The sequence below is a fragment of the Macrotis lagotis genome, chromosome 1 (genome assembly GCF_037893015.1).
Source record: "Macrotis lagotis isolate mMagLag1 chromosome 1, bilby.v1.9.chrom.fasta, whole genome shotgun sequence".
In the NCBI taxonomy this organism is placed as follows: domain Eukaryota; kingdom Metazoa; phylum Chordata; class Mammalia; order Peramelemorphia; family Peramelidae; genus Macrotis; species Macrotis lagotis.
Genome location: NC_133658.1, coordinates 606,602,714 through 606,891,071, shown reverse-complemented (window position 1 = coordinate 606,891,071; position 288,358 = coordinate 606,602,714). Strand labels below are relative to the sequence as shown.

Genomic DNA, 288,358 nt, shown 5'->3' with positions numbered 1-288,358 from the left:
CCTACATGTACTACATTTTCATGAAAATTTATTGAATGATTGGTTTAGGTACTGATGAAAAGTGAAAAAAGTTCTAGTTGAACCTACCAACAATAATGCCTAAATATTTATGTAACATTCAGAAAGATGTTAGAAGAATGTCCATGCTTGGAATCCTATTGTATTGGTCATTGGAAGACAAATAACATATCTTCTGATAAAGTAGTACCTAAACAATAGCAACAACAATACTTTTTACATATAGATTCATGGTATTGATATTATATAACAGTTCTTATTATATAACAGTTGTTATTATATAAGACAGTTCTGAAGGGTCAAGAGACTGAAAAGAGTCTGAGGCAGTATCCCCAGAGAAGAAACATTTAAGTGATCTATGAATCCATTAAAAAATTCATTGTTTACTCTCTGATTTTTTTTTGTTTGTCTCAAGTGGTTCAAGGACAGAGTATAAAAGACCACTCTGCATTTCTTACATATATTCTTGAATATTATCTCATAAAGAAATTAAGAAAATTGTAAAATTCCTTTGGCTCTGATCAAATCTTGCTTCCTAAATCTTTCTTCTGCCTATCATACTTGTTTCCATATATGAAACATTTTCAAAATATTACATCTTCTTTCATTGTCCCCTCTGACTATCTAAATCCTACCTTCAAACCCAGATCAAACTCAATGGCATCTATGACATTTTCTCTAAATATTCCTTACTAATCTCACTCATTTCTATTTTTTACACTACTCTCCATATCATTAATAGATTAGAGCTTTACATTACTGTGCATTGTTAATGGATTAGATATATATGTATACATATATACATGTATATATGTATATGAATATCTGAATATATATATATATATATATATATAATGTGTATTTATAAAATGTCTTTTTCTCTCCTCCTCTCTCTCTCCAAGTCCTCTCTCCAAACACACATGACACCCCCACACACACCCACATATATACACACACAGATATATACACGGGGAGAGGGAAGAAAGGAGGGGGAGAGGAAATAAAGAGGAAGGAATGGGGGGCAGAGGGAAGGAGAGAAAGACATTTTACACACACACACATATTTTTATGTACATGTATATTTTATCTGTGTCTATATATATATATGTGTGTGTGTGTTTGTGTGTGTGTATGAGAGAGAGAGAGAGAGAGAGAGAGAGAGAGAGAGAGAGAGAGAGAGAGATTGAAGAAGACAGGAAAGGAGAGAAAGGTGGGAGAGAAGAGAAGAGAAAAAGACAGATATATATATATATCTATATATATATCTATATCTCTCTCTATATATATATATAGTCACACATATATGTGTGTGTGAAAGAGAGAGGGAGAGAAAGAGACTGAGAATGAGAGAGAGGAAAGGAGAGAAAAGGAGGGGGTGGGAGAGAAGAGAGAGAAAAACATTATATAAATATATATATATATATATATATATATATATATATAATTATACTAATTCTAATATAAATTAGAAAGAGGGAGTCATGTAATTTTGTCCCTTCACTCCATGTCTCTATAAATATATATATATATATATAATTTATATAGACACAGATATACATATATACATACACAAACATATGTGTGTGTGTATGTGTGAGAGAGAGAGAGGAGATACATTTGTTAAGTACTTCTAATTGTATGACAGTTACTTGGGGCTTAATAAATGCTTATTATGCACATTGCATACTTCATTTTTGTGTGAATATTTGTATCTTCCACCCCTTTGTTTTGCTCACAGTACCTTGCACATAGTCGCCACTCAATAAATATTTGTTGATTGTTTTTAAAATCCTAGAATATTAGAGCCAGAAGGCCACTTAGAGACTACCATCCATTTTCTCACAGGAGCATTAGTCAAAGAATCATGGCTTTAGAACTAGAAGGAACCTTGGAGTCCCTTGAGTCCAAACCCCTCATTTTGCAACTAGTAACTGTCAGTGGCAGGACTCACATCTAATTCTTTCTTATTCCAAGTCTAATACTCTATCCCCTCCCCCATAGTACATTGCATTTAATGTTGGTAGATTTATTGATCATAGAATGAGTCTTTAATCATCAGTTAAAGCTGGAAGGAGTCTTACAGGATCATCTCTATAGGGGCAGCTAGGTGGCACAGAAGACAGAGCACTGGCCCTGAAGTCAGGAGTACCTGAGTTCAAATCCAGCCTCAGACACTTAATAATTACCTAGCTGTGTGGTCTTGGGCAAGCCACTTAACCCCACTGCCTTGCAAAAACATTAAAAAAAAGATCACCTCTATAGTTAGATCACAGGATCCTAGATTTAGAGCCTGTCTGGGACATAGGAGATTGACTTGTATGTCCCCCTTATTTTATTGATGAAGAGAGTTTCATTGAGGTGAAGAAAGACTAACTTTCTTATAGTCAGTGACAAAATTCTGGCTAGAACCCATTTTGCTATGCTGAATATAGTGTCCATTCTTCAACTTCCATGACTCCTTTAGCATGCCATGATTAAGAGCACAGGGCCTGATACATAGAAGGTACTTTATAAATGTTCATTGATCGATTGTTTCTCTCTTTCACTTTTATCTTAGTTTCAGGATAAAGATGAACAATAGACTTTTATAAACAATTCATTATTAAATTATTCTTAGACCTCTTACCTCCTGGCTAAACATTTTCACTTGTTTTAATTCTTTTCATATGTGATTTTTGCCTGAGAATAACTTTGGCTTTCTTGAGCATTTGTCAGTATTAAATGAAACATTATAAGTCTCCATAATATGACTTGAGTTGTTTGAACAACTGAATGCTTACAAATTGATTTAACGTAATTTTTATGAATTGTTATTGATTAGTCAACATACCTAGTACCTACCTGGTCCATGGTATAATTAGGTTATATAAGATAATGTCATAATAAATTATAAAGAGGGAGTCACTTAATTTTCTGCCTTCACCCCCATGTCTCTATAAAGTTATATCCATTCAAGATTATACTTGAAATGCTATGAATCAATAAGCATTGGATGTTTTCTCTTGTGCATTGCACATGTATAGGGTTTCATGAATTATGAAGTATTATCACACACTATTACATATGATATGCCTACCAATTGTTATAAGCTAGTATGTTATAGATTTTATAAAAAAAAATAAGTACTTAGGTATCATGAGGTTAAACATTCTATCCAGGTTCACACAAAGATGGATAAGCAGAAAAAAAGTTGAGGTGTTCCAATCTTTGGTTCAGTGCTCCTTCTACCTCTTTTTTCTCCTCCAGACTTGCAATTTTGTCTGTATAGGAGACTCCCAGTATGAAAACCCCCTCTGCATAAATAGACAGTGCTCCTCTATTTTACTTAGTCTTCTAAAAATCTCATCCTATTGAAAGACCAAGACTGCTATCACTACCTCATTGACCAGAACTGAACTCAAGTTTTCTTTTTTTTTCTTTTTTTGCAAGGCAATGGGGTTAAGTGAGTTGCCCAAGGCCACACAGCTAGGTAATTATTAAGTGTCTGAGACCAGATTTGAACTCAGGTACTCCTGATTCTAGGGCCAATGCTCTATCGCACTGTCCCACCTAGCCACCCCTCAAGTTTTCTTGATTACAAGATTGGCTCTCTACTCACTGTGACACTTCAAACCATTAATTTTTAATTTGGTCAAATGATGCCCACATCATATTATCTCCAAAGGTTCCTCGCTATCATTTATACTAAATCTCCTTAAAATTGTCTATCTCAGATAAAACAAAGAAACAAGCAACATATTTCATTAGTCTTCATGGGTTTTTTAATTTGACCTTAAAGGCTCAGGGGCAAGAGTATTAGGGTCAAAGTAAGGTTTGAAAGCAACAAAATCTATTTGTAGTCCCAAAGGGTTCTGCTCTTCATTCAGTTAAACTGTTGTGTCCCATGTGATATCACCAGTGAGGCTCTAGTTCTCATGGACTTTTAGTCATCTTCAAATTCTATCTTTTTTTAGGTCAAACTTATGAAGAAGACATGAGGAAAGAGCAGTAAATTTAGGGACTTAATAATAAATAGTGAATACTTCAATTAGGAAAAAAAAGGATGAGAAAAAAATTGTGGCAGAGAACCTACAAGGCAAAAAAAAATATGAATTATACTCTTGGTTAGCAGAGAAGAAATCTTTGAGGTGTTTGAGATTAACCTTAAGAAAGCAAGGATGAGGATAAGAAAGGGATTTAAAAGTTTTCCTATTTGCTAGCTCTTTAGCACTCTCCACTCTTTGGCTATCAGCTTTTTCTCCCCATGAAATAAGGGGTTTATGTCAAATTTCTATGTCATATACAGCTTGGAAATTCTAAAATTCCTCTCATATCACATTTTTGTTAGGCAGATATATGCACTGCTATGTAACTAGAAAAATCTCCTTCATACTGCTCTATCTATTTATACTTTTAATAGTTCTTTTTTTATGCTTGGAATAGTGGTATATTCCATATCCTCTTTCTTGCTTTCTCAAGGTTAATCTCAAGCACCTCAAGGATATCTTCTCTGCTAACAGTGAATATCAATAATATTATTTTTTTGCCTTGTAAGTTCTCTGCCACTATTCTGTTCTCATCCTTTTGTTCTAATTGAAGTCTTTGTTATGAATTTAATAGTTTTAAATTATAAATAGGAATACACATACTTTCTGTCATTTTAAAGAGAAAAATAATACCTTTTTCATTCAATAATGGGCCATATACCCCTCCAGAGTATACATGGTTGTATGCCACTAAGCTATAAAACAAAGCTAAAACAAAATTCCCCATCTCCTCCTCTCTGTAGAACTATATGCTTGTCAAAATTAGGAAACTTAAGAAGAAAGGGATTTTAAATGAGCAGAGAGAATAAACTCTAACTCTCATAGGTTAGAGGTGAGGTACAATTGAAATGATGGGGGAGCTTGCTTTCCTAATGTACCTGTTCCATAAATTACTCTTGGGGGAAGCCACTTCATTATTCATGACTTAAATGTTCCTGTTGCAAAATGGTGATCTATGTCATGTACACTTGCATTACCAATTCAATTATTCTTTTGTCATGCAAAGTTTGTGAGCCATGACTCAGGGAATGGGTGGACCCATCTTTGCCAGGTGATCTGTAATTCTGTCCAGGAAAAGATATTCTTCAAGTTGCAATGCTCAAGAGAATTTATGAAATGGCTTACAGAGAAAATGTCTGCCAATGATGTTAAATTGATGATTGCTATCTAAACATTGAGCAGCACTTCATCAGTTATAATATGGCCATCTTTTAACTTTCCTTTTCACACCTGATCACATTTCCTTCTTTTTAAAATGAAATTGGAGGTAGGAAAGAGAACAAAGTCTATTCGAGCTCTGTATACCATAATTAAATTCTCTCTCCTGTCTTTTTCTCTTTCCTTGCTGCTATGAAACCAATTTAGGCAGTAGATTCTATCATTCTAGGAGTTTTGTGATTGCTTATGTGCCAACATCAATTGCAGAGTACAAAAGATTCCTAAAAAGTATAACTCAACAAGACTTCCTAAATTAAATCAAAATGTACATTGACACTCAGTGACTTCAATGTGAAAATGTACAAAGGGAAGAACAGTGAATTCTAGAAGTTGGAAAACATGTTTCAGGAGAAAGAAAATAGAGAGACCAAAGGATCATGGCCTTTAGTAAAGTCTCATATCTATATTTCATGAATATTTTCTTTGAGAAAGAGATGGAGAGGTATTGGATATGTAGGAAACCAAATAACAGAAAATAAAATCAATTGTATTTTCACAGAAAGGTAATTCCTAGATATGAGTCAGGAATCATTTCATAATAAGTTTTATGTATAGCCTAACCTCTTCTTCCTGATGGTTCAAAGTCATTATTGAACTAGAAAAAAGTTTGAAAAAGAAAAAAATATATAGTACACAATTGAAACAACTTTAAATTAACCCATATAAATTAACTATTGATGCCAAAAAAAGAATGAAAGAGCAGATGTTGGCATTGATGACAATCATTTCCTATCTAATTTAATTAATGTATATAAATCAAAACAATGAGAAAACAAAAAAGCCTATGTATTCTCTCAGTAGAACACATTTGAATTCTTATGAAGAAGAGAGAGTCAATGGTCAAATGCAACAGATTTACATCTAGAGGTGTCAAACTTTTGGCTAATGGTAGCAAATCCCACATAATTCACAGTAGAATTAGATGTAGTCACAGTAAAACCAGAAGACATGTAATTGGGAAAGTGTAATAAAATAAATAAAAATAACATAGATAATGCTAATTAGTAGTTTTCCAAAGGCAACATGGGATCCCAAGTATTTATTTCTGTTTAATACCACTAATTTAGACAATACTCATAAAATCTTTGTAGGAAGATGAGAGAAAATTAAAATCATGATTACTTCATAAAACAGCTCAAAGTAGTGAATGGAAAAGCATTTTTTTGTTTTTTTGCAAGACAATGGGGTTAAGTGACTTGCCCAAGGTCACACAGCTAGGTAATTGTCTGAGGTTGGATTTGAACTCAGGTTCTCCTGACTCTAGGTCCAGTGCTCTATTCACTACACCCTCTAGCTGCCCCTGGAAAAATAAATTTAAAGAAAACTTAGGGAGTTGCCAGACTAAGCCAGATTATCCTGAGACCATGTGAAGCTTAAATTGAAAGGGAGAAAATGGACAGATGAATGATGAAATACTTGCAAAAATCACAATTTTCCTTAAAGCAAATATGACTCTTTCCCTATAATAACAATAGAATCAGCATATTTATAATCTAACAACATAGTCTCTGATCTGGTACATGTGGGGAAAAAGTGTTGAAATATCTATATCTATATATATTATATCTATATATAACATAAATATATAAAAGATCATAATTTGTGTAAATTTTGATGCACTGAAGGAAAAATTCTCAAAATGTTTTAAAGGAGAGATATAACAAATCCTTAATAAAGCATGTTAAGTTTACCAACAAAATGGTATAGCAAATTCCATTAAGTACTTATCTATATTCTTTCTTATCCTTATATAACAATTATGAGAATTCAGACATATCTTGAAAATTGCAAATGTACATATGACATAGAAAGAAAGATTTTACAAAAATAGTATTCTATGATAGATAATATTACATTTCCAGAACTATAATATAATTTAGCATGACTTTGAGCTAATTATTTTTAGACTATAAAAGGCATTGGATTTAGTAGAGTAAAATGATGACTAAAAAGTATATCTAAAAGATGTGCTCATACTTAATTCAAAATTATACAGTATTCCTTGAAAGTTATAATAATTATATCATATCTGAATATATTTACCCAGTCTATGATTATTAATAACAAATAGGACAATGAACTGTGAGACATGTGTTGCCAAAAGTATTTGCTACCTTTATGGAGGATGACCATAGATAGCATTGGAAGTTCAATGGGAGGCAGAATTCCTTTTCTATAATGTCGAACTCATATGCTCCTGAGAATAGATAATACTGTACTGACGGTATCAAATCTAGAAGAGACCTTGATTTCAAAGTATCTTAAAAGGAAGCCATAGTAACCAAGAGAATTTGGTTTAATTTTCTACAAAGGAAAAAAAATGTGGATTGTGATTCCTTATTGTCTAGATAGTGATATACATTTGGAGGGACAATATAAGGAGTTTCCTAGTTAGTATATGTATTTTGTACAGACATTAAGGATAGGTGTTGAGGTGTCCTGAGAGTGGTATAGGAGGAAGAAAGTTTGCTGAATTGTTTTTGTGAAATTACATAGTGTTTTTTTAAATGACCCTAAGCTTCCTCCTGAATCCATCTTGTTAATATCAATATTCTTTGGGTGATACTGTATGATTTTGAGTTATGTATAGTTTTCCAAGAATTAAAGTTGAAATCTGAGAAATGGAGAAATGCAAGGTCACAGAAGTATGCTACAATATATTGCTAATGAAAATATGCTTAGGAGAAGCAGCATCAGAGCATTGGTGTTATATGTCTGGAAACAGACATGCCATACCAGTTATGTAAAAATAGTAAAAAATAATAAATTGACAGTCTGCTTGCAATTCACATGTCAAAAACATAGATAATGATAATAATAATAATAACTAGCATATATATAGAATGCTTTGTGACTTGAAGTGATTTGCATTTATTTTCTCATTTAATCACCCACAACATTCTTGTCCTTTAAGTCTATTATTATCTCTATGTTAAAGATGAGGAAACTGAGGCCAAGAGTTCAATGAATTTTCAAGGATCATACATCTAGTAAGAATTTTTGTCAGGATTTGAATCTAAGTCTTCCTAAATCCATGTCCAGCATTCTATAAACTGAAACACTTAGGAGTCAGCACATTGGAAAGTCCCTGGACACATTATGAAGGTTTATGGAAAGAAACATATCACAGAAGTAAATGGCTTACAACCTGTAGCATTTTAGCAGTATTTATACTGATGAGTTCATAGATTAATCAGAGTACCTATTGAAGAGATAGAACTGTTAAATAAAAGTCTGTATAGACTAGGGTTTTTTTTTTAGGTTTTTGCAAGGCAAACAGGGTTAAGTGGCTTGCCCAAGGCCACACAGCTAGGTAATTATTAAGTGTCTGAGACTGGATTTGAACCCAGGTACTCCTGACTCCAGGGCCAGTGCTTTATTCACTGCACCACCTAGCCACCCCTGTATAGAATAGTTTTACATACATATACAGATACATACATATTTGTGGCTAATGATAGTCATTTCTAGAGTAGGGGGAAGGAAGAAAAAAGAAAAAAAAAGAAATCTAGATGAAAATTTTATTATACATTTAAAAGAAATATTAAGTTGTATATAATAGATTTGCAGTTTTATGTGCAATCATCTTTTTTAAATTTAGCCATGTTATAGAAATGCATATTTTATTTCATAAATTAAAAAATTAAAAAAATTAAAAACATCTATCAAATTATCTAAATTAATATTGTATTGAATGACTTCAATATTTTAACCTATATATTAAACTATATTCTACCAACCCAGAGTCCTATAATGTACAGGGCCCTAATGACTTTCTGACTTTGCTCCATGGAAAGTTGGGTTCTCAGTGAACCCTATAGGTTTTACTGTTAGATGATCTTGAAGAGTTATTGTGGTCAATAATTTACCATTCTGAAGTAACCTGTGGTGACTTTCTCTGAATTTAACTAGACTAGTCCTCAGATACCAGATAGTATCCACATTTGATATAGTAAGAGCTTTCAGAACATGTGTTGTTTTAACATAGACTTTGAGGTAATTACACCATACCATAAGGGGGCATGTACAGAGAACAGTCATAATATTATTCTGATGCTAGCAGAGTTTAAAATAAAAAACTGTGCATGCCAACCAGTATTTTTGTTCCCTGTGGTGTTTTTTGATGAATATTTCCAATGAAATGACTGAGATTTTCATAGTAGGTCAATCTAAATGTTTAGATATTTTGATTTATTTTAATATAATCTTCAGATTGCAGTCAATAAGAGTACTGTTTTTGGCATTCTGGAATTCCAGTAATTTTAAAGATATCAATACATTTCTTTCATGCAAAAATCCTTTAGATGGCACAGTAGATAGAACATTGAACATGGAATAAAAAAGTCTTGAATTCTAATCTTCCCTCAGAAATCTATCTGTCTAATCCTATTTTTTCATCTGTAAAATGGAGATAATAATAGCATCTACTTTCACAGTTGCAATGAGGATCAAATGAAATAATAAATGTAAATTTTAATATGGAAGATATTTTCAGATCTTAACATAATATAGTAATAAACAGGAAAGAGAAAAAATTAAGTCACACACAGGGTTATCTGGTGACTAGTGAAAGAAATTGCCCTCTGGCTATAATTCCATAATTACTCTATGTAGTTGTTTTTTGAACTTGATTTTTGTCATACTATGACTAGACAGACAGCCAAGAAATAGATATAAAATTTGATTCAACTATTTTTATGAAATTTGTTTTTATTAAAAGCATTTATTATATGTGTGACATTGAGGTATACATCACAAAGATTATAAAGAATGGTAATAATAATAATGAAAGGCAGCATATGGTTAAATGCTGTTCTTGGGAAATATTCCATGAATGAAATAAATGTAATTGGTTGAAATTCCAAAATATGAGGCAACATATGCTATGGGAGTCCTATAATGTACAGGGCTCTAGTGATTTTCTGACCATGCTCCACTGAAATTTGGGTTCTTAGTGAACCCTATAGGTTTTATTGGATCTATTTCTTTTGTACTTCATCTATCATCCTATCAGTACTTATTTTGTGAATGCTGTGCTCCTAGCCCTATCCTAGGTGTTGTATAGGCACATAAAAAAGTAGAAAACACGTCCCCTTTCCTTCTGAAGCATACAATCTTTCTCCAAGAGTTTACAATTTAAGGAATAAAGTCTCATCCATCATTTTTAAACTATGCCCTACTGCTGCCCCAGAACTTGGGGTCCCAGCTGATGGAAACAAGCTTCAACAAGTTTTAAAACTACTGCTCTGGGCCAAGTAAGCACTTTAGAGTTCACTAATTTTCAAATCCATTTTTATTAGCTTTAGTTAGGTACTTTCAAATTTATTGGTCTGTGGACTGGTTACTCCAAAAATATTTTGGAGTTTTCTTTTCTCTCTGCCTTCTCTACCACCAGCCCCAACCTAGCTTACAGCACTGCATCCACTCATCATTTGCAACTAGCTATAAGGTCAACTTGCAAAATAGAACATATTAATCTTTTTTTCATAACCTATTTGTTCCTTCAATTGAGGTCTTTTATAACTTCAGTAGTTCTGTAGATTCTTTCCCATCTCTCATCAAAGCTCATATTCAGGAATTGTTCTGCTATTCATAACTCAATCATCAAACATCTATTATATGTTTAGCATTAGAAATAAAAATATTGAGACAATTTCTACTCACAATGAGCTTACATTCTAAAGGAGAAACCTACAAAATACAAACAAGAATAAACTTAAAGAATAGATGCAAACATGTACAAAGTAATTGAACAGAAAGTATTTAGGGAGGATGGACACTAGTCCCATCTGGGACAGGGAATAAGGATTATACCTTAATGTAAGTCATTGTGGTTGTTTACTCAGGGAAATATTTATTCAATATATTATTTAAATGTGGGGAGCCAGGCTTTGTCTCCTAATAGAGCTGGTTAAGGAGCAACCAGATGAGAAAAATCCCTCAACAAATACAGAACCTATACTTTCTTTGCAACTTATTGTTCTATGGAGTCACATAATATTCTTAGGGTTAAAAATTCTTGACAAGCATTTCACAGCATTTATGTGTCAAAGGTGGAACTTAAACCCAAGCTTTCCTGGTTCTTCTATCCACTACACTTAACTGGCTCATTAATAATCATAAAAATGACTTTTATTTTGGAACAAATGAGGAAATATATTTAGCAAACTTGACTAACTTCTTGAGTTTAGGGAACTTCGAGTAAGGACATTTCCTCTATCAACGAAAATCTCTACATGTTCTGCAGTTTAGCGAGTTGTCTGGGGACCCTGAGAGACCAATGACATGCCTACGATCCTATAGTCAATATGTGGACAAAATAGTACTTGATATAAGGTCCTATTGGTCTCAAGGTTTGTTCTTTATTCACCATCATGCTAAAAAATAATCTTTGAAAACTCAGTAACTTTCATTGCTTTTGTTATTATTATTATTATTATTATTATTATTATTATTATTATTACTTACAACACTTTACAATTCACAAAAGATGTTCTTTATAACAACCCCTATTGGGTATTGAGAATATTTAGTACAATTCTCATTTTACAGAAGTGAAAAATAAAACTAAGACGGTAAGCTGATAGCTAAGAAGTAGTAAACTTGAGTGTCAAATACAGGTCTACTGATTCAAAGTGTATTGTTCCTTTCAGGATGCTTCCACATGCCAACCAATACTCCAATTCACAAGGACATCTCTGCAAATTAGGTTCCCTTAAAGGAATGATGGGGCATCCAGATGGTTAGAGTTCTGGGTCTGGATTCAGGAAGACAATTATTCTTGAGTTTAAATCTGGTTTTATACATTACTAAGTTGCATGACTCTGGTCAAATCACTTACCTATGTTTGCCTTGGTTTTCTCATCTGTAAAATGAGTTGGAGAAAGAAATGGCAAGCCACTCGTATCTCAGACAGGAAAACCCCACATGGGGTCACAAAGGTCAGAAGACTGAAAAAATAGCTGCACAGCAAAATAAAAAGGAGCAATAGAGAAGAGGTTATTAAAGAAATAGTATACTATGGAAAGAATTGCCACCCACATATCTCTTCTCACCCTCTGGATTAGATTCAATACCTATAATACTGCCCTGAAATGTTTTCCAGTACCCTTCAATAGATCTTGGTTGGCACTGAATGAAAAGTGAATATATCAAGAATTCCCCAAAAATGGAATAAGCGCTCCTAATCTGATCTTAATGACAACTTATCAAAGATCCCTAACAAAGGAAGAGAAGCATTTATGAGGGAAAAACAAAACCAATATCAAAAAATCATTTGACATCTCAGGATTTTTCTTCCATATGCAAAAAGTTACTTCTATGCAGGATATGAAACTGCTTAATTTTATGATGGAGGTTAGCATCACTATTATGAGTGAAAAAATGCTTGTTAAATACTTTTAAAGTATCAGACACAGTGCAAATGCTAGAAATGCATTTGCAAAAATAGAGACAGTGCATATGTTAAAGGAACATGTCCTAATATGGGAAGATAACATATGGGAAGATAACATTCAAGAGAATGGCAGTCTAGAAAATCATAGGAATAGGTAGGTGATATGTTAAAGAGAAAATTGACAAGTCCTTTTCAGAATAAATTGTCATATTGCTTTGATTACAGTGCTCATAAAAGACGGGAAGCAGAGGAAAAATGAAAGGTCATTTGCTAAGGATAAGCAAAATGACAGCTATCTTATGTAGACAATAGAATAGAATATGAAGATAAAGCTCTCTATAAGCCACTATATATATATATATATATATATATATATATGTATACATAATATATATGCATACATATTATATATATATATATATATGCATACAAGTATATATCAGAGAATATAGAAGCAGATGTCAGAATTGGAAATTGAGAAGCTGCCCATCAATTGGGGAATGGCTAAATGGCTAAACAAGTTATGATACATGAATACTATGGATTACTATTGTTCTATAAGAAATCATAAAGGGTGGACTCTAGAGAAGAATCTAATGACTTACAGGATCTGATGCTAGATAAAGGGAGTAGAACTAAGAGAACAATGTACACATCAACAACAACCTTATGATATGAACAACCTTGATGGAAGCAGCTTCGCTTGGAGTCCAGATAGTGAGGACAACTATATTTGACTTGTTATGGATTATATTATCCCCATCCAGAGGAAGAAAAACAAAACACAACATGGGAAAAAACCAACCCTTCTCAAACTGATGAACACTATAAGCATCTCTTTCCTTTAATCCTGTTTCCTCATGCCAAAAATTACTAATTTGTAAATATGTTTTACAAAATATATATGTAAAATGCAAAAAAAAAGAGAAACAAATGTCTTGGTTTTGTAAGCTTTGAACTTGTAAGGGCCTGTCTTGGGACCAGCTGCTCCCTCATAGTTTCCCAAAAAGCAATATCTGTAGCTGAAATTTGAAGGCCACTTACCAAACATTTGAATTGTATAGAAATCATCAGAATGTGATTAAAAGTGAAATATACTGGGCCTCATCTTTGCTTTTCATTTATTACTTGAAGAAGAGGAAAAGGGAAATTTTATTCTTCATTTGAAAAAGGAAACCTATCTCTCTACTTACAGGAGTCATTTAAATGAACAGGTTAATTAGATTTTAGAAAATACTTTCTTCCATTCAAAAATAATTCATTCAACTTTTCAGTTTAAGCACCTGGAACATTTATGATAACAGGAATGTTTGACCTGAATGATTAAAATGAGTTAAAATATATAAAAAGACAGAGAACATATAAGAAAAAAATTAATGATGAAAGAGAATGGTGGAAGATAAAGTCTTGGGATGTTTGAAATTTAACAAATAATAAAGAAAGTTGAAGGAAGATAATTTATGTAAATGTATGCTTTTGAGGGATCAAAGGTTAAAAGAGATGTTTATCAACAAAATACACTCAAACATAGAATGCAGTAATTTAGTTAAATTTATATATGTCTATATAGATATAGATGCATATGTGTATGTGTTACCTGGGCATGCCCAGTTCATCTAACCTGGAGGTTCCCTTGAGGGCCTTTTGGAGCTATATTATTAGTCCTCTTCAGTTTCAGGCATCATGGGGATCATTTTTGGCACCTGAAACTGAAGAAGGCAAACATCACAAAAATAGAAGCAAAGAATCTATTTTTCAGAATTAAGAAAAGAAGAAGAGTAAAGGGAGGAAGTTCTTGCACTCTCATCTTCACATTTCAAGCAATCTTCATTGGAGGCAAATTATGATCTTCATACATCTAAGCATCAGATAACAGTGGTTGAAGACAACTGAATCTCATCAGTTTTCAGTAAGACTACTCATTTAAAGGACTACATGTGTGATAGTCAACGCAGAAGTCTTTATGTTAGACAATATGAATATGCATGCATTAACATATATACACATTTGCATGCATATATATACACACCCATAAAGATGAATTATTTTACTCCTTTGTTATATTTTCTAATCTTTTGCACTGAATTGTCAAAGAAGTAAAAAAGATTAAATGTCATAGTTTCCTTATTACTTTGTTTTCCACCTGTTTTTTTTCCCAACAAAATGCAAACAAGTAATTCACTAAATTTTATCTGAAATTTGGTACTGTGACAATATCTTGGACTAATAATTTCTTTATAGTTAAATAAAAGTCAACTTTTCTTCTCATGGTATCTCATCCCAAACAGTACCATTCTTCCTAATTCTTTTGATAATATTTCTTGCCTCACTTAGGGGTAGTAGTGAAGAAAGGGTAAACAAGTTGAAGTGAGGTAGGCAGTCTGTGATATTAGCTTTCCCATTTGTGTGAACAATAGATTTGAAATTTTGGGAAGCAAGGACATGATCCATGGGATCTATTCAAACTTTCATTAACTGTTTTTTAAATTCTTGCAACTTATGTTTTGGCTGCTAAGTTTTGAACTTTGTGTGATATTGGGCAAGCATTTTAATGGCTTAAGTCCTCCATATATTTCCTCATCTATAAAATAATGAATTTAGACTAGATGGCCGCCAAATTTTCTTGCAGCTCTGAATCTAAGGTCCTTTCAATGTATTGCTAATGAAGATTAGCTAAGTCATTTTTCCTGGACTCTCCTTCATCAGTGTCTAATAAAACTTTTTGTTTTGGAGTATTTCAAAAATAGATGTTAAATTTGAGGTCCATTTTGGTTTCCCCATTTTCCTTCAATAATTCAAACTAGCCTATAATTTTAGTTGCTAGAAAAACACTTGGTTGTTTGGCATTGCTAAATAGCTGGTATTATATCCTCGAAAAAGTAAAAAAAAAAAAAGTTCAGCACAAGATATTTAATTTATCCTTAACAGAGGCTTGTAATTATCTTTTTGTTGTTGTTGTTGATTTGAAAGGCATGAACCTGTCTCACTATTTGAGTCCCTGAATCTGTTTTTGGACCAGAAGAGGCAAAATGGAACATTTGACTTAAATAATGAACTGGAATTATTAACTCAATTATTTTTGTAGCAAGTGATGGAAAAAATATTTCATTCTTTATTCTGGAAAAAAAAATTGTTCTTTAATTTGTTACACTTGAGATAAAATATATAGTAGCTCCAGGCTGGTAGACTCATTAATTACCATTAAAGAAACTAGAAGGCAATGGATGGTTATGTATAGACATATCATATGTATTTTACCAATTAATGATTGCACTGAGAAGAAGCTTCAATCTTCTTCTTTAACAGAAAGAAGTTTTTATAGTTTTATGACACTTTTAACATTCCAATAATGCAGTCATGAATATTGATTCTTCTAACAGTATTAGGCAAGTATAATTTATTTGGAATGTATCAATATTAGTACTGATGATAGTGAGGTTTTGTGACTTGAAATGTGAATTAGCTGTTGTATCAGGCTAGGACCTCCAGATCTCCTCGGCTTGAATTTCTCATACCATATTGTAGCACTACTTGGAAATATCACTGAGTAAAGTACATCGACAACTATTTGCATAGAAATTTTATCACTCCTATTAGAGTGTAGAAAACAGGAAAGGCAATATATAGTAAAGCAGAAAGAAGAATAACCTTGGGGTCAGGCAGATCTGGGCTTAAATTCTTCTATATGGTCTGTTTTATATTGATCTAGTTGTTTAATCAGTCAGTGTGCTCTAGATACAAAATCATTGTTGATCTGTATTGTTAGAGGAATGTTCCTCAATAGAAACTTAAATGGAATGCATATATACATAATGTGTACATACATATAGCATGTGCATATATGGCAAATATTTGTCCATATACATATATTAGTTTGTGAGTTTCATGAATGCAGGTATTGTGGCTATTCATTATTATACCCTCCTTCCAAGCATCTATCACAGTTTATTTCACATGTTAAATATATAATAAATGTTTATAGAGTTATTGAAAAACTTGCTTTCTCCTATTGCGTGAGAAAATGAATAGGAGCTAGAGGTGTACAGGGAACAAATTCCTAGGACTATTGCTACATGGGGAGAGTAGATGGCATGTCAAGCTGTAGAACCATTGAAAAGATTTGGAGAGGCTTTCCTTTTGTGCCTGTCTTCAGGCTTATACTATGGAAAGATGTATTTCTCCTGTTTGTTTAACCATTTTTGTTTTATAAGCCACTCATTTCTAACCAAACAACTCTATCCTCTTGTATGGTCTCAACAGAGTTGCAAGTGTGCTTGCTACTTGATAGACAGTTGAATGCTTCCAAGTGGCATTTATACACACACACACACACACACACACACACACACACACACACACACACACATATATAAATGCACACATATATATATATATATATATTAATATTACAGTGAATGCTGTTTCTAGCATTCTAATAATGTTTTGCATTTTCATAATATCCCTTTCCTTCTCTCTAAAGATCTTAAGACTCTCTGGAAATATTTTTATGTGAACTGAGGTGATATGACAGTTTCCTCTTTACATAAGTGAGACATTCCACAGACCTCTATATAAAGGGATTTTTTTGCATAATATGAATTTGCTTCTATCTACCCACTTCACTTAGCCTTTTTAGCAAAGGCATAGACAAAATAATATCTTTATAGAAGAAATAAAATGTATGAAAGTGTAAACATACTAAATATCATACCATAATAATAAAAACAGAAATATGGAATGAAAGGTAAAATTAATGATAAAGTCTACACAGTATTTTATGGTAAACATAACATAGGTGTGTGGATTTTCTCCAGAATTCTTTGAGTAAAGACAAATTTTCATGATGCACATTTGTTAAAAACAAGTTTCTGGTAATATTGGCTAACATTAGGATGGCAGTAGTCTATAGTCGAAAGTTTAAACCAGAAAATCAAAGGAAGAAAGTTGATATAAGGAGGAATCAGCCATCAGAAGGTGTCAAGTAGAAGGCAGCATATACACATGGATGGTTGAAAGAGAACATTGGATTCTAGAGAGAAAATAAGAAGAGACCTTAGAAATCATTAGTTCAACCCCTCATTTTCCAGATCAATTATTATAGCTCCTTATTTTACAGATCACCTAATCCAACCCCCTCATTTTACTGAAATGTTAAGTGGGTGGGGGATGTAGCAAATTGTTAAAGTATTGAAATAAGGAAAGAGGTTTGAACTCATGTAATAAGAATGTATCTACAGCAGATACCATTGTTGTATTAACTGAATTTTTATTTTCTCCAGGCTTATACAATGGACTGATGGACAATTCTTTTATTAATAGGCCATCTATCTATTAGCCATACTCTCTTAAAGGATTAATATCCTAACTCAAATTCGATACAACATTTATGAGCCATGCTCATTATTCATCCTGGGTCACTCAAATACTTCCCAAGAGAGTGGAATGAAATCTTAAATCACTTTCACAAACACACACTCACACACACACACAAACATGCACACAAACATACACACACATAAATATATGTTTTCATTCAAATTTCTGTGTCATCCCATGCTTGCCTAAAAAGTGAAGAGATCTCCTGCTCCAAGATGGGCACCAAATACAACCCTACTTTACATGACATATTGGAGTAACACACAGCTATATAATACTTGGCCAATATCTGCTAGCCCACTTCCTAGTGAATTAGTATTTGATGAAGTATACAAAATATTCACATTTATCCCCTGGGGGAGTTCTTGGATGTAGCTGAGGTTCTATTTTAATTCCAACATAGTTATGGTACATGTATAGTTAAAGCCCTTCACCCAACTAATAGTTCTTGAAAAGAAGTTCTTATTCCACTCTCACTCCTGGTGGCTAGTCATTTTGAAGTACATGGAGTACCCACCTTATTTTCTCATTGAGCAGTAGTAGCTCTTTCCTTTCTCTCTTGCTTAATGAATGCTGGTATATATTTATAGAGAGAGGAATAAAAACCACCCCCCCCCACATTGTGGAAAGGATAAAAGACAACTTTAAGGAATTCTTCATTTACATCAGTAGAATCTGCATCTCATTGGGTGAACAGAAGGAATTGTTTTTTGCTCTGTGTTCCCTCCTCAGTTCTGGATACCAGTCACTGTCTTCTGGTTCATACTTGATCATCAGTGCAGATAGTGTATGGACATATATTGCTCAATCATACTTTGCTCTTCTATGTGACTACCACTTCACATTAAAACAATATTTTAATACAGTTGTCAAGAAAATTTCTAGCCCTGGCTCGTTGCTATTGGTTTCCAGGGGTCATCTCCTCAGAAGTCTGTCAGAAAACTTCAAGGTCAAGGTCTTAAGACTTTCAGGAATACTGAGTAAACACCCTGAGAGTACCTTTACTCACCAGAATTCTCAGTGCAATGCTGACAAGGACCCAAATCTCAATATACATTCAGAAAGACTCCTTGGATTGCACAATAAGAGCTATATCCTTATTCACATACTAAATAATAAATTGAGTGGGTTTCTTTTTCTATTGCTAAGCTAATTCTGTCCAAAAAATGTTTTTGATTGGTCTTGATCCCTCCTGCTCTGTCCAATACTCCCTTTATTAGTTATTTTTTTCTTTTCCTGAACTCTGTAAGTAAATATAACCTCTTATTACCAGGCTTTTGATCAAATTACTAATGTTGGATTGTTTGTTTCCCTAGTTTTTGTTCTAACGGTCATAATTATAATCTAACTTGAATTATCTTGGAAATCATTCAGGGGAATAAATAAAGTAATATGACTAGCTGAAAGAATATTTTAATAATTTTGCTCTGCTTCAGAGGGAAGATTTTTAGAATTAAAGCTAAAAAGATCTGAGTTTGAATTCTAACTTTGCCTCTGGGTGATCTTGAGAAAGGTGTGTTACTTATCTGGTCCTCAGTTTCCTCATATATAAAATGATGAAGATGAAATAGATGGATTTTCAGATCTTTTTCAATTTCAGATCATTAACATTCTATAGAATAAATTAAGAAATAAGACTATATAATTTTGACTCCAGATTCACTATAATAACATAAAAGCATTTTTCTTTGTCTTATATTTCCAAAGAGATGTGTCAATTCATGTGTGTATATATGTGTTTATGTTTGGTTAAAATGTGTGTGTACATATATGTATAGAGTCTTTTTAGAAATACATTTAGCTCATGTTCAGTTAGGGTGGTTTATTTGAATTCTTAGGTTCAAAGTCCCACAATAAACTCAGGGTTCTGTTAGTTTCTTTCCTTATTTTAATTTTTCAAAATTGCCAAGAATAGGACTGAAGGATAAAGGGCATAAAAGGGTATGGGTGTATATCTTGATACATGAATTAGAAAATCTGGCAATGTGAAGGGGCTACAGAAACCAATGTTCTTGAAAGCTAGATCTTAATCTGCATTTTTATTGTAAAGAAGAGTGGATATTATGGTTATCTCTCTTGGTCCAAGATACTTGCTGCTGTAAGATACTGTCTCTTTATCCTATATACCAGATTTGAAGGAATAACACTGATAATATAGTTTAATTAAAAATATTTGTAACATTTTTTACTAATTTCGTGTAAAAACAACTTTAGCATTTTGTTTAACATTCTGAGTTGAGTTCCAAATTTTCTCCTTCCCTCCTCCTCCCCTTCACTGAGAAGGTAATCAATTTTGATACAGGTTATGCATGTGCTGTCATTCAAAACATTTCCATATTTTCCATGTTGTAGAAAAAAAACATAAATCAATCCCCCCCACACACAAACAATGTAAAAAATGATATGCTTCGATTTGAATTCAAATTCCACAGTTCTTTCCCTGGAAGTGAATAGCAATTTTCTTCATAAGTACTTTGGAATTGTCTTGGATCTTTGTATTGCTGAGAATAACTAAGTCTGTAATGATTGATCATCATTCAAGATTACTATTACTCTGTACTGTGTTCTTCTGCTTTTGCTTCACTTTGCTTAAGCTTATGTGTTTCCAGATTTTTCTGAAATCATCCTGCTTGTTATTTCTTACAGTATTTCATGGCAATAATATACCACAACTTGTTCAGAAATCTCTTAATTGATGAACATCACTTCAATTTCCAATTCTTTTTCATTATGTAAACAACTCCTTTAAAGATTTTTGTACAAATAGGTCCTTTCCCAGTTTTCAAAAAAAATCTCTTTGTGAAAAAGACCTAGTAGTGTTATAACTTTATCCAAAGATATAGAAGATTTAATAGCCGTTTGAGTATAGTTTCAAATTGCTTTCCAGAATGAGTGGATCAGTTCACAACTTTACCAACAGTACATTATTACCATTACTGTCTCAATTTTCCCAAACCGCCTTCAACATTTGTAATTTTCCTTTTCTGTCATATTAGTCAATCTTATATGTGTTCAATGGTACCTCAGATTTGCTTTAGCATGCATTTCTCTAAACAATGCTAAACCATTTTATATTACTATAGATAACTTATTTTTTCACCTGAAACTGACTTTTCATAACCTTTGACCATGTCAATAGGGAAATTTTGAATTTTTCAAAATTTTACTCAGTTCTCTATATATCTGAGAAATTTATCAGAGAATGTAAACTATAAACTCTGTTCATAAATTTTTCCTTTATTCCTGAATCTGATAGATAAATTATCCCATGCTCCTCTAAATTACTTATTATATTAGTATATATGTCTAAATCATGTACCAATTCTAACCTTATTTGATGTGAGATGTTAGTTTCCGCCAAACTATTTTCCAACTTTCTCAGCAGATTTTGTCAAATAGTGACTTCTTTTCAACAAAGCTAGGATTTTTATGATGATCAACTATGGTCATTATCTTCTGTTTATTGTGTACCTAATCTATTCCACTGATCCACCATTTTATCCCTTAGTCAGTACTGGATTATTTTGACTATAAATGCTTTATATTATAGGTTGTACTTAGTTAGTGCTATGCTATTTTTTCACAGTTTTTCCCATAAAATCCCTTGACCTTTTGATCTTCCAGATGAATTTTATTATTTTTCAAGCTCTATGATAATTTTTGCTAGTGTAGTATGGCACTAAATAAACAAATAGATTTATATAGAAATATTATTTTTGCTATATTGGTTTGGTCTATCAATGAAGAATTAATAATTTTTTTTTCCATTTGTTGAGATCTGACTTTGTGTGAAAAATGTTTTGTAATTGTGTCCATATAGTTCCTGGGTTTGTGTTTATAGGTAGAACCCCAAGTGTTTATATATGTCTACAGTTATTTGTATTAGAATTTGTCTTTCTATCTCTTGCTGTTGGACTTTATTGGTACTAAATAGAATTGTTAATTATTTCTATAGTTCAATTTTATATTCTATGACTTTGCTGAAGTTCAACTTCAACTAATTTTTGATTGATTATAAAGGAGTACCCAAGTATACCACCATATCATCTACAAAGAGTGATCATTTTTTATTTCCCCATTGCTTATTCTAATTCCTTCAATTTCTTCTTTTTTCTTATTGATGTAAGCAGCATTTTTGTAGTGATAATGGGCATTCTTGCTTTGATTCTGATCTTATTGGAAAAGTTTCTTCTTTTTTTTAGGTTTTTTTTTTAAAGACAATGGGGTTAAGTGACTTGCCCAAGGCCACACAGCTGGGCAATTATTGAGTGTCTGAGGTCAGATTTGAACTCAGGTACTCCTGATTCCAGGGCCAGTGCTCTATCCACTGCACCACCTAGCCTCCACAGAAAAGTTTCTAACAACTCCATTATAGATAGTTCTTATTAAGCGTTTTAGATAAGTGCTACTTATGTTAAGGAAGGCTCCATTCATTCCTATGCTCTACTGTTCTTAAAAGTAATGCATATTGTATTGTCATAAGCTTATACTGAATCTCCTGAGATGATCATATTATTTTTGTTGGTTTTGTTTTTGATACAACTAATTATTCAACTTTCCTTAATATTGAGCCTTCCTTGTATTTACAGTAAAAATTCCACCTAGTCATAACGTATGACACTTTGTCATATATTGCTATAATCTCTTTGCTAGTATTTTATTTAAAATTTTTCATCAATATTCTTTTCGGAAATTGATCTATATTTTTCCATATCTATTTGGGCTCTTCCTAGTTTCAGTATTAGCACCATATTTGTGCTGTTTGAGGAACTGCCTTCATTGTTTATTTTTCCCAATTGAGCATATAGTATTAGACTGAATTGTTTTTTTTTTTAATGTTTAGTAGAGTTCAATTGTGAATCCATCAAATAATGGGTATGCTTTTCTTAAGGAGTTCATTGATGGTTTATTCACTTTATTTTTGTAAGATGAGGGTATTTAAGCATTCCATTTTCTCTTCTGATAGTTGGTAATTTACATAATTTTTTAAATGTTAATTCCTTTGACTTAGATGATGATCAGTTTTACTGGTATATAATTGGGCAAAACATCTCCTAATACTAGCTTTATTTTTCTTCTTTTGTGGTGAATTAACCCTTTTCATTTTTATATTGGCAATTTTCTTAAACTTTTTTCCTTTTTTAATGAGTTTAAAACTCATTAAAACTGTTTTGCTGTTTTTTTCCCTGAAAATCAGTTGCTGGTTTTACTTATTAATTAAATTTTCATACTCAATGTTATTAATCACTTCTTTAATTTTGAGTTTTCAATTTATTGTATTTTAATTCTTTAAAATTTTTAGGTTGTTTTTAGCTGCATGCCATATTCATTGATCAGTACATTTTCATTTATATAACTGAGATTTACAATTTCCTTTAAGTACTACTTTCACTGTACCCTCCAAATTTTGGTATATTGTCTCTTCATTGTTGTTTTCTTTAATGAAATTTTTGTTTCTGTGATTTGTTCTTTGATCCACTCATTCTTTAGGATTAGATTATCTAGTTTTCAATTGATTTTTAATCTATATTTCCACAGACCTTTATTGAATAGAATTTTTATTGCATCCCCTTAAGATTTGTTTTTCTAAATTTTGTTGTGGGGTTTTATGTCCAAATATATGGTAAATTTTTGTGTAGGTATAATAAGCCACTGAGAGAAATCTATCTATCTATCTATCTATCTACCTAAACATATCTATCTATACAAACATGTATACATGCATATTACTTTTTACTCCGATTTATTTTTTACTGAAGTCATATATATATGTGTGTGTGTGTGTGTGTGTGTGTGCATGTGTATAAAATTTTTCTAAAATTCTACTCATCTCCTTAACTACTTTCTTGTTTACTTGGCCAGTTCTGAAAAAGGAAAGTTGAAGCCCCCACTGGTATAATTTCACTGTTCATTTCTTCTAACTCATTGAAATTTTCCTTTAAGAATATGTATGTTATATCATTTGATGATATAGGTTTAAGGAAAACATTAATCATTGCCTAATAATATCTTTTGGCAAGATTAAGTTTCTTTGCTTATCTTTTTAAAATTAGTTCTGTTTTTACTTTTCCTTTGCCAGAGATAATGAGTGCTACCTTGTTTTTTTTTCTTTTTACTTCAGCTGATGCATAAAAGATTGTACTCTGGGTTTTGTGATTCACTCTTCTTTACACTTCTGTTGTATAGGTTGAGTTCATTCCATTCACATTCACAGTTAGCATTATAATTTATTCCATTCTATGCTTTCCTGTTTCTTTTTTTTCTTTAATTTTTCCACCTTCTTCCTCCTCAAAAAATTTGTTTCTGTTTTCCCCTTCCCCCCTTCCCCTCTCTCCCCTCTCCTCTCTCCCCTCTCCCCTCTCCCCTCTCCCCTCTCCCCTCTCTCAAACCACTTCTCTTATCCTCTTCCCTTACTATTTCTCTGCTAGGTGAGATAGATTTCTATACCCAATTGAATGTGTATATATTCTATCTTTGAATCGATTATGCTGGAATTAAGAATTGCCTTTGTCCTTATATACATCTCTGAACTATATGTAATATAACCTCACAAAGACTCAAGGAGAAATACACCTTTTTCTCTCTCATTGGCTAATTCTTTCTAAAATTATTTTAGATTTTTGGGTTTCTTCTAAGCTAATAGACAAATTGACAATAATATGTTTTATAGTTCTCATATCCCTCCTTTTATTCATTAAGAAGAAAGAAACTCAGATGGATTGTTGTGGATGAACATAGTTTAAAAATTTATTTATTATGTTATTTTTCCTCCAGTTACTTGTAAAAATTAGTTTTAACATTTGATTTTAAAACTTTCTCTTCTTCCCATTGACCCATTGAGAAAGCAAGCAATTTGGTATAGTTTAAAAGTGTCATAATAGTCATGCTATGTAAGTAAATATAGCCCCTCTTTCCAAAAAAGACCTCAAGAAAAATGAAGTTAAAAATAAAGTATGCTTCAATTTGTATTCAGACACTTTCAATTCTTTCTTTGGGAATGGATCTTATTCTTTATAATAAATCATTCAGAGTTGTCTTGGGTCACAGAGAAAATCTAAATTATTCACAGCTGATCATCCTACAATATTGTTGTTTATTTGTATTTGGTACATTATACATTGCATCTGCTAATTTAAGTCTTGGGTTTATTGAGAACAACCTGCTCATCATTTCTTATAGCAGAAATGCATTCCATTATAATCACACATCACAATGTGTTCAACTTATGGACATCCTCTCAATTTCCAATTCCTTGCCACCAAAAAACCGCTTCTAAAATATTCTTGTATATATATAAAATCTCTTTTCCCTTTTTGTTCATTTCTTTTGAAATACATGCCTAAAAGTAGCATTGCTAGGTCAAAGGGTTTGCATAGTTTTATAGCTATTTGGACATTGGTCCGAATTGCTCTACAGAATGGTCAAATCATTTCACAATTTTTCCAACAATGTTTTAAAGTCTCATTTTCCATATATCCACTTTAACATTTGTCATTTTTCTTTTCTTTACTATTAACCAATTCCATAGATTTAAGGTAGTACTACCTCAGAATAGTTTTAATTTGCATTTCTCCAACCAATAGTTAGAACATTTTAAAAATATGTGACTATAGATAGCAGTGAAAACTGCTAATATCTTTTGATTATTTATCAATTGGGGAATGGCTATTATTCTTTTAAAATCTGACTCAGTTCCTCTATGTGAAAAATGAGCCATTTTGGGGGATAACTTGTTTCAATATTTTTCTCACAGTTACCATTGCTAACTGTATTTTCCTTGATTCTATTCCCTGCCTCCATTTATTCTATTCTCTATTTTCACCCTGTCCCTCCTCAAAAATGTTTTGTATTCTGACTAGTCACTCCCCCCAATCTGCCCTCCCTTATAACCACAGCTTCTCTTCTCTTATTCTTTCCCCCTCCTACAGATTTCTATACTCAAATAAGCATATATGTTATTTCTTCTTTTATCCAATTCTGATGAAATTAATGTTCACTCACTCATGGATATCCCTTCTTCCACTCCACTGTAAAAACTTTGTCTTGTCTCTTTTATGTGAAATGATTTACTTCATTCTACCACTCCCTTTTCCTTTTTTCCTAGTAGCTCACTCCTCTTTTCCTCCTTAATTTTATTTTTAAAAGAAATTAGTCTTTCATATTCATCCTCACCTGTGCCCTGTCTCTACATATTCCTTCTAACTTCCCTGTTAAATGATAAAGTTTGTATGAGTTATCTGTAGTATTTTCCCATGCAGGAAGAAAAAATTTCAACATCATTAAGTCTCTATGATTTCCTTTTCTTGGTTAACTTTTTACTCTTTACTCGAGTTTTGTATTTGAACAAAGTATTTTGTTCATTTCTTATCTTTTTATCAGGAAAGTTTGAATTGAATGTCAACCTTTTCCCTTGAAACAGGATGATCAGTTTTCCTGGGTAGTTGATTCATAGTTCTAATCCAAGCTCTTTTGCCCTCTAGAATATCATATTTCAAGTCCTAGGATACTTTAATGTAAAAACTGTTAAATCTGGTGTTATCCTATCTATGATTCCAAGATAATCGAATTCTCTCTTTCTAATGACTTTCGATATTTTTCCTTGACTTGGGAGCTCTGGAATTTGGCCATAATGATCCTGGCATTTTGGGGATCTCATTCAGGAAGTTTTTAATGAATTCTTTCAATTTCTATTTTACCCTCTGTAAATATACCAGGGTATTTTTTTATAATTTCTTGAAAGATTTTGTCTAGGCTCTTTTTTTAACTATGCCTTTCAGGTTCTCTAATAATTTTTGAATTATCTCACATGGATCTAGTTTCCAGATCAATTATTTTTCAAATGAGACTTTTCACACTGCCTTCTACCTTTTTCATTCTTTAGATTTTGTTTTATTGTTTCTTGATTTCTCACTAACTCATTAATTTTCCTTTGTCCAATTTTAAGGCCTCTACTGAAGCCTGAGCTAGACTGGGCCCTCCTCTCACCTGGTGAAACAAACTTTTTCTGCTCATTTTCCAAGTTGTCTTTGGTGTCTCTGAGTCCCTGCTGCTATTGATTCAGTTGTCCCTGCCTGTTCTTGGATTCCTGGGGCTTATCATCTAATGTATCTTGGGTTGGAAAATTGTTTTACTCCATCTTTCTGTAGGTTCTGCCACTCTAGAATTTATTGAGTCTTTATTTAAAGGTATTTGGAGTGTTTGGGGGAGAACTTTGACTAGTCCTTGCCTTTATTCTGTCATATTAGTCCTGCCCCCATGGATAAACATTTACAAAATTTATAATAGCATATAATTTATGAATTTCTTTTCCTTTTATCCTTCCTTTTTCATGAAGTCAATATGAAATTCACTGCATTTTCTACCTCAATTATCTTTTGATAAAACAATATATGCTTCATTCTCTCAACCTTTCTAAAGTCTAAATTCCTTCATTTATTTATTATATGGGATATTCTTTGAATGTTTGTATCATATCTTTTAATTTCTTCCCAGATTCCAAGGTGTTATTCATTGTCAATAGGGTCTTCAACTTATATTTCCAACAATACACTCAAATAAGTAAATGGTTAAGGTGAGGTTGAATGTTTTTGAGGGGGAGAGAAGGAGGTTAATCATAAATCACTGACTTTCTTACCACAACAGTTCCTGTGGTACAATATCTGTATCATGAGAGCCTGAAAAATCAGTCTGTACCCATAAAAGGTCAACCATCCAAACCTTTTCTTGAAATTGATCCCGGGAGAAATTCTCTCCAATACAACAAGAATTAGAAACTCAAACTGAGAAACCTAGAGAAGGCGGCAGTAATTCTCTGAGGGGAAGCCAGAAGCCAATGCAACAAATCAAACAGCAATATTAGAAAATGCTACAAATAATGAGAAAGGAACATGGTGAGGAATCATAAAGGAGTCAGGGGACTGTATGTTTTCCTCTTTGTTGGACACACAAGCCTGGGGTGTGCTTTGGAAATCTCTCAAGAGGACTTGCAAGAGAATTCTGTGAGCAAGAACTAGAATTGTGAAGGAAGCAGGATCACGGGACAGACAAGGAATAGAATAGCTTTGAAATGGGGCCCACTTTGGATCTTGGTTTAAAAATGAATGTCACTGTGTTGTTTAGGGGGAGAATGGTTTAACACAATAAACTGTGAAATTAGGTTGCTGCTTCCCTGAATTTTTCAGACAGTTTTTCCCAGTATAGTGGTGATCAGAATGTTGTCAATAGCACAGGACAGAGTTTAGAACTGTAAGACCTTAACAAATAATTATTGATTGATAGCTTGACTGATGGAGTGCTATGGGTTTCCATGAGAAAATTCCAGTCTTAATAATATTATTTTTTATAATAAAAGATTGACTTTGACAAATGATAAGGAGATCTCATGGCAGAATATTTAACAACTGAATTTGAAGTCAAGAAGATCTTGGGTTCATATTGTTGTCTTTTATTTTCAACTCTAGCTTGAAAAGGGAAAAAAATTATAAGAGTTTGTTTCCTTGGGTGAGCACAAATGTTGATGTTATCTTGGTCAGGTTTTTTAACTTCACAATTCTTCTAATAAGTATCTAGGACTATAAATTTTAGAACTTGTACCAACCTACAATGATAGAAAGAATTTTTTATCAGAAGTTCTATATACAAATTCAATCCTAAGAAGTTAAAAAAAAAACACATGACCCCAAAGCATATCTATAGAGGATATAAATACACAAGCACATTTCTACACATACTTACAATGCATATACAATACTTTCAACCATGTAGTAATACACAGATGTATATAGTTATGTATGTTCATTTGCATGTGGATATGTATTTGTTTGTACATACACACACATTTAAAATAATCCTTTCAGTTATGGATAATTGTATTTTTGGAGGGCGGGGAGAAACTTGGACTATTATGGGAGAATCACTGAGAAAAATATCCCTTCAGATAAAATGACATGGGATAAAGCAAAGGAATTTCTGAGAAAATGAGAAAAGTAAAACGTTCTGTATCTCCACTTGGTTTGCACTCCATGGAACATGATGTCCCATTAAGATAACCTGAAATCTCATAATTATACTGTTACTCAACTTTGGATACTCAATACCTTCTCAGATTCCTTAGTTTACTCTCCTTTATGATTGGAAGAGTAGAGCATTAAAATCCTCTTAAAATTTTCCTTTATAGAGGACTGGAATGTGAACTTGAGAAATCATTCTCCACTTGCAATCTAGAGCTATGCTTGGGTTGAACTTCATAGATTATATTTCCATCTCCACACATCATATTTTCAACTCCATTTTTGTATTTTTGTTTAACTGCTGTTCAGTCAGTTTTCAGTTATGTGAAACTTTTTGTGAGCTCATTTGAGATTTTCTTGGAAAAGTTACTGCCTTGAACTTTATTCTGAACTTAAAAATTAAAATAAGTAATTCTATAGCATTGTAGAATAGAGAAAATTGCACATGAAACTTCCAATCTATTATATATAACTTGATATTCTTTTGAACTATGCAATAATGTTGTCTTTTTTTCCCCATTTCCTTCTCCAACTCATTTTAGAGATGATGAAACTGAGGTAAACAGGGTTAAGATATTTGACCATAGCTAATAAGTCCATGAAGTCAGATTTGAACTCAGGAATAAGAACCTCCTGACTCCAGACCCTGCCTTCTAACCACCAAATCACTTAGAAGTACCTTTTTGTACTATTTTTTTCCTATTTTATAAGGACAGGGACTATCGTTTTTCTTATTTGTACCTCTAATACTTAGTACAGCCCCTAGTGCCATATTAGGTGCTTAATAAATACTGAATTGAATAGACTTTCTATAGGAAAGATAAAATTCTTGTTACTCAACAGTTCATATATGTATGAATGCTATGAATATTTTGAAGTCAATTGCTGGGAAACCCTAATAACTAAAAGATTTTTGTTACTGAAGTACTGTTGTGCATTCAATATCTGCAGTGATTCTGACAAAAAATGAATTTTTGTTTCTCACTTTATGGTACAAGTGAGTCTCTGTGCACAAGGATACTCTGCTTTGAGGCAACTGTCTCATCCAGTAGAGTTAACAACTAGAGACAGAAGTTGAGTGCAGTAGGTAAATAAAAGAATAGTGGAAAGGGGAACTGAGTGATATAGAATAGAGTGTAGAAAGAAAAAAATATATAGCATAAAAGAATAGAAGAGCTTATTAGATTTGAGTCTCAGTGAAAACAGCTAACATGGAAATGACAGTTTTTGTAGCTATTGTTGGTTACTGATAAAATTGAAGAGAAGTTCTGTTCAAAAGTGATTAGAGAAATGAAGAATTCTAAGTGGTTTGAAGAGTCAATGGGGGTAAGGCTAAGATGCTTTGCAGTTTTTTATAACTGCTGAACTGAAATATGGAAAGCCTTCAAAGATTTATTTTCATTACTTTCCTTTTAATCTGAGATTTGTTAGGTGCTGCAGTGGATAGTGTGTGAATTCTGACCTCAGACACATTAGTTTCGTGACCCTGGTCAAGTCACTTAACTCTGCTTCCTTCAGTTTCTTCATGTGCAAAATGAGCTGAAAAAAATGACAAACCACTCTAGTATCTTTGTCAAGCCAAATGTGGTCATGAAGAGTTAGACATGACTGAAATGATTTACAAACAGCAACAACAACAACAACATAATAACTGCAACACTAGAACGAGATCCAAGAGGGGGCTATCCCTTAGCAGACCTGAGTATCTACTGAACCTCAGCTTAGAAGAACAGTTCTATTGAGAAAGTTGAGCCTGGATAACTTAGTATGCTTAATTTGATTTATTTATCCAAGACTTAACAGTAGCCAATAATGAACTGTGATCTTTGATGGGTAGTAGAGAGGCCCCATCCTAGTAGGTGGAGCATAGTATATACTGTTCCTTGAAGAAATAAAAGATTTCAAAGACAAGAGTTGTGAGGTATACCAGGGCAATAGATTTCCCTTTTATGCTACCCTATCCAAGTTTTCTGTAAGTTTTATGCCCACATTTCTCATCTATACTTTGTACATTCCTGGAAGAGTATGACCTAGATTTTTAGTAGACTTTCATTAGATTTATTCTTGTTTTTGCCTTCTTGATCAGAAAATATTTTATAATTGAGTTAAAGGTCTCATATCTCAAATATATTAAAGAACTTTATCAAAGATATAAAAATAGGAATCGTTCGCCAATTGTTAAATGATCAAAGTATAGGTAGTTTTAATGAAGAAATCAAAGCAATTTATAATCACATGAAAAAATTCTCTAAATCATTTTTGATCATACAAAACCAAATTGAGATGCTATTTTATATCTATCTGATTGGTAAAAATAGTAGAAGGGGAAAATAACAAATGTTGGAGGGGATGTGGAAAAATTGGTACATTAATTCATTGCTGGTAGAATTATAAAATTATGCAACCATTTTGGAAATCAATCTAGAGTTATGTCCAGAGAGTTATTATAGTGCTATCCCCTTCCACTCAGTAATACCAAAACTAGGTCTGTTCCTAAAGATGACTATAGGAAAGGGAAAGGAAAAAACCTTTATGTTTTAAAATATTTGTAGCAGTTCTCTTTGTGTTGGCAAAGAACTGGAAATTGCAGGGACATTCATCAGTTGAAGAATGACTGAAAAAGTTGTTCTTTATCATCATGTTGGAATATTACTATGCTAAAAGAAATGATGAACTCTATTATTTTAGAAAAATGGTTAAATGCATAAAATAATGGAGAGTGAAAGGAGCAGAAGCAAGAGAACATTGTATACAGTAACAGGAATACTGTTCTAAGAACAACTTTGAATAAGCAAGTCATTTTGTTTATTATAAATACCCAAACCACAAAGGATCTATTGAAGGAAGATGCTATATAGAGCCAGAGAAAGGACTGATAATTAGCAATATGTAAAGAATGATTTTTTTCTAATCAATATACATGATAATATTACTGTATATTTCAAAGGAATATCAAGTCATATCATAGATTGGAAGCTTAATGTGCAATTTTTTTCTATTCTACTATATTATGGAATTAATTATTTTAATTTATATGTTCAGAATAAAATAAAATTTTAAAAAAGAAAAAAGTTAATGGTATTATCTTATCCTCTTTTTTAAATGGAAAGCATTCTGGTTGGGGTTTTGGAGATTTGGTATTTTCTTGTACCATAATTGCTATTAGGACCCTGAGAATGAATGGTATAGTAGTGGTGACCACCCTATATGGGAACTACCTAATTTTTCAATATAGGTGCATGTGAGATCAGTTAACCAAATTCAATTCAGATATAGGAAAAAGGGGCAGAATTAAATATGAAGAGCATTTCATATATGTAATGATGGAAAGCACAAAGGCAAAGAAATGGAAAAATGAAGTAAACTGTGTAGGCATAGACATAGATAAGGCTAGTGTACCTGGGTGGTAGAGTCATAAATATAAGTTGGATGAAATTGTAAAGGGTTTTAAAAGTCAAAGAGAGAATTTTTAAAATTTAATACTATAAGTAACAGTAAACCACTTGAGTTTAATGAGTTTATTGGGGAGGTGACATCATGATAACTATATTATAATTGAGAATGATCAGTTTGACAGTTATTGAAGAATGAACTGCAATGGAGGGATACTTGAGACAGGGAGGTTCTCCAAGTTTGATTTGATGAGTGGAAAATTCACTAAAGGGAGAATGGGACTGGAGAGGCAGGTGAGACATGGTGGTAAAATCCAGACAATGAAGACTGACAGATAAAAGCATTTCCTTACAACAAAGATTCTAGGAAGAGCTCACCAATAAGAGAAGGGGGTCAGGATGCCATTGTAATAATCTATGTGAGAGGTGATGATGAGGTGAACTAAGGTAGTGGTAAATGCAGGAAATGTTAAGAAGACAGAAATAAAATAAAAGTTGACAACTGTAACATGTCTTCAAGAAAAGTTTCTGTGATTTGTCCTCCAAAGGAAGAGTACTCTGAAATTCATATAATTTCTAGGTATTGTTCTAGAGTCTATCTCTTCTCACTCCTCCCCTTTCCTACTTGAAAGGGGCACAAACACATTCAGAATAAACCATTTCCATCTTCTGACCTATTTGTGGTAGAATTCTCCAATTTCCCAATCTTGCCCCCTCTCCCTTAATTTTTTCTAGAAACTGAGAAAATAAATTCTTAACTTTAGGGACCCATCAAGCTTTCCTGGTGTTGAATGATGAATGCAATTGTTGGAAATGAAAGACAGGTTTAATCACGTTATTCTCCCTTTTCAATAAACTCCAATGACTCCCTATTATTTACAGGATCAAACAGAAAATTCTTATATAATCTTGCCCCTTCCTAGCTTTCCATTCCTTTTATACAACTCCACTTAATATGCTCAGTAATTTAGACACTGATTCTTCATTTCTCAACTTCAGGCATTTTTAATGGTTGTCCCTCAAACTTACTCACCCTGCTTATATCCTCTTAGTCTTCCTAGATCCTTCAAATTTTAGCTTAAATTTCAATTGTGTAAGAAATCTTACCCAGTGTCCTTTAAAGTCAATGTTTTTCTTCTTTTTGTGTGTATCTCGTTATAGGTATTGTTGTATACATTTCTTGTGTGCAAATTGTTTTCCCTTTCACATTATGAGGTCCATGACAGCAGGGTCTATCCTGCTTTCTTTTTTGTATCCCTAATGTTTGTTTTTATTGTCATAGGGAAAGACAGTTTCATTTGATTCTGCTTGGGGAAGGAATTCCTGGATGGAATCAAGATGGTGGCATGAAACTAGGAAGCACCAATTCTGTTTGGGGGAGTTATAACTATGAAATATATAAAATAAATGATTCCTAAAATATGCTCCCAATTGGTCCCCTTAATCATCAAGCTAGAACTTGAAGCGTTGCCTTTTAACATCTTCAAGCCTGTCCCACTTTAGCAAATCACAGCAATATTTTACAACAATAACTAAAAAAACGAAGAACACATCACCTAAATAAATCAAGTGTAATAAAACAATGACAACACATTGCCCAGTGAATGAAAGATATGTGTAAAGGGGAAAATAAGCAAACAATCTATACAAATGGAGGGGAGGAAAGAGGGAAAGAAAGAAGATGCCTTTAACTTCTTCTCATAGATAGGGAGGGGGTAATGTAGGGGAGGGGGAGAGGAAGGGGTGGAGTAGGGAGGGAAGGTCATAGATGCTTCTCTGTTGTGTCTGCAGGCTTCCCATCTGGTGGGATGGTTATCTCATTTCCTAAAATAAATTCTGCTACTCTTATTCTCACATCTTTTAGTGTCCCCAAACTTTATTCTATAGTAAGATCTTATACTCTTTTTCCAAACCACAAGTCTCTCTCTTCTTGGAACTTTCTCATTAGTCTCTAGAAGCTTAACTTATGGTAGGGGTTACATGCAGTATATCTAGGGCATTTTAAGTCTAGGTAGCTCTATTGAGACATTTTGGGACAATGATGTGCATTATCTTTCCTGTACCAAGATGTACTGATATTAGGAATGAACATATTATTCACTACACGATGAATTATGTCTAAGAGGAAGCATTACTTGTGACAAAAAGAAGTGAATCCTATATTGAATAAAATAGTACATTAAGACAAAACAAACAAAACACAACCAAGAAGGGCAAGCAAGTATAAGAAAGAGATGGATACCCTAGTTCAGAATACCATAGTTTGGGTGTAAGGCTGTATTAAAGATAATAAAGAGAAAATATATAATGCAATAAAAATTGCCAAAAGTATACTACCAATACTCATAAATTCAAAAGCATCAGAAAAATGTTTCAACCAAAAGTATACAACAGTATATACTTAGACGGAAAATGTGAAACCTTTCACTTCTTAAGGAGTCAAACATCAAATAATGTCTAAAGCAGGTGTGTCCAACCTGTGACCTACAGGAACATGCAGCATGCAGCCCTCAAAGTCCATTCATTTGACCTGCAACATGACCAGAAATGAAGGAATGGGTAAGTACTTGTACAACTCCTGCTACATCACATACCAGTTTAACCCTTAACTAATTCTGTCCCACCTTTTTCACATAACCAACATTTCATGGTCTCATAGATTGCTGGAACTTTTTTTTTTCTTTATAAAAGATATACATATAGGAATTAGGATATTTTTAAAAACATTATATAACATTGAAATAGTAATAGACAATTTTATTGTCTAACATTAGTTGCTATTTTGTCATAGGACTTTGAGAAAGATTTCAAGATTTTAGAACACATCAAGTACATATCAGTATATTTCTCAGTTGACATCAATACATTGCCTCAAAACTTAAAAATCAAATGTATAGTTTTAATCAGATATGCAACTTAAAGAAAAATTTATTCAAGTATCTTTGTTGAACTTTTCTAATTTGTACCTTCCTTCAAAAAAGAATATCTGGTATTTCACTAGTATATTGTGTTCATTGACATCTCTTTTGGGTAATATATACATTTGCGAGTAAAATTTTTCCCATATGAAGAATACAAAAAAGTAAAAATATAGCAAAAATTTCAGATAAGCATCTTGAAAATATCTTTGCCATGCTATAACCTCCATGAAACTAAAAATAGATGCACTGGTTTTAAAAAAGCAGATTCAATGTTCATATTTTTTGTTTAAACTATAAATGTTTTATTACTATATTCATTATTTTTATTATTATATGCTATCACATTTTATTATACTTTATTGCATCATTTCATTTTATTGTTATACTCATTGGTAATATTGGTTACATTGGAGGCATAAATAAATATTAAATTCTATATGCAACCCTTAACACGTTTTTGTTGAATAATGTGACCCAGAAGAACTAAAAGATTGAACATCCATAATATAAAGGTTCCAGGTTCAACATGGGACTGGAGTTTATAAAGAGAATAAGGTAATGTAGTACAATGTAATATGGAGATTACTGTTTTTTAGATCAAAAGATATGGTTCAAATCTCCAAATCTGTCACTTAAGAATTATGTGTTTTCAGGATAGCAGGTGGTACAGTGGATATTGTACCAGCCCTGGAGTCAGGAGTACCTGAGTTCAAATCTGGCCTCAGACACTTAGTAATTACCAAGTTGTGTGGCCTTGGGCAAGCCTAACTGGCTAACTTGCCCCATTACCGTTCAAAAACTAAGAAAAAAAATTATGTCATTTGGACCTGTGTTCTTTTGAAATAGAAATCATATAGTGCAACATACTCATTTTATTGATGAAGATACTGAAGTCCAGAGAAACTAAGTGATTTGCTTAACCATTTTGAGACTTATTTAATGAATAGTTTTGATGTGCAAGTCTTTATGATATGAGGTGTGAGATACACAAAGAGGTATAAGATTAAGTGCTAATTTTCAAAGTAATTATCATTGTATAAAAGAGTTAGCTGCAGAACTATAACCCAAGGTAACTGAAATGAAAATAGCTCTTACAATTTATATGAACAATCTTATTAGAGTGGAGAGGTTAGAAAGACTATCTAGCTGATCAGAAAAAAATACACGCAAAAGTTGTCCAGAATTGAGGAGGTATGGCGTATCTAAGAACTACTGATGGGATCCATGGACCACCTAAGAGTTTCAGAGGAGAAGAGTTTACTGGAGCAGAAAATATTTAAATCAAGCTTTAGCAAAGATGAATGGGATAGGAGATGAAAAGGATGGGAATCCAGAAAGAATATTTTGAGAAAATATATAGAGTAGGAAAGCATATAAGGCATGTTCAGGAAAGGACAAACACTCCAGTGCCATTAGGTAATATTTTGGTTAAAGCTAATTTTCCTTGTGCTTCTTGTCTTTCCTTACAATTCATAACTAGGTTATAGGGATTCTTAACTTGAGATCTACAGATGAATAGATTTTAGGGTTTGTGAACTTGGAAGAAAAGTGAAATATTGTCTTTGTTTTCCTTTGCAATTCTATATGCTTTGCATTTTATACTTAAAAACAATATACTAAGAAGGGATCAATAGACTTTATCAGATTGCTAAAGGAGTATAGGATTAAAAAAACATTTAGCATCCTTAAATTGGAATCAGAATTTAAAGCCAGGATATCTGTCCCTAAAAGTCACTTTTCTTTTCATCACCGCATTTTACTTCTCTACAGCTTTCTGGAAAGAGGAATTTAGGACTTTTTTGTGATTATTCATCTGCCCAAGTTTTATATTTCTGAGTTTCTTCAGGCTATAGTTAAATGATCACATACTTGTCTATATTGGAAGGGGAGAGACAAAGAGTCGATTGAAGAAAGGATAAATCTTAAGACAATGGTCTTGCATACAAAAGAAAACTCAGTCATTCAGGTAGTCCAAAAAACCAAATAATTACAAATATTAAATTATGTCATAGTTAAACAAAAAAGATAGACTAAATGGAAAATAGTCTCAGAGGTAGTATGGGACCAGGAAGACCTTTTAGACAACACTGATTTTTAATGTTGTTTTAACCAATTGGTGGTAGCATCAAAGAAAGAGGCCTACATCTCTCTAGGGGCCCAGACTGTATACCATATTCCATTTCATTCCACATTCATTTCAAAAGAAGCCACTTTAAGGAATAAGGCTTAATTCCAACATGTCTGTCAGAATTTCACATCTATTCAGGTATATCCTATCACCCTTAATTTCCTCCCTTGACTGTGGCAGCTCACACACTTACCAACATTGCAGCAATTTTCCTTTCACTAAAAATCTCCCTTAAGTGTCTACTTAGGAAGCTCTTTGTTTGATGTGGTTGACATGTTAATAGGGGTAGCACTGGGCTCTCTGCAGCAGTGAATATAGAAAGCTTCAGAAATCTTGAGATAAGCAGGTCAGGAGCATTCCATATTCTTAATCCCATTGTTGATTCTTAAATTGCAAACAAAAGAATTCAAAGGAATAATTTAAAAGTTTTGAACAGTAGAGACTAATTCAAGTTAGTATTGAAAAGAACAAATGAACCAGCTATTCTAAATTCATGGTAAACTTCAGAAACTGCTGGAGGCTCTAGCTGACTGAACCACAGTCCTGTTCTAATATCATACACAATGAGTTTTTTTAATTTTTTTGGGGGGGAAATTCATTCATCTGTTCATATAATAAATTTCTCCTGAGAACCTCTATCTTCATATTTCTCTGTATTAGTGTTGAGAGATATACAACTAGGTGTAAGCCTTTATATTTTCTCTCAGAGTGCTGACCATCTGATCTAGGAGATGAAGTACATAACTATGATATAAGGTAATAGCAATAATGTGAATTTGTACCACCGATTCCTTAATGGTACAAATAGTGCTCCTGGGTGGAGATGATCAAGAAAAAAAAACCCTCAAGAAAGAGTTGCATAAAATAAGAAGGTTTGGGGGCAGCTAGGTGATGCAATGGACAGAGCACTTACCCTGGAGTCAAGAGTACCTGAGTTCAAATCCAGTCTCAGACACTTAATAATTATTTAGCTGGGTGACCTTGGGCAAGTCATTTAACTGCATTTCCATAAATATTTGTTTTTAAATGAGAAGGTTTGCAGGAGCTGTAAGCTGAGCTATTGTTCAAATTGATATGATCACAATTCTATCCAAGTATCTAAAAAAGATTAAGGATATTACCAAAAATGACAAAGAAGAAAATATATAGCCCAGCTAAATTCCACATGCATTACAACAAAGATCGAGAGAAAAGCAGTAAATTGAGTAATGATCAAGAAATCCAAAGGGAAAGAATAATTTGCCATTTTTAGTCCACATTGGCAATGTAGTTATTTGTACGTCTTTTGCACTGAGGAAGGAGTACAACTAGAAAGACATTTGGCACTTGGACTGGCATGCAGTAGATCTGAGTTTATTTACTTTGAAGAGCTAAGGAACAGGAATTAACCAGAAGCTGGATCTCTTTGATGATGGAGTCAAGTCATTGAAGAAGGAAGGCTGTTTTCCAGGGGAGAAGCAGGGTCTGGATTCAATCTAGACAGGACCTGATGCAGCATATTATGTTAAAAGAGAGTAAAACTGAAGAAGAACAGATTAGTCCTACATTTACAGAAACAAATCTGGCAGCCCATGCCATAACACCAAAGACTTTAGTTATTTAGTAGTAAGGACTCACCATTAAAAAAAGAACAGAAGTCTGAAAGAAATTAGGAATAGATCAATATCTCATGCCATGAACAAGATAATCCCCAAATGAATATCTGATTTAGATAGAAAAAGTTAACCTAAATGTTTTATAATGAGGTAAGGAAAAAAAGTTACCTTTCATAATTAGGATAAAGGAAGAGTTCATGACCAAATATAGGACAAAAGCTAAAATGGACAATTTTGTTTACATAAAATTGCAAAATTGTATGCAAATAAAACTAATATAGTTAAAATTAGAAGAGAAATAGTTAACTGATTGGGAGGAGTTTTGCAGCAAATTTTTCTTATAGTTTTAATTTCCAAGTTATAGGAAGAAGACATTCACACTTATAACAATAAAATCATTTTTTAAAATTTATTTTTTATTCTCATTTTGTACAGATTTTTTTACATCAATAAAATGTTCTTGTTTACAAGTAAACAAAATACTCCTCCCCCCCATGAATATAGATAAACTTGCTTGGGAGAAAAAAGTAAAGGGGAGAGAAAAAAATTAAAATTAAAAAAAATAATAGTAATAATTATAGGTATGGCCAAGTGGCGCAATGGACGAAGCACCAGCCCTGGAGCCACAAGCACCTGAGTCCATATCCAGCCTCCTAAACCCAACAATCACCCAGCCATGTGACATGCAAGCCACCCGATCCCCACTGCCCTGCAAAAACAAAAAAGAAGGAAAAAAAAGACCCCAAATAAAATAAAATAGTAATAATAGTAGGGCTGGCTGGGTAGGAGACAGAACATTGGCCCTTGAGCCAGGAGCAGCTGGGTCCAAATCCAGCCCCAGACACCCAAAGATCACCCTGCTATGTGGCCTCAGGCAGGCCACCCAGCCCCACTTGCCCTGCACCCTCCCCCAAATAATAATAACAAAAAATGTGCTTCAGTCTTTGTTCCAACACCAACAACTCTGTCACGGGTGAATCACATTCTTTATGATAAGTCCATCACAAAAGTTACTTCCATATTTTGCCAACATTGTCATTGCTAATCACAACTCCCTCCTTTCTTATTTCTCCACTACCATGTACTATATTTTCTCTCTCCTTTCACTCTGCCTCTGCTGTAGGTTTGCTGAGTGGCGCAGCAGACTGATCCCTGGTCCTGGGGCCAAGAAGCCCTGAGGCCCCATACCACCCCTTAGGCCCAGAATCCACCTGGCCCCATGGTCCTGGGCAGGCCTTCCAATCGCAGCCCCTTGCAAGAAGTAAAAAAGAAAATGTGTTATATCTGACCACTCTCCTGCCATGGTCCATCCTCTCCTCCTTTATTCATATCCCCACACCTTCCCCCCTGCTCCCCCCTCCTTCTTACTCCATATGTCTATACCCCATTGAGTATATTTGCTGTTTCCTCTCCTAGCCCTCTCTGATGAGAGCAAAGATTCCCTCATTCCCCCTTGCCTCCCCCCTTCCATATCATTGCAATAGCTCATTGTAATAAAAACAGTCTTATTATGTGAAATATCTTGGACTATTCCCCCTCTCCTTTTTCTTTCTCCCATTCTATTTCCCTTTTTGTCTATTGACTCCTTTTTACACCAAATTTTATCTTTGAATTCAGCTTTCTCCTGTGCTTGAACTATAAAAGCTCCCTCTACCTGCTCTATTAAATGAGAAAGTTCATATGAATATTATCAGTATCATTTTTCTATACATGTAGTTCATCCTCATTAAGTCCCTCATATTTCCCCCCTCTCCTCAAATCTCCATGCTTCACCTGAGTCCTGTATCTGAAGATCAAACCTTCTGTTCACCTCTGGCGATTCCAAAAGGAACCTTTGAAATTCCCTTGGTTCATTGAAAGTCCATCTTTTTCCCTGGAATAGGACATTCAGCCTTGCTGGGTCATTCATTCTTGGCTGCATTCTAAGCTCTTTTGCCTTCCAGTATATTGTATTCCAAGCCCTACAAGCTTCCCATGTAGTTGCTGCTAAGTCCTGTTTGATCCTGACTGCATCTCCACGATATCTGAACTGTGTCCTTCTGGCTGCTTGTAATATTTTCTCTTTGACTTGGGAGTTCTGGAACTTGGCTATAGTATTCCTAGGGGGTTGGTTTTTGGGGATCTCTTTCTCTGGGGGCGGGGATCGGTGGATTCTCTCCATTTCTATTTTGCCCTCTGCTTCTAGATTATCAGGGCAATTTCCCTGTAGTAATTCTTTGAAAATGATGTCAAGGCTCTTTTCCTGATCATGACTTTCAGGTGTTCCAATAATTTTTAAATTATCTTTTCTAAGTCTGTTTTCCATATGAATTGTTTTTTCAATGAGATAGTTCACATTTTCTTCTAATTTTTCACTTTTTTGGTTTTGAAGTATAGATTCCTGATTTCTGGTAAATTCATCAATCTCCCTGAATTCTATTCTTTGTCTGAAGGATTTGTTCTCCTCAGAGAGTTTTCTTATCTCTTTTTCCATCTGGCCAATTTTGCTTTTTAAAGCACTCTTCTCCTCAATAACTTTTTGAGCTGTTTTATCCATTTGACCTAAGCTGGTTTTTAGCATGCTATTTTCTTCAGCATTTTTTTGGATTTCCTTGACTAAGCTGCTGACTTCATTTTCATGTTTTTCCTGCATCTCTCTCCTTTCTTTTCCCAGTTTTTCTTCCAACTCTCTCATTTTATTTTCAAAGTCTTTTTTCAGCTCTGTCATAGCCTGAACCCAATTTCTGTTTTTCTTGGAGTCTTTAGATGCAGGAGCTTGTGTTTCCTCATCTTCAGACTAAGTATTTTGATCCTTCTTGGGCTCATTTGCAAAATATTTCTCAATAGTCTTCATCTTATTTCTCTGCTTGCTCATTTTCCCATCCTGGGCCTGGTTTTGGGGTGCTTCCTGAGCTTTTGGGACACTCCTACAAGGGTCTCAGTGTGTGAGGCTCTGTCCTCCCTCCTGGTCTGTGAATGACCATAAGCGCCCCCCCCCCTACCACGAGGCTGAGGTGGGGGGCCCTGTTGTTCTATGGGTGGGGGCTTAGCCTGGGATCAGGATCTGAATGTGGTCAGAGCCCCAGAGTCCTGTTCCAGGGGCAGAGGACAGATCTCGCCAGTCTCTCTCTCTTCACTCCCCTCCCTCAGCTCAATGGGCTCAAGCCCTGGGGGCTCCTGCTTATGGGCTCTGCCTGCTTCTATTTCCCGGTCTGGGCTGCTGAAAGACCAAGTTGCTGGCTGTGTGCCCTGAGGGCTGGGCTCCATGTGCTGGTTCTGGCAGAGGTCCCCAGCTATTCCCCCACTTTGTGCCCGGTGCTCCCCAGGGTGCAACTCAGGAGACTCCCCCTCTGCTGTGAGCCGTGGCTCCCAGCGCCCTGGGGCTGCCTCTGGGAGGTTGAAGTTCCTTCGCTCTGGCGGGCCACCCCTCCAACCCCGGGGAGCAGAGCCTTTCTGCTCTTTTCCAGGTTACCTTGAGTAGGAGAACTGCCTCACTGGGTCCCTTTGTGGGTTCTGTCTCTCGAAAATTTAGTTAGAGTCCTTAGCTTATCAATTTTATCAGAGAGCTCCTAAGACTTGATCCTTTCTTGTTGCCATCTTGGCTCCACCCCACCAGGTTCAAAATCATTTCTTAATTGATAAATGATCAAAGAATATGATGTTAGTTTTCTAAAGAAAAAATTTATATTATTATATGGAAAAGAATGTTCAAAATTACTATTAAGTAAAGTCATGAAAATTAAAATTAATCTAAATTTCTATCATCCCTCATCAAATTGAAAAATAAACTGAAAAATGATAGAGGGACAGCAGGAAATTAGGTGTATGTTTGTACTATTGATGCAGTTGTGTTTTGATCCAGCCTTTTTTCATTTAGTTCTATTTTTTCATTTTTAAAATTTTCTTATAAGCTTCTTTGTTTCTCATGAAATCATTAACTTCCATTAATCCAATATTGTATTATTTCTCAAGGAGGTATTCCCTTCATTAGTTTTTGCCTTTCGTTTTTTATTTGGTCTATTTTATTTTTAAAAGAAGTGTTACTTTTTTCCAATTGTCCAATTGTATTTTTAAAGAATTTGTGTCCTTCTGTCACTTTTTGTTGCAAGATGTTAATTTTCTCTTGTATTTCTTTTCCCAATTTATACATTTGATTTTTAAAATTCTTTCTGAGCTCTTTTAAGAAGTCTTTCTGATCTCAAGACCACTTCATATTCTCCTCCATAGCTTTACATGCAGCACCCCTTCTATACTCCTTTTCTGAACTTGTGCTTTGCCCATTATTATTTCCAAAGTAACTTTCAATGGATCCTGTTTTTTTCTGACCTTTCTTCATTTTGAGTTTTATTACAGATCCCAAGGTTCTTGTGTTGGGGGAAGGGGCTTGCTTGTAGTCCTTCTGTGTTCTGAGTCCTTGAGGCTTGCTCACTGCCCTGGATTTCATAAATTAAGGAACTCCTCAGGTAGCTAAGTGGACTGTCTGGTAAGGGAAGCCTGAAGCTTTCTCTGGGCTATCTGTGCTGAGGATATCAACTGGCTATACCCTATAGTGGAAATACTTGGGGCTAACTCCAGGTTATCATAGCAGCCCAGTGATTGAACTAGTCCAGTCAGGTTGGAAATGCTAGAGACTCTCTCAGGTGCAATTGGCTAGGTGACTATGTCTAAGCTGTTTGAGCAGAAACACCAGGGGCACTTTCTCTCTCTCTCTCTGAATTAGCTATAACTGCTTGGGAAGTCAGTTGCTCTGAGCTATTGAGAAAAGTAGGAATTCCTGGGGAGGTCTCCAGGCTGTTTACACCTGGTCACCAGACCCTCCTCCAGCTAGGAAAGTTGGAGGCTTGCCATCAGGTTTCACTGTCCAGACCAACCACACAAACTGAATATGGGACCTGAACACTGGCTGGAGTTTTCCCAGTGTGCACCCACTTCACAGTCAAGTCCTAACTCCAAAACCTCCACTTTCAACTGAGGATTTTTCAGGTTGGTTCCTGTGCCTCACACCAATGCCAGTTCACTCTCTGCCCTGGGCACACCCAAGCTTCCCTCATGGCAGACCTTCTGGAAGATGTTTCACTTTGACCTTTGGTGTACTCTGTCACTCCAAAATCTGTTAAGAAGCTTGATTGATGCCAGTTCTGAGGGAAACACAGGATTGCTTAACAGAAATCTGGTTTCTCTCCCCCATTTTGACTGGAATGATCCAGCCCTTTTGAAAAGCAATTGAAAAGTTCTGAAAAAGAGCCTTCACAAGTTACTACCAATCTGTTTTCAGTTGCTCCATATCCCCAAAATGAAAAAGAAAGAGGGAAAAAGAAGCATGTATACAAAAATATTCACAGTAATTCTTTTTGTAGTGCAGCTAAATTATAAATTAAGGGGTTGTCTATCAAGTAGAGAATGAAGGAATAAATTATGGTACAAGAATATTATGAAATCATCTTGTGCCATAAGAAATTATGAAAGGTTTGGTTTCACAAAAAACATGGGAAGATTTATATCATATGAAATGATCCAAAATGAAGTGAGCAGAACCAGGAGAACAATTTTTACAATAATGTAATTGTAAAGATAAACTACATTGAAAGTCTTTAGAATTTTGATTAAGGTTTGAAAAAAACTATAATTCCAGAGTACTGATGATGATGAAGCATACTTTCCACTTTCTGATAGAGAGGTGACAGATTCAAGAAAAGGAATGACATATATATGACATATATGACCAATGTTAGAATTTATTTTTATTGATTATACATATTTTTTAAGGTTTTTGCAAGGCAAATGGGGTTAAGTGGCTTGCCCAAGGCCACACAGCTAGGTAATTATTAAGTGTCTGAGGCCGGATTTGAACCCAGGTACTCCTGACTCCAAGGCCAGTGCTTTATCCACTATGCCACCTAGCCGCCTGTGATTATACATATTTGTTATAAAGATTTTTTCCAGAGAAGTAAAATGGGAAGAGAAGAAATTTGTTTATTTAAAAGGTGGAAAGATTTTTAAAGAAAAAATAGGATCATGAAACAAAACTATTTCAGTTAGACCCTGGCAAAGAAAGAATAGGATAGGGGATGGAGTCAAGATGACTGAGTGGAGGCAGGAATTCTAAGAAACTCTCCCCTAGCTCTCCATATGCCTTAAAATTATAACTCTAACCAAATTCTAGAGTGGTAGAAGGCAAAGAAAGACTGAGTGAAACAATTTTCTGGCCCAAGACAGTTTGGAAAGGTCTGTTACACTGGGGTTAGAAAGGGCCACAGAACAGCCTGCACTGTGCAGACCACCAGAGAAAACCAACTCCAGTCATCCATGAATAGTCTGTGAGGTGCCTGGGTCCCTGGAGGTGCCTGGGTCCCTGGAAGGGGGGCAATTTCCAGACCTCTCTGGCCCAGAATTGCTAAAGATTACTTGGAAGGTTGGCGCAAAAATTCTGCCACAACAGAGTAAGCATGGAACTGAAGCTAGCATAGGGCTCAGTGTAGCCCTGTCCTGTATCCCAAAAACATATTTGAGGGAACTACCCAGGAGGGAATCACTCTACAACTGCTTCTACAGTGCTTAATTCGTAGATGGGAAGGGGGATCAGGGAAGATTGTAAAGGTCTCTCCACTATCCCTGGGGTAGGATTCTGTTGCTTTTCCATATTCAGATCCATGTCAGAGTTTGGGGCCCCATAATACCATATCAAAGTAGAGACCCTCTTCCCAGCTTCAGGGCAGCAGGAATTGCTTGTGGTCATGCACAGACAAGAGCACAGGCCAGGAGAGCAGGAAGAAATTGAGTTCCTTGGGGAAGTTATAGCCAAATCCTTAAAAGCTTGAAAAGCTGGAAGCAGAGCCCCACCTTAACAAAGAGTTAAAATAATTCATAAGCTGGGGAAATGAACAAATAACAGAAGAAAAAGAACATGAATATTACTTTTTCCCATGGAACATCAAAATATACATTCAGAAGATGACAAAGTCAAAACTTCCATATCTAAAGCCGCCAAGAAAAAATGTTTCATGCTATGGAAGAGCTCAAAAGAAATTTTGAAAATCAAATAAAGTAAGTAGAGGAAAATTTGGGAAGAGAAATGAGACCAATGCAGGAAAATCATGAAAACCAAGTCAGCAGCTTAGTGAAGGAGATCCAAAAAAATAACAAAGAAAATAATATCTTAAAAACTAGTTTAGGTCAAATGGAAAAAACAGTCCAAAAAGTCAATGAAGAGAAGGAATACCTTAAAAAGTAGAATTAGAATCAGTCCAATTGAAAAGCAGATAAAAAAGTTCTCTGAAGAAAATAATTCCTTCCAATTTAGAATGGAGCTAAAGGAAGCTGATGACTGTGAGAAATCAAGAAACAATAAAACAAAACAAAAATTAATGAAAAATTAGAAGAAAATGTGAAATATATCATTGGGAATAAACAACTGACCTGGAAAACAGATCCAGGAGAGATAATTTAAAAATTATTGTCTTGGGGGAGGCTAGGTGGTTCAGTGAATAGAGCATGGCCCTGGAGTCAGGAGGACTTGAGTTAAAATCCAGCCTCAAACACTTAATAATTACCTAGCTGTGTGGCCTTGGGAAAGCCACTTAACCCCATTGCCTTGCCAAACAAAACAAAACAAAACAAAACAAAAAAAACCTTAAAAAATCATTGGGTTGCCTGAAAGTAATGATCAGGAAAAGAGCCTAGGCTTTAATTTAAAAGAAATTTTCTAGGAAAAGAGGCAGATAATAAAATAGAAATTGAGGGAATCCACCAATCACCTCCTGAAAAAGAGCACAATATAAAAACTTTCAGGAATATTATAGCCACATTTGAGAATTCCCAGTCAAGGAGAAAATATTCCAAGCAGCCAAAAAGAAATGATTCAAATATTGTGGAGCCACAGTCAGGATCACACAGGATTTAGCAGCATCTACATTAAGGACTCAGAACTTAGAATATGATATTCTGGAAGGCAAAAGAATTTAGATTACAAGGGAGAATCAGCAACCCAGTAAAACTGGGATGGGAAAGGAAAATTATGAGAGATTTAATGATGCTGAACTGTTTGTATTCCTGCAATGGAAGATGTTACTGATAACTCATATGAAACTTCTCACTTACTAGAGCAGTTGAATATGAAAGTATAATAAATTTTAAAGATAAAGTCAGGCAAGAAAGGAATGTACTGGAAAAAAGGGAAAAGGAGAGATAAGAAAAAACTTTTACAATGGAATGGAAAGGGGTAAGGTTAGGGGGAAAGAGTGAATCTTCATTCTTATTAGAAGTGGCTCAGAGAGGAAATAATATAAACACTCAATAGGGTATAGAAATCTATCTTACTGGGGCAGCTAAGTGGTGCAGTGAATAGAGCAAGAACCCTGGAGTCAGGATCTGGACTTAGACACTTGATAATTACCTAGCTTTGTGACCTTGGGCAAGTCACTTAACCCTACTGCTTTGCAAAAAGCAAAAAAAAAAAAAAACAAACAAAAAATGAATCTAGCTTACTCTAAAGGAAAAAAAGGAGAAAAAAGTGATGGGAGAGAGGGGATGAGGAAGGGGAATGGGAGTGTTAGTGATAGAAGAAAGGGAAGATCATGGGAGAGGACAGTCAGATACAACAGACTTTTGAGGAGGGGCAAGGTGAAAGGAGAGAAAGAATATAATAAATGGGGTGGGGAGGTATAGGATAAAAGAAATACAATTAGCAATAGCAAGTGAGGTAAAAATATTGAAGCAACTTCTCTGAAAAAATATTTAAGCAATTTCTCACTCTCTTACATACACACACATACACACACACACACACACACACACACACACACACACACACAAATACTCTCAGACTTAAGATAAAGAATTGGATCCATCCCAGTGACAGCCAGTGGTATTTGAACACAGACTGTAGTGCACTTATTTTTGTTTTCACTTTATTTTTCATTAGGTATTTCCTATCTTTGTGGGGAGAGAGAATTATGTATTACAAGACTTTTGCAGTAATGCAAAAATAAATAAATTTTAAAAAAAACAAAGGACTAATAACATAAGAAAAAAAGAAAGAATAGAATAGGAGATATCAAGCAATGGAAATCCAGGTGAAAGGAATAGTATAATTACAACACAGCTCTTCCTGAGTCCAAGTTTGGTGCCATACTTATGACACGATGCTGCTTGTAGAGAATTATTATGGAAGTTAGCTCATGTGCATATCAATTCTGTTATGTAGAAATTTTACTATTTTAAAAATTATTGGAATCTAATACCCTTGTTTTAAATATTAGATTAATTTTTTGAAAAGTCTGGGTTTAAGAGATTGAATTTTATCCTCTACTGTTGACCAGTAAGGAAGTTATTGAAGAGTTTCAAACAGGAGAGACATAAGATCAAAGAAGTATGATGAGAAAATTAATCTAGAATAGTACATAATGAATAAGGAAATTATGGCCAAAACAAGTTGGATAGTAGCTTTAGATTTGGAAGGGACAATGCAAATCATTGAATGTAATTTTCTCATTTTATTTAAGAGAAAAACTTAGGTCATAAGACTTGCTCACATTATATTCATATTAAGTGGCAGAGTTGGAATTTGCTCTTAACTTATTTAAAGATGACATCTGACTTCACATCTACCTCTTTTTCCCAAAATACCATAGTTTTCCTCTTTGTTGCATGGTTTTTATTTATTTGTTTATTTATTTATTTATTTATTTATTTATTTATGACTAGAGCAATGCACAAAAAATTGAAAACCAAAAAACTCTTTAACTGTGAAATCTAATCTTCCTCAAGTATATTCTCTCTCTCTCTCTCTCTCTCTCTCTCTCTCTCTCTCTCTCTCTCTCTCACACACACACACACACACACACACACACAAACACACACACACACATGCACTCTGGGTCCAGTACCAGTGTCATAAATAACCAGGGTGGAGAGGGGAACACTCATAAAAGAGGATTAATAAGAAAGGGGACTTTCAGTCGCTTAGACCAAAAAGTCACCATTCTTTTTGATAAATACATAACACTTGCTCTCAAACTCATTTCTCTTGCATACCAATAGAATTAGGATTTTTCAGAACTTATCAGGTGATTACTAGTACAGGTTTCATTTTATATGAGGTTTTATATACTGGCTGATACTTGGGACTTAATGATATAGGTGCAGTGATTATAGCAATTGTGCTGCTATGGAAAAACCCTGTGTCAACAGCACAGTTTCTAGATCATTTTCCTGACCATAATAACATAATGGATGTGGTTTTATAAGGCTATATTTATTTTTATCCTTTTTCAATAACTATTCCATCAGTGTGTTAATTTTGTTGTTCTCCAAAGGGGAGAATGAAAACTAAAAATTTCATAAGACTTAGAAAAATGTTTGTCCCTCTTCTAGTCCACTAAATATCCTCTTATGTTTGATAGAAGTGGTCATTATCCATATCAGTTTAGGAGACAGAGGACATACAAAAGGGAAAAGGAGAGTATAAGAAAAAAAATGTGTATTAGGAAGAGGAAACTCATGCACACAAATTCTATATATGTATATATATATATATATATATATATATATACATACATTGTATATGTGTATATAATTATGTTGCATGTATGACACATAAATGCATATTGCATACAGATATGTGTATTTATGTGTGTGTTTATATATCCTTCAGAAATAGAAAAATAAATTGGCATAATAGATATACAATCAATTAGTGAACTCAAATTAATAATATCCTTTTTACTTGGCAGAAACTATTGAGCCATGCTTCATTTAGTACAGTCTTTAAGAGCTAAGGGACATGACCTTTTTTTAAAAAACTAAGGTCTTTAGAGGAATTCCTGAAGTGGTAAAATGAAAAAAGTCAATATTTATATGACATATACATCCATATATATATATATATATATATATAATTCATTTGCATAAGCACATATATATGCATAAGAACATAATATGAAAATCCATCCATGTGTATATAGATAGATAACATATATACAATGTATATTCATTAACACACACACACATATATATGTATATATGTATATATATATATATCATACAGACACTTATATACAATCTATATACATATACTGAATTCTTTCATTTTGGCACTTGAAAAATTCCTCTAAGGAGGTTGGTCTTAAAAAAGAGGTGCAAGATACATCAATACAAGTACTACTCAGATGCTTCACTGTGACCTGGAAATGTCTCTTAGTTCTTCAAGATTATGTTAATGAAGCAAGTCTGAGAAGTTTATACCAAGTGAAAAGGATTTCATAAATATGGTGCCACCAATTGATTCTATACCTGTCATGACAATATCAGTCTTTCCATGTCTGGAGAGGATTTTCATAAGATATGTTGTATGCTTTTTATTTTTTTATGGCTACAGCAATGCACAAAAAAATCATCTAGTAGGTTAGGTTGAATGTTGATCTTCATAGGATGAATTATGATCTTCACCCTATTGATGAAGTTATAGATAGTTGAAAAGTGAGATACATATCAATATTCATGATCCTCATTCATTGGAATGAAAAGTGAAAATTGAGTCAAATTGATGTTTAATATACATGGTGCCAAACATCTGACTAATGTTAATCCCAGTATATGGGAGTATTATATTATACAATGAGATTCTATTCTTTTTATTCTCTTCATATTCTTACAATTCCAGGGAATTTTAGTATTCTGGTCTCAAAATCAGTACAATAAAAATTATCAAGTCAAAATTATTCAAAATAGTACTCTTAGAGATAGTACTTATTCTAGTACTAGAGATAGTAATTATTCAAAATAGTGCTCTTAGAGACATCTACCATCTCCACTCACTCTACCCTTTAATATATCATTTCCAAATCCTAGATTCTAAAAGGGAAAGCCTCTAAGAACAAAAGACGCAGTTAAATGGAATAGAAAGAATACATGAGAGAAGAAAGATAATCTAGAAAGAAATCTTGTAATTTTAGATGACCCTTCATTTAGTAACCATCATGAATCAATCTGGCAGCAAATGTGAAATTGAGAAAGATGGAATTTGACTAACTGATGGTACTAGCTTTCTTAATAGATAAAAGTCATTAGAGTTAGATAAAAAATAACTTGATTTATCATCAACTAGAAAAGAGTCTTGAATCACCCAGTTGATTTGGTGTGATATTTAAAATGCTGTTATGCTTTTCCAGTCAGGATTTCAAATAATAGAAGTTGAATTATACATTCAGTTTATCTTTCTACAATTTTTATTGGAAAAATTCCCAGGCTCCCCTTTGACTCTAGGACTCCCACTTCTACCCCAGTAAGTCCCAGGTTGAAGATTCTTCATCAAGAGAATTTCAACATTTGAATTGTTCCTGCAATCATTGGATTCTTATTTTGACCAAAGCAGTTTGATACTTGAAATCATTTGTAAATAAAATGAAGTAGTAGCTCAGATTAAGCACATTAAATTAAATAGCTACAAAATCCCTCCTTCTCATGTGTCTACTAAGGTAGTGTTGTTCTTAGTTCTCTTAGCCACCCTGGTCCCACCACACAGAAGCAGCAGTCTATATTGAGTCACCCACAGAAAAATGACAGAATGGAAACCAGATCATTGTAGAAAGTGAGTTATCCCTTAGTACCATTTTCAAGACTTTCTCCTTTTTTTGTGCAAGGCAATGGGGTTAAGTGACTTACCCAAGGTCACACAGTTAAGGAAGTATTAAGTGCTGAGGTTGTATTTGTACTTAGGTCCTCCTGACTCCAGGGCCAGTTCTCTTACCATTGTGCCACCTATTATTCCTACCCTCACTTTCTCAAATAATTCTCAAAATTCATTGCTTTCTCAGGAAAATATTTCCCAATGACAGTATGAGATCTAGATCTTCTTTCAAACATGTACCCTTATAAAGCAATTGGGTAGATGAAGGATACTGAGGATAAAGACAGTCTATCTCCCGTCACTCTGGGGACAAAGTATTTCTTTTGGTTCTTAGAAAGGATGATGGCACTTTCTAGCAGAGACTTATCCCCCTGAAAGTACTAATAGCATCCAAATGAACTGGGATAATCAGTAACAACTCTGTTTTACACTCAAATTAGAGGGTTTTTTTTTACAATGTATCAGATTCAGGCTTTTTTGGAAAGAGCCAATACCAAGTAATCAGGAAAAGGATGAACAAAAGGGTTGGCAATATTCCTTTGGTGTTCAGAGACTTCATTTAATGGATTCATCAGTCATTTTAGCTGTTTCTGTCTCCATGTTCCTCCTCCTCCTCCCTCTGAGTGAAGGGACCTGATATAACCAGATTGCATCAAGCACTCATCCAAATAAAATGAGTTTATTGGGTTTCATCCAGATGTTTTGGCATTATATAAACACAATCAAACTGTATTAAATGCCTCCAAGTCTCATGATAGCTCAAAACTAGAACTTGGTTGAGAGTGAGAAATCCATCATACATCATTCTACACTATTGGAATGGGTACAGAATGGCAGATCTTCAGTAGTTGTGTTTTTTTTTAAGGTAGCCACTGTTCTTTATGGAAGATGACTCAGATGCAATAATTACAATATATAACCCAAATAACTCTTGCTTCTCAGTTATTTTTCCATATAGAAAAGTCACACCATAAAGTTTTGTCTGATTACATGTGATTTCAGAAATCTGTCAAACATGGCAAAGACACAAATGATTAATATGATATTTAATGTATGTGCCAAATATGAGTCAGCTAATTACAACAAGAAAAGAACTTCTATTTATAATTTAGGCATGGGTGGTAGCATGAACTTGGAGTTACAGAGCCTGAATTTGTGTCCTGGTTCTAAATGTTTATTGAGGAACTGTCCAAATCATTTACTGTGTTCATTTGAAAAGTGAAAATATTGGAATATACAAGTTATAAAGTGCCTTCTAGGTCTGAAACAGTGAATTTGAGTCCATGGGCTTCCAGTAGTGTAGAGAACTAGATTTTAATCAAAATTTAATCAAACTGAATTTGAATCCCATCATATACCCTTATTACCTGGGTGGCCAAGTCATATAACCTCTTTCAGATTCAACTTTTTCATCTGTAAATAGGAATATTAATTTTCAACTTCATATTGTTGGAAAGGATTGAATTGTAAAAGGATCAAATTATAGTTCAAATATACAAATATACAGATAGATAGATAGATAGATAGATAGATATAACTCACTTTGGAAATCTTAAAATCTTTATAAATGTTACCTTTTATTATAATTCAGTAAATTCTGATATCCCCCCATCTGAACATGAATTTCTTCACCCTCTACCCCAGTTCTCCTAAACAGTCTTCATTTGCACTGTGATATCAATCTGTCTGTGCCTTCTTTCTATTCCTTAGTACTTTTCCCAGGTTATCACTGTTGTTCACCTCCATTTTTTCTTTCTAGTATTAGCTCTATAGTTAGTCCATTCAATTTAAAAATATTTAATAGTCTTTAGCATTGCAAAAATCACACAATTTATTTCATTTTTTATGAATTATGCTAGAGGAAGTCAGACAATCAACTATCCAATTTCACAGAAAAAATATTCTCCCTAAGACCTTTTTCAGACTTTCTCAAAAATTTCTGTTAACTTATATCATCCTAATCTATCATAAGATAACAGATCTCTGTCATTCTTCAAGATTTGAGTCCCTCCATCAAAAAGGCAGAGTACAATAAGCAGTTTCAGGAAAACAGAATACAAGGAGTAAAATGGCATAAATGGAAAATGAAAAGAACAACAAAAAATTGAAACTAAATGTAAGATTGAATTGATTAGCCCCAAAGAAGGGACATGACATATTAATTTCCCATGCTCTTTTGAAAATTGTTGTTTATGCAGAGAGCTCAGAAACTAGATAACTATGCAGCAGGGAGGATCCCAACTCCAATGTCTAAACCCTGGGAACACCAGGGCAAAAAACAGGACTGGGTCAGGAATAAACCACTGCTAAGTCAGAACCTGGACATAAAGAAAAAAAAAAAACTCTGCAAAGGCAATGTCTGAACTACATAGGCAATATCTTGGCCAAAGACAAGCCAGGGATCAGACCCCAGCCCTGGAAAAAAAAATGAAGCTTGGATATACACACCCTATATCCCAGGAGCAGAGCTAAAACAAGAAAGATGTGCAAAAAAAGCTGAGTGCTCACTATAGAAAACTACTTTACAGACAAAGATGAAAACAATACTATGTCTGAAGAAGAAACTAGTGGAAAATAACTCATGGGGGATGCATTAAAACATTCTATAAATTGGACTTATATGTAAAAACTCATCAAAGATTTTAAAAAAGAATTTAAAAACCAAACAGAAGGAAAAAATGGAAAAAAGAATGAGAGTCATGCAGGAAAACTATAAAAAATTGGTCAGAGAATACTAACACCTTTCAAAGGAAACATGAAAGGTAACTCAAGAAATTAAAACCCTAAAAGTTTGAACTGAACAAACAGAATCCAATGAGTCCATGAGACTACAAGATTCCATCAACAAAAAAAAGACAGAAAAAAGTGAAGAAAATGTATAATACCTTTTAGGGAAAACAAATGAAGTAGTTAATAGAATGGATTTAAAAACAGAATCCTACAATATGTTGTTTACAAGAAACACATTTGAAAATATACACAAGGTAAAGGTAAAAGGCTGGAGCAAAATATTAAGCCTCACATGAAGTAGAAAAATAATTAGGGGTAGTGATCCTGATTTCAGATTAAGTAAAAGCAAAATTTGATTTCATTAAAAGGATAATTAAGGAAACTACATCATCTTAAAAGTCAACATTGGTAATGAAACTATATCATAACTAAATATGTATGCACCTAGTGGTATAGTATTCAAATTGCTGGAGGAATAGCTGAATGAATTACAAGGAGACATGGACAGCAAAACTTTAATAATGAGAGACCTCAATTTCCCTCTCTCAGAACTAGATACATTTAAACATAAAATAAATAAGAAGGAAGTTAAGAAGGTGAATGAAATCTTAGTAAACTTAGATATGATAGACCTCAAGAGAAAACTTAATGTGGATAGAAAAGAATCAAACTTTTTAATGGTGGTATGTGACACCTATATCAAAATTGACCATCTACTGGGGCACAAAAACCTTATATTAAAATGCAGAAAGGAAGAAATAATAAATATACACTTCTCAGACCATGATGAAATAAAAATTACATGTAATAAAGAGTCATAGAAAAATTAAGCAAAAACTAATTGGAAATTAATTAACTTTATCTTAAGTAATGGGTGGATCAAATAGCAAATAAGAGAAATAATAATTATATATGAAGGACAGCTAGGTAGCACAGTGGATAGAGCACTGGTCCTGGAGTCAGGAGTACCTGAGTTCAACTCCAGCCTCAGACACTTAATAATTACCTAGCTGTGAGGCCTTAGGCAAGCTACTAAACCATATTGCTTTGCAAAAAACCTAAAAAAAAATTATATACAAGAAAATGATACTAATGAGACGTCATGCCAAAATTTATGGGATACAGTCAAGACAGTTTTAAGGGGAAACTTTATATCTCTAAATGCTTATATGAATAAAATAGAGAAAGAAAGGTTCAACAAATTGGGAATGCAACTAAAAAAGCTAAAAAAATAATAAATTTAAAAATCCCCAGTTAAATACCAAATTAGAAATTCTGAAAATTGAGGGAGAAATTAGCAAAATTGAAAGCAAGAAAACCACTGGTCTCATAAAAAAAAAGCCTAAGAGGTGATTATATGAGAAAGCCAATAAAGTAGACAAAAATTTGGTTACTCTGATTAAAAAAAAAAGAAAGAAGATAACCAAATTGCCAGTATCAAAAATGAAAAGGGTGAAATAACCATCAATGAGGAGGAAATTAAGACTATAATTCAGAGCTATTTTGCCAAATTCTATGACAATAAATTGTATAACTTGAGTGAAATGAATGAATATTTACAAAAAAAAAAAACAAACTGCTCAGATTAACAGAAGAGGAAATAAGTTACTTAAATAACTCCATTTCAGAAAAAGAAATTGAAGAAATCAACAATAAATTCCCTAATAAAAAGTCTTCAGGTCCAGATGGATTTACAAGTGAATGCTTTTTTAAAAATTTATTTTTATTAAAGATAACATTTGTGTTTTACAATCCCCCCCCAATATTACTTCCCTACCTTCCCATGGAAAGCAATCTGTCAGTCTTTACATTGTTTCCATATTGTATATTGATCCAAATTGAGTGTGATGAGAGAGAAATCATATCCTTAAGGAAAAGACAAAAAGTTTAAGAGATAACAAGATCAGACAATAAGATATCTGTTTTTTTTCCTAAATTAAAGGGAATAGTGCTTGAACTTTGTTCAAACTCCACAGCTCTTTATTTGGATACAGATGGCACTCTCCTTTGCAGACAGCCCAAAATTGTTCAAGATTGTTGCACTGATGGAATGAGAGAGTCCTTCAAGGTTGAACATCATTGCCATGTTGCTATTAGGGTATACAGTGTTTTTCTGGTTCTGCTCATCTCACTCAGCATCAGTTCATGCAAATCCCTCCAGGCTTCCCTGAAATCCCATCCCTCCTGGTTTCTAATAGAACAATAGTGTTCCATGACATAACATATACCACAGTTTGCTAAGCCATTCCCCCAACTGAAGGGCATTTACTTGATTTCCAATTCTATGCCACCACAAACAGGGCTGCTATATTTTTGTACAAGTGATGTTTTTATACTTTTTCATCATCTCTTCAGGGTATAGGCCCAGTAGTGGTATTGCTTGGTCAAAGGGTATACTTATTTTTGTTGCCCTTTGGGCGTAGTTCCAAATTTCTCTCCAGAAAGGTTGGATGAGTTCACAGCTCCACCAACAGTGTAATAGTGTCCCAGATTTCCCACAACCCTTCCAACAAAGATCATTATCCTTTCTGGTCATATTGGCCAGTCTGAGAGGTGTGAGGTGGTACCTCAGAGAAGCTTTAATTTGCATTTCTCTAATAATTAATGATTTAGAGCAATTTTTCATATGGCTATGAATTGCTTTGATATCCTCACCTGTAAATTGCCTTTGCGTGTCCTTTGACAATTTGTCAATTGGGGAATGGCTTTTTTTTTTTAAAAAAATGTCATTCAGTTCTCTGTATATTTTAGAAATGTGTCCTTCATCAGAATCACTAGTTTACAAGTGAATTCTATCAAACATTTAAGGAACAATTAATTCCTTTTCTACATAAACTACATAGGAGAAGAAGCAGTTCTGCCAAATTCCTTTTATGACATCAACATGGTGCTGCTACTTAAGCCAGATGGAACCAACACAGTCAAAGAAAATTATAGACTAATCTCTCTAATGAATATTAAAGCAAAAATCTTAAATAAAATTTTAGCAATAAAATAAAGCAAGTTCTTACTAGGTTTATAAACCATGATCAGGTAGGGTTTAATCCAGGGAGGCAAAGATGGTTCAATATTAGGAAAAAACTCAAAATAATTTAAGATAACAATAACAAAACCGACTGAAATCATATGATTATCTCAATAGATGCTGAAAAGGCCTTTGATAAAATAAACATCCATTCCTATTAAAAACACTAGAAAGTTTAAGAGTAAATGGAGATTTCCTTAAAACAATAATTAGTATCTATCTAAAACCATCAACATATATTATATGTAAGGGGAATATACTTGGAACATTTCCAATAAAATCGGGGGTGAAATAAGGATGCTCATTATCACCATTACCATTCAATATAGTATTAGAAATGCTAAATGTAGCAATAAGAGAAGAAAAAGAAATTGAAGGAATCAGAACTGGCAATGAGGTAGCAAAGCTTTCATTCTTTAGAGATGATATGGCCTTATAATTAGAGAACCCAAGAAGATCATCTAAAAAACTTGAAATAATTAACAAATTCAGCAAAGTAGCAGGTTATAAAATAAACCAACATAAATCATCAACATTTCTATATATGAACAACAAAGCCCAAGAGCAAGAGACAGAAAAAGAAATTCCATTTAAAGTAACTGTAGACAACATTAAATACTTGGAAATCTACTTCCCAAGACAAATACAGAAATTGTATGAACACAATTATAAAGCTCTTCTCAACAAAATAGAGTCAGATCTAAATAATGGGGAAAATGTCAATTGCTTATGGTTAGGTCAAGTTAATATAATAAAGATGATAATTCTACCCAAATTAAATTACTTACTCCATGTCATACTTATAAAACTACCCAATAACTATTTTGCTGACCTAGAAAAACAAAATTCTAGTAACAAAATTCATCTGGAGCAACAAAAGGTTAAGAAAGCAAGGGAACTGATGAAAAAAAGTAAAGGAAGGTGGCTTAGCTCTTCCATATTTAAAACTATACTATAAAGCAACAGTCATCAAAACTGCCTGGTATTGGTCAAGAAATATAATAATGGATTAATAAATTGGAACACGTTCAAAAGAAACCACAGTAAATGACTATAATAATCTGTATTTGACAAACCCAAAGACATCAGCTTCTGGGATAAGAACTCACTATTTGACAGAAATAGTTGGGAAAGCTGCAAAAACTAGGCATTGACCCACATCTCATACCTTATACCAAAATAAAGTCAAAGTGGTTACAGGATTTAGACATAAAGGATGATGTCATAGATAAATTAATAGACCAAGAAATATTCTATTTATCAAATCCATGGAAAGGGGATAAATTTATGACCACACAAGAATTAGAGTACATCATAAACTGCAAAATGAATGATTTTGACTATATCAAATTGAAAAGTTTCTGAACTAATAATCAGGGACAATTTAAGGTATCTGCAATGGAGAATGTCACCTGTATCCAAAGAAAGAACTGTGGAGTTTAAGGAAAGACCAAAGACTATTAACTTCAATTTAAAAAAAAAGCTATCTTATGTACTACATAATTTTGCTAACTCTAATATTTTAATTTTTCTTCAAGGATATGATTTTTCTCTCAACATTCAATTTTGATCAGTGTATAGCATGAAAACAATGTAAATATTGTTAGACTGCCTTCTGTGAGGGGAGGGAGGGAAGGGCTTGTGGGGGGAAAATGTAAAATTCAAAACCTTACAAAAATGATAGGTATAACTACTATTGTATATAATTGGAAAACAAATTAAAAATATCAGAGAAAAAACTTTTTGCACTAATAAAATTAATGCTGTCAAAATTAGAAGGGGAAAAAACTGGGAAACAATCTTCACAACTAAGAATTCTAATAAAAGTTTCATTTATAAAATATAAAGAGAATTGCATCCAATTTATAGGGTTACCAGTCGTTTTCTTTTTTTAAATTTTTATTTATTTAAGGCAATGGGGTCTAAGTGACTTGCCCAAGGTTACACAGGCAATTATCAAATGTCTGAGGAATTTGTAAAAATGCTCCAAATCATTATTGATTAGAGAAATGCAAATAAAATAAGAATGCAGTATCATCTCACACCTATTAGATTAACCAAAATGAGAAAAAGAGAAAATGATCAATGTTGAAGAGGTTGTCAGAGGATTGAGACATTGATGCATTGTGGGAGAGTTGCGAATGGATCCAACTATTCTGAAGAGCAATATGGAACTATGCCGAAAGAGTAATAAAACTGTTCATACTCTTTGACCTAGCAATTCTTATTCTAAGTCTATATCCAGAAGACATTATAAAAAATGGGAAAAGTTCTGCATTTTCCAAAAATATTCATAGGAGCTTTTTTTTATAGTGGCAAAGAATTGGAAATTGGAAATTGGAAATATCTCCAACAATTGGGGAATAGCCAAACAAATTATGACACATGGAGACTATGGAATATTATTGTCCCATAAGAAACTATAAATGGATGGACTCTAGAGAAGCATGGAATGACATACAGGATCTGAGGCTGAGTGAAAGGAGCAAAACCAAGAGAACAATACATTAACAATGACATTGTGAGATGATCACCCTTGATGGAAGCAGCTCCTCTCAGCAGTTCAGAGAGCTAGGACAATTGTAATAGACTGGTTATGGACAATGTTATCCTTATCCAGAGAAACAACAAAACAAAACAAAAACCCAATCCTTCTGAATCTGATGAACTTTATAAAAATTATATCTAATCTATCTCTATCCTTTAATCCTAAATCCTCATACCAAGAGTTACTAATCTGTAAACATGTTTATCAAAATTTATGTGTACAATGCTAATCTGACTGAAGCTGAGGGGAAGGGAGTGGAAAGGAAGGGTGGAAAGAAATTTTGCAACTTAAAAATATACTTGTACATATGGATGAAAAAAATAAAGAGAGAAATTAAATAAGAAAGGGAATACACAGTTTCATATCCTTTTGGGCACAGTTCCATTATCAAGAATTGTTCACCACTTATGGGGGTGGGAAGGGAGAGTGGAAGGAAATTTTGTATCTTAAAAATATACATGTGCATATGGATGAAAATAAATAAATAAATTGTAAAAAAAAAGAAAAAAGAAAACCCCAAAGGGGGTCATCTTCAGTCAGAAATGACTTAACAACAATTCTTGAGGGGATTCATTCTAGATTCATGCTCATTGATAGTTGTTGATATTCAAACTCCCTACAAGTAGGGATGGGATTTTGAGCCTTTACTGTTGATCTTACTCTGGCATGGTGATCCAAATGTTCTGACCTTTTCTTGTTTCTTCATTTAACAGGGTGCAGAAGGTTCAGAAATCTTTAAAGTATTATGACTGCCCATCCAGAGACCTTTTTCTACCCTCTTTAGAGAGTAAAGTTTCCCTTTAGCTTTTTCCCCATTAATGTGCATTTATACTTTGTTTTCTTTTAACTTAATTCATAATTCACTGAACAAATATTGATTAAGCAGCTAATGTGTGAGAAACTACTGTTGAGAGTTAGGAGTGGGGTGGGATGCAATGGAAAATTAGAAATGACTTTTAGCCTTGAGTTTACAATACCAAAACACATTGGCACTATCAACTGATACTCACTGATAAATAAGCAGATCTCAAGGAGATCACTTCTCAAAATATTTTGTGACAAATCAGTATCTCCTAGGTATTCAATCGTCTGGACTTCAGTTTCTTACCATTAAATACATTTCTGAACTAAGGTCCACATAGTTCTACACCCATATCTTGTATTTTTGGTTTTTGAACCTTCATTTGTATATTTCTTTTAAAATCCTATCTTCCAACAGACAAATTTACTTCAGAACCCTGTTCTGAAACTGGGAAACAATTCTGTCTTCTGTCTTTCCAAAATATGATCTCACAGCTTTTTTTTAGACTGATTTTTTTTTGTTAAAGACTGGGATCAAGGGATAGTTAGGAGGCACAGTGAATAGTGGAGTCAGGAAGGCCTGAGTTCAAATCCAGTCAAAGACACTTAATAATTACTTAACTGTGTGACCTTGGGCAAGTCACTTAACTCTATTGTCTTCCAAAAAAACAAAACAAAAAAAAAAGAAAACAAAGACCAGGGATTCGAATCTCAACACTAGCCCATTCTATCTTCCAGTAACAGCAGTGGATAAGAACAATGTTCCCATGATACATGTGTTCCAGATAATGGAGAAGCAAGTTTATCTTTGTATATGAAAGACAGCACAATGTTAGTAATTTTCTTAAATTTACTTATTAGAATCTGACAGTATAAATATGGATATTCAATAAAGTGAGATTTACTTCTCCTGCCACCAAAAGATGTTTTTTCCCTTCCCAATATTTAAAAGAATAAAAAATAAAAGTAAATCATAAATGTTAATCTCTTATTGGCAAAAAAAAGTCACTTCACACATTTACTGATGCTTTATTTAAGGGAAAAGGAAAAGAAGTGACATTAAGAAAACACTGGAAAATACTTTTCTCCCAAGATTCCTTTTTTACCCTCAACTCCTGATTACTAAACCTCTGCTACATAATTTGTTCCAGTGGGACAAGTTTTTGAGATGTCAAAGAGTGTTATCACATTGATAATGAGCTGATGATGCCAGATTTAGCAATGGTAATATATTACTACTGTACCTGTCATCTTTGATAAGCATAAGAATAGAGCTGAGTAATTGTAGTTATTGAATTTCTCAAGAGACCTTGGTGATATCTGTTTTTATTATATGTATGTATATATGTATATAGCTATCATCTCTTTATATATCTAAGTATTTTGTTTCTCTAAATTCTTCTTACAGCATTCATCTCTAATCTCATAAAATAAATTTATCTATTTACCTCTATTTGTTAGTGAGGGATTTACTTATGTTTCACAGCCATTTTCCTCATCTTATAGGTTCAGCTATGTCAATTTGCAGAATTGCCAATCAGCATATGGTAGCATAGACAAAAAAATAATGTAATCTATGGCTTGACTTGTTAACATAAATGACCATGTAAGCCTGATACCCTGTGCTATTTTACATAATGTTCTTTGGGAAGAAGTAGCCTGTATTTCTTTGCAAACATGCAGTGACCTTTATCTGTGTTGGGATAATAGTATTAACTGTCCCCAGTGTGTTGAAAATACACAAGCCAACACATTTCTTAGTTCTATATAGTTTGTGGTTTATAAGTTCCCTCAGCAAATAAAATCACTGATTTTTCAAAGTTGTGAGGACCCAGAATGCACACCTGGTTTTTTTTGTTAATTTTATAGGCTCAGAGACTGAGTCACAGAAAATTGATATGACTTGCTCATGCTCACATAGATTTTAATGGCAGATGGAGAATAAGAAGTCAGATCTTTGGTATCCTCATTTAGCACGCTATTCTACCTTTTGCATTATTTTTAATGAATCTTTTTATAAGCCCTTATAGAAAATAAATGCATAAAAATTGGGATCTGTCTTGCTAATCTTTAATGCTGGTATTTATTCTCAATTCTTGACTTTACATTTATCTTTATTAGAATGTTAAATATAACATTCTTTTCTTATATTGGCTATTGAACATAAATCAGTTGACAAAACATTAGAGGAAATAACTTTAAAAAAGCCAAAAATCATCATCTTCTAAATGAAATATGTATAGAAATGGCAAATTTGCTGTTTTTATTGATCTGTATTCCTCCTTGTACATTTGAGGATGATGACTTAAATTTTTCACCTTTTTCTCTATCCTTACCCACCTATAAAATAAGAAGGAAGTCCAAACCAGAGTGCAGAAAAATAGAAAACTGTCTTTATATCATCATATTTCCTAGGGGACAAGAACTCCTAGCATGTTAGCTTCCAATTAGAGTTCCAGAGAATATGTTCTGTTAAATGGAGAAAATCAAATGAATACATTTTTTAAAAAAACTGTTATTTATTTATATTTAAAATTCATTAAAGAATTTTTGAGTTCTGTATTTTCTGCCTCTCTTCAGTTCCTCCTCTATCCTTTGAGAAGGCAAGCAATGTGATATCAACTATATATTTGAAATCATGTAGAACATAATTTTTTTATTAGCCATGTTGTGAAAAAGCAAAAAAAGTGAAAAATTATACTTCAATTTGCATTCGAGTTCATCAGTTCTTTCACTTCATTTGGATATCATTTTTCATTGTGAATTCTTCAGAATTTAATAAGATAAATTTTGTATTTGACTTGCCTTGACACACTGAAGGAAGCAAATTTGCTTTTGGACATAATTCTGATCAACAAGGAAAAAATTGTTGGTTTTGAGGAAGGGATAGGAACCTTGGAGTAAAATATTATATTGATGAAATAGACAAGGAAGGGAGTGTTATACATAAATAATTTTTTGAATTACTTTGTTTAAACAACTAAAGGAACATTTCTTTATAACCAACAAAACACAAAAAAGTAGATTCATTAGAAAATAATCAAGTTCTATTTCATACAATTTGGTTTTTTAAATATATTAATAATTTTTACAAATTATTTTCAATGTTCTCCTGGTTGATTATACTTCCAAACCCATCCTAGTTAATCACCATAAGGGGAGAATAACTTCATTACAAATAACAGGAGGAAATTGAGCATGAAATATAGCTTACTCATTTGAATAGATAAGATTTGAATATACAGAAATGCAAATGATATACAGGCTTGTTTCCTTTAGAACCTGATTACTTTTACCCAAATTGTGTATATGTCTCTCTGTGAGCTAAATCTTTCCTTTTCTAATAAGGATTAAAAAAACAAGCAAAAAAATTGATGCACACTGTTCCCACCACTTTCACTGTGTTTGCATATTTCTTTTCAACTCTTTTTCTTTCTCCTTTTACATATCCTTTAGTGTATTTCTCCTTTTACATATCCTTATTTTTCCTTTCCTTAAACCCTCAAAAAAGATTCAATTCACCCACAGAACATCTCTTTTCTTATTTAATTCCTTTAGTATATTTTGAAGATATTTAAATTCTGAAGACATTCTTGTTTCTCCTTCTCTTACTGGAATCTTAACACTAAAATTTAAGGTAACTCCCTACAAATATGCAAATAAATTTGACTTTCTAGATTCCTCTGTACTTTTTTGTTTGTATTTTAAAGTTCCTACCCAACCACAGTTTGCATTATTGGTCATTATTGGTCATTATAAGTTATTATTGGTTCTAAGTCTATCACCTTTTGCCTTTTTGAATACTATATTACAAAATCTATGATTGGTTCAAGATTGAAAGCTTATGTGATCTCAACCTACAACTCCTTGGAACACTTTTTTTTTGAATGCTTGCAATACTATTTTTTCTTTGATGTGGAAGCTCTAGATTTGCCTTTGACATTGCCAGGATATTGCCTTTTGAAGATTCTTTTAGAATTTTTATGTAGATTTCTTTGTTCTTCAATTTGCCCTCCAGTTCTAATAAATCTACACAGTTTTCATTTTGATTTTTCAAAACACAATGTACAATTGTTGTTTTTTTAAACATATTTTTCATGATCTCTCCTTGACATATTTTCCAGGTCATTTGCTTTTTATAGTATTTATCTTATATTTCCTTCTTTTTTTCATTCTTTAAATTTTTTCTCATATTTTTTAATATGTCATGGAGCTGTTGTTGATATGTTCTATTTTTCAAGCACTTCATTTCTTGGGTAACACCACTCTTTCTTTTAGGTTACTTATTTTCCTTCCAATTATTTCCTCAAAATTTTATATGTGTACTTAATTTTTTCCTAGGTATTCATGTATCCATTTCTCCTTGACTTCTCTCTTTCCTATTGGTGTTTGGTTAATATTTAGGAATCTCTGAAAATTGTGGCTGTTTGTTTATTCATCTCTCTACCTCTTTCTTATATTAGGATTTTGTGCTGCAGTTTTTGGTGGAATGGTCAGTCATTATCATCTTACTTTGGAAGCCTTGGGGTCTCAAACTGACTACCACCTCTAGGGTTATTTTCACATTGATTTTTGAATCATTTTGTGAATTATGAGATTTCATTATGAGGTTTCAAGACAATATTCAAGTGCTTAGAACCAGGCCTGACTTTCGTGTTTTAGCTCTGGTTAGAACAATGTGGTTGCTTCCAAGGGGTGATTGGTATCTGGAGAGGAGAGTTTCAAAGGTCCTCTATCTGGTTCTTTCTGAGTATCCTGTGGCTCACTCAGGACAGCCCTCTGCTTAAGTTGACTCTCTACACAGAGGGCACAAGACTATATATGCCTCATCTATGCTCCTGTTCTATCTCTATTTTTATTGACATTTGTCTTTGGAGAGGCCATTTTTCCAATTGCCCCTTCTGACCTGCTTTTGTAGCCTCTGATTTCTTTCTTGGGTTTGGTTCTGCCCTGCTTTGCATCTCAGACTTAGGAATGCAGGTTTTGGAAAGAAAATAGAGATTTGTTAAAGGAAGTTACAGCATATTAAGAAAGGGATAGAAAAGTTGGAAACTTAGATAGAAAAGATAGAAAAAGAAAAGTTAGGAGGGGCACTTGCCCTGGAGTCAGGAGTACCTGGGTTCAAATCCAGTCTCAAACACTTAATAATTACCTAGCTGTGTGGCCTTAGGCAAGCCACTTAACTCCGTTTGCCTTGCAAAAACCTAAAAAAAATTGACTTCAACTATTTGCTCCTTGGGTGACCTTGACCAAATTGCTTAACCTATTTCCACATTTCTTCATTGGGTAGGCACAACAGATAATCTTTGCAGTTCTTTTGGTTTCTAAACCTATGAAACAATGTTATACTGCAGACAATGAACTGGAACTCTCCCAGCTCCTGAATATGCTCACAATTAAACCAATAAGTAGCAGTCTCAGTTTTTTTAAAATCTGAAATAGTTGGTTCTCTAAAATTCTGTCAGAGTGTGGAGCCAAGATATAACAGGAGATAGGCCAGAGTCCAGCTAAATTCTACAACATTCTCCTTCAAAGAACTTTAAAATAACATCTCAACTAAATTTTAGAGCAGCAGAGATAACAAAAAGTCAGAGGAGGTCGTTTTTCCTGCTTAAGACAACATAGAAAGCCTGCAGAATAAGTCTGTAACATAAGAGGGAATGCAGGTCATAAGCACGGTGGTGACCTTGACAGCAGTAGGAGTCACTTTGGGAGTTCTCATGCAAGAGAGAGTGAAGAAATAGAGAAGTGGTAATGCTTGCAACTAATAGGAAGCAGGGGGTCTTTCCTTTAGTAAAGACTAGAGCACAGGGGGTCTTTCCTTTAGTAAAGACTAGAGCACAGGGAGAACAGTGATCATATATGACCTTTGAAGCACTAAAAGCTTGCAGAATCTAGAACTAATTCTGAAAACAATGGCATGGAAAAACATGAAACTTGGCTCAGATCTTCCCTATCGCCATGTGAGAAGAACCTGGCTTTCACATAAATTTCAAAGTGGAAAAAAAATAAGTTGCAAAAATAGACAAAACAGATTGTTACCATAAAAAGTACTGCAGTGGCAGGAAGACCAAATCATAAATTTAGAAGAAAATAACAATGTGAAAATGCCTATAAGCAAATCCTTAAAGAAAAATGCCAATTGGACTGAAAGTCTATAGGAATTACTAGAAGAGTTAAAGAAAAAAGATGAGTAGCAGAGGGAAAATTAGGGGAAAAAATGAGACCAATGCAAGAAAATTAATAAAAGAATTAACAGTTTGACAAAAGAGGCACAAAAAATACTGAAGAAAAAATCACCTTAAAAACATAATTTCCCTAATGGTAAAAGAAGCATAAAAAATTAGTAAGGAAAGGAACTTTTTTTTTTAGGTTTTTGCAATGCAAATGGGGTTAAGTGGCTTGCCCAAGGCCACACAGCTAGGTAATTATTAAGTGTCTCAGACCGGATTTGAACCCAGGTACTCCTGACTCCAAGACCATTGCTTTATCTACTACGCCACCTAGCAGTCCCAAGGAACTTCTTTAAAAGCAAGATTGGTCAAATGATAATTACAATTGGGGAAATAGAATTCCACAAGACTTCAAGAACAACTAAACAAAGTCAAAAGTGTGAAAAAAAGAAGAAAATATAAAATATCTTACTGTCAAAACAACTTACCTGTTAAATAGATGATTGATCTCCCTAATAGACTGCCATTTTTTGATGGAAAAAGTCTAGTCTTGTAGTCCTTGCTGTAACAGAAGCCCTTTTTAGAAAGGTCAAAATGAATTATCCCTCAGAAACCATTTAGTCTAACTCCTCATTTAAAATATGAATAAATTTAAGTATAGAAACTCATAATCTGCCCAAGGTTATATACCTAAAAGAAATTTCAGAACAAAGGCTCAAACCTGGGACATTCAATTCCTTAATCTAGTCTTATTTATAACATTTATTCTTATTTGACTCAATTCTCCAGCCATAAGGGAAAATCAATTTGTCCTTCCTAAATTAGTCTTGAATGATTTGCAATGATATGGTGCAATAGTCTGAATTTTCAAAAATCCTAAAAGGCGTGGCCTGAGAGAACACCTAATCTGACATTCTTATTTTAAAAGGAAGAAACGGGAGTACAAAATGGGTTTTATTTATTTGTTGTTATTTTTCATTAGACCATTAAAGATAATTGATCAGCAGTAAACTTTTAGAACCAACTATAGAGAGGACAGCTAGTTGACACAGTGAATAAAGAACTGAGCCCAGAGTCAAGAGGACCTAATTTCAAATCTGGTTTGTGTCACTTACTAGCTGTGTGACTTTGGGCAAATCACTTAATCTTGTTCCCCACTTCTTCCTGCAAAAAAAAAAGAAAAAGAAAAAGAAAAGAAAGAATCTTGGATTTATGGTCAATTTCCTACTTTGCTTTTCACTTTATAAAATCTATGTTCTCTTGATGGAAGTCTATCACTACCAGTGAAAATGAGTAACTTCTCTAAATTTTAAAGTCTTAAAGATTTGTGTGATTGATTCTGAGATACTAAATGACTTGCCCAGGGTCATGTACAGTTTTGTGTAAAAAGGACTTGTAATGAAATCTTCTTGACTCCTATTCAAATACATAATCCATTGTATCAAATTCCTTCTCAGTCATCCATAATGATTTAAGAAATTGTCTAGATTGATTCACACTTCTGATATTTGAATTTTAATGCTACAAAATACACCCTCCCCTTTTAAAAATGTTCTTGAAGGGTTTTTTAGACTTCTCAGTTTCTTCCCGTTCTTTTCAAATTTCTTGGTGATATTAGAAAAACTCTAACCTTTTCTTCTGAAACTGCTTAAAACAAGGAGCAAAAAGAGTTAAGTAAGAGTTGTTTAATAACTGGATAAATACTGGTTTTGTTTGACTTTTAAATTAGGAAGCATTGTCAACCTTAAAAACAAGAACTGTTTGGTAAAATGGTTGTGTGTTACTTATTATTTTAATTCAAAGGGGAGCCACATCCTATAATTAAATGCTCTTAGCAAAACATATTCTCCCTTCAGTGTGTTCCTTTTTATTTCTTTAATAAAGAAACATGTGCTGGAATTTGATATTATTTCTGATTAAACAAGAAAGAATGATCTAATAACCTGAGAGTTAAGGGAGAAGCAAAAGTTTAGAACCAGGACTCTAAGCCCCATTGCCAATGTGCCCCTACAACTTTGTATAGTCATGAAATTTGTGTGAGTTTTCCATTTACAACCTGTACTACTGTAGAGATACAGGTATTCTTTTCCCTAAAGTATCAAGAGATGTAATCTATATTTGTACTTTGCCATGTTTCAAACTAAATAGCAATACCATTTTGAAAATAAAATGCAGTAGTGATTATGTGATGTATTTTTTTTAATTAAAAATAAAGCATCAAAGATATATAATAATGATATGTAGCAATCTCTTCCTTCTAAACATTTCTCTTAACTTTTGATGCTTTCATTGAAGGATGAAAGACAGAGTGTTCTAGATAAGAATATGGATTTAACATTGAAAATCTATAAAAATGGAATGTATTGTTTATTTTACAGTTTTGTGTCTCAATTTCCTTATTTGTAATTGGGGAAGAATTCCAGGCTTGGATTCTTTATATAATAGATATATAAATGATATGTCTGGCAGAAGGAAGATAGAGGAGTAAAGGCAGACTCTCATTTTCCTCCAAACCACTCCAAATACCTATACATAATGACTAATCAAATTATAGAGTGATATTATCCACTAAAAGATTGAATAAAAAAACCCAACAATTTTCCAGCTAAAGAAAACTTGTAAGGGTCTACTATTCCAGTATGAAAGAGGAGCGGAGAACAGCATGGGCCACACCAGAATGAACCAACCCAAGTCATTCAGGAACAGGTAACTGAGTGACTGGGTCAGTGGCAGTACTCATGGTTTCCAGACCTATCAGCCCAGGGATTGCCAAGGACAACTTGGAAGGTCAGCAGGAAAAGTCCCCTGCACATGGGTGAGAGGAGCACTGTGCAGCAGAGGCTTTAGCAGAACAGCTCAGACCCCAGTAGACCGGAGCAGGCCTTGGAAGCAATGAATCAGAAGTAGCAGTTGCTTCCAGAGTTCTCAGTCCATGATAGTAAGGGGGTCCAGAAGGGGATTACGGAGATCTCTTTGCTGAAATTGAGGCAGGACTCTATTTCTTTGCCCATATTCAGATTTGGCTTGCACTCCTGGGTTCCAGTCCTAAGGATTTTCCTCTTGCTTCCAGGACAAGGAATGCTTGTGGTCACCCACAGACCAGAGCACAGGCCAGGAGAATAATCATAACCTCTCAAAAGACCTTGGCAGAATTAAAAAATTGAAGCTCCATAGAAGTAGCTCTGAAAATAGCTACAAAAATCCTCAAAAGCTTGGTATCTTGCCTCCTCCACCCTGGAAGCAGAGTCACACTTTAACAAAGAGTTAAAATCAAGTCTAACATTGGGGAAATGAGTAACAGAAGAAGAAAAAAATCCAACTATAGACAGTTACTATGGTCATATTAAAGCTCAAAATACAAGCTCAGAAGAAGATAACCAAGTCAAAGTTTCTTTATACAAAGCCTCTAACAAAAATTATGAATTGGTCTCAGGGCATGGAAGAGTTCAAAAAGGATTTTGAAAATCAAGTAGGGGAGGTAGAGGAAAAATTGGGGAGAGAAATGGATTGGGGGAAAACATGAAGACCAAGTCAGTAGCTTGGTGAAAGAGATACAAAAAATACTAAAGAAGATATCATCTTTATAAAAATATTTAATTTGTTCTTTCAACTCCATGCAATCAATGGTAGTTTTTAACCAATCATTTTTTGGTAAAGTTTTGAAGTTTGTATTTTCCTCCCTCCCTCCCTTGCTTCCTCTCCCTCTGCCAGAAAACAATCTGAAATAGACTCTACATTGAAAGTCATGCTAGATATAGATCCATATTGATCATGTTGTGAGAAAAGAATCAGATCTAAATGGAAATAAAAAACATTAGAGAGAAAAAATTGACATAATATATAACCTTAAAAAATTGAAGATTATAAGCTTTGGTTTTTCATTTAAGCTCCACAATTCCTTTCTGGATGGGAATGGTATTAACCATCACAAATGTTTTAAAATTATCTTTGATTATTGTAATGTAATAAAAATTATCCAATTTGTTTTTTAAAATGTTCTCTATCTCTTTCCATAGATCTGACATGGAAATTATTCCTTGTTCTCCTAATTGGCTTATACTATTATCTTTTATGTCTAAATCCTGTACCCATTTGACCTTATCTTGGTGTAAGTTATGAGATGGTGTTCTATGCCTGAATTCTGCCATACTATCTTTCAGCTTTCTCAGCAGTTTTGATTGAAGAGTGAGTTATTACTATAGTCATTTACTGCTCACTTTTTTGCATCTAATCTATTCCACTGATCCACTATTCTACCAAACAGTTTTGGAGACAATTTATAATATAATTTTAGATCTAGTATGGATAGATTAATTTCTTTTCTATTTTTATTACTTCCCTTGATATTCTTGATCTTTTGCTCCTCCATATAAATTTAGTTGCAAAAGAGCTTGATTGCAAATAGGAATCAATTATCCAGCAAAATTGAACACATTCTTTTAGAGGAAAAGATCAACAGTCAAGGAAATAGGAGATATTCAAACTTTCATGATGAAATGATCAGAGCAGAACAGAAAATATGACCTTCAAATATGAGACTCAAGCATAAAAATTAAATAGAAAATACAAATAATAAGGGACTTAATGATGTTGAGCTTCTTATATTCCTGCATGGGAAGATGATACTGATAATTCATATGATTTTTTTTTCATTTATTAGGGTAGTTTAGAAGGAGTATATATATATATATATATATATATATATATATATATATATATGTCATAAGTAGGAGTTGAATTTGAAGAGATAATCTAATAAAATACTGGAGTTAATGGGTGAGAAAGGAATGTACTGGGAAAAGGGAACAATGATGATAGAATGAATTTTTTTTCATATCAAAGAGGCAAGAAAAAGCTTTTACATTGGAGTGGAGGGGGTGGGGGATTAGGGAGAGTAGTTGAGCCTTAATCTCAACAGAATTAGCTCAGAGAGGGAATAACATATATACTCAATTAGGTATAGAAATGTATCTTACCCAAGAGAAAAGTAGGAAAGGAAACCAACAGGAGAGAGTAGGGGGTGGTGGAGACTGGGGAGGTATGGTTACGGGATAGAAGGGGAGATTGTGGGAGGGGGTAATCAGATGCAAAACACTCTTGAGGCTGAAATGGGTGAAAGGAGAAAGAGAATAAAATAAATGGGGATGGGGGAATAGGATGAAGGAAAAACCATTAGCAATATCAACTGTGGGAAAAAATTAATGATACACGTTTCTCTGATAAAGACTTTATTTTTCAAACAAATAGAACTGAGTCAAATTTATAAAAAATAAGAACCATTATCTAATTGACAAATGATCAAAAGATATGAACAGTTTTCAGATGAAGATATCAATGCTATTTAAATCATTTTTTAAAAAATGTCCTAATTCACTATTGACAGGAGAAATAGGGCAGCTAGGTGGCATAGTGGATAGAGCACCGGCCCTGGAGTCAGGAGTTCCTGAGTTCAAATCAGGCCTCAGACACTTAATAATTACCTAGCTGTGTGGCCTTGGGCAAGCCACTTAACCCCCATTGCCTGGCCAAAAAAAAACCTAAAACAAACAAACAAAAACAAAAAAGACAAGAGAAATGTGAGTTGGAAGAATTCTGAGGTACTTCCTTATATCTATTGGACTGACTAATAGGAAAGAGAAAATGATGAAAGTTGAAGGGAATGTAGGAAAAATGTGATATTAATGCCCTGTGGGGGACATGATAAGATTCAACAATTCTGTAGAGCAATTTGGAACTATGCTCAAAGCATTAAGGCACTAAAGAGTCATGATTACCATTTGACCAAGCAATGCCACCACCTCGTCTACATTACAGAAGAGATGAAAAACAGGAAGGAAAAGGACCTATATGAATAAGGATATTTATAGCTACACTTTTCTGGTGGCAAGGAACTAGATGGCTGGACAAATAGTGGTATATAATTGTGATTAAGATGAAATGCTATATAAGGCAGGTAGGTGGCACAGTGGATAGAGAGAGCTGGCCCTGGAGTCAGGGGGATCTAAGTTCAAATCCATCCTCAGACAATTAATAATTACTTAGCTGTGTGACCTTGGGCAAGTCACTTAAAACCCCATTGCCTTGCAAAAAATGAAAAAAACCAAAAAAGGATGAAATGTTATACCATTATGAGCAATGATGGACAGAATGCTCTCAGTAAAAAACTTACATGAGCAGATGCAATGGGAAATGTATTATATACAACGCAACAGCAATGTAATAAGATGATCACCTGTGAATGACTTAACCTTTTCTCAGCAATATTGTGACCTGCTTTGAAAGACTTATGATGAAGAATCCCTCTCAAAGGGAGCTGATGGTGTCTGAATACAGACTGAAACATACTTTTTGGTTTTTACTTTATTTTTCTTGAGGTTTCTTTTTCTTGGAGGGGAGGAGGCTTATGTTTACTTTGACATTATGACTACTATGGTAATGTTTTACATGGCTACACATTTTTAGCTTATATCAAATAACTTCCTTTCTCAGTGAGGAGGAGTGGGGTAGGAGAAAAGGAGAGAATTCAGAATTCAAGGTTTTAAACGTGAATATTAAAACTTGTTTGTTGTGCATGTATCAAGGAAAAAATAAAATACAAAAAAAAAAGAAAGAAATGACATCAAATTGATTATTGCTATTTTATGTTGTAGGTTGAGATCAGATTTGTTAGGATCCCTTTCTTTCAACTTTTTGAATTATTTCCTTTGAAATTCCTGACATTTTTATTCCCATATGAATTTATTAATTTTTATAACTCAATAATGTAATCCTTTGTTAGTTTAATTGTGATAGTCCTGAATAAATTATTTTGAAAATGTTGATAATTTAATTATATTAATTTAGTCTACCTTTGAACAATTAAGATTTTTCCAAATTTTCTGAATTTATCCCCCATAAAGAGTGTTTTGTGGTGGTATTCATATAATGCCTATGTATGTCATGGAATATATACAAATATTTTATTCCACAATTATTGCTGAAGTTGTTACTTCAAATAAGTTTTTAATTTAATTGTAATATCGGCAAAAAATATTGTTTTTAAAAAATGATATATCATGGATGACTTTGGAAAAAAAAAACAAGAAAGAGGAAAAGATGGACTTCCTGGTCTCAAAGAGTCTGCAATATATTAGGGAGTGGGAGAAAACTTGTAGCTAAATATATTGAAATGTAAATGCCATATAGGACAAATAGGAATTAATTAACATAAGGAAGGCATTAGAACTAAGGGACCTTGGGGGTAGGTTTACAAAAGAACATGGGATTTTAGTTCAAATTTAAAGGAATCCATGGAGATGAATAGTAGAGCAGAGAAGAAAGTGTTCCAGGCCAGAGAAACAACCAAAGAAAATTCCCAAAGTAGAGAAATGTAGTGTCTTATTTATGGAACAGCTTACAAGCTAGTGCCACTAGGTTAAAGATAATGAGTTCTACTTTAAAGATATTCAGATCCAGAAAAAAATGATAGAGAAGTAGTCAACAGATGGGTAGAAGAAGAATCAAGAAAGAGTGGTGTTCCCAAAATCTAGAGAGAAGAGAATACTGAGAAGAGAATGATCAACGGAATTAAAGTTACAGAGATGCAAAGGAGAATGAAAACTAAGAAAAGACAATGAAGATGGCACTTTAATGAACATTTCCTCTTCCACAATACACCAATCAGATTAATGATCTAGAAATCCATTGAGAAACTACTATTGTTGGCTTCTTCCTCCCCATAACTGTGCAAAAAGTGATGCAGAGAAAACTGGTCATGGGAGTTATGGGATCAGTTGGGGACAAACTTTGTAAATCTCTTGTTTGCATTGTAAAGGGAATCTTCCTGTCCTTCCCTATCTGAAGGCCTGACCTTCAACCATATTTGGATTGCCTTTTTTTTTTTTTGATGGGCAGCAAGGGAGCGCAGGTCTTGAAAGACCTAGGAGACAACCCAAAAGGGACCCTTCCCGAAGAGGAATATTCTCCAATGAGGGACTTGGGTAATTCCCAGGTCACCACCCCCTCCTATGAACTCTGGGAGAGAATTTAAGGAGATCTGAAGGGGAGGCTACTCCCTTTTACCTTCTAGTCTCCTTCTGAACCCAGGCCACTGACCTGGCCAATTCAATCAGCAATCCATGTGATCGTCTCCTAAACTCTTTTTTTTCCAGGGTTTTTTTTTTTTTTTTTTTTTTTTTTTTTTTGCGAGGCAATGGGGTTAAGTGGCTTGCCCAAGGCCACAGAGCTAGGTAATTATTAAGTGTTTGAGACTGGATTTGAACCCAGGTACTCCTGACTCCAGGGCAAGTGCTTTATCCAATATGCCACCTAGCTGCCCCTGAAGTCAAATTTTAATTTGGATTTTGCCAGCTTGTTTCCACTGTACTTTTCTATTGTTCTTTATAAAACTTTCCTCATACTTCTGGGATATGTTGTCTTTGAGAATAATTCTAAAGGATACACAAAAGTACTCCATGAAAAAAGAAAACAGCTATCTACCCATGCAAATAACTGACTTGTATAGGAAGAATGTTATAATGGAATATTCATGATAATTGTCTCCCAGGTTCTAGACACAACCTTCTTAAGTCCATTCTCCATATAGCACTCAATGTGATATTCTTAGAGGGCAGGTCTCACCATTTTAATTACCTCTAATAGCAAACTGAAGTCCTCTGTTTGGTATTTAAAGTCTTTTACAACCTAGCTTACCCAACCTTTCCAGTCTTGAAATAATACCTTTTATATATTCTATATTGTAGTCAAATTGACTTACTTGCCACACAATTTTATTTCCACCCCTTTGAAAAGGTGGTACCTCATGTTTAGGATATTTTCCCCTCTTGTGTTTTTTTGGGGGGATTGCTAATTCTTGTTGAGGTTCATCTCATTTGCTACCTCCTACACAAGGAGATAACCAAACTTCTTGGATTCTCTGTCCACCAAAATGTGTATTAAATATTGTATTCTGTAATCAATTATCTGTATTCATGTATGTATTTATTTAACTATTTATATATCTACATATATATTCTGTTTTTATTTATATTTTACATTTAACTATGCATCCATTCGTCCATATATTCATCCATCAGATATCTATCTATCCATCAATCTATATTTTATCCTTCAAGAATTATAAATTTCATGATTTCAGGAACTGCTAAGTTTTCATCTTTGTATGATGACCTGTAACCTTTCTGATCCTAAATGTCCTCATGTGTAAACTAGTAATGATAATACCTATCTTGCTTATCTCACAGAGCTATTATGAGTCAAAATAAATAAGGCATATGAAACTGCTTTCAAACCAAAAAAGGGTTTTATATTGTAAGAAATCTAAAACTCACTGCTATATTCTGGTAAAACTTGATGCTTTATTTCAGTGGTTACACTTAAGTGAAAATGTTAAACAATTTAGACAATTCGTGAGAAATATTTTACCCAGGCAAACTATAGGGCAACATTCATATTTGGGTCATTCAGGATTTCTGGAATGTTACCAAGCCTTTAGACTTCTAACAATTTAACAAAATCATAAACAAGAATGCAAAGCAATCAAGTATGGCTTGCACATTAATCAAGTCCTTCCATTCAACAATTATCAATCTCATCATCATCATCAAATATTGAGTGCCAGGACACTTGGCAGAAAATCTAGGTGCAACATATAATTAGATCCCATAGTCATAGCTCCTGCCTTTGAAGAAAGGTTGCCAAAGCAAACCAAGATATGTGTAGCATTTGACGTTCATAACAATTGTATTAATCTTTAGTTCTTTAGGGCAACTATGTCTTGGCAAAATTGAGAAGTAGAAAAATGGAAGTTCACATGTTTTTAACTATTCAATTTTTAGTTTTCCATTTTTTTTCATTTGTGCAATCCCTCTCTGCTACAAATCTTCAGTGATACCATCCTGTGCAATAAATACTCATAGTCTTCTACTGTGGGACCTCCACTCTGTTCCTACTTCCCATCCTATTAGTCACATTGATAGTAGCAGCAATAATACTAACAAAAACAATGACAAAAGCAATAATAAAAACAGTGCTAATAGTAATAAAATGGTAACAATAGCAACTCCATTAATAGCAACAGTAATAGTATTATTAACAAAGGCAACATTTTAGCAACAGAAATAACAAACATTGACTTAAGAGGTCAAGATGGAAGATTAAAGAAAGAGCCCAAGCACTCCAATTACCTTTAAATAAGAACTCTATCAAATTCTACAATGGCAGAACCAACAAAAAGACTAAGACAATTTTCTAGCCCAATACAACTTGGAAAATCAGTGGGAAGTATCTCCTACCCAGGAGTGAGAGAAGAGCACAGAGCAACCTGTGCTACAGTACAGCGAACCAGCCACAGCCATTCAGGAATAGAAAACTGGGTGACTGGGTCAGTGGTAGCAATAATGGTTTCCAGAACTCTCAAAGTCTGCCAAGGAAAACTTGAATCACAGATCTCAGAAGTGTAGCCCAGATCACAGATCTCAGCAGTGTAGCCAAGACCCCAGCAGATCAGGAGTAGGGCCTTGGGTGCCGCTGAATCAGCAGCAACACCTGCTTCCATAGCTCTCCACTCATGGACAATGAGAGTTTTGGAATGAAATCAAAGGGATCCTTTTGCTATCATTATAGTCACAGTCTGGGTCCCAATCCCATGGAAAAGGAGCAAAAGACAACAGAGCTTATTGGTGCAGCATAGTAGAAACCCTCACATTTCCAGGGCAGAAAGGAGTGTTTGTGGTCACCTGTAGACCAGTACACAATCCAAGAAAGTAGTCATAATCTCTCCTTAGATCATAAGATCTTGGAAGAATTGAAACCATTCTAATCGCCAGAAGTATCTCAGAAAACAACCTCCAAATTTCCCAACCTGGAAGCAGAATTTCACTGTAATAAAGAGTAAAAATCTAGTTATAGGCTGGGGAAATGAGTAAACAGAAAGGAAAAGATCTAATCATAGACAATTACTATGATCATCAGGAAGATCTAAATACACTGGAGAAGAAAACAAAGTCAAATCTCCTATATTCAAAGTCTTTAACAAAATTACAAATTGTTCTAAAACCATGGAAGAACTAAAAAGGACTTAGACAATCAAGTAAGGGAGGTGGAGGAAAATCTGGGAAGAGAAATGAGTGGGATGGAGGAAAATCATGGAAATCAAGTCAGCAACTTAGTGAAGAACATACACAAAAATGCTGAAGAAAATAATATCTTAAAAACCAGACTGGGTCAAATGGAAATAGAGGTCCAAAAAAGCCATTGAGGAGAATACTTGAAAAGGCAGAATTGGCCAAATGGAAAAGGAGATAGATACAAAAATCTCACTGAAGAAAATAATTCCTTAAAATATTGAATGAAAGGGCAACTAGGTGGTGCAGTGGATAGAGCACTGGCCCTGGAGTCAGGAGGACCTGAGTTCAAATCTGGCATCAGAAACAATAATTACCTAGCTGTGTGACACTGGGCAAATCACTTAACCCCATTGCCTTGTAAAAAAAAACTGAAAAAATATTAAACGGAGAAAGGGAAAGCAGATGACAGTATGAGAAATCAAGAAACAATAAAACACAATAATCAAAAGAATGGAAAACTACAAGAAAACATTAAATATCTCATTGACAAAAAAAATTTACCTGGAAAATATATCCTGGAGAGATAAAAACTATTGGATTACCTGAAATTCATGAGCAAAAAAAGAGGCTTGACAGAATCTTTCAAGAAATTTCCAAGGAAAACTCTTCTGATTGTCTAGAAACAGAAGGTAAAACAGAAATTGAAAGAATCTACCAACTACTTCCTGATAGAAATTCCTAAATGAGAACTGCCACGAATATTACAGCAAAATTTCAGAGCTCCCTGGTCAAAGGGAAAATATGGCAAGCAGTCAGAAAGAAACAACTGAAATACTGTGGAATCACAGTCAGGATTACACAAGATTTAGCAGCTTCTGCATTAAGGAATCATAGAGCTTAGAATAGGATATTCTTGAAGGCAAAAGAGCTTGGATTATAACCAAGAAACAGCAACCCCACAAAATTGAACAGACTCTTTCAGGAGAAAGGATGGATATTCGATGTAATAGGAGATTTTCAAATTTTACTGATAAAAGGATTAGAAGCTGAATATAAAATTTAATCTTCAAATATGAAATCAGAAGCATAAATAGGTAAACAGGAAAGGCAAATCATAAGGGATTTTAACTGCTTATATTCTAGTTTAGGAAGATGATACTGATAACTAATATGAACTTTCTAATTTATTGAGTAGTAAGTAGTAATCTATATAGACAAGGCAAAGGAAGGGAATAAGAAGGGATAATTTATTAAAAGAATGTAGTTAATGGGTGAGAGAAGAATGTACTGGGAGAGGAACTGGGTAAGTTATTTCATGCAAAAGAGATAAGAGGTAAGACAAGTTGAGTGAACCATACTCTCATCAAAAGTGGCTCAAAGAGGGAATAACATCCACAGTCAACTGGGTATAGAAATCTGTCTTGTCCTAGAGGAAAGTGGAGGGGAAGGGTATGAGAGAAAGTGCAGGAGAATTGATACGAGGGATGGAAGATTTTGAGAGGGGTTAGCCAGATGCAAAACACTTTTGAGGAGGGACAAGATAAAGAGAGAGAGAGAGAATTGCTGGTTGGTTGGTTGCTTCTTGTACTTTTTATCAAAGAAGACTAAAAAGGACATCACTATGTTTGTGCTCAGACCAATATGAGCTTGGAATGTGCTACCAGAAGTTGGGCACAAATAGTCCATGTGAACACCTGGGGTAGGTACTCTAAACTTTCCTTTGAGTTGTTTCAATTATGCCTTCCTCATAGAGTGCAGCACCCTCACTGATGAGGGCTCACCATGTTGTGCAGTCCTGTGTCAGTGGCTCCCAAGTTATACAATCAATTCTAAAGTTCTTCAATGATACCATCAGAGTGTCTCAGTATCACTTCTTCTGGCCCCATTTTGAATGTTTGCCCTGTGTGATTTCTCCATAGAATAGATTTTTTTTTAAAGCGAGCATACAGTGACATTCTAACAATGTGTGCAGTCTGTCATAGTTGCACTCTCTGTAGTAAAGCTGGAATGCTAGGCAGTTTAGTTTGAGAAAGGACCTCAGTGTCTAGTATCTTCTCCTGCAAGGTGATCAGAATCTTCCTCAGACAATTTAACTGGGAGCAATTCATTTTCTTGATGTGGTGCTGGTAGATTATCTAGGTTTCACAAGCATATGTTAATGGGGTCAATACAACAGCTCTGTAGACCTTTTGTTTGATAATCAGCCAAATACCTCTTCTCTCCCATACTTTCTTTCAGAGATTCCCAAATATTGAACTAGCTCTGGCAATGTGAGTGTCAACTTCATTGTCAGTGTGTACTTCCTTGGAAAAGACATTGCCAAGACAAATGAACTTGTCCACAGTACTCAAAATTTCTCATTTATTATAATTGATGGCTCCACATATGGATAGTGTGGTGCTGGCTGATGGAGTACCTGTATTTTTTTGATGTTAAATGCTAAACCAAAATTAGTACAAGATTAGAGAATTGAGGGGTGGCTAGGTGGAACAGTGAATAGAGCACCAGCCCTGGAGTCAGGAGGACCTGATTTCAAATCCAGCCTCAGACACTTAATAATTACCTAGCTGTGTTGCCATGGGCAAGCCAATTAACCCCATTGCCTTGCAAAAACTAAAAAAGAAGATTAGACAATTGATCTATACTTTGTTGCATCTCAGCTTCAGAGGCTACGTTGAGTTTACAATCATCTGCAAACAGAAGATCATGCACCAATGCACGCTCTATTTTGGTCTTGGCTTGTAGTATTTTCAAGAAAAAGAATTTTTCATTAGTGTGCTAGCTGACCTTGAGGTCATGTTCATCCTCAATGAAGGCATTTGATAACATGGTTGAAAACATTAAGTTAAAAGGTATGGACTTCCGGCTAAGATGGTGGAGAGAAGACAGGCACAGTTCTGAAGTCTCCTGATCTCTTCTCCATCTACCACATGAAATAAACCTCTTAAAAGAAATTCAACTCAAAAAAACCCAGAAAGAAAAGCCAGAAGAATGAACATCTACCTCGAGATTTGTCTCCAGCAGGAGCTGTGGCTGAATTCAGGCTGGTGAGTCTGGGCCCAGAGGGAAGATCAGCCCCGATCAAACAGACTAGCAGCTGAATTGGAACCAAGAGTCTGAGGGCCTGAGAGCCTGACCTGCTGGATCAGAGGTGGGGCTGGACCATGGGGGTGCTGTCCCCCTGGAGATCCAAGACAGGGCTGGGGGGAGAATTCTGGAGCAGGGGAGCAGTGGACACCATCTCTGAGCTCCTCTAGTCTGAGTCCCATTACAACTCAGACTTCTCCCCTAACAAACAAATGCAAACTACTTCTGCCTCAGGCCCAGGTGTGTGAGCAGAAGATCCAGCCCAGCTGAGGAATGACCTCAGGCCAGGGTAAAGGCCATCATTGATTGAAGGCAAAAGAATTCAATACCTCCAACTCCTCCCTTCAAGGAAAAGGAGAGGGCCTCAACCAAGGTCACAGACACGCCAGAGAAAGCAACCAGCACCTCCTACTGGCCAGCCAGAGAAACCACACTCAGTGAGTAAAGCCTTTAGCGATCCCAAGCCCCTGTGAACCAGCCCCTCCAAAACTCAGGTCTCAGCAAAATGAAGAAGGGTCAGCGGAAAGGTGGATCCATAGAAAAATTCTTGGAAGGGAAAGACACTAACCTAGAGAGACCTGGAACCTCTGAAGAGAATACAATCTGGTTTTCCGCACAGAAAGACTTCCTTGAAGAAATAAGGTAGGAGTTTAAAAATCAACTAGAAAATTTGGGGAAGACAATTAATACCTTGCAACAAGAAAACAAATCTCTCAGATCTTCAAATGGGCAAATGCAAAAAGAAATTAATTCTCTTAAAACCTCAATTGGTCAAATGGAAAGCTCTTTCAAAAGTAGAATTGAACAATTAGAAAAAGGAGTTGCAAAAAGTTAATGAAGAAAACTCCTCCCCCCAAAAAAGAATGGAGTCTACAGAAACTAATGACTCCATGAGACAGCAAGAGTCATTTAAACAAAATCAAAAAATAGAAAAAATAGAAGCAAATGTAAAATACCTCATCAACAAAACCACTGACCTCGAGAATAGATTGAGGAGGGGCAACCTGAAAATTATAGGACTTCCTGAAAACATTGAAGAGAAAAAAAGCCTGGACTTAATATTACAGGATCTAGTGATCGAAAACTGTCCTGATATCATGGAATCGGAGGGCAAAGTAGTTATTGAAAGAGTACATCGATCCCCACCAGAAAAAGATCCTAAAATGAAAACAAAAATGAATTTTGTGGACAAACTGCAGAACTATCAGATAAAAGAGAAAATCCTGCAAGCAGCCAGAAAAAAACAATTTAAATATCAAGGAGCCACAGTAAGGATCACGCAGGACCTGGCTGAATCAACTTTAAGGGATTGAAGGGCCTGGAATGAGATATTTTGAAGAGCACAGGAGCTTGAAATGCAGGCAAGTATCTACTTTCCTGCAAAGCTGAGCCTTCTCTTCCAGGGAAAAAGATGGACATTTAACAAAATGGAAGAATTCCAAGAATTTCTGATGAAAAGACCAGAGCTAAACAGAAAATTTGGGAATCAAACAGGAGGTTCAAGAGACACATTAAAAGGTAAAAAAAAGGGGTGAGCGGTAAAAGAAAAAAAATTGCAATCCAGTAAGTTGAAACTGGCTATATCCCAGCATAGGGGTAAAAAAAAAAAGATTCTCATAAACCTTGAGAAATGTAACTCTAACAGAGAGAATACACCTAGCCAGAAATGATGGACATTCATGACCTATCCATGAGACTACTATCTAATGGGAGGTAACTGGATTTAACCCCACTTGGGAGAAAGACTCTAATAAGTCTCAGGAATTTTGACTCTACTTGATAGAATATACAGAACTAAAATGGACAGACACTTAGAATTTTCTATGACTTAGATAGAATGATCTAAAACAAACACTACTTCCCTAAAAAGGGGGACAGGCAAGAGATGGGAGGAGGGAGGGGATTGAATGGGGTAAATCTCATTACACTAAAAGGTACAAAAAACCTATGGTAATAGTGGGGAAGAAGGGAGCAGAGGAAAAACACCTGAATCTTCTTCTACTCAGACTTGGCTTAAAGTCAACCTACACATACTCAGTTAATTTATAAAACACCAAACCTTTCAAGTATTAAAAGGGGAAAAGGGGAGGGGGGACAGAGAAAGGGAAGCGGGGTGGGGGAAAGAAGGAGTAATAACAAAAGGAAGGGAAGGGAAAAGGGAAAAAGGGAAAGGGCAAAGAAAGGGGAGGGCATGATATAGGAGGGCAAACACACTGAAGGGGGTGGTTTTCAGAAACAAAAGACTGGGGAATATGGATAATAGTGGGGAAAGGGGTAAAAATAAAAGCAGAGGGAAGATAGCATGAAGGGCAATAAAAATTAGTAATCATAACCTTGAATGTGAATGGGATGAACTCTCCCTTAAAACATAAGCAAATAGCAGAGTGGATTAAAAACCAGAATCCTACAATATGATGCTTACAAGAAACTCATTTGAAGCAGAGAGATGCATATAGAGTAAAGGTAAAAGGCTGGAGCTGAAGTAAAAAAAGCAGGGGTAGCAATCCTTATCTCAGACAAAGCAGCAGCAAAAATAGATAGCGTTAAAAGACATAAGGAAGGGAACTTTATCCTCCTAAAAGGTACCATAGACAATAAACTCATCTCAATATTGAATATATATGCACCCAGTGGGACAGCACCCAAGTTCTTAGAGGAGAAGCTGAAGGAATTACAGGAAGACATAGAAAGCAAAACTCTACTAGTGGGAGACCTCAACCTCCCGCTATCAGATCTAGATAAATTGAATCATAAAACAAACAAGAAAGAAATTAGGCAGGTAAATAGATTGTTAGAGAAATTAGATATGGTAGACTTATGGAGGAAACTGAATGGGGATACAAAGGAATATACCTTTTTCTCTGCAGTACATGTAACTTATACAAAAATTGACCATGTACTAGGACATAAAATCCTAATGATCAACTGCAGAAAGGCAGAAATAGTGAATACATCTTTCTCAGATCACAATGCAATAAAAGTCATATGCAATACTGGGCCAAGGAGATATAGACCCAGAACAAATTGGAAAGTGAATAACCTCATTTTAAAAAATGAGTGGACCAAAAAACAAATTATAGAATTAACTATTTTATCCTAGATAATGATAATAATGAAACAACATACCAAAACCTATGGGATTCATTCAAAGCAACTCTCAGGGGATATATTATAGCTCTAAATGCTTACATGAATAAATTGGAGAAAGAGGAAATCAATAAACTAAACATGCAACTAAAAAAATTAGAGAAAGAACAAATCAAAAATCCCCAATTAAGTACCAAATTGGAAATTCTAAAAATTAAAGGAGAAATTAATAAAATTGAAAGCAAAAAACTATTGAATTAATAAATAAAACCAAAAGTTGGTATTATGAAAAAACCAATAAAATTGATAAATTTGATTAAGAAAAGAAAGAAGAAAACCAAATTGCTAGTATCATGAATGAAAAAGGTGAACTCACCACCAATGAGGAGGAAATTAAAGTAATAATTCAAAATTATTTTGCCCAACTCTATGCCAATAAATTTGATAATCTAAGTGAAATGGATTAATATTTACAAAAATATAAGTTGCCCAGGTTAAATGAAGCAGAGATTAAATACCTAAACAACCCTATCTCTGAAAAAGAAATTCAACAAGCCATTACTGAACTCCCTAAAAAAAAACTCCAGGGCCTAATGGATTCACAAGTGAATTCTACCAAACATTTCAGGAACAATTGGTTCCAATCCTATATAAACTCTTTGGAAAAATAGGGAAAGATGGATCTCTGCCTAACTCTTTCTATGCAACCAATATGGTACTGTTACCTAAACCAGGAAGAGTTAAAATGGAGAAAGAAAATTATAGACCTATCTCCCTGATGAATATAGATGCAAAAATCCTAAATAAAATCTTAGCAAAACGATTACAAGTCATCACTAGGATAATACATTATGATCACGTAGGATTTATTCCAGGAATGCAGGGTTAGTTCAATATTAGGAAAACGGTTAGTATACTCAATTAGATCAACAACAAACCTATCAGAAAACATATGATCATATCAATAGATGCTGAAAAAGCTTTTGACAAAATACAGCATCCATTCCTATTAAAAACACTAGAAAGTGTAGGAATAAATAGACGTTCCTTAAAATAATTAGCAGTATCTATCTGAAACCATCAACAAGCATTATATTCAATGGGGAGAGGCTAGAGGCATTGCCAATAAGATCAGGGGTGAAACAAGGGTGCCCATTATCACCACTACTGTTCAATATTGTATTAGAAATGTTAGCATCAGCAATTAGAGAAAAAGAAATTAAAGGAATTATAATTGAGAAGGAAGAGACAAAACTCTCACTATTCACAGATGACATGATGGTGTACCTAGAGAATCCCAAGAAATCATCTAAAAAACTACTGGAAACAATTAGCAATTTTAACAAAGTTGCAGGTTATAAAATAAACCCTCATAAATCCTCAAATTTTCTATATATGTCTAGCAAGAAACAGCAGGAAGAGCTAGAAAGAGAAATCCCATTCAAAGTAACCTCAGACAATATAAAATATTTGGGAGTCTATTTGCCAAGACAGACTCAGAATCTTTTTGAAAACAATTATAAAACACTTCTCACACAAATTAAATCAGATTTAAATAACTGGGCAAATATCAACTGCTCATGGATAGGTAGAGATAATATAATAAAAATGACAACTCTACCAAAACTAAACTATCTGTTTAGTTCCCTACCAATCAAAATTCCAAAAAATTACTTTAACGAGTTAGAAAAAATTGTAAGTAAATTCATATGGAGAAATAAAAAGTCAAGAATTGCCAGGAGCTTAAAGAAAAAAAAGTGCAAAAGAAGGTGGCTTAGCCCTACCAGATCTAAAATTATATTATAAAGCATCACTCATCAAAACTGGTATTGGCTAAGAAATAGAGTGGTGGACCAGTGGAATAGACTAGGTGTAAAAGCAGGAGATGATTATAGTAAGCTGCTTTTTGATAAACCCAAAGTCTGGCCATTGGGATAAATACTCCCTCTTTGATAAAAATTGCTGGGAAAATTGGAAGTTAGTGTGGAAGAAACTTAGATTAGACCAACACCTCACACCCTTTACCAAGATAAGATCCAAATGGTTACAGGACATAGACATAAAAAACAATACTATAAGCAAATTAGAAGATCAAGGACTAGTCTACCTGTCAGATCTATGGAAAGGGCAACAGTTTATGACTAAGGAAGAATTGGAGAACATCACCAAAAAACAATTAGATGATTTTGATTACATTAAACTAAAAAACTTTTGCACAGATAAAACCAATGTAACCAAGATCAAAAGAAATGTGGTAAATTGGGAAAAGATCTTTACAACTAATGATTCTGACAAAGGACTCATTTCTAAAATATACAGAGAACTGAGTCATATTTTTAAAACAAAAAGCCATTACCCAATTGACAAATGGTCAAAGGATATGCAAAGGCAATTTACAGATGAGGAGATCAAAGTAATCCATAGCCATATGAAAAAATGCTCTAAATCATTAATTATTAGAGAAATGCAAATTAAAGATTCCCTGAGGTACCACCTCACACCTCTCAGATTGGCCAGTATGACCAGGAAGGATAATGATCATTGTTGGATGGGATGTGGGAAATCTGGGACACTATTACACTGTTGGTGGAGCTGTGAACTCACCCAACCCTTCTGGAGAGCTATTTGGAACTATTCTCAAAGAGCAACAAAAATGTACATAGCCTCTGACCCAGCAATACCACTACTGGTTCTATACCCTGAAGAGATGAGGAAAAAGTGTAAAAACATTACTTGTACAAAAATATTTATAGCAGCCCTGTTTGTGGTAGCAAAGAATTGCAAATCCAGTAAATGTCCTTCAATTGGGGAGTGGCTTAGCAAACTGTGGTATATGTATGTCATGGAACACTATTGTTCTATTAGAAACCAGGACGGATGGGATTTCAGGGAAACCTGGAGGGATTTGCATGAACTGATGCTGAGTGAAATGAGCAGAACCAGAAAAACACTGTACACCCTAACAGCAACATGGGAGTGATGTTCAAGCTTGAAGGACCTGCTCATTCCATCAGTGCAACAATCAGGAACAATTTTGGGCTGTCTGCAAAGGAGAGTACCATCTGTATCCAGATAAGGAGCTGTGGAGTTTGAACAAAGTACAAAGACTATTCCCTTTAATTTAGAAAAAAAACAGATAGCTTATTGTCTGATCTTGTTACCTCTTAGACTTCTCTTTAAGGATATGATTTCTCTTTCATCACACCCAATTTGGATCAAGGTACAACATGGAAACAAAGTAAAGACTGACAGAGTGCATTCTGTGGGGGGGAGGGGGGAGGGAAGCAAGATTGGGGGAAAAATGTAAAACTCAAATAATATCTTTAATAAAAATAAATTTAAATTAAAAATAGGTATGGGATCAAGGACACATCCTTGTTTTACTCCATTGGTGACTGAGAAATCTCAAGAGCATCATTCACTATCCAGAACCCAGGCATGCATACCATCATGAAATTTATGTACAACACTGATGAATTTTTCCACAAACTCTCATGACTGTTGGTATCAAAGGTCTTGGTCGGATCTACAAATGTTGTAAACAGACCTCTGTTCTGTACCTGGCATTTTCCTGGAGTTGTCAGGCAGTAAACACTGTATCAACTGCAACTCTACCTTTTCTGAACCCACACTGGCTCTTGGGAAGGTAACTAACTTCCAGGTGAAGGATCAGCCTATTGAGAAGGATTCTGGCAAGAATATTACCAGCAATGACTAAAGGAAAAATGCCCTTGTGATTTTCACAAGTCAGTCTATTCCCTTTACCTTTATGAAAATGGACAATGGAGGCATCCTTGAATATTTCAGTCAGATTTTGGATGAACAATGGACCCTCACATTGTAGATCTCAGCTGGAATAGAATCAGCACCAGGTGCTTTGCCATTTGAAAGGAGCTTAATGGAACTCAAAACCTCTTCTTCAGTTCACACTTCCACTAGGAACTGATTAACTTCAACTTGAGGTAAATGGTCAATGACTTCTGCATTGATTGATGATGGTCTGTTAAGAACCCATCTCTTTAGGAACAAGTCCCAGTCATTAATCAATGTAGATCTATTATCGCTAAGTAGTTGAGAAGCACCATATGTCTTTGGCCCCTAAATAGATTTCAGGGCATCATAACAGCATTTTGGTTTCTTACTGACTGCATAAAATTGAAATTCATCTGCCTTCTTATTGAGCCAAGAATCCTGCATTTCTCTAAGCTTCAACTAGACTTTTCTTTTAATGGAATCAAATGCTGCATTCTTAGAAATGGATGAACTATCCTGCTGACAAACCCTGTGGAGTTCTTGTTTTCCATGTAGTAGCTTCTTTACTTCCCCATCATTTTTATCAAAACAGTCTTGTTATTTGCAAGTGTTCTGGCCCAGATGAGCAAATGCAGTGCTGTATAGCAGATCTCTGAAAGCTGCCCACTCCTTTTATGCCCCAGTGTTGCCAACAGTGGGTTGGTTCAATTTTCCCTTCAAGATAATAACAATCTGTTCCCTCTCAGAGAGACATCATATCTCTTGGTATTAATTCTTCTAGCAGTCATTTTGCCTTGGGCTCACTGCTTTGGTTGAATATGAATATTTAGCTTAGAAAGGATGAGTCTATGATCAGTCCAGCATTCTGCACCACACATTGCCTTTGTCACTCTCACATCTTGTCTGTCTCTTCTTTTTAGAGTCATATAGGCTAATAGATGTCAATGTTTGCTAGGAGGGTGCACAGTATTTGTGATGAGAAGGTCCCGAGATTCATAAATATTCAGTAAAAGGTAACCATTGCTGTTGCTGTTTTCAACTCCCCAGAACTCCCTGACATGTCTGGTAATCTGAGCCTACTCCATCATAAAAGTCATCCAGAATTATAAGTATCTCTCTTGGTACATTGATGATAAGCGTCTCCAGGTCTTCAAAATGTTTTCTTTAACTTCATCTGTGTTTGTCATAGTGGGATCATGGGCACTGATGATTATGGCATGGCATTTTCCTGGAAGTTGTAATCTCATTGTCAGGACACTGTAATTCATTCCTTTTGGTAGGCATTCAAGAATTTTTACTAGTGTAGTTTTGATTACAAAATCTACCCCAGCTTCATGGCATTCCTTTTCATTCTGACCACTCCAGAAAAAAAAAAAAAACATGTAACCAGCTCTGAATTCAGTAAGCTGACCTTCATTTGCCAGCCTTGTTTGACTCAGGGCTCCTATTTGGATACCATACCTGCTGAGTTCTCTCACAACAAAACTGTCCTTTTTTCAGTTCTATTGGATCTTGTGTTGTCCATGAGTGTGCACTCATTCCATGCACCAATGGTGAATGGAATCTTCTTTGAAGTTTTTTGTAAAATTTTGTATCTCAACCACACTGTGGGATTCCCTGGCATGCTAATCATACCAGGCTTGGGTAAGAAAGCAATTTTTAGGGTACCTTTTCTTACCCTTTTCTCACATAAGGAGGTGAGCAGGTCAGTCCTTAAAAGGACTGCTCAGCCACCAGGGAGCTCCTGAATCCCACTGCTGCTTTCAGTTGAGAAACAACCCTATGACCCTGGGCTGTCTAAGTGCAGGCTTGTTACTGTAGCTCCCTATGGCTGCTTCCTCACTTGCTTGTTACTTCAGGGCTTTGAGGAATGGTTATGAATGATGATTTTTGTTCCATGTGTAAATTGGGTTTAAGTAAAGTAGAACAGCATGAAATCAATGTCCTCATTCTCTCTTCCAAAGTCATCATGATCCAGCATAGAAACAACTCATGATGGCTTTAGATGTAGTGCATGACACTGGCATCTACAAAGTCTAATTAGGTTTTAAGCTTTCCACAACACCTGCTTCACCTGGCTTCATGATCATTGGAATATAATGTTCTCCTCCGCCCACTCTATCAGTGAAAGATTTCATATGCTTAGGGTAGACACCCCCCCCCACGCCACTAATCACCAATGAGTTTGAGACTCCTTTGGTTACCATCAACCTGGTTGAGCATACATACCTAAACAGTTTACTGGGGTCTGGTTGCTATTAATGCTACAGCTTCTTGGTGCACAGGTGAGAGTTAGGTGGCTCAAGAGGACATCAGAGGTGGAAAGTAGCCCTGAAGAGGGTTCAAAAGGCTTCATATCAAGATGTTAGTCTTCCTTGAGCACACTCTACACCCTGAGAGAGAGAACGGAATAAATGCAGATGGTGGGAATAGGATGCAATGAAATACAGTAAGCAATAGTAACTGTGGGGGGAAAACTGAAACAAAGTTTTTTTTCTAATTAAGATCTCAAATTTGGCCTCAGGCACTTAATAATTGTCTAACTGTGTGACCTTGACAAGTCACCTAATCCTGTTGACTTAGAGACAACTAGATGACACAGTGTATTGATCACAGGCCCTGGAGTCAGAAGTTCCTGATTTCCTTTCTCAAACATAGAGAAATTAATCAAATTTAAAAAAAATAAGAACCATTTCCCAATTGATAATGATCAAAAGATATGAACAATTATCAGATGAGATTATCAATATTTCCTCTAGTCATATTAAAATAAAATGTCCTAACACTATCGATTGCATAAACAATTGGAGAACAATGAACTGTGAAAAACTAGCTTACTGGATTGGCTAATAGGACAGAAAGAGTAAATAACAAAATTGAGAGGGATGTGAGGAAAAAAATGAGACATTAATGCACTATTAGAGGGGTAATAAAATGATTCCAGAGAGCAATTTGGAATCATGTCAAAAGGACTAGAAAACCATGTTTATCCTTTACTTCAGCAATGCCACTGCCAGAAGAGATAAAAAGTTGATGGAAAAAGAACTATATGTCTAAGAATACTTATAGCAGCTCTTTCTGGTGGCAAGGACTGAAAATTGAGGGGATTCCCATTATTTGGAGAATAGTGAAAGAGAAAAAAAAATGTACTTCAGTTTGTGTTCAGATTCCAATGCTCTGTCTCTGGGATGAGTTGCCATTTTCATCATAAGTCCACTAAAGAAGTTGCTTCATTATTTTTTCCACAGTTGCTATTACTAGCTATATTTCCCTCTACATTATTCCTACCCACTCTCATTTAATCCATTCTCTCTCTCCTTTTATCCTGTCCCTGTTCAGTAGTGTGTTGCATCTGAGTGCCCCCTCCCATGATCATTCCTCACTTCTATCACCTATTCTCCCCTTCCCCCCATTTCAACTTATCCCATCCCTTTCCTCTCATTTTTCTTTAAAGTAAGATAGATTTATATACCCTATTAAGTGTGTATGTTATTTCCTCTGTAAGCCATTTCTGATGAGAATAAAGGTTCACTCATTCCCCCTTGCCTTGCTCCATTTCACTCCATTGAAAAATCTTTTTGTTGACTCCTATGTGAAATATCTTAGCCCCTTCTTCCTATCCTTTTTCTTCTTCTCTGTACTTTCCATAATCATCCATTGACTCCATCTTTTTACAATATTATCACCATTATATTCAGCTCCTTTCTGTGCCTTGTCTATATATGCTGCTTCTAACTGCTCTTATAAATGAGAAAGTTTATATGAATTATCTGTATCTTCTTTCCATGCAGAAATACAAGCAGTTTAACATTAAGCTCCTCCTAATTAGTCTTTCTCATTCACTCCCTCTATGGTTCACCTGAGTCCTTTACTTGAAGATCAAACTTTCTATTCAACTCTGCTTGTTTCAATAGGAAAGTTTGAAAGTCCTCTGTTTCATTGAAAGTCTGTCTTTTCTCCTGAAAGAGGATGCTGTTTTTCAGGGTAGTTGATTCTCGGTGATAAGCAAAGATTTTTGCCTTCCGCAATATCATATTCCAAGTCCTACAGGCCCTTAATGTAGGTACTGCCAGATCCTGTGTAATCCTGACTATAGAACCACAGTAGTTGAATTGTTTGCTTTTGGCAGCTTTTAGTATTTTTTCTTTGACTTTGGAGTTTTGCAATTTGGCTATGATATCCCTGGAAATTTTTCTTTTGAGATCTCTTTCAGGAGGTAACTGGTAAATTCCCTCAATTTCCATTTTACCCTCTGCTCCTTACCTTCTGCTGTGTTATTTCTTGAAAAATAAAGTATAGGTTCTTTTTCTGGTCATGAATATCAGGCAGCACAATAATTTTTAAATTATCTCTTCTGGATCTGTTTTCAAGGTCAGTTGTTTTTCCCAATGAGATTTCACATTTTCTTCTAATTTTTGACTTTTTTTGGAATAGTTTTGTTTCTTCCTGATTTCTTGAAAAATCATCAGCTTTCTTTAGTTCTATTCTGCTTTTGAAGGAGTTATTTTTTTCAGAGATCTTTTTTTTAATCTCCTTTTCCAGATGGCCAATTTGGCTTTTTAAGACATTCTTCTCCTGATTTGCCTTTTGTATTGCTTTTTCCATTTGGCCTAAACTGATTTTTAACATATTATTTTCTTTAGTATTTTTTGTATGTCTTTCACCAAGCTGCTGATTTGGTTTTCATGATTTATCTGCATCACTCTTATTTCTCCTCCCAATTTTTCCTCTACCTCCCTTAATTGCTTTTCAAAGTCTTTTTTGTATTTCATTCATAGCCTGAGTCCATTTTCTCTTTCTTTTGTAGGCTTTGGATACAGAAGCCTCGTTTTTAATCTTCGAAACTTCCATGGGACCAAAGTAATTTTCTATGGTCATGTTCCTTTTCTTTTATTTGCTGATTTCCTCAGCCTATTACTGATTTTCCTCGCTTCCAAGGCTTTGGGGAATTTTAGGACACCTCATTGGGACCTTAATACCTCCAAGGTCTTATGAGAAGTTCTTAACTGTTTAGTTGCCTGTGCTTTGATATGTGGATGATCACAGGCTCTTCCCTCTACCCTGGAGCTGTGAGGAGAGTCTGTTCTTGGTTAGGGTGGTATGGGAGCCCAGACTGTGACCTGGATCTGAGTGTGGGCAAATAGCACAAACCTGCCTCAGGGAGAACAGAGAGATAACTTCAGTCTCCCCCAACCCTGTTACCATCTGTGGGATGCACTCTTGTAGTATGAGCTGGCTTCCTGGATTCCTGCTGCAGGTTCTCACCACAGGGCTGCTCTGAAGTCAGACTTTGTTCTTCACTCACTGTGGTGGGGCAGAGTTTTCTCACTATCCCTTCAAGCTGTTCTAGGTGATCCCTGGCCTGTGCTACATTGCACTGTAGCTACAGCTTTTATCCAACCACTGTCCCAGTGAAACAAACCTTTCTCACAAAATTTCTAAGTTGTCTTGGACTGGGAAATCATATCACTCAGTATTTCTGTGGGTTCTGCCCCTCTAAATTTTGGCAAGAGTCATAATTTGACAGCTTCTGGAGTTTTTTGAGAAACAAGTTACTGGGAATTCCTGCTTTCACACTGCCAACTTGGCTCCACCCCCACATGACTACACATTTTTAACTTTTATCAAATAACTTGCTCTCTCAATTAAGGGGAGTGCAATGGGAAGGAGGGAGAGAATTCAGAACTCAAAGTTTTAAAAATGATTGTTGAAATGTTTTACATGTAACCTGAGTATATGGAATAAAATAAAATGAAGGAAAAAATAACATCTATTAAACAGGTAACTATTTTAAATGTTGGAGGAGATACAATATCCCTCCTATTATTCCATTCTCTCTTGCTAGAAAGGAAATTTTTCCAAATAAATATAAAGTCAGTGGAAGGTGCAGGTAATAATAAAGGTCTGAACAAACAGCAAAGGTGAAAGAAATGACTTCTGATTAGGGATCACAAATGAAACATTCATATATGAGAAAATATTTGATCTGGGCCTTGAAGAAAAATAGAAATTAAAGAAATAGAGATGTAAAAGAGCATAGGAGAGAATATTTTATACATAAGATTATAGAATTAGAGATGCAAAACAAAAAAGTACTCAAGAGGTCATATACTCTAACCTTTTCCTTTCTGCATATGAAAGATTGAAGGCCAGAGAGTTTTTCTAAAGATTAAGAAAATTCTATTTCAAATATTAAACAATAATTGTTCCCTCTCCAACTTCCCATCACCTACTGGGATGGAAGAAAACAAAGAAAAATAGGAAGTGAGAAGAAAAGAAAGAAGGGAAAGAAGGAATGAAAGGGAGGGAGAAAAAGGAAAAAAACCTTTCTATTAAGTATTGCCCAGTAAAATCAATTCCTACATTGGACATATCACAAAATGTGTTTTTCATTCTGCATATTAAACCATCAAGATGATTCATCCACATTCTATTAAAATCTTTTTTGTTAAGAGGTGGGCAATGCTCTTTATCAGAGAGGCTGTAAGTGCCCAAGCATAGAAGTAGTAAGGGACAGATCAAAATTGGAACTTGATACTCTAATTTCACATCCAGCATTTTTTCCACTGAATGAAAAAAGAAAAGGAAAAAGTACAATTAAGGAGAAAATACAGCAAATTTGGTGGAATAGAGAGTCATCCAGTTTGTCTGAAGAACAGATTTTCCCAAGCTGTACTGCATTAGGTTTGTCTAGAAAGCAGATTGACTCAAAGTTGCAAAAAGTTGCATTATGCAGACCAAGGACTTGAAGTTTAATTATTAGACCATGAACATTTTTGAGGAGGAAAGTGACATACTCAATCAATGCATTAGCAACACTAATCTGACACATGTGTAGGTGTGTAGAACATATTGGAAGAGGAAGACATTGGAAATAGGGAAACTGATTAGAAATATAATATACTACGAGGGCCTGAAACAAGGTGATGATGGTTGTAGAGGAGAGAAGGGAATTGGTGCAAGAGTCACTGTGGAAGTAGAATTTGTAAGACTTGGTAACAAATTGATTGTGGCAGGTAGATGGGGGGAGCAGTCAAAGATGACTGCATAGTTTTGAACTTGGGTGACTAAGAATGGTGAAACTTCTAAAAATAATAAAAAGTATTTGAATAATGAGTAGGTTTGTGGAGAAAAAGGAGTTTAAGTGAAAATATCTACTTTAATACTTTGGGATAAAGAGTAGAGATGGGGAAATGAGTTGTTATTAGAAAAGATATACTTATAAGGAGATTTTTTAAAAAAATTATTATTTATTTAAAGCAATAGAGTTTAGAGTGACTTGCCCATGGTCGCACAGTTAGACAATTATTAAGTGTCTGAGGCCAGGTCCTCCTGACTCCAGAGCCAGTTCTTTGTCCACTGTACCACTTAGCTGCCCCCCCTTAGAAGGCGATTTAGAGGCCATCAAGTCAAACCTCCTAAGAGTAATACTAATTCTGTGACCTTGAACAAATCATTTCTTTTTCTCAGACTCTGTTTCCACATCAAAATAAACAAATCAAAAATCTTCTCAGACCATAATAGCACTTAAATTATAGAATAATTATTGTGGAAATCAAATGATTAAATCATATAAAATGAAATAAAAACTTAAAACACTAGATAAATGCTTATTCTTATTATTATTATTTGGCAGATGAGGAAACTGAGGCTTAGGAAGTCTAAAGACTTATCTAAGGTAATGACATTCAGGATTTAAACCCAGTTCTTCTGCCTCTAAATTCATCACTCTTTCTGACACAGCAGTAGACTTATGAACCATTTTGTTTTATAGTTATGGAAAATGCATATAACTTTCAAGATTTACCTCTGTGGCAATAGCTTTATAGAAATAGAGCATGGTTCATCACAGGAGAGAAGTGGTTAACTACAGGTACAAACAACACACACACACACACACACATACACACACACATACACACACACACACACACACAAACATACACACACCTCATACACTGCTCTCTTGGTGTCTTGTTTAACTTAGTTTGGTCAACAAAGGATTAGCAAAGGTCAAGTCAGAATGAGCTTCCTAAAGGAAGAAATCTCTCTCTCTCTCTTTTTCTCTCTGTCTCTGTCTCTCTCTCTCTCTCTCTCTCTCTCTCACACACACACACACACACACACACACACACACACACACATACACACACATGCACACACGCACGCACAGAACACACACATATACACACATATACTCACATAGAGGATAGGAATCCATAATGGGGGAAGTTTGTCTTATGATAAAAATGATCATAGTGATTTAATAGGCCTGGGACTTTCAACAGTATTTAAGATTAAGATCTGACCTTAGAAGTTCAAACCAGATAAGAAGATCAAATTATTAAATTTTTCTTCTAGTGGACTAGATAGAAAAAAATGGGCTAGGAAAAAATAGATTATGACACAGAGACAGACAGAGACATATGAAACAGACAGAAAGGAGGAACAACAATGAAGAGGAGGATGAGGAAGAAGAGGCAGAAAATGGATGAGGAGAGAAAAGGAAAAGGAAAGACAGAGCTGGAAGAGAGAGAGAGTGAGAGAGAGAGAGAGAGAGGGAGTTCCATATAGAGCATGGGGAAGTCCACACCAAAGAGGAAGTGAGGGAATATTGAAAGATGTGATAACTTTGAAAATAATATAGAAAAGAATCATGGGACTTGAGGGAGAGAGAGGAATATAAATAGCAACAGCAAAGTAAGGAGAAAAATCAGTTTGGGGGCAGATATTATTATGATAAAATAATTAATAAAGTACTATCTATATATTCTTAGAAATGTTAGTTATTTTAATGTGTTCAGCTCCACAATCAATACATCAGTATTTAGCCAGAGATGAGAGGCAGTCTGAATGAAAAAAGGAATATTTTGTTTGATTTTTAATTTCATAAAAATAGCATTGCAAAATCTTACATATCAACTTTATTTATTGAAGAAGCAGAAAAAGGCAGGGGAAAACAAAAAAGAAAATAGTGTGTGACTTCTTGTAAGGATCCTAGATGCTAAGGAATCTAGGAAAGCTGGGGCAGGAAAGTGATGGCAACAACATTAACAATAACAACGTCAACCACAATAAGCCATATCTTTCAAATGGGCCAGGATACAGATTGGTGATAAAAGAATGACATAAAAGGACAAGATAGGAAAGCTGTCTCAAATCACAGCTGCTCCAGTATCTTTCTGGCTTCAGATCATAGGGTGCAACAGTGAGGAATTTGGTTTTAGATATATTGTATTTAAGGGAATAATGGGACATCCATGTAAAGTTATATACTGGGCTAAACTGGAGAGGCAAAATTTAGTGATTTGAAAATTGTGAAGTCCTGGAATTCATCATTACAAATTATTTTAGTTGACTGGAATCAATCTAATAAACTAAGATTAGGAGTTCAAGGTTTCTTATGGGATATTGTGTAATCATTCCTGGGCCAAATCTTCATTTAAATAGTGATGTTCCTGTTTAAGTCAAAATCATTGAGTGAGAGATTTAATTCATATCTGTGTTATTGTTAAATATATTGAATGCCTGTTGAACAAATATATATGTTCATGGATCCAATGGCATAATTAGACTGCCAAAGGCATGGTACTCTTGAGTACAAAATATTGTGAACCTGTGCTCTAAAGTGACTTCCAGGTCTTATGATTAACCCTAAAGGGACACTTTCATATTCACTCATAAGTAGTATTTTTCTGCCAATACTCTTATGAGATTTGTATAACACATAAAATAGAGACCTGAAGCCAGACTCTCGTTCTACAAATCTAATGTATATTATATTATATAATACTCTTTTTGGTGGCATTAAAATACCCAATAAATTAGGGTACCACTATTGTTTTAACTCTAAATAATCTGTAAATTTCATAAAATCAGAGGACTACAATCAGGATATTTTGGATCTCATTTAAGGTCTGTCACAGTAGACTAAGAACCCTTGGCTTAGAGAACATCAAGTATAATTCCTTCACTTTATGGTTGAGGAAAATGAGACTTATAGACATAAAATAACCTACTCAAGGTCAAACATATGGGGAGTAGCCAGAGATTACATTTCATCATAGGTTTTCTAATGTCAAAACCAATAGTTTCCATTATAGCATGCTCCTGGGAAGGAATGAATGGGGTTCAATTTTTATTATGGTAAGGAATATCCTCATTGGTGGGGTCACTGATACAATTGAGTGTTGAGTATATTAATATGAATTGGCAATGATTATAGCAATTGGATCTCTGACCAGAAGTGACAGACTGAAAAGTCTTATGTGAAAGTCCTTTACTTTCTGAAAAATTTTCATAACAATGCTGAGCATCTATGCAACAATCCTAGCAGTAATTTTCATTAACAGTCTTTCATATGGTTCACAAACCAAGTTGATGAACCATAGCTGTATCCCAAATCATGAACATTTGATATTTTATGGTTTTGGCTTATGCTATTTATAACTTGTTTTGATGAATGCAGTGTTCTTATTAAATATAAATGATTTTAATGTAAAACTCTTGCTAGTGCTTACCATACAATACATGCCCTCTAATCTATGTACTATGCAGTCAAGAATATTCAAAATGTATTTACCCAACAAATATTCTTTGAGCATTTCTGTCTCCAAGTGGAAGACTCCTTAGGACACTGATACATTGAAAGGGAGGAGGTAATTTCAGGGCAGAGAAATAGATATAATTTTATGCAGATATATATATATATATATGTATATATATATATATATACTTCCCCAAAATTATATGCTAAAATAATTTTTAAAATTTGTTTTTATTAAAGTTTTTTTCAGGTTTGAATTCCAAATATCCCTTTCCCTTCCTTTCCTCCCCCATTCCTTCCCACTTTAGTGAAATAATAAGCATTCAGATATAGGTTACACATGTAAAATTATGTAAAACAATTTCATATTAGTATTTTTGTACAGGAAACAAATTGAAAAATAGCATGCTTCAGTCTTTATTCAGGCAATATCAGTTCTTTCCCTGGAGGTGGATAGTATGCCTCATTATTAATCCTTTGGGATTGTCTTGGATTATTGTGTTTCAGAGAATAGCTGTCTTTCACAGTTCTTCATTACTGTTACTGTGCACAGTGGTCTCATGGTTCTGGTCACTTCACCTTACATAAGTTCATGTAAGCCTTTCCAGGTTTTTCTGAAAGTATCCCGCTTGTTATTTTTTTAAAACAGTAATATTCCATCACAATCATATACAGTACCTTGTTTAGTCATTCTTCAGTTGATGGACATCCCTTTGATATTCAGTTCTTAGTCATCACAAAAAGAGGTGAGATAAATATTTTTGTACAAATGAGTCTCCCCTCCCCACACACAGTTTTTGATGCCACTAGCAGTGGCATTGCTGCATCAAAGGGAATAGAAAGCTTGATAAGCTAAGCATAGTTCCAAATTGCTCTTCAGAATGGTTAGAACAGTTTACAATTTTACCAATAGTATATTAGTATCCCAGTTTTCCCATATCCCCTCCATCACTTATCATTTTCAGAAATAGCTTAGGTACAGAGACATGATTCCAAAATTATGAGATGACATGGATGGAGTGGGATCATAGTAGGGTACTGTGTGAAAGCTAGTCTATGGGATTTATGGTTAGTTCAAAGGAATCTCAATAGTCATCACAAACAGTGCTGTGGATACCACACTTTAAATCCCTTTTTTTATCACTATGCTGAATATCAAATGAAATCATCAGGACTGCAGAACAGAAGGTAAGAAAAGATGCCAGACTCACAAAGAATGGTGTGAATTTGTCAAGGAGTGGACAAATTGTAAGGCTTATCATTCTATGTCTGACAACTGCCTTGTCAGGGGATATCTCAGATTTATTTTCAAATTAAAAAAAAAGATATTGGAGACAATGAAACCCTGGTTTGCTACTCCACTTATTTGAACTCTGTATAAATGACCTCAGCCCCCAAGACCTGTATGTACATCCCTCTTAGAATTTCCATAACTAAATGGCCTGTCAATATGTTTATTTCTACAGGTGACAAAATGAGGAAAACTTCAAAGCTGTGACTTGTGCGGTGTCATTGGAAGTTTAGCACCATCATGCATGAATATTTTGATTTTTATAATTGTATATAGTGCTAGAAACAAGGAATTAATTACTTTATGGAAAATCAAAATCAGTATTTGATTAGGATCAATTCATTGGTCATAGAAGGAAGGTAAATCCAGATATCTGAGCCTAAAAGGAACTTCAACCCCCATTCCCATATCCTCTGTTTTACAAAAGAATAAATAAAAGACAAGTTAAATGACTCATACAAGTCATTGGGAACTTTCACCTAAGCTCTTGTACTCCAGAACCAGTTCTACAACATGGACTCTTTAAAGGCAGTGATGTGTTCTGCCCACAAGATGCTAATTGACTGATTCAGTCAATTCAGTGAGACAAGTGGTCAATTTATTGATGAAGAAATCAAAAAGGCAAAAAAGCAGTCAAAGTGCTTGCTTACAATGACCTATATCACTATTTTGAACAGCCAATTAACTCAAAGAATCTATAAATGTAGCTGTAAACAACTTGACACATATGGGCTAGGTGACCTTTTATGGCTACTTTTAGTTCAATACTTCTGAGTTTTCCTCCATGATCAATAATGCAGCTCCTATTACCCCCTTTACCTCCTCACAATTTTCCGGTCAATAATATAAGACTTCCCTTTGCTTATATATCATATCTTTTTTTCTTTCTAAAATATGTTGGGAAATAGTGTAATAAAAACATGAGAGGAAGATCAACAAATGATTTTCTAACTTAATGATTTCTTTTCTATTATTTCTCTAATTTTTCCTAATATTTGTTACTTATATTTGTTGATCCTAATTGCATTATATTTTATTACATGTTCATGTATTTTACCTATTTATTTATTAACCATTTAACATGTTATTTTACTGTCTTTTTTTGACTATTTAGTCTTCTGCAAAGTTTTGTTTTGTTTTTCTCCACAGTAATGAGCAAATGCTTCCATAAAAACAACTTTGTTGCTATTGTTTTGATAACACTTAAAAGTTATTTTTGGTAATTTAAAGAGCATTGAACCAAAAACTTTTGAGTAGTTTGATATTTTGTTCTTGAATGCATTGTACCTCTGACCAACTGGTCATAACAAGTAATGGTGATATGAGTGACTGCAGTCACATTTGAAATGGTGAATTCTCCTTTGAGAGCAGAGTGCCCATCTCTGTCAGATTGGTATTTTCTAGTGATAGCTTTTCATCCCAAAATACCACTGATGAAGCCTAGTTCTTACTGTCAATGTTACTGTCATATCACAAGATGGTCAATAATATACTCTATAGTATTGCCAAACTGTTTGACGTGCTTTTTCTGAAACATGGAATTTCACAACCTAACTGTATGTCTTTGCAGAAGCTGTTTCCTAAACATGAGATGCTTCCCTCCTCTGCCAGTCTCTTTGAATCCCTAACTTCATTCAAGGGTCAACTCAGACGCCACTTCAAGCAAAAGATTGTAGCCCACTTCAATCAGGTGTTATTGTTCTCCCTGTCACCATAATTACATTTTGTTTACTTTGTGTATAATTTTTATTTACTTTCTTGTATATAGAGAACAACAAAATTAGAACTCTAAATAACCCCATCTATTTAGTCAAGAGGTAGGAAATCTTTTTTTCTGCTAAGGTCCATTTGGACATTTCTAATATCATTCATGGGTTATATTTGGTCAAATTTTAATTATTCACCCCTAAAAAGCTACAAGATTTATTGAATTTCTTTTTGTGTTCAAAACTCGCCTTAGATATTTATTAACTTGATAAGTCACTTAAATCTGATTGTCTCAGTTTCCTCATGAGTAAAATGAGTTATAGAAGGAAATGGCAAATCATTCCAATATATACCAAAAGTTGACTAAGACTAAAATTATTAAACAATTTAATACTTGCATGATATGCTCATATCAATTGGCAAACTACTGAATTTTAATCTATTTGAAAATTAAAAGCATAAGCAATTGACTAATTTCTCGTCCATGTCTTCTTTCTTTTACATTGCTATTCATTACAACAAAATAAAGAGGTCTAAAATTTGGGCAGAGATTGCTATGCTCTATTGAAATATTAAAAATAAAAGATTCTAGAAAGCTCCACAATGGAGAAGTTGTTTTATTTCTTTCAGCATAGATATACTAAGTTCTTGCTTTGTACCAAGGAAGGAAGGAAGCAAGAATTGATTAATCACAACTCATTGTATTAAGTGCTTTACAAATTGTTTACCCTCACAATAACCGTGTAAGGGAAGTTCTTTTAATAACAATAATACTATACATATATATACCCCTTACTATGTGATAGACACTGAACTAAGCACTTTAGAATTTTTATCTCTTTTGATCCTCTGAGCAACACTCAGAGGTAGGTGCTGTTATTATCCACATTTTATGGTTGAAGAAACTGAGACTGAAAGAAGTTAAATGACTTGTATTGGGTCACCTGGCTAGTAAGTGTCTAAAGTCAGATTTTTAATTCAGGTCTTTCTGTCTCCAGGCCTAATGCTCAGTCCATTGCATCACTCAGTTGCATTTTTAGGTGTTAGGGTATATAGAGAGAAATAAATCATGGTCCTTGTCCTCAAGGGTGTACAAGGAATCTAACAAGTCAGTTATATAACAATCTGTTGGAAAAAAAAAAGAATGGGATCATTTAATGCTTAGCAGATTCAGGCTTTAATCTTATATGATGCTTGGCCCATAATAAACATTTCAAAAATACTTTAGCTATCTATCCACCCATCTCTCTTCCTCAAAGGAAAGAAAAAAGAATTTTTAAATTAATTCATTTATTTATATTTTTTCATCCATATGCACATGTATATTTTTAAGTAACAAAATTTCCTTCCCCCTCCCCACTCCCCACCCATCATCAGTGAACAGTCAGGTTAGCATTGTACATATATATTTTTTATAAACATGTTTACATATTAGTCATTTTCTATGTGAGGAATTGGGATTAAAGGAAAGATATACATAAGAGATATTTTTTATCAAGTGTTCATCAGATTCTGAAGAGCTGGGTTTTTTGTTTTGTTTTTTTTTTCCTTCCTCTGGATGGGGAGAACATTGTCCATAGCTAATCTAATACAGCTGTCCTAGATCTCTGAACTGCTGAAAGGAGTTGCTTCCATTAAGGTTGATCATCTCACATTGTTATTGTTAATATGCACATTGTTCCCTTGGTTCTGCTCCCTTTGCTCAGAATCAGATCCTGTAACTCATTCCATTCATCTCTAGAGTCTGACCATTTATGGTATCTTACAGAATGATGATATTCCATAGTACTTATGTACCGTAATTTGTTTAGTCATTCCCCTATTGATAAGCATCCCCTCAATTTCCAGTTCTCTGCCACTACAAAAAGAGCTGCTACGTATATTTTGGAATACGTGGGCCTTTTCCAATTTTTTTTATGATTTCTTTGGAATATAGGCCTAGAATTGGAATTGCTGGGTCAAAGGGAATGGACATTTTTATTGATCTATGGTCATAATTCTGTATTGGATTTGTGCACAACTCCTCCAGCAGTGCCTTAACGTCCCAATCCTCCCACAACCTCTTCAACATCGATCATTTTCCCTTTTCCTCATCTTGGTCAATCTGATAGGTATGAGATAATACCTCATAATTGTTTTAATTTGCACTTCTCTAATAAATAATTATTGGGAGCATTTTTCATATGATTATATATAGCTTTAATTTATTTGAAAACTGTCTATTCATATCCTTTGACCATTAATCAACTGGGGAATGACTTCTAACCTTAAAAATTTGATGCAATTCTCTATATATCTTAGAAATGAGACATTTATCAGAACTCCTAGTTGAGAAGATTGTTTCCCAGCTTTCTGCTTTCCTTTCAATTTTAGCAACATTGATTTTATTAGTGCAAAACCTTTTTAATTTAATCTAGTCAAAATCATTCATTTTGCAGTTTATAATGTACTCTAATTCTTGTTTGGTCATAAATTTATTCTAATTCTTGTTTGGTCATAAATTTATTCCCTTTCCATAAATCTGATAGAAATAGTACTTCTTGGCTTATTAATTTATCTATAGTGTTGCTCTTTATGTCTAAGTCCTATACCCATTTTGACCTGACTTTGGTATAGGGTGTGAAATGTGGGTCTATGTCTAGCTTTAACCATAATATTTTCAAGTTTTCTGAACAATTTTTATCAAATATGGAGTTCTTATTCCAGAAGCTAATATCTTTGAGTTTGTCAAATAGTAGATTACTTTAGTTTTATTTATTGAAGTTTCTTTTGAACCTATCCTAATCCATTGATCCATTATTCTATTTCTAACTAGTATCAGTCAATTTTGATGACTTCCGCTTTATAGTATAGTTTAGATCTGGTAGAACTAGGCAACCTTCCTTTGTATTTTTTTTATCTGTTACCTTGTTATTCTTGACCTTTTGTTGCTCTAGATGATTTTTGTTACTATGTTTTCTAGCTTGGTAAAATAGTTATTTGGAAGCTTGATTGGTATGACACTGAATAAGTAATTTAATTTGGGTAGAATTGTCACTTTTATTATTAGCTTGACCTAACCATGCTCAATTCACATTTTCTTAATTATTTAAATCTGACTTTATTTGGATGAGAAGTGCTTTATAATTGTGTTCATACAGTTTCTGGGTTGTCTTGGTAGGTAGATTTCCAAGTATTTAATGTTGTCTATAGCTACTTTAAATGGAAAATTTCTCTTTCTGTTTCTAGCTCCTTGACTTTGTTGAGAAAAACCATTTTGAATGAGGGGATTAAAGCATGATTTCTAAACTAGGTAGAATCTGACTTTAAATTATTAATGTCTTTACCTAAATCAGGGGTATGCAATTAAATGTTTAGTTCTAGATTTCCAAAAAGTTCACATAGCAGACGTCAAATGATCATTACATATATATATATATATAGTAAGAATTGTTTCGCACACCCTTTTTCATAAGATATTTGATACAAAACAGAAAAGAACTTCTATATTCCTTTTGGAGGGAGCAGCTTTCTGGTGAAATAGATAGAGCATTGACCCTGGAGTCGAGAACCTTAGCTCAAATCCAGCCTCAGACGCCTAGTAATTACCTAGCTGTGTGACCATGGGCAAATCACTTAAACCCATTGCCTTAAATAAAAAATAATTTTAAAAAATTAAATTCCTTTTGGAGTTCTTGTAGCAGGTGACAGTATATAATTGAAATTTATTATGTGATACACATGCTTTTACTTTATTATATTAAATTACTTTCTTGCTATTTTGTTTCTTAACTATGTACAAATAGGTAGTGCTACTGCTGTATGCTTGAATTGTGTTTTTGCATATCACCAATATGCATGGAATGCTATATGCTGTGTATTTCATGAAACTTTTGACTCAGTCTAATATACACCATGTCCTCAATAAGTCAAAAAACAAAAAAGAAAAGGAAAAAGAAATGAAAAAGTACATTATTTAAAAAATAAGGAAGTAAAAGATCAATGAGATTAAGTCACTTGCTCATGATCAACTGGGTAGGAAGTAGTTAATGTGGGATTTGAAAGCAAGTCTGCTCAATACTGTAGTTTTTTTCCCATTGTGTCATGTTGTCACTTGTGTGACTAATGCAATCGCTGTGACTAATGCATTGTTGTGATATTCTCTAGGTTGTCTCTTCTAAAATTGAAATATTTATTTATTTATTTATTTATTTTGTTAGTTAGTTATTTAGTTAGTTACTTTCATTCATGTGCACAGTACACCCCCACTCAAATTCAATTCATGTACTTGTCATGGCATCACCTCTCCTGATGTCATGGTCTTCTTCAAGAAGGAAGGACAAACATCATCATCATCATCATCATCATCATCAGTAAAGTTTATAGTGCTGGTGGTTTCCACATGGAGGTTGAAGAAGGTTTCCTGGAGTATATTTAGAAAGCCTTTCTGTGACCATAATACATACATTCATAGCAGCATGGTCAGGAATATCTCAAAGAGGCAGTTTGGTGCAACTTAGGTTCCAGGGGAAAAATATACAGGTGAGGGTAAAGACAAAGCTCAGTTTCTCAATAATAATCTCACACATTTGGTTACTGTTTTATAAATTGTATCCTGTGTCTTTCTCCTCCTAAGAACCATAGCATACCATTCCTTAGTGTACAACCTGAACATTTGATTGACTATGTCATCCAAGCTTTATTCAATATCCCAAATCAGCATAGAGACAATTTGCAATGAAAATTGACAAAGAAGCATTTCAGAGAACTTTTTTTAACACCATCATCATCAAAATCTCTAGAACTTAAGTAGGACTTAAGTTTTTGCAAAACGCTATTGCAAATAACTCATTTTATCTGCTATTATTATCTCTCATTAATTGTTGTTATTATTATCCCTTTTTATAGTTAAGGAAAGTGAGGCAGGCAGAAGTTAAGTGACTTTCCTAGGAATGTACAGTTAGGAAGTATCTGAGACTGAATGTGAACTGAGTTCTCCCTAATTCCAAATCCAGGGCTCTCTCTAATGCATAAACATTACCCAAATCTTGAACAAGTCTTAGATATTCTCTCTCTCTCTCTCTCTCTCTCTCTCTCTCTCTCTCTCTCTCTCTGTATGTGTCTTTGTATGTTATGGAACTCTGACAGTATGAACAGTAGCTATCTCTGCTGAGAATGTTTCTAAATACATAAATTAAGATATATAGAGAAGTATAAAGGAAATTAATTATTTTGCGATATTACTATTGAAACACTTAAAAGGTTCAAAATCTCAAGGTTAAGTACCTGTCTAGGTCATATTCCTCAACATTTGAATAATGACCTAATTTAATGTTGATTTTATAGGATATGAACCAAAGAATAGTGGAAAAACTATGCCATTGTTTTATCTGAAACATCAAAACCAAAATTTCCCTTCCTCATATTTTTTCTTGATCAAACTGAGTTTCATACTTCAAATCCTTTTCTAAAAAGAATACCCCCCACCCCATATTTAACAAGAAAATTTTCTTCCAAAGATCTCAGACATGGATCAAAGCTAAAATTTCTAAATGTTTATCTATATTGTTTATCCTCTTGGAAGCTTCCCCCACTGCCTTAATCATACTGTATTAAGTCAAGATATAATTTAATTTTGGATTTTTTGAGAACATTACTAAAGATAATGTCAATCAAATATTTATTTTTTTCCTTTAAATTGAATTAAAAGGGTTATACAGTCATAGATTTTGAGGTAGGACCAATTTCGGAGGCCATTTAGAACAGCCCCTCTCATTTTACAGATGAAGAAATGAAGAAACAAAGATTGGAGACAAAATTGCATTCAAAGTCACATATTTAATAAAAATCATTTTGACAATCTTAAAAAAATGCTTAAAACTCCTTTAGTGACACCCTGGGTTGAGTTGTCAGAGAATCTGAATGTAGAATCTATATATTTTTGCAAATATTTAAATTTCCTTATGCCTAAAATGAGGAGAGAGAGAGAGAGAGAGAGAGAGACATAAAGACAGAGACAGAGCGAAAGAAACAGATACTCAGAGAGATTGAGCCTGTGTTTCTACAGCATTATTTTAAAGTACTGTAATGCATTTTGTAGGCTGTGCTGGTTTTGTTAAATTTTGCTTCAGTATTAATTAATCAGAAGGTTGAATGGGAGTAACATTGGAGGTAAATGGATCATTTAAAAAATTACCTGCTTAATCTACAGTGGCTCCTTTACTTGCTTCAAGTCTCTAATTAAGAATTGACTGAATAAGCATTGGTATTTTAATTGAGGTAGAATGGAAAGAAGATGAAACACAGGGACAGGAGAGAAACTAGTTTTCTAAAAAGTGAAACGTTGCTCTCTTTAAAGACTGGAGTGGGCTTTACAAAAAGTGCTTACAATGGAAAAAAAAATTTAACAGTTCCATTTAACTACACAAGTAACACCAATGTGCTAATTATTCTAAAATGAGTCCAGAATTCACTATGTGGTTATAGCTTATGAAATACTTGAGCTCCATTACACCAAGAAATAAAATGCTGGAAATTCATTTCTGCTAATTCATGCATAATTGAAGTGATGGACTAGTGAGATGCCTACCAGAATGTACCCATTTTGAGATCTTCATTCTCCTTCTATTCATACTTAAAAGTTTATGGCCAAAAAATGTGTAAATGCATTGGACTCATAACTTTTATGAAGTATTTAAATGTATAATGAAGACAATTCATAAAATCTTCTAATTATGTAAATGTAGCACTAAATATGGAGGATAAAACATCTTGTTTACATTTTATAGAAACCTGCTATAAAGAAAAGAATATGAGGAAACATATGCATATATATTGTATGGAATGAACATTGTGACCAATTTTTTTTCAGTCAAAGTTTCTTTTCTAGGGTCTGCTAAATATTTTCAGAGAAATGACAACTCTAAATCTAATAGAAAAACTCAGGAATTGAATTGCTTTGGTAAGCAGAACTTTCTCATTTAACTAATAATACTATACCTCCTCTCCTTTATCTGTGAAAGTCTTAAAAACATGTTCGAATTTACTTTCCTGGCTTACTTATCTTGTTTAGTGAATGAAATTCAATCTTCTTTTTTGGATAAGGTTTCATCCTAAGGGTCATCCTACTAGAAATTATTTGTGTAGTGGGGGAAAAAGTATGAGAAAGAGAAGTGGTAGGGTATTGCCTCATTGGTATTGGCATTAACAACCCCTCCCCATTAAAAAAAAATTTTATGAATCCTTGATGTGTTCCTTTTTTGCCACTTACCACTTTGTTTAAAGTGAAGTCTAACAAAGATGCTATTTTAATTGAATATAGAACCACAGAATGTCATGGTAAGAAGAAATGTCAAGGATCTTCTTGTTTAATTCCCATATTTTACACTTACAAAAATTGAAGTGAAGAGAAATCAAGTGATTTGTAGAGATCACACAGAGAACCAAAGGATACATAGAGAATGGAACTCAGATGTCTGGTTTCCCCAGTACCATAAAGGCTAGATGAATTGGATGAATTCAGTTTAAAGCTGTTTTTGGTCCTACTTTGTGTCATGTGTTATTTTTTCTCAAAGAATTAAAATGCTTTTCAAAAATGAATTAATGTAAATTCTTTCCATGTTTAAGGGGTGGCATATTCCTATTGGATTTCAATAATCTAAACAACTTCATATGAGGCTTAAAAATCAATACCACCAGTTGTTTGCTATCATGTAGACTATTTTAAATAATCAAAATCAATCAATAATCAAAAAAGATTTTGTTAAGCAGTGTCTTTGTGCCATTTACAAGGCTAGATACTATTGACAACAAGGACAAGGAATGAAGTGCATCTGGGTTGCAAAGTAAATAGAGCACTGGGTTTGGAATCATGTATTCTGAAACTCATATCCATGAGTTCTTATCTGCTTTAGACACGAGTTGTGTAACACTGTGCAGGTTATTTCATTCTTTCTGCCTCAGTTTCTCATCTGTTAAATGATCTTGAGAAGGAAATGACAAACCACTCCAAATACTTCTTTTGGAACAACAACAACAACAACAACAACAACAACAACAACAACAAAAGGAATGGAACAATAACTATTTACAATGATTTAAAAATCCTAAAGGAAGAGAGACAAGTATAAAAAAAATAAATAGCTAAATAAATAGGTCCTTTGAAATGGAGAGTATAAGCAGATGGGGAAATAAGGGAAGTTTCTAATAATTAAAATAAGTAACATTTAGAGCATCTACTATATGTCAGGAAGTAGGCTAGTTTTTTACAAATATTATTTAATTTCTTACCAAAATCCTAGGAGGTAAATGTTATTATGATCTCTATTTAATAGATGAGAATACAGAGATCAAATGACTTGTTTGGGGTCACATTCTTAGTAAAAATATGAGACAGGATTTGAACTCAGGCTTCCCTGACTATGAACCCAGAGTTTTATCTCTAGTAACATCTAGATAGAAAATGATACATGAATTGCATATTAAGATTGAAAACTGAATAGTCTGCCTACCAACTTACTTTAGTAAATAGAATTCTAAATAAATACTAAATAAAGCTTCATCAAATTTTTCAATGGACAGGAGAGATTTAATTGTGTATGCTCAGCCATCAGAGGATACCAATTCTGATGAGCCTGGAAGAATCATATGCATGCTATCTATTCATTTAGACTACTCTTAAATTATCTCCAGGGCTATGTGAATGAAAGATACTTGGATATCCTTCCCTACTTGTTCATGAGCTATTTTACTAAGCTCCAGGGATGGGGAAAAGGCAATCTTGTGCTTGAATATGATTTCCTGAAGTTCTATATAGCTAATATATCCCAAATTATAGATACAAAAATGAGAGCTCCAGAACCAACAACCTTACTCTGAAGGCTCTGTTTTCTGAACTCTTTGTCCCACCTAAAAAAAAATTGAGAGCTCTGGAAATTTATTGTTTGGTATTGTTTGGTCAGTTATTAACAATGATAGAGTATATATGAATAGAATCAGTGGATAATCTGTTCTCTTTTTCTTCCCATATATTAAATAGATTTTCCTTGGAATTCATCCAAAAAAGCTCTTGGAACACTCTGGGTCACCTAGGTCTTAAAGGTAATTTTCTATTTACAAATTTTTCCTCCACCACTCTTCACTAGTTTACCAGACATCAAACCCCAGATTACTGCAGTTTTCTCAGTGAGATCCATAATTACTGGAAAGAGACGGGAGAAATATGAAGACCCATTGTACAAACTAAGTTAAGCAGTAGAATGGGAACCCTTTGAAATGGTCCATCGTGTGTATCTATCTTTCTATTCTCAAAATATATCTAATTATAGCTATATGTGTATATATATATATATATATATATGTAATGAAAAATAGACTTGAACTAAATAGGAGATAAAGTACAGCTTAACTTTTTATTAGTATTTTATTAGCATAATAATTATAATTATTACCAATTTGGAAAACTTCTTTTGATTCCAGGTACCCTATGGAAGGTTTTATGATATAAAAAATGAATATCTCAGCGTAAGAGATGGCATAAATGTAATATTTGAACTGTGATGTGACCTATGATTGCAGAGCATATCATATGTTTAGATGATAATTCCCATAAAGTATGTACAATTGAATTTCTTTATTACTATTTTAATTATAAATGAAAAATATATTTATTACCTTTTATGAAAAAAGACTCTTTTTTCCAAGTGTTAGTATGGGAAGATTAAACTTTGAATCTTGTAGTTACTTCACTTTCTTCTTTTGCTAATTCATAATCTGTAAAAATAAAAATGAGTTTTCCTTTTATTTTATTCCTAATAGAATTCTCAACTTAGCATGCCTCAGTCACAAAAATACAACACTTTTTTACACCTGCAGGAGCTATTGCTGTTAAAAACTTGATGATTTCATAAATTTCATACTGACAAATTCAATTATTCAAATGGTATAATTAATTGAATCCTGAAAATGAGATAGACAAAAGGAAATATTCTCATGGAAGTTAAAGTTTTAAGTTAGAAAAGGTAATATGGGGTTTCAGGTATCTGTCACTTCTTGAAATGCAGTCCCTTAGAGACACGGATTCCCTTTAAGTCCTGTTAGACTCATTTCTTTAATTGTGATTTTAATAAGCTAATCAATAAGTAATAATTAATATTTCATATTTTCCTAATTTCAAGGGAAATTTTTTATAACCACTTCTATCATCTCTATACTATCCTTCCCTCTAATTTTCATGATTTTTTGTCTGGTCCTGCTTTTATTTTCTTTTTTCCCGCCTAATTCTCAGCCTCCAAATTCTAATCTGGCACCTCTATTCTAACTCTTATTGGACATAGGAAACATGCCACTGCAGTTGAGATGTAAGATTTCTCTCTTTCATTTAATATGTTTAAAATTTGACCACTTTAGGATAAGAATTGCCTAGAGGTAGAGTGGCATGATAGCCATTTAGCACTTTTTAACTATTTAATCCCATAATATTTTCTCTCTTGAAAATTGTTCTGTGGGTGCTCACTAATTTGGGAATAGCTAAATAAGCTGCGGTACATGAATACTATGGAATATTATTGTTCTATAAGAAATATAAATGGTCAGACTCTAGAGAAGCATGGAATGAGTTACAGCATCTGATCTTGAGTGAAGGGAGTAGAACCAAGAGAAAAATGTACACATTAACAACATTGTGAGATGATCAACCTTGATGGAACCGGCTCCTCTCTGGTTATGGGCAAAGTTATCTCCACCCAAAGGAAGAAAAGAAAAGCAAGACAAAACAAAACAAAACCAAAAATACCCAACCTTTCAAAATATGATGAATACTTTATAAAAATTATCTCTCATGTACTTATTTCCCTTAACCCTAATTCCTCATACTGAAAATGGTAAATCTGTAAATATGTTTATCAAAAATGTGTATGTACTATGCTAACCTGATTGTTTGCTGTGGAGGGGAGGTGTTGGGAAGGGAGTGGAAAGAAATTTTATAACATATATATTATGCATGTGGGTGAATGTTAAAAAATAAGATGAACTTTTGGGGAAAAAATGTTGCATTGAGTTTAATGACCTCAATGGACTAAAAAGACTTAAGCATAAGAGACTAAGAAAATGGCTGAAACTTCTAAATTATTGTGAGTTTCACATTGTTTTAGGACCACTCATCTCCTCTAACTTCACATTGCTATATTTCACATATATGCCATACTGACTTTTGCCATAGTAATGCTCCATTCACTCCCAGCTAAACTCATTTTTCTTTGTGCTCCATCTCATTATCATTAAGCAACCTTCCACTCTTTGATAATACTTATTCTTACCAGCCCCATATTCAATCCCCTTTTCTGTCTTTCCCTTTTTGAATATGAACTTTTGGACAATAAAAATTGTCTTATCAAATGTTTGCCACACAATAAAGACTTAACAATTTTTTTTTGGTTTTTGTAGGTGACTTTCCCAAGGTCACACAGCTAGGTAATTATTAAGTGTCTGAGGCCGGATTTAAACTCAGGTCCTCCTTACTACAGAGCCAGTGCTCTATCCATTATGCCACCTGGCTGCCCAATTTCTTAATAAATATTTATCTGTTTTTATGATGTTAGAAGAGTGTAGGTAGTACTTTTTTTAGATCTACTTTGTTTTTTTTTCAGCCTCTCCCTCTCTTTCAAGCTGGAAGTGCACCAACCACTATATAAGCTTGATCCTATTGAGATAGGAGTTTTGAAGAGCTTTCTATCTGATCTGGATGAGTTCAGATGGCACATTGGGTGGAGTTCTGGGTTCTGGAGTCAGAAGGACTTGAATTTAAATCTGACTTCAGACACATCATAACTGTGTGACCCTGAGAAAGTTACTTTGCTCTGTTTGCCTGAATTTCTTGATCTGTAAAATTAGTTGGAAAAGAAAATGACGAATCACTTCAGTATCTTTGCCAAGAAACCCCAAATGGGGTCACAAAGAATCAGATGTAAAAAAATAGAATGGAAAATAATATGATCTGGTCTGCATTCAGACTCTGTATTTGACATGACATTGAATAATTTAATTTATCTAGAATTCTCATTTGTATCATATTAGCTTGGTCTACCCCTGAGCAATTGACATTTTTCTAATAATATAGATCTGATTTTATTTGTATCACAATTATTTTATAATTGTGTTCATATAGTTTCTTGGTTTATCTTGGCAGGTAATCTACCAAGTATTTTTTTTCTACAGTTACTTTAAATTGACTTTCTCTTTCTATTTCTTACTGTTGTGCTCTGTTGGTCATAAATAGCAATGCTGATAATTTATATGAATTTATTTTATATCCTGCATCTTTGCTAAAATTGTTAATTGTTTCAAATAGCTTTTTTGTTGACATCTTGGATTCTCTAAGTATAGCATAGTATCATCTGCAAAGGGAGAAAGTTTTTATTTATGTGTTATTTTAGTTCAAACAATTTATTTTTCTTATTGCTAAAATGAATATTTCTAATAGAATATTAAACAACAGTGGTTCAAATAGACTTCCTTATTTCACTCCTGATCTTATTAAGAATGCTTCTAGCTTATTCTCATTTATTATCTAGCTTATCTCCATTTATTCCTATGCTCTTTAGTGATTTCTTAAAAAAAGAGAAAGGGCAGCATATTTTGAGAAAAGTCTTTTCAGGATCGTTTAAGATAATCATATGATTTCTGTTAGTTTTGTTGTTAATTTGGTCAATTATGCTGAAATTATTACATGAACCAAACCTGGCAAAAATCCTACTTTATCATAGTTTGTTGTAATAGTGGTAATTTGCTATAATCTCTTTCCTAACATTTAAAATTTTTACATCAATGTTCATTTGAGAGATTGGTCTAAAATTTTCTTCCTCATTTAGGTATCAGCACCATATTAGTGTCATAAAAGGAATTTGGTAGAATTCCTTTGTCTATTTTTTCAAATAATTTATAAAGAATTGGAATTAATTTTTCATTAAATATTTGATATAATTCACTTATGGCTCCATCTATCCCTGCATATTTTTGCTTAGGGAATTCACTGATGATTTGTCTAATTTCTTTTTCTGAAATAGGATTATTTAGGTATTTTATTGCCTCTAATTGTTTTGGACAATTTAAATTTTTGAAAATATCAATCAATTTCTCTTATATTGTGAGATGTATTATCATACAGTTGGACAAAAGAAACTCTGATTTATTACTTTAATTTCCTCCACGTTTTCAGTTTTGATACTGATAGTTTTGTTTTCATCGTTTTTAACAAAAAAATAAATTAGGGGCAGCCAGGCGGCATAGTGGATAAAGCACTGGCCTTGGAGTCAGGAATAGCTGGGTTCAAATCTGGTCTCAGACACTTAATAATTACCTAGCTGTGCGGCCTTGGGCAAGCCACTGAACCCCATTTGCCTTGCAGAAACCTAAAAAAAAATTAAATTAACCAAAGGTTTATTTATCTTATTTGTTTTTACATGCAACCAACTCTTAGTTTTATTTATTAGGTCAATACTTTTCTGACTGTCAATTTTATTAATCAATCCTTTGATTTTTCAGAATTTCTAATTTAATTGAGGATTTTACTTTTTTATTTTCTACCTCTTCAGATATATGGCTAATTTATTGATCTCCTTTTTCCTCTGTTGTTCTCATGTAATCATTTAGAGATATAAAATTTCCCCTTAAAATTGCCTTGACTCCAATCCATGAGTTTTGGTATATTGTCTCATTATTGACAGTGTTTTGAATGAAATTATTATTTCTATAATTTGTCTGTTGATATACCCATTGTTTAAAATTGTTATTTACTGGCCAATTAAATTTTAGTGTATCTTTCCATGAGCCTTCATTACACATGATATTTATTGTATCATAACCTGAAAGGGATTCATCTTATATTTCTGACTTTCTGTATTTGATTGTGAGTTTTTTATGCCTAAATACAAAGGAAATTTTTGTTTAGTTTCCTTTAACTCCACGTTCAATTTTCTTCAGATGTCTATTGTGTCTTACTAAAGTTTTATAGCACCTCAACTTCTTTCTTGTTTGTTTTGTGGTTAGATTTATCTAATTCTGAGAGAAGGATGTTGAAGTCCTATATTATACTCTAGGCTTTTACTTTTAACTTGTGTGATTCTCTCTGCTTCAAATGTTTCTCTTGTAAACAACATATTGTTGGATTCTGCTTTTTAATCCACTCTTCTCTTTACTTCTGTTTCCCCCCTCCTTTCCTATTTGTAACCTTCTTTTTGCCTTCCTTTCTATCAGTCTCTCCTTTCCTCCTCCCCTAGACTCTTTTCCATTCCTAATTCCCTGTAGAGCAAAATAAATGTCTAAACTCAACTGCATATATATATATATGTGTGTGTGTGTGTGTGTGTGTGTGTGTGTGTTATTCTCTCTATGAGTCAAATTCAAGAAATAAGATTCAATTAATTCTCACCTCCTCTCTTCTTTTCACCTAATATAAGAGTTGCTTTGCATGTCTTCATGTGATTTAATTTATCCCATCCTCCTGTACCAGAAAAAAATTTTTTACATCATCCCATGAAAATCAACATGTTCATAGTCTCTTTCTAAGAGTGCCCCCTCTAATGGAGATACAGTTCTCAAGAGTTATGTGTCATACTCCCATGTAGGTATGTAAGCAGCTTAATCTTATTGATTCAAATTATTTTTTCTTCTGTTTATCTTTTAATGTATGTCTTCAATCTTATGTTTAAATATCTAATTTTTTGTTCACATCTTGTCTTTTCATTTTTGAATTTAAAGTTACTTACTTCATTAAATATTCTTCTTTTCACCTGAAAGAGTCTGCTCAATTTTGCTAGGTAGTTGACTCTTGAATTATCATGATTGTTGCTTTTTGGTATTTGGATGGTTTCTTGATGCAATATTTTTTCTTCTTGACCTGATAATTCTGGAATTTGACTACAATATTCCTTGGTGTTCTCATTTTGGGATCCCTTTCAGGAAGTGAGTGGTGGATTGTTTCAATAACTTTCCATTTTGCCCTTTGGTTCTAAAATATCAGAGCAGTTTTTCTTAATGGTTTTTGAAAGATCTTGTCCAGGTTCTTTTTTGATCATTGCTTTCTGGTAGTCCAATAATTTTTAAATTAGCTCTTCTGGATCTATTTACCAGGGAAGTCACTTTTCCAATGAAGTACTCTAGATTATGTCTTCCATTTCTTCATTTTTTAAAATTTTGTTTATTTGATTTTTGCCTTTCATAGAGTTCTTAGTTTGCCCTTGCCCAATTCTATTTTTTAGGGAATTATTTTCTTTAGTTAGGTTTTACATTTCCTTTTCCATTTGTTTAATTCTCTTTTTGAAGGAGTAGCTTTCTTTTTCAAATTTTTTTGAAGGAATTGTTTTCTTTTTCTGTTTGACCAATTCTCTTTTTTTGAAGAGTTGTTTTCTTTGTCCATTTGCACAAATGTAATTTTAAATGAATTATTTTCTTGTCAATTTTTGTGCTTTCTTTAATGAATTTCTCTTGCATTTTCCCTAGTTTTTCCTAATTGATTTTTAAAATCCTTTTTTTTTTGAGTCCTTCCAAGAGAACTTTTTGGACTGGAGACCAATTCTTATTCCTCTCTGGAGTTTCACATGTAGTATATTTTTTTCATCCTTTTGTGAGGTGGCGTGATCTTCCTTGTATTCATAACAGCTTTCTATCTTCTTGGATTTTTATGACTTTTCTTATTCTTTTTGCACTCTGCTTTTGGACCACAGAAGCACTTTTCCAAAGCTTCCAGTGTTGATGGAGGGATCTGTACTCAGATCTTCAAAGTTGGGAATGAGGGGTGGCTAGGTGGCATAGTTGATAGAGCACTGGCCCTGGAGTTGGGAGTACCTGAGTTCAAATCCAGCCTCAGACACTTAATAATTACCTAGCTGTGTGACCTTGGGCAAGCCACTTAACCCTATTGCCTTGCAAAGAAACTAAAAAACTAAAATAAAAATAACAAAGTTGGGAATGATAGTGGCTTGTTCTATGGACTGGAAACCAGTTGTTCAGGTTGCAAAGGGCATCTGGGGCACTTTTGTTGAAGCCTTCCCAACTGTTTTGTTATGCCTTAGGCCTGCTGACCTAGGATCCATTGACCTGGGTCAAAGATTTCTGCTGTGAACCAAAGCTTCCAGCTGACCTCCTTTCCACCTTGCCCATTTTGGTCTATGCTACCTGTGCTGGGCTCCCACTCTCTGCTCTAAATAATGATTCCCTACACTTGATCCTGCTCCCCCTCCACACTAGTGAGAAAGACATTTTCTGAAGTCCTTCCCAGATATATTAAAATAGTAAATGCTCTCTTTGTTCTTTTGTGGGTTGTGTTATTATAGAACCTGTTTAGAGGCTTGGTTAATGTTGTTTCTGAGGGAAGCCTGGGAGAGTTTAAGGAAGTTCCTGCCTTTTCTTCATCATCTTTGGTCTATCAATTTGTTATGAGTTTAATTGAATTTTTTATTTTTATAAACATATGTATCCTATTCTAAAAAAATTAACATTTTATTTATTTTTTCCAACTGCATGCAATGGTCATTTTTACCAATATATTTTCTGTAAGGTTTTGAGTTTTATAATTTTTCTCCCTCCCTCCCTTCCCTACCACTACCCCCTGACAGAAGACAATCTGATATAAACTATATTTATAACCATATTAAACAGGTCAATATCAATCATGTTATGAGAGAAGAACCAGGTTCAAACAGAAGAAAGAAAATATTAGAGAGAAAAAAATGATGTAACACATGATGACTTTTAAAAATTAAAGATAATAAACTTTGGTCTTCATTTAAATTCCATAGTTCCTTTTTTTGGGTATGGATGGTATTTTCTATCACAAATCTTTTAAAATTATCTTTGATTATTGTCCTGCTGAAATGATCAAATCCATTACAGTTGAACTTCACTCCATGTTATTGTTAAAATATATAATGTTCTTCTGATTCTGCTCATTTCACTCAGCATCAATTCATGTAGGTCTTTCCTGAAGTCCCATCCCTCATGATTTCTTTTTTTATTTTAACCAACAAAAATCACTTTATTTTAGTTTGCTGCAAGCAGTAGGGCTTTTTTGAGCCCTGAGGGTATTATAAGGGTTTCTCTCCTTGTTAGTAAAACAAAGAGATAATAAACTGTCTTAGGGAAGAGGTCATGACCCAGCAGATGAAATAGGGCACCTGGAGAGAGTGCTAAAGGCTATTGGTAGGAGTATTTTGTCCAAAATATACCATTTTTTAAAACCAAGTAAACAGTAGGCAACAAGTCACTAAGCCAATTAGCCTGCCTTGCCAACCTTTTTAACACAGTGCCCTGAGACCATGGAAGCAGTAGAGTCCAATGCCCTGGAGGCAAACAGTGAATAATGGAACATCTGGAAGATCCTTGGAGGAGAAAAGAGCAGTGGTCTCAGATTTGGCTCAATGGGGGAAGATGCAGGGTGGCTAGGGCACTTTGAAATCTTGCCACATGGCTCACATTAGTTATAACAGAGCAAACATCTGACCAAACAGATGAGGTTGTGGTTCCCCAAGGATGTACACTCGGTTATAGTAGAAGCTGAAGTCCATGTTCAGATGTACCAGAAACTTGTATACTACCTCTGTATTTACTGTAATCCAGATTCCGGGACTGGAGAATTGAAGCTGGGCTGCATGGCTAAGCACCTCAGGAAAAGGGTTGATGCCATTAAAAAGCAAAAGCCATTCACCATCTTCATGAAGCAAGAAGTCCAGCTCAGACACATTGGGGAAAGCAGGATACAAACCTTGCTCCACACCCAGCTGGTGGCCATCAAAGAGGGTTGGGAGGTGTGCACAGTTGTACATGACAAAAGCTCCACACTTGGTGCCTTTATTGGAGATGCTGGTATCCTCTAGATCCAAGGACATCTGAATTCGATGGGCTGTATTTAACATTTCAAACTTGACTGCAGCAGAAGTAAGAGTCCTAATTATTTCATTCAATGTCACATCCTGAACAAAGTCAATTCCATACTTCAGCACTGAAGCCACTCGCATCTAGGACTGCTGGGATTGGAGTACTGGGGAGCACTCAGTGAGATTGGGGAGCCCACAACTTTCACTGGTCTGCAGACAAGGTGCTTCTCTCTGGAAGGGGCATTGACATTCACTGGTCTCCAGAGCAGGTCTACCTTCTGCTGTTGGAATGCTTCCTCACAGCTCACCACGTTTACTATGGAACAGGTTTAATAGAAGACTCAGCTTCACATGATTCAAAGGAAGATCCGAGGGGCATTTCTGGGCAGCCTCTTGGAGCTCGGTCAAGGCTCTTAGCTGATTTTCTATGACTAAGCAGTTGTCCAAGTTGGGGTCAAAGCATTCCAGGCCTGGTTGCTGCTCCAAAAACTCTTTCTAGAATACTTTACACATCACTGGGGGGGGGGGGAGCAACTCTTTAGCTGGGACAGCAGCATGATCTCTAAGAACTTCTTTCAATGCTACAGTGGAGTCTGGAGCTGAAGATGTCTTGGAAGCTGATGGCCAGTTGACTTTTAGCTGCTGCACGAAATCCCTGAGCCCAGGATCCTGTACAGCTGGAACCTGGTACACAGTCAGCTTTGTGTCCAAAAAGCCTGTACCAGGTGATCAACCATGAAGATGGCCCTCAGCTGGCTCAGGCTTATGGTCTCTGGCCGCTTATTGCCCAGCAGGGACATACAGTCAAGGATGAGGCTGAGCCCCGAGGTAGAGGAGAGTGGCTGGGGGGCTACATAGCCCTAGAGGGAACTCAGGACTTGTTCAAAGACAGTGGGTCTCTCCAGCTGGAGGGTCAACCCAGCCTGGGTCTGGGTGCATTTCTGAATTGCGGGACGTCCCCCTGGGCCCTCTAGAGCCACCACCTTATCCAGGATGTCTTTTGGCACCTGCCAGTTTCGAAAAGGCCTGCAGGGTCGCGGGGAGCCAGGAAGTGGCAGCTGCAAAGGTTCTTGGAACTGTTCTCCTTGAACCACACAGAGCAGGTGGGCCCAGTGGAGGGTGGCAGTGTCACAGGGCAGCATTCAGGGCCCCCAAAGTCTCTCGGACCCTGAAGCACCAGTTGTGTGTTTTGTCACATACATATAGCACAATTTTTCTAGCCATTCCTCAATTGATGAGCATTCTCTCAATTCCCAATGCTTTGACACTACAAAAAGAATTGCTATCAATATTTTTATATGGAATTTTTAGCCTTTTTCATGATCTTTTTGAGATACAAACCCAATAGTGGAATTGCTGGATTAAAGGGTCTATACATTTTTTTATTGCCCTTTACTCATAATTCCAAATTGCATTTCAGAAAGGTTTTATCAGTTCACAACTACATCAATAATGCATTAGTGTCCCACTTTTTTCCACATCCTTTTCAACATTGATCATTTTTCTTTTCATATTGGTCAATCTGAGAAGTGTGATATGGTACCTCTGCATTCCTTTAATCAATAATGATTTAGACAAAAAAAAACACAAAACAAATAATGATTTAGAGCTTCTTTTCATGTTACTATAAATAGCTTTGATTTCTGTCTGAGAACTGACTCTCCATATCCTTTGATCTTTTATCAATTGAGAAATGATTTATTTTTTTATAAATTTGACATAGTTCTCTATATAAAAAAATAAATCATTTCTCAATTGATAAAAGATCAAAACACTAGTTGTAAAAATTGTTTCCCAACTAAACTATATTCTTTTTAAAATCTTAGTTGCAGTGGTTTTATTTGTGCAAAACCTTTTTAATTTAATGTAAACAAAATTATCCAGTTTGTTTTAATAATGTTCATTATCTCATCTTTGGTCATAAATTTCTCCTCTTTCCATAGATCTGACAAGTAAACTTGTGCTCCTAATTGGCTTATAATCTTCCTTTTTTAGGTCTAAATACTACATTTCAACCTTAGTTTGGTATAGGGTATGAGATGTTGGTCTATGTCTATTTTCTCCTAAATTATCTTCCATTTTTCCCAGCAACTTTTATTGAGGAGTAAGGTTTTATTCCTGTAGCTGGAATCTTTGGGTATAACAAACAGTAGATTACTACAGTCATTTAATGCTGTCTCTTTTGCACATAATCTATTCCACATATCCACATCTCTATTTCTTAGCCAATACCAAACAGTGTTGATGACTGACTATAATTTAATTTTAGATCTTGGTATGACCAGGTCATCCAACTTTGCATTTTCCCCTTAATTTCCCTGATATTCTTGACCTTTCATCCCTCCATATGAATTTAATTCCTATTTTTTCTAACTCACAAAAGTAATTTTTTGAAGTGTGTTTGGTATGTTACTTAATAAATAATATTATTTAGTTAGAATTGACATTTATATTATATTGTTTCAGCCTACCCATGAGTAATTGACATTTGCCCAGTTATTTAGAACAGATTGTGCATGTGTGTTTGTGTGTGTGTGTGTGTGTGTGTGCATGAAAAGTGTTTTATAGGATATCATGGCAATATTCCTGTAGAAATTCTTTAAAAATGAAGTCAAGTTTCTTTTCCTGATCATGATTTTCAGGTAGCCCAAGTTCTTTTTCCAATGAGGTATTTCATGTTTTCTTCTAGTTTTTCATTCTTTTGGTATTATTTTATTGTTTCTTGATTCCTCACAAAGTCATCCATTCTACATTTGAAGGAGTTATTTTCTTCAGAGAACTTTCTTATATCCTTTTCCACGGTCAATTATTCTTTTTAAGATATTCTCATTAACTTTTCAGACTGCTTTTTCCATTTGACTTAAACTGGTTTTTAATATGTTGTCTTCTTTGGCATTTTTTGGTATCGCCTTCACTAAGCTGCTGACTTGGAATTCATTTTTTTTTTTTTACTTCATTGCTCTCATTTCTTTTCCCATTTTCCCCTCTACCTTCCTTACTTGATTTTCAAAATCTTATTTGAACTCTGCCAAAGCTTCAGTCCAATTCCTATTTTTCTTGAAGGCTTTGGATACAGAAGCTTGGACTTTGTCATCTTCTGAATGTGTGTTTTTATCTTCCATGGGACTAAAATAATTGTAGATCGTCAGGTTCCTTTTTTCTGCTTACTCATTTCTCCAGTCTATGTCCTGATTTTGAGTTGCTTCCTAAGCTTTTGAGTTGTTATTGGGACATCCCTGCAAGGACCTCAATTCCTTCAATGTCTTATAAGAGGCTCTGACTGCTCTCCTGACTGTGTCTGGTCTGTGGGTGACCACAAGTCCTCCCTTCTGTCCTGGAGCTTGAAGAGGGTCCCTGCTCTATGGTAATGGAGGGCACCAGATTAGAAGCCAAAGGTAAAATAGAAATTGAGAGAATCCACCAATCTCCTCCTGTAAGAGATAACGAAAAAAAACAACCCATGAATATTATAGCCAAATTCCGGATCTTCCAAGTCAAAGAGAAAATTCTAAATATTGAATAATAGTGGTGATAATGGTCATCCTTGTTCACCCCTGATCTTCTTGGGAAAGCTTTTAGCTTATCCCCATTACATATAATGCTTGTTGATAGTTTCATTTTAAGGAAAATTTCATTTATTCCTATGCTGTCTAGTGTATTCAGTAGGAATAGGGGGATGCATTTTGTTAAAAACTTTTTCAGCATCTATTGAGATTATCATATGATTTCTGTTATTGATATGGTCAATGATGCTGTTTGATATGGTCAATGATGCTGGTAGTGTTCCTAATATTGAACTAACTGTGTATTCTTGGAATAAATCCTTTTGATCATAGTCTATTAACCTATTGATAACTTGCTGTCATTGCTTTGCTAATATTTAATTTAAAATTTTTGCTTTCATATTCTGTTTTGATTCCTTATGGTTTAAGTATCAGAAATATATTGGTGTCATAGATGGAATTTTTTAGACCTATTCTTCACCTATTTTTTTTTTACAAGGCAGTTGGGTCAAATTACTTGCCCAAGTTCATGCAGCTAGGTAATTATTATGTGTCTGAGACTAGATTTGACCTCAAGTCCTCCTGACTCCAGGGCCGGTGCTCTATCTGCTGTGCCACCTAGCTGCCCCTACCAATTTTTTTCAAATAATTTATATAGAGGTGAAAACAATTGTTCCTTTAATGTTTGGTAGAATCCATCAGGTCCTGGAGAGTTTTTCTTAGGGAATTCATTGATGGTTTCTTGAATTTCTTTTTCTGAGATCAGATTACTTAAGTACTTAATTAACTCTTCTTTTAACCTGGACACTTTATATGTTTTGGAAATATTCAACCATTTTGCTTAAATCATTAAATGTAATGCCACACACAGCTGGGCAAAATAGTTCTGAAGTTTTTTCTTTAATTTCCCCCTTATTGGTGGTGAATTCGCCTTTTTCATTTTTGATATGAGTAATTTGGTTTTCTTCTTCTTCTTCTTCTTCTTCTTCTTCTTCTTCTTCTTCTGTTAGGGTTTTTCAAGGCAATGGGGTTAAGTGACTTGCCCAAGGCCACAAGGCTAGGTAATATTAACTGTCTGAGGCTGGATTTGAACTCAGGTAATCCTGACTCCAGGGCCGGTACTCTATCCACTCCGCCACCTAACTGTCCCTCTTCTTTCTTTTTTTTAAATTAAATTAACCAAAGTTTTATCTATTTTATTGTTTTTTTATAAGACCAACTCTTGGATATATTTATTACTTCAATATTTTTCCTGTTTTTGACTTGATTTATTTCATTTATAATTGTCAGAATTTTTAATTTGGTATTTAATTGAGGATTTTCAATTTGCTTTTTCTCTATTTTTTTTAGTTGCATGCTCAGTTCATCAATCTCCTCTTTATTTTAATCATGTAAGTATTTAGAAATATAATATATATCCCTTAATAATTACTTCGGCTATATCCTGTAAGTTTTGGTATGTTGTCTCATTACTATCATTGTCTTGGATGGAATCAAAATTCTTTCTATGATTTGTTCTTTGATCCATTCATCCTTTAAAATTAAGTTATTTAGCTTCCAATTATTTTTATGTCTATCTCTCCATGGCTTTTTATTGAACATGATTTTCTGCCTTTCTGCATTTGATCATTAAGTTTTTATAACTCTAATACATGTTTATTTTTTCTGTAGATGCCATGGACCACAGGAAAAAAGTATATATTCCTTTCTATCTCCATTCAATTTCCTCCAAAGGTTTATCATATCTAAGTTTGCTAACATTCTGCATACCTCCTTAACTTTCTTCCTGTTTATTTTATGATTAGATTTATCTAATTCTTAGAGATGGAAGTTGGGGTTCCTCACCAATAGAGGTTTGCTGTCTATGTCTTCCTAAAATTCATTTAATTTCTCCTCTAAGAAAATAGCTACTTTATCACTTGGTGTATACACATTTAATGTTGAAATTAGTTGTTTATGGTATTTTTGGAGGATAAAATTTCCTTCCTTATCTCTTTTAATGAGATTTAGTTTTGCAACTTTTTTTGTCTGAAATAAGGATTGCTATCCCTGCTTCTTTGCAAACATATATCATTTTGATATTTCAAATGCATGCTGATCCCTAGATTACCTGAATTTGGATAAGTTTTTCCAGGTACCCTTGAGTGAATGAGGACGCTCCCTTGTTACATTTTTCACCAAATCCTTGTAGCACTTTTCACTGGTTTGCATATAAATGAACCCAACTGCAAACAGTGAAAAAAAATTCCTACAATAATTTGGTTTTTGAACATAGATCCTCTATATTGGAGCTTCTGACTTGCAATAGAAGGAAATGAAGATTGTTGCATCCAGGAAATAAAGAAACATACTGATTCAGATGCAAGTTACATCTCAGAGATCAGTAGTGAAGAGACTGTTCAAACACAAACAAAGAGATGCTAAAATGGAACACCCCATCAAAGCAGTCACTAGCAGCCTGAATGAACCTCTGCTTTCATGTGCAAAACTTTCTGAAAATAGTTGACATGTCTTCCTCCCTATCATTTTATATATTAATTATTTTGTTTCCATGCTGTCTCTGGTCTTTTAAGTTTTGGAAGCAGAATTGCTAAAATAAAAGGAAAAATATGCTTTTCTTGCAGAAAGACTAAAAAGTGAAAATTGCTGCAAGTTTTGCAAAAATTTGTCCATAATCAGGCTTTATATTTCCAGAAGTTTGAAGTAATTCAAGTAAATAGAAGGAGTTTCTCTCTAGTATTTTCAACCATCTTTTCTTCACTGGAAACTCTGTCTCCCTCTGCTTAATTTCAAACGTGTCACATCTTCCCATTTTTGAAAACAAAAACTAAAGAAAACAAAAGAAACTAAACTTTTTTACTCTAAATATTGTCTCAAGTTAATACACTGTGTCTGCTTCCTTAATTTTTTTTCAAAGAAATTGTCTCAATTATATATGGTAATATATTAGACATGTTCAGAGGACTGTGAATTGACCCAACTTGATTGGTGTAGGGAAGTAATGAAAAATAAAAATTTAAAAGTAATTTGGAATCATTAGGGAGTTTCTTAGCCTGGATTCTTGATGCCATCAGAAAGAATTTTATCTACTGTCAGGTTCGCAGGACTGTAGGTCAAACAGGGTGAGTAAAAAAACTGAAAGAAAAAAAATTTTTAGTGTACTAAGGAAGAATACAAACTGGAAGCAGCTTTAGCTCTTCAGGGTATGGCATTTAGTTATATAGTTATAGAGCAGAGCAGAACCTAAGGTCTGCAGTCATCATGTAGAATTATGCAATTAAAAATAATTCCATCAGAGTATAAAGCTATACTCAGAATAAATGATACAACATTTCTGGCACTGGAATCTTCCTAAGAAGAGAGGACAGCTTCCTCGAATATTGTGACATTTGATTTATTTCCCCATGTATTGATCAGAGCTAAGCATTTCTTGCTAAACCAAGAAATTTTTGCTAGAAAAATTCAACTACTAGTCATAGAAATAATGCAAGATGAAATATCAGGGCAAAATAGAGTAGATTTTTCATTGGCACTAACTTCCACCTTTAGGATCCCATCAATTGATCAGTTGATAAACATACATTAAGTATTTGTTATTTGCCAAGCATTGCACTAATTGCTGAGAATGCAATGAAAGAGCAAACATTATTCTTGTCCTCAATGGGTTGCATTGATAAGGACCTGAGGGCTATTCTGGGCTCTAAGAATGGAAAACAAAAGATGCATAAGTAGTAGCATTTGGGAAGCAACACAGTATAGTGGAAAGGACACTAATTCTATCATCACTTAATCTGGGTTTGAATAGTAACTGATCTATTGTTTGACCCTGAGCAAATAGCATAACCTTTTGGGGCCTCAATTTTCTAAAAAAATAAAAAATGAAGGCATTAATATTAAATTCATAGTATAATGACAGTATAGTTGTGAGATAATGTGTATCACATATTTTGTAAAGTTAAGTCTGTTTTGTAAATATGAATTATTATTATTTAAACATGCTCAGCATAACTTGGTTGTTTCATTATTTATGGAGGAATTAGTAGGAGGTATTACAAATGAATAATTTAAATCATGGGTATCCAACTTTTAAACTCTTTTGGGTCATATCACCCAATAAAAACTTGTCAAGTAATACATATAGAATTTATTATTTATTTATGACTATAATGTAACCCATTTTACCAATGAGCATAATAATAAAATGCAATAATGAAAAAATTAAAAATGTAATAATGCCACATGAATGGACTTTGAGGGCTGCATATAATCTGTGGACTGTGAGTTGAGCACATGATTTTCAAGGGTCATCATGAGAAAATGAGTAAATTTTTTCAGACTGAACAATGTAAGACATGTTTTCTGAGGTATCATGAAATAAAAAATTGGAACTCAGGAGAAAGGTGAAGTCTAGATTTTGGACACACATGCATGTGTATTTGTGTGAGAATTCATGATAGAATAGAACATGCATGAGGATCAAGATACACTGAGGGAGAGGAGGAAGACAGCATATGCCAGACATGTCAAAACATTACTACCACTTTGGCTATTTTATCTCCCCTCAGACTCTGATGGAAATAGAGCAACACATTGAATACCAAATTCTTGGATATTATTTAAAGTTCAATGTTCTCAGTTATTTTTTAGGAAAGCAACAACTACAGAGATAGTCTAGTAAGTGCTTCTGTAGGTATTATAGGTATAGTTATTGAAGACTCAGAAAGAAAAATTCTTGCCACCAAATTTCTTGGCATTATTAAATAGTTTTAAATCACAAACTGATAGGATTTTACCAGGGTTTGATATTAAAGAAGCAAGACTAATATCCATTTTGCCACTGCACTCTTAGAATCATAGGGTTTTTTCATTCTATTTGTAGCTAAAATATTGCATATGTCCTTTCTCCTTCATTAGAACATGAGCTCCTTGAGAGAAACAACTTTCATGTTTTTCTGCATGTATCTCTAGCCCTTATCACAGTGCTTTACACATGTACGTACTAAATAAATGCATCATTTCATTCATTAATCCATTCATCTATCCAACCTATCTACCCATCCATCTATTCATCTATCCATTACATTTTCTGAAAGGATTTAGTTCATTAAAAGAGTCAAGACAGGTAAATGGCTATAATGCAAGAAAGTATTTGACGCATGCTATGCCAAATAGAATGCTTCAGGAGATCAGAGATTTGAGCTTCTTTCCAATTTTGGGACACTTAATAGTGGAAGGAACATCAGAAGGAGGTGGGAATTTGATTTTTCTTGCAAAAAGTAGACAGGAAATTGGAAAATAAAAGAATATATTTATGTATATACATATACACAAATGCACATGTATACATATATACATACATATTTATATGTCTATATGTGGAAACATAATGTGTATATTGAGAGTCAAATGTTAGATTTTTTTCATTCTAAGTATTTATACATCAGTAATCAGCAAACACTGAAAATGAGGGTGTGAACTGTTTTGTTGATTGTCTCAGCTAAAAACAGTGATGAATAATAAGCTAATAATGCTAACTGAATTTATATTTCATTGTATTCTTGTGCATATATTTTCCAAGAGTATGTTATTAAATATTTACTAACATATCCCTCAGTATAAGGTACATGAAAAGAAGGCATTATCTTTAAAAAATACATTTTATCATTTTTGATAAATAGCTTAAACTTTGTTAAATAGCTTTAACTTTCCCCTATAGTACTTCTTTTTCTTCATCTATAGAACCATACAATGCAATAATAATTTTTTTCAAAGATAAAAAGAAAGATGAGAATGAAATCAGATAGCCTGGTCAATTCATTTTAAAACATCATAAATTATATGCCATGTCCACACTTTTAGGGAAATGTCTTCCCATGTCTCTTTTTTGCAGTCATGTTTGTGTTTCACAGTTTTCTAACATTCATCTTGAATGCAATAAACACTTATCAAGTGACTATCCTGTGTAATATGCTAGGTTCCAGTGATATAAAAATGAAACATACCCCCATTCATAAGGATTTTATATTCTACTTGCAGAAGGAAATATAAAATGTATTCAGTGTATATATATAAAATGACTTCAGGTAGGGAATCCAGAAAATACTCATGGAAAATTGGGTCAACTGATGTGAGCATGGAAAGAAGCTTGGGATTTTAAGACTTGGAGGTGAGCAGAGAGAGCATTTTGGGAACATTTTGTGCAAAGTCAGAGAGGCAGTAAAGAAAATGGAATAACAACATTGTAGTAAGATTTTTCTTAAGTAATCCAGGATTCAAATTACATTCCTTAAGATTTTGCCCTCTCTTTGTTCCACCAAAAGTACTGAAGCTTTTTGAGAATGAGCTGATAGTCAAAACTATTACCAGAAGACTTAATCTGGCAGTTGTCTGTAGGATAGATTAGAGACAAAATAATGATAAAGGAAGGAGATAAGTAAGAAGGTTATTGCAGTAGACCAGAAAGAAAGATGATGAAAACCTAATCTAAGGTGGCATTGTAACAGTAGAAATGGAAAGGAGTGGATAGATCAAAATGATATCATAAAAGTAGTAACAGTGTTTTACTAAATAATTGTTTAAATTAGATGAAAAGGAGATATCAAAAAATCTAAAAGTTTTTATGATGTGAATTTTTAATGGGAATAGAAAAATTAGGAGGAGAAGCAGGTTTGGGATATAAAATAATGAATTAATTTTTAGATATGATAAGCTTGACATACCAGTTGACTTCGAGATTTCTACTAGGCAAGGCAATTCAGCAAATATGTATTTACTATATATTAGGCACTGTGTTATGTAAGCACTAGGACTACAAATATGAGCAGAAGGAAAAATAGAACCTATCCTTAAGGAGATTACAATGTAATGGAGGAAGACAGCACATAAAATGAGGCTGAAAAGAGGAGACTTTGAACTTCTAGTTTGAAATTCTAAGGATTGAGAGAATTTTCTGTGTGAAGATTCCATGGCATAGACATAAAAAGGCAAAGAATCAGGACTCTCGTGAAGAATAAGATCCTAATTACCCTGGGCACTTTCCTTAAAATGAAGTGTCTGACAATTAACATTATCAAGTGTTTCAGAGAAATTTCAGGATGAAATAGGTAAATTTAGGTATCAGTCATTTAGAGATGATAAGTTAAACCTGTGTAAATAAATGAAATTATCAGGGGAAAAAGTGAAGATAGGATTTTGAGCAGATTTTTGAGAAATACCTAATCTATTCAGAGATTCAGTGGAACAAAGACATAGCAAAGTGATCTAAGATATAGGGAAGTTATTACATTTACATAGCAAAAACAAAGCAGGTGAGATGTTCAAGGGGATAGTAACTATGTTAAGCTCTCCAGAGAAGTCAAATAAGTTAAGAACTGAGAAAAAGGTCATTGGATTTGTTGATGAGTATTCTAAAAATTGCAGTTGCTATGGAGCAGTATGGATACCACATAGTGTGCAGGATGTGAGGGAGTATCTTAAGTGGGTATATACATTGTGGCAAGAGTTATTCTTGAACTTCTTTCAAAGATATGTTCTTATAAAATTAGTAAACCTGATTCCGTTTCCCCACAGTAATCTACCTGGTTCATGATACAACCCATTTTTGTTTTGTTTTGTATAAGTCTCTCCTTTGGTAAACAATGTCAGGCTCATATCTCAAAATTGTTTGAATCAACAATGTTATTGAGAGATATTATAACACCCTGATCATCTGGTAATTGAAAGTATGATCAAATTGTGTGCATATAAGCTATCATCATTATTGTGTTGAGATTTTAAAACTTGTTGATTTCATCATATCCTTCTACAATTCAATAGTCAACATCTCCTCCCTTATCCCACCACCCCCACTCCAAACATAGACAGAGGGAATTTGGGATTCTGGGTTGGGCCCAACTTCCTTTATACTTGGTACTTGAATACAGTTTCTGATTGACTAATAGAGCTTGTTGATTGAAAAGGTTAACCAATGTTGGATTTAAAGCTGTATTCACTTTCTTCATTTTTTTTTATTTCATGTTATTTTTAGATAGGATTTGTTTTAATAGTGGACTGTGGAATTTTTGATTTCATTTCTTTCAAGCTGTCAACATTGAGTGCTTAAATTGATCACTTTGACAGAAGTGATTTATAATTTCCATCAAATAATCAGTTAACTGTGGAACACCAGACAATAATCCCAAACAATATCTACCATTCATCAAATAAGTAGCCACCAATCACTAGGCACTTCACTTTTTGAGTGGTTGTTTAAAAAAATGTGGGGAGTGTTGCAGAAGATATAAAGTACTTATTAAACAGAAATTCAAAGTTTCTAAAAATATCTTCACCTTAATTTTAATCTCTCCAAAGCACTGATTTCCCATTTCCAAACTCAAATTTTGTTTTTGTTAGCTTGGTTTTCTCAGAAGTTACCTACTTGGTAGATAATGATACTCCTTGGTTACGGGATTTAGGAGTTGCCATCCCTACTATCAGGTATTAAAATGCTGGGTGTCTCCTTTATTGCAGAGACATTGTGAGGCATAACTTCCTAGAAGAAATGTCAGGCCAGCTTGGGTTGTGGTCATGTTAATTCCAATGAGTGATGTTTTTGTTTTTCTCACATCATCTTGATCATAAGATTAAGAAGATATGGGATCAATGTCTTTGAAGTCCTTATCATAACTCTAAGGAATTTGAGAATTCAAAGTCTCAGACCCTGAGTCTGGCATTAGAATCCCATCTCTTGGGAAACTAAAGTCTAGTTGGACATTTGACAATTGACTATGCTACTTTATCCCATCTCCCCACCTATAACAGTGTCTCTTTAGAATGAACTGTGGTTTTCTGTGACTTCTCAAATACTGTGTTCTCTATCACTTTCTCTCAAAGCAGCAATCAAATCAATGAAACAATTACTACTTAAAAAGGCAAGACAATGAACTGCCCTATGATTCTTCTCTCTTTCATTTTCCAGACCCAAACTCAGGGCTCCTTTCCCCATATGTGTTAGAATATAAGTTCCTTAGGGGGCGGCTGGGTTGCTCAGTGGATAGAGCTCTGGCCCTGGAGTCAGGAGTACCTGAGTTCAAATTTGACCTCAGACACTTAATAATTACCTAGTTGTGTGGCCTTGGGCAAGCCACTTAACCCCATTGCCTTGCAAAAAAAACCAAAACAGAATATAAATTCCTTGAGGGCAAGAACTATTTACCTTTTTAAAGCACTAACACAGTGTTTAGAACCTAGCAAAAGTAGTTGGTAAGTATATAAAAATGAGTTTTCATCACATCAACCCATTTGTCTACCTTGACATTAATTCATTCATTTATCAGGACACTATAGGAAATAGATGGCTACAGTAATTTCTCTCTAGAATACCAGAAAGTTGATGAATGGGAGAAGATAAATCTTTGGTGGAAAATCAAGCCCTTCCTGTTCCATTGAGGTAGAAATATGAAGAATTGGTAGCAGTTTTAATAAACAAGATCATTTAAGTCATTCTTTGGAAGCTAGGAGATAGATCAAAAATCAAAATGTGAAGATAGAAGTCAGGGTCAATAGTCAGAACAAGAAATAATAGATGTAGTCAAATTGTGGGAGATGGTTCTTATTCCAGTAGTCTGTGAACTTTAATGAGAAAAGAAAGATGCTTATTTTCATTAACCTTTAACTAAAATTTAATATTTCCTTTAAAAAAGACTGCCATACCAGTTCAAGGTATCATACAGAAAGATTCAGAATTTTTAACCTAAGGGGAGTCTTTGTTTCAACTGACATTTAGAGTACCTATGTGAGTACATCCACATTTTTGAGAACTTTTGACCCATCTGACCTAGTCTCCTACACTGTCTCTGATACTAATTAACTCCTGGATGTCATCTGCAATCTCAGGTGTTTTGTATTATTTTCTGTGGATGTGCTGTCACTCTCCTTTGACTAGAATACCATCTCACTTGATTGATAGTGATATTCTTTTGTTGTCAGGCCTGGAATAAAAAAAGCCCTTGTCTTATATGACTTGAACCATATAACTTTCTTCTGTGCTTGCTCATCTTTCTGCCTTTAGCCTCTGGTCTGCATGTAACATGTCAATACTTATCAACAGTTCAAGATAATCATAGGATTACTCTTTTTCAGTACATATTCACATTTTTTCATTAATGAGGAATAAGGTTCTTGTATGTATTTTTTTGCCCACATAAAATAAAGTGTTAAGCAGAGCATAAGCATATGAGAACCTTTGCTCTAAATTTACATTTATTATTAATTAACTGAGTTACATCATTTCCCTGGGACTCAGTTTCCTTATCTGTAAATGAGAAAGGCAGGCTTAGTGGTCTTTAAGTAATGTTTAGCTAAAAACATTTTGATGGTTCTGTTATTACTTTTGCTTGTTTTTTCTCTTCTCTTATATAAAACATATTCCAAGAGATTTAGGGACTAGGATATTATACTTTGTAATTTAGATATCTTCTTATGGGTAGTACTGGAGTGAAATGCACCATGGGTAAAAATTAAAGTTCATAGAATCTCATAACTCTATGGAGCAGCAAAGCTATAACAAACTCAATGTAGTAAAACTAGGGTGAGAGCAGGTTTCATTGGGCAAATTAAATCAGCCCAAGTCATCAGACTTTTCATTTCAGTTTTAAAGTGAGAAAATACACAAACAATCATCTAAAAATATAATTACAGGGTGAAATACACAAGGCAGAGTGTATTTTTTTCTAAATTACCCATTTTGGAATAAATGACTTTAGGAAATTATTTCCACAGAGTGAGGTTTTCTACTACTGAAAAAACCTTCCCTCAAATGTATTCAAATCTGGTGCAAATAAATAAATAAAAACAAACTTGAAAATGTCAGAGTAATTGGCAATCAGGCAAAGAGATAGATGTCAGTCATTATGTCCCACAAAAAGAATTTGATTACAGGAGAAAGACAGTATTTCCAGTTGTTTTGCTATTAATTGTTTCTTTTACTAAAATAATATATATGTTAAATAAACAAAAAAGTATCCTTGAAAATGTGAACTTGCCTTCCAATTCTGCTGCTGTCACTCAAAATTGCATAAAGCATACATCAACTAATGCCAACTGACTGGGAACCAAGTTGATATATGCTTTCCTTACTGAGTGGGAAATATGCAAGACTTACTTAACATCTGGTGCTTGGGATGTGTTGACAGCCACTTAGCACTGGGGATGCTGAAAGAGGAGCTGTCACATTGTAAGCGAGCAGTTGCAGTGGTGGAGTTTAGTTTCTCTTTTCCTGTATAATAGACATTCCCTCTTTAAGAAAAAGAATACAAAACCAATAAAAATGGAGCATCAACTCTGTATGTTTTGGAGTTTGACATATATGTCTGTGTGTATATATACATATATATGTATGTATATGTATATGTGTGTGTATATATATGTATATATATATATACACGCTGCATGGAATAATATGCCAAAGTGAAACATGTGCCAGGACATTTCACTGAGGACTTTTATCTCTTTCTTCCTGAACAAACTGATCCTGGGGCTTGGATGACTTCAGAAGTGTGAGGAGTACTTAAGAAATAGAAAATGGAGAGAATGATAAGGAGACCCATTCCCAAATCTGGTGAGGGATTAGCCCTTATTAAATGTCTGGGAATGGAATAATAAAGTCTTTCTCTCTGCATGAGATGGTATCATATTTCTGTGATTCTGGGCTCATTTTACCACTCAGAATCATTTGGGTGTATCTGACAAAGCTGATTCCTGGCAGACAATCATATGTAAAAGATAGTTTATATGAACAAGACAGACTATGGATTCCAAGTTCAAACACAATAAAAGTAACATTTCTTTTTAAATAGCAAGAGAAATCATAATCTCTTTTCAAAAAAGAACAATAGCAATTTATATACTTATAGCTCCTAAGATGTCTTAAAACTTTTTCACTATAGCCCTGGAGAGCAAAACTTATTATGCCCATTTCATAGTTGAGAAGACAGTCAATAGGCTTTTTGTCTTCAGCAAGAAATTGAACTAATCTGGTGATGTCAGTCAGAGAAAATGGGGGGTCCATTTGAATTGGTGAGAAACTGGGTCCTAGTAAAACAGTACATTAATTTGTTCAATTAAAATGGCTAGAAAAAAAAGTTGCTAAAAATAATAGCCCATTTAGTGTGGTATCAATGCTCATCCAAAGCATCTAAATTTTTCATCCTCCATCTGAGTTTCTGTATTTCTGTTGACGCAGTTTGTGATTTATTTAGGACTTAAAAGGCCAATGAAACAAAATGAGTCTTGCATCTTCTCCTGAATACCCTGTTGTCAGACTGGCATGATACTGCTTTGGGGAATTAACTCAAACTTAGTTTTCAATTAAGGCTACCCACAAAAGAATTGCTAAATTTTGGTATAGGACACAGAAAAGAAAATATGTGGATATCTTTAGATACTTAGACAACCCAGTATGGTTATGACATAATCCATCTCCAGAAAATTCATTGTTCTCTTTTTTCTTCTGAACTCTAACAAAGTGGAGTATAAAGATACCCTTAAATATTGCACAAGACTTACAAAGATTAGATATGCTTTCTGACAAGAGTGGAGTTAAAGTACAGGTCCAACAGGTAAAGGAGGGAAGATGGAACAGCAGGGTGCTAGAAGAATTGTTTTTTCTGTCTAGAAACTGGCTTATTGAGAATTATACCACAGAAGCTAAAACTAGAGTGGGGTGATCAGGGCTTTGTTAAAGATGGCAAAACGCTGAGGACCTACACTTAAAAATCCTTCAACCAAGTAGAAATAATTAAGCTTAAAACCAGTTTAGCGTGAACAAGAAGTTAAAATAGGAAACGACTAGGTAACTGCATTTTTCTCCTTTTTCTCCTTAGCTTCACATCCAAAGCCAGGTGAGTTTCTGCCTTATCACTATGGAATACTGAATTTCAGGAACTCCTCCAGCATCCGGTGATCCGGTGTCTAGGATCTCTCTCTCTCTCTCTCTCTCTCTCTCTCTCTCTCTCTCTCTCTCTCTCTCTCTCTGTCGGCATATCTCTGGCTTTGTCTCTATTTCTGTCTGTTTCTGGTTTCTGGCTCTCTTCTCCAAATCACCATATGACTAATTTGATGAATTAAATTTGAGTGCTGAAATTATCAATACTCACCAGCAAATACACTGAATATTAATCAGGATAAATGATCCTTTCACCTTTTCACAGAGAGAATTGTTGTGAGGATACTTTTTCATAGACAGTAAACCATTATACAAATATGAATTACTGACAAAATGTAATGATGTTATAAAAATATTTTTCTAAGTAAAGAATAGGTAAATCTCCAGATACTGAATGCAAGAAATTCTCTACATATCTTACTCAAATTTTACTTGAAAAGTTCTCATATACCTTTTGGAATTTAATGACCTTGAATTTGTTTCTGATGAGAAAAACATAAGAATTTAAAGAAACATAATTAATGAAGTTTGGAAACAGTGAATTTCTAGCAGTAGATATAATCACCATTATATAATGATGTGGTATTGTTATGTTAGTGATACATAATAGACAGTAAATCTACTTTACTCTCTTTTTTCAATATATTTTTATGATTCTTTTAATTAGCTTGTATGAAATTTCTCCTTTAGTTCTGAAGTTTCCTTATCATTATATTTTTTGCCATTTAGAAAAATGAGTCCATAACCTGTAAGGAAGACTCACTGAGGCTTACTAAAGGGGTTGGTAGATGAGAAGGAGTCTCTATTGTTATAGAGGAGAAGGGGAATAATCAGAGCATTTCATAGAACCTCATTCTTTCCTCTGGAGTTTCTTCACAGATATGCTAATAACTGTCTCCAGAATCTCACCTGCAAATCTCTCTATTCTAATATGAAATTTGAATTAGGAAGAATCTTGCAAAAATATTTTAATGAATCTAATGATTGGAGCAACTACTAAGTAATAATTGTAATAATAACTAATAATAATGTTATTATTTTCCTTTTGATAAGATATTATTGATTTAGTAACAGTATGTATGTTTATCTGGTGTCTTATTCCTCAGGGACTACAACAGATATATGCTGTGGTATCAAAGCAGCTGTTAAGGAGATGACAGGGAAGTAAAGTTGAGTATCATGGGAATTGGCTTAGATAGGTTTTCATAACCTATGTGTAGTACTTGTGGATAATTTAACAAATGAAAAACACTAGATGAATAAACATATGGAGCACATGTGTGTGTGTGTGTGTGTGTAAATGAGTAAAAAATTAGAGAATGTCATTTTTTCTAAATAATGATCCTTAATAAGTATTTGTTGTTCTTGATATTGAACAAAAATGGTAGCTGAAATGTGATTCAAAGAATACTGCTGCAAAGGGAAGCGGTTAAACTGGGTTTCCCTCTAGGCTCTGTCACTAACTGGTTTTGTGACCATATGTTATACTACAATTTTCTCATTTCTTAAACGAGGGGTCAGATTAGATGCTAATACCTCATTTTATATAGAATTCTCTAAGTTCTTTGCTTATTGTCCTATTGATAAACAGAACCATCAAAATATCTGCCTATGTCATGAGTGAGGTTTGAGATAGTGATTAAATTTTTGGCAATCTATGTATATAAAAACCAGAAGAAAACACAATTTTCTAGTCACTCTGAATGTGGAAAATAACTTTCACTCCTTCCACAAATGGTTACACAAAAGATGATCACAAATGAAAAATAATGAGTAGTCATTTCTAAATAACAAAAAGAAATTGGAGAATTTGTAAATATTCTGATATTCAAGAAAATGTTCAAGAGTGAATAAGTAATTCCTGCATAGGAAGAAGATATTGATAAATCATATGAACTTTCTCATTTATAAGAGCTGTTAGAAGGAGCATATATAGACAGGACATAGGAAGGAGTGGAATATAATGGTATAATGCAGTAAAAAAGATGGAGTCAATGGGTGATAAAGAAAAGTACTGGGAGGAAGAAAAAGGAGATGAAGAAGAAGAAGCTAAGAAATTTCACATAAGAGTCAAGAAAAAGCTTTTTCAATGGAGTGGGAAGGGGAAGGCAAGGGGGAATGAGTGAGCCTTCATTCTCATCAGAAGAGAGGAAATAGCATACACATTTAATAGGGTATAGAGCTCTATCTTACACTAGAGAAAAATGAGAAGAAAGGGATGGGATAAGTGGGAATGGGGGAAGGGAAGGGGGAATAGGTGATAGAAGAGAGGGAAGACTAGGAGAGAGGGTACTCAGATTCAACACACTTTTGGACAGGGCCAAGATGAAAGGAGAGAGAGAGAGAGAGAGAGAGAGAGAGAGAGAGAGAGAGAGAGAGAGAGAGAGAGAGAGAGAGAGAGAGAGAATAGAATAAATAAGAATGGGGAGAAATAGAGTGGAGGTACAGCTAATAACAACTGCTGTGGGAAAAAATATTGAAGTAACTTCTCTAGTGGACTTATGATAAAGAAAGCAACTCACCTCAGACAGAGCCATTGAAATTTGAACACAGACTGAAGTACAATTTTTTTTTCTCTCTCTCTATTCTTGAGGTTTCTCATCTTCTTGGGGGAGGGTAGGGGGTTTATCTTTACTCTCATAACACATTCAATTTACAACAATGTATAGCATGGAAACAATGTAGAGGCTATCAGACAGTCTTCTTGGGGAGGGGAAGGGGGTAAAAATTGAAGAATTCAGATCCTGGCAAAAAATGATGGATACATATTATTATTGTATATAACTGGAAAATAAATAAAATGTTAAAATGTTAAAAAAAATGAATAAGTTCTTCATCTTAGACCAAGATGATATTTTAGCTGAACTTAAACAAGAAAGTCCCATCTCACCCAAGCAGGGTGACAGTTTCTATTTGCTATTATGACAGTCATTTTGACTGTCTCTAAGAAGACAAACTGGAAGTTGGGGAATATTTTTGGAGCCAACATATCCCCTATAAACTGTATGCACCATCTCTCCATTTGTGTCTTTCTCAATTTTGTATACTGAAAAATCTCTCTTCTCTCTCTCTCTCTCTCTCTCTCTCTCTCTCTCTCTCTCTCTCTCTCTCTCTCTCTGTATTTCTGTCTCTCTCTCCATTCTTGAACATTTTCACAATCACTTAAGAGTTGGGTCTCCCTTATGAAATAGGGTAAAAACATCACTTGTACAAAATTATTCATAGCAGCCCTGTTTGTGGTGGCAAATTGGAAATTAAGTGAATGTCCATCAATTGGAGAATGGCTTAATAAACTGTGGTATATGTATGTAATAGAACACTAATTGTTCTTTTAGAAACCAGGAGGGATGGGAATTTGTAACGATTCCCCAACCAGCATGGGATGGAGTCTGCTCAAGAGAGAAAAGAAAATGCATTACACTCAGGTGGGGGTGTCATCAGGACATCTGACAGCCAGTTTATTGAAAACATTAAACAGTTCTTATAGAAGAAACCACAAAATTAGCATACAGGATAAAGGACAAAAACAATGATGTAATTTTGTTAGGGGCAGAAATAAACTCAGTAGGATGTGACCCAGGTCAAGAAGTTTGGAAACAGGGCTTATTGAATAGTGAGGCCAAGATTGACACAGTTGTGTTATCAAATCAGAGTTCCCTGGAAGCTTTCAGCTCAAGAGTCAACAGAGCTTGGGCTATTTTGGCCAAAATTAGCCTCTTTACCCCAAACATGTTTGAGTAGCCTCTACAGGAGTTTAGGGAAGCCTGAAAGGATTTGCATGAACTGATGTTGATTGAGATAAGCAGAACCAGAAATACATTGTATACCTTAAGAGCAAGATGGGAATGACAATCAATCTTAATGGACTTGCTCATTCCATCAGTGCAACAATGAGGCACAATTCTGGGGTATTTGCAATGGAGAATACCATCTGTATCCAGAGAAAGAATTGTGGAGTTTGAACAAGGATCAAAGACTATTAGCTTTAATTTAAAAAAGTTATATAATTTTGCTATCTTATATTTTATTTTTCTTCCTTAAGGATATGATATCTCTCTCATCACATTCAACTTAGATCAATGTATACCATGAAAACAATGTAAGACCAACAGACTGCCTTCTGTGAGGGGTGGGGGTGAGGGAAGTGAAATTAGGGGAAATTTGTAAAATTCTAAATAAATAAATAAATTTAAAAGTTTTTTTTAAAAAAGAGTTGGGTCTCTTTCTACCTATTCCTCAATTTGCAAAATGCCCCAAGCTTGGATGGAAGTCTGCTTATATATTATTTTCATGTCCAGAGGCAGTATGGAGTAGAGATGGGACACATACTTTCTTGGGTATGAAGAGAAGCTTATAGCACAAAAGAACTTACTAATAATGCATAAAGGATTCAACTTCCTTGTGTCTTAGTTTTCCATCTGTAGCTTGAGGAGATTGGATTCAATAGCTATTCCCAAATCTAAATTTTTGATACTATGATTCTCTTCATGACATTTACGCAACTGAGTATTCACTCAAAAACTGAAGTTGTTTAAAGGTAAAAGTAAAACAAAACAAAAATAAGCCCATAAGCTGATGTCTACATTGAGTCTGATAGCACTGATACCCCATCTTATTCTCTACTACTTTAGTACCTAGACTCAAACAAAACCAAGTTACACACCATATTGCCCCTTATCCCTCACTTCTGTGATGGAGATCCTGGCTCCAGGGTGGGGAAGTTTGCTCAACTGCTAGAGCCAGCCAGTATTGTGGATGCTCTCCAGGAGAAAGGTGGCATTAAATCAACAAACTATCCTGCAAAAAATCTCTGAAGGGGAGTCAGAAACAGAGAGAAAAAAGGTAGGCTATATGTCTAGACTTGAAACACAGTTCAATACTGCACCTTATCCATATTCCTCCTGGAGATCCAAAGCATCAGCCAGTCAGATTCTCCTTATTTTTGATGTTGGGTCAGATAACTGAGCAACAGAAAGAGCAGAACAAAACAGTGGAATAGGTCACGTGTGTGTGTGTGTGCATGCATGCACACATGTGCACATACCATGTATACACTGTGTGTGTGTGTGTGTGTGTGTGTATGTGTGTTTGTTTTTTTCCGCTAAGGCTGAGGGAAAGTGTTCAGCTTACAACTGGGGCCAGGTCCATCCCCACCTAAAAATTAGCTGGAGAAGAGATTTAATTGGTCAGTCTTTGAGCCATAACCCCAAAGGAAACCACTATTATAAGTGAAGGAGTCAGACAGTGAACAATAGGAGAAAATAAGTAAAAATAAACAAAAAAACCCTAATATTGCCAAAAAGCTAGGGAAGAATAAAACTCAAAAAAACTTTGAATATTAGCTAATAAATGAATTGTGAAAATGTTAACAAAAGAAAGAAATATCTCTAGTGCTAGTAAATAATTATAGACATTTATGAATAAATATTTCAAAATAAAGTAAAATGATCCAATACTTGATGAGGCAGAGTACCCTGTGGAACATAAAGCCACAATACACTGTTTCTAAGTGATTTAAAGGAGAAACAAGAATTATGAGAACAGAATTAATGGCCTACAAGAGCAAAAAAATAACAGGCAGGATAGAAAAAACTTGAGTCTTCAATATCAAATCTCACATAAGAAACAAATGTGTGAATGCACTTAAGTGTAGGACAATTTAGAAGAGAAGCAAATTACAATAAAATTAGAAATATACACACTAATTTTAAAATTGCTTTTCTAATGAATGCCATTTTTTTCTTACCCGCATTCAAATTCTTTTGATTCTATTCTTTTCCCATGAGCATTTAATGAATAGCTTCTGATAATATTGTTATTCTCCTGTTGTTATTACCTAACAAAAGGAAAGAATGAAACAAGAAATTATTAAGTTTTTGCTATGTGCCAGAAATTCCCAAATTACTTTACAAATATTATCTCATTTGGTTCTCAGAGCAACCATGGGAGGTATTGTTACACCTATTTTACATTTGAGGAAACTAAGTCAAACAGAAGCTAACTGACTTACTTAGGGTCAAAAAATGAATGTGTGGGAAATCAGATTTGATTCCAAGTGTACTGGAATTCAGGCTAAACACTGTATCCACTGTAACACCTAGCTTCATTTTAGCAAAGATACAGGTCTTGAATACATTTAAAAGTTGAAAGTGGCAGAATATGATGATGTATCCTTAATCTTTTCACACTTTTTTCCTCAACCCTTTTCAATTTCAAGATCTCCTTCAATCTGAGAGCATTTTGTCTCCTTTTGAAAAATTTTAGTCCACCTTTAAATTATCCTTTCCAAGGAAGGAAAAAAAACAATATCAAAAACTTCTTCCAATGCTAGATTGACTAAGAATCCCAAATGTCTTAAAACAGCAAGAAGAAACAATAAAACAATGCTTTTGAACATCCCCAGACATTTTTGTTGACAGCAATTAATCAATTTTTTCAACTATCCTCAGAGTAGAACAATCAGAGGTTAGATAGACATCTATCAATAATGATACAGAAGAAATTGTATTGGATAGGAGTTTGGATGAACTGACCTCTAAACTTTCTTTACATTGTGAAATTATTAAATTTTCAGGAAATCCAATCATGGGTTATAAAAGTAAAATAATAGACAATGTATAGTGGTAAAACATTGGACGAAAGGGTAGGAGAGATTAAAGTTATAACTGTAAATTTGCTACTAGTTACCAGAATAATCTTGAATTGTTTACTTTACCTCTTTGACCCTGTTTCTCATATGTAAAATCAGTGATTTGGACTAGATTTCTGTTATCTATTATCCTATTACTGGCGTTCATCAACATATTTAACCATCTTCTTCAATAAATACATCTTTTTTTTTCTATTCTTGCTAATGAAGCAGAAAATCTTGTTATTTCTAAACTCTATCCTGTAAAGTTGATCCATTTTGGGGAAATTATATGTAATTCAAATGTAATCTTTTTATCTCTTGGTAGTAAATGGACTCCATTTGTGCTAATTATAGGACCTTACTCACAAGATAGTCATGGGTAGCAGCAGGGAAAAAGTAAAATGAATGTTCCCCACCACAGTATTTTATAGAAACAGAACAAAGAAGGCATGGAACAAGAGAAGGACCATGCAAGTTCTCCCATGTAATACTTACAGCTTTTTTTTTGCTTTTTAACATTCATTCAAGGAAGTTTATATTCTTTGTGTAATACTAGATCATGTAGACTTCCACCACACACTCTACCCTTCACTGCCTGCACTTCCACTCTTTCTGACAGTATCTTCTGTAAGATTCTTGGAATGACATACAATCAGTTTCATTAACATGGAGGTAAAAAGGAGTCTACCTATGAGTAACATTGGAGAAAATTCACAAGAGGGAATACAAGCAAACACAGAGAAGTATCAAAACTAATTAAATTACTACAATTGTTATAACTTTCCTCTATCTCACTTATAGGGAAGAAGACTCATCATGTGGTGCTTAATGGGAGAACTGGATTACTAAATTTAACTTATTACAGGCTGAATTAATTAATTTTAGGGAAAAAGAAATATGACAGGCAATTTTGCTACACATTGAAGGAGATACAGAATAAAATCTATTATCTTTTTCAGTATCAACATCTATTTTCAAGGCCAATCTTAAATGTAGCTAGAGAATAAAAGCCATTAAGAACCTACTCTATTCTAGTCATTGAACAAGAACACAGGCAAATAATAAGATAGTAACAAGTGCCAATGTACATAATGAGAGCTAAAGGTATAAATACCTTAGGGAGGGGTAGGACTTTCCTCTAGATGAAATATTTAACTATTTAGTGATTCCCCCAAAATCCTAGGGCTACAAAGACTAAATTGAAATAGCTTTTGTCCTCATTACTTACATTATCAGAAGAAATAGCATATCTACACATAAATAAATTCCAAATATTTGCAAAGTAAATATGAAGGCATTTGTTTTGGAGTGGAGAGTTGAGATATTAGTTTTATTTCTTTGCTTTGTCACCTTAACTGGAATTTCTACTATTAGAAATCTTCTCCTGAGAATGGCTTCCTCTTTTTTCTAGAAAACCTTTTCAAAAAGAAACTACAACTCAGAGAGATCACACATAAAAAAAAAAATTCCACCAAGCAGCACAACAATGTGGATTCTTTTGTCAGAATAAGCATCCTTGACATTGAAAACAGAGATTTTCTTTATTTTTCAGAGATTTTTAGCGTCTGTAATTTTGTAAATGCTTAATAAATGTTTTTGACTATCTAAATAAATGAATCTAAATAGTTAAATATATGTGTGTGTACATGTTTTTATTCCTAAGTCATTTCTTCCATTTCTCTCACCCAGAAATCTGTCCCTTAAAACAAAGACCAAAAAATGTAAAAGAATTCTAGATTCTGCCATACTATGTTCCAGTGTTCCCAACAGTTTTTTATCAAAGAGTGAGTTCTTATTACAAAAACTGAACTTTTGGGGTTTATCAAACAGTAAATTGCTATAATCATTTCCTGCTGTCTCTTTTGCATCTAATCTAATCACTGATTTATCACTTGTTTTCTTGGCCAGTACCACACAGTTTTGATAACTGATGTTTTATAATGCAATTTTAAAAAAATTATTTATCTATTTTCATCCATATGCAAAAGTATATTTTACGTTACACCAGCCCTTCCCACCCCCCTCCCTTTAGCAGCAAAACAGTCAGGTTAGCATTGTATATACATATTTTGGATAAACATGTTTATATATTGGTAATTTTTGGTATGAGAAATTAGAATAAAGGGGAAAATTCATAAGAGATAATTTTTATATTTTGTTCATCAGATTCTGAAGGTTTGGTTTTTCTTCTTTTTTTGTTTGTTTTGTTTTGTTTTTCTTCCTCTGGATGGGGATAACATTGTCCATAGATGATCTAATACAGTTGTCCTAGCTCTCTGAACTGCTGAGAGGAGTTGCTTCCATTAAGGTTAATCATCTCACAATGTTGTTAATGTATACATTATTCTCTTGGTTCTACTCCTTTCACTCAGCATCAGATCCTGTAATTCATTTCACGCTTCTCTAGAGTCCAACCATTTATGGTTTCTTATAGAATAATAATATTCCATAGTATTCATATACCATTACTTGTTTAGCCATTCCCAATTGATGGGTATCCCTTCAATTTCCAATTCTTTGCCACTACAAAAAGAGCTGTATGAATATTTTGGAATATGTAGGATTTTCCCCATTTTTATAATTTTTCCTGGATATAGACCTAGAATTGGAATTACTGAGTTAAAGAGTATGAAGAGTTTTATTGCTCTTTGGACATAGTTCTATATTGATCTCCAGAATGGTTGGATAACTTCACAACTCCACCAGCAATGCATGAATGTTCCAATCCTCCCACAACCTCTCCAACAATCATTTTCCCTTTTTCTCATCTTGGTAAATCTGAAAGGTGTGAGGTGATATGACAGAGTTGTTTTAATTTGCATTTCTCTAATCAATAATGATTTGGAACAGTTTTTCATATGATTATACATTGCTTTAATTTCTTCATTTGAACTTTCTATTCATATCCTTTAACCATTTATCAATTGGGGAATGATTTGAAATCTTATAAATTTGATACAATTTTCTATATATTTTAGAAATGAGACATTTATCAGAACCCCTAGTTGTGAAGATTTTTTCCCAGTTTTTTGCTTTCCTTCTAATTTTGTCAGCACTGATAAAACTAAATTTTTATCTGGTATGGCTAGGCTGCCTTCCATTGCATTTTTTTCATTAATTCCCTTGATATTCTTGACTTTTTGATCCTCCATATGAATTTAGTTAATATTTTTCTCCCTCACTAAAGCAATTTTTTGGAAGTTTGATTGATATGGTACTAAATAAGTAATTCAATTTATGTAGAATTTTCATATTAATTATATTACCTTGACCTTTGCATGAACAGTTGAGAATTGCCCAGTCATTTTATTTCTGTTAAAAGTATTTTATAGCTGTTTTCATAGAGTTTTTGTGTCTGCCTTGACAGTATGACTCCCAAGTATTTTGTGGTCTAAAGTTATTTTAAATGGGATTTCTCTATCTCTTGTTTTTGTATCTTGTTAGTAATATATAGAAATATTGAAGATTCATGTTGGTTCATTTTATATCCTGAAATTTTGCTAAAATAACTCATTGCTTCGAGTATCTTTTTAGATTATTTTTTAGGGTTCTCTAGGTATATCACCATATTTTCTGCAAAGAGTGGGAGTTTTGTTTCTTCATTCTGAAGTCTAATTCCTTCAATTTCTTTTTCTTCTCATTTGTTTCACCCTGATAATCTCCACTGCATATAATGCTTGTTGCTGTTTTTTCCTAGGTTTATGCAAGGCAAATGGGGTTAAGTGGCTTGCCCAAGGCCACACAGCTAGGGAATTATTAAGTGTCTGAGACTGGATTTGAACCTAGGTACTTCTGACTCCAGGGGCGGTGTTTTATCCACTGCACTACCTAGCCATCCAATTGTTCATGTTTTCAGATAGATACTATTTATCATTTTAAAGAACACTCAATTTATTCCTATGCACTCTGGTGTTTTTAGTAGGAATGGGTGCTTTATTTTGTCAAAACCTTTTTCAGTATCTATTGAAATAATCATATGTTTTCTATTAGATTTGTTATGGCTATAGTCAATTATGGTGACAGGTCCTGTGTAATCCTAACTGTGATTGCTTGGTATTTGAATTGCTTCTTTCAGACTGCTTCCAGGATTGTCTCCTTGATCTGTTAATTTTCTGCAGTTTGGCTTCAATATTCCTTTGTGTTTTCATTTTGGGATTCCTATCTGTAGGTTATCTGTATTCTTTTATTGACTAGACTTCTGGCAAAAATGGTGGAGAGAAGCCAGGCACTATCTTAATCCCTTCTGCTTTTTCCTCAGAACTAACATGGACCAAGTCTCTTAACAAAATTTGGATTCACAAATAATGCAGAGAACCTAGGAGAACATTTACCAACAAGGTCTGTCTTGGGGAGCACGGGCAAGCCAGGGTCAGAGAACAGAGAGCCAGTGCAGGGGTGGCAGGGTGAAGCCTGGGGACTGATATGAGAACAATGGTGGAACATTTGTTGTGTGTGCTATGGCAGGGAGAGCTCTAGTGTAGAAGCGTTTTCTGTGTAGAGTGAGAGAGCTCTGGTGTGGTGGCTAGACATCGATCTGGTCAGGCCAGCTGGTCTGGAAGACCAAGGCTGTGAGCCCCCATGTATTCATTGAAGTCCTGGTATTTCCAGTTGAGTCCCTTCCCTCCCATTCCTATGGGAGAAAGTGACTCTTCCCAGTGGCAGCACCGTGACTGCTAATGTATCTGTTTCCTCATAACTAATACTTGTCTCAGAAAAATGCTGAAAAGGTGAGAGAGAAAGATTGACAGTCTCCTTTATTTTACAAATGCCAGAGCTTAAATATCCTCTTAGTCCCAAATTTACCCCCAATTCACATGGAGTTCTCCAATTAGCAAATCAAACAAATGCTTCCCAGCTAGTGGAAAGCAGATGGTAAAGTTTATTTCCTCAGGCTCCTGCTTCTCACACAATGATTCTATCACCATCTTAGGGTTAAACACAATGCTCCAGGAAGTGCCAAACTGGAGGAACAGATAAGAAGATCCAAAGAGCCTACCCAGAAGATAAGACCAAGGGTGAACCTGGGCAAGAGGTTGGTTAGGCCATTCCCAGGCACCCAATGACATCTCTGTGACCCTCAATAGTCTCTTACAGCAGCAGATCTCCACCAGCATTGATTGAGGATTAAGTGGATTTACTATATAGCCCAGGGGCCCAGGTCACATTGTTTGAGGATAAGCTGCTGCTGCTCCTCCCCTACCCTCCAGGCTAGGGAGTGGGTCACCAATCAAGTTCACAGACACTCCAGAGAAAGTGTCTAACATCTCCTACTAACCATCCCACTTGGAGTTCCTAAGCCCAGTGAATCTCAAGGGATCTCAACACCAAAGATCTGTGAACCAGTATCTCCCTTGACATAAGATCCTAGTAAAATGAAGAAAGATCAATGAAAGTGGGGTTCCATTGAAAGTTACCTTGAAGAAAGGATGCTAACATAAAGAAAACTAGAACTTCAGAGGAGAATATGAATTGGCTCAGAATGATTTCTTAGAAGAGATCAGAAAGGAATTTAAAAATCAATTTGAAAAAATTAGGAAGAGAAAATTATCATCTTTCAATAAGAAAATAAAAATACAATTAGACAAGTGTGAAAAGTAAATAATTTTCACAAAGGGCAAAGGAGATGCAATCCTCTCTAAAAAAAGATTGGAATCTGTGGAAACTAATGACTTCATGAGACAACAAGAATCAGTTAAACAAAACCAAAGCAGAAGAAAATGTAAAATAGCTCATCAGGAAAAAAACTGACCTCAAGAATAGATTGAGAAGGAACAACCTGAGAATTATTGGTCTTTGTGAAAACATTGAAGAGGAAAAAAATCCTGGATGTAATATTACAGGATTTAATGATGGAAAACTGCCCTGATATCATGGAACCAGAGGGCAAAATAGGTATTGAAAGAATACATCAATCATCTCCAGAAAGGGATCCTAAAATGAAAACAGCAAGGAATGTTGTGGCCAAATTACAGAACTATTAGATAAAAGAGAGAATCCTGCAAGCAGCCTGAAAGAAACAATTTAGATAACAAGGAGCCCCAGCAAGGATTACACAGGACCTGATTGCATCAACATTAAAGGTTCAAAGGGCCTGGGATGAGATATTTCAAAGAGTAAGGAAGCTTGGAATTCAGTCAAGAATCTATTAACCAGCAATGCTGAGCCTTCTCTTCCAGGGGAAAAGATAGACATTAAATGAAAGTGAAGATTTCCAAAATTTCCTGATGACAAGACCAGAGCTAAATAGAAAATTTGGACAAGAACCAAGAGGCTCAAGAGACACATGGAAAAGGTTAAAAAAAAGGGGAGTAAAGAAAAAAACTGTTATCCAATAAGATGAAACAGGCTATATCCCCACCTGGGAGAAAGATTCTCATAACTCTTAAAAACTGAAACTCTATTAGAGAGAATACACTTAGTCAGAAGTGATGACACACATGACTTTTCTGTGACTCAGATAGATTTAAAAACAATTCTTCCTTAAAAAAAAGGGACAGTTGGGGCAGCTAGGTGGTGTAGTGGATAAAGCACCAGCCCTGGAGTCAGGAGTACCTGGATTCAAATCCAGTCTCAGACACTTAATAATTACCTAGCTGTGTGGCCTTGGGCAAGCCATTTAACCCCATTTGCCTTGCAAAAAAAAAACCTCTAAAAAAAGGGACAGTAAGGAAACAGGAGGATGGAGGAGACTGAATGGGGTAAGTCCCATTACATTAAGAGGTACAAAATACCTAATGTAATAGAGGAGAAGAAGGGAGAAAATGAGAAACACATGAATCTTCCTCTCATCACACTGGACTTAAAGTTAATTTGCACATAAACTCAGTTAAGAAACTTATATTACCTTCCAAGTATTAAAAGGGGGAAAAGGGGAGGGGGGATGTGGGGAGTGGGATAAAAGGGGGATCTAACAGAAGGAAGGGAAGGAGGAAGAGAAAAGGGAAAGGGGAAAGAAAGGGGAAGGGGTTGATATCGGAGGGCAAACACACTGAAGGGGGCACTAATCAGAAACAAAATACTGGGGAATATGGAGAAATGAAAAACGGGGAAAATACAAACATAGGGAAGATAGCATGGGGGCCAATAAAGAGTTAGTATTTATAACTTTGAATGTGAATGGCATGAACTCTCCCTTAAAACATAAGAGAATAGCAGAGTGTATTAAAAATGAGAATCTTACAATATGCTGATTACAACAAACTCATATGAAGCAGAGAGATACGAATAGAGTAATGATAAAAGGTTGGAGCAAAATATATTTTACTTCAGTTGAAGTGAAAAAAGAAGGGGTAGCAACCCTTATCTCAGACAAAGCAACTTCAAAAATAGATATCATTAAAAGAGATAAGTAAACTATATTCTCCTAAAAATAGGATAGATAATAAAGTAATTTCAGTACTAAATATCTAGACACCCAATCGTATAGCATCCAAGTTCTTAGAGAAGTTGAAAGAGGTACAGGAAGACATAGACGTTCTACTAGTAGCAGCACCTTGCCTGCTACTAGTGGCACACCTCAACCTCCCACTCTCAAATTTAGATAAATCTAATCATAAAATAAGCAGGAAGGAAGTTAAGAAGGTAAAGAGATTGTTAGAAAACCTAGATATGATATATTTATGAAGGAAGTTGAATGAGGATAGAAAGGAATATATTTTTTTTTCCTGTGGTACATGGCACTTACACAAAAATTGACCATGTACTAGGATAAAAAAACGAATGATAAATTGCAGAAAGGCATATATAGTGAATATGTATTTCTCAGATCATAATGTAATAAAAATCATATTGGACCATAGCAATATATAACCAAAACTAATTGGAAACAAAGTAACCTCATTTAAAAAAATGAGTGGATCAAACAACAAATTATAGAAAGAATTAATTATTTCATTCTAATGAAAAAATTCTGAAGGCAATAATCTTAATGATAATAATGAAACAACATACCAAAACCTATGGGATTCACTCAAGGCAGCTATCAGGGGATGCATTATAATTTTAAATCCTTACATGAATAAATTGCAGAAAGAAGAAATCATTGAACTAAATATACAACTAAAAAAATCAGAGAAAGAACATAAAAAAACCTCCAATTAAATACCAAATTAGAAATTCTAAAAATTAATGGAGAAATTAATAAAATTGAAAGCAAGAAAACTATTAAACTAATAAACAAAACCAAGAGTGGGTTTTATGGAAAATCCAATAAAACTAATAAACCTCTGGTCAATTTGATTTAAAAAAAAAGAAAGAGGAAAACCAAAATGGTAATATCATAAATGAAAAAGGTGAACTCATCACCAATGAGGAAGAAATTAAAGTAATAATTTGGAATTATTTTGTCCAACTCTATGTCTATAAATTTGAAAATCTAAATAAAATGGATGAATATTTACAAAAATATAAATTGCCCCTGTTAAATGAAGAGGAAATCAAATACTTAAATTATCCTATCTCAGTATAAAAAATTTCAACAAGCCATTATTGAACTCAATAAGGAAAAAATCACCAGGGCCAGATGGATTCACAAGTGAATTCTATCAAACATTTAAGGAACAATTAGTTCTACTTCTGTATAAACTCTTAGAAAAATAAATGAAGATGGAATTTTGCTTAACTCTTACAGTAACACCAATATGATGCTTATATCTAAACCAGGAAGTGTTAAAATAGAAAAAAAATTGTATCTCCCTGATGAATACAGATGCAAAAATCTTAAATAAAATCTTAGGAAAATGATTATAACAAGTAATATTAGGATACTACACTATGACAGATTAGAATTTATCTAAGGAATGCACAGTTGTTACAATATTAGGAAAACAGTATAATTAATTATATCAATAACAAACCTATCAGAAATCCTATATTTATATTAGTAGATGCTGAAAAAGCTATTGACAAAATACAGCATCCATTCCTACTAAAAACACTAGAGAGTATAGGAATAAATGGATTGTTCATTAGAATAATAAGCAGTATCTATCAGAAACCATCAAGAAGCATTATATTCAACAGGCATAGGGTAGAGGCATTCCCACTAAGATCAGGGGTGAAACAAGAATTGCCATTATTACCTCTATTATTCAATACTTTATTAGAAACATTAGCTTCAGCAATGAGAGAAGAAAAAGAAACTGAAGGAATTAGAATTGGGAGGGAAGAGAAAAAATTCTCAATCTTTGCAGATTACATGATGATACATATACCTAGAGAATCCCTAGAAATCATCCAAAAAACTACTGGAAACAATTAGCAACTTTAGCCAAGTAGCAGGATATAATATAATCCCTCATAAATCCTCAACATTTCTACATATAACTAGTAAGATACAGCATAAAGAGCTAGAAAGAGAAATTCCATTCAAAGTAACCTCAGACAATATAAAATTCCTGGAAGTCTATCTGCCAAGGCATACTCAAAAACTTTTTGAAAACCATTACAAAAAACTTCTCACACAAATGAAATCAGATTTAAATAACTGGGCGAACATCAACTGCTTATGGATAGGCCAAACTAATATAATAAAAATGACAATTCTACCAAAACTAAATTATGCGTTTAGTGCCCTACCAATCAAAATTCCAAAAAATTACTTTAATGAGTTAGAAAAGATTGTAAGAAACTTAATATGGAGAAACAAAAAGTCAAGATTTTCCAGGGATTTAATGAAAAAAAGTGCAAAAGAAGATGGCTTAGCCTTATCAGATCTAAAATTATATTAGAAAGCACCAGTCATCAAAACTGTGTAGTATTGGCTAAGAAATAGAGTGGTGGATCAGTGAAACAGATTAGGTTCAATAGCAGGAAATGATTATAGTATTCTGTTGTTTGATAACCCCAAAGAGTCCAGTTATTGGGATAAAAACTCTCTTCGATAAAAACTGTTGGGGGAAGTTAGTATAGAAGAAACTTAGATTAGACCAACACCTCACACTCTATACCAAGATAAGATCCAAATGTATGCAGGATTTTGACAAAAAAAAATATTATAAGCAAGCTAGAAGATAAAGGAGTAGTTTGCTTGTCAGATTTATGCAAAGGTCAGCAGTTTATGACTAAGGAAGTGATGGAGAACATCATTAAAAACAAACAAATAATTTTGATTACATTAAATTAAAAAGCTTTTGCACAGACAAAACTGCTGTAACTAAGATCAAAAGAAATGTAATAAATTGGGAAACAATTTTATGACTAGTATATCAAACAAAGGACTCATTTCTAAAATATATAGAGAACTGAGTCAAATTTTCAAAAAACCAATCCATTCCCTAATTGACAAATGGTCAAAGAATATGCAAAAGCAATTTATAGATAAGGAAATCAAAGCAATCCATAGTCATATGAAAAATTCCTCTAAATCATTACTTTTTATAGAAATGCAAATTAAGCATCTCTTTGGTACCACCTCACACTTCTCAGACTGACCAATATGACCAGAAAGGACAATGGTCAATGTTGGAAGGGATGTGGGAAATCTGAAATACTAATGCATTGTTGGTGGAGCTGTGAATTTATCCAACATTTCTGGAGAGCAATTTGGAATTACGCCCAAAGGGCAACAAAAATATGCATATCCTTTGATCCAGCAATACTACTACTGGGTCTATACACTGAAGAGATGATGAAAAGGGGCAAAAATATCACTTGTACAAAAATCATAGCAGCTTTGTTTGTGGTGGCAAAGAATTTGAAATTAAGTAAATGTCCTTCAATTGGGGAATGCCTTAAACTGTGGTATATGTATGTATGTCATAGAACACTATTATTCTATTCAAAACCAGGAGGGATGGGAATTCAGGGAAGCCTGGAAGGATTTGCATGAACTGATGCTGAGCAAGATGAACAGAACCAGAAAAAACATTGTACATCCTAACAGCAACATGGGGGTGATGATCAACTTTGATGGACTTACTCATTCCATCAGTGCAACAATCAGGGACAATTTTGGGCTATCTATGATGGAGAATGCCACCTGTATCCAGAGAAAGAATTGCAGAGTTAAAACAAAGACCAGACTATTACCTTTAATTTAGAAAAAAAAAACTGTTATCTTATTATGTAATTTTGTTATCTCTTGTACTTTATTTTTACTTCCTTAAGGATATGATTTCTTTCTCATCACATTCAACTTAGATCAGTGTATACCATGGAAATAATGTAAAGACTAACAGTCTGCCTTCTGTGGAGGTGGGGGAGGAAAGCAAAATTAGGGGAAAAACTCAAAATAAGTAGAATCTTTATAAAAGAAAAAGAAGAGAGACAGTAAAGAGAAGGGAAGATGGAGGAAATTGAATGGGCTAAATTACATCACATAAATAGGTGCAAAGGACCTATTGCAATAGAGGGGAAGAAGGAAGACATGAGAACCACCTGAAACTTATTCTCATCAGATTTGGCTCAAAGAAGGATTAACACACCACACTCAGTTAAGTTTAGAAACTTGTCGTACCTTGACTATTTTCTGAAGAATGCTTTCCAAGCTTTTTTTTTGAACATAGCTTTCAGGTAGTCCTATGGATCTTAAATTTATTTCTCCTGAATCTTTTTCCCTATGTCAGTTGTTTTACATTTTATTCCATTTTCTCACTTTTTAAAAATTTATTTATTTATTCTTATTTTGTACAAATAATCTTTTATACATTACTAAAATATTCTTGTTTAAGAGTAAACATAATACCCCCTCCACCCAAGAAAATATAGACCTGCATAAGAGATAAAGTAAAGGGGAGAGAAAAAAATTAAAATTAAAATAAAATAATAATAATAATAATAATAATAATAATAATAATAATAATAATAATAATTGTAGGTATGGCCAGGTGGCACAGTGGATGGAGCACCAGCCTTGGAGCCAGGAGCACCCTAGCCCAAATCTGGCCCAAGACAACCAACAATCATCCAGTTGTGTGACCCTATGCAAACTACCCAACCCCATTTCCCTACAACCCCCCCCGAAAAGATCCAAAATAAAATATAATAATAATAATAATAATAATAATAATAATAATAATAATAATAATAATAATAATAGGGATGGCTGGGTGGCAGACAGATCACTAACCCTTGAGCCACGAGCACCCAAGTCCAAATTCAGCCTCAGACATCCAAAAATCACCCAGCTGTGCAGCCCCAGGCAGGCCACCCAGTCCCATTTGCCCTGCAACACACCACAGAAAATAATAATAATAATAAAAAATGTGCTTCAGTCTGTGTTCCAACACCACCAGCTCTGTCATGGTTGGATCACATTCTGTAGGATAAGTCCATCACAAAAGTTACTTCCATATTTTTCCACCTTTGCCATTGCTGATCATAACTCCCTACATTCATACTTCTCTACTACCATGAACTATATTTTCTCCCTCCTTTCACTCTGTCTCTGCTGTAGGGTAGCTGAGTGGCACAGCTGACAGATCCTCAGCCCTGGGGCCAAGAGGCCCCGAACCCACATACCACCCCTTACCCAGCATCCACCAAGCACTATGGTCCCAGACAGGCTATCCAATCCTAGCCCCTTGCAAGAAGTAAAAAAGAAAATGTGTTATATCTGATCACTCTCCCCCCATGGTCCATCCTCTCCTCCATCACTCACATACTCCCCCTTCCACCTGTGCCCCTTCTGACCTTCTTATTACAGATGTCTATACCCCATTGAGTATATATGCCGTTTCCTCTCCTAGCCACTGATGAGGGCAAAGATTCCCTCATACCCCCTAGCCTTCCCCCTTCCATATCATTGTAATAGCTCATTGTAATAAAGAAAAATCTTATTATATGAAATATCTTAGCCTATTCCTCCTCTCCTTTTTCTTTCTCCCATTACATTTCCCTTTTATCTATTGACTCCATTTTTATACCACAATATATCTTCAAATTCAGTTTTCTCCTGTGCTTCATCTATAAAAGCTCCTTCTACCTGCTCTGTTAAATGAGAAGGTTCATATGAGTATTATCAGTATCATTTTTCTATGCAGGAATGCATGCAGTTCATCATCATTAAGTCCCTCATATTTTCCTCTTCTCCTCCACTCTCTATGCTTTGCCTGAGTCCTGTATTTGAAGATCAAATCTTCTGTTCACCTCTGGCCATTCCAACAGGAACATTTGAAATTCCCCTGGTTCATTGGAAGAGGACATTCAGTTTGGCTGGGTAGTTGATTCTTGTTTGTATTCTAAGCTCTTTTGCTTTCCAGAATACTATATTCCAAGCCCTATGAGCTTTTAATGTAGTTGCTGCTAAGTCCTGTGTGATCCTGACTTCAGCTCCACGATATTTGAGCTGTGTCCTTCTGGCAGCTTGTAATATTTTCTCTTTGACTTGGGAGTTCTAGAACTTGGCTATAATATTCCTGGGGGTTGTATTTTTTTTGATCTCTTTCTCGGGGAGATCAGTGTATTCTCTCCATTTCTATTTTGCCCTCTGCTTCTAGGATATCAGGGCAATTTTCTGTAATAATTCTTTGAAAATGATGTCAAGGCTATTTTCTTGGTCATGACTTTCAGGTATTCCAATAATTTTTAAATTATCTTTCCTAAATCTGTTTTCCATATCAGTTTTTTTAATGAGATATTTCACATTTTCTTCTAATTTTTCATTCTTTTGGTTTTGAAGTATTGAGTCCTGATTTCTCATAAAATCAGCAATATCCCTGAGTTCTATTCTTTGTCTGAAGGATTTGTTTTCCTCAGAGAGCTTTCTTAGCTCCTTTTCCATCTGGCCAATTCTTCTTTTTTTAAAGCATTCTTCTCCTTAACCATTTTTTGAACTGTTTTATCCATTTGACCCATGCTGATTTTTAACATGTTATTTTCTTCAGCATTTTTTTGGATCTCCTTGACTAAACTGCTGACTTCATTTTCATGTTTTTCCTGCATCTCTCTCATTTCTTTTCCCAATTTGTCCTCTATCTCTCTCACTTGATTTTCAAAGTCTTTTTTGAGCTCTTTCATGGCCTGAGCCCAATTTCTGTTTTTCTTGGAGTCTTTAGATGCAGGAGCTTGTACCTCCTCATCTTCAGATTGAGTGTTTTGATCCTTCTTGGGATCATAGGCAAAGTATTTCTCAATGGTGTTCCTCTTTTTTCTCTGCTTACTCGTTTTCCCAGACTGAGCCTTTTTTTAGGGTGCTTCCTGAGCTTTTGGGACAACCCCACAAGGATCTCAGTGTGTGAGGCTCTATCCTCCCTCCTGGTCTGTGAATGACCATAAGCACCCCCTCTGCCATGTGGCTGAGGTGAGGGGGGGGGGGCTGCTGTTCTGTGGGGGTGCCTAGACTGCAATCAGGATCTGAATGTTGTCAGAGCTCCAGAGTCCAGTTCCAGGGGCAGAGGACAGAACTTGGCAGTCTCTCTCTTCACTCTCCTCCCTAGGCTCATTGGGCTCATGCCCTGGTGGCTCCTGCTTACCCGCCTGCTTCTGATTCCTGGATCTGGGCTGCTGAGGCCATGCTGCTTGCTGTGTGCCCTGAGGCCTGGGCTTCACATGCTCGCTCTTGCAGAGGTTCCCCCCACTGTTCCCCCAAGTTGTGCCTGTTGCTTCCAGGCGTGTAGATTGGGAAACTGCCCTGGCTGCTATGAGCTGTAGTTTCCAGAGTCCTGGGGCTGCTTCTGGGAGGCTGAAGTTCCTTTGCTCTGGCGGGCCACCTCTCTGGTGGGCCACTCCTCTGTTCCGGTGGAGCAGAGTCTTTCCTGCTCTTTTCCAGGTTACCTTGGGTTGGAGAATTGCCTCACTGCATCCCTCTGTGGGTTCTGTCTCTCGAAAATGTAGTTCGAGTCCTTAGTTCATAAGTTTTGCTCCAGAGCAACTGAGAGAAGGTCTTCTCCTGTTGCCATCTTGGTCCTGCCCATTTTCTCATTTTTTGAAAAGTTTTGTTTCATAGATTCTTGGTGTCTCATGAAGTCATTAGCTTCCACTAGTCCCAATCTCTTTTTCAGAGAGGTATTTTCTTCATTTAACTTTTTCATCTCTTTTTCCATTTGATCAATTCTATTTGTAAAGGAGCTGTTATCTTTATCTATTTGCTCATTTGTGGTTTTGAGGGAATTATTTTCTTTTTTCATTTGTCCAATTGTAATTTTTTAAATTATTTAAGGCAATGAGGTTAAGTGACTTGATTAAAGTCACACAGCTAGGCAATTATCAAGTGACTGAGGCTGAATTTGAACTCAGGTACTCCTGATTTGATAGTTGTTACTCTAACCACTGTGCAACCTAGCTACCCTTATCCAATTGCATTTTTACAGGATTTGTTTTCTTCTGTCATTTTTTATTGCAAAACATTAATCTTCTCTTACATTTCTTTTACTATTTTTCAATTTGATTTTAAAAATCATTTCTGTGCTCTTCTATGATGCCTTTCTGAACTGGAGACCAATTCATATTCTCCTCTGAAGCTTGACATGCAGGATCCCTTCAACCCTTTTTTTCTGAGATAGTATCTTTATCTCTAAGGCAGCTTCCAATAAATCCTGCTTTTCTTTGACCTTCCTAATTATTTTGGGATTTGTTACCTATCACAAGTTTGGGTTGGGGTTTGCTTACAGAACTTAGATGTGGAGAACCTTAGTTCTCAACTGGTCTGGGGCCATAGATGTTAGATACTCCTGGGGTTTATTCAGTGGACCAACTGGTAGGGAATACCAGAGGTTCTCTCTGGATTGTCTACACTGGGTCTGTCATAAACCCCCTCCCTATGCCTGGGGTTGTATATAGGCTGTCAGCACTGGCAATTCATTTACCTGATCTAGACTGTCAGGGCTGGAAACAAAAATGGTTCTCTCTGGACAGTCCAGCACTGAGGAAGTCAGCCATCCACACCCTCAATCATTGGGAAGGTGGGAATACCTTTGTGCTTCTGTGCTGTTTACACTGGGGAACTGCAGGCCCTCCTGTTAAGAACACCTGGGGCTTTTCTTGGAATGCCAAGGGCTCATGGGTTGGGCCATCTGACCAGCTGCACTGGCCAAATAGAGGTCCTGGGTGGTCAAGCCAGAGCTCTTCCAGCTCAACCACTGTGTAGCCTACACCATAAAGGCTTCTGCTTCCATAGCTGATGGGTTTTCAAGTTAGTCCCTCACCTCATCCCACGGCTGATATTCTAGGTCTCATTCTCTGCCCTGGGTACCCCCACTATCCCCCATGACAGACCTTGCTGGGAGATGTTCCACCATGTTCTTTTGTGGTTTGTGTCACTCCACAATCTGTTAAGAGGTTTGATTTATGTTGATTCCAAAGGAAAGCTAGGAGAACTTTACACAGTGCCTTGCTTCTCTTCACATTTTTTACTAGAAGTGAGAAATACAATTCTTTAAGCTTTTGCCTATAGTCTACAATTAAATAACTTTTAAATATTTCTCATATATCAAGAATCATGCTAATCCTGAGAGGACAAAGATAGGGAAAATAAAGGCATACTCTGCTGTCAAGGAATTGCATTCTAATGGGAGAAGATAACACATAAAAGGAAACTGAAAAGGTGAAGAAAGGAGGTCTTCACATGAAGAAATGAAAGTGTGCTTGGAATAAAGCCTGACTTGCCTGGGCATCTTCAAAATGGAAATTCTGGGAGGAGCTTATCAATAGGAGTGGGGGCGGGGGTCAGAAGAGAAGAAGAATCTTCCAGTATGTTGGAAGAAGCATATTTAACAGGTGGGGCATGTTGATAAAGTTCAAAGAATTCAGAGTACACTTGAGAGAGAAACTTATATTCTTCTGGAGACATGTAACATATAAATAGAGACATAAGCTATATACATAGTAATAATTTGAAGACAAACAAAATAGTAACAAAAACAACAATAACAGGACCAAGAAGAATTCCCCATAATCATTGACACCATGAACTGAAGAACCTTGAAAAAAATCTAGGAATTCCAAAAGTTTAGGATGCATTACAGGCATAAAGAACAGAGATATAAAGGTTCAAATGTAGAAAATAGAGTATAGAATTTGGAGAACATGGTATAAACTAATTTGACTAAAACATTGAGTATGTAAGGGGAAGCAATATACAACAAAATTTTAAATATAAACACAACCGTATTGTGAAATATACTAAATGTTAAACTGAAGACTTTTTTATTTTATTCTAGAGAAATCAGGGAACCACTGAAGTTATTTCAGCAGAGTAATGACATAGATTTAGGAACAAAACCCCACATAACTGCAGAGGTTGTCTAGACCAACCTCCTCATTTTACAGATGGGAAAACTGAGGCCCAGAAATATTAGATCATTTTCCCCAAAAGTCATTGATCAAATCTTGCACTCATAGGTAAGTGGCAGATTAAAGAATCAAACTCAGGACCTTAAACTGAAGATTCAGACTTCTTTACACACACACACACACACACACACACACACACACACACACACACACACACATTTACTATTAAAAATATTTTTTAAATTATTTTAATTTTTTTATTTTAAATAAAGTATTTATTTCATGAAATATTTGAACATAGCTTCCACATTTTTGGAGTTGTAAATATTTTTACTACCTTGATATTTTTTATCAGGTCTTCCAACCTTTGTCTAAGCATTTTTTTTTAGGTTTTTGCAAGGCAAACGGGGTTAAGTGGCTTGCCCAAGGCCACACAGCTAGGTAATTATTAAGTGTCTGAGACCGGATTTGAACCCAGGTACTCCTGACTCTAGGGCCAGTGCTTTATCCACTATGCCACCTAGCCTCCCATTGCCTAAGCATTTTAAAAACTTTCTCTTATTTTCATATTCCATAGCTAGAAAACAATACCTACCTACTCTTTCTCACTAAACCAAAGGATCAGAGAACAGTTTTAGAACATGGATATTATAGGTTACTTTGTCTAATAGCTTCTTCTAAAGACTGTGAAGCTAGCAGCTCTCTTTTTTAGTGGCAAAGAATTGGAAATTGAGGTAATACCCATAAATTAGGGAATGGTTAAACAAGTTATAGTACTTGAATACTGGGGAATATTACTTTTCCATAAGAAACCATAAATGGTTGGACTCTAGAGAAGCATGGAATAGCTTATGGGATCTGATGCTGAATGAAGGGAATAAAACCAAGAGAACAATGTACACATCAACAGCATTATGAGATGAATGATTTAGTTGAATGCAACTCTTCTCATAGTCTAGAGAGAGCTAGGATAACTGTATAAGAATGGTTATGGTCAAATTATCCCCAACCCGAGGAAGAAAAACAAAACAGAACAAAACACACAGAAAAAAACCATCCCTAATGAATCTGATGAACATTTTATAAAAAGTATCTCTTAAATATCTCTTTCCCTTAAACCTAATTCCTCATGCCAAAAATTACTAATCTGTAAATATGTTTAACAAAATATGTATTTAAAATACTAACCTGACTGTTCCCTATTGAGGGGAGGGGGTTGAGAAGGAAGGGTGGAGGGAAATTTTATAACTTGGAAATATGCATGTACAAATGGATGAAAATAAAAAAATTAAAAAAGAATCACAGAAAATAGAATGGAAAATTCTACTTCAATAAAAAATAAAGTCTATAAAGCTCATAGTGAATTTACCAAGGTCTTTGGAAACTGAGAAGTTACTTGTCCAAGATCATACTTTAAATCAGGGGTAGAGTTGGGATTTGAACCTGGTTTCTCTGATAACAGTAACAGGGAGAAAAACAAGAATTGACAACTTATGGTATTCATGTAAAACATGAACTAATTACCACTTCCATACCCCTGCCCAGTGAACCTGGGAATTCTTGTAGATTATCTTTTTTTGTTGAATCAGTGATCAGTGATCTTTAATCAGTTTCCCAACCCTACACATACATGTATACTACCACTCCTTTTACCAGCAGGAATTATTTACTTACTCATAATACTAGTGCCTTCATAGTATTTTAAGATTCTGGACTAGAAAGAACCATAATTCAAGAATTTAGTTCAAGCCCTTCATTTTGTAGATAAGGAAACTGAATCAACTGGAGGACAGGTGACTTACCTAGGTGACAAACAACCATCATGTTGTCTAATAACATATACATGTCTCTTTATGATTCTGAAACTAGAATTAAATAAATCTATCCAATGATACCAGAAAGAGTATGCCAATATATTCCCCTATGGTTCCATAAATCTTTCCTGTGACTTTTCAAACTCAAACACACTTTCTGGGTAGAACTTCCTTCTTACTTTTGTGTGTGTGTGTGTGTGTGTGTGTGTGTGTGTGTGTGTGTGTGTGTGTGTTTTCAGGGCTTAGCATGTTGCTTGCCATATAGTAAATTCTTTTTTTTTTAGGGTTTTTGCAAGGCAATGGAGTTAAGTGGTTTGCCCAACGCCACATAGCTAGGTAATTATTAAGTATCTGAGGCTGAATTTGAATTCAGGTACTGCAGGGCCATTGCTCTATCCACTGCGCCACCTAGCTGCCCCAATATAGTAAATTCTTAATAAATGTTTTTTTCATTATTCATTAATTCATTAACTAACAGGTGTTAAATATCAATGCTAGCATTCAAACTTATGCTTTCTGACTCCAAATCCAATCATTCCATGCTGATCCATGTCCTTAAATGTCAGGAGAATCTTGACATTTTTATAATTGAAAGGCTGCTTATTCCTTGAAAATGACTTGTTTTGGTGGCCCAGCATCATCAGTCTCTCAAGAAGTTGTGAAGCCTAGAAAACCCTGGGGCTACTTTAAAATAACAATTAACACCTTTGCTCAGAGTTCCTCTGGTACCTCAAAAAGGCAAAGTGAAAGAAATTCAAGATGTCCTTCTGTACCTGATTATATTGTCACATTTAATTTTCAGCTCTAAAATATATATATATATATATATATATATATATATATATCAAATACACACACACACACATATATATATGTATATATATGCACATATATTTCACTTAGGATATATAATACTCTTCTAAGTATTAGAGGAATCAAAAGGAGTAAAGATTGTTTCCCTAGGCATCAAACAACCATACTTTTCTCCAAATACTTTCTCAGTAACCCTGTCAGAGAGACATAATGTTAAACAAATCTATTCTGGGCTGTTTCTGTAGCTCTGACATATTTTCTGGCCCTTAAACAGCAAAGGCAATGGGCATAGGAGTATAGGCTATATTTATGAAGGGTACTCCCTGGTGATTTAACTCCTTCACCTTCTCAATAGTTATAGTTACAAAGAAGTGTATAGAGCACTGACATGCTTAGTGACTTGTCCAAGGTTAAAGAGTCAGGAGGTGTCAGAGCCTGTACTTGAGCCCAGGTTGTCTTGCTTCTTTTGCTAACATGCCATATACTGTCAAGTCATCTCTACTGTTTTGTTTTTATGATCTAATCCCTGACCTCAGTTTCCAAATTAAGTGGAAAGACAAAATAGAAAAACTGAATTATAGAGCAATAAAATTTTCTCACTTCATCTGTTATATAAAGTAGTGCTTTCAGCATCTCTGCAAATAAACATCAATACATTCCCATGTACATCACATAATCCAACATACATTTTCAGTGGGCGGTTTCTGTGTGTCAGGATTTATCTTTCTTAGGTCTTGCACTTAGGTACAATAGGTACTGTAGATGATACTAGAAAAAGAAAAGACATGGATATTGCCTTCAAGGAACTTATACTCTATTTAGGGTAACAAAAATCTACACATAAAAAATAGGACAATATTAAACAGTATGTGATGAATAAATGTCATGGTTTATCAAATAGAAAGATATTAAAAATGCTGAAATTATCTCTATATGCAAAAATATGTCCATAACGTTCTGTTTTTGTCATTTTCACATAATGCCATTCCCCTTCCCCCTTTCTAATGTCCTAGCTTCTTAGTGTGCAATTTCTTTAACTACATCTTTGCTGTAATTCAACAAAAAGAAGAAATATGCCAGGTTGGATTAATGAAATGAAAAAAAATAATATATTCAGAAATAATGAAAAATTCCATATTTAGTTATAACCTTTCACCCCTTCCACTATTCTTCTCAAAGACAGCAGTTTTAGTAGCTCACTTTCAAGGAGGTCCATTAAGCAATTTAAAAATGGGTGTGCTCCTGATTTCCACTACTCTGCCAATTTGTAGATAACTGCTTATATTTCATGAGGAATGGTAATAGATATAAAGCCAATAGTGGGAAAAAAAAACATTTGTTAACTATTATGTGCTAGAGCCATGCTTAGGGTTGGGTCTACCAATACAAATAAAGAAAGACAATCCCTGTCTTTGCCATATAGTGAAGGAGCTAAAAATCTAACAAGAAAAGAAAGTTGAAAAGCTGGTTTGGGGATGGAGCATAACCGAGAAATCAATGAAGTATAAAATGAAGCATCTGACAATAGCATTCCCTCTTTTTGTTTGACTCTGCCTTTCTCTCATCTCTGTATATCTCTCTATTTCTGTCTATGTTTCCATCTCTGACTATCTCTCTTGGATGATGCTCCCACAAAAATGATCCTTGCTTCAGTTTGGATTGAAATTGATTCCTGTGCTGTTGTTGGCTCAGGAACTAAGGATAGAAAGTTTCTGTAATGTGGTAGCAATAGCAAGTGGTGGACCACAGCTAGATGGTATTAATTCACAAATACAAAATCTCAAAGTATTATTTTAAATACGCAACTGACCAATTCAGGGAGCTCTGCATCATCACTTGTCACTTCCAATTTGGTCATATATATGAATAGAGATCAATGAACTGAATGTTTCTGAACAACCTCAAATTACTGAAAATATTTTAATCTCTCCTCCTGGATAACCTCACATCAAATATCAAAATCTTCTTTGCAAAATAATCCCACTGTCATTGCAGAGTGGTGGTGTCCAAGTTGGGGATATTCTTTACAATGGGAGCATTCTTTACAATGGAAACTTTGAAGATACACTATTCAATTCTTCTCTCAGTTGACCAAACACTGGGAAGTGTGAGGATTCAGATAGATGAGTTTCTCTCTCATTTCCCAGGTGTTTGTAGTTTTCTGCTAATAATCATTTGTCTACAACATCCACAGTCAGTATCTGGTGATGGAACTGTTCCTCTTATAAGTGAAAATTTGCTTAGTATGTAAACCACATACTAGAATGTAAAACTGACATTCTGCTTAAAGATCATATTACTTTCCCAAGATACAAAGGATTTCATTTTTTTTCATTCCTAGAAATTCTAGTGATAAAATCGTTACCTACTTTTCTTACATGAAAAATATCTATTTCTCCCCCAGGCTGCAAAGTGCAGCCACAGTAGCCAATTGTCCCCAGTATGCTCATCCATTGTCCTGTGCCTCTCCAAGACTTCAAGGACTTTTTGATCTGTTATCCTGAGTAAATTCAATACTGCTTAAATGTTCAAGCTATGGTATCACCCTCTAAGCAGAGGGGCAGAGGGTAATGATCAGTTGATTGGATTTTGCAAAATGAAGACTTTTCCCAATGATTATTACTAGAAAAGTCGAAGAAGGTAATAGGTAGTTTACAGAATCCCCCTGAGATTCATATTTCTTAAATATTATTTCTTTCCTTCCAGCTCAGTCCTTGACTCAAGGCCACCAAGTCCAACCCATACTTGAACAACATCCTCAACAAATAACCATCCACCATTTAGTCTCTGGGGAAGGGGGAATCCACTGTCTCATATGGTGAACCTTTCCATTAAGGTTGTCTTTATGTCTTTAATTATGAACAAGTTCTTCTTCATATCAAAACTAAATTTGGCCTTGGGCCAGCTCTCCTAGGCCAAGTAGTAGAAACTCAGCCCTCTTTTATATGACAACCTTCTTTTATATTCTTGAAGACAACTATCATCCCCCCTACTAAATATTCTCTTCTCTAGGCTATACTTCTTTATATCTTCCACTGATTCTCCTATGAAACTTCTTCCTCTCAGTTCTTAGAAGAGGGAATTAACCATATAACCATGAGGAAAGGAAAATAATTATCTCTATTCACCTTGCTTTGGTATTATGATTTAATTAACATTTGTAAATATGGGAGAAGTTAAGATTATCACTTACAGGCATTTATGTTCCCCAGTCTCTCTGGGATACTTGATTTTTTTGTTTCTCATAATTGTCTGCAATGACTATTACAATGAGATTTATTAATAATATCAGGTCCTTTGCTTCTGACTGCCCAGGTAGGCAAACACCATGACCTGATGGATTAAGTACACCAGAGCAAATTTGCTTTGTCTATTTGTAGTTAAGAAAGGTGTATGCAAAGATGCTCTTATAAGTAATGACTGACTCTGGGGAGAATAAGGAAGTATCATATTAAATAAAGATTAAAAGATCATTGAATAGTATTCAATAAATAATGTTTTTGTACTGCCTGCTGTGAATTGCCTGGCACAGATGATATATACATACATATATATATATATATATATATATATATATATATATATATATATATATATATATATATATACATATGGTTAAAAATAACTTTTGGGGGAAATTTAGGACATTTGTGATATGTTATAATATATACCATAAAATGATAGATTGTTCTTGAGGGACCAGATTTTAGGCATTTATGGAATATAAGATTGTATAGAAATTGTCTTTTTGGTAAAAACACTAAGATCAACAAAAGTAGGCCTACAGGACCATATGTTCTATAATCCACAGAAATGCCTTTATTGTTCATCATTGGTTCTAGCGTGGAGTATCATTTTAATTTTAGGTAATTATGCACTAAACCATGTGCTAATAAAATTGTTATTGTACTTGACCAGAAAGAAAGTTGTCCTATTAGGAGATCAGTTAATCTGGTTAATTGAGACAAAGAGATTGAGCCATCATCTTACCAGGTGACATTTTATAGTTCTTTAAGGTTTGGAAAACAGCATACATATGTTATCTCACTTGAGATTCATAACAATGTTTTAAGGTAGGTTTATTATTATCATTTCCATTTTAAAGAAGAGGAAACTGAAGCAGAGGTTAGGTGATTTACCCTGGGTTACAGAACTTAAATCTCTTTGTCTTCACAGTCAACCCTCTATCCACCACACTAAGAGCAACTCTAATGTTATAACATTGGAGGTAAGCTTGATTCTAGAGTGTATTTGTTTTGTGTCTCTACTATTTTATATTTATTTTGGGTATAGGTCTAAAAGTAAGAAGAGGAAAATGAATTATAGAAAAATTATTCTTGTAATTTAGAAGATAGAGTAAGACAGTAGGAAAGGTGTTAAATTTGGAGTCTTAGGGTCTGCATTTAATCCTGGACAAATACTTCTCTGTGCTTCTTCATCTGTTAAAAAAAGAAGTGATGATGGGGTGGCTAGGTGGCATAATGGATAAAGCACCGGCCTTGGAGTCAGGAGTACCTGAGTTCAAATCCGGTCTCAGACACTTAATAATTACCTAGCTGTGTGGCCTTGGGCAAGCCACTTAACCCCATTTGCCTTGCCAAAAAAAAACCAAAAAAAAAAGAAGTGATGGTGTGGCTAAGGTGGCACAGTGGATAGAGCACCAGCTATGGAGTCAGGAAGACCTGAGTTCAAATCCAGCCTCAGACACTTAATAATTACTTAACTGTGGCCTTGGGCAAGCCACTTAACCCCATGGCCTTGCAAAAAGAAAATTACAAATGGGGTCACAAAGAATGAAACATGACTGAATAGCAACAATTTTGGTATCATCAAGAAAATCTATAATTTTTATTCAGCAGGGTAGAGAGTACATTCATTACAAGTCCAACTTGTAGTTAGTAACTAAAGTTACTAAAGAGCTTTGTCTTCAATACATGTATTTAAAATTATTCCTTGACTGAATTGGATCAGTGAAATACTATTGAAAAGTAGAGACAGTGCTTTCTATTTGTGTGGTACTAAACAAATAAAAGAATTAAATAAACAAACAAACAAATAAATAAATAAACTTTTAGCTTGTCAATCAGTTCCTGTGCATCCTCTTCTCTTTTCAGAAAGCAAATTGAATTTCTTGGATCTAGTTCCCAATAGAAAAAGTAATGAAAATGTATTGAAAAGTTAAATATGCAATATAAATGTGAGGTGTTATTTTTAATAAGGAGGAAGTGACATTTAACTGGGGAATTAGATTACAGTCAGACAAAGAAAACTGGGGGTCAAACTGTGCATCCCTGCTTAGGAAATGGCTAAGATCTGCCCATATCTTCCACCCTTCAAAAAGGGATAGGGGTTTTCTGAATATTTTACAGGAAAGAGAGCAAAAGGACTTAGGGAACAAAATGAAATTTGATTCATCAAGCATTTCTTAAATACCCATGATGTGCCTTAAATCTTACCCCACTCCAGTCCATCATATACTAAGTGATTAAATTGATTTAAAATACAACACACTCTCTCTCTCTCTCTCTCTCTCTCTCTCTCTCTCTCTCTCTCTCTCAAACACACACACACACACACACACACACACACACCTTCCACAGACACACCTTCAACAGACTTCAATGGCTCTCTATCATTTTCAGAGCATAATATAAAATATTTAGTTTGGTATTAAAAACCCTTCATAATCTTTGTAATTTTCTCATAGTTCATTGTTCTCTCTGATCTGTAAGAAATAAATGCCTTACCAAGAATTTCACACTCATAGGTACACCAAGAAAAAAGTTTTTATTTCCATTCTTGCAAAAGTGGGAGCCTAACAAATGGATGTGTACCTGTCCTAGAATGCAAGTTCCTTCCCTGTTTCCTCACTGGCTGGGTACCCCAGAGGTTATAGCCTATCTGAAGCCCCTAATCTCCCATTTGAATCTGTGTCCCTAATTGTATTTCCTACATTAACTCAATTCCCTATAAGATGCAACTTTCTTTTGCATAATTGATGCAGAACTGAATTTTCTTTCTTGAATTTCCTCCTCTTCTTAGTATCCAAGAATTTCATTTCCACATTGTTGTCTAGCTTAACAATTTTTCACTTTCTTTCTCATACAGATTTTTCCTTTCCCTGTATTTTGTCAAGTAAATAAAAGTTATTTTGCTCATACTGTACAGGAATTTGTTTGGTAACAACAATCACTATTAACCATTGCACTAGGTCTCATTCACCAGGTTTTATACAGCATCCATTCACTCAGCACCCCAGCAACCATGATTAAGTTTGTTAAGCTTGAGACCATCATCCCTTTCCATTTTCCAAGGAATTTATCTAGCCCTAGGGTCAGGGAATTGTCAATCCCTGAATTTTCTACTAGTTCTTTGGATAGGGCCTTTTGGACATGGTCCATTTGGAGTAGTTTTCTTAGGAATGAAAGTATAAAAGTTATCTCCTATCATGATGCAAGACACGCCCTTTTTTCTGCCAACATCATGTCCAGAGATATCCTATTCTCCCTTGCTATTCTGCTTGTGACATCCAACTGCCCTGCTATTACTTTTATTGCATCCCTGGTGTAATTTATAAACCTCTGTTGATTATATTTTATCATAATTCTACAAAAATAGAAATGACTCAAATCCAGAGGCTACCTGATCCTAGCCTTAAATTTGTCAGGTACACCTCCTGGGACCCCTTCACTGGCTAGATAAATTCTTTCATCAAAAGTCCCATATATGGGGCAGCTAGGTGGTACAGTGGATAGAGCACTGGCCCTGGAGTCAGGAGTACCTGAGTTCAAATCCAGCCTCAGACACTTAATAATTACCTAGCTGTGTGGCCTTGGGCAAGCCATTTAACCACATTGCCTTGCAAAAATAAAAAAAAAAACAAAACTAAAACAAAGTCCCATATGACAAACCCCTTCTTTTTCTTGTTATTTGGTGTTTTTCTTTTACAAATGCCAGGGTAACAGGAGTAGACAATTAGACTAGTTCACAGGTGCCTTCCCAGTTCCCAGACATGGTGGTTCCTCTACAATTTGATCAAAGGTTTGCTTGAGATGTTTCCATTCCTGAGAAATCACCTGAGCTACCTTCAGTTACATTCCAGGTTTGAATGTGTAAAGTTCCCAGGTTCTGGAGCCCTTTACTCTGCCGTGAGAGGCAAGCTGAGTGATTTCCAGGATTGTAACATGAAACTAGTATAGCTTTTGTAGTACCCTTCCTTACAAGAAAAAAAAACATATATGATAAAGCACTGCAATTTTTATCATGGGTGGCATTTTGGAGCAGGAGGACCACACCCTTGAATTTGCCTTCATATTTTCCCATGCCCAAAGGGAATAGTATTTTCCGGCAAGTAGGGTGACTAGTAGCACAGGCACAGCATTTGCTTTTGTTCAAACTTCTGACAGCATACTTTCCCCTTTCCACCCAAACATTAGTGTCTCCATACCTGGTTTGTATTTCCATTGTCTACCTCAAATCCTTGACTTTTATCACCTTCACCACCTTAGACTCATTCAGGATTATACACTGATCACCAGAAGAAATTTTTTTTTTTGGAGGGGGGAGGCAATAACTTGGACTAGAACCTATGGGTGAACTTAGTGGGGAAAACATCTGTAAACAAAACCTTCCCACTGAGACTCAGTCTGTCACATTTGCTCCCACCCCATATCTACATATAGTCTATTTTCAGCTTATCTACCTTTTTGATAGTAGTAACTGTTGCTGAGTTACAATCTAATTTTTTCACTTTGGTAGGATACTGCCTTTATGGGAAGTGATCCCACACTTTGAGAAACCCATCCATGTTATACTGTGTAGTCCACCATGCATTATCCTGGGAGGGACAAGCTGAAGCTCTTGTATATTCTGATACTATAGACTCTTGACATATATTTATTTCCTCCACTCAACCATTTCTGATGTTTCAAGTTTCTGCAATCTATAAACTGACAGGCATGTATTTGGATTGTTTGTGAGTCAATCCCTCAATCATGTTGATTGGTAGTTTCACTTAAGTTCCTGGCACTTGTACTCTTACCATTGTCAGGTCCAGTATTCCCAATCTTAGTATCACTCTTATACCTCTCATCCTGTCCAGTACAGATTATTTTACGTCTTCCACAACACCTTTCAGTATAGACACAATTCACAAAAAATATTCCCAATGCCATCAATAGAATTATTAAAAGTGAGGTTTCTATCATGCCCAGAAGAATTCTTCCTTTTAGGGTCTCTTAAGGGTAATAGTTTCTTTTCTCTGGGTCAAAGTTCTTTCACACAATTCAAAGAGGAGAACCTCAATTCATAACAACAATAAACAATCATGAAAATGCACAGTCCAAACTCATCAATGCTTTCATATTATTGTCTTCATAATTGTCTCAGAGGAGACAGAGTGAATTTTACTTTCAGAGGTATCAGATCTGACATCTCTGATTCTTTACAGATTCCTTGATTATGATATAATGAGCTCAACCATTTTCCTCTGTCCAGGCTACAGTATTTGTGGTTAGAAGGACCCACAGAGGTTCTATTAGGGTTGTACCCACTCAGCTGGCAATTTGATCTCTCTCCAAAACTGGATCAAGACTCAGTCTCCTGGATACATCTTGTGTACAGCAAATTCTAGTGGTAGAATCTGGGATATCAATCCCTTTCTCCTAAGACTGGATAAAGATGAGGACAAAACCAGCACATAATCTTTCAAAAACATGTCTTTTGTTTCCATTGTTGGAATGTCCCCAGTTCCCCCTAAGAAGGTAGCCCAAATAACATTTCATAAGGAGATAACCCTAAGTCCTTCCTCGAGGTGATTCTAACTCTCAAAGACACTATAGGTAAAAATAGTTCCAGGGGAATTTAGTCTCTAACACTAATTTAGACAAATGTCTCTTTAAGGTCTGGTTCATATGATTCCTTCTGTCTTGACAATGGGGTGGAAATACCAGGATATTTCTAAATGTCTCATCACTTTCTGTAATAACTTAAAAATTATTATGTCATGGTCAGAATCCATATTTTCTACCAGATCATATAGAAGGGTGATCTATTCTAAGATCACTTTGGAGACGCTAGAGGCAGTGACTGTCAGCAATGGATGAATCTTGACCCCATCCTGTTAGATGATCAGCTGTCACTAGAGCATAATTTAGTCTATCTACTTTTGACATTTCTGTAAAGTCAACCTGAATACTTTGGAATTGTTGAAGACCTGGCTCCTGTCTTCCAGGGATTTATTTTCTTAACATTTTCTTATTTACCTTTTCATAGATTATGTAACTTTTGCAGACTTATTTGTCTATGGTATGACTTCCTACACATCTGTATGTCCTTAAGACCAAATCACATATTACTTGAAATCCCCAAAATTTTCCTGATGTGGGATAGAAATTATCTCTCTCTTAATTTGCTTATTTAATATTTTCTCTCCCATCTGGTAATAGCCGTCTACATTTTTCTGCTTCTATTGCCCCTAGTTCAGTCAGAGCCTTCTTCTTTTGGTCAGTGAATATTGGGACTGCTTTTGCTTTAGGAACTGGAGGAATCATATGCATCTTGAGGAATTCAGGGGATAGAACTGCCTCCATGGTCATTTCATTGACCTTGAAAGAATTTCCCTTCTAGTGTCCATTCATATGTACTACTGTGATTTCATTTGATAACAAATTTACTAATACTTGCTTCACCAGTTCTCCATGCCCTAACTCTTTCTCTTTACTGTTTTTCTCTTTACTAATGTTTTATTTTAAATATTTGCATCAGGGGCAGCCAGTAGAGAGTGTACTGACCCTGGAGTCAGGAGGACCTGAGTTCAAATCCAGCCTCAGACACTTAATAATTGCCTAGCTGTGCAACCTTGGATAAGTCACTTAACCTCATTGCCTTAAATAAATTTTAAAAAATTTACTTAGACATTTATTAAGAAGATTGGTCTGTAATTTTATTTTTATGTTTTGACTATATTTTTAAAAAAATACATGCTATGAAAGTTTTTCCACATTCATCTATATGCATATGTATATTTTGAAGTTGCAAAATTTCGTTCCACCCTCCCTTCCCATCCCCCTACCATCAGTGGTGAACAGTCAGGTTAAAATTGTACGTACATTTTTTAAGATAAACATGCTTACAGAAAAGTCATTTTCAGTATAAGGAATTAGGAATAAGGGAAAGAGATGCATAAAGGACATTTTTTATAAAGTGTTCATTAGATTCTGAAGGAATTTTTTAATTTTTTGTTTTGTTTTGTTTTCCTTCCTCTGGATGGGGATAGTGTTGTCCATAGCTGGTCTAATAAGGTTGTCCTTGCTCTCTGAGCAGCTGCTTCCATTAAAGTTGGTCATCTCAACAATCACACAATGCTGTTGTTATTGTGTACATTGTTCTCTTGGTTCTGCTCCCTTCACTCAGCATCAGATCCTGTAACTAATTCTATGCTTCTCTAGATTCTGACCATTTATGGTTTCTTATAGAACAATAATATTCAATAGTATTCATATACCAGGTTGTTTAGCCATTCCCCAATTTATGGTCTTCCCTCAATTTCCAATTCTTTGCCACAACAAAAAGACTTGCTGTGAATATTTTTGGAACATGTGGGACTTTTGCCATTTTTTATGATTGCTTCCAGATATAGGCCTAGAATTGGAATTGCTGGGTCAAAGGGAATGAGCAGTTTTATTGCTCTTTGGGCACAGTTTCCCCTTTACTATTAAACAATCTTTGTTCATACCAAATCTTCCCAAATGTGTGATCCTCTCTATAGGCATATTTAGAGTCACTGTAAATGGTTCCCTTTTCACTATTGAGTAATTTTAAAGTTTGATCCCTTTGAAGTCTGATCTTTTCCACAGACAACTAGATTTATTTGTTTCTCAATCCTTTTTAGTAAGATCATCCATGGTAACCCTAACCTGTTTGCCATGCATTCGCCTCAAGGGATATAAAGAAATTTTTCTGTTATTTGCTCATTTCATAATTTGAGAGTGAAGAGTTCAAATATTGAGTCTCAAAACTTTTCACCTTTAACCCCCGACACTATCTGGTTCTGATCAGAAAATTTTACACCTTCAGGATTAAAGGTCAGAGAAGAACTGGTGGCCCCAGAATCCACCAAAAACATGATCTCCTCCTCTTGACTTCTAACCTTCAGGTTTATCAAGGGCTCCTAATTTATGTTAAGAAACCCCTATCTTCCATATTCATCTTCATCACAGGTCATGAGAGGGATCACTTTTTGCTCTTGTTTTATATCAGGGTATTCTGCTTGTAATATCCAGGTGATATTACTGGTAATATCCAGAGGAGCTTGAGAAATTGGATAGGACTCAACTCCTTCCCTGTTCTTGAATTTCCCCCCAATTACTCCTCTTCCTCTTTTCCAATTATCCACTCTCTTCCTTCCCTCCAAGGATTCCATTTCCTGTATAACTATCTCATCTACTGTGGTCATCATGATCTTAGCTTTATGTTTCTATTTCTCCTCTTTTCTTTTTATAAATACTTTTTGAGATTCTCTCAATGACTCCTTTAGAGGTTTTCCACTCCAACCATCTAACTTCTGAATTTTCTTCTTATTGTCTGACCAGGCTTTGGTCACAAAATGAACCTTCAAGAGACCTTGTGCCACTGGGGACTCGATATACATAGCCAAATATTTTCTCATTTGTTCTCTCAATCTTTGTAAGAAGATTGTGGGGGTTTTATCCTTTTCTTTTATCCTTGGAGAAGTATTGGGATTTCAGAGCTGCATCCTTAATACATATAATTTTCAAATCTCTAAGATTCCTTATATATCCCCTTTCTGCCAAACTATTATTATCCTAGTTGAGGTCCACATATGAAAATTTTCTTCAGTTGCCATTACCCCTAGACTCGGGATGGGGGGGTAGCATGGATATTGTCTCTGCCATTCTCTCATAGCTGCCCTCCTTATCATACTCCTTTCTTCTCCAATGAATAATATATTCAACACAGCCATCATTACAGGTCAGGTCTTCATATCCTGGTACCAAAAATTGGTCTAATTGTTCTGACAGACTAATAGAATCATCAATAAGGGATTTCATTTCCTCTTTAAAATTCCTCAGTTCAGAGCTTATAAAGGGTCATATGCAAATCTAATTTGCCCCACTCCCTTTGGTGTCTCCCTAAGTGGTAAAGAACCTCTGGAGTTTGTGCTCCACAGGTAAGGTAATTTTTTTTACCCTGAGGAGAGTGCAAGGTTTTGAATACCTTCTTTATGCTGTTTTAATTCTTGTCTTAATTTAGAATATGATGAATCACTAGGATTCACTGGAATGATTGACAATACGGGAGTGTTTTGCATTTTATTTGAAACTTCTTGACAGATTCCAGGGTGTAGCCAAGATGGCACTGTGAAGCTAACATGCTCCAGGAGCTTTTCCCTACCAAAGATAAATGAAGCCTCAACTCTGACATTCAAATTACAGATCCCACCAAGAAAAAGAGAAGATTCAAAGAAATCTTCAATTGTAGACATTGTGGAGGATCTTCAGTGAAGGTCTGTTTTTTGGGGAGAAAAGGGGAAGTAAAGCCCAGGAAGACCAGAGAATGGGTAAAGCCAACTGGAGGCTTTTAGCCACAGTGCAGTCCAAGTCCCAACAACTTAACAACAGCAGCTAGATAGCAAACAGCCAGGAAATCCCAACCCAAAACAAAGTCTGGCAAAAGGGCAAAAGACTGGATTGGATCAGGAACAAACCACTGCTGCATCAGAACCTGGACATAAAGGAGGAAGCAAACCTCTGCAAAGACAAGGCCTGAAATGCATAGGCAAAATCTTGGCCAATGACAAGGCAAGAATCAGACCCCAGCCCTAGCAAATAAAAAAAAAGAAAAAAATCTTGATTCTATAATTCCTATACTCCAGGAAGAGATCTAAAACAACGAGGATGACCAAAAATAGCTAAAATCATGCTCACTATTAAAAACTATTTTACAGAGTAAGATGATAACAATACCATGACTGAAGAAGAAACTAGTGAAAAATCACTAACAGGGGAAGCATCACAACAGTCTATAAATTGGACTCAAATATAAAAGCTCATCAAAGAACTTAAAAAAGAATTTAAAAACCAAAGAAGAGAGGACAAAGAAAAATGAAAAAAAAGGAGAGTCATGCAGGAAAATTATGAAAAGTTGAACAAAGAAATCAACTCCATTAAAAGTAATAATAACCAAGTAGAAAATGAAAAATAACTAATCAAAGAAAATAAAACCCTAAAAATTAGAATTGAACAAATAGAAACCAATGAATCTAAAAGACTACAAGAATCCATCAAATAAAAAGAAAAGGTTGAAAAAACTGAAGAAAATGTAAAGTACTTTTAGGGAAAATGAATGATCTAGAAAATAGATCTAGGAGAGACAATCTATTAAACATGTAACCACTAGAAAGCTTAGATGGAAAGAAGAACCTAGAAAAACATCATGCAGGAAATTATAAGAGAAAACTGTCCAAACCTACTTGAACAAGAAAATAATATAATGATTGAAAGATTCCACAGTAGCCATCTAGAACGAGACCCCAGGATAAAAACTCCAAGGGCTATTATAGCCAAATTCCAGAATCCTCAAATAAAGGAGAGAATATTGCAAGCAGCAAAAAAGAAAATAATTAAAATACAAAGGGAACACAATCAGACTCAAACAGGACCTATCAGCCTCAACATTAAAGGATAGGAAGATCTGGAATATCAGAGAACAAAGGACCTGGGATTACAACCCAGAAAGTACTACCATGCCAAAATTCAGCATATACTATCAGAGAAAAATATGGGTATTCCAAATTTTCTGACACAAACACCAGAACTGAACAGAGAATTCAGTCACCAGATACACAACTAAAGAGCTGCACAAAAAGGTAAATGAAAGGGGGAAGGAAAAAAAAAAACAAAAGGAAAGATATAACACTTCTAATTCTTTAGAATTTTACTTCTCTTTGGATAATTAAAAGATCAAATATAATTGAAAAGAATGAACTTAAAGGATATGGATATAGTTGGGTCTTATCTCTTCTTTGAAAAGGTCCAAGATGATATCACTATATTTGTGACAAAAAAGCCCTGAAGAAAAGCAGGGTGTTAACTTTAAACTTATGTATCTGATTATCTTTTGACCCAGTTTAATTATAGTGTGCTTAGCACTTTATCTAATGAGGGCATCATAAATTTAGAGGTCCTGAGTCAGTGTATCTGTAACTTACAATCCTATATAAAGTTCTCAGATGAGATCTCCAGAGCCTCCCAATACTTAGAGATCTTTAAGATTCTTGCAATTAATAGATCACTGTTTGATTTAACCCACACTTCACTTAAAAAATGGTTAAGTACCCTGGATTGGGGGGGGAGGTAAAATGTAAGAGAAAATAGGGCCTGCTTTACTTAAAAAGTGGTTAAGCATCCTGGGTGGGGAGGGGGGTAAATTGGGAGAGAAAATAGGCTTTTCTACACTTAATAAGGGGTTAAGTATCCTGGGTGGGGAGGCAGGGGTGAGGTGGGAGAAAGGAAGTAAATTGTGAGAGAAGTTAGATCTGGGGAGAGGAGCACAAATAATTCAAGAAATGGTATAGCTTTGTATGGTACTTTGGCTCATGAGGAGAATTGTTTTTACTTCAAAGATATTTGAAAAGAGGGTTAGATAAAAAATTATTATAGTTATAATTTAATGGAATTTGAGACAATGCTGCTTATAAAGCAATCAAGCAAATAATCTGTGATGATACCTTGATAACAGTATGAGCTTATAAAACAAGTAAATAATCAAATTGTGATTGATGATATCTGATTGATAGTATTAGAGCAACAAATTACACCAAGGGAAGAGGCAAAAAAAATTATATTTTAGAGGGGAAGAAGGGAGAATGTGAATACTGAGTAAATTCTATTCAATAAATACAACCAAAAGAGGGAATAAGAAACATTAAAAAAAATCTATCCTAATCTACAGGGAAGCAGGGGACTGGGAAAGGGAAAGATAAGGGATGAAGGAACTGATAAAAAGAGAAGGCACAGGTATAAGTTAAAATAAACAGAAAGTTTAAATAAAAAAAAAGTCAAATGGGAAAGATAGTATAATTTTAGGGAGGAGGAATAAGAGAAAAGAAAAGAGGAATATATAAATGGAGAAAGACAGCTCAGAGGGAAATACAGAATTAGTAGTCCATAAAATGAAAGTGGGTAAGAGAATGGATTAAAACCAGAATCCTACAATATGTTCTTTAGAAGGAACACATTGGAAACAGAGATACATATAGGGAAAAGGGAAAAGGTTGGAACAAAATATATTATGGCCTCAGCTGAATTTTAAAAAAATCAGGGCTAGTAATACTAATCTCAGAAAAAGTAAAAACCAATATCAATTTCAATAAAAGAGATAAGGAAGGAAACTACATCTTCTTAAAAGACACCATTGGTAATAAAGATATAGCATTAATAAAGAAGTATGCACCTAATGGTATAGCATCCAAAACCCTAGAGAAAAAGATGAGTGAATTACAAGGAGACATAGACAGCAAAACTTTAATAATGGGAGACCTCAATCTCCTTCTCTCATAATTAGAAAAATCTAACAACAAAATTAACAAGAAGGAAGTTAAGAAGGCAAATGAAATCTTAGAAAACTTAGATATGATAGACCTCTGAAGAAAAATTAATGGGGATTGAAAAGAATATATTTTTCCTCAGCAATACATGAAATCTATACCAAAACTGACCATGTACTAAGGCATAAAAACCTTATAATCAAATTCTTAAAGGTAAAAATAATAAGTATACACTTCTCAAACCATGCAATTACATGTAATAAATTATATGAAATAAAGGATCATAGAAAGATAAACCAGGAAATAATTGGGAATTAAATAACTTCATCTTAAATAATCAAATTAAACAATCAACCAGAAAATAGTAGAAATAACCAAGAATTATATTCAAGAAAATGATAATAATGAGACATCATATCAAAATTTATGGGATGCAGCCAAGGCAATTTTGAGGGGAAACTTTATATCTCTAAATGCCCATATGAATAAAATAGAGGAAGAGGAGATCAGTGAATTGGGTATGCAACTAAAAATGCTACAAAAACAACAAGTTAAAGATCCCCAATTAAATACTAATTTAGAAATTCTGAAAATCAAGGGAGAGATTAATAACATTAAAAATAAGAAAACCATTGGTCTCATAAATAAAACTAAGAGTTGGTTTTATGAGAAAGCCAATAAAATAGACAAACCTTTACTAAATCTGATTTATAAAAAAAGAAAGAAAGAAGATTATCAAATTACCAATATCAAAATTGAAAAGGGTGAACTACCTATCAATGAGGACAAAATTAAAGAGATAATTTGGAGATACTGTGCCAAACTTTATGTCAATAAATTGGATAACCTGAGTGAAATGGATGAATATTTACAAAAATACAAACTGCTCAGAGAAGAGGAAGCAAATTACTTAAATAATCCCATTTCAGAAAAAGAAATTGAAGAAATCATCTATAAACTCTCTAAGAAAAAGTATCTAGGTCCAGATGGATTTACAAGTAAATTCTAGCAAACATTTAGGGAATAATTAGTTCCTATTCTACATAAATTACTTTAAAAAAATAGGAGAGGAAGAACTTCTGTCAAATGCCTTTTATGATACCAACATGGTGCCGATACCTAAACCAGGAAGAACCAAAATAGATATACAAAATTATAGACCAATTTTCCTAATGAATATTGATGCAAATATCTTAATTAAATTTTTGCAATGAGACTAAAACAAGCAATTACTATGTTAATACACCATGAGCTTATAGGATTGATACAAGATAGGCAGGGATGGATCAACATTAGGAAAACACTCAACATAATTAAACAAATCAATAGCAAAACCAAAAGAAATCATGTGATTATCTCAATAGATGCTGAAAAAGCCTTTGAGAAAATACAGCATCCATTCCTATTAAAAACACTAGAAAGTGGGGCAGGTAGGTGGTACAGTGGTTAGAGCACCAGCCCTGGAGTAGGAGGACCTGAGTTCAAATCCAGTCTCAGACATTTAATAATTACCTAACTGTGTGATCTTGGACAAGTCACTAAATTTAATGTCTTGCAAAGATTAAAAAAGAAAACATTAGAAGGTTTAGGAATAGAGTTTTCCTTATCATAATAAATAATATCTATCTAAAACCATCAACAAGTATTATATGTGAGGGAATAAACTCAGAGCTTTTCCAGTAACACCAGAGTTGAAACAAGGCTGCCAATTATCACTATTATTATTCAATTTAGTATTAGAAATGATAGATGAAGTGATAAGAGAAGAAAAATAAATTGAAGGAATCAAAATTGGCAATGAGGAAGCAACAAGAAAACCATCTTAACTTGAAACAATTAAAAAAATTCAGGAAAGTAGCAAGATATAAAATAAACCTACTCAAATCATCAGTCTTTATATATGAACAACAAAGTCAAATAATGAGAAAGAAAGGAATTCTATTTAAAAATAACTATAGACAACAGTAAATACATGGAAATCTACCTCCAAAGACAAACCCAGAAACTGTATGAATACAATTATAAAGCACTTCCCACACAAATAAAGTCAGATCTAAAAAATTGGGAAAATGTCAAAAGCTCATGGGTAGGTTGAGTCAATATAATAAAAATGACAATTCTACCCAAATTAAATTACTTATTCAGTGCCATACCAGTCAAACTATCAAATAACTACTTTATTGAGCTATACAAAACAGTAACAAAATTCATCTGGAGTAACAAAAGGTCAAGAAAAGCAAGAGCACTGATGAGGAAAAATGTAAAAGGAAGTGACCTATCTCTACCAGATCTCAAACTATACTATAAAGTAGCAGTCATCAAAACTGCCTGATACTGGTTAAGAAATAGAGCAATGGATCAGTGAATTAGGATAGGCTCAAATGAATCCACAGTAAATTACAGCAATCTACTGGGATGAGAACTCACTATTTAGGGGGCAGCTAGGTGGCATAGTGGATAAAGCACCAGTCTTGGAGTCAGGAGTACCTGGGTTCAAATCCAGTCTCAGACATTTACTAATTATCTAGTTGTATGGCCTTGGGCAAGCCATTTAACCCCATTTGCCTTGCAAATAAAAAAACTAAAAAAAAAAGAACTTACTATTTGACAAAAAAATGTTGAGAAAACTGTAAAATAGTATGTAAAAACTAGGCATAGATCAACATGTCATACCCTACACTAACATAAGACCAAAATGGGTGTAGGATTTAGTCATAAAGAGCAACACCATAGATAAATTAATAGATCTAGAAATTATCTATCATATCCATGGAAAGGGGATAAATTTATGGCCAAACAAGTATTAAAGCACAATATAAACTACAAAATGAATGATTTTGACTATATTACATTAAAAAGTTTTTTCACTAATAAAATCAATGCTGTCAAAATTAGAAGGAAAGCAGAAAGCTGGGAAACAATCTTCACATCTAGGAGTTCTGATAAAGGTCTCATTTCCAAAATATAAAGAGAATTGCATCAAATTTATACAGTTACAAGTCATTCCTCAATTGATAAATGATCAAAGGATATGAACAGATGACTTTCAAAGAAATGTCAATTAAAACAACAATGAAGTATCACCTCAGACCGATCAGATCAGATTGACCATGATGAGGAAAAAGGGAAAATGATCAATGTTGGATAGGAAGGTGGGAGGACTGGGATATTGTTGCATTGCTGGTGGAGTTGTGAACAGATCTAACCTTTCTGGGAAGTAATATGGAACTATGCCCAAAGACCAACAAAACTGTTCATACCCTTTGACTCAGCAATTCCAATTCTAGGTCTATATCCTGAAGAAATTTTAAAAAAAAAGGGGGGGAACATTCTACATGTTCCACAATTTTCATAGCAGCTCTTTTTGTAGAGTCAAAGAATTGGAAATTGAGGATGCCCATCAACTGGGGAATGAATAAACAAGTTATGGTACATGAATGCTATGGAATATTATTTTTCAATTAGAAGCCATAAATGGTTGGACTCTAGAGAAGCATGGAATGACTTGTGGGATCTGTTGCTAAATGAGGAAAGTAGAACTAAGAAAACAATGTACACATTAATGGAACATTGTGAGATGAACAACCTTGATGGAAGCAGCTCCTCTCAATAATTCAGAAAGCAAGGACAGCTGTGGACAATGTTATCCCCATCCAGAGGAAGAAAATCAAAACAAAACAAAACACATGCAAACAAAAAAAAAAAACCCCTTCAGAATCTGAGGAATACTTTATAAAAATTATCTCTCATATACCACTTTCCCTTAATCCTAATTCCCCATATTGAAAATAACTAATTTGTAAGCATATTTATGAAAAATATGTATGTACAATACTAACCTGACTATTCACTATGAAGGAAGGAGAGTGAGAAAGGAGGGTACAATGAAATTATGTACCTTAAAAATATACACATGCATATGGATGAAAACAAGCAAACAAAGAAATAAATAATTTTGCTCCAAACCAAAATAAAAGAAACTTCATGATTTTCACTCTCAATGGAATCCAATATGAGAATCCCTATGTCAATTAGATTTTATCTTGCTAAATCTGGAAGAATATCAGAAGGAAATAGGCCTCATAATGGATCTCATGTTTTGGGTTCTTCCTCCTTAGTACCCCGAGGTGGTTCTTGATCTTTGGTTTTAAGTGGAATAGCTGAGTAGCCACCACTCCTTTCCAATAGGAAATATAATCTTATTCCTTTTCAAAGAATGGTTGTTTCTCATTTACAAAAATGTTGATCTTGATGGAGAATACATCTTATCCAGAGAAGAAGCTGCGGAGTTTAAATAAAGACCAAAGCTTGTCTTCAATTTTTAAAAGTTATCTTATGTGTAAGGTCATTTTGCTGCCTTTAATGTTTTCTTTTTTTCCTTTTGGATCTGTTTCTTCTCTCATAGAGCATTCACTTTTGATCTATGCATATCATGGATGAAAATGTAAAGATTATATTAGATTTCCTTCTGTTGGTGGTGGAAAGGGAGGGAGGGAGGGAGGAAAAAATTTGTAAAACTCAAAAACTTTGCAAAATATAATTGCTAGAAACTACCATTATGGAAAATAAAAAAAAATCTATGTGATGAAAAAATATGTTAAGGGCTTGACATAGTTAGATCTTGTCTGACTCATATGTTGGTCAAAATACTGCTGGTAGAATTATGCTTTGGTTTGACTGAAAGAGACAGCAATAGTTAATGATTTTTCTCTTATCTTTCTGTCTAGTACATGTTGTTTTCTCCCAATATGATCCCTAAGGGACTATCCAGAGAAATTTTCATTTGGATTTTCTCATTATCCCTTAGTTTCTCTGGATCTTTTGAATTCTTATTCCCATACAACTTATTTTTCAGAGATTCCTAGTGATTTTGTGTCCTTATACCTCAGTCTTCTCTGACTGTGCCCCTTATGAGATCAAGAGAATTGTGGATTCAGATCCCATATTTTCTCTGTGCTCCCAGCATATTTCTAACACTCACATTCAGTCACTGACCCAAGCAGGATTCCCAAACACCAAGGTTAATACTTATTAGTCTTCCTTTCTTACCTTGGGCTGTAAACAGTTACCTGGTTGCCACAGTACTTACTTTATCTTTTTCTTCCTGATTTCCGGACTTCCCGGTGGTCTTTGTCACCAATTTGGTCCTAGAATCCTGAGCAGTTAATGAGTGAGGATGCCCACTTTTGATCCACAAGACCAGTGAAATCAACTGGACACATCTTCCCATCTTTCAGCAATGGCCACCCTCACTCAGGATTCATGGATAGTGAAAGAGGCCCTATATGTTAGAAACAAATGCCTTATGAAGAACTCAACAGAGTCACTGGGGAAGCCAAGAAAAATTTATTTACTTTCTAGCAAAAGTGGGCAACTAACAAATAGGCCCACTCTTGAAGACCAAAACTCAGTCTTTATTTCTCTGACAGGAATGCAAGTCCCTCACCTGTATCCCCATTGAGTGGTGGTTATAGAGGTTACAGCCTATCTGAAGCACCTAATCCTCCATGTGGCCCTCTGCCCTTAATTATATTTCCTGCTCCCTGTTATACATTGACCTAATTCCTTATAAGAAACAGATTTCTGTCACATAATTGACGTAAAATGTAATTAATCCCTTCTTAGTGATCCCTGATCACTGACTCCTTGCTGTTTTTCACACATGACATTCTATCTCTGCTTCCTAAGGTTTTTCACTAACTGGTCCCCTTATATGAAACTCCCCCCTTTTTCATCTGACCTAAATTCTCTGGTTTCTTTCAAGTCTAAGGTCATAAGATCTTATGAAAGTAAGTTTTTCCCAGTCTTCTTTAATTTTAGTGCCTTCTCTCTGACAGTAATCCCAATTTACTCTGCATATATTTTGTACATAGTTTTTTGTAGTTACTATCCAAGTAGACTTGTAAATTTCTTGAAAAACTGTTGACATTTCCTCATATCTCTATTGCTTAGTACAGTTTTTGTTACATAGCAGATGCTTTACAAATGTTTACTCATTAACTAACTGTAAGTAATTAGGCATACAAAAGCAAAAACTACAGCATCAGGGGCAGCTAAGTGGCTCAGTGGATAGAGCACCAACCCTGGAGTCAGGAAGATTTGAGTTCAAATGCAGCCTCAGACACTTAATAATTGCCTAGCTATGTGCCTTTGGGCAAGTCACTTAACCCCATTGCCTTGCAAAAACAAAACAAAAAAAAAATAAAGAAATAAACAACAGCAAAGTCTTTACCTCTGATCTCAAGAAGCATGAGAATATAAAGCAATTAGTTCCATATGGCAGCATAATATAAGATAGCAGTATCTATTTTTCTGTAGCAATTCAAAGTTTAAAAAGTTATACATATGTGTGTGTCTGAAATAACTCAAACTTGATTGTTAAATGTTATATGTGATCATTTATACATCAGAGATCAGCAAATGCTACAAATCAAGGACAGATTTTTAGTTTTGTTAATTGTGCAGACTTAAGAAAATAATGGGGAAATGCTAAAAATGCATTCTCCACTTTTTATTGACTTCCCTGTCTGGTTTCAACTTCACAGAATGCACTCTCCAAGGATTAGCTGTGGCTCTTCCTGCTCTAGACTGAATTTATTTGACTAAGGAAAAGAAGCACTTTTTGGCTCATTTTTTTACCCATTCTTAATTACTGAACTTGGTTTTTCTCAGACAAACCAAGACTTGGGAAACAAAATAGTTTAAAAAGCTCAAGGCCTCCCACTGCATCTGAGGCATCACCAGTTGTCCTGATCTATATCTTGCCAGTGAAACTAGAGGGTTCCAGAGAAGAAACAGAAACTGGTGACTTTGCACAGGTCTGCATCACTTAAGTCCAATTCTCTTACAACTCATGACATTTTTCTCTCTGATGTCATGATCCTCTTCAAGAAAGAGGGATAAATAATATTATTTCTAAATAAATCCACTATTATGCTGCTTACTAAAGCATTGGTTGACACTGCATCCCTCAGTTGTAATTCCTTCTGCTTGGAGGATGGAATACAAAATTCTTCTTATTCCCTTCTTTTTTAGAGGGCAGAAACTCAATTTAGATCACTCAAATTAGTATTTCCTGCCCTGCCTGATTTTAAGTCCATGGAACAAGATAATCCACCACTTAGGATCCTTTGTTCCCCTCCTCCCCCTGCCCAATTTACCTGAATTCTTTTATGTACTGTTTCTCCCTTAAGAGTGTGAACTCTTTGAGGGGTAGGAATTGTCTTTCTTAGCACAATGCATGTGGTTGTTTAATGAATTTCCTTCCCTCAGTCTATATGTCCCTTCCTCTCTCCCTCTCTTGTTTCCTTTTTAGGGCTTCTTTTTAAAAGTTTGTGAGCACACAAAGGTTACTGAGCCCTATCCTTACATTTTACAAATGAGGAACCTGAGACTCCAGGAAGTTAAGTGAGCCTTCCACAGATCTTGTAGCTAGAGGCATCAGAGACAGAATTCTAATCTTGAATCTTTGATTTAAGATGGCATGTTCTCTCCAGGCTTTCTTACTGACTCTTACAATCTCATATGATCCTCGTAATAACCCAGGCAAATATGAAGTGCAATCATTATTATCCTTATTTTATCTCAGAAGAGTGAGACCTAATATTATAGTGAGAAAGCCAGGCCTAAAATACAGGATTTTAAACTCTTTTAAAAGTGTCTGCTACCACTACTTTGCCACATCTGCTTGTTCTCCATCAACCTTCTTTAGTAGCAAGTTGGAAAAAGCTGACTAATGTGCTACCAGTGATTTCAACTTTGTTATAGGATGTTCAACCATTGTTATATTTTACCCTGAGCAATGAAAACTATAGCAACTGGGGAAAATGAATCTTTCCTTTTAAGTCTTTCCTCTTTGTTGAGTTCCAATTCTGGACTTCCTCAATCTTCCCCAGGCCAGTGTTGGGGGGGGCGGGAGACAAGGAAAACAAGGGAGACAAGTACTCCATCAAGATCTCCAAGTGCTCCATTTATTGGCCAAAACACCAGTGCCTAACTAAAATACCTTTCCAGTCTCTATTCCACTCCCATTCCCATGGCACTTAGGAAGATAAGACCCTGGTGTTCAAGGACACCAGGTGAAGATAATTCACAATGCACCCATACACAATGGTTCCCAACACTTCTTCTTTCCTTGTTGAGTACCAGACAATATTTCCTGGGCGTAACTCTTCTGAGGGGCTCTTTATTTTCACTACATTGAAAGATTAGAATTGGAGAGTTAAAAAGAAAAAGTTCTGATCTGTGTTCCATTGGTATGTCAGATACCTACTTCTGAGGCACTATGCAAACTTATAAACCTATCTCTGTGACTGGTATTTCAGTCATATTCAGCTCTTTGTTACCTGTTTGGGGTTTTCTCAGCAAAGTTATTGAAATGGTTTGCCATTTTCTTCTTCAGTACATTTTAAAGATGGGGAAACTGAGGCAAACATAATAAAGTGACTTTCTCAGGGTCATGTAGCTAGAAAGTGTATGAAACCAGATATAAACTCATGAAAATAAGTCTTCTTGACTCCAGAACTGGTCTTTTCTCCATTACACCACTTAGCTTCCTCAACTTTGCCAATATGTATATTAGTGATGGTGATAAAGCTTCGTATTTCATAAACACTTTTGAAAAATTTTCACAAAATGTGAAATGTTTTAAGGTCCTCGAAGGAAAAGTGCTCTATGTGACTAAAAAATAATGGTCAGCTAGTATTGGGCCATGGAAGAACCATTACCAATGATCAAACTTATTAATCAGGGATTTGAGTATGAAGAATTCGTATTACCTTAAGAAAGGTTGAGACTGTCTCAAGTAGAAACACATTATAATTATAGGTACTGAGGTTCATGAAGTGATAGGGTTTAAAGTAATTAATTGCTATTTCAGGTTATGGACATTTCTCAGTATTGTCTAATTATGACAATATTATTTAGTTAATTTTTCTGTTTCTTCTGCTTTTTTTCCTTCTCACTTCACAAATATTAGACTCACAACAATGAAATTTTAGTTCCTACTCTAGAATTTGGGATATTCTTTGTCAGTAGACAGGAATAATTTGAATATAAACTAAGCACTCTCATTACCAGAATCCAAGAGTAAACTTTTGCACTCTGAATTGAAGGTTTATTGCAAACAGTAATGGATATTCCTATATCCAGCTTCAATTCTACTTTAATAAAGAACTCTGATTTTTACAAGTCATGAAAGAAGATTCAGGAAATAAATAATTCAGGACAATGGTATTATAAAATTAATTGTAACCAATAATATGCCATTAAAATAAAATATGAATGTGAAAATAGATCAGTTTTATACTTTAATTATCTCTTCAGAGTTAATAGCTGGCAATTGCCCTTGTTTAGGTCAAACACTATTTTTAAAAGCCTGATAGTTTTTTAATCTTTAGAAAGAATAAGAAAATGTATTTTTCTGTATTAGAAGGAATAATAGAATTCAGTTCTAAGCTTCTAGTCCATTATCCCATTGCACAGTTAATTCATGATGTTACTCTGTATAGTAGTCACAACTTTATCGAAAGATTAAATACTATATTGAACTGAATATGGATGGCCTTCAAACATCAGTAATACCCCTAAAATTAGATATATTTGAAAGAAAAATGTATAGTTGTACATAGAAAAACACCACCAATGGTAGATTTGGCAAAATAGTGATCAATATTAAGACAAATATAGTAATAAAAAGTATAAAACAAATTCTAAAACTTCCTTTTTACAGTTAAACCAGTCTATCCATAATCCCTCATATATTCTTTGATCATTTTGACCTAAGATATTTTTGTCTTTGATTGGAACAGCCTGTCTTGAGTTCCATGTTTTTTAAAATTCTAAGCACCTTTCAAGGCCCAACTCAAATTATATCTCATCTGTGAAACCTTCCTTCACCATATGAGATCAAATTATATTTTATATCCCTTAACTCACAGCAGTCATTGTATCACTTATATAGTACTTCCCATTCATTGCCTTGTGGTTTTCCTTTAAATAACTAGAACAGTGGGTCAATCAATATTTATTGAATAAATGAATGTTCAAAAATCATTTGTAACTTTTTTCCAATGTCTCTGTTCATGACATGAAATTTAAAGGAATCATTGAATCTAAATCTGGTGAAAGCCTTAGATTTCAAGTAAGTCAATGCTTTTATTTTGCAGTCAAAGAAACTCAAGTGTTAATGGAAGTTTTGAGATACTCTAGAGAAATAAATTGTAGGTCATTATGCTCATAGTAAAGAAGTTATTTTATATTTATTTTGTTGATGAGAAAGTGGATAAATATACACACTCACACACACACACACACACACACACACACACACACACACACAAGGGCACACCCTCATCATTTCTCACCTGGACAAATGCAAGGTCCTCTGCATTGATTTTCATCACTTAAGCCTCCTCTCTTTTGCAGTTCATCTTCCTCAAGATTGTCAAAACTGATATTTCTAAAGTTATGTCTTGTCTTATCACCCATGTTGACACAAGAACAAGGGTGACAATGAAATAGCAAAAATAATTTTATTTAAGCAATGGATATTATAAAATTTTTATTTATAAAACTTCTAATATTCATAAAAATTTAATTAGATATTATATTTTATTGAAATAATTCCTTCAGGGCATACCAATTATATGGGGAACTCCCAGCATCATCAGTTTCATGTGGATAGAATCCTCAGTTTTTTGGAACAGATAAATATTTTTAATATGAAATTGAGTTCTTTCTCTGGAAACCAAGTGATCAGATGACCTTTATCCAAAGGGTGTCACCCAATTGTTTTGAATTTGAACGTTTACAATACAAAACAATCAAAAGAGATTTCAGTGACTTCCTTTAGGTAAAGGTCAAGAAAAGTTGTTTGCTTAATTTATCTTTAGATAAATAAATTATAACAGAATTTTCTGTCAGCTATAACTTTTATCACTGAAGTTCAGTGATTCCTTATTGGACTGTTGGAAAGAAATGCCTTCTCTTTTGACCTTTAAAGGCCCTTATAAAGTGGTTTCAGCATGTCTCTTGTTAGTTTAATTATGCTTCATTCGAGTTTCCTCATTTTATTTTCTTTTTGCTATTCCTCACACACCTCCAGTTCTATAGAAAAAACAATTTTAACATTTATTTTTAAAACTTTGAATTACAAATGCTCTCCCTCCTTCCCTTCCCACAACCTCTCACTGAAAAAACAATTTGTATAGGTTTTAAATGTGTAATCATACAAAACATTTCCGCATTAGTCACATCATGAAAGAAAACATTCCCCCCACCCACCCAAAGAAAAAATAAAGTAAAACAAAGTATTTACAATTTGTATTCAGACACCATAAGCCCTTCATAAGCCTTCAGAGTTCATCATTTCTTATAGAAGAATAGTCTTCCATCACAACCACACTCCAAACTGTGTTCAGCCATTCCCCAATTGAGGGTCATCCTCTCCATTTCTAATCCTTTGTCATCAGAAAAGAGCTACTATAAATAACCTTGTTCATATAGTTCATTTTTCTTTTTGTTTTTCATTTCTTTTGGGATACAGATATAGAGGTGGCATTGCTAAGTAAAGGTGTATACATTGTTTTTTAATACATAGGGCATAGTTCCAAATTGCTCTACAGAATGGCTTAATAAGTTCAGAACTCTACCAGCAATGAATTAACTTTTCAGTTTCCTTATACTCCAAATTTTGTCATTTTTCTTTGTTGACCTATTAACCAACCTAAGAAGTAGAAAGTAGTCCTAGAATGGTCTTTATTTGTATTTCTTCAATCAATAATGATTAAATAATATTTTTAAAGAGAAACATTTTTAAATGTGGTTATAGATAATATTAATTAGCTGATTTGCAAACTGTTTATATCTTTTGATCATTTATGAATTTGGGTATGACTCTTATTTTTATATATTTATTGAGTCCCCTATATGTATAAGAAATGAAGTTTTTATCTGAAAAAAATTGCTTCAAAAATTTCTTTATGGTGACTATTGTTAAATTGTATTTCCCTCCATCCTATTTCTCCTTTCACATTGTCTCTCCTCAAAACTGTTTTATTTCTGACTATCCCTCATCACCTAATCTGCCCTATCCTCCATCACTCCTTTTCTCATATTCCCTTCCCTTCTTACTTTTCTGTAGGATAAGATATTTCTATGCCCAAATGAGTATATATGTTATCCCCTTTTTAAGTCAATTCTGATAAGAGTAAGGCTCATTCATTCCCCTTCACATTTCCCCTCTTCTACTCCACTATAAAGCATTTTTCTTGAATCTGTTATGTTATAATTTTACCCTTTCTAATTCCCCCTTTCTTTTCTCTCAATAGAATCCTCTCTCACATCTTTATTTTATTTCTTAGATACCATACCTTCATATTCAACTCACACCTGTGCCTCCTAGCTATATATTCTCCTTCTATCTGTCTTAACAATAACTCAACATTATAATGAGAAAAGTTCAAAAAAGTTACCAGTATTATCTTCCTATGTAAGAATATAAATAGTTCAAATTCATTAAGTCCCTTATGATTTCCATTTCCTATATAATATTTTATGCATTGCTTGAGTATTGTATTTGAAGATCAAAATTTTTATTCAATTCTGCTCTTTTCACCAGAAAAATTTGCAAGTCCCCCTTTTCATTGAATTTCCATCTTTTCTTTTGAAAGAGTATGCTCAATTTGCTGGGTAGTTGATTTTTACTTGTAATCCCTACAATTCTTTTATGTAGAAACTACTAAATCTTATGTTATTTTGATTGTAGCTCCATGATACTTGATTTGTCTTTTTCTGAATGCTTGCAATATTTTTCCTTGGCCTGAGAGTCCTGGAATTTGGCTATAGTATTCCTGGGAGCTTTCATTGTGGAATCACTTTTGGGAGGTGGAATTTTTATGAATTTTTATTTTACCATGTTACTCTGGAATATCAGGGTAGTTTTCCCTACTAATATCTTAAAAGATGTTGTCTAGGCTCTTTTTTTGATCATGGTTTTCAGGTAGTAAAATAATTTTTAAATGATCTCACTTGAATCTATTTTCCAGGTCAAATATTTATCCAATTAGATATTTCACATTCTCCTCTATTTTTTTCAGACCTGTGGTTTTTGCTTTATTGCTTCTTGATTAAGCTCTTTAGCTTAGTGAGTCATGAGTCATTAGTTTCCATTTTGTCACTTCTAACTTTTAAGAAATTCTTTTCTTCTGTGTATTCTTGTACCTCCTTCTTCATTTGACCAATTATACTTTGTGGTGCTTGTGCCAGCACAGCACCACCCACTCAAATAAAATTCACGTACTTGTCATGGCATCACCTGCCCAGTATTTTTCGAGAATGAAGGACAAACATCATTAACGTTGTAAGGAATTTTTTCCTTCAGCGAATTTTTGTGCCTCTTTTTCCATTTGATCAATTCTGCTTTTTAAGGTCTTGTTTTTTTAATTCACTTTTCATATTTTTTTGGCCATTTAGCCTAGGTTTGTTTTTTAGGTGCCATTTTCTTCAACAATTTTGTGAGTTTAAGTGTGTGTTTGTGTGTGTGTGTGTGTGTCTATGTGTGTGTGTGTGTTTGTGTGGGTGTCTGTCTGTCTGTCTATCTGTCTCTCTGTGTTTGTATCCATTAACAAGCTGTGAACTTGGTTTTCAGAATTTTCTTGCACCACTTTCATTTCTCTTCCCAATTTTTCCTCTTTGTCTCTTACTTAATTCTCAAAATCCTTTTTGAGCTCTTCTAATTGCTTGAGACCAAATCATGGTGTTTTTCTTACATGTTTTCTTGTCTTCTTTGGGTCATGTGTTTTGATCTTCCTTATTCACTAATAGCAACTTTCAAAGGTCAGATTTTTTTTTTCTTTTGTTTGCTCATTTTTCCAAACTCTGACTTGCTGGTAGGGCACCAGTTCCAGGGTATAGGGTGAATTGTCCTAATCTTCTGGAATTTTGTGCAGTTGTTTTAAGAGATTCTTCCAGGGATATATAAGTGTTCAGTTCTTCCAATGTGGTATGATTTAAGGATAGATGTTTACTACTCTCCTGACCTGTGTTGTGGTCTTTAAGTGACCATAAGCACTCTTTCTGCCCTGGAACTATGAGGAGAGTCCCTGTTTCTTTGAGGCTATGAACTCTGGAGTACTACTGCTCATCATCTTCCTGGGACTGTATCCCTGGGCTATGATCTAGATCTGATTTAGACAAAGCAACAGAGTCTTGCAACAGTGCTAGCAAGGAGAGAACTGCAATCTTCTTCTGACCAGTTACTCAATCCCCTTGCCTTGGATTGAGAGTTCTGAAAGTATCTGCTGCTGTTCTTGCTATTGCTGCTGCTGATTCAGGGGTTCCCAAGGTCTGCTCCTGGCCTGTTTGCATCAAGGCTCTACTATCAGCCTGTACTGGACTGTACTCCACTCTCACCCAGGTGCAATAGACCTTTCCTGCCAACAACCTTCTATGTTGTCTTGTTGTCTGTGAACTGAGACTTCTACAAACCACTATTTCTGCCTCTAATTTTAGAATCTCTCATTTTCTTACAGTTACAAAGAAATCGTTCCTAATCCCTGCTAGTGATTTTACTCTATGATCACCTTTGATCAACTTTATTTTGGGTGAATTTATATATCTATATCTATACCATCTATATCTATATATATCTATATCTATGTCTATATCTATATTGATATCTAATCTATATCTATATCTATATCCATATCTCTCTCTCTCTCTCTCTCTCTCTCTCTCTCTCTCTATATATATATATATATATATATATGCATTATTTCTCTTGATAGATTAAGAATTTCTTTGAAGAGCAGGGTCTGTTTCATTTTTATTTTGTTTTGTTATCCCTGATGCCTAGCTTGGTGACTGGTACAAAGTAGGTATTTAATAAATGTTTATTAATTGCTTGATTCACTGATAGTCTAACTTCAAAGTGAGATTTTCTTCTATGTCATGTTGCGTTTTGTTGAGTTAGGCAATTCATTTGTTAGTATAAGTAAAATATTAAGAAAAGAACAAAAGCATACAAGAAAAAGTTGATATTAATTCTCCAGGTTTCTTTTACTCAGTCCCTACTCAGCAATATTTACCAATCTTCAACTTACAAAAATGGAAACCAGTACTTTGAAATATAAACAAAATATTTTTTTAAAGAAGCATCTTTGGAGAATGAAAATCAAAATGCATAGAGCAAGTCAGCTACTAATCAACCATTTATGGCTGAAATGCGAGATTAGAATGATTAGATTTACTGACTTTATATGTATACTTTTGATTACTGTCTCCTCAACTTGGACTGCTGAAGAGTCAATTATTTTATGTCTGCTGTTTTATGATCCTTAAAGTTTTTAACAGAAAGAGTGGAGGAAAATAAAATGGCATTTAATGGAGATAAGTAAAATGTAAGCACTCTAACAAGATTTCTCACATAAATGTGTGGAAAGAAATTTTTTTCATTCACTAGATGAAATTGTTGCAACTTATTTCCTGGGATTATATCAAACTATAGAGAGAGGGCTATTTGGCTGATGTTGTTATGCCTCATAACTGGTATTTGTTTAATACTTGTTGCAGTACAGGATAAAGGAGGCAATACATGGATTTACTTGGTTAGCTCAACTGGTTAGAATGCATATAATATACTCCATAGAATGGTGGAAAGGCTCCAATATTAGGTGAAAGAGGAATTGGCTTATATTCTGGTTCTGTTTTTCTTATTACCTGTATGATTTTTGCATCAGATTTAATTGTTGTTTAATTGTTTTCAGTCATGTCCATCACTTTGTGACCTTATTTGCAGTTTTCTTGGCAAATATATTGTTGCAGTTTGCCATTTCTTTCCCCAGATCATTTTATAGATGAGGAAATAAATAGGGTGAAGTGACTTGAAGCTCAGAAAGATAAATTTTCCTTACTCCGGGTCTAGCATTCTATCCCCTGTGCCATCTAGTTGCTCTTATATCCCCCCCCCCCCATGAAGGATTAGAGGGTTGAATTAAAATTATTTCTAAGGTAACCTCTAGAGACAACAGGTGATATAGTGGGTGGAATGGGAGATCTGGAATTTGTAAGACAACTTCCTGAGTTCAGAATCTGACCTCAGACACTTACTAGTTATCTGACCTTGAGCAAATCATTTAATTTTAACTGCTTACCTCAGTTTCCTATTCTACAAAATGGTCTGGTGAAGTAAATGGCAAACTATTTTTGTATCTTTGCCAAGAAATCCCAAATGAGGTCTCTCAGACATAACTAAAACAACACAACAACAAGGTCCATTCTGGAGCTAAATTCTTTGTTCCTTACATGATCCAAATATATTTATTCCCTCAGAGGATATGAAAATATTTTCATGGCTATAAACTGAACACCCTCCTACAGATACGTGTCATCAATCACAAGAGAGACCATATAAAAGTGCCTAATTAAATTGACATGTGTTAGCAGGCTTTTGGGTCAGAATTGAGTAGCAGTCATTTGGAAAGATCATGGTATATTAGTCAACCAGAGCAGGAAAAAAACATGAAGTATAGCAGTTGACAGGCAACTGAAGTTCAAAAATTGTTAGTTAATATTAAGAGAAATCAGGGCTCTTAGATCTGTCTCAACTGCACAGTAAGCTCACTGTAAGCTAGAATTTGAAATGAAATCGATTACAACTTCACTAGTCTATAGGTTATAGAATTCACCTCTTCCTGTGTTAAAGAAAAGAGGATACTTTCCTATCTACTGCCCTGAAGACCTTCTTCTCTTTACTGTTTCTAAAATGCTATAAAACTATAGTTTAATTATCATACCTGAACTTCCTACAATATGTTTGACCAAAACTATATGATCAAAGCAAATGTTTACTGATTATGAGTCAGTATTATTGATGTTGTAGTAGTAATAAATTATCACACATACACATAAACATAAATATCACTCATTTTATTATATGTAACATGCATAAATATGTTATTATGTATGTATTAGGTTACAAATGACTTTCTGCACAACTCTACGAAGCAGGTAGTGTACACATTATAGAATCTACTTTATATGTATATATATATGTATATATATATTTATATATATACATAAATATATATATATATATATATTTCAGAAAACTGAGGTTCAGAGAGGTTTCAACTTTCCCAAAATCATATGGCTATCTTGTATCAGAGCCTAGATTTAAATCCATCTTGGAATTTCTAGTTGAGTCTGGTGATTTTAAACACTGTATCAAAGTGCCAAAGAGCACTGGGGGTCTGGAGGGAGGAGTACTGCTTTATATTTTTGAAATTTTGGATACATTTGAAAGTCTTTCTGAAACATTTTCTGATACATTGTTGCCCCATTTTGAATGGTGAATAGTGAAATTTACACTATATTCTCCAAAATTACATCTCTTGCAAAGACAAGGATAAAACCCAGGTCTCCTGATCCCATGGTCAGTTGTCATGCTAATAAATCACATAGTCCCTCAGCATGTTATAACATATACTTTTAGTTTTAAAATGTATTGGAATACAAATCTTGGTTATGGCTGGATGTTTGTCTCTATGCAGCACATTTCATGGCATAGTTTTTTTGGATGGATCCAATGAGCAATTATTTACTCCCCCCCCCAATAAGTTGGGTCAATTAAAAGAAAACTTATTGAATAGTCTAAGCTGTGGTGTTCACTAATTGTGGCCAAAATATTCTATTAAAAGAGCTATTAATCTTATGTTCTCTACTTGATCCCTTTTCTCCAGCTAAATTGCTTTATTCACTACCCCCTGAAAATCTTACACATTCTTACCTTTTCTTATTCCATGTTCATCTTGAATCCCCTGCTCCCCAACTACTTTCCCAAATCATTTTTATAGAATATTAGAGTTAGGAAGGAACTTAGATATTAGGTAAAATTGTCTCATTTTATAGATCAGGAAACTAAATTCAAGAAAAACAAAATAACTTTTCTGAGGTCACATAGCTAGTAATTAGCAGAACCAGACTCCAAGTTCAGTGTTCTTTCCATTATAGTATGATCTATCTATTTTTTCCAAATATTACCTATCATTGATGTCTATTTAAAGTTCTTTCCAGATAGCCTTCCCTGATCACTCTATGCAATCAAAAGCAATTTCTTTCTATTCTGCTCTCAGGGGAATGTGTTTTGGCTTGAAGAACATTGAACTAGGAGTCAGGGAATTTTGATATTAGACCCAACTTAGTTATGTGACTTTGTTTGAAGTTCCTTATCTCTATGGTCTTGAATGCTTCACCTATAAAATGAGAAACTTGATTCTCTCTAAGGTTTCTTTTGATTCTAATATTTTGCAAATTACTATACTATGTACTGCCTCATGATATTTGTTATGCTAATGAGCTCTCATTGTCTGACTTTGCATGCATGAATGTCTTGTCTCACCAACTTGACTGAAAACTTCTAAGAACAAGAGACTTTCCCATAGTCTTTCTATAACTTTTAGTACATGACAAAGGTCTGGGAGCCAACTAAATCCTCAGTAAAGAATTGTTAATGTGAGTCATTAAAATTATTTAAAAATGTTTTCTTGGGGCAGCTAGGTGGCATAGTGGATAAAGCACTGGCCTTGGAGTCAGGAGTACCTGGGTTCAGATCTGGTCTCAGACACTTAATAATCGCCTAGCTGTGTGGCCATGGGCAAGCCACTTAACCCCATTTGCCTTGCAAAAATCTAAAAAAAAAGTTTTCTTGAAAAAGATAAAAGAGAAACTTTTCAGCATTTTATATTTATTCATATACATGTGTGTGTGATATTTTTAAAATTATTTCTTGTCAAAAAAGGAAAAGGAGAGTTTTCCTAAGATGGTCAAAAGTCATTATTAGGTTTTAGTACAAAAAGGAAATTGAAAAAATTATAATTTTCTCATGACTCAAATGTACATTCAAAGTCAAATGGTACAAATGGGACTAGGAAAGATAAAGGAAACTCATTTTATAAAGGACAACACAATAGCAAACAATAGCCCTTGAAAATATCATTTCTTTTGTTCTTGGTACATGGATAATGACTATGTCAATAAAAAATGAAAACATTTGGATAAAATGTTAAAAATTCAGTGATGCACTTGCATATTTTGTCCACAAGACTCCAAAGTGTGGTATATTTGAAAACATAGAGATAAATGACTTAATTGTTTAGCTCTTATCCAGATGTTTCATCTTGTGTTATACCACACATTCAGATTAATTACATTTTTCACCTTTTATCCAAATGTTCACTGTCATTAAGAGCAAAGTCCTTGATGGGTATCAGGAAAAATGCAATTACCAAATACAGAAAGATAATTTTATAGTCCCCCCACACAGTTCAGTAGATGACCAGAAAAAAACAAAATTATAAGCTAAAGATTCACATTATTTTACTAATAAAAGAAACCTTCATAAACTAGCACTAAAGCACAAAATTTAGAACTCAATATATATGACTAGCTGAGAAAATATTTTGGTGCACATATCTATTGAGATATGTTTGTAGGATTTTCATGTTTAATTTTTTTCATATATTTTTTTAACTTTTGCTGTTTCCTCCCTCCCAATTTGATGAAAATGGAAATATTTCATATGATTTCACATATATTATAACCTATAGTAAATTGCTTAATGCCTTAGAGAGAGAAAAAAGGTGAGGGAAAGAGGAAGAAAATTTGGAACTCAAAATGTAAAAAAAAATGAATGTTAAGACTTGTCCTTACATAAAATTGGAAAATTAAATACTAATTCAAAAGAATTTTAATAAATTACTTTGTGGCAATTACAAATATCATAGAGATAGATTTTTGAACTAAAGTCAGAAAAAATATAAACGCAAGACTTCAGAGTTATTCATGATCTTGAAATCTAAGGAATATAATTTTATATACAGAATAATACCAGCGTGAAAGAGAAAACATCTGTGAAAGATGAAAGCCAAGGCTATATTTTAGCCACAAAATTAATATATTATAAGAATTGTTATATAGTCATATAGAACTGGAAGGCACCCTAGATGGCATCTAGTTTAATTTCTCCATTTACAGATTAGTAAAGTGAGGTCTGGAAAAGTTAAGCTTCTTGTTCAAGGTTATACAAAGAATAGAGAAGGACTGTGTTATCAGAGGGTGAAAATGAGAGCAGGATATGACTATTCAGAAAGGCAGGACTAGCAAAACAGTTAAGTAAAAAAGATCTACCATAAATCTAACCAAGCAAGGAATTAAATGTAGAGATGTCACCTGAGGAAAAGAAAGAATATGATTTGATATTATGTGCTTAGGTAGGAAATGTGCAACATAGAGGAGGAATTGATAAGGTTAGAGTCACAAAAAAGTAACACTAAGAGCAAGAGATCGTCTTTCAACTACCCTGTCTGGGTGTATTATATATTCAAGTTTTCTAATTTCAGCTGGGCCATGAATGTAGCCAAGATATCCTTTTACTCCTTCCCAGTTCCTTTTAAATGTCACTTCCCAAAGTAACTTTCAAATCTCTTCTCTCCCCAAACCTCCTATAACACCCTCTCCCTCTCTCTTGGCAGTTGAGCACTACAACCCATACATTTCTAAGGAAATAGAGAATGTTAATCATAATGCTCCCTCTTTTTTTCCTTCTTTACACTTAGCAACTCCCTATCTCTCCTCCTTTACATGTGTCTTGGTGAAGAGCTAGTCCTTTTGTTTGGTTAGACCAACACATATTTACTGATATGTGTATGCTCATATATGTATATACAGATATATACTTATATGAAACACATACATATAACTGTCTGCATATGTATCTATATACACACATGTATACATACATATCCCACTCTCTCATGTCTCCTCAAGTCAGATAAGCATATTTGAGAATCTACTGTACAATAGATGTGCTAAATGCTTGGGATGCAAATACAATAAAGAAAAATAGAACCTGCCCTTACAATACAATCGGAAGAAAACATTTACAACAGTGAAAGGGCTAGGGTTAGAGGGAATGTATCCAACAGTCCAAACCAAAGAATTGCAGTTTGGTAAGAAATGAAGAGTTGGCTGACCTGAAATATTCTTTAAATGAACACTTTGGGAAGTTACTTGTTTTTCCCTCCAGCCCTCCAGTAGGAGTAGAGGGATTTGAGAGCACTGATGAGGTGTGAGTACCAATCAAGAAAGATATTTAATTTTTTGATGATGAGGTTCTTGTGAGTATGATTGAGTTCAGTTCAAAGGAGACTCGCCAGGTGGGAAATCCTGTGTATTTATTTATTTGTTTGTTTGTTTATTTTCATCCATATTCACATGTATATTTTTAAGTTACAAAATTTCCTTCCACCCTCCCTTTCAACCTCCTCCCCACAGTATCAGTCAGGTTAGCATTGTACATACATATTTTTGATAAACATGTTTACAGGTTGGTTATTTATGGTATGAGGATTTAGGATTGAGGGAAAGAGATAATTTTTATAAAGTGTTCAAAAAGCTACAAAGTGATGGATTGCTGTTGTTGTTGTTGTTGTTGTTGTTGTGTGTGTGTGTGTGTGTGTGTGTGTGTTTTGTTTTGTTTTGTTTTTCTTCTTCTGGATGGGGATAGCATTGTCCATAGCTGCTTTGATAGGGTTGTCGTAGCTCTCTGAACTGCTGAGAGGAGTTCCTTCCATTAAGATTGATCAATGTTGTTGTTAATGTTGTGCATTGTTCTCTTGGATCTTCTCCCTTGACCCAGCATCAGATTTCATATGTCATTCCATGTTTCTCTAGAGTCCAACCATTTATGGTTTCTTGTAGAACAATATTTCATAGTATTCATATACCATAACTTGTTTAGTCATTCTCCAATTGATGGGCATCCCCTCAATTTCCATTTCTTTGCCACTACAAAAAGAGCTGCTATGAATATTTTGGAACATGTGGGATGCTGATGACTGCTTGAGCAAGTTTGGGTTGGAAGGTCAGTTATGTCTAACAAACCTTAAGTTCTGGTGACCCTCGAGTTGAAGGCTTTCCATAGAACTCTGATTTGATAATATAACTGTGGCATTAATGGCCTCACTTGTTGATAGTCCTGTTCCCAAGCTCCTTGACTTGAGTTACATCCTATCAGGTTACATCCTGCCAAATTAGAGTTACATCATTGTTTTTATCCTGAATGCTAATTTTGTGGTTTTCTGCTATAAGAACTGTTTGATACTTTGAATAAATGGCTCTGCTAGTTGTCCTGCTACCACCCCTACCTGAGTGTAGGCATGTTTCTTTTTCTCTCCTCAGCTGAATGAATCTCCTGATGGACAGGGTACTCAACAGTGGAACTTTTCCCTTTTTTTATAATTTTTTTCTGGATGTAGACCTAGAATTGGAATTGCTAGATCAAAGGGTATGAACAGGTTTATTGCTCTTTCGGTATAGTTCCATATTGCTTTCCAGAAAGGCTAGATTCATTCACAACTCCACCAGCAATGCATGAATGTCCCAATTCTCCCACAACCTCTCCAACATTGATCATTTTCCCTTTTTCTCATCTTGACCAATCTGGTTGGTGTGAAGTAATAGCATATTGTTGTTTAAATTTGTATTTCTCTAATCAATAATGATTTGGAGCACATTTTCATATGATTATAAATAGTTTTAATTTGTTCATTTGAAAACTGCCTATTCATATCCTTTGACTATTTATCAATTGGGGAATGACTAGTAAGATAAATTTGATGCAATTCTCTCTATATTTTAGAAATTAGGCCTTTATCATAATTCTAGTGGTGAAGATTGTTTCCCAGCTTTCTGCTTTCCTTCCAATTTTGGCAGCATTGATTTCATTGGTGTAAACCTTTTTAATTTAATATAGTTAAAATCATTCATTTACCAGTTTATAATGTGCTCTAAGTATTGTTTGGTCATAAAATTATCTTCCTTTCATAATTACCTAGCTGTGTGACCATGGGCAAGTCACTTAACCCCATTGCCTTGCAAAAACTAAAATAATTAAATAAAATTGTCTCCTTTCCATAAATCTTGGTCTATTAATTTATCTATGGTGTCTATGTTTAAATTCTGTACCCATTATGACTTTATTTTGGTATATGGTGTGAGATGTGGATCTATGCCTAGTTTTTGCCATACTATTTTCCAGTTTTCCCAACAATTTTTGTTAAATAGTGAGTTCTTATCCCAGAAACTGATGTCTTTGGGTTTGTCAAATACTAGATTGCTGTAGTCATTTACTGTGGATTCTTTTGGACCTATCCTAATCCAATGATCCATTGCTCTATTTCATGATCAGTAGCAGGTAATTTTGATGAATGTCACTTTATAATATACTTTTAGATCTGGTAGAACTGGGTCACCTTCTTTAACATTTTTTTTCCATCAACTTTTTGTTGCTCCAGATGAATTTTGTTATGATTTTTTTCCAGCTCAGTAATGTCATTATTTGGTACTTTGATTGGTATGGCACAGGAGAAGTAATTTAATTTGGGTGGAATGGTCATTTTTCTTTTATTAGCTCAATCTAACATTGAGCAATTAACAGTTTTCCAATTATTTAGATCTGAATTTACTTGTGTGAGAAGTGCTTTATAATTGTGTTCATACAGTTTCTGGGTTTGTCTTGGGAGGTAGATATTCTCAAGTATTTAATGTAGTCTATGGTTATTTTAAATTGAATTTCTCTCTTTTTCTCTTGCTCTTGGACTTGTTTGTTCATATATAGAAATGCTGATGATTACTGTGGGTTTATTTTATATTCTGCTACTTTGTTGAATTTGTTAATTGTTTCAAGGAGTTTTTTAAGATAATTTTCTTGGCTTTTCATAGTATAACATCATATCTTCTGCAAAGAATGAAAGCTTTGATTACTAACTGACAGTTCTGATTTTTTCAATTTCTTTTTTCTTCTCTTATTGCTACAGCTACCATTTCTAATACTATATTGAATAGTTAATAGTGATAATGGCCCTTCTTGTTTCACCACAGATTTTGTTGGAAATGCTCTGAGTTTATACTGCTTATACCCATTTCATATAACATTTGTTGATAGGTTTAAATAGATATTATTTATTATTTTAGATATTTAGATAGATATTGTTTTTTATTTTAAGGATAACTCCATTTATTTGTAAACTTTCTAGTGTTTTTAACAGGAATAGAAGTATTTATCAAAGGCTTTTTCACTAAATATTGAGATAATCATATGATTTCTGTTGGTTTTGCTATTGATTTATTTAATTATGTTGGGTATTTTCCTAATGTTGAAAAACCCCTGCCTATCTGGTATAAATCCTACCTAATTATGGTGTATTAGTATAGTAAGAACATGCTGTAGTCTCATTGCTAAAATTTTATTTAAAATTTTTGCCTCATTAGGGAGATTGGTCAATAATTTTCTTTGTTTTGGTTCTTCTTGTTTTAGGCATCAACATCATGTTGTTGTCATAAAGGAGTTTGGCAGAACTCCTTCCTCTCCTATTTTTTAAAATAGTTTATGTAGAATAGGAATTAATTGTTCCTTACATGTTTGGTAGATTTCACTTGTAAATCCATCTGGACCTGAAGTCTTTTTCTTAAGGAGTTTATTGATGGTTTCTTCAATGTCTTTTTTTGAATTATGGTTATCTAAGTAAATTATTTCCTCTTCCGTTAATTTGGACAGTTTGTATTTTTGTTAACTATTCGTTCATTTTCCTCAGGTTATAAATTGGCATATAGTTCAGCAAAGTAACTCCAAATTATCTCTGTAATTTCCTTTTCATTTTCAATACTGATAATTTGGTTGTCTACATTTTTTAAAATCAGATTAAAGGTTTATCTATTTTATTGGCTTTTTTCATGAAACCAATGCTTAGTTTTTTTTAATTAGATCAGTGGTTTTCTGGCTTTCAATTTTATTAATCTCTCTCTTGATTTTCAGAAATTCTAATTTTGTATTTGATTGAGGATATTTAATTTGCTCTTTATCTAGTTGTTTTAATTGCATTCTCAATTTATTGATCTCCTCTTTCACTATTTTATTCACATAGACATTTAGAGATATAAAGTTTCCCCTCAAAACTGCATAGGCTGCATCCCATAAATTTTTATATGATATCACATTAGTATCATTTTCATGAATATAATTATTGATTTTTTCTAATATTTGCTGTTTTATCTACCCATTATTTAAGATAAAGTTATTTAATATCCAATTAGTTCTTGGTTTATCTTTCCATGACCCTTTATTATGCGTAATTTTTATTGCATCATGATATGAGAAGTATGTATTTATTATTTCTGCCTTTCTGCATTTGATTCTAATATGTTTGTGTCCTTGTACATGGTCAATTTTGGTTTAGGTGCCATGTATTACTGCAAAAGGTGTATTCTTTTCTATCCCTATTAAGTTTTCTCCAGTGATCGTTCTAAGTTTTCTAAGATTTCATTCACCTTCTTAACTTCCTTCTTATTTATTTTGTGTTTAGATTTATCTAGTTCTGAGAGAGGGAGATTGAGTTCTCCCATTATTAAAGTTTTGCTGTCTATGTCTCTTTGTAATTCACTCAGCTTTTCCTCTAGGAATTTGGATTCTATATTAGGTCCACACATATTTAGTAATGATATAGCTTCATTACCAATGGTGCCTTTTTAGAAGATGTAGCTTCTTTCCCTATCCCTTTTAATGAGAATGATTTTTGCTTTTACTTTTTTCTGAGTTTAGGATTGCTATCCCTGACTTTTTTATATCAGCTGAAGCATAATATATTTTACTCCAACTTTTTAACTTTTACCCTGTATTTATCTCTCTGGTTCAAATGTGTTTCTGTAAACAATATATTGTAGAATTCAGGTTTTTAATCCATTTTGCTATCTGCTTCTGTTTTATGGGACAGTTCATCCCATTCACATTTACAGTTAAGATTACTAATTCTGTATTTCCCTATGTGCTATCTTTATATAATATATATATATATATATATATATATAATATATAAATATATATATATTTTTTTCTCTTTCCTTTTCTCTTATTTCTTGTCACCAAAATTTTACTATCTTTCCCCTTTGACTTTTTCCAAAAATTTAACTTTCAGTTTATTTTCATTTATACCTTCATCTTTCATTTTATTAGTCCCTTCTTCCCTTATCTTTTCCTTTCCCAGTCCCTTCTTCCCAGTAGATTAGGATAGAGTTTTAAACCCAAGTGGGAATGTATCTTATTCCCTTTCTGGACCAAATTTATTGCATAGAATTTACACAGCATTCACATTCTTCCTTCTTTCCCTCTAAAATTATAAAACTTCCCTTGTGTAATTTATTGCTCTAGTACTATTAATCAAGTATCATCAATCATTTGATTTTTGATTGCTTAATTTTGATCTGATCATTGATTGCTTAATAACCTCATACTGTTACCAAGACATCATCACAGATTGTTTGCTTGATTGCTTGATGAGCCATTACATGTCAAATTACATAAAATTATAATTATAATCATTTTTTACCTTACCCCCTTTTCCAGTATCTTTCAAGCACGCATAATCATCTTCATGAGCCAAAGTAGCATCTAAAGCCATATGATTTCTTGAACTATTTGTATCCCTCCCCCCAGGTCTATTTTTTCCTCACATTTCCCCTCCTCCTCCCCACCCAGGTTACTTAACCCTTTATTAAGTGAAGCACAGGTTAAGTCAAACCCTAATCTAATTAACTGCTAGAATCTTAAAGATCTCTAAGTCCTGGGAAGCTCTGGAGGTCTCACCTGAGAACTTTACAAATTATTGTAAGCTACAAAGACACTGACTCAGGACCTCACATTTATGATGCCCTCATCAGAGTAAGTGCTAAAGTTTTGTCAGCATAGAACAAATAATGTGGGTCAAAGGATAATAAGACACTTAAGTTTTAAGTTAACACCCCTGCTTTTCTTCAGAGCTTTTTGTCTCAAATATAGTGATGTCATCCTGGACCTCTTCAATGGAGAGATAAGACTCAACTATACCCATATTCTTTCTCTATTCTCTTCAATTATATTCTACCCTTTAATACTCCTAAAAGAAGTAAAATTCTAAAGAATTAGAAGTGTTATATCTTTCCTTTTATCCTTTATCCTTCCAGTTAAAAGGTCTTGATCAACATTTGTTTTGTTTTTTGTTTTTGTTTTTGTTTTTAATGGACATCCCCTCAAATTCCAATTCTTTGCCACTACAAAAAAAAAAGAGCTTCTATGAAACTCTATCTATCTATCTATATATAGAGTATTTTCCCCCTTTTTTTGGTGATCTTTGGCTTATAGACCTAGTACTGATATTGCTAGATCAAAGGGTATGAACAGTTTGGTTGTTCTTTGGATCTATTTCCAAATTGCTCTCAAGAATGGCTGGATCAGCTTGCAATTCTACCAACAGTGCATTTGTGTCCTGGTTTTCCCATATCCCCTCCAGCATTTATCATTGAACCAGACTCTTCAAGTTTATGTAGATGAGAAGGATATATACAGATGCTTTGAATTATGAGGAATATGTGCTACTAAGATGAAAAAGCTTTGAGTATAGACCCTCAAACAAAGTCTATATCATTCAAAAAGTGACACATCATCTTAGATTTTGTATTCTAGGAATAAAATTTACTGACCACAACAATTCATAAAATTATTTATTAAATGTGATAGATATGCAGTCTCTTGAGTGCATATCTGAAGCTTTTTCAGATTTATAGCAGCCCTAAGGGTACACTTTCTAACCTAACCCTCAAGAATCCAGAATCACTTTTGATTCATGATGAGTCATTGTACAAGGACACAGAAATAAGCTCAACTTATTCCTAACAGAAAACCTTGATGCAAAAATTAAGTGGGCATTCCCTATGATAAGCCAAAGATCAAAGAAAAAAATTTATGTGGTATCAAGTTTAGGGACCCAGGCATGGAAAAGAATAATAATGTATTTTTCACTCATTTTTGAAGCAGAAGTTGTAAAGGATCTCCCCTGTTTATAATAATTGATTTTTCTACCTGATTTGTAGATCAACTTTGAAGAAAGTCTCAGGGTTTCTGATTCTTTCCTATCTTTCTCTTTATGTATGTTTGAAATCAGCAAATATGTATAAAGAGCTGGATCAAAGAAGAACCAGTCTTTTATTTCTTCTCTCTGACTGATGTGGTTTATGCCTATCTTGCTTGGACTAAGGATCAGAGATTCAGAAGATTAGAGACACAAAATAATATTTAACTTGGAGATAAATTAGATCTATTGACTGAAGGGGAGTTGTCCCATAGGGATATTAGGTTTAAAAGGTGATGCAAATGCTGTATTTTTTCTTACTGCTGGTAGTACATATTTAAGATAAGAGAAATGGAATTTTAGAGGCTAAAAACAAGCAATATAAAACCCACCAAAATTCCATGGAGAAAGGCAATCTAGCAAAACTGTTTCTTCCTCCTGTGAAGATATTGACCACATACATGCCTGTTAGTGTAGGCTAAGCTTTACTTTTCATATGCTGACTTTGTCAAACTTTGGAATATAATTATTTTTAGAATGTTTATATAAATTCTAGTTTAAATTCACAAGCTAAAAAAGACTTCATGTATATAATAATTATTACACTTGTGCTATCATTTCAAATACTTCCTGTTCTCTTTCCCCATAGATTGTTTAATCAATAATGGTGTACTATAAATTAAGGATAATAAGATCATAGATTTCAGGCAGAAAGGAACTTTAGAGGTCATTTAGTTCCATGTTCATTTTACAGATAAGGAAATTTATGTTTGCTCCAGTCCCTTAACTTCACTTATATTGAATGATCTTTTTTTTTAATGAGGACTGCAGTTTAGAAACTTCTCACTCATAGGAGTCTGACCTCTAATCTTCACCACTCTGAATACATCATATAGCATACAACAGAAGGCAGCATCAAAATAATATTTACTTCCTGCATAGAAGACTAATATCAATAGTCAATAGTTTGGAGAATGCTGACAGTGTGCATGTTCTGGATTATTAATCATCAAAGGGGATTGAAAACAATTAGTTTACACACACACACACACACACACACACACACACACAAATGAATTGTCTATTGTTTGGCAAGGTTCTATGTTCAGAGTGGATAGAACATCATACTGGGAGTCAGGAAGAACTACATTCAAATCCAGCTTCAGATACTTACTAAATATGTGACCTTGGGCAAGTCATTTCCCATTTGCCTCAATTTTTTCATCTACAAAACAAACTAGAGAAGGAAGTGGCACACCATTCCCAGTATCTCTCAAGAAAACGCCAAATGGGACATAAAGAGTTGGACATGACAGATTTTTTTTTCTAGGTAACTTCATTTCTAGGTTACTTTATTTCTTCCTTACCTAGTCTTAAGCACTGAATAGACCTTGCCTAAATCAAACTGAGACCTATTAAAGACCTTAGCTTAAAAAAAACAAAGGTCTCCCATGCATCTAGGACCATTTGCATTTGTTCTGATCCACATCTGGACACTGGACCCAGATAAATCTAGAAGAGAATGTGAGGATGGTGACTTTGCACAGCCCTCTCTCACTTAAATCCAATTCACTTCTATATCATGACATTACCTCCTTAGTTTCACGGTCTTTCTCAAGAACAACCGTCCAAAAAAAGGTGTTAGATGTATTCATTATAAAGTGAAGCAATTTAAACTCAGAAGAAGGTTAAATTCTAATGAGGGAAGAAACAACACATAAACACACATATACAATCTGCATATACTCATAATATATATCATAAAGTAAAATACAAAGAAAAATATAAAATACTATGACAGGGAGAAAACAACAATTATTTGAATTAGGAAAGGTTTTGTGCAAAATATTGTGCCTCAGCTCATCTTAAAGGAAAAGATTATGAGGCAGAGGTAAGGACTTAGTATATTTTCAACATGAAAGACTGACAGTGTGGAAGCAAAAAGAGAAAGTCAGTGTGGCTGGATCAAAATGAGGGAAGGATAGTAATGTTTAGTTGGTCTAGAAAGTAGTTTGAGGATAGGTTGTATAGGACACTAGAAGCTAAACAGAGGGGGTTTTTTGCTTACCTAAGACATAGTAGGAAAACAAAGAAGGAAAATTATTTTGGCAGCAGTGTGTAGAATAGACTGAAAAGGTGAGAATCTTGAAGCAGAGACACAAGTTAGAGGCTGTTATAATTGTCAAAATGAGAGGTGATAGGGGTCCAAACTGAGGTAGTGGTTGTGTGAATGGAGAAAACAGGGATAGATGCAAAAAATTTCATGAAGATGAAAATAGGAAGATTCGATGACTTATTGCATATATTGGGGGCAGGGGGACTGCTCCAGGACAAAATCTAGAAAATCAGGAACGAGGCAAGGAAGGGAATTAATGTAGGATTAGAGGAATATAACTATAGAACTGGAAAAGAGTCCAAGGATCATATACTGTACTATAATTCCATCATTTTACAAATGTTAAGAAACCTGTCAAAAATAATTTAATATAATGTCAGAGATGGGATTTAAATTCCAATTCTCTAAATCCATGTTGCTGTTCAAGTAAATTTTCAGTCATATCTTACTCTTTAGGGTTTTTTTTTTTTTTGGCAAACTGAAATGGTTTGTCATTTTCTTCTTGAGGTCAATTTACAGATAAGGAAAAAGTGATTTGGTCTCATATTTGAGGTTGTTGCCACCTAATTGCCTCCCCTAACTAGAGTGCTCTATTTACTTAAAGACTTTGGAGCTCCTTTTAAGTGTTATATTCACAACTCATCAGTTATCTTGATGGATTTATATGTTCATACATAGCTAACAATTTCCTCATCTTTTTTTCCTTATACTTCTTATTCTCCCTTTAAATATCTTTCTCTGCAGTTTAACTGTCTATTTCTTTAGTGGAGATTCATCTATCAAACGTCTTATGTCCATTTATGTAAAGGTAACAAAATGCACTAGCACTACACCCAATTCATGTTAATTACCTCTTGCTTCTGGACTTTCTCAAGACATGACTGCTGAAAAGTTGTTTCACAGGTGGCTTGACATTTTTGATATTTTGTCTCAAGTCATAGAATAGTCTAAACTTCAGCAACTGGTGAAATGGTTCCTCCACCAACCAGATAGTAATGAATAAAAAATTTCCTTACCAAATAATTGAAAGAGAAAAAAAAGCAGTTCAGCAAAACTAACAACACAGTTGAATGTGACAGTACATGAAATATTTCATGCTCATAGTTCTCTATCTTTTTAAATTTTATTTATTTAAAACAATGGGAGTAAGTGACTTGCCCAAGGTCACACAGCTAGGCAATTATTAAGTGCCTGAGGCTGCATTTGAACTCAAGTCCTCCTCATTCCAGGGCCGGTGCTTTATCCACTGTGCCACCTAGTGGTTCCATTTCTCTATCTTTTTTCCAAAAAAAGGCTAATATGGCTACTATTGAAAAGTAAAAGGAAACATTTTATGTCTTTTCTCATCTCTTTCTTTTGGAGACAAAATTGGTCATTATATTTGTGAATGATTCAGGTCACTTTTTTTTTTTCATTTTTTACATTGTTCTTTCCATTTACATTCTTGTAGTCAGTGTGCACAGTGATTCTTCTTAATTCAGTTTGCATGAGATTATACAAGTTGAAGCTAATATTTTAAAAGTTTTCTATTGTCATATAGAGTCATTGACTCTCAAATCATTAGGAATGGATAGAAGATACCACAGTAAGCATCTATTCTTTCCCTCTTATTTTGCAATTACAACTGAGTCAATACAACTCCCCTTTCTATTTTATACCTGATTGGTGGATATTTGAATGAATGCATCTAGTGGTGAGCAGTTCACTATTTTTTACAGTTTTAACTCTGAGAAAGAACCACTTCATTTTTTATTATTTTTATATGACATGTTATCCAGATGTTTCTTTATCCAGATCGATCTCTGTATTCAGTATTTTTAAATGTACCATCCTAAAATGATCATTAAAGGCAATTCTGCTATACTGTATTGTATACATTGACCCAAATGATACTTCTATGAACAATTGTGCAATAGTTCTTATGGGGCAAATAGGATTAGGGGTATAGTGCTCAAAAAATCATCAGTGATATATAATAAAAGCTAGATACCTTATGAGATAAAATAACAGTTACATATATAGCTATAAATATATATATATATTATATATATATATATATTTATATATATAGAGATATCTATAGATATATATAAAATGATTAAGAAATACAAAAACACTTAGAATAACTAATACCCCCCTCCCCCCCTTTCAAATCTGGTCTCAGACACTTAATAATTACCTAGCTGTGTGGCCTTGGGCAAACTGCTTAACCCCATTTGCCTCGCAAAAACCTAAATAAATAAATAATTAAATAAATAGATAAATGAATGATAAGTTAATACCCCCCCAGCCCCCTCCATACCCCCCCCCCCATGTGCCTTGGGCTACTGCTCAATCATGTGCATGCTGGAAGAGAGTGGGGATGGGGATAGTATAGTCAAACTCTTGATCATAGCTCTAACAACTTCAGAAGGTATATAATAAATATGACATTTTACCTTGACAAAGACCTGGAATTTGTGGAAGTAGCTGTTAGATGGATTTCAACTTGTGAGTTATCATGAAGTGATGTCATTTTCTGCATTCTCACTGTTTATCAGTGTCATGCAGAAGGAAACTTGAAATTTACTTTAGGCTTGAAATGTTCTGTAATATATCAATCGTGTTAGAACAAATTCACTTTTTGAGACATGCATTGTTACAGAACTGACTGTGTTTTTTAAATATGATTAGTCAGATCAAAAACATACTGGGATACTTATCTATTTCCATCTGAATTCTATATATTTATTAATCCAGCTTACGTTCATGTTACTTTATTTGCAGTTGAAGCACACTTTTAGATCAAAATAGGCTTTGTTATAAATGAACTTGTATGAAATGTTACAGAGAGAAATGCTAAGAATCAGAAGAAAAAATATACTATAAAACCAGTGTTGCAAAAAAGGAATAAATAACTGATTACAGAGGACTTATGAAAAAGAATGTTACTTCCTTCATCAAAAACAGATGGTAGACAAATATGTATAATAAAATGTACATTTTTGGATTTTGTGGGAATTGATGTGGGAATTAACTTTGTTTCACTATACTTATGGGATATAAATTATTACATGTATTATAATTGCATTTTACATATTACATTACTTTCTTTTTATTTCCTACTTCCTTCCTTCCTTTCTTCCTTCTTTTGAGTGAATAATTGTTTTAGCAATTCATATTTTGTTCAATCACATATCAATTTCAAGACCCAAGATGAGCAATGAGCTTTCTTTTATTTATCCCCAGCTACATGCAAAACCAAGTTTCAACATTTACCTCCAAAACTTTGAGTTACAAATTCTGTCTTTCTCCCACCCCACCACCCATCATTGAAAAAGCTAGTTACTTGATGTAAATTAAAAATGCATAGCCATGAAAACATTACTACAATAGTCACTTGTAAAAGTAAACAAATACCTCCCTATCACAAAAAAAGTGAAACTTCTAGGGAAAAAAAAGTGGAAAAAAGTATGCTTCAGTCTGTATTCAGACACCATCAGCTCTATCTTTGGGTTGGATAGCATTCTTTATCAGAAGTCCTTGAGAGTTCTCTTGGATCACAGTATTGCTGAGAAAAGTGGATCATTCATAGCTGATCATCTTGAACTGTTGCGGTTTCTTTAAATAAGCTATATTTCCCCACTGAATTTGCTCATATGAGTTTTTACTGAGATCATACTGTTCCTTATTTCCCATAACAAAATGGCATTTCATCTCAATCACATACAAAAATTTGTTCAGTAATTCCCCAACTGCTGGGCATCTCCTCAATCTCCAGCTCCCCACCACCAGAAAAAAAAAACTACTATAAATATCCCTATACATATAGATTCTTTTCTTCCCAAATCTCATCTCTTCTGGAATATAAACCCAGCAATGGTACTGCTAGGTCAAAAGGTAGGCATAGACAAAGTCCCAAATTGCTCTACAGAATTGTTGAGTCATTTCACAACTCCTCCAACAGTGCATCGATGTCTCAATTTCCTGACAACCCTTCCAACATTTGACATTTTTTCCTGCTGTTCTATTAGCCAATCCAACAGGCAAAAGTTTTATTTCAAGATGATTTCAACCCTCATTCCTCCCATCAAAATGAGGCAGGATATTTTAAAAATATATTTAAATAGATTGATTACATTATCTGAAAATTGTTCAGTATCTCTAGATCATCAATTAGTTGGGGAATGACAATTATTTTTTATAAATATGACTCAGAAATGAGATCTTTACCAAGAGAAAAATGTACACATTAACAACAGCACTATGAGATGATCAGCCTTGATGGAAGCAGCTCCTCTCATCAGTTCAGAGAGCTAGGACAACCATATTAGACCGACTATGGACAATGCTCTCCTAATCCAGAGGGAGAAAAACAAAACAAAATAAAACAAAAAGAAATTTTAAAATCCCTGCAGAATCTGATTAACACTTTTAAAAACTATCTTTTAATATCTCTTTCCCTTGATCATAATTCCTCATAAGAAAATGATTATTTTGTAAACATGTTTATCGAAAATATACATGTACAATTAACTCGACAGTCTATGAGGGGAGGGGGATGGGAAGGGAGAGTAGAAGGAAATTTTATAACTTAAAAAATACATATGGATAAATATTGAAAATCTTTCATAAAATGTATTTGGAGAAATAAAATATCAATTAAAAACTGAGATCTTTTTTCAGAGAAACTGATTTCAATATTTTTTCCATAGTCACCACTGCTAACTATATTTCCCTCCATCCTATTCCCCCACCCCCATTTACTCATTCTCTTTTTCCTTTCACCCTGTCTCTCTTCAAAACTCTGCATTGCATCTTTACCCTCCACATGATATTCCCTCCCTTCTATCAGCTATACCATCCTCTCCACCCCTATCCCTCCCATTTTCTCCCATATCTTTGCTATCCTATTTTCCTCTAGGATAAGATAGAATTCTACACCCAATTGAGTGTGTATGTTATTCCCTGAGCCAATTCTGATAAAAGCAAAGCTCACTCACTCCCCCTCACCTTTCCCCTCTTCCTCTCAACTGCAAAAGCTTTTTCTTACCTCTGGGCTCTGCTCTCACTCTGGTGAGGCAGTTTTCCTGCTGACTTTACCAATTGTCCTTGCAATCCCTGAGCTGAAAGGTCTGGAAGCTGCCCCCACTGTCATGGACCCAAGTGCCCCATGATCTGTTCCTGGATGATTGGAGCTGGTTCACTCCAGTACCTGAACTGTACTTTGGTCCTTGCTAATCCTGGTGCAACAGACCCTTCTCAGGGATCTTCCAAGTTATCTTGGGTTGGAAAATTGTTTCACTCAGTACTTTTGTGGGTTCTGCCACTCTAGAATTTGGTTAGAATTATTATTTAAATGCATTTGGAGTGCTTTTCAGGAGAGCTCCTGGGAATCCCTGCCTTTACTCTGTCATCTTGGCTTCTCTCAATCAGCTTTCTTTTAAATTCTACTATAGAATTTTTTATTTTTAATATATGGAATAAAATAAGCATTTCCATAACATAATACAGTATAAAAGATTATTGCACATGCAATTGCAAATCTTCTATTCACAACTTGATGTTCCTTTACAATACACAACAAAATGAACATGTAACTTTATTTCTTTGTAGACACAAATAGGCACACACACACACACACACACACACACACACATAAAATTGTTCTCTACATACCTCTATAAGTACTTTCTTTGGATTATTCTTCATTCTTTATATATCCTTTAAATTTAATTTAGATATTTATAATAATCAAAGTAATATATATTTAAATATTTATACAGTCAAAATAACATTCTCTCAGAGTCATTCGTAAAACAATATCGCTATTCCTGAATACAGTTTTCTCTTGGTTTTACTCATTTTACTCTACATTATTTCATGGAAATCCTTTCATGTTTTTTCTAAAATCACTGAGTTCATCATTTCTTAGAGCACAGTAGTATTCCATCACAATCACATGCCACAGCTAGATAGCACAATGGATAGAGTCCTGGGTGTGGAGTCAGGAGGATGGGAGTTCAAATTCAGCCTCCAGACTCAGACACTTGACTCTTACTAGCTTGGTGACCTTGGGCAAATCATTTAACACCTATTGCCTAGAATCCAGGGCCATCTCCAATTGTCTTGATTCCTATCTGGCCACTGAACCTGGATGGTTACGGAGGAGAAACTGAGAATGATGACTTAGCACAGCACTCCTGTACACAAATCCAATTTATGTGCTTTCCATGGCAACAGCTCCTTGACGTCATGGTCTTCTATGAGAACAAAGGACAAATATCATCATTAGGCCACAACTTGCACAACCATTCCCTAACTGATGGGCATTGCAGCACTTCCAGTTCTTTGCTACCACAAAGAGAGTGTTATAAGCATTTAAAAATATATGTTATTTTTCTTTTCTCCTAAGCATCTTTTGAAACAGATCTAATACTGATGTTGCTGGGTCAAAGGTATAGGCAATTTTATAACAAATTGAATACAATTCCAGATTGCTTTCCAAAATAGTTACATCAATTCACAATTCTACCATCAATGAATTAATATCCTAATTTTTTCCTCATCCTTCCAAAGTTTTTCATTCCTTATTATTTTAGCCAATTTGGTAGGTGAAAAATGATATCTTAAGATTGTTTTAATTTGCATTTATTTAATTAATAATTATTTAGAGCATTGGAAAACTGCATGATCACATCACTTGTTTATTTATCAATTGGAGAAACACTCACATTCTTATAGATTTGACAAAGTTTTTTTTATATTTTAGATATGAGACCTTTGCCTGATAAATGGTCTATAATTCCACACACACACACACCCCGTGGGGTATAGTTATATGGCCCAGTGGATAGAGCACTGTCCCTGAAGATGGACCAGAATTTGAACTCAACCTGACTGACTAGCTGTGTGACCTTAGGCAAGTCACTTAACCCTGATTGCCTTTCTCCATTATATCTGGCCACTGGACCCAGATGGCTCTGGAGGACAAAGTGAGACTGGTAACTTAGCATAGCACCTCCTCACTCAGAATCAATTCATGTTCTTGTCATAGCATGACTTCCCTGATGCCATGGTCTTTGAGAAGGATGACAAACATCATCAATCCCCTCCCCCCCTCACAAATTTTCTACTTTATTTCTGATCTTGTCTTCATTTGTTTTATTTGTACAAACTTTTTAATTCAATGTAATTAAAATTATCCATTTTAACCCTAATTTTTCTAATTCTTCCTTATTTTTAAATTGTTCACCTATCCCTAAGTCTGATAAGTAATATGTTCCATGTTCTAATTTTTTTATAAAATGTTTCTTTATAGCTAGTAGGTCAATGGAATAGAATAAACATAGATTTATAGCAGCATATGAACAGAATATTCTTGTATTTGACAAGTATAAAGAGTTGAGATTTATTGATTAGAGAAAGGCAAATTAAAACAACTTGAAATACCATTTTTCACTTACCAAACTGGCTAAAATAATAAGGAAGGGAAAAATTTGGAAGGATGAGGAAAAATTCCTTCCTTCCTTCCTTCCTTCCTTCCTTTCTTCCTTCCTTCCCTTCTCTGTCTTTCTGTCTTTCATTCTTTCTTTCTTCCTTCTTTTCTTCCTTTCTTCCTTCCTTCTGTTCTTCCATTTTCATTTTTCTTTCTTTCTTCTTTCTCTTTTGAATTGGTGAAAGGGAAGTCAAAGGGAAATGAATGGAAAGTAATTGAAAAAAACTTTGAAAATAATTAAGTATAGCTCTAAAATCAATCCTAGGTGTTATTTACATGAACTTTGATCAAAGTGAGTTTCCTCGGACATGAAGGGATCAAGTCTTAGGAGCTCTCTCATAAAACTCATAAGCTAAGGACTCTAACTAAACTTTCGAGAGACAGAACCCACAAAAGGACCCAGTGAGGCAGTTCTCCTACTCAAGGTAACCTGGAAAAGAGCAGAAAGGCTCTGCTCCCTGGGGTCAGAGGGGCGGCCCGCCAGAGGGGTGGTCCGCCAGAGCAAAAGAACTTCAGCCTCCTGGAGGCAGCCCCAAGGCACTGGGAGCCACTGCTCACAGCAGCGGGGGAGTCTCCTGAGCTGCACCCTGGGGAGCAGTGGGCACAAAGTGGGGGAACAGCAGGGGACCTCTGCCAGAGCAAGCAAGTGGAGCCCAGCCCTCAGGGCACATAGCTAGCAGCTTGGTCTTTCCCCAGCCCTGATCCAGGAAACAGAAGCAGGCAGAGCCAGTAAGCAGGAGCCTCCAGGGCATGAGCCCATTGCACTGAGGGAGGGGAGTGAAGAGAGACTGCAGAGTTCTTCTGTCCTCTTCCTCTGGAACAGGACTCTGGGGCTCTGATCACATTCAGATCCTGATCGCAGTCTAGGCCCCCCCATAGAACAGCAGCGGACACCCACTTTGGCCCCGTGGCAGAGGGGGGGGGGCTCATATGGTCATTCACTGACCAGGAGGGAGGACAGAGCCTCACACACTGAGACCCTTGTGGGAGTGCCCCAAAAGCTCAGAAAGCACCCCAAAACCAGGCCCAGGCTGGGAAAATGAGCTGGGAAAATGAGAGAAACAAAAGGAAGACTATTGAGAAATATTTTTCAAATGAGCCCAAGAAGGATCAAAATACTTAGTCTGAAGATGAGGAAGCACAAGCTCCTGCATCTAAAGACTCCAAGAAAAACAGAAATTGGGCTCAGGCTATGACAGAGCTCAAAAAAAGAGTTTGAAAATCAAATGAGGGAGTTGCAAGGAAAAACTGGGAAAACAAAGGAGAGATGCAGGAAAAACATGGAAATGAAGTCAGCAGCTTAGTCAAGCAAATCCAAAAAAATGCTGAAGAAAATAGCATGCTAAAAACCAGCTTAGGTCAAATGGATCAAACAGTTCAAAAAGTTATTGAGGAGAAGAATGCTTTAAAAAGCAAAATTGGCCAGATGGAAAAAGAGATAAGAAAACTCTCTGAGAAGAACAAATCCTTCAGACAAAGAACAGAATTCAGGGAGATTGATGAATTTACCAGAAATCAGGAATCAATACTTCAAAACCAAAAAAATGAAAAATTAGAAGAAAATATGAAATATCTCATTGAAAAAACAATTCATGTGGAAAACAGACTTAGGAAAGATAATTTAAAAATTATTGGAATACTTGAAAGTCATGATCAGGAAAAGAGCCTTGACATCATTTTCAAAGCATTACTACAGGAAAATTGCCCTGATATTCTAGAAGCAGAGGGCAAAATAGAAATGGAGAGAATCCACCGATCCCCCCCAAGAAAGAGATCCCAAAAAACCAACCCCTAGGAATATTATAGCCAAATTCCAGAACTCCCAAGTCAAAGAGAAAATATTACAAGCAGCCAGAAGGACACAGTTCAAATATCATAGAGCTGCAGTCAGGATCACACAGGACTTAGCAGCAACTACATTGGAAGCTCGTAGGGCTTGGAATACAACATACTGGAAGGCAAAAGAGCTTAGAATGCAGCCAAGAATGAACTACCCAGCAAAGATGAATGTCCTCTTCCAGGGAAACAGATGGACTTTCAATGAACCAGGGGAATTTCAAATGTTCCTTTTGGAATGGCCAGAGCTGAACAGAAGGTTTGATCTTCAGATACAGGACTCAGTCATGTCACACAGACTACATCATATATCCATCCCGTGACGAGTGCACTGACCTTGTCCTGCTTGGAGGAGAATGAAGAAGATTGCCCCAGAGACCCTCCCAACCAAAAAAGCTGATAGTTTCTAATGGAGAAGGGAGTTACAGAATAGAGAGGCATCATTTTCAGAATAGCTTGAGTTAAAAAAATTGACATCCAACATGCACATAGGACAAACTTTTCCATTTGCACAAATGTAAAATAGGAGGCAATGAATTTATTCTGTTTGTTTTAACCAAATATTCCATGTACATTTCCTATTCAGTTCATTTCAACACATACCTATAGGATATGCTGATGATATGCTAATCATCTTTTAAAAAATAATAATCTATTCACATTTTTCTGTATGATAAGGAATTCAGTCTTTGCAAAAATTTTATGAGCAATTATTTCTTGTTTGGATATAAGCTAAGATAAATTTGAAAGTGATTTATATTTAAATATGAAAAATGAGAAATATATAAATGTTTTCATATTTTCATTGAAATGCAATTTGATAATACATTAATTCTTTTTTTAATACATTAATTCTTTTTAAAAAAGTGGGTTTCCTCTATCTAGAATTTATGCATTTTTATACATAATACATTAAAAAATTTTTTTTTACTTTTTTAAAAATTTTAGGCAATAAGGTTAAGTGACTTGACCAAGGTCACACAGCTAGGCAATTATTAAGTGTCTGAGGCCGGATTTGAGTTCAGGTACTCCTAACTCCAGGGCCAGTGTTCTATCCACTGTGTCACCTAGCTGCCCCCACAATACGTTTTTAAAAGATTGAGAGTAATGGCTTTCAAGGTTCTCTTCAATCTGGACCAATGTGATTTATTTAACTTTTTTTCTTTACCATTTCTCAAGATTAACTTTCAGGCTATTATTCCTAATTCTCTACCCCCAAATCCAGCTTGTCCACACTTTCATAGTTTTCTCCTTTGGTACTTTTTTCCCCTGAACTCTATAAAGAACTTCTATGGATGGTCATGACTTTAGGCCGTATTGTAAGAAATCTAAATACTTTTCCTACTAGTTCACTTAGAGATTTCTGGACTCTGAAGTTTTTTCTTTAGTCTTCTCTAGTACCTATGAATCTGACTCACCATGTGCCTTAAAAGTAGCCATTATGGTTTTTAGTTTGGGTCCACAAGTAGAATCTTTACAAGAATCTCCATCATATTAATTACATATCATCTCTGGACTTTTAAGCTCCAAACTTCCTGACAAAATCAAGATAAATAACTTTCAGGGTTTCTAGCTCTATTGCCCCACTCACTTCACTTTTCTTTCTGCAACTGTTCCCCAAGGTGTAGTTTATTGTACCTAAAAGAATTATTTTCTAGAAACCTTGCTCACAAAGGAAAAACAATCAGTGCATGTGTGTATGAGCATTTTTTGTGCATATGTTTATGCATGTATATGTTAATTGATTAAAAATCTTTCCTACCAGTAAAGGGAGAGTCATAAAATCACAGAAAGTAGTAGCAAATGGTAACATTAAAAAGTACCTGTGTTTCTTTATATGACATAGAAATATTCACTGAATGGGGGAAAGCCAGTTTTTTTAAACTATATTTTTATTTTAGGGTATTTTACAGGGGTTCTTAACTTAGCATGTAAGAATTTTTTTGAAAGGTAATGGGGCTAAGTGGCTTTCCCAAGGCCACACAGCTAGGTAATTATTAAGTGTCTGAGGCTAGATTTAAACTCAGGTATTCCTGACTCCAGGGCCAGTGCTCTATACACTGTGCCACCTAGCCACCCCTTAAGAATTTTTTTAAAACATATTTTGACAAGTGCATTTCAATATGGTTGGTTTCTTTCAAAATTTTATGCATTTAAAAAATTCTCTTGAAAAGGGGGTCCATAATTTTCACCAAAGTGCCAAAGAGTTCAATTACCCTAAAAACGGCAAAAAAAAAAATCACTACTGGAGAAGATCCAATCTACCCCATTTTTCTAAATTAATTAATATCTTCCCTCCACATATTGGCAACAACCTGTTTACCTACAAGTTATGGTCCAAGTATAGGGACAAATGAGTATTATTTGACTGGTGATTGATCTGTGGTAGGTCTACATATCAACTTTGTTTAATTGCTTCTTCATTATTTAGCTCTTGGAATATCATCCATTAATCACCTGTAAGTTAATAATTCTAAGTTCCATCCATTAAGAAAATGAAGGCATTAGTTAGAAAACCAACAACAAATACAGTGTGTGTGGAAAGCAATCACAATGTTGGATAGAGGCCAGCATTTACCCAGTAGCCTGGTAGCTAATAAGTCGTAACGAACACATTTAAGGAGACTGAGAAGAGGCAGAAAGTTTTTATTTTCCATTTACAACTCAGAAATGGTGCCTAAGTGAATCTAGTAAACATATTCTGTCTTCTTTTGGAATACTTAATATGCTTTGAATTTTTTACGGTCTATTGGAGATTAAAAAAACTATATCTACTATAACTTTATACTGCAATTATATACATTATAACAAAGGAGAAAATGAGAATGAAGGTGTTAATAGACCTTGAAAAAATGAAAATAATAACTGGTACTATTCAAATAGATGGTTTAGATCTGTGTACATGCACTTACATGTATGTCTGTTTATTTGTATGTGGTTACAAGGTCTAGAATCAAGAATACCTGAATTCATATCTGATTTCAAATACTTCCTAGCTGCACCCTGGGGAAGTCATTTGACCTTTTTTTGTATTAGTTTCCTCAACTGTAAAATGTATAATAATGACATCGATATCTTAAAAGCTATTTTGAGGATGAAAAGATATAATAATTGTAAAGAGTTTAGCACAGTTTCTGGCACACAGTAAATATTATGTAATTATTAGTTATTAAATTAGTTATTTTATTAAAGGACCTTTCTAAAACAGCAAATATATTTCTAAGGGGATAATTTGTACATTATTTCTCTTATTTAACTTTAGCAAACAGATCCTACTGCAGTCACCCAATCTCTTCATTTCTATTCATTGTTAAGGAAAAGTAACTTGGCAGGCACTATGTTCACTCCCCTTTTATCATTACCTAGATGAAAGAAAAGAGATTTCTTAGATGCTCCCACATTGTGTGTTAGCCAATGCTTCATCTAGTCTATTATCTTCAAGAATATATTCTGATAGCGATCTCTTAATAAAATGCCAGAATACATAGGAGACACAACAGACTCAATGTCATATGACAAGTGTAATCTCTCTAGGGATCTTTATGTTTCTGGAGCACACATATATAGAATCCAAAAAAAACTACAAAAGTGATATAAAAAGTAGAAAATGATATGTGACCCAGTGACAACAATGATACAGAAATGATATAGAATTCTGACTCAAATGCAGCTTATATCTTCATGAGTTCAATCTAGCCTCAGACACTAGCTGTGTGATCCTGGACAAGTCACTTCATCCTGTTTACTTTAGTTTCCTCATCTGTAAAATGAACTGGAGAATGAAATGGCAAATCAGTATTTTTTCCAGGAAAACTTGAAATGTGATCATGAAGTGTCGACCATGACTGAAAATGACTAAACACTCTTTGATCTTAAAGTTATTCCAATATTAAACACATAACTGCAGGTAAAACCTATGAAATCTACAAAATATTTTTAAATCAATAATTGAAGAAACTTCTAGATTATAAGCAACTTAAGAGTAGGAACTTTTAATCATCATTATGACATGCATATAGTTGATTCTCATTAAATCCTTTCTAATGAGGTTGAAGAAAAAGATGAAGATAATGTTGCAGGTGATTCAGCAGAAAACTGCATAGGAAAATCATTCATTCCTATTCTTTAAGTCTATATAAACAAATGGTCTTGTAATTTTTCTCCTCATTTTCTTTTATGTATTACAAATGCCTCTGATTTGTTCTTTTACAATCAGATAAGTTGTGTTTCTGAGCATTTTAACATGCTGCATTTCATTTTATCATCTCTTGTCTATATTTGTACATGTGTCCATTTATTCAGTCTGTTTTTTTCCATGTGAGGTGTTATTTACAATATCACTTAATTTAATATTAATACAACTAAGACCAGGGAGCTATTTGCATAGCCTTGTAGATCATTGATTGAAAATTCAAGCATGCATGGACTGAGCTAAGGATCTTGCTGCATTTTATCAGCACTCCATCCTGTGGCTTGCTTTCATTATCCTTTATAAGTTATGATAGCTTTCAGGCCACCAAAGTAGATCCACATGACCACATACAAACTGCAGATTAATTTTGTTAGTTAAAAATTGTGAGAACTCATATACAGTGTTTGATTGCACAGCCAAAATAAATTTTACGAATTTACTAATGCTGATTCAAAAGTTAACTCAAGCAGTAATAATTCTGAATCAGAAAACTTTAGAGCTGGAAGATTTCTTTGAGGTTGAGTTCAGTTCTTATATTTGCAAATGGATAAACTAAGATCCCAAGAGATTAAGTAATTTAAGATTTTGATTTTAGGATTCATTCCTAATCTAATGGATTTTTTCAGTCTCTGTAAGTGCCTCTTATTTAAACTACCCTCTTTATTATTCCTTATTTCATTTTAAAAATTATTTAGATAGGTAACCTCCAGCATTTCTATTATTTTCCTAAATGTCAAGCTGATAATAAATTAATAATCAGCTATAGGAAACAATTCTATGTATTTTTTTTAGTCTGAGGAAAGTAGATCTTCATGAGACTATGAGCTGTCTAGTCTACTAAAAGACTGTCCAGTATAGGGGAGATGGAGGATATCTGTGAATAGTTTGGGCCATTGGGAAACAGAAGACTGAATAAGATTTTGAAGGTAATGAAAGGTCATGCACTACATTATGAGACACAACTAATACTGGATATGAGATTTTGTGAATAGACGAACAGAAAGTGATAAGTAGAATTTATATTAGTTCTCTTTAAAATTTCACTCAGAAACTAAGCCCTAGTTATGTTCTGTTATTCTCTCTCTCTCTCTCTCTCTCTCTCTCTCTCTCTCTCTCTCTCTCTCTCTGTATGTTTGTATATATGTATGTAATTAGTACTTCACTTTCAATAGAAGTCTTCATTTCTCACAATGTCACAAATTATTATTCTATAAATAATCTCAAAATAGTGTATTTTGTTTTGTTTTGTTTTGGGGAGGAGGTATGGGATGGGAGGTGGGACTAGACCAGTGATTTCATTAAGGTATATTCCATAAAACCTGTTATGAACAGTGCCATCCACATCCAAAGGAAAAACAAAACAAACAAAAAAACACCACAGGATCTGAATACATACTAGGTTCACTTTTTAAAAACTTCTTTTAATTTTTCCTTCCTATTCTATGGTATTCTTTCTTTTCTCTTAGTACTAATTCCTCAAACACAAAATGACTAATAAGTAGACATGTTTAACACAAATGTATATGTACAACTTTTACCAGACTATTCACCCCTGAGGGAAAGAGATGGGAAAGGGAGGGTAGTAGAAAAATGGGTAAATTATAAATATGCAAGTGGCTGAATTTTGAAATTTTGTCATTACATGTAAAATTGAAAAAAATAACATAAAATATAAATTTAAAGAGTTGTATCCCATAATGAGGAAGTTATCTTTACTAATGCAGATGAGTAAATTATTTTACAATTTATAGTTTGAGTGACTTTTCTATGGGTAAGAAGCATAAAGTGATTTGGCAAAGTGAAATGTGTGTTTCACAGATCTCTGAGAGTCTATGGATAGATTTCGGGGATTCCATACAATTGGACATGGTAAGAAATATCTATTTTTAATAATTTATAAATGGAATTTAGAATTCCTTCAATTAAGTAATAAAAAGTATGATTTTGTCTATAGGTTTCACTAGATTGTTAAAAATGTCCAGCATGAAAATATGGTTATGAGCACCTGCTCCAAAGCAAGCTATCACATGGAAATTGTTATGAATTAAAATTAATAATGATCTATAAAAATAATTGCATTGTTAGTATAGCTTGCTTTTAGATATTTATAACTTCTTTGGACAGAATAAAGCACCTTGGACTAAATAAAGAATTATAATATAAAAAGATTGGAAAGATTGAAGAGATTTCTTTCACATACTCCCAAAATATCTTTAATATTAGATGTTATTTTTCTTCTTTTTTTTAATCACTTTTTGATGAAGAAAATCAATGGAATTTTTAGACTCAGTCTTTTTTTCCTCTCTTTGGTCTAATTTTGGAAGTCAAATATCATGTAGTAGTAGATAGCATTCAGGAAGACAATGATACTTATATAGTCCCCACCTCACAGGATTGATATGGTATATGTATTTTGTCAAAATTATATATAATGTTATATAAATGTTTATTATTATTATTATCATCATCATCATCATCAATAATCATCATCATCAATCTTGGCCTAGGCCCAGCTCACATCTATAGCTCCTCATCTCTTTAAAGGAAAGGAATTGTATTTTCTCATCTATTTTGGAAGCAAACGTGGTCATTAAAATTATACAACAATACAATTTCTTTTGTTGTTCTTTTTATTAAATTGTTAGCAGTGGATATATTGTTTTCTTGATTCTATATTAATTCACATAAATGAGAGCATATTTCTTTGAATTCTTTATATTCATCATTTTATGGCACAGTAAATGTTAATGTCACAATGTAGAATGTAGAGGTCACAATTGATTTAATCATTGCAGTTGATGGACACACATCTTGTTTCCATTTGTTTGTGGCGACCCAAAGTTTATTTTGGATATTATTGTGTGTGTTTGTGTGTGTGTGTGTGTGTGTGTGTGTGTGTGTGTGTGTATAAAACAAGTAAGGAAATTCGCTTTTTCTACTATATCTCATCATAATATATTACAAACTCAAAGACACAATGGGAAATGACATTCAAAGAATTAATGTGGTTTTAAGTTTTTACTAAAACAGAAAAAATTGAAGCGATAACTTTGTAATCCTTTGCCCTAATTAGACCACATCAAACTTGGCTCAGTTTCTGAATCTCCAGTCTCTGACCACTCCTACTACAGTCATCTTCTCACTCTGGTCCTCTCCTTCACTTGATTTCCCGTCTGAACTCCACTGGAAGAAATAATCCATGGCGGGCATATTCATTTTTAATTGACTCATCTCCTAAAACTCTGAACTTTACCTTTCCTTTCTTTGCTCTGCCCTCATCTCCCATTTGTCTGCTCACCTGCTCACCTTTATACGTTGTTGTCTTTTTCCAATTAAGCTCCTCTGGGACAGAGATTGTCTTTTGACCCAGTGCTAAGCACAGTCCTCTAAAATAAATGCTTCATAAATGCTATCTCCCAAATCTATTCTCTCTGTCTCTCTGTCTGTCTTTCTCTCTGTGTCTATCTCTCTGTCTCTGTCTCTATTTCTCTCTGTCTCTCTGTGTGCTTGTCTGTCTCTGTCTCTCTGTCCCTCTGTCTGTCTGTCTGTCTCTCCCTCTCTCTCTCTCTCTCTCACACACACACACACACACAACACACACACACACACACACACACACACAAACACGTATCTATCTATTTATCTAAAACACTATGTTTAGTTGTGAAAGTCTCCTTTTGGGAAGGATTTTGACAAGCTGAAATATCTCCAGAAATGATGAGAGTGACTAGAAGCAAGAAAGCAGTTGATCAGATTATAAATGTTTAGCCTAAAGAAAAGTAGACAGTCTTTGAGAATGTGTGTGTGTGTGTGTGTGTGTTTTGTGTGTACGTACCGTCATGAGTCTGTCTCTAAGTACTGAAAACTTTAGCATTTCAGCATATGAGAGAAAGCATCACCTTGTTTTGTTTGTTTTCATTCAGCAGGATCATGTGCATTGAGTGAAGTTTGCTGAGAGACAGATAAGGACTCAGAGGAGAAAAGATTTCCCAATTATTTCACATTGAGATCTTTTCTTAGACTTTGTTCACTTTCATGAACTCTATGGTCAGGTCTCATTGGGCCACTTGCAGTTCCTCAAACATGACAATTCATGTACCCATGACTATCTCTTACCTATATATCTGGAATGGATTCACTCCTTACCCATAACTTTTAATTTTCCTAGTTTCCTTTAAAGTTCATCTCAGATTTGCTGCTTTGGTTCAGTTGTAATCAATTCTTCATGATGTTATATAGGGGTTTCTTGACTAAGGTACTAGAGTTGTTTTCCATTTCCATCTTAGTCAAGAAACCCCCATATAGCATCATTCTTTAGCTGAGAAACTGAGGCAAAAAGGGTTAAGTGATTTGTCCCGGGTCACATAGCTGGTATGTGTTTAGGGCCAGATTTTAACTCAGATCATCCAAACTCCAGACCTGGTTCACAATTTAGCTGTCCATGACTATTTTATATTCTAGATATTTACATCTCAATTCCCTATTGGCATATGTCCTGGATAGCCAAGTATTTATTAAATGGTTGGTTTCCTGAACAATCAACCAAAAAAGAATTTATTAAGTACCTACTAAGTGCTAGGCACAATACCTCACCAAAACAAATAGTCCCTGCCTAACCATTATAGCTATCTAAATGTACAATGAATTTCCTCAAATATCAATAGTGTTCCATTAGAATCCAAATTGTCAGACACATTTTAGAAGAGATTCCTGTTTAGATATGGGTTTGAGTTGACCTCTGAGGTTTAGTTCACATCCAGAATCCTATGATATTAAAACAAAAAATGACAAGAGAAATAGAATTTTAAATTAGCTTTTTGTATAATGCTTGTTCTGTTGGGAAAGAAAATATATGCAAAAGACTTCTTTTAGTAGCTACTTGTAGAACTCTGTATTCAGGGTGTATTCCTTTTACTATCATACTAGAACTATCTAATGTCTTCCCTGATTACATCAAAATAATATATTTCTGCAATTTTAATGAATTATAAAGAAATTTTACATAAGGACAGCAGTTTGAGGATATGTTTAGATGCCTCTGTAGTTATGATAGTTTTGGATTTAGAAACAATAAAACCCGGATTTGAATCTTACTTCAAACATTTATTAGTTTGCGGAATTCAGGTGAATGTAATTTAGCTTCTCTGATGCTGTTCCTATTTTATAATATGGGAACAATAATGGAATTTACTTCACATAGGTTTACTAGTTGAAGGCCCTAATGCATGTAAAGCACTTTGCAAACCCTATTATATTAGTTAGATGTCACCTTTTATTATTAATAGAAACCAGTGTGTCAAACTTCCTAATTACACATCAACTATTATTTAAGTTGGTGAGCAAGGATAGAGGCATCCATCTCTCCCTGAAAAAAAAAATTGCTGAATAATTCATAAAAGATATTGTTGCCTTCTTTGTTACCTCATTCAGGGTAAGTAATTTATGTTTTCTAACTGGCCAAATTTTCTATGTATACAAATCAAAACCCTCTCTATAGCTGTAACATGCTAGAAACTTGTCTCAGTGGCTTACTAAAGAATTCAGAATTCATGGGGATCAATTCACCCACAAATATTCCTGTGCTTCCCTTTCCTCTGCACCCAAAGCCCAATTAACAGTCTGGCAAACTGGCCACATGTGGACTTTCTCTTGCATCTGACCATGGTCTTGCTGTTTTTCTTTCCTCATTAAGTTTATATTATTCCATGCTAAGAGAGATTGCTCTTTTGTTTCCTAATTTTTCCTGATATTATTTTTTTTAACTCAGTTTAATTTTGTGCTAGGGGAAAAGTAAGGGACTGGCATGTATGGAAACAAAAAGTACCTCATTTTTAAATTTATTTTTTTCTTTTTTTTTTTGTTTTGTTCTTTTTAGGTTTTTGCAAGGCAAATGGGGTTAAGTGGCTTGCCCAAGGCCACAGAGCTAGGTTAAGTGTCTGAGACTGGATTTGAACCCAGGTACTTCTGACTCCAGGGTCGATGCTTTATCCACTGGGCCACCTAGCCGCCCCTATTTTTTCTTTTTAAAATAAATTTATTTATTTTCATCCATATGCACATGTATATTTTTAAGTTACAAAATTTCCTCCTACCCTCCCTTCCCACTTTCATCTCCTCAGAGGAAAACAGATTAGCATTGTACTTACATATTTTTTGATAAACATGTTTACAGATTAGTTATTTTTGGTATAAAGAATTAAGATTAAGGGAAATAGATACATAAGAGATAATTTTAATAAAGTGTTCATCAGATTCTGAAGGGTTGATTTTTGTGTCTGTGTGTGTTTTGTTTTGTTTAGTTTTTCTTGCTTTGGATGAGGATAACATTGTCCATAGTTGGTTCCTATACAGTTGATCTAGCTCTCTGAACTGCTGAGAAGAGCTGCTTCTATCAAGGTTTTTAATCTCATAATGTTGTTGTTAATGTGCACATTATTTTTCTTGGTAAGACCCTCATTGTTAATAGAAAAATATATAACAAAAAAAGGAAAAAAATTACCTGTCTCTCTAAGATCAATGGCATGCAATAGTTCTGGTAGAAAGATGTGGAATTCTTGGATCTTGTTTTGAAACATGTATATGATGATACTACCTCTGTGACTGGTAGCTACTATATTTCTTGAAATCTCATTTCCCAGTCTTTAAAAAGGAAATAATACTTAAACTTGTACTTTCCATATTTTCACATATATCTTTCTTGTTCTATATTCCTTTCACTATTATTCAATCAGTATTAACTTTAGACTTTTATTACCGCCCATATGGGTCATGGCCAGGGTTTCCTAATGAACCTCTTTGGCTTATGTGTCTCTGCTCCCCATTCTGTCCTCTACATCTTACAAAGAATTTATATTTAAATACAGATTTGATGAGAACAAGATCTTACTCAATAAAATCCATTTGGTTCTTTCTTTTCCCTAGGCATAGAGCATAGGGACTAGAACTCTAATTTCATTGATTTAAGGCACTCCCTGGGTGATGAAACCCCTCTAACAAGGCGAGTTACACTTTATCTGGAATCTTTAGTTTTACAAAGTTTTGAGAACATTAGAAGGTTATGTGACTTACTGGGTCACACACAGAGAGTATGTGTCAGAGACAGGATTTGGGAACAAGTTTACTTAATGACTATAGGATCAAATAAATGCTGTTACCTTTTTTAAAACTTTGATTCTGTCTCCATATCTTTCTTAGGCTGGAGATGTAGTAGTTGTTAACAAATCCTACTGCTGATTGACACAGGAGCTTTGACCTACTGTATTTCTAATCTGGACTTTCTTTTTAGGTAGTCTGGTGACTCTCTGTTCCCAGGAGTTCCCTATGACTAACTTACCAAAATCTGAATACCTGATTACCCAATCTTATTCAGAACTCCCAAGCTCAAGTAATCCAACTTCAGCCTCCCTGGTGGTAAGAATTATAGGTGAGCATCCCTGCCCCATTCTCTGGTTATATTTTAAATCTATCCCCAATGTAGCTTTCCAGTCTTGTTATACATCAATCCCCTTTGCATACTTCACAATCTAGCTAAACTAGCTTTCTTTCTGTGCCTTATAGATGGTACTCCATATCCCACTTGTGTGTCTTTGCACTGGTTGACTGCCAAGTCTTGGAAATAGTGTCTTCTTACCTCTCTTCCTCTTTTAAGGTTTTTGCTTCCTATTTAGACAAAACTCAAAGATTATCTTTTTATTATTGCCTAACCAGAGCTATTAGATGTCTCCTCAATGTCACTGATTTTACTGAATAGTGTTCCATTTTCACTTTTAATCTGTTAATATCAATTAATTTTTACAAAGATATATTTTAAAAGGATAAATATATCACCCCCAAATCTGTGGGTTGACCTCTCCTCTGGTCAATGAAGAGTCAAATCAAAGTTACAGTGATTGTTTCTTACTACAAAGTTCATTTATAAATGTAGAATAGTGTTAGACAAACTTTCATTGCTTCCAGGGTTTGGGCTTCCATTTCCATTGAACCACTGCTAGCATGGCTAAAGAAAGTGATTGCTTATCTGGATTGACTCCTGGAAAAACTTTGGCATGGAATCTTATCACTTAATATCTACTTTTTCAACCCTTCTAAGTTCTATGTAAGACATAGACTCACCCAGGAGAACATGTGTTCATGGTGGATCCAAATGAGTGGCATTTCAATTAATCCTCCTCATTTGAAAGTAGACAGGGATACGAGGGCAAGTTGACCTATAGAAGTTTTTTGCACATATGCTTAGTCCTGGTTCAGTAACCAATTGAAAACCTTAGCAAGAAGAAATTGAAAATAAAACATAGCAATACCTGTAATATGCTCTCAAGACCATTTTAGAGACTGAACCACATAGAGTATGTTGTAAATTCATGTAATGCCTAGATTCTCATTAGCCAATCCTCTTTATACATATTAGAGTTTAACTAATGGATTCATTAAATTAAGTTTACTGTTTTATAAATTATAAATTAATTGTAAAATTTTAGAACTCAGAAGGTTTCTAGCAATCATTAGCTATTTCAATCTTCTTATTTTATAGAGGAGAAAAAAACAGAAAAGCAATTTGCTAAAGGTCATCAGTCAGTAGGAGAACTGATTTTTTCATTCAGTTTGATTCGATAAATATTCACTAATATACAACTTAAACATGACATGATACTAGATTCTGGGGATACAAAATTAAAATGAAAAATAGTCTTTTCCTTCAATGACCTTACATTTTGCTCTTATTGGTCTTGGCCAGTTATTTCAGTTGTATTCAATTCTTCTTTTCCTTTTTTAAATTTATTTAAGGCAGTGGGGTTAAGTGACTTGCCCAAAGTCACACAGGCAGGCAATTATTAAGTGTGTGAGACCGAATTTGAACTCAGGTCCTCCTGACTCAAGGGTTGGTGCTCTAACCACTGTACCACCTAGCTGCCCATGTTCAATTCTTTATGACTCATTTGGCCTTTTCTTATCAGAAATACTGGGATTATTTGCCATTTCCTTCTCTGCTGCATTTATAGATGAGGAAACTGAGGCAAATAGGGTAAGTGACTTTCCCAGGATCACATAACTAGTATATCTGCTGCTATTTGAACTCAGGAAGTTCAAATTGAATTTTTACTATTAACTTTCAGTTAAGGTTATTTCTACTACACCACATAGTCTCATACACACACACACACACACACACACACTGGCTCCAGGCTCAGTGATCTATCTACTGCACTGGCACCTTACATTTTACTAGGAACATATATATATATATATATATATATATATATATATATATATATATATATATATATGCATTTTACTCCCAATCAATGTTCTGTACATACTATCAGCCTCTGATATTTTTTCTAAACATGCAGTTTGGTATCCTGATTTGTAAAAATAAAGTTTATAATATTTTATAATATATCATATATATAATTTATATATGTGCATAATATATACATATATATATATGTATTATCATTAATTCTAAGGCCTAAAACCTGCTTGAATTGGAGAGAAGCATTTAGAGAATGAAAATCAGTATACATTTGAGACACAAGGCTATTGGCAAACCTATAGGTATCCATCAATAAAAACACTATCAGAACGGCCCTGAATGCTGTTTGAGCACCATCCTTAGATTTTAATCTATATTTTACTTTAATTTTAAATAGCAATATTGTATCCAAGGATCAGGGTATTATATTGACAGATTGCAAAAGAATGTCAAAGATAGTGCTCAGTATATCCACAAAATAGTTTTATAGTTACTCTTAATTTATACAATTCTTTAAAATGTTCATAGTCTTGTTTCATCCACCATGTCCTTCTGCCCATGTCATTTTCTAACCTCAAATCCTGCTGCCTGCTATGCCAGTACCACAAACAATGTTGATATTCCCCTGCTTTCCTTTTATTCCTATAACAATGTTGATATTTCCTTACTTTCTTTTCATCCCTTCTTCCCAACTCACTTTAAAGGCACCAGACATTGTTTTATGGGTCATATTCAATTGACTAAAATGTCAGTGAATTTCTTTCCTTCTTTCTTCCTTCAGCAGAAAAGACAAGAATAGGATTTGCTAAGGGCCGGTCTTACCACTCATCTTAAGAATTTTTCTCTTACAATGATTATTGCTTTTCTCATTTGGACACATAACTATATCTCACAAAGCAATATGTATATGTAATAAACTTCCTTCTATGATGGCTTTAGGATTCATTAGTGGCTTCAATAGGCAACCAATAAATGATTTCCTTAACAAGGAGAACAGTGGGAGTTATTTCAAGAAAGTGGGGAAAATTAAAGCTAAGAAAATCAGAGGCAAGGGAGTTTCCCTGGCTTTTCCTGACACTTCTTTTTGTTTGTTTCTAATAATCATTTGTTTTTCTCCTTAGTGAATATAATAACTGAGTGAATACCTAAGAGCTCTCAGAATGCTCACTGGGGATGACAGGAAGATCTAGACTAACTTAGAAATTGAAAAAATAGCTTTAACTTTATTTAGAAGAATATATAAATGTGTGTGAGTGAATGTGTATTTGTGTATGTGTATTGTGTTTGTGTGTGTATGTTTGTGTGTGTGTGTGTGTGTGTGTATGTGAGACTGTGTGGTATAGTAGAAATAACCTTAACTGAAAGTTAGTAGTAAAAATTCAAATGTATATAGTACTTTAAAATTCATGAAGTATTTTCAATTAGTCAGTTAAGTAGCAAACATTGTAAAGTATCTACTTGTTACAATATGTAATATTAGTATTATTATAATTTTCATTTAAACAATGTAAAATCCTGACTCAGAAAAGTTATGACTTGCTGAGGTACAAAATAACTATCAAAAGCAGAATTCAAATCCTAATTTATTTGAATTCCAAATCCAACTAAAGGATACACTTTGATTCAAGATCTAGTATTGGTGCAGGGGAAAGATGAAGAAAATTGTGAATGTAGAACTTCAGTGGAGATGTTTTTGACTATCACTCACTGATGAGATGTAAATTGACTAGAAGTAGAGAATTATAATTGTAACAGAAACAATTCTAATCTTAAAAGTTGCTTGGGGTGGAGAGGCCCCCTCTCCCATTCTTAATATATCATTTGATTCATTGTTTAATGTAAAATTTATATCCTGGTCTCCTTGGGCTTTACCCTCTACCTAATTCTGGTCCAGTATAGGGGAAGGGAGTTCATCTTTTGCCCTCTGGATGAGAGGCAAGACATAAAAATCTGGGTTGGACCCTGGTTCAGATCCAGCTCAGTCTTCTCTGAACCTGGCCCAGCCAATGCTCCTTGGCTGTTCTTTTATCTCTCTCTCATAAACTTTTTAATATTTTTTTCCACCCATGCTTTCATGAGTCTGAATAATTATTCCTCATAGGCAGAACCTGAACCCAAGTAGCCAGCAGCTACATTATTAACATGCTATATTTCTGAGTAAATTACTCACCCTGCATATTTTAGTTTCCTCATCTGTAACCTCTAATTTCTGAGTCACCTGTTTTCATACAATTGTTGAGATAGAAGCACTTAGTAAACTGTAAAATAATACACATTCATATAGTTTTTCCTTTAAATATTTAACCCTGAATGAATTTTATAGACTATTTTTCAAGCTTTTGTATTGTCTAAGAATGGAGATTTCTCCAATCCAATCCAATCCAATAAGCATTTACTTACTGACTGCCTATTATGTGGAAAGCATTTGATTAGGTACTAGGAATACAAAGAATAAACTGGATCCATATTTTCTTCCCCCCCCATTTTATAAATATTTTATTTGTCTTCCAACTACATACAATGATAATTTCTAATCTTTTTTTTTTTACAGAGTTTTGAGTTATACAGCTTTTCTTCCTTCCTTTCTTTCTTCCCTCCCCACAACAGAAGGCAAACCGATATAGGCTTTACATTTGCATCCATGATAAGCATAGATCAAAATTGAATGTGTTGTGAGGAAAGAATCAGTGGGTCCCTATTTTCAAATATGAAAACTATTGGAGAATTCCTTAATCCAGAGGTCCTAAGAACCTCTCTGAGAGTAGGTTTTTTTTTTCCCATTTGAGATTCTTTTGACTAAAGGTCAATAAATCAGGAGGCAAAGCTAGAAGATAAAAAAGTTTAATTAGTTTCAGCTGATGAGTAGTTGTTAGGTGGATAGCTATACCCCAAACAAAAGGAGATGCACATATGTATAGAGAGAGATTTACACAATATTAGGAATACATTAAATGACAAAAAAGAAATTGCAATCAGCAATCAGGTGAGAATGCTTGACCACTTTCCTTAATGGGAAGTTGAGGAATAGGTTCAGAATATCTGGCAATTTGAAGGAGAAAGCATTAACCTTGAAGGTTTTGTTGCTCTAAACCAGAGCTATTCCAGTAAGGTAATGTTTTAGCTACACTTAATCTCATCAGAATCTCCTATTTAGACAATAAATCTCTAAACTACAGGAAGCTTTTCTCAGATTAGTGTCATTTAGAGACATCCTGTCCTTGTCAATCTCAAAGTCTCTACAGGAAAGTGTAGCCCTGTTTCTCTGCTCTTTAAATTTATATTTTCTGGGGAGAAGATGTTATCCCCAAACTCACATTATCTAAGTGTCTTCTCGATAGAATTATTAAAAAAGTCTCTAATCTCAAGAAGCTCATAATCTATTAGAAGATGCAACATACAAAGTCTTGAATAATTTTTATGTACATAATGCTTAGGTTCTCATTGGCCAGTTCTTAACATGAGTGTTATTAATGGATGTTATACATATATATGTATATATGTATATACACATATGCAAACACAGAGATATGCAGATATATTCACATTTTTATATACATATATGTGTGATATCACCTAAAAACAAATATACATTTTGTATGCTTTTTTTCCCTCTTTAAACAAAAATACAAATCTTCTCATTGTATCAACAATCACTGGATAGTACCAAGATTCACATGCTTTGTGATAATCTGATAATAGACTAAGGTTCTGATTTGGGAGGAAGCACTCCTCATAAGCTAATGGAATGTCAGATATCTAACTCTACCCCTAGGCTACTCACTCCCTTCAAGGATAAGAAATTTTATCATATCCTGCCTCCTAATAGTGGAATTGTGAAAGAATCCCTCTCCAAACTCCAATTCAGGGATCCAGATTTCTAGTCAGTTTCCCTTGTAGGAATGTGTAATTACCAAGCTTAGAAAAAATTAATGAACATTTTATATTAACCTATTTCTGTGTGCTTTTTCTTGAGACCAAACTCTGGAGGTTAATGTTTGTCCCTTATGAGGACAAACTCTTGAGACTAAACACCATGTTTAATTTAATTGTTTATTAAAGCCAAATTCTTGGAAGTTGTTTAAGGAGAGATAAAGTTTTCCTATAGGGGATAGCACATGAGCTGAGATTTGGAGGAAGTTTTGACAAATTTCTTCAATGAAGACTACTTGTTGAAAAAATGATTATTTCCTTGTGCTGAAATGATCCATTAATGATTCTCCGCAACTAATTGTAAAACTTTTTCTTTTCTTCAAGAGTCTCTCATCATTTTTCATCATTTTCATTGGTACATATAGAGCATGAACTGAATGTGCCAGCACACTCTAGATTGAATATAAACATTGACCTCCAGATGAAGGTAGTCACATGTGACTCATGCATGTCTATTAATCAAGGAAATCAGCAAGCATTTATCAAATGCCTTTTATATGCTAGATATGATGCTAAACATGGAGATAGAAACAAACAAAACAATGTCTTATTTCCACGGATTTGTGGCCATCATTTCCACATAGTCTTGGATTCGCTTAATGAAATATTGTATAATAAGAAAAATAGTGGTGCTTTCAATTATATGTTTCATCCTTTAGGAGCATTTGATTCAGTTCTTGGGCCTGAGACATGTCAAACAATGTATCAGCTTTTTAAGACTAACAAGGAAGGTTTTCGTGATTCTTTAGCTCCTTTGCAAGCTCTTTAGGCTTAGAATTAGAAGACTGTAAAAGGCATCTAGTCTAAGGCCCTCATATTTCAGATGAAGAAATTGAGGAACAGAGAATTTCAATAATTTTCCCAAGTTCTCTCAGCTAACAAGTAGTAGAGTCAGGATTGTAACCCAGACCCTTTCTGGTAAATTTAATGTTTCTAACTCTTTTCTGGGGAGTCAGTTTTTCAGACTTCACCTTGGGATGTCTCCTTCTATCTGGCCACAAGACTCAGATGGTGCTGGAGGAGAAAGTAAGGCTGGTGACTTAGCACAGCATCCCCCCTCACTCAAATCCAATTCAGTCATGGCATCACCTTCCTGATGTCATTGTCTTCTTCGAAAATGAAGGACAAACATCATTATCGGACTGTTGGTGCTTCTATTCCAAGAAAGCATGCAGGGGCTTGAATACTAATAAAATTGCCCTGTGGGCAGGAACATTGGTAAGAGAGAATCTCAATAAAATGCTCAATCTTTCATTTATCAGAGAGACAATATTTGCACATACTTGATTTCAACAATTGCCTTTCTGATACCCATTTACTCTGTCCAAACTATAAGGTCTTATTTTTAATTTGGAAAAAAAAAACACTTAAACAAATTTAAACAAGTGCTTAAATTAGTCAATCAAGCAAAATCATGAACTCCTAGGGTTTTATTTATTTATTTGTTTGTTTGTTTGTTTATTTTTGGAGTTAATGAGACAGTCCTTTGACACAGAGCTCAGCTTAAGTTCAGGCATATTTACTGCCTAGGGAAGTTCCAAAAGCAGGACTGTTTGTTATTCCTTGCAGTAGAGCTTAAGGGGAAGAACAATGATTCATTAATATGCTGATAATTTTTCCTAATTATCCTAATTAGTATTTTCCTTCTCAGACCAGCTGGCTATCTAGAAACAAAGGTTAAGCCACCAACTAAGATTTAAGCATGGATAGTTGGTGCTAAAGCTCTGAGATGTTGCATCTCAGTGATTCTAAATTTTCCTCAGGCAGCTATGAAGGGCTCTTAACAAAACTCTTGATTTGAAGAAAGTTTGACATTGCGGCCCTCTGCCTTATATTTTAGCATCCTTCTTCCTCTTCTAATAGTCCACATACATCTCTAAGTGTCAGTGTTATCATGTTATTCCTACCCACCACCATCCATAATCACTGTATTATTCTCTAGAATCATTCTTATGTTTCCACACTAGTACTCCCATCACTAAATGACCTTCCCTTATAATACCTAACATCCAAGAAACATTCAAATAAACTAATTTATATGGAGTTAAACATAAGTGTTATATGCCTGGTCAACATTTTGCATAATCTTAAATATAACCTGATCAGATAAAAGGACATTTTTCAACCTTGTTTGTTCACAAGGGGCTACATTTTTCATAAACAGAACATTTTTTTGGCCAAAACATTTTGCAACATAGCAGTGAAATTTCCCACTATTGGCTTCTCTTAAAATTCACTCTTATATTAAACCCCTGGTCAGTTTCTCTTCCTGTTTGACCTCTTTGCAAATAATATTTCACTTGATCCTCACAACAGCCTAGCAGATGGGAGTTTTTATTATATCCATTTTATAGATAATTAACTGTGCCAGAAATTGAATGACTTGTCTGACAACACCCAACAGACTATAAAATATCTGGGGTCAAATTTGAACTCAGGCCTTCCTGGCTTTAGGTCTAGCACATTACTATGTCACCTATATTTCCTAATATAAATGGAGGTTTTGTGGAATCTTCTATTCTATTCTCAATAATTTTATTGCCATTTTTTATTTTTTCCATCATCAATATTTTCTAATGTATCCCTTCCATTATCCCTATCCCAGAGACATTGTTCAATATAGTGGCAAAAGTATGACATAATATATACCAGACCTATAGTTCCATATTACTGCAAATAAATATGTGTGCACGTGAGGGGAAGGGAAGGGTACCTTTTTATAATTTTTCTTTTGGGTTCAACTTGGTCTTTATAATTTCATAGTACATATTCAGTTTTGATTGTTTTGTTTTGTTTTGTTTGATTGTTGTTTTTTTTTTCATTTTATTTACATTGTGGTAGTCATTGTTCATTTTGCTATCCTGGTTCTATTGTTTCACTTTGAATCAGTTGATATAAGTCCTTCTATGCTGTTTTTTTCCCCCTATATTCATCATATTCATTGCTTCTAATACCTTGCTAATATCTTACTACATTCTTATACTTCAATTTTTTAGTCATTTCCAAAGTAGATACTTTGATGCTTTAGAAGGTACTACTATAAATATTTTGGTGTGTATTGTACATTAATCTTTATAATTTACCTCCTTGGGGTGTTTGTTATGCAATGGAATCTCTGAGTTAAAGGATGTAGTCATTCATGTTCATAATTCCAAATTGTTTTCCAGGAGCAGTGGAGTAATTAACAGATCCACCCACAATGAATTATTTTGCCTTTCCACATTTTCTCCAAGATATATTATCCCATTTTTGGTCATTTTTGCCCTTTGGTTAAACTAGGAAAAGAAAACTCATATTTTTGGTGGGGTTTTTTGTTTGTTTTGCACTCTTGTTATTAGTGATTTGAAGTATTCTTCAAGTGGTTAATAGCTTGAAATTCTTTTGAAAAAGGCCCTCAGCACAGTGGTTGGATCCTTCTTAGAGGATTTAGAAGAGAAATGAATGCAAATTGCACAAGAGAAAAGAAGCATGAATGAGCTGCAGTCTGCACCTTTAGAGGGAGAGATCAATGAGGTCACAGATCAGACAATCAATCAGCAATTATTTGCTAAGTATCGTTTAGGTGCCAGACACTGGAAACATGAAGAGCAAAGCTGTAGGGAAGCAGCATGTAGATATTTAATTAAATACAAAATAAATGCAAACTAAATTTTTGGTGAAGGGATTAGGAGAAGAGCTAATACCTGGAAGGTAGAGATAAGGAAGGAAAATATTCCAGAAACAGGGGATAGGGAGCCTAGCTGAAAGTTCAGAGGTACAAGTTGGAATGTTGTGAAAGGAAAATTTTGTAGGATGGTATGGTTTCACTATAGAGAATTAAACTGTATAATTTAGTTGGGAAAAATGGAATGGATCAAATTGTATTGTGCTTTAGAACTCAAATGAAAGAGTTTGTATTTAATCATAGTTGTAATAAGTATTGAGTTAACATAGTCAGACCTATATTTTAGGAAAAATCACTTTTCAACTCTCTGTTTGATACATTGATGCAGGGGGAAATGATGTAGGAAGATCAGCTATCGTAACAAACCAGGTAAGAGGGTCAATCCCTCTATTAAAAGAACTACTTCAGAGCTGTTTTGAAATTTTTCTAGGATCAGTTTTGAAAATGCAGCCGACAGCGATCACTTTCTTCTGTCCTCTCATCCCTTCTCTCCTTCTCTTCCCTCTTTCACCCTTCTATTCCCCTCTCTCATATCTTTTTCTCTTTCTTTTTCCCCCTCATCTTGTCCTGGATAGAAATATAGGGACTGCAAATAAGTCTAATTTCAGCACAGGGTGGAGGAGCTTTGACTTGCTCTTCTGTCAAAAGTAATTCATCCCTCCTTAAGAAACTTGATATTATTTTCTATACTTCTAGTATCTTACTGGATTATTGCCACACTTAGAATAGATATTCATTGGCTTAGCTTATTGTAGCTCAGAAAGTCCTTGAGCTCAAGAGAGTCACCATCTTCAGCCTCCGTGTTAGCTGGGATTATACACATATGCACAAACTCCTGGTTGTCACACATATTTTCAAATAATATCTTAATTTTATTGTGATATTTTTTCCCACTTTATAGCAAGGAAATGCCCTAGTCCACGGGAGAGAAATCCCAGACAAGAAGTAAAGAGAAAATTCATTTTCCAGATAAGATAAAAAATTTAAAGATAATTTGTATTTCATAGCATTTTAAGGTTTGAAATGACCTTAAACTTTATGTTTATCTAACCCTTTAATTTTATGACTGAGGAAATAATAATAACAATAAATAGCATTTACTATGTTATAGTCATTGTTAGATGTTTTAAAATTATTATTACATTTGATCCTCATAAGAATTCTGGGAGGTAGGTGCTATTATTAACCACTTTTACAGATGAGAAAATTGAGGCAAATGTTGGTTAAATGACTTAAGCCAGATTGAACAGCAAGTAAATATCTGAGGCTGGATTTGAAATCAAGTTTTCTTGACTCCAGGTCCTGCACTCTCTCCATAAGCAAACTCCAGTCTGGGGAGAAGTGATTTTTCTAAGAAAGTATATATAATAAGCTATAAAGGTACTATTTAAGCCTAGGGCCTCTAATTCCAAATATGAAGTTCATTCTATGACATCATACTGCTTCATTTGACCTGTAAGACCAAAAAAGAGAATGTAGGATTGGCACCTTGGCATAGGAAGAAAACACCTGATGAATCTTCCTCTATTCTCAATTTTAATTTAATTTGCTTTTATTAATATGATTATTATTTTATTTATTTTTGTCAAGGTCTTACCTGGTGAGGCAACAGTTAGATTTAGTCTTGATTGAAGGTATAAAAAAGTGGAATTTGACAGAGTATTCATGGTAAAATCCCTTTTGTGTTGAATGTCCTCAGGGATTACATTCTCCTAGTTCTATCTTGTTAAAAAAAAAAAAAGGTAAGGTTTTCTCCTGTGACACAGTGGTTAAGTGTGGCTCTTATTCTGCTGGACTGGTGTGATTAGGATCAAAGCCATACCAGAGGAAACTGTTCCTTTTCTATCAGCCAAAAGGCTCCTGTTGCTCAGTATGAAAAAAAAAGATGGAGTCAGAGCCTGGACAAAGAAAGTAAAGGACTTTCCACTCAAAGAACTGGAAAAGGGGAAATGGTGAATTTCAGGAACCAGTGGGGAGAGGCAAGGTCAAAGAACCAGCAAAAGGACTAGGAAGAAAGTCTGAAACTGGGAGGAAAGAAGGTTTAAATTGATACTGCTATGCTCAAGAGGTGGTGATTGGAAGGTACTGGAAAATAGATTTTAACTCAATTTAGGAACTTCCTAACATTTTAACAATGGAAACAATTAAGCTATCAATTAAAGTCCTATTGGTGGGACCCCTGTATTCTTAAACCAAATTCATTCTCACTAGGACAAAACTCATAATCTGCTTCAGCTTGGCTAGAATCTTTACTTCCCTGTGTATGGCATAGAATCATAGAATAATTGATTTTGAGTCAAAAGGGACCTTTAAGAGGTCATCTGGTACTGCTTTATCATTTTACAGGTGAGGAAAATAAGGTCTGAGAAAGCTAAGCGACATTCCTAAAGTCAGAAAGGGAGTAAGCAGCAGATCCGGAATATAAGCTCTGTTCTAATGATTTTAAGTTTAATATACATTTTTCTCCTTGTAGCACTCTGTCATGTTATTCAACCCATGTTTTTATTAGTAGATCTTTCCGTTAATCAGTAATAAACACATTTAATGAATGAACACTTCTTGTGGATTTCCTGCAAGTAACATATAGCACATTATATATATTTTTGTCATTGTGCTGTAATTGGAAGAAACAAAGTAAAATGAAATAGATTCAGCTTTCCAAGAACTTATAAGGAAGATAATATAAAGACTTCTAAGTATACGCAAAAAGAATGAAAGCTAATTTTTGGAGGAGGGCAACTAGTAGCTAAGGGATCAGAAATGCTTAATATAGAAAATACTATTAAATAAGGAGAGGGAAGGATGAACTACATTCTAGGTTTGAGGCACTCAATGCAAAATCCCAGAGAAAGGAAGGAAAACTATATGACTAAAAGCAAGAAGAGTATAGACAGATGGCAGAGTTCATGAAAGGTAATAATGTATAATGAGGTTGGATAGTTTAGTCAGTGGAAGTTTGTGAAGGGCTTTAAAAAGCAAACGGAAGAGATTATATTTGGTCATATGGACATAAGGTAGTTATTGTAGCTTATTGTACTGTATGTGTATGGGGGGGTCAAAATTGTATTAAATAATTCTAGCAGATAAATGGAGGAATGGGGAGAAATTTGTAGCATGGAGAATAATTAGAAAGACATTTTGACTGATCAGGTCAGAGGTATTAGGGCCTAAATTATTTTGGTGGAAGTTTAAATAATAAATAGGAATAAAATGGGAGAAATGCAATGGAGATAAAAATGTAAGAACTGTTAACTGACTGGATCTTTGGGGAAAGGAAGAGGAATGGTGGAGGTGGAGCATAATGTTAATATTTCTAATTTGCCAATTCTTCACAACAAGAATTGTGATTCTTTCAAAAAAATTAAGGAAGTGAGAAATGAGAGTTGAGTCTGAGGAAAAGATAGTTTGTTTTTATACATGTGGAATTTAAAATGTCAATTTATTCATGTTTTTCAATTTGGATTTCTAGATATCTTTAGATCTTATATTTTATAGAAATTTTTCAATGAATTACAGATTGAACAGCAAGTAAATATCGCTGTTGTGTATTTGGTATTTTTTCCTTGTTATTTTGTTTTATTTCTTTTTTTTCAGGTATTCATTATTCTTTTATAGAGATGGTACTAACAAAAGTATCAATTGTAGTCCCGGTGCCAGGTAAAAACCTATCAGGTCAGGGGTGGTAGAAGGGAGTTCCTGGGTATCCTTGGTATCTGGTGGGGGGAGAGAGAAGGAAGAGCAAAAGCCCAGCTTTAAAGAGAAGCAGGTTATGGGATCATAGATCTTAGACTCATAGAAGACAGTAGATAGAGGTGTGGGACAGTCAGATATTGGATCTGAAAGGGAGCTTAGATGTCTCACTTCTTCATTTTACAGGTAAGGAAATTGAGGACCATAGAGGAAGAGACATGTTCAATGTTGAAGAGAGAGTTTTCAGGGAGGATTGAAAAGAAAGAGTCCATTTTCCAATGGAGTAGAGCAGAAGACATTTCAGCCCAATGGAAGTGTTCTGTATTTCAGAATTGGGCTGCAGCTGAGGCCTCAGCTTATCTTGTATTGCTAGCCTTCCTCAAGATTGGAGTTAATCTGTAGAAAAGTTTTTTTTTTTCCCCTACCTTGTTCCATAGGAGTTGTCCTGTAGCTTTCATGCCTTTGACATTGTTTGATTTTAGGAATGGTGATTAGTGTCAAAAGTCCTTCCTATGCTTGGTTGTATGGGAAAAGGCATTCACAAAACTGTGGTCAGCATGAGACAGATGAGTTCTAGGACTGTCCCTCAGTTCAGATCTGTCTGATCTTGAAGAACTACAGAGGTCATGCCTTGATCTTTTGGAGTCATCCACCAGTGCATGAGTGGGAAGCTAGAATCTGATTGCTCTGGAGATGGCATGTCAGTTTGTGAGAAGAACAGTAGGGAAGTCAATGATATTGGATGATAGATTACAGTATGAAAAGATTGAAAAGGGAAAAAGGGACTAGGTTATGAAGGCCTTCGAAAGCCTTCATAGAGTAGAGTAGAGGCTTTTTGGAGCCCTGATCCAGAGGGAATCACTGGAGAAACAGCTCCTCTGACTTTTTTATGGCCTAGTAAACTCATTTGGAAATTCATTTTTAGCCTGTTTTGGCATTAGTAGAAATTAATATTGGATTCTAGAAGATCAATAAACAAGTGTGTGATCATAGACAACTCACTTAACTGCAACTTGGTTTCCTCACCTACAAAGTCTAATATAACCCAACCTACAACTGATTATATAAAACTACAGAATTAGAAATGTTTTAAAAAGTTAAAAATACTGCAAAAACTGGGATATGCATTATTGTCAAGCTTCACTCCCTAGTCTGGAATGTCATTTTTGCATTTATTATTTGCTTCTCCTTAAGACTAATCTTAGTTCTCACCTCCTCCATGAACTCTATCTTATTTGCCTCTTTTTACCTTTGTGTTCTTGGGCAAATGAATTTACTTGATTGGGGCTGTTTCAACATCCATTAAATGAAGGGTTTGGATTAGATGGTCTCTAATGTGCCTTCTTGTTGTTTGTCTTTATTCTTGAAGAAGACTGTGACAAAGTAATACCATGATGAGTACATGAATTGGATTTGAGTGAGGGAGTTATGCTAAATCACTAGTCTCACTTTCTCCTTCAGAGCCATCTGGGTCCAGTGACCATATTTGACTGGATGGTCCTGGATGTGAGGCTAAGTGACTTGGAAACAATCATACAATTAGTAAGTGTCAATTGTCTGAGAGTGGATTTGAACTCAGGTCCTCCTGATTCCAGGACCAGTGTTCTATCCCCTACTCTACCTAACTGCCCTTCATTTATAGAAATAACTTTATATCATATATTATGTCATGTGACAGACTGTCTTCTGTGGGGAGGGTGGGGGGAGGGAAGTGAGATTGGGGAAAATTGTAAAATTCAAAATAAATTAATTAATTACCTTTTAAAAAATAAAAAGAAGAAAAAAAGAAAGTTAGCCTCAGGATAAAAGGATATGATGCTTTGAGTTGTAAAATAGAATTTGTATTCTAAAATATGTATTCACTATGTATTTGAATGCAGCATATGCATATGGCATTCATACTAACAAATGCATACATTTATCATTTATATTTTTAGTTTTGTCAGAATATATAATGAAATTTAGAAGTTTAGTTCAACTGAAATTAAACTTTTGCTCTTTAACATTATTTGATAATTCCAGCCTAAACCTTACTTTAATTATGTTTTGTTGTTTTTAATTTTTTATTTAATAAAATTATTTTTTATTCACCCCCAACCTTAGACATTAGAAACAAAGAAAAACAAAATTCTTGTATTAAATATGCATGATCAAACAAAAACAAATGTGCACAATACCATATACAAAAAGTGTATGTCTCAATTTGTACCTCTCTGTCAGGAGGAAACCCAATTTTAAAACCTTAAGGATATAACTTCCCCCCCTTCTATTTCCCTACAAAATCGCATGTGTCCCTAACACTTGGTTTAGCAGCAATATATTGCCACATTCTAGTTACAGCACAGAATCTTAATGTGTGAAGGGTCAGACACAGATCATTTCCTCTAGAAAATAAACTGCCACAATAGTTAACAACTGGTCCATGACTTCATTCACTTGTCTATGCACTGATTACTCTAAACCACCTCCCCTCACCATTATTCTCTACATTTGACTTTCCAGTAATCAATGAGAACAAGCCTGTAATACAAAATGCTTAGTCTAGTATGGCTGAAAAATTGTTCTAGAAAAGCATGCAGGATGAGGCTAATGAGGGACAGGGAAGAGGAAGAAGACTGAATTGATGTTGAGACTAATTTATTTCATTAGATAGCACTAGATGTAAATTGTAGTGTAATGGAATTAATCATTTAAAATGGATTGTTCACTTGGAAGTTTTAAAAATACCAGTCTTCAACTTGGAGCTTTTTCTTCTCTGCTGAATGGAGCAAGCAAAATATTTGTTTGCCTTTAACTATAAAGAGAAAGAGTAAAATTAGTTGGACTCTGAATAGGAAGACAGCCAAGCCATGGGGATGACATGGAGAGGAGGATTCAATTAAGTCAAAGAAAATTGGACAGATTAGTAACAGTAATTTGATCAGGTCTTGGAAAGCTGAGGAATAGTTTTCTTTAGAGAACAATGAGGGCTGCTAAGTGGAAAGAGATCTTTTCATTCTTTCTTTTTTTTTAAGTTTTTGCAAGGCAATGGGGTTAAGTGACTTGCCCAAGGTCACACAGCTAAGTAATTATTAAATGTCTGAGGCCGGATTTGAACTCAGGTCCTCCTGATTCCAGGGCTAGTGCTCTATCCCCTGTGCCACCTAGCTGCCCCTGGAAAGAGATCTTTTAAGAAACCTGCTATAGCAAAGAATTATAAATTAATGAGGATGCCTATCAATTGGGAAAATATGAATGTAATGCTATATCTTTGTGCCATAAAATTATGAAATATAGTTTCAGAGAAACCAGAGAAGACTTATATAAACTGATTCCACAGCATTGTAACGAAAAACACAATGATAGCCTATACCTGATCAGATCAACAATGAACCAGGAGTGGAGAAGACCAATGACCCAAATTGTTATGTAACCCTTGAAAGAGGGGTGACAGACTCAAGATGCAGAATGTGATAGGTATATTTATATTTTGTGGATTGTTTTGGTTGACTAGACTTACTAATTACAAAGATTATCTTTAAATAAGGAATACTCTTTTTGATGTCAAAGCCCTTCGTAATCTAGTCCTCTTCTACCCTTTCAGTCTTCTATCTTATTCCTCAACACATACTCTTTTTGCTAATGACACTGATCTCTTGTTTGTTCCATGAGCAAGACATTCCATCTCTTAACTGGGCATTTTCTCTGGCTATTCCCCAGGTTAGTATGGTGTTTATTCTGCAACTTCAACTATGACCTCTCTGGTTCCTTTGAAATTCCAACTAAAATCTCATCCTCTATAGGAAGCCTTCACAATACCTCTTAATTCCAGGGCCTTCAAGCTTCTTTTAACTATTTTGTATTTATCTTATATATAGCCCACTTTGTGTGTTTGTGTGTATGTGTGTGTGTGTATATGTGTTTGTCTGTATTGCATACTATCTCCAACATTAGATTTTAATCTCCTTGAGGGCATGAGTTTCTTTATAAATTTTTTTTCACTTTCTTTGTATCCTTAGGGCTTAGCACAGTTTCTGGCAAATAATAGGTGCTTAATAAATTTTGATTTGATTTGATTTTATATTGGAGAAGAAATTTGAGGAAGGGAGGGAGACAGACATTAGTAATAAAAGCATTAAAAAAAGATGAACATAAAGTATATTTTAATTGTTCAGAAGACAACAGAAGTAAATTGATAAGGAAACAAAGTTTTGATTGCAATATGTTAACATATTATGTTGTACTTAATAGAAAAGTATGCTATAAATAATAGAGAGTTATAGTTTCCCAAAGAATCTTCTCATTCACTTCTGCCTAGTAAATCAAAATGTTCTTTTGGAGGTGGGGTAATGGTTAAAGTCAGACTTAATAAAAAGAACTGTTAAAAAACTTGAAGTTGCTATAGGTAGAGTATGACTTTATATTTCAACAAGCTTTAAAATAGCTTGCTTAAGTTTCAGAAAGGTAGAGCTAAAGGGAATAGTTCAAATAAAACTCTAAATATTTAGAAAATACTATAGAAGTAAAGACTTTCAGATAGATATTTTAAAAAAGCATGGCCTTTGAACTAAGGAAACTTCTGATGAAGGTGGGAGAGACAAAGCATACTCACTAAAAACAAACATAGGAAGAAAACTAACAAGTAATTATTTTCTACCTACTAAGTGTGTCCTAAATAAGAGATTATAAGAGGATGGAGAGAAAGTTGTGTGTTTGGCTGTAACTTTTATAAAATAGGATAAACTTGAGCTGGGTTTACCTTGAAGGAATGATAGGTTAGAATGTGTGCATTACAGGTAGAAGGAATTGCTATGAGCTGTGATAGAGAGTACCATATACTCAGAAGACAATGAGTAGATCAGTTATGCAGGAGTATAGGAACAATGAGAGATAAGGTTAGAAAAGTAATGAGGTCAGTATAACTATAGACTAATGACTCTACATTTATCTTGTAAGCAAAAAGTAACTATCCATTGATGGTTTCTTTCTTTATTTTTTTGTTTTTTGTTTATTTATTTATTTTTAATTAAAAATTTTATTTATTTTGTTAAAATTTTTCCCCCAATCTTGCTTCCATACTCCCCTACAGAAAGCAATTTGTCAGTCTTTACATTGTTTCCATTTTGTACATTGATTCAAATTGAGTGTGATGAGAGAGAAATCATATCCTTAAGGAAGAAACATAAAGTATAAGAGATAACAAGATCAGACAATAAGATATCAGTTTGTTTTTCTAAATTAAAAGAAATAGTCCTTGGACTTTGTTCAAATTCCACAGTTCTTTATCTGGATACAGATGATATTCTCCATTGCAAACAGCTCCAAATTGTCCCTGATTGTTGCACTGATGGAATGAGCGTGTCCATTAGGGTTGATCATCAACCCCCCATGTTGCTGTTAGGGTGTACAGTGTTCTTCTGGTTCTGCTCATCTTGTTCAGCATCACACAGATCTCTCCTGGTTTCCCTGAATTCCCATCCCTCCTGGTTTCTAATAGAACAGTAGTGTTCCATGACATACATATACCACAGTTTGCTAAGCCATTCCCCAATTGAAGGACATTTACTTGATTCTTTGCCACCACAAACAGGGCTGCTATTAATATTTTTGTACAAGTGATGTTTTTACCCTTTTTCGTCATCTCTTCAGGGTATAGACCCAGTAGTGGTATTGCTGGGTCAAAGGGTATGCACATTTTTGTTGCCCTTTGGGCATAGTTCCAAATAGCTCTTCTGAAGGATTGGATGAGTCCACAGCTCCACCAACAGTGTATTAGTGTCCCAGATTTCCCACAACCCTTCCAACAATGATCATTATCCTTTCTCGTCATATTGGCCAGTCTGAGAGGTGTGAAGTGGTACCTCGGAGAAGTTCTAATTTGCATTTCTCTAATAAGTAATGATTTAGAGCAATTTTTCATATGACTATGGATTGCTTTGATCTCCTCATCTGTAATTGCCTTTGCATATCCTTTTACCATTTGTCAATTGGGGAATGACTTTTTTTTTAAATATGACTCAATTCTCTGTATATATATTTTAGAAATGAGTCCTTTGTCAGAAATATCCATTGATGGTTTCTAACCAGGGTAATGATACAATAAAAGTGACAGAGAAAAGTAGAGGTCACATGTGTTATGAAATATAAGAAACTGGAGGAAAGGTAAGTAATTAGAGGGTTAGTGTTAATGAAAATCACCTATAGTTAAGACAATAAGAGGAAATACAAATAGAAATTAAAAACCACATGACTAGATTTGAGGTAATTCAACTGAACTTAGCATAGAGGGAAAGTTTGTTCTAATATTTCTAATTTGGCAGAAAGTGCTTTGGAACATCTGTTTTTTTTTCTCCTGTTGTGTCAAATTTCTCTGTTTCCATTTCCTAGAACCCTCATTGAATAAGGGAAAAAGGAGAGAGGGAGAGGGGGAGAGAGAGAGAGAACTTTTCATACTTTCCCCTATCATTCCCTATGCCTGCTGTGGTCCACCCCTCAAATTCTATTTATAGTTAAAGACTGTTCCATCCTCCTGACCACAAACTGAATTACACCAAAATCATCTCAGAGAAACAGCTTCCCCAAAGTCCCTTGGTAACAGTGGCTTAGGTTTATTTTGAGTAAGGATATAGGCTGAGCTATGGGGAGAGAAGAGAAGGGATTTAATCGAACCACATCTCCTGTGAGTTCACTGTCCATTGTCTATTCTCAGCAGAGATGTGGAGCCATTGGTTTTCCTCCTCCTGGGAATATCCTTTAACATGTTGCAAGTCAATGGTAAAAGCTTTTGAAATAGAAGCCTTGGGCAGGGGGTGGGGCAGGGAAGGGAGAGAAGGGAGGTGGCAGGAAACTGAAAAGAATTGGGTTAGTCTAAAGAAGACAAAATGAAGGACTGATAATGTCAATCAATCAAGAAAGCAAGCATTTATTAATTATCTACTCTATGCCAATCAGTCTGCTAGGTGCTGAGTGGACCAAAAAAAAAATACATCTAAAAATGACTGCCCTCAAAGTGCTTATAGTTTTTGTAAAATGGAAACAACATTGTTATCCTGGTTTTCCTAATGCCTTTCCTTCTCAGATTACCTTCCATTATTCTCTATATAAGTGGCATGTGTCCAATTATTTGCTTGTTGAATCTCCAGTTGGAATATAAGCTCTTTGAGCAATCATATGGAAGGCAGGGCATGTGCCTTTCTTGGCATCTCCAGGACTTAGCACATTGTCTAGCTTGTAATAAATGCTTTCTGAAAGATAACTATTGAATGAATGAATGACTTTGGTTGGCTCCAGTTTTGTGGACTCCAGTTTGCTAAATATGAATTTTATAGACAAAGTACCTAGAAAGTCTGATCAAGCTTAATTTCTTACAACTAAAAGGCACAGTGAATGGAAGGCTGAATTTGAAGTAGGAAAATCTGTATTAGAAACTTAGTAGATAAGTTTGACTGTAGCAAGTCACTCAAACTCTCTGAGACTATCAAATAAGAACAATTATAATATTTACCTCATAGGGCTACTGAAGATCCATATGAATTAATGTTTGTAAAGCACTTTGTAGTATATCTAAATTATTAAATCAATATTATTATTTATTATTATTATTATTATTATTATTAATAGGTCAGGCTTTCTCTGCCTTCCTGACCCATAGTATTGAAGTTGTCTCACTATACTGGTGGCAAAACATTTGGGAATTATTGTTTTGTTGTTCATACCTTGGAAGCTCAACTCTAGGATTAGTTCTTTTAAAGCAGAACACTGGAGAAAAGCAGAGATGACCAGAGCAACGAGAAGCCATTCAGACATACAGATTCTCATTCTCTGATGGGAGGACTTAAGTGCCTTGTGAGTCCTCCAGGAAAACTGTGTCTATTTATAATTGACCAGTTTCTTTCTGGCCTTCTCAATTTTGATTCTCCCTGTTCAATTCTTTTTAATAGCTATGTGGATCAGGGAGTCATGTGACTTCACAAGGCAAAGACCCCAGGGAAGGTAACACAAAAAGGTAGATAGAAGGGAAATCCTGGAGTAAAGAAAAAGTCCCTGGATAGCATCAATTTCTTGAGCCAAAGAGGGATTTTGAATCAAGAAAGAGGCAGAGCAAGGAGCAGAGAAGGGGACAAGAGAAATGATGTAGGAAAGCAAGGATTCACTTTACCATTCACTACCAATACAAGTTATGTGTGCTGTACAAGTCTAGGGGGAAGGGATCATCTTTTCCTTGTGCTTTTCTAAGAATGAAGGAATATAACAGTAAATGGGGAAGTGGGATGTATGGTGGAAATGGAAGGAGAATTGTATTGGCTGTTCATGTGCTCAGGTGTTAGTTTTCTTTTATGATTAAATATAGCTTGTTGTATTCATTGTATTTATTTACTGAGTCTCTGCATGAAGTTTGTGGCACTTTAACTTTGCCTATACTAGGAAAAAAGATGATCTAGACATGATGCACTCTCAAATTCCCAGAGAAACCCTAGGGTACTAGCCAGTGAAAATGATTGTTAAAAATCCCCCATGTTGAACCCAGTCTAAGTAAACTAAGTCTTCAGTTCTGGGATTTAATTTCATGGAAAATGAATTGGTTGGATTGAAGAAATTTCTAAAATTCCCCTTTGTGCTCTTAAAATGCTAGATTCTATGTAAACTGTTAATCTCAAAAGTAACATTTGTATATATAAACAGTTGCGGTCTGCATGTCTACAAGTGTACACACTTTTGTGTCTATGCATGAATGTAGATGACATAAGTGTGGTTTAAGAGGACAATATCATTTTAAAAATAGGAAATGTCAAGAGGAAAACTGGGTTCAGAAACATATAAAGTAATTCTCATCATAAAAAATCTCTCATTCATAAAATCCCAATATATGTGAATATATTATAACCTTTTTTTCTATTTTCTCTGTTTCATATTCTGCAAAAGTTGACACATGCCCACCTTTGCAAGCTCAGAAGTAGCCAGGGATATCCCCACTGAGGGTGCCTTTGCAGGTGCAGATTCATATATCCCATATTTGCTGTAGATCCCAGACTTGAAAAGGTAAAAGAAGAAATGTATTTTTTGAGAATTATTCTCTGTTGTCCACTCGAGGTTGTATTTACTCTGTGTATATATTCTACATAAGGGAGAAATAAGATTCAGATAGGCCACCATCAATATTTAAGAGGTCTATAATACATTTAGGCAATAGGGAAAAAATAGGTAAGGAAAGTAGTTACATGGAACTATTAAGACAGAACAATAAAGAAAGCTTTTTAAGGGAGGTATGCAAAGTTCTGATAATAAAAGCAGAGGTTGCTTCTCAATGTCATAGGCAAATTACTAAGATGATGTTGCAGAATATTTGCACTGCTATATTTCTGATGCTGGAGAGCTGGATGGCACAGTAGAGAGCACCAGGTCTTGAATCAGGAAAATCTTAGTTCAAATTTGACCTCAGAAAGTTACAATCTGTGTGACCCTGGGCAAATCCCTCAACCCAGGTTACCTTAGTTTTCTCATCTGTAAAATAACATGATGAAAGAAATATAAAACCACCCTAGAATCTTTGTCAAGAAAGCCCCAAATGTGGGCAGCTAAGTGTGTACAGTAGATAGAGCACCTACCTTAGAGTCAGGAGGATCTGATTTCAAATTTGACCTCAGACACAGTATTTACTTAACTGTTTGACCTTGAGCAAGTCATTTAATACTTGAAAAAACCTCCCCCCCCCAAAAAAAAGGAAGAAGAAAACTTCAAATATGCTCACAAAAGTCAGACATGATAGAAATGATTTAACTACAACAGTAAATTCCTGATGGTAGCTCCTTATATTAATGAAATCACAGGTCTCCCTCTCTCTCTCTCTCTCTCTCTCTCTCTCTCTCTCTCTCTCACACACACACACACACACACACACACACACACACACACACACACACACACACATTTTCGTACCTTCACAATTTACTCCAGTTGGTTCAAATCACAATCTTATACGTTTATAAGTAGATTTCATTTCCTTTTGATTTCTAACTACAAAGTCAGGGATGGGATTTTTTTTTTAATCTCTGCCTCTTCAGTACTAAGCACATTGTCTAGCAAGCTATGGTATGCATAATGTAACAAGCAGGAATTGAATTATGTATTGATAGATTGATCTATACCCTGGCAGACAAGAGTTAGAGAAATGCCTGAGGCTTAGCATTGGGACATACCCATGCCCATGCCCACACTATGTCAGAGGCATGATCTGAAGCAAGATCTCCTTAACTCCAAATCTACAAGTCTAACTGAAATGTCATATACCTCTCTGACTCTGTACCTTCCTTGTCTTGCCCTTTCCCGCTTTCTTCTTGTAGTTCTTCCAATAGCTGATATATAAAAGGATAAGTGACATGAGGTTTTTAGATTCCTGGTTCTCCCCCAAAATACAGGAAAGTGCCAACATGCCAATGTTAACATAAAGTCTACCTTTATATTAAAGGCAATTGGGTGGTGTAATGGATAGGATTATGGGTCTGGAGTCAGGAAGACTTATTTTCTTGAATTCAAATCTGTCACACTTACTATCTGTGTCACCCTAGGCAAGTCACATAATCCTGTTTGCCTAAGTTTCCTCAACTTTAAAATGAGAAGTATATAGCGAACCATTCCAAGATCTTTACCAAGAAAACATCAAAATGGGATCACAAAGAGTCAGACATGATTGAAATAACTGAACAACAACAACAACGTCTTAGACACACCTTTTTCAGTGGAAAGACAATGTTCTGTAGTTAGAGAAGCCCTGATTAAATAGCTGATAAATACAGTTCTGGGTTTGATTAGAATTAGAAGGGCCTCAGACCTTCTAACTTTGAGAGTTAATGAGAATGAACTCCATTCTCAAAGTTAGAAAGAGAAGAATTGTCAGGTGAAAAGTGGTAGTAGTATTCAAGCAGCTAGATTTCCCCAGGATCATATAAGTTGAAGTGTCTGAGATCAGATTTGAAGTCAGGTGTTCCTGACCCAAGGCCAAGTGCTTGATCCATTGTCACACCTTTCTGCATTTAGCTGACCAACAAGGTGGAAGAATTAGCATTAAAGAAAGTAAAGTTATGAATAGTTAAGCTATTTTGACACTAGAAAGTGACAATTCATGGGGAAGGGGACATATTTTTTTTTTTGAGGATGATAAAGGATTGATTCTCATAATATCAGAAAAAGAGGAAGATATCTAACAATCTAAAATCATAAAATTTATCAATTTTTAAAAAAAAGATAATTGACAAAATACTAATTACTACCATTATTCCTTCTCCATATGCAGAAATCTTTATATAAGAACAATGTAATCATGCTTCAAAAGTGAGATTCTAGATTCTAGAGTGGGAGCAAGGAACCTTTGGCCAGTGGGCAGTATTGGTCTGGTGTTGCCAAGGTAACCACAGGCAGGACTTGAAATTTAAAAAAATCTAGAAATTTTTAGGGCCAAATTAATTAAATATTTGGCCAAATATAGCACACCAATGATGTTGTTATGGAAATCCAAATGACCCTTAGCAAAAAAAAAAGGCACAGAAATGACTGAAAAGGAGTAGATTATACAAAATCTCATGATACTTACTGTATGTTGATTATTTATAAATAAACATTAGTCAGCAGGGCAAAATTCCATTTTAGAGGCATTTGTTCAAAGGTATGAATCAATTATATATTTAAATCAGGCAAGATTTCTTGAAAGACTTAACAGAGATAAATTTGTTCTCGGACTGTTTAAGGATGAATATTAAGAAGGAAATGTTGTCAAGATTGATGTAAAGTCACCAAAGATCTATGCCAATTGTATGGACAGAGAACAAAATGTCCAAATGGAAGTAGAAGTCCCTAGATGCTGTCTTCCAAATGTTCCTATTTAAAGATCCATTGTGTTGATTGGATCAGACCCTGGAATAGTTCAGAAGTACCAGGATGCAATCCAAAATTATACAGTGAATTCCTAATCCTACAGGGAGTGAAGTAGATAAAGAATGACTTTATTGCCTGGATAATAAAAGGATGCTGGTATAATGCATAACAAACTTGCCTCAAAGTCATGAAGACCTGGATTCAAGACCTACTTCTGCCATATACTGTTTGAGTGTCCATGGTCACATAAGCCATTTAAAGCTCTTAGTGCCATTCTTGAAGGTGTCAACCTGCACTGATTGAGAGAATTAGTTAAATCAAATGAAGTAGCAAATACTACTTATATTTCTATAATGTGATTATGTAAGTTCATAGCATCCTAGAGATGTAAGAAGTCTCAGAGACTGTTTATTCAATACTTCTTTTTATATGTAACAAATTGAGTTCCAAGGACATGATATGCTATTACCAGGGCCTCACAGGAAGTAACTGATAGATGAAGGATTTTAACCCTAATCCTCTGACAACATGGGTGCCCCTTTCATCAAGTAATAGAGAACTAATTCTAAGTATGTCATAAAATAGCAAATATTACTTGTCATTCCCCATTTCAAGTAGTAACAATACCTATCCTTGCATGATTTTCAAGATCAGATGAAATCAGGTATTTTCAAATATATCAACATGTCTTTCTGAGCCTTCTTGCAGTCTTACAAAGTGTATACAACTTTAAAGAAAGATTAATGATTACTGAAGTTATATGACTTGTCCAGAGTTCTATATTTAATGTCAGAGACAGGATTTGGATCTGGACCATCTGTTTCTAAATTTGACAGTCTCTCTACTACACTAAACTGCATCATGAACATCAGTGCAAATATTTTGGGTAGGTCCTGTGGATGTGTATTCAAAATTTAATGAGTAGAACATTAGACTGTATTGCACTTGGAAAATTGTGCAGTACTTTAATAATCTCAAACTTCTCCCTAAAACAAATATACTTTAATAATCTAAAACTTCTCCCTAAAGCAAAGATTTTACTCTTAATAGAAATATCCAAGTGATGTTATATGGTGAGTCAAAGAATATCACAGTCTCTGGAGAATCAAAATTTTAGGTGACTCAAAGGGTAATAGAGAAGTCATAGTGGACTATGCCTAGGCTATGACAAATTGCAAATGAATAATGTGATGAAAAGAAATATAAAGGATAATGCAGGAATGTATGATTGTGGAAGGAAATTGATCAGTGGTTCCAAGAGTGGAAGAATAACCCCAGGAAAAAGAGTGCTCCATTGGTATTCATGAAATCTCAAGAGATCTAAAGGAAGACTTTCATCATTTTGGATGAGTGCAATGAGGAAGCTGTGTTGAGAGGACATTGTTGAGAGTTGCACAGGATGAGAAAATATAGACAACATGATTTAATAAGGTAGATAGAGAAAGAGAATAATAATTATGATTATAAGTATTAATCACTAAGTCATTATATCATATTTTTAAAAAAAAACTTTAGACCAAGTCTCCCTATCTCAACTGAGGAGAAATGAATGCAGCATCCACTCATGGGTCTGTTTCAACTAAGTGGCATGGTAATTTTGACTTGATGCATTTTCCATTTGGGCTATTTCATTCCTTGATTTTAAGTCATTTTTTTCAGTCATTTCAACTCTTTGAGACCCCATTTGGGGTGTTCTTGGCAAAGATCCTGTAATTCTTTGCCTTTTTCTTCTCCAGCTCATTCTACAGATAAGGAAGCTGAGTCAAACAGGGTTCACTGACTTGTCCAGCTAGTAGTAGTTATTCAGCTATTAAGTGTGTCTGAGACCAGATTTGGATTCCACTGTGCCATGCCATTGCTCTTTAAAAAGTCTGACTTCCCTTTGCTCCACTTCCAAGGGTTTGTATTTATAACAGACTTAGTTAGGACAATAAAGTAAAGTCATCCTTTACTGCAGTCCAGAATTCCTGAGCTCATGATACAATATATTTAACCTTTTAGTAACGGGGATTACAGGGATGACTGAACTATTATAACTCATTTGCATTTTAAGGTTTGCAAAATACTTTCCTTATGAGAACCCTATGAGATGGATAATTGGAATTATTTTCATTTTAAAGGTGAGAAAACCTTTAAGGTGAGGTTCAGAGAGATCAACTGTTTTTATTCTGGGTCACAAAGAAAGTAGATGACAGGGCTAGGACTCGTACCCATTTTTTTTATTGCAAAGACTACAAGCTTTCTGTTATATCATAAAAGGCCTCAAATGCAAGTGATTGAGTAAGCTTCAATACAAATCAGGGATGGGGAACCTTTTTATTTGCAAAGGGTCAAAACTTAAAAATTAGCCTGCTATATTTGGCCAAATATTTCATTAATTCAGCCCTAAATAATTCCCAGATTTATTGAATTTCAAACACCATCTGTGATTGCCTTGGCTGTGCCAGAACAAATGATTTTGCAGATCTTATATAACCCCTGGACTGGATGTTCCCCACCTGGTGTAAATGAATATCATATCAAGTCTTTTACTGGAGCATGAATCAATCAACAAGCTATACTCTATTATTCCCTAGTTTGATAAGGAGAGAAGATAAAAAGATTTGGAAGGCACAAGAAACCACACTAAATAAGGTAGCCAACACTTTGGTAAGGAAAAGGGATTAAAAAGAGTGTGTAAGGATGAAAAAAAGATAAACAGTTTTTCCCACAACTTTGATTAGAGTTGAACTTATTTATTTTAAACTAGGAGGGGGTGGTGGTAGATTGAAACTATGCAGGAAGAGTTAATGTTTGCTTATTGTTTCTCCTTTTTGTGTGGGTGCCCACTTTTATTTAATGAGGTTTCACATCATTTCATTTGTGATGATTTTGTTGTTGATGAAAAGTACTGTCACAATTTTCTAAGAATTCATTTAAAGAAACATCACTGTGACTGAATGTTGATGTGGTTGAAAGCCTCTGTTTGTTTGTGTGTGTGTGTGTGTGTGCTTAGCAAGAACTCTAGAACTTCTAAAGGGCCATAAAGGTTTTCTCTCTTGGTTCTGGGACCCCCACAATTTGCCATGCAATACTTTATTATTCTTTTTCAAAATTCCATCATAATTCTTACATTCTGAATGACATCTTGCTGTTGGTTCTTCTTTGATTTTTCCTTCAATTACTATTCCATTCCCATTCTTTCTCTAAACAACACATATGAACACACACTCATATGTGCATGCACACACACACATACACATACACACACTTCATTTTCCCACGTGACTCAATTTTTTTCTTTTTTTCATGTCTCTGCTCCACAGAGCACATCTTAAAAATGAATTAAGGGACAAGGGAGGAAAAAAGGTGCCCAGCAAATGTGCAGCAAATATGTTCAGAACAGACACAAAAAACACTTTTATGGTCAGCAGTAGCTCAGTCAGAGTACTGAGCAAATGAGAATTGTGGAAAATTGATTTCTTTGGACAATTCATATATAGTAAAAACCCAGCGCAACAATCATCTTTAAACTATCATCATGTGAAAATTGAAAGACAGCTTTTGACTTTCAAGAGCACAGTCCCTGGAAGAAAGGTCTGAATCCAGGTTACCTCTGAAGGATTTTTCCAAAAGTAGCATACAATGCTTTATTTCCATCAATTCTCGTGGATCCATTTATAGCTTTTCTTATTAAATTGCCATTCTTCTTTAATAAAAGAAAGGGAATTCTTTGTTTTAATATATCCCTTTTATTCACCAATATATCTATCCCTTCCCCCACTTAATTATCCTTCATAACAAAGAATTAAAAAAGAAGAGGATAAAAATGCTCAGTAAAACTGAGCAACACATGAATCAGGAAGCACAACAGAATTGTTTTCCACATGTAGAATCCTCTACATCTGCTAAGAAAGTAAAGACATACATGTTAATTATTATTATTTTTTCTTCAGTCATTCTTTGATGAAACCAGCATTCAGTTTTAAATATTCCACTTTACCGTTTTAATTTGCATTTTCTTATTTAGTGTGGATATGATTTTTGTTGCTTCTTGCTTCTTCACTTTGCTTCACAGCTGTCCAAATTCTCCATATCCATTGTTTCTCATATCATAACAATATTGTATTTCATGTACCAAAATTTAACTAATTATTTAATCCTTTTCTGATTAGTGGACATTTATTTCATTTCCAGATTTTTTTTTGATACTTCTAAATAGGTTGATATAATTTAAAGGGCAGTAGATATAATGGTGGGCCTGAAATCAGGAAGACTCATCTTCTTGAATTACATGTGGTCTTAGATACATTTGCTAGGTCTGTGACCCTGGACAAGTCACTAAATCCTGATTGCCTCAGTTCCTCATCTGTAAAATGATCTTGAGAAGACAGTGGCAAACCACTTAAATATCTTTGTCAAGAAACTCTGAATGAGGTCAGAGTTAGACATGACTGAAATGACTGAGCAATAACAACAAATAAATGTGTCTTCTTTTAAATAAGTGGTCTTGTCTCATAGATGTAGAAGACTTAACTATAATTTGCTAACATTGTGCTAACCTAATTAAATTCAGAAAAATATTGTCTCCAAAATTTTGGTCACCAAAATTTGGTTTTGGCCACAGAAACTCACAAAGGCTTTATACTAAATTGTAATATCTCTCAGTAAAAGGTTTATCCAAATTGATAAAATTTTGAAGATTTGAAGGATTTGATATCATATAGTGAATACATAATTTATCAAAAGTTTTTAATTTTCTTTTGTTATCCTAATATGAATAAATATGATTTCTAATCTATAAAATTCCTCTCATAAGATCTTTTTGGGGGGGTGGGGGGAAGGAAATGATGATCCAACAGGACTTTTGGATGAGAGTTGATTAAAAGCAAGACAATTCTAGTAACAAAAGATAGGAATTTGAAATTTCTATAATTTGTGTCCATGAAAAAATGAAAAACAACAGGTTAAAAACTACATTAGAAAGTAGATCTTGAATGGAGACTCTTCATCTTTTTTGGTGTCAAAGACGCCCTTGGTAGTCTAGTGCCTATGCACCTCTCCATAGTTCAAAGTGTTTTTAAATGCATAAATTGAAATATATAATAGTGCAAAGGAAATCAATTTTATTGAAATATATTTGACAAAATATTGTTTTTTAAGGTTCATGTTCTCCATGTAAGAAGTAGTATTAAAAAGCAAGAGTATCCCAGATGAATCATAGCCTTAAATGCTAGTGGTTTATATTTTAACTTAGAAGTGTTAGGTAGCTGCTGAAAGTTTTGGAGGAAGGGTGTGATGTGAGCAGACTTTTTAATGTCTTAGGAAGATTTTTTTTGGCAGTTGTTGTAAGTCAGGTTAGGATAAAAGACAGATTAGAGGCAGGAAGACTATCGGGAAGCCATTGGAAATGGTCCAGAAAAGAGACAATGAGAGTGTAGAGTGGTGACTACATGGTGAATATACATAGAAGGATCCTAGAAATAATATGGAAGTAAGGGGAAAAAAAACTTGGCAACTGTTTAGCTATGGTGAGTACAGGAGAGGAAAAATCAGAAATGAATCTGACTTTACAGATGCTGGTGTCTGTGAAGATGACACTATCCTAAGCAGAAAAAAAAGGAATTTTGGGGAATAAGTAGGTTTAGCAAGGAAGATGCTGAGTTAAGTTCTGGATGTGAGGAATTTGTGATACTTAGAGAACCTTTAACCCCTAACAAATGGTTGTTAGAAAATTGTAAAGAAGTTAATGCTGAATTTTATATTTAGAAGTCATTTGCATAGAGGAATTAAACAACATCACTAAATGAGATAGTGTAGAGATAGAAAAGAAGAGGGCCCACAACAATCTTGTAGAATTCCCATACCCAAGTTCCAGAGATAAATGATGATTCAATAAAGGACACTGAGAAAATAAATGGCTTGACAGGTAGGAGGATGAAGAGGAGAGATCAGTGTCATAGAAGCCGAGTAGGATTAGAGAGTACAGGAGGAGATGGTCAAAGGTGTCAAATTCTATAAAGGGGTGAAGGAAAATGAGAATTAGGGAAAACAGGACATTTTATTTAGCAATTAAGAGATCACTAGCATTCCTGGAAAGGGAATTTTGATTTGAGGAGGGAAAGGTCAGTAACCAGATTTCAAAGTATTAAAGAGTTAATAATTTAGGTATTAATAAATTCAATATCAGACTACATGGGACCTAAAGGACAAAGTAGAAGGTTACAACTAAACAGAGCAGTCACAAATGATAAGGGGATCTTGAAAATCAGTCATCTACTTTCATGTAGCTAATATACTTCTGTTGAGGCTAAAAGTTCACCCCAAAACATCATGTGTGGGATGTGTGTTAACATAAGAGTACAGTATATTTTAGCCATAGTCAGTAAGTAATCTAACTATAGTGAGAAGTGAAGTATTCAAATAAAATATAAGTAACTTTTGATGCATTAACCAAATGATATATTAATACCCAATTTCTTAGATATTAATTTCAGAATCAAAGGCAGTGAAATTGAGAAAAGCTGGGAATGTAACTTCACTCCACAAACTCTTACTGCATAAACACCTATTTCTGTCAAAGATGTAGGTAATGAAATGTAAAACATAATCCAAAAAACTTACTATGTTATAGGTGTTGGACTGAGAATAAAAAGGCAAAAATTAAAAAAAATATTTGTTGAACTCAAGCAGTTCCTATTTTTTTGGAATGTAAGAATCTATGGTGCTGATGATCTCATGAAATTAGATGGAAGCCTGTCTCCAAAAAAAAAATAGCAAGAAATGAAAAAAAAAAGATAACAATTATGATTGATTCCTACACTATAATGGAACATTTGGAAGAAAATTAAAATAGATCAGTCTAGTGCTTATATGTTTGGTTTACAACCATCTCTATGATTTCATAAAGATTTCCCCTTTTAGGTATTTTGTTATCAGTCTATTACCTGCATGAATGTGGCATGAGGCAAGATTTTAAATATGATATATTTCCTTAATGTTGCTTTTAAAAAATGCCCTTTCTTTAAAGGTTTCAAGTTCCATTTTATTTCCTATTGTTAAAAAAAAAAAAGAAAGAAAGAAAAGAAAAAAAAAAGAATCAGACTAAATGAGCATCACAAGTACCCCCTGGACAGTTCTTCAGTAACATTGTGCTTTCTTTTTAAGGGTGAAGTGGAACAGTCTTGCCAGGGGCACTTGTACTGGGGCTTTTGACAAATGAGAGGTTGACAACACTTGGACTCCGCTGACAAGTACAAAATAGCATTCAGTGGGCAGGAGTGGAGAAGAGGGAAGCAATCCTTATGTGTTACTGTCTGTGTTTTGCCAGAATTTAAAGAACTAAAAAAAAGTGTACAGGAATTAAGAATGTGGTGATTTTTTAAAAGAATCTGTTGCTATCCCAAAGACAGACTATTTTTGAAAGTATTTTTTTTTTTTTGGTCCACTGTATGGGTTTGTGTTGGAGAAGTCTCCTCAGAAAACATCACTCAGCAGATTTTGACAGGAAACATTTTCCTTCTGTTATAAACATCTAAATAATCCTTTGTGAATGTCTGAAGTTATTGAAATCTCCTATGTGGCTGTAATATATTCCTTCCTGGAACATATAGGCATGTTTTCTGAAGGTTTATTGAAAAATGAAACTCTCATATAAAATGTATTTCAGATCATTTAACTTTTCTATCTTCCTTTATGATCCAATGAATTTTATTCCTTTTAGCAACTCTCTCTGAACCTAAGCACTTTAGGACCAAGATTAAAATACTGAGTATATGAATCAGGGTTAATAAAAAAATAAATTCTTCTCTCCTTTTTGCTTATTGCAGCTACCATCACTTAAATGAAATGATGCAGCTGTGAAGCACTATGTGGGCAAACTAGCTACTAACTGATTTCTCTTTTTTTCAGTGCCTACACAAATCAGACCCAGATGGTTCAGTTGTTATCTAAATTAAGGTTGATCAAACTGACATTTCTCTATGGGGAATCCTTTCTTGAGACATTAAACCCAGAGCCTGTAACAGTATTTCTATAGCTCTATCCCACAGCGTAATCAATGGGAAAGATTAGTGGTAAGCTCTGGACAATAGCAATATCTCCCAGATAGATTTCAACTTAGATTGGTTGGGTTAGCAGCTAGACTGTAAACATAAAGGAGAAATACCTCTAAAATGTACTACAGACAATTTAATTTCCTGAACCATGGTGGAAAAAAATGATTTGGAAACTGTGCAGTTGGGGTTATAGAGACTGAAAAGCAAACAGTGTTTGTTCATTAGACTGATGATGAAGTGAGGCTAAAAGGGTTGCTTAGCATTTTTTTTGTCTTTGGGGCACTCAAGATTACATCTGTGTTGCAGTTTTTTTAATAGGAGTGGGAAGCTAAAATCTATGCACTTTATTCTCCCTATTCTGATTTAATGAAGAACATATTAAAAAAATATGTTTTGTTTTTCCAGTTCAATAATCCTCTAGTTTTCTCATCAGTAGCCAGTTTATCTTTCCTCCTTTTCTGGACTGATTCTAAATTTTTTCTAAAAATTTTCAAAAGTGATCAACAAAAATTAGTCTGAGTACAATCCTGGAGCCAGTGAAATGTCATTTGAACTATGGTTCCTAGACCAATGGCAACCATATATTTCTCAGACACTTTAACCTAGGGAAAACTTGTGTCTGGGACACAAAACATTAAATTTCACTAATTTGTTTTGATTTTAGTCTTCCTGTCACCTGTAATGGTAGGTTCTTTTAATGTTATATTTTTATTTTAAGATAATTTTTATGGATTGAAAGGGATGACAATGTATTGAGTTCTTGGTTAACATGAAGGTTGTTTTTTTTCTAAGACTGTGGTAGGCTATACTAAATCAATACAGATTTTGAGGGTTGTATCAGGACCTGGGAAACAGAATTTTTCTTGAACTGGAATTTATGAACTTTAAAATATAGTTATATAAATAACTATATTTCAATGTAATTAGTTAAATTCATAATTTTTGCATTTTATTTTATGCATTTCTGTAGTCTATTATGTACAAATATTGCTCTAAAATGTAGAATAATAGAACTATAAACCACCAGGAATTAGATGATATTGACAATTAGTAGCCCCTGTCAGGTCGGCAACTAGATCATAAAGTTTCCATAAGAACATGTTTTTTACTGGTGATGTGGCTCCTAGAATTTCCATTCTCATGATCCTACAGAAGACATATTCTATACCATGACTTCTAAGGCCTGATGAATCTTTCACTAGATGCTGACTGTATTTTCCATCACTCAATCATTATCTTTCCAACTTAAAAAAAAGGAGCTCAGAAGTCTTGATGCCTAGTAAGACAGAAGCTGAGGAAGAATTGCAGCTTCCAACAAGATTTTTTCCTGTGTTTGATAACTGTATTCATACAAGTTAAGTAAAATTAGTCCTTTACAATCCTTTTGCTTGTCTTAGGACATTGATTTATTTCGCCTGAGGTTAGGATGACTATCAGTGGTTGCCCAATTGCAGGGGCCTAGAACTGTGCCTAAGCATTAACAATGAAAGTATCTAATTCGATGAAAAAGGAAATTACATTAATTGTTTGCTATATTGTCCAAAATGTCTGATGGTATGATCTTTTATATTTCAATCAGTTGTGGTGCCTCATGTAGATATAGCCAAAGGTTATCAAAAAAAGAGAAGTCAAAATTTCAGAATACTGGGTTATATTTATTGTCTATCTCTTAAATATTCAAATTTAAAATTTAAAATTCATAAAACTATTATTTATGGTATAAAACAAAAATTTCCATAACATAGTATAATTTTAAAAAAAGAATGATTGAACATGTAATTGCAGATCTGTTAAGTACAACTTGCTGTTCTTTTTGAATATAAAAGTTATCATGCAAATTTTTTGCCCTTTTCCTTTTTTTCTTCCTTCCTCCTCACTTCTATCCCAGAGCTGGCTACCGTTAGACACAAATGAATTTGTGTCTCAATAATGTTTATGTTCCCTTCACTTATAGATGTCACAATTTATCCAGGTGTTCCTATCTTGCATGGTTACTCTTATACTTGTCTTTAGCACAAGTTCACTCCAGAGGGCTTCTTGAAATATTTGGGGTAATTTCTTAACTTTTCCTTTCAATTGAGATAACAGGAATGATATACCAACTCTGTACAATTATTATCCTTTGCTCTTGCCACCTAATGAGCTTAACTTCAAGGAGAAGAAACTAGGTATCATAGTGGATATTATGTTAAGCCTCAGGTCAGGAATACATGAATTAAATTCTGACCTCAGATATTTACTAATTGTGTGATTCTGGGGAAATCACTTAATCTCTATTTCAGTTTCTTTAACAAAAATATAGAGGAATTTGGAACTATGCCCAAAGGGCAACAAAAATGTGCATACCCTTTGATCCAACAATACCACTAATGAGTCCATACCCTGAAGAGATGATGAAAAAGGGTAAAAATATCGCTTGTGCAAAAATATTCATAGCAGCCCTGTTTGTGGTGGCAAAGAATTGGAAATCAAGTAAATGTCCTTCAATTGGGGAATGACTTAGCAAACTGTGGTATATGTGTCATGGAACACTATTGTTCTATTAGAAAGCAGGAAGGATGGCAATTCAGGGAAGCCTGGAGGGATTTGCATGAACTGATGCTGAGTGAAATGAGCAGAACTAGAAAAACACTATACACCATAACAGCAACATGGGGGCGATGATCAACCTTGATGGACATGCTCATTCTATCAATGCAACAATCAGGGACAATTTGGGGCTATGTGCAATGGAGAATATCATCGGTATCCAGAGAAAGAACTGGGGAGTTTGAATGAACAACAAGGACTATTACCTTTAATTTAGAAAAAAACTGATATCTTATTATCTGATCTTCCTATCTCTTATACTTTGTTTCTGTCTTAAGGATATTATTTCTCTCTTATCACATTCAATTTGGATCGATGTATACCATGGAAACAATGTAAAGACTGGCAAATTGCCTTCTGTGGGGGTTAGGGGGAGAGAAATAAGATCAGGGGGATAATTGTAAAACTCAAAAATAAATGAAATCTTAAAAAATATGGAGATAGAGATAATAATACCCAGTACCTAATAAGTCATAGTCAGTATCCAATGAAATAATATTAATAAAATATATACCATAGTATGTAGAATATGGTAAGCCCTTACTAAGTATTTATTCTCTCCCTCCTTTACTTCAATTCTTGCTGTTAATCCTTTATTTGTTCTGTTTTCGCAGACTACTCACATCTACCATATTGCTTTCCACTGTCCTTTGCCTAAAATTTCATTTGGAGACTGCAATGTTCCATGAAACAATCCCAAATGATAAGGCTTATTTTTCTTTGGGATTCAGATTTGTCTAATGACTGCCAACCTTCTGCTTAGTTGAGATGTTTTGGACTGGTAATTTTCCCATAAGAATCAAATAAATTCCTTTGGTGTGTTGTGCTGATGTTGCATAAAAATGTTGTTTTCACTCATTATGTTAAGTTCCATGAGAAAATTAATAAATATAAGACTTGCTTCCTACCCTCAAAGACTTCAAAGTTTAAGTGATGGACAAAAATAAAATGCTTGTAATAATTATAAGGCAATGGAATGATTTAACTAAGTTATAATTAATTATTAAATTATAATTAAATAAATTGATTGTGATAATTAAATATCAAAATATATGAAACACATGATAAATACTATGGAAGTATAAAATAGAGAATAATTCCTCGTGAACAATAATAAAAGGAATTCATTGTGAGCAATAATAGCTGCAGAGTTTTTCTTCAAGAAGAGGGCCTAGTTCTGTGCCTTTAATGAATCAGGGAGGAAAATAGGGGGTAGGTGAGAATAAAAACAAAAATAGGCATCATGTAATGGAAAGCTTTCTGGCCTGGTAGTTTGAGGTCAGTGAATAGAATTATGACATCTTACAACTGTCTCATTTTGTTAAAATCAATCAATTGAAAAAATATTAAACTTTGGGTTTGCAACATTGGTAATTAACTTCTGCTTCTCATTGTCCTTCTTCCTCCCTTTTCCAAAAAGTTGCCAAATCATTGTTTCTGTTTCCATAATATCCTTTCTTCTCTCTATCTCTTCAATTTATGATTTTTGTCATTTTACTTAGATAATTGCAATAGTTTCCTAATTGATCTCTGGTTTTTCCTCATCCCATTGCATCCTACATATAGCTGCCAAGGTGACTTTCCTAAAGCATTGATCTGTCACCTCCCTACTCAATAAACTTCAGTGGCCCTTTGCTAAGCCTATGAAAAGTTTTAAGCTTTGTTTCTGGCATTAAATGGCCTTCACGAGTTACCTCCATTATCATTCTAGAATTTGTATGTATTTTTCACTTTCATAAATCCTATGTCTAGTATTTTAAATTCTCTTCTTTCCTTTCTATTCTTCCCTCACCTGATGTTTGTCCTTCCTTTTCAAAGAAGACCATGACATCAGGAATGTGATGCCATGAAAAGCACATGAATTGGATTTGAGTAAGTGTTGTTCTTAGTCACCAGTCTCACTTTCTCCTCCAATGTCATTTGGATTCAGTGGTCAGATTTAGATCAGGATGATTGGAGATGGCTCTAGATGCAAGGCAATCTTGGTTAAATGACTTGCTCAAGTTGACTCAGCTAGCAAGTATCTGAATCAGGATTTGAACTCAGGTCCTCCTGACTTTAGGCTTGGTGCTCTACTCATCTAACTTCTCTCATCTACAAAATGGAGACCCCAATAGCAAGTACCTTACAGGGCTTTTTGAATTTAAAATGAAATAATATTTGTTTAGTGCAGTGCCTGGAAAATAGTAGGAGATTATAACTGTCTCATTTAAGACAGCTCATGTCATTTTCTGCATCACACTTTTATAGATTCTCTGCTACCTCACTTTTATTTACCTTATATGTGTTTTGTATATTTCCATAAATGTGCCTTTTTGTGTACTCCATTGCACTTCCAGGGCAAGGGCTGTTTTGTTTTGTCTTTGCTAATCCAATGCATACCACAGTGTCTGTCACACAGTAGATATTTAATAGTTTTTTAATTAATAGATATTTTTGCAACTTATACAAATTTTAAAGAAAGTATTTAGAAAATGGTTTTTGATGAGTAAAGACAAATTTTTATTTTATTTGTAAGCCCAGGTAGGACCCATTGGTACTGGTGTCCTGCCCTGCAAGAGTGGTGAGGAAAAGTTGGAGAGGTAGAGCTTTCCAATGTCTTTAGGCTTTTCAGTCTCCACGGAACTTTTTGTTGGGTTGCTCTCATTTGGCTGCAGGTGCTTCTGGCTTTCAGATTCAAGAGAGAATTTGGCAGAGGCCAACCCTATTTCAGGATGCTAAAAGAAAAAATCTCCAGAAAGAAGTCAATCTGATAGGAGCTGATAATTTTTATTATCTCTCTTTCCCCAGCTGGCTACATTAGATAACTCAAAGACCTTCCCCTTTGGAGAGATCTAAAACTCATTCCAAATGGATGTATTCATGTATTTTGTGTTATCTGGTATATATCTGCCTAAAAAATGCCTTATATTATTTCTTTTCTGCTACTGAACTGGATTTTTTATGTGATGTTAAATTCCTTCATTATATAAGAGAAAATATTGTTGAGAAATTGTTGAAAATTATTGTTGAGAAAAGAATCAAGGATTTGATATTAAGCTTGGAGTTCTGCTCCTCCCCATTAATGAGTAGCCATAAAAGTTAGCTTGAATCTGAAAATAATTTTCCCTAAACTAACAATATTTCAGGGAGCAGATAGGAGAATTCTTTTTTTTTTTGTTTTTTTGCAAGGCAAATGGGGTTGAGTGGCTTGCTCAAGGCTACACAGCTAGGTAATTATTAAATGTCTGAGACCGGATTTGAACCCAGCTACTCCTGACTCCAAGGCTGGTGCTTTATCCACTACACCACCTAGCCGCCCCAGATAGAAGAATTCTTACCCAGTACCCCATCTCTTTGAGGAGAATAAAGTGGCTAACTTTCTATTGGCTCTTATCTCTTCCTTCCCCCTTTGTGTGGAATTAAGTCTCCCTTGGAGAATGGTGAGAAAGAAAAGGTGAGAGATGTCTATAATGCCTCCCTTCAAGTCCCACATTAACACTCTAGTTATAAATGTGGAGGATGACCTCTCCAACACATGGAACCTCACTACAAATTTGCTCATGATGCCTATTTGAATGTTTTTTAAGTCACTGAAGAGATCTGAGAAGTATACAAGTGCCATGAGAATAATGGGACCTATGTGCTGGTGCCATTCCTTTCTATCTGTTCTGTAGTTTGTTCCTCAAATTCTCCAGCTTTCTTAGTTCCCCAGAAAATTCAGCAGTAATTTTCCCAGCTATAATTAAACATCTGAAACAATATTTTCCCTTTTCTCTTATTTCATCTACAAAGTACACATGTGTGACTGATAAGAATAGACTGCCCATATTTGTATGATCAAATTGAAGAATGAATGTTGGTTCATTAAAGCAGTATATAAAATACCCAAACCAAATTCTGTGGTACTTGGGACTTCACAATGAGATAATGAATTATTTCTTGACTTTCCACTGAGTGGAGCTCATTCAGGATTAGCTACTCTCGATAGATTACACATTAGAAAGAAAAGTGTCAAACATCAGAGTAAAAAAGGATGCTAAGTCCTCCCACACAAGCATCCACAGTGCTGTAATGAGCCAGCTTCTCTGTCACATTTGCAAATAGCAGAAGATGACCTAAGAATAAGTCAGAAAAACCTCATATTGGAGGGACTTATCAACTCTAAACAGAGAGAAAAGTAGGTCAATTGGTAGATACAGAAACTATTTTAGTTCAACTGAAGAAAATTAGTTATATTTCTGTAATGTCTTATGAAGAAAAAAACTGGCCTACTTCATCCAGCATGTAAATCATTAAAATTCCTTTGAATTAGAGCTTATAGAATCACAGACTATTAAGGGTGAAAGGAACCCTAAAAAAAATTTCATCTAATGTTCTCACTTTAGAAATAAGAAAATGAGAACTAGCAAAGTAGAAATGTTTTATTTACCATTTAACATCAAAATCTAATATGTATTCTACTTGTTGAATCATATCAATCATGTCTAATTCTTCATGACCCCATTTTGGGTTCCATGGCAAAAGTAGTGGAATGATTTGCTATCTCCTTCTCCAGCTCATTTTACAGAAAAGGAAACTGAGGCAAATAGGGTTGCGTGACTTGGTCAGGGTCACACTAGTGTCTGAGGTCAAAATGAACTTGTGAAGGTGACTTCCTGCCTATTGTTCTATCCACTGAGTCACCTGTTTTTTCTATTCATTCTATTATGCTACCCTAAATCCTAAATGAAAATGTAATTACATTTTAATGTAGCATCATTATCTTTCATTAAGTTTGACCTTCAACTGAAAAGAAGGTTAAGCAAATTATTACATTTGCTAAAGGAAGTATCTAGGTTCAAAACAAGCAATTTTTCAGAATTAAATGAAAATCTTACATAATTCATTTATTTGCTAATTGTTTTCTTCCTTTAAAAAATTTCTGAAATTTTATTTTTGTAAATTATAAATCAGCACATTAGATGAAGTGAAATTGAAAAGTATAAGACAAGACATATCTAAATATTGATATAATTTCCAATCTTGTTTTCATTATTGTAAATATTTATTAATGTACTTCAAATAAAAAATAAGATATAGAAAAGGTAATTTTTGACATGTGAACTTGTAAATGCTGATTATAGGTATTCAACTTTTCTAACCTCCTACCACCCTCTAGGATTCTGGAACAGAATTACAAATTACCAGATGTTTCAGGCTCATATTTCACAGTGTGATATCATGGAAATATTGTTAGAGGAGATGTTACACATGAAAGTTTAAATGACTAAAAAAGATATCTTTACTGTGGCAAGAAAGATATTTTTGGAGTTTCAATGATCTAATATTTTCTCAAAATTAGACTCACAAGTAGAGATCAAAGAATTCTAGTCATCTGGGAACTATTTTTAAAGTTGTTCATATCCATTACATATACTTTTTCAGACACTCAGAATAATTGTTAATATCATGTTTTACTCTTTTGACTCATAAAGAAGAAAGCTAAAATCAAACTTAGTCAATGTATTTACACCTCATATAATATATAATGCAGGATAGGGCTCATAAAATATCCAGTTTGAACTGCCAGTTATGAAGTTATATTTCTTTATTGTATCAGCAATTTGTGATGAAGCAGTTGTGAAATGTTTATATATCTTGAATTCTATACTTAGGGTCTGTTTATTTGGGACAGAACAAGTAGTTCTTAAAACACTGGAGTTTTGTTTTTTTTTTTCAAAGAGGAAGGTTGACCTCCCTGTGGCTAATAAAAAACTATTTGTGCTGATCATGAGTAGCTACTCCCCCCCCAAAAGAAGACCAATTAGAAAATTTACAGCTCCCCCTCTTTGTGTATTGTGAAAAATAACTTATTTGCCACTAACTTATTTTTTCAAATTCATTTCCCAACTTAAATGTTTTACTTCAACTGACTATTCTATTTAGAATTAATCAACTCATCCAGTCATTTAATATCTATTAAGTGTCTATTCTGTACCAAAACTGGTTCTGATCATTCAAATATACCTCATTAAATTGTACCTCTTAGACCTTTTTTCTTTTGTACTTTTTACTTCAAATATGTAGCCTTTCTCCCCAATATATGAAGCTTAATCCCTCCTCAGTCCTTTCCTTTCATACTACCTTTAGTCTCTGGGAAAGAAATGGGGATCATAGTGTCTCTCAGTTCTAACAAAGCACAGTCTCAAATACCAAACCCAAAACTCCATTCAGTCTCAGTTCTAGACCCAATGTCTTAGTAAAGCATCCCTATAAGGATTGCTGCAAACCCTACCCTGGAATCCTGCCTCCAAAGTTGTCAAGGCTCAGTCTAGTTGGAACTATGCCCAAAGGGCAATCAAATTTCGCATGCCCTCTGATCCACTACTATCACTACTGGGTCTATATCCTAAAGAAATTACAAAAAAGAAGAGATTATAAAAATGGGAAATTATCTACATGTGCAAAACTTTTTATAGAAACCCTTTTCATGGTTTCATGGAAAAATATTGGAAATTGAGGGGATGTCCATCAATTGAGGATTGGTTGAACAAGCTGTGGTATATGAATGTAATGGAATGCTATTGTGCAATAAGAAAAGAAGAACAGGTAGATCTCAGGAAATCTCAGGCTTGTATAAACTGACAAAAAGTGAAATGAACCTAACCAGGTAAACAATGTATGCAATTAAGTGACATTCTGCGATGATCAACTGTGATCTCAGTAATGCAATGATCCAAGATAAATAAAAAGGACTCACGAAGGGAAATTATACCCCTATCCAAATAAAGAACTGATGAACTCTGAATGAATGCAGATTGAAGCATATTTTTTCAATTGTTTTGTTTCTTAGTTATTTTTTCCTATTGCTCTGTTTCTTCTTTCACAATTAAGATTAATGTGGAAATATATATGATAGCATAAACTACATCATGCTGCCTATCATTTTTCAGAAGGGAGAAAGGGAGAAAAAATCTTGTAAAAATGCAAAACAAATTTTCATGATATGTAACAGAATAAAAAAAATGTAAATACTGTCAAAATGAACCAATAGCAAAATAACAACAAAAAAGTTGTCAAGACTCAAATCCCCGGTTTGCTGGAGATTGCCATTATTATCTAAGAAAATAAGACAGTTAAATGACACAGAACAGAAACAAATACACCCAGGAAAACTTCTCAGTTCTTTCTCATGACCATTTCTCAGAGTCCATGGTAAAGGAGAGAGATCTACTGGTTAATTTCATGGTGCCACTTCATGGAAGCATTGCTGCATGCAATCTGTGTGTGATCTTCACCCTTTGAGTATAGAAGGAAAGAATGTGCTGGGAAGAGAGAGGCTATGTTAGAGATGCATCCTATTTCCAGCTAGTCAAAGGCTTCTATTTCGAGAAGTCAAAGGCTTATGCTTCCAAACACATAGTAGGAGAACAAAGAGAAACAGAATGTGTGGGAATTCTTCAAGACCCTAAGGTCTCATTCTTAAGCAGTTATATAGCTTAAACAAAAACAAAAACAAACAAATTTTATTTCGAAGAAATAATTATTTTGGGTAAAAGAAATTGCATAAGGTTCTTAGACAGTCATTTACTGATTATTTTTCACTTCTTCATTCCTTCTCTTTGATCTCCCCAGTTTCCTTCAAGCTTCAACTAAAATCTTACTTTCTATAGAAATCCTTTCCTGATCCTACTTGCCTCTATTGATTATCTTTGATATATCTTGCTTATAGATTGTCTAAATAAAGTTGCATATGTATTTTCTTCCTTATTAAACAATAAATTGCTTGAAAGCAGCATTTGTTTTTTTACCCTAGTGATTGGGACAATTCTTGGGATATATTTGGTGATTAATAAGTGTGTATTAATAAACTGACAGGGGAAGAATATAGCTTTGCTATATCTCCTTTTAGCCTTGAAATTTGTGATGGGAATAATTTCTATGGTAGTTTAAGACTTTGGAAAAATAATCATATAACTATAAATCTACCAGCATTATTTTTTTATTTCAAAAATAAAGTTCAATTTTAAATAGAGGATTGGTTTTTGAACATTTAATAACAACTTAGAAATGATCTTTTCCTTTCAGAAGTAATATGAAAAACAAATTTATACACATATTGCTCTGGTTTCAGTCAGAATAGTTTCTGCCTTTATGACAAAAATCACTTAATGCCTCTTGATAGCAGGTCACAAATTCAGAAAACCAAATAAAATTGGCTGAACCACTTGGTCTCTAGTTTCTTTGGGGGAGGAAGAAGCAGAGATGGACAATGAAATGAAACCACGTAAGGAGAAATTTATGGAGCAATAAATGACTGAATTGTGAAATAAACATCAGCAGTGAATATAAAGATGTCATGAAGCATTACATCCCAAATGGTTGAAATCCCCCTTCATGGACAATTCCACACAAAGACATTTCATTTTTGGCTTGAAATACAAAAAATAAAAAAAATAAAACAAAGAAACAGTTTATCTGAGGAAAGAGAAAGGAAGAGATTAAAACAAAAGAAATTTTTAGGCTTGTACATTATATGATGTGATGCTATTAGGAAAATTAATGAAACCCATTTTCTTTACTCTCGGGCTCTAGGAAAGTCATTAGATTTAAATGAATATATAACATTACATCAATCTAATTTCAAGGAAAAGATTCAGCAAGCCAATGAGAGCCTTTAGTTTCAAACTACTTGGAAGAATTTCACCTTAATGGAAGTAATGCAAGTTTCATGAGTTACTGTATAAGCAAATTATAAAGACAAAGAAACAATAACTAGAGAGAGCCAACTTCCACAATTTGTAGGCTTTTTAGCTCAGAATAATCTTGACAATTAACAATACAATTTGCCCATCTTTTCTGTTCTTTTTATTACTTATCTTCATGTTTCTCTGAAGCTTAATGAGATTCTCTCTTAGAAGAATTATTTGAAATGTCATGAAATACCTGGACCTTGGCTTACTATTTTGAGGCTTCATGACCAAAATTATGCTAGTAATTTTCCACTAGAAACATTTACAAATTTAACTGGATTTGTAAAGACTCTGGACAAAAATTGGAATCTGATGTATTTTGCTGTCCTCTACCCACCCTCTTTCCCACATAAATGGTCAGACATTTATCTGAAAGCTTATCATCAAATTTGCTTTGTGGTTGAGATGACATTGTGTGGGTTTCAGCCAAGGTTATTTTTGACATTCATGTCTTTCTTTCCTTGGATATGATGAGCTATGAATAGACACAAAATATATAGCACAGGGATAAATCAATGAAAACAATGAAACATGCAAGGTTCTACATGGTATCCTGGAAAAAGGAAGGAAAATGTACTAAAAAAGTGTTCTCAGACATTTTTCATTTAAGAATTTAAAGTAATCTTTCAGAGATCAGAGACTGTCTTTCTCTTGTTTCTTCACTCACCATATTCTATCTCCAATCTCTATGACTTTTTATTAGGTATCTCCAGAGTTGTAATGGACCCCCTTTTTACTTCTGCCTCTAGATTCCATTTCCACTCTTAAAATGTACCATCTTTCTGAAACCTTTCTTGATTTCAGCAACAGTGAAAACCTTCCAAAGATGGGGTATTTAACTTTCATGTGAATTTGTTTACATACATTTTATAGTTAAGCTATAAATATCTACATAAATATATGTTTATTTCCCCTTTCATTATAATACAAGCTCATATTGAGTAGGGATTGTTTCATTCTTTGTATTTGTAACACCAGTACCTAACTCAGTGATTAGTACATTTCAGGCATTTAGGAAATATCTCTCAGTTGATTGACTGATCCAACCCCCTCATTTAGAAACCCAGAAACTGAAATCTAGGGAGATGAAGTAATTTACTCAAAGTACCACAGGTAATAAGTAGCAGACCTGAGGTTTATACTCATATCCTCCTAAGCTCTTTTTTCCCCCTGAACCATATTGCCTATAGAAATTCTTTTTTTAAAATTTATTTACTATATACAATAACTTTTGTTCTCCAACTGTTTTACCTGGGCCAGATGTCTGAGTAACCAATATGATTTGGCTGTGTTATTAGAAGGGGAGGGAAAGGGAATAAATATTTATGTATAACTATTCTGTACCAGGCACTATGTTAAACACTTTTATTAAAGAAATGTAAATTGAAGGTTACTTTTGCGGGGGAGGGGGGCTAGTTTCCAGAGTCTACTGCACTAAATACTGCTGCAGAAAAATGAAGATGACTTAAATTAGGAATCCTCCAATACAGGAAATTTTTTCATATTTCCTTGCCAAAATATTTGCTTTTACAGACATTTGGGTTGTCATAAACCTTTAACTCTCTGATCATCTTTTTTTTTTTTTAAAAAAACACAAATGACCAGGGAAAAGATAATACATTAATTTCTCAGTTGTTAACATAGTAAATAGCTGTGTGACCTTGGATGATTCATTTCATCCTTTTTGTCTCAGTTTCCATATCTTTAAAATGAGCTGGAAAAGGAAATGGAAAATCACTCCACTAACTTTTCCAAAGAAACTTCAATGGGGTCACAAAGAATCAAACACAACTAAAAAAATGACTAAATAACAATTGCTTATGAGTTTTTTTCCTTCCATCTCAATGAAAACTTTTACTCTCATACATTCTCCCAAACTTTACTCCTAATTCTGCACTTTTAGGTCAAGTTGAATGAGACAAATTCCTTTTCCATAATATAGCCTTTCAAATCATTGAAGATAACAAACATCTCCCTGACTCCATAACATCATTCTTTACATTGTAAGAAAAATATTTCCTAATCCTTTGACCATTGCTTACATTAGCATCTCTTCTCATTTTGCCTATTTAGCCTTCCCTGAACTCACTGCTAGTCAACTTTCTAATGTGAGTCTCTTAGAAGTTAGCTGAATATAGCAGGGTTGATCTGACAGTGGAAAACAGCTATAGAATTATAACCTCCCTCATTATGGGTATTATGACTTTCTTAATGAAGCTTCAAACAGATTTAATTTTTTTTGAGGGTGAGTACCATCAAGAGATAATGTTGACTCATAGTGATTATACAGTCCTCTCAAACTCCTAATTTTTTTGGAGGAATAATACTACCAATCATTCCTTCAGACATTTTTATGAAGCTTTGAACCAATGTAGGACTTTGCATCTATTCCTATTAAAATTCCTCTTACTACATTTGAACTGTCATTCTAGCCTATTAAAATATTTTAAAATATTCATTGTCATTCATTGTCTTAATACTCCCTCTGAGTTTTGTGTCATTTGTACATTTACTAGTCATGTTTTCTATGCATTTATTCTAATGACTTACAAAAATATTAATAACTGAACCAAGAACAAATGTCTCTATCAAATAGATGCTTAAAAATGCAATGTTTGATAGGAAAGAAATGGAAGATCACATTTGTGAAGACAGTATCTTCACAGAAATTCAAATATGTACTTGAATGTTCAAGATACTTTACTAAATGCTAGATACAATATGTATACAAATAAAGAAATATTGAATTATTTAAAAGGGATAGAGTATTGTAAGATAATCCTAGATGTTTTCATGTAGGCAGAGGCATCAAAAGTGAGATAATTCCCATAAAGATTTTAACAGGCATCGACTACTTTTGGGAAGCCAAGATGGTAGAATAAGCAGTAAATTGCTGCAACTTTCCCATATTCACTTCTAAAAGTTATAAAACAGAACTTCAGAACAAATCCTGGAACAGTACAACCAGGAAGGAGAGGGTGAAACAATCATTTAGCCCAGAAAAACTGGGGAGGAATGAGTAGTAACTGTGGGAAATCCATTTCACACCAGTAAAGGAGGAGCTGGGGAACTCAGTCCAGGATAGGAATCCTCTTATCAAGCTAGCAGCAAGTCTCACTTCAATGAATTTGTGGGTCCTGAGCCCTAGTGTGGAAGAGCAGGCAAACATCAACAACAAACCTAGCAGCAGTTCAGAGAGCTAGGACAACCATGTTAAACAGATTAAGGACAATGTTATCCCCATAAAGAGGAAGAAAAACAAAACAAAACAAAATAAAACAAAACAAAACAAAATACACACAAAAAAACCCTTGAAAATCTGATGAACACTTTATAAAATTTATCTTTCGCCTTAATCCTAATTCCTTATACCAAAAATAACTAATCTTTGAACATCTTTATCAAAATATGTATGTACAATGCTAACTTGACTGTTCACCACTGAGGGGAAGGGGGTGGGAAGAGAGGGTGGAAGGAAATTTTGAAACTTAAAATTATACATGTGCATATGGATGAAAATAAATAAATAAATAAATAAATTAAAAATATATCATCACCAGAAATTCCCCCCACTCCACCTGCCTTAGCATACCAGGGAAAACTGACTGAACCAATTCCTAGAACCACTGTATGCTTCTGCACTGACCTAGGTAAACAGGCATTCTCCAGTAACTACCCAGACTCCACATGCTTCAGTGTAGTCCCAGTGAAACTCAGAATCAATTCACCTGGCCTCAGCATACATCAGACACTAGCACTAGGACCCCAGATCATCACTAGATAAATAACTAGACCTCTATTTTCTTTAAAAGCAACAGCCAGCCCCTACTTGACCCCCTTGGAGCAGTTTAGACAAGAGGGTTCCCCATGGACTCCAGGGACATATCAGCACAGTTCCTGGTAAACAGTCAGGACCTGTAACCATTGTCACAAGTAACATGTGACAATGCTCCTTCCACACTAGGAACAGAGTTCCAATTTAAAATAAAGGAAACAGGCCTTAAAAAATGTTCAGTAAAAAATATGACCAAAGCACATACACTAAAAATATGGAATGATACAGGGAACACTTGATAAGGATGACACACAAATTTGTGAAGTGTTCCATATTTTTGAAATCATGATTATCTAAATAGATGCTGAAAAAGTTTTTGTCAAAATTCTTTTTTCTTCTTTTTTTGAAAATGCCATTATTTAATTTATCTATTGTTTATTTATTTTATATTATTACAATAATCTTCTTGTGAGAGTAATCATACCCACCCCCCCAAAAAAAAACCCAAGATGAGAAATCTCAAGAATAGTGAGAGAGAAAGGAAAAAAAGTATACTTCAGTCTGTGTTCAAATTCCATGCCTCTGTCTCTGGGATGAGTTGCCTTCCCCATCATAGCCACCAAAGAAGTTGCTTCAACATTTTTCCCACAGTTTCTATCACTAGCTGTATTTCCCTCCATTCCATTCCTTCCCAATCTCATCTATTCCATTATTTCTCTCCTTTCATCCTCTTCCTGTTCAGTAGTGTGTTGCATTTGAATATCCTTTCCTATTATCTTCCCTCTCTTCTATCACCTATTCCTCCCTTTCCCCTTCATCCCATCCTTTCCACTCATTTTTCTCTAGGGTGTAATAGATGTCTATACCCTATTACATGTGTATATTATTTCCTCTCTGAGTCATTTCTATTGAGAATGAAGGCTCATACATTCCCTCTCACCTTCCCCCATTCCACTCTACTCAGAAAACTTTGTCTTGACTCTTACATGAATTATCTTAGCCCCTTCTTCCTCTCCTTTCTCTTTTTCCCAGTACTTTCCATTATCACCCATTGACTCTATCTTTTTACTATATTACACCATTATATTTAGTTCCTTCCTGTGCCTTGTCTATATATGCTCCTTCTAACTGCTCTTATAAATGAGAAAGTTCATATGAGTTATCAGTGTCTTCTTCCCACACATTTCATGGTTGTGACTTTCAGGTAGCCCAATAATTTTTAAATTATTTCTTTGGATCTATTTTCAAGGTCAATTGTTTTTCCAATAAGATATTTCACATTTTCTTCTAATTTGTATAATTTTATTTCTTCTTGAGTTCTCATAAAGTCATAAACTTTCTTTAGTAGCATTATGCATTTGAAGGATCATTTTCTTCAGAGAATTTTTTTATCTCATTTTCTGGCTGACTACTACTTTTTAAGGTATTTTTTATCATTTGCCTTTTGTGCTGCTTTTTCCATTTAGCCTAAACTGGTTTTAAATCTTCAGTATTTTCTTTCTTCAGTATTTTCTTTCTTCAGTATTTTTTGTATTTCTTTCACCAAGTTGCTGACTTGGATGATTTATCTGCATCACTCTCATTTCTTCTCCCAATTTTTCTTCTATCTCCATTAATTGCTTTTCAAAGACTTTTTTTTGAACTTATCTGTAGCCTGAGCCCATTTTCAATTTCTCTTGGAGGTTTTGGATGTAGAAACTTATATTTTTTTCATCATCTCAGTATTTATTTTGATCCTCCATGGGATTGAAGTAATTTTTTATGGTCATATTCTTTTTTTTCTTTTGTTTGCTCATTTCCTCAGGCTATGACTGATTTACTGTACCTACAAGGCTTTGGGAGGTGGGGGGGAGGTTTGGTACAACCCAGATGTACCTTAATTCCTCCAAGGTCTTATGAGAGGCTCTGACTACTCTTTTACCTGTGTTCAAGTCTTCCCCATTACCCTGGAGCTGTGAGGATGGTCCATGCTCAGCTATGGTGGTATTGTGGGGACCCAAGCTGCAACTTGGATCTGAGTGTGGACAAACAGCTGAGTCCTGCCTCAAGAAGAGCAGAGAGACCTCTGCAGTCTTCCCCAACTCCTTTACTGTCTATAGGCTGAGAGCTGTGGATGTGCTGTGTGGCTCTGCTGACTCCAGGTGCAGGTTTTCACTGCAAGGCTGCTCAAAGGTTGGTGCTCTGCTCCACACTCACTCTGTTGTGGCAGAATTCTCTCATCACCCCTTCCGGCTGTCCTCTATGATCCCTGGGCCAAGAAACCAGTCCCTCTGTCACAGATCCAGGTGTCTGGTGTGGCTGTGCTGTGCTGTGCCTTTTTCCAACCCCTGATATGGTAGAACAGACCTTTCCTGCTGAACTGCTATGTTATCTTGGACTAGAAATTATATCACTCAGACTTTCTGTGGGTTCTGCCCCTCTAAATTTTGGCTAGGGTCATAGTTTGACAGTTTTTGGAGAGCAAGTTTCCCAGGAATTCCTGCCTTCTTGCCACCATCTTGACTCTACCCCAGCTGCCACTTCTATTAAAAATAGTAGAGCGTATAGCAATAAAATGTAGTTTTCCTTAAAATGAAAAGCAGTATCCAAAGCCATCAGTAAGCATTATAAGTAAGGGGGATTAATCTGAAGCATTCCCAATAAGATCAGAGGTGAAACAAGAATGTCCATTGTCACCACTGCCATTCAATATATTAGTAATAAGAGATGAAAAAGAACTTGAAGGAATTAAAATAGGCAATGAGGAAACAAAACTCTCTTTGCAGATGATATGATAGTATACTTAGAGAATCCAAGAAAATCAACTAAAAAAATTACTTGAAACAATTAACATTGGCAAAGTTGCAGCATATAAAATAAACCCACAATAATCATCAGTATTTCTATATATTACCAACAAAGTTCAGCAGCAATAGATCAAAGATAAAATCTATTTAAAGTACTCATGAATAACATAAATTACTTGCCAAAAGAAACTCAGAAAATATATGAACACAATTAAAAAACACTTTTCACCCAAATAAAATGAATTCTAAATATCTGGGAGGGAAATGTCAGTTGCTTCTGGTAGACTGAACAAATATAATAAAAATGACATTCTACCTAAATTAAGTTTTTTATTCAGTGTCATACTAATCAAACTATCAAAAATTTGTAGTCAGAAAAAATAGAAACAAAATTCATTTGGAGAAACAAAAGGTCAAGAATATCAAGGGAATTAACAAAAAGAAAATGCATAGGAAGGTGGCCTAGCCATATCAGATCTAAAATTATATTATAAAATGAGTCATCAGAGCTGTCCTATACTGGCTAAACAATAGAGTTGTGTATTAGGGAATAGATGGGTACAAAAGAAACATAGTAAATGACTATAATAATCTAGTGTCCAGTTTCTGGAATAAGAACTCACCATTACTGGGAAAACTGGCAACTAGTATGGCAGAAACTAAACTCAGACCCACATTTCACACACTGTACCAAGATAAGGTCAAAATGAGTAGAGAATTTAGACATAAATGGTGATACCATAAGCCAACCAGGAGAACAAGGAATAGTTTGGCAGATTGATAGAGAAGGAAGGTTCTTATAATCAAATAAGAGATAGAGAACATTATAAAATGTAAAATGGATAATTTTGATTACATTAAATTTTTAAAAATTGCATAACTAAACCAATGTGACTAAGGTTAGAAGGATTGTGGAAAACTAGGAAATAATTTTCCAAACCAGTTTTTCTGATAAGGGACTCAATTTTAAATATATAGAGAATTAAGTCAAATTTCTAAGAATACAAGTCATTCCGCAATTGATAAATGGTCAAAGGATATCAACAAGTAGACTCCTGATGAAGAAATTAAACCTATGCTGTCATATGAAAAAATGCTCTAAATAATTATTGATTGGAGAAATGCAAATTAAAATATCTCACACCCATTAGACTGGCTAAAATGACAATGAAGGAAAATCATCAATACTAGAGGGGATGTGGGAAAATTGGGATAATAATGCTTTGTTGGTGGAGTTGTGAACTGAGCTAATCAATCTGGAGAACAATCTGAAACTATACCATAAGAACATTTAAACTTTGCATCCTTTTTGATCCTGTAATACCACTGCTAGGTCTAAAAGATAAAAAAAAAGAAATTGTGGAGATATCCATCAAGTGGGGAATGACTCAACAAATTATGGTATATGAATGTGATGGAATACTATCATTCTTTAAGAAATCATGAGTGGGCAGACTTCCATCTCACTGATGATGACTGAAGTGAGTAGAACTAGAGAACATTGTAGATATTAACAGCAACATTATGTGATGATCAACTATGATGGGCTTAGTTCCTTTGAGCAGTTCAATGAATAAGGGCAGTTCTAAGGCTTGTGCTGGAAAATGCCATCCACATCTAGAGAAAAAACTTTGGAGACTAAATATAGACTTATTTTCACTTTTTAAAACTTGTTTTAATGTTTTTTTTCTTTTTTTCATGTTTTTTTCCCCCTTTCCGATTCTTCTTTCACAACATGACTGATATGGAAATGTGTTGAACTTAATTGTAAATGTATAGCCGATATCAGATTACTCATTGTCATAGGGAGAAAAAGGGAAGGGAAGGAGTTGGAATTCAAATGCTTACAAAAAGATTAATGGTAAAAACTATCTTTGTAGGTGTTTGAAAAAATAACATTATATGAAAATGTCTATAGGTAAAATCTTAAATAAAAATAAGTGGTTTCAAGTCCATAAAGAACTCATAGAAAAGCTCAAAAAGGACCTCAAAAATTATATGAGAGAGAAGAAAAATTGGAAAAAGGAAACAATTGCTTAAAAAGTAAAATTGGCTAAATTGAAAAGGAGATGCAAAATCACTGAGGCAAACAGTTCCTTAAAGAGTACAAGTAGCCAAATGGAAAAAAAAGAACAAAAGCTAGTTGAGGAAAACTACTTAAAAGTTGGTCTTGAGCAAGTAGAAACTAATGATTTTTTGAAATAAAAAATTTATCAAGCATATTCAACATAATGAAAAAATGGAAGAAAATGTTACATTCTCATGGGGAAAACAACTGATTTGGCAAATATCAGAATCATTGGACTACTTGAAAGCCATAATCAAAAGGACTGGACAGAATTTTTCCAGAAATTTCAAGAAATTACTAGTAAAATTCTACTGATATCCTGGAACCAAAGAGAAAAATAGGAATTGAAAATTTCACTGATCTCCTCAAGAAAAAAGATCCCCAAATTCAAATGCCAAGGAATATTATAGCCAATTTTCAGAACTATCAGAAAAAGGAAAAAATACTACAAGTGATTAAAAAAAAATTCAAATATCAGGGAGCCACAATCAGGATGATACAAGACTTGGCAGTTGTGTTAAAGGATGAAAGGCATAAAACTTGATATTCCTGAAGAAAAAGAAGTAGGATTACACCCAAAAATCATTTATCCAGAAAAATTAAGCACAACACCAGGGGAAAATGGCCATTTACTGAAATAGAAGAAATTCAAATGTTTTCATAGAAATAAAGTCTATTCTAAACAATTGGGAAAATATCAATAGCTCATGAATCAATATAATAAAAATGACAATTCTTCCTAAATTAATTTACTTATTCATTGCCATACAACCAAACTACTAAAATACAATTTGATAGAGCTACAAAAATTATAATAAAGATAATCTGAAAGAACCAAAGGTCAAAACTTTCAAGGGAATTAAGGGAAAAAATACAAAGCAAGATGGCCTAGCAATACCATATCTCAAGCTAAATTATAGCACATTAATCACAAAAATTTCTTGGTACTGGATAAGAAATAGAGGGGTGGATCAGTGGTACACAGTGGTTCACATTAGGTACACAAGGCAAAATAGTCAGGGCTATATTAAATTAGTTTTTGATGAACCCAAACTTCCATGTTTGGTCTAAAAACTTATTTGGCAAAAACTGCCAGGAAAAGAATCTGATTTAAACTAGGCATTGACCAACATCTAGATCAGGTCAAAGGGATACATTATTTAGACATTAAGAATGACACCATAAACAAATTAGGTGATCAAGGAATAATCTACCTCTCAGATATATGAGGATGGGAAGAACACATGACCAAACAGGAGATAGAGAACATTGTGAAATAAAAAATAAATAATTTTGATTATTAAATTGAAAGACTTTTGTACAAAAAAACCCACTGCAACCAACATGAGAAGGAAAGTAGAAAACTGGAAAACAATCTTTATAGCAAGTGTCTCTGATAAAGTTTTCCTTTCTCAAATATAGAGATTAGTAAAATATCTAAAAATACAGCATTCTCCAGTTGATAAATGATCATAGGATATGAATAGGAAGTTATCAAATAATAAAAAAACAAAATTATCTTAGGCATATGAAGAATTGCTTCAAATCATTTTAAATTAGATAAATTCAAATTATAACAATTCTGAGGTGCAACCTCACAGCTATCAGATTGGCTAATATGACAAAAAAGGAAAAGTGACAAATGTTGGAGAGGAGGATGTGGGAAAATTTAGACACTAATGCACTGTTAGTGTAACCATTGTGGAGAGCAATTTGAAACTATGCCCAAAGGGTAATAAAACTGTGAATGCCCTTTGATCCAGCATTAACACTATTAGGTCTGTATTCCAAAGAAATCATAAAAAAGGGAAAAGGATGAAAAGCATTTATAGTGACATTTTGGGGGGTGGCAAAATTTTGGAAATTGAGGGGATGCCCATCAATTAGAGAAAGACTGATCAAATGTGGTATATGAGTAAAAAGACATAGTAATGTTCAATAAGAAATGATGAACAGGCAGATCTCAAAAAAAAACTGGAAAGACTTGTACAAACTGATGCAAGATGAAATTCAGCAGATTCAGGAAAGCAATGTTTACAGTATCAGCATCATTGTATCATGATCCACAGTGAATGATTCAGCTCTTCTCAGCGAAACAATGATCTAACACAAGAACAAAGGATTAAGGAAAATGCTATCTATATCCAGAAAAAGAACTGATGAAATCAAAATGCATATTGGAACATGCTTTCTTTTCAATTACTTTATTTACTCTCAGTATTTTATTTTCTTTTGCTCTATTTCTTCTCCCACATCTTAGACTAATTCAGAAATGTTTGATGTGATAAAACACATATAAACTATATCAAACTGTCTACCATTTTTGGACAAGAGAAGCAGAGAGAAGAAAAGAGGAAGGAAAATTTGGAAATCAAAATATTATAAAAATGAATGCTAAAGTTTTCACAATATTAAATTGGGGGAAAATAAAATACAAATATTTTATATGATTAAAAAATTATAAAAGCCAGAAATGAAGAGGAAGTATGTCAATAAGCATGGGCTTGGGTATATATTGTACTTCACAGAATAGGGCTATGGATATTAATTCCAGAGAACGGCTAGTAGTTCACTTTTCCTGGAAAGAGGAACACATCGAAGGAAATAATATAAAATAAAATTAGAAATATAAACTGGTGCCAGATTGTGTAGGACTTAATTGTTAAGATGAAGAGTTGCTGTTTTATCCTAGAAGTGATGAGAACAGGCAGAAGTCAGATTTTTGACTATGGAATGACATATTCAGACTTATAGAAGATCAAGACAAATAATCTGAAAGCTGTGTGGAGCAATGATAGAAGAGGATTGGAATCCCAATTAGCAGGGTATTAAAATTGTCCAGGCAAAAGAGTATAAAGGTATGTACTTGAACAATGGCAATATGAATGGAAAGAATAGTTAATATATTATAAGCAAAGCAGACAGCATGAAGGCACCAAATACACAAAGAGTAGAAGGTCACAAAAAGAGATGATTAAAAACTTCTGAGGACAAAATTCACCTATTTTATAATTTTATAATTTTGCCATGGGCAGGCACTGCTTCACAGTCTTGAATGTTCTGATCTGGGGTATTTTAAAAATAATCTCACCAAATGAGTTAAATTCTAGTTGTTCTCTTTCATGGAGGTTTCAATTAGGGTGCTCTTTTCAGCTGTTACTGTAGATTTCCTGTACATATTTGGGGCTTTTTTTTTGGTGCATGTGGATATCATCTGTAACATCAAAGGTTTTCTTAGGAAAGATGTCCTGAAATTATTCATGCATCCATCCTATCTATCTCCTACTTTCAGGTTTTTCACTTTTTTACAGTATTCAGAAAAATAGTTTTTCCTTTTCCAAGTTAATAAAAAATTACCTGAGGTTTTGACATTATTGATATAGAGTTGAGAATATATCACTTGCCATGGCCAAGGGCCATATGGCTTAATTTTCTGTCAAGCAAGGTACCAAATGGTATGTAAAGAAGAGGGCACAGTTATTACAAAGAGACAGCAGGGTTTCATCAAGAACAATTCACATTAGATGAATCTCATTTACTTTGTTGAAAGGTTTATAAACTATTGAATGAAAGGAATGTAATAAGCTTAGTCTACCTAGATTTTTAACAAAGCTTTTGATAAAATATCTCCATTATTCTTTTAAAAAAAGATAGAAATGTATAGGTTAGTTGATAATACAGTCTGATAGATTCAAATTGGGGGGATAATTGAACTAAAAGTGCCTTCGTAGAGGAAATAGGTTTGCTGTAGATGACTCCAGGGATCTGTGCTTGATTTCTATCCTGTTTAACACTTTCACGATAACTTGGATAAAGTCATAGATTATATACTCATCAGATATAAAAATGACACAAATCTGGACCAAATAACTAACATACTGAATGATATAGTAAAGATCTCCTCAAAAGATCCTGACAGTTGAGAATATTAGAAGGAATCTAAGAAAATGAAATGCTTTAGAAATAATTATAAAATTTTGTAATTATGTATAAAAAGTATAAAATAGGCATTCTAATAACAGCAATTATTCTGAACAAGATCTAAGGATTTTAGTGGACTGCAAACACAATATTAGTCAAAAATGTGATGCAATAATAAGGAAAAAATATCTAACATGATCTTGAACTAAATTGAAGGGGAAAGCATCTAGGAATAGGAAAGCAGTAATTCTGCTGTATTCTACCACAATCAGATCTCATCTGAAATGTTATGTTTAGTTTAAGGTATAATTGTTTGAGAAGGGAACTGAAAAAGTAGAGAGTGTATAGAGGGGGGAAACCAGAATGGTGAGGTACCCATAATCCCTGTCATCTGAAGAGAAGTTGAAGGAGTTGAGACTGTTTAAACTGGCAAAGAGCTGTCTCAGAGGGGACATGATAGTAATCTTTAAGTATCTGAAGGGTTCCCATATAAAAGAAAGACATTAGCTTTATTTTTTTTTGGTCCCAGAGAGCAGAACAGGGAGTAATGATTCTAAGTTTTGAAGCAGGTCATAAAAATAAAAGAATAAAAAAACTTATCATAATTAATAGAACTATTTAAAGGAATAAACTTCCTAGAATGATGTACATTGCTCCACATTGGATGACTTTAAGCGAAGACTAGATGACTACTTTGATTATCTTTCCTTTCGTGTATAGATTGCATTAGCTGAACACTAAGACCCCTTTCAGCTCTCAAATTCTGTGATTTTGAGATAGTTAAATTAGAGTTTAGTGATTAGGGATGTCTGAAAATATCTTTGTTTCCTTTAACAAATGAGTTTTGTACAATATATCATTAAGTACAATTCTATGCTTCTATATGTTGGACCACAGTTATGGCATATATAATAAATGGGCACTGAAGTCATGCCACTTGCCCTTCTCTGAATGCTCCCCAACTTTCCTAAATTTTAATACCCAGGATTGGACACCAATACTCCAGGATAAATCTGATCAACTTTCCTAAATAGTAACACCCAGGATGGGACTCTGATTGCTAATCTGACCACAGGATATTTCAATAGGAATATAACCTACTTATTATTTTACATTAATGAAAACAATACAGTCTATTAGCCACCAGAAGCATGAAATAATGAAGAGGGTTCTGGGTCTGGAGATAGCAAAGATAACAACTTGCCAAAAAGTGCCCAGAAGAAATAAATTCAAAGTAGTAAAGGATTTCAATTTTATCTTGAAATGAGAATCACTGGGACATGGTTATTAGTTTGGAGATGAGAAGACTTGGGAAAAAAAGGTGACTTACAAAAATATCCCCTCATATTTCAAGGGTTAACAGGTAAAAGAAACAATAGCCTAGGCACTCTGAAGGTGGTATAGATTAGAATAAGAAGTAATGAGTAGAAATAGGAAAAAAAAGAGCTTCCTCATAATTAGAGATACATAAATATAGAATGAAGTACAATTGCACACATTGGGAAGGAGTGGATTTCTCTTCCCTGGGGGAATCTTCAGTCAAGGACTGGATGACTACTTCATGGTTAGCATATAGATTGGAATTTTCCTCAGAAATGTGTTGGACAGGATGATCTCTAAAACCCCTCTTTCCCAGAGATTCTCCAAGTGATCAGAAAGAATGTCATAGAATGAGACATCTAAACTATTAATAAAAAACAATTTAGAAATTACAAAATATATGAGGAGCACTATATATATACATATATATATACATATACATATATACAAGTATATATATATATATACATACACACAGAATTGTGATTCACTTGGTATGAGAAATCTGCAGAGTGGAAGCTCCTTCTATTAATGAAGATTGTCAATTTTTATACAATTTATAATCTTAAAGAATTGTCTGGAATACTAATATATCAAACTACTTTCCTAGGGTAAAATAGATAGTAAATCCATATCAGAGCTATGTTCAACAAAGAACTCTCTAATTATACTCCCTCTAGTAGAGATACAGTCCTCAAGACTTATGATTATCATCTTCCCTGGAAAGGCTATAACCAATTTAATCTTATTAAGTAATATTCTTTTCCCCTAATTACCTTATTATTTATTTCTTGAATCCCATGTTTGAAGATTGAATTTCTATTTAACTTTTTTTATAAGTGTCCATCTCTTCCCTTAAAGAGTATCCTCAATTTTTTAGATAGTGGATTCTTTGTTGTAATCCAAACTCCTTTCCCTTTTAGAATATCATATTCCTAGCCCTTTGATCTTTTAATATTAATTCTCCTAAGTACTATGTAATCCTAACTGTGGTTCCTTGGTATTTGTATTGATTCTTTCTAGATGCTTTCAGTATTTTCTCCTTGATCTGATAACTCTTGAATTTGGCTTCATTATACATTGGTGTTTTCATTTTTGATATCCCTTTCGGCAGGTGATTGGTGTATTCTTTTTAAAAAAATTTTTTTAAATTTATTTAGGGCAATGGGGTTAAGAGTGACTTGTCTAAGGTCACACAGCTAGGCAATTATTAAGTGTCTCAAGGTGAATTTGAACTCAGGTCCTCCTGACTCTAGGACCAGTGCTCTATCCACTATGCCACTTAGCTGCTCCTAGTATATTCTTTTAATGACTATTGTACCCTCTGATTTTAGGATATCAGGTTGGTTTTCCTTGATGATTTATTGAAAGCTATTATTGAAAACTATTTTTGATCATGACTTTCAGTTAGTGCAATAATTAAAAACTTATCTCTTCTAGATCTATT

At 34.3% G+C, this 288,358-nt stretch overlaps 1 pseudogene; it reads right to left on the bottom strand.

The window, feature by feature from the left end:
* Nucleotides 1-118,872: 118,872 nt before the first annotated feature.
* LOC141505733 (DALR anticodon-binding domain-containing protein 3 pseudogene) lies at nucleotides 118,873-120,566 on the bottom strand (annotated as a pseudogene).
* Between the last annotated feature and the right edge of the window lie 167,792 nt (nucleotides 120,567-288,358).